The 286,896-nt window shown below is 37.6% G+C and overlaps 5 protein-coding genes across 6 annotated transcripts; 3 read left to right on the forward strand and 2 right to left on the reverse strand.

Annotated features, from left to right (window-relative positions):
* Positions 1-539: 539 nt before the first annotated feature.
* Positions 540-161,348, reverse strand: ephb2b (eph receptor B2b). Its single transcript, XM_067388025.1, has 16 exons — positions 161,199-161,348; positions 95,907-95,986; positions 87,782-88,466; positions 43,973-44,128; positions 41,695-42,030; positions 24,692-24,816; positions 23,373-23,535; positions 21,366-21,474; positions 21,052-21,116; positions 17,801-17,923; positions 17,461-17,708; positions 13,422-13,637; positions 13,185-13,334; positions 9,107-9,300; positions 6,749-6,904; positions 540-5,858 (listed from the first exon to the last, which is right to left on the reverse strand). The coding sequence occupies exons 1-16, from the start codon at positions 161,251-161,253 to the stop codon at positions 5,750-5,752; spliced, it is 2,970 nt and encodes a 989-aa protein (XP_067244126.1). The 5' UTR covers positions 161,254-161,348; the 3' UTR covers positions 540-5,749.
* Positions 161,349-189,959: 28,611 nt separating this feature from the next.
* Positions 189,960-207,994, forward strand: lactbl1b (lactamase, beta-like 1b). 2 transcript variants are annotated; one of them, XM_067387252.1, is made up of 8 exons: positions 189,960-189,977; positions 194,246-194,315; positions 197,651-197,801; positions 200,564-200,670; positions 202,328-202,485; positions 204,556-204,803; positions 206,686-206,791; positions 207,016-207,994. In XM_067387252.1, the coding sequence occupies exons 2-8, from the start codon at positions 194,253-194,255 to the stop codon at positions 207,992-207,994; spliced, it is 1,812 nt and encodes a 603-aa protein (XP_067243353.1). In that variant the 5' UTR covers positions 189,960-189,977; positions 194,246-194,252. The 2 variants fall into 2 exon arrangements, with proteins under 2 accessions (XP_067243353.1, XP_067243351.1); XM_067387250.1 differs by lacking the exon at positions 189,960-189,977 and having other exon boundaries at positions 194,253-194,336.
* A 2,740-nt stretch (positions 207,995-210,734) lies between these two features.
* On the reverse strand, positions 210,735-222,308 carry nmur3 (neuromedin U receptor 3). The gene is made up of 3 exons (XM_067387253.1): positions 221,983-222,308; positions 215,292-216,162; positions 210,735-213,027 (listed from the first exon to the last, which is right to left on the reverse strand). Exons 1-3 carry the CDS (start codon positions 222,013-222,015, stop codon positions 212,663-212,665), a joined length of 1,269 nt encoding a protein of 422 aa, XP_067243354.1. The 5' UTR covers positions 222,016-222,308; the 3' UTR covers positions 210,735-212,662.
* A 21,950-nt stretch (positions 222,309-244,258) lies between these two features.
* si:ch211-220m17.5 (guanylin family protein) lies at positions 244,259-245,358 on the forward strand. The gene is made up of 3 exons (XM_067387254.1): positions 244,259-244,416; positions 244,686-244,878; positions 244,968-245,358. Exons 1-3 carry the CDS (start codon positions 244,345-244,347, stop codon positions 245,024-245,026), a joined length of 324 nt encoding a protein of 107 aa, XP_067243355.1. The 5' UTR covers positions 244,259-244,344; the 3' UTR covers positions 245,027-245,358.
* Positions 245,359-251,400: 6,042 nt separating this feature from the next.
* Positions 251,401-257,418, forward strand: LOC137021057 (guanylin). The gene is made up of 3 exons (XM_067387255.1): positions 251,401-251,519; positions 252,253-252,439; positions 256,434-257,418. The coding sequence occupies exons 1-3, from the start codon at positions 251,448-251,450 to the stop codon at positions 256,499-256,501; spliced, it is 327 nt and encodes a 108-aa protein (XP_067243356.1). The 5' UTR covers positions 251,401-251,447; the 3' UTR covers positions 256,502-257,418.
* Positions 257,419-286,896: the final 29,478 nt, after the last annotated feature.

The raw sequence follows: 286,896 nt of genomic DNA on the forward strand, positions 1-286,896 counted from the left end.
TTACAAACATTTTTAAATCAATATTTAAGGAGGGACATGAGGAAATTGTGTTTTTTATGATTATCAACATTATGAAACAAATGCTGTTGACTGGACATTTTGTCAATCACATAACAGAAATACCATAGGTCCAAATGTAGATTGCTGATGATGTAAATTATTATTTATTTTGGTTATTCAGTTAGTTTAATTTCAGTTATTATTTTTTTTTTTACACTAATTGCATCATGTTACAATTAAAATACAATTAGTTTTTTTTTTTTTTTTCCTCAGAAACATGTTCATTGAGCAAACATACTGAACTTGGAATATATGACTTTTAAATTTTTTTGACACTTTTATCTGAAGAAAATTACACTGTATCCAAGCTATACGTTTTTAGTATTATGCACTTCCTGGGAATTCAACCCATGACTTTGGCATTGCTAGCATAATGTGCTATCAGGAAAACAAAAACTGAGGCTAACACACACAAAACACAGAACGTTGTATAACAGATCTCATTTCATTTTTTAATGAGGAGAGTCAAGTTGGGCTTTTTTCAATTTTTAGAAAATAAACCAATAACAATATTACAAATAATGAAATTGTTACATCATTCACAGGGTTACAGTCAAATGTACATTTTATACAGCAAAACAGGACCTCCAATCTCTGTCACAGTGGTCCAGGTGGGCAGTGCTCTATTTGGGATAGCCGAGAGAGAGAGAGAGAGAGAGAGAGAGAGTCTGCTGCCCTGTAATGAAAACCAGGGCTGAGAGACATGCGGAAGAATGCACTACTGCCTTCCTAACACCAGAGGGTGCTGCAGCCCTACAGGCACTACAGCTCTGTTCAGGAAGCCATTTTCTATCCGAAAACTTCCCACCATATTTGGAGGATGCAGGCAGAAATATGGACCAATAAGGGCAAGCCAGAGCCAGCTTGTATTTACGTTCACAGTCGCACATAATCATCACAATAATGGTTTTGAATTGGTATTATGCTTCGGCGGTAGCTGCGAGCATATGCTGTTCACAGCTTGCTGTCACCCAGCTTTCAACAAAAAGCTTTAAATGGTGCACGGTTCTGTGCTGATCACGTTTTAGCTTGCCAGAAGGAACATATGCAGTTTGCATGTCCACATAATGGCAGCTGATTGGTTATTTTCACAAGCCATCTGAACAAAAAGGGTTCAGAGTTTTAAAAATGTCTATGTACCATCTTTCCCAGCACTTTTAGATGCCTAGAGCTGTGTTGTGGTAGAAACTATGTGTTTAAGGTGATAATCCATGTGAAAAAAAACAATAAGAAGTGCTTAAATCACTCAGCGTGACATTCTTTCACACTCTTGACGCCACATCTCATTTGTCTGTGGTCTACGTAGTGTTCTGTTAAACGACAAATGAGAGAAGGAGACGTGAAGTAATTAGTCCCCTGCCGAGAAACAAACTTGAGCGGTTAAAGATGCAGTGGAAAAACAGAATTACATAAGATCGTTGTGATGAAATATTTCTATGTAAATACAGGTCTGCTGAAGAAAATGCGTAGCAAACGTCAAGCATGTCATAATCTTTCAACGTATCAATATCTTAAAACAGAAAGGCCCATTGGCTGCTAATGTTCCATCAGACCTCTCGATGCAAAGTGCCAGAAACTCATGTGATCATCAGCGCCAAAAACTGCAAGAAAATCGTCTTTTTGCAAATAGCGCAGACCCATGAAACTATACTTATGAAACGACATTTCATTGGAAGGAAAAGGAGATGAGGATCAGGAATACAGGATATCCCTTCAGCACTGGATTTCATTCAAAGCTCTGTTAATCCTGGGCTGTTAGGCAGATTTAAAACACGCCGTAACTTGTGGGCAGCACCTCTAAATATTGCTAAGCTACTGCCATGAATGTCTAAACTTCTGAATTTCTTTAGGTCCAATTTTTTCTTCTTTTTTTTTTTTTTGGGATATACAGCAACAATGTGTGGGGATCATTGTGTGTCTGCTGCAGCTATGAGTGACAGTGATTGTCCTAGAAGGTGAAGCAGAAAGCAGTGTTATTCTGAGGAAGACAAGGGATTCAGAACCTTAGTCTCACACTGCAGCAGTGACACCGAGAAACCATTAAATATTGAGAGGATGTGTGCTGGATAGACAGGTAGAGATGGCTCCTGGCACCATCACCGGTAAAGATTTATAATGTGAGAATATTCTCTAGCCTCTCTCACTCCCTGTCCTAACCAGCTGCTAAAAGCAACCAAGGTGCTGCATATGGCTGCATATGGCATATATACCATGAAAACATTTTTAAATGTACTAAAAAAAAGTATTACATAAGCATGTTTTTTTTAAATCAATATCTTTTTTTTATTTTTTTTATTTTATTATTATTATTATTTTGCCAAACAAGACATTTTGTCAGACACACAACAGAAATGATGAAAATTATTCTTTTTCATTATCTGTTATTTTATTTTTTACTTATTTTCAGATTTTGGGTGTGTTTTATATGAATTACTTAACATTTTTTAAATCAATAGTTTTTTACTTTAGACTTTATAGCTCTGCCCAGAGTGAAATCTCATTGGTCCCAAATTAATGTCCAAATATACACTACCGTTCAAAAGTTTTGGGTCAATACATTTTTTTAAATAAATTTTTACTTATTCAGCATTGACACATTAAATTGATAAAAAATGGAGAGCAAAGAGTTCTACATTGTTTTAAAAGATTTCTACTTTAAATAAATGTTGTTCTTTTAAAGTTCTATTCATCAAATAATCCTAACAAAAATATTAATCAGCGCAACTGTTACCAATGACTTCTAAAGGATCATGTGACACTGAAGACTTAAGTAATGGATGCTGAAAATTCTGCTTTGCATCACAGGAATAAATTACATTTTAAAATATATCAAAATAGAAAACAGTTATTTTAAAATCTAAAGATATTTCAAAATATTGCTGTTTTTGCTGTGACCAGATAAATGCATCCTTGAAGCATGAGACTTCTTTCAAAAACATTTACCGACCCCAAACTTTTGAACAGTAGTGTAACTACAAATGAAACACTGGCTATGATTGGGCCATGCTAAATTTTCACTTTCAGTGTGGATAGACAAATTACACGTTGCTGGTTAGGACAGGGTGTTAAGCCCAGATTCATTTCCTTTCTCCCTGTATCCTCCTGCTGGTGATGAAAAAGTTACCATAAACCGAGAGCTAAAAAAAAAGCCACTTAGTTTGTCAAGCTCACAGGAAATTAAAATCCTACCTCTTTCTGGAGGAAGATAGACGTAGTTGTCTCTCAAGCCTTTTGATTTTATCACTACTTATGTATCTCAAGAGTTCACACCTGGGATGGCCTGTCTGCTGGATGTAGTGTTTCCTGCCCAAACACTCACTGCATGACAGAATCTTCATTCTAATGGAAGCATTATGTAATGGGAAGAACAGAGAATGGTCAACACCATCTGACTGGAACTTCATCAGCACTCTGAGACTCAGCCTATATAGATCTTACCTACACTGAACTGACCTCACAGTACTGCATGTTTTTAACAGATGCATGTCAACCCTGAGGTTATGGAATAAAGCGAGCCCCTCGTCGACTGAGAGAGAAGTATATTGTTTACCACAGTGACCTTAATGCTGGTACATGGACGTACCTGCACGTGCAAACACACAAACACACTCGCGCACACAGACACTCCAGCATGGATGAAGATGCCTCCGGCCTGATCATCTCTACAGCTGCTTCTCATCTCTCAGCCCATCCTAGTACAAAACGAAAAGGCCCAAAATAAACATTGACAATAGCAACTCTCCATTCAGTTTCAACAACACATAAAAAATGAATCTGTACACTAAAATCCAACACAGCTTTGAGGAAAATCCTCTTTGAGAGGGGAGTTTCTGCTTCAGAATATTATATACAGAGTTTTATTGTTCTTATGTCTATGGCATGGAGGTGAAAGATCTCAGAGAGTACTGTGGAAGTACCTTACCAAGGAGAACGGTAGGAATTATGGGTGTATTCTCTGTAAAAAATAAAATAAAACCTATACACACTAATTTACAGCCGTTACAGCCGAAACTCCGCCTTTTAGATGTCAAATTTAAGCTTGGCCCCAATAGGTGAATGTAACCAGTTCAAATATGTCAAATAACAATATCCTCATATAAAACTATGCTTCACAATGAACAATCACTTCCCTGTTATGAAAATGTCCTCTAACTGCATACTTTATCAGATATTAAAACCCCTAAACACCTTATTATAAAACATCTTTTCTTTCTTTTTTTTTTAAAGAAATGATTTTGGTGGCAAAAATATAAGCATATCAACACAGTGGTCTGCAAAGTGTATCAAATCCAAGCTTCCTGTGAAATCATAGTTTCGTACCACACTTGCTCTGCAGCTCCATGGGCTCCATACGCACACATGCACACGCACACGGTAGGGATCCAAACATAAAAGAAGAGCATAGATGATGTGAAGACCACACCACACATGCACTCGGGGTCCTTCTCTGTAAGCAGTTCACGGAAAGAACGCGCTAAAAATTTTCTTTATGCAACTGCGGGGGAGAATATCTCATACCGTCTTTCAAACTAAATCATCTAAGCCCATGACAAAAAGAAGGAAGAATATAAAAGATGACCCCCTCGAGCGATATACGCACACTCACACGAAAAAAAATCCATCAAATGTCAATGTAGATCCATCTAATACTGAAACTGGAACTAAATGTTGGACTACATCAGGCTCGTACTGATGACCTCACAACGTCAAGTGCATCTGATATGTACAGGACGAGGTACAAAGGGATGATGCTCTATTTGGCAGGCTGTTGACATCTGTAAAAGATTTCTTTTTTCTTCCCCCAAGCAAAGAGAAATCTGCACCACAAATTCAACACTGTGATAACTATTACTTTTTTTTCTCCATGTGTCTGTATGTTTGTGTTGATGTAATTTAAACTGCAAAATGACTGAAGTCTCATATTTTCTTCAAGGCAGCATCAGCTGCCAAATTGAAGTCCCATTTTATGGTGTTCACATACTTTTCCCTCTGCTGTCAGCGAGGGGAGCGGGATGGATTAAGGTCCCGCAGGTTATCCCGTGTGTGTCCACTGAGCAGACAGTCATTCTTTCTATTCAAGATTTTCCAAAAATATTCGAAAGAAAATCTCAAAAGCATGTATTTTTATGTCCTGTTTCTTCATTGCCCTTTTAAAGGGTAGCCTTTCGATTTAGTCCACCATATTCAGTCAGCAAGTTTACACAAATCTATATATTTTATATAGATTCCTTGTTTTCATAGTTTTAAAAATTCTTTACAAAAACCTCTTTTAAAAAAGAACACAATAAAAACAAAACAAAACAAAACAAAACAAAAAAAATGAATAAAAGAATAAAACTGGAAAAATTAAGAGGAAAATTCAAGGGAAATAGGGGGCGGAGCCAATTGCTGGCAGACTGAACGGTCATCCTGTGATTGGTGGCGGCTAAAGCTAAACGATCAGGTGTTGTGACCATATTTTCCAGACGCAGCTTTCCCGAGTCGAGCCCAATAGGGTGTCTGGGGGTTAATGGGAGATTCAGATGTCACAGATGGAGAACGAGAGTGTTTCGGATGAGGGGGCAGGTGGATATCCTAGGTGGTCCAGAAGGAAAATCAGGCTTAGGGTCTGTGGTTGCCACCCCATCCTTTCAGGTTGGCTCTCCGCCGCCTCCTCTTGTCCTCCTCCCAGTCTAATCGGGGCACATGGTCAAACCTCTACCGATTGGATCTGGTTCATCTGGGCCCTCATCATCTGAACGCTGTTGAGGATCTTCTTCTGATGACCTGCTAGTGTCACTCCGACCCTGAGAATGTCCCTACGTACAAACACACAGAGAGAGAAAGAGGCGAGATTAAACATTGCAAGCAGATACCATAAAGCTGTAACAACACATTTTTATTCACTGGCTTCATCACACGATGCCAAAGTAAACTCAGCATGTTAGTTCAAGACTGAGTAACCGGTAAATTCCTTTATCCCTATCATCCTCTGTTTGTTGCACAATCCAAGCGACTCTGAATCAACAACACCTCCTTTGTTTTCACGGCGTGTCTGGTTTGGCCAGGTAAAAGCAGAGGTGAGGAGAGGAGAGGAATCTAAGCGTGCATTTCTCTGGCTCCCATTTTCACTATGATTGACAGCCAACAACAAAGATGAGGAAATATACCTATATTTATTTCTGGATTTAAATCCAGACAATGTCTAATCACTGAGAAATCATTTCAGACTGCAAATGATAATTCTTTTTAAAATAAGAGAAAGAGGATAATAAAAAGATTGAACAGTATAGCTACACAATCAATCACATTGAAACTGAATTCGCGATATGGTCTTATGCAATTATCATTATAGCACAAAAGGCTGTCATTTACATAAATGGTAACACTTTACAATAAGGTTAAATTGTTTAACTTTATTTAATGCATTAGATATTATGAATGAACAATGAACTACATTTTAACAGCATTTGTTAATTTAGGTTCATTTCTAAACTTGTGTGTGTATATATATATATATATGTATATGTGTGTGTGTGTATGTGAATTTTATATACTATGAAATATTATATTTAATATATTGTGCAGTGAACTTAAGTGCTCACTATCAATTCCTATTTTTGCTCTTTATTGCCTTATGGAGTCAAAGATCCCTTACAGGTTCTGCTGACTCAGTGATCAAAGAATGGCTCGTAGGTTTAACACTTACTCCATGGTCATCTGAGAAACAAGGTCGAAGCTGGTGAAGTTGCCATTGGCAAAGTTGTCTTTGTACTGGCCCATCTTAATAGCGTCCAGCCAATCATCCACAGTGCTAAAGCTAGAGAAGTCGGGTACACTGCGGTCAAGCAAGGGCAAATGCACACTGGAAGGCAATGAAAAAGAGAGAGACATGAGTCACACATGAGTAAAAATAGCCTTTAGCTACCAAGTACACAGAGAAATCCCCACAGACTGTACATTGTACATTCCTAAACTACATGTGGTTCACATTTATATGGCATATTATCATCAGTGCAAAAAAAAAAAAAAAAACCCTTTAAATCTTGTGCATATTTTTGGCAATTGTGACACGCTTGGGAATTTTTTAGCTATATTATTTCTTGGGTCAATATAATTCAATCTCTGGAGAGGAAAAAATAATGTTAGGGAAGAATTTAAGTGCAAAATATCCTCTGCCCTGCTTAATTCTTCAAAAAATGCAATTAATGTCCCCAGATGACCGTACTTTCTAGCAACATTACTGCAGCGTATAAGCCTCGAGGCAAAAAGAGCTGGTGGGAAGCACGCAAAACCCAAGCCTCTCACCATCAGTGCGATGACAGAAGAAACTGGGCCACTTTACGTTTGTCCACAAGAAACTGAATAGAGTGTTGCCCACCATCTACCAGCTTTACTAGTGTTTCAAGTTCACGATCGCCTTAAGCTTTCAATAATGATTTGTTCTATCAAACCCAGTTGATTTTATTTATGTAGCAATTCAATGCCAAAAGAAATAACTCAGAAACTTCACGGCATCAATAAAGTCTACCACAGGTATCAGAAGTAAAACCAAAGCATTGACCCCAGATTGAAAACAGTATGGTAATAATTTCGAAGGAGGCTGTTATGAATAAAGACATTTCTATTAAGGTCATATTGCATTTGGTTTTGTAAATATGCCTTGAAGGATGCAAGCGAGTCGAGTCTGGCGAAAGGTCAGCCGTAGAAAATTCCCCCTAATATATGAAAGGCACACAAAAGGACACATGCACACAGACATACACTTCAGTGTAATGGCAAGGGTGTCAGACTAATCTAAGTACTAAATACCTTAAAAAAGAAACTTCAAAGCAAGTAATAAAGCTGTTTTTGTAGCCACACATATATCATGTAACATGGATGGATCTGCACTCCTCTCCAAACAATACAGTATTATGTATGTGCAGCGGTTAGACTGAAAACGTCATTACGATCCCTTGATGCTGCCATGGCATACCATAGTGTAAAGTTTCACGTCTGTGTCTTTGCTCCTTTCCAAAAAGGCAATGTGTCTCCATAAAATAAATACTGCAGAAACTTGTTTAAACATCTCTGTGACTTTCTACATAAATGTGATTTATTGTAATGACTATTGCACACTACACTGCACAAGTAAAGTTATGTCAGATGAGTCAAAGTGTTAAATGTACGACCCGTTTCAAAGCCTAGAGAGCTGCCTCGCTGTCTACAGCCTTCTAGGTAATAGAAAGTGCAAGGGCAACCTGGCAATTGACTAATTTGGAACACACTACACATGAAGTGCACAATAAATTTTAATTGAAGCTCTAATAAGCATTGACCTCATTGCACATAAATATTCAGTAAAATATATTGAACTAAAAATAGAAAAAAAAAAAAAAACATAAAAAAAAAAATTCACTCGCTTTCTCAAAATAAGCAGAAGGTAGCATAATGTGGCTTTTAGGGCCCGAATGAACGATTATTTTGATAATCGATTAATCTGTTTATCATTTATTCGAATAATCAGATAAAAAAAAATAATAATCACAAAATAATTTTGATTTAAAAAAATGTATTAATTCATATACTAAAATTGTTATTCCACATCATGCAAAAAGGAAATACTTGCATGACTTTGTAACATTTACAAATATGGATACAACTGTAAAATTTAAGTTAGGTGCTGAGGAAAATGTGCTCAAACGCATTTAATGGCACACGCATCTGTAGAATTAAACGCTTTAGTTCGAAGTGCCTAATATGAGGCATTCTCATGTTTAGGACAACTTGGGTCATGGTCTTCCCCACAGAAGCTTACTCTGCATCTTCCGCCGTTTTCCACACGTCAAATTATTTACTTCTTTTATGTGACGTGACTGGCATATATTTTCCTTGCATAGTGCGCAGACATGAATAACCGATTAGTTGCTGCAGCCCTAGGTGATTCCTATCTTTCGAAACACCCTTCACAGCAGTGATGCACTAAATTGCTGTCAGGTTGGGCAGCCCACTAGGTTTTTCAACCACCGACTCATCCGCTTCTGATCATCCAAGCAAACTGCACTCTGCATGTTTTCTAACTCACCCTGATGACAGTGGAGTCATGGCCTTCAGGCTGTTGGGGTTACGGATCATCTTGTCCAGGTTGTTGACAATCTGGCTAAACTTGGGCCGGTTGTTGCGGTCTTTCTGCCAGCAGTCCAGCATGAGCTGATGGAGGGCACTCGGGCAGTCCATGGGAGGGGGTAGCCGGTAGTCTTGCTCAATGGCGTTGATGACCTGCAGAGGGAGACACAGATCCGTAAGGGTCTCTAGCCTGTTATTAAAAGAGGCGGAGAAAGATACGCTTGTTGCATCTCAAGCACTATATATTAAAATTTCAGTGGCAGGTGACAAACGATGGCGGGAAAGAGGGAGGGATGTTTTCGGGAAATGACATGAGCCAGATATGAACTCAGGGTGCTCGCATAAGCACCACTACTTAATATGCCGGCCTCGTTTTTTTAAACTATTCTACGCTCTTAGCATCTTTAATTGTTTCTCAGGCCTGGTGTGTGTTAATAATTATAAAGTCTGTTATATTGCGGGTAACATTAGAGCTTGTTAATGTGTAACACTATAAGAAAATCCAATGTTTAATCAGTATCAGTATGTTAAATTATTGGAATTGTAGCAAAAACTACATAATGTATAATGTATTACATTGAAATGAAATTAATTTAATTAAATGTAATGTATTGCCATAAAATATTGTTTTGATAGGAGCTGTCGGCATGGCGCAAGGCAGGTGGTGGTTGATATGAGCCAGCGTCTGGGTGGGGGGGTTCTAACACCGCAGGAGACAGAGGATTGATCTGCAGTCTTCATAAATGCACTGTGATCATTATCTGGGTCTTAGGGGGACACAAGGAAGCCATTTGTCATTGGCCACAAACACACACACGATCACACTCACCCTTCACACTTACACAACCACACACACAGACTATGAATAAGTGGTCACAGTCAGCTGCTATCTAAATACCTCCTAAATCAGCTAATAGATTTTGATTATAAGGGTGCTGATAACAACAATTTGGCAGTACATGCGTTTCCTCTCTAATCAAATGTGAAAGAAGAACAGTCTTAGAGTTACTAAGTTTTTTGGCAGCATTCAGCCTGAGCCTGGCTCCCTCCCGCCCTACTCATTTCCAATCATGCAACATCTGTCAGATTAAATATGATTAACACATGGCCTGTAATATACACGCTGACTAAATTGTACATTTGGAAAATGTGCTGCAAGTTGTAACAGGAAATCAGGAACGTCACTTAAATAAAACTTAAATACATCTCCAGCAAATTAACTGTGTAGCGTCACTAAATGTGCAAAACAGACATGGAACGTTTATCCGAACTGAGCCGATGGATGTATTGTCACATTTGCATGGAACAGGATGCTTCAACTAGCCTTGGTGGCCAGGAAGGTGACGCACGGCCATGAAGTGGAAAGTGCGAGCAGGACCCGAGTGAGACCCGTCGTTCCCTAGCTCATTATCGTAGCCATTACGGCGCTCCATTCAAAGCCTGATTAATCTCATTCAGGCGCCTCAAACGGCCAGCCCGATGGGAGGACCGCAACGCTATCTGGAGCTGCTAATAAGATAACAGGCGAGATCCGCGCTCCCTCTTAGCGCATTAGCGTTCACACTTTCAATTTGAAACTATTTTCATTATCTGGACTCATAATTTGCCTTTTCCCAGCCACCCAGAGGGATGCTAGAAATGGGAGCTCTCTTCAAGGGCAGGGACTGTTTAGTGTGGCACCGTGCTTTGCATGTGAAATCGTCTTTTTGTTCATTAGGAAGTGAGAGTGAAGTACAGGTGAATTTTTGTGGTAGCCTTGTGAGAGATGTATTTAGAGAGTAAATGATCCCCTTTGACACAATACAAGGACAATAGCTTGAAGACACTCTCAAAGTCACATGATCTAGCCACAAAAAGAGCATACGTTCTCCAAAACAAACGCAAATACAATCCAAAACTCTTATTTAAACCCCAAATATATGATTTCTTGACGCAAATCCTTATGTCTTCTGCATTCTGAGGCCAGTGGGATGTGATGATCGGTGCAGCTGTTTCTGCAAAGACTGATTGCGCTCATGCAGTGTTTGGGGTCTGAGGTTTGGCCTTGCATACAGCAGAGCAGCACATGGGCAGATTTACGACGTGCTTTCTGTGCTGTTTACCTTAGCCTCTGATTCAACATTGCTACACAGCACTCATCTATCACGCGCTAACATACGGCAACCGACCAACAATCTCTGGCATGAGCTTTTGACAGTGCTTCTATTGGAAAATGGTTTTAAAAGAAATTGGTGGTTATACTTAATAAAGATGGAGGATGTGGAGCTTTGAAAAGGTTATGAGTTTGGAGCACAAATTGGAAGAATTGAACTAAAGTAAAAAGAATTGTGTAACTGTGTATAAAACTAGGAATTCAAATTCTTTAACCATGAAACATACCGTAGAATAAATGTACACAACTATTCAAAAGGTTTTTTTTTTATTATTTATTTAAGAAATTAATATTTTTGTTCAGCATATTAAGCAGCACAACTGTTTTCAATATTGATAATTAGAAATGTTACATGAGCACCAAATCCACATATTAGTACTGAAGACTGAAGTAAAGGCTGCTGAAGATTCAGCTTTGCCATAACAAGAGTATATTATATATATATATATATATATATATATATATATCAGAGGTTGCGTTAGACTTTAACATTTATCATTTTGATGGACAGGGTCATAAAAATTCCGTCAAAATCTATTATTACCCGTCATTTTATATTTTTATATTTTAATTATAATAACACATTTAATTGCTTTTATTTTTGTTCACATTTTTATTTTTAATTATGAACCTACAGGACGATATAGGCTTATCCATGTATTTTGAAGAACAGATGAACAGATTAGACTGCGTAACCATACATACCATGCGTTACTAGTTAGTTACTTCTCACAAATAGTAATGCAGTTAGTAAATGAGTTACATCATTATAAAAGTAACTAATTAACAGGGAAAGTAACTATTGCGTTAATTTAAAAAAAAAAAAAAAAATGTAAAAATGTAAAATAACTTGGATGCCCCTAATTTTAAATATAAGTCTAAAAATAAATTATTCTTGATCTGACTTGTGACTCATGATCCGCTCTTGCTTACTACATTAATTTTATCACTGGCGTGTGAACTGGAGCATGAACCGAAAGTCAGCGTGTAGGCTAGGCTACATGCCTCAGAGACGTGAGAAAAATATCTACTTTAACGAAAACGAAATAATTCAAAACAAAACTACGAGGAGAAGATGATAAGAGTCAATGTCAACTTCATCTTTGCAGCTGACACTGATTCAGAAAACATTACTTTATTCATAAACATTTAAAATGTCTCCTTGCTGTTTTGGTCACATTCATAAAACCAATATCGATTTGTAAATCCCAGTCAATCTTTTGGCTATATGCTGTTTTCAGTTGACGAATAAACAGTAGGCTACATAGTGCGCCTCCCATCCAATAAATAGCAATAGGATTAAAGCTTTGTGTTGCTTTTGATATGGAACAATGTCCAAATTCTGTCCATTTCATTAAGAAATTCAAGCAATAAATACCGTTTTGGTGCTCTTTAATGTGGCCTGGTAGATCGTTAGCTTCTGGGCACTCGCCTGTGCGTTAGTTTAATTTTTGTTCTGGATCCAGTGCTCTGCTGCTACATTGGTGCTCACTCGCCACCAACTGGACATAATTACAGTTACAATTTACAACAGATCACCCTCAGTGTAATCTGTCAACGTGACGGACGGCCTTCAGATTTTGATGGATTTTGATTGAAAAAGAATTCGGTTAACGCAACCTCTGATTTTATATATATATATATATATATATATATATATATATATATATATATATATATATATATATATATATATTATATATTATATATATAATAATAGAAAAAAGTTTCAAATCATAATAATATTTCAGAATATTACTGTATTACTCTATTTTTTACCAAATAAATGCAGTCTTGTTGAGCATAATAGATTCTTTCAAAAACATTAAACAAATCTTACAGACCCCAGACTTTACAACAGTAGTGTAAGAGTTGAGGTACTTACGTCCTGATTGGTCATGTCCCAATATGGCCGCTCTCCATATGACATCACTTCCCACATGACAATCCCGTAGCTCCATACATCACTGGCGGAGGTGAACTTCCTATATTGGATGGCCTCTGGGGCAGTCCATCGAATAGGGATCTTCCCACCCTGTATAAACCCGAATCATCAAATCATCTCAATTCAAAGCACAAGATAGCATAAAAATTTACAAATCAAATAAACAAGAGTTCTCACCAGGGCACTGGTATAAGTGGGGTCAGATGTGTCATCCTCCAAAAAGCGAGAGAGTCCAAAATCGGACACCTTGCAAACGAGGTTACTGTTAACTAAGATGTTGCGGGCGGCCAGGTCCCTGTGCACGTAATTCATGTCTGCGAGGTACTTCATCCCAGAGGCAATCCCTCTTAACATGCCCACCAGCTGAATCACAGTGAACTGCCCGTCATTTTGCTGTAAACAAGCACAGAATAGAAATGGGTCAAGACATAAAAATAAAATAAAATAAAATAAAATGTGTTTTAAGTAGTGATTTTATGATTTATTTAGCATGAAAATTGCTGCATAAAAAAGGTCAGAAAGAACTCAATAACAAAGAAACAATCTAGAATTCTTACACACTAAATAAAAGCAGAGCCAAGTGTGACTTTTAATAGGGAGTTATCTGATGATTGTTAGTGCATGTCTATTTATAGTTTATCTAAATTGCTATAATATTTACTTAATTTGATATAAGATTGATTTATTAATAAATGATAAACAAAAAACAGTAATAATTTGTAGTTTAGCTCTATTAAATGTTTAAAACGACTTTCATATATTATTTCAAAATATATAATTATTATTATATAATGGTTTATAAATGATCTACAGCAACTACTTTTTTCCAGTATCGATATTTCTACGATAATGGCCTTGATTCTTCTTTTATGTTGTTTCTACATTAATTTGAGGATTCAATAAGTAAATATATTCATGATACAAGTTCTAGTCTATTAATCACAATTAATAAAAAAAAAAAAAAAAACTAAATATCTTTGCTTAAAAACAATTCACAGCCCCACTTCTAATATAAGGCTTCTGTAAAGGTGAAGTGTGCACAAAAAAGTATTTTGCAAATACTTCAGCTTATATGAAATCATGCTACATTTATCTCTTCTGGGCAACTTACAAATCCCCAAAAAACAGCAATAAGGCAATAATAAAGCTGTGGAAATCATGGTTAATGTCTTGCGTGCCCAGTCGGATAAGAGACTAAACACAGTGCATCGAGTCAAGCCCGGATTGGGTTGGCTGTGCAAACAATCTGGTGAGGATTGGTAGAGTTTATGCGACGCAATGCTAGATCAGACATTCAATGATCAATGTGGGGCCGTGGCAAATCTTGCAGCTGTTGACCATGGTGGTCAAAAAGCCCTTTGCTCATGAGGAGGTCCAGCAGTTTCTGACCCAGCTGTGCTTGCAGCTGCCCCCATCTGCAGACCCTCCGCAGACAGCCATGAGGCAAGCAGCATTCAGCTTCTGATCAGAGGAGACGAGCGCAGCAGGCGCAGTGCGGACAGACACGCACGCGTCAAGTGGAGAGAGGCAGAAAGCACTGGACGGTGCATGAAAGAACCACGAGATATCTTCATTCTGTGTCGCATGCAAACCCTTCCTCCTCTGAGCTGCATGTGTCACGCTCAAACCCTTCCCCCATGTTAAGCCGACTTCATCGAACTTCTCCTCACCCTCCACAGCAATTAAGCGCCATCCATTATTCATAAAGCTGAAATCCTTTGCAAATACAGCCTGGCACTCTAATCTGCTCACAGTGTTTGCCTATAGTTTAATTGGAGGGATTCTTCACCCCAAAGTTATTTGGATCTGCAGTCTGAGCAAGCAAACATTCTTTTTATTCCGATTAAATGTGAATTATTCTATCCGTGCCGTTTCTTCTCAGACACGTCTTTGCTGCCGGTTCTGTGAGGCTGTGCTTAACTTTTCAGTTTGACGTTTCTCAAATCTGTTTAAAACTTTCATCTGCATACCTTTTTGAATTTCTCTCTCTTCTTTTGGTTCTTAATCCACCACAAAACAATATTGAAAGTTGGATCAATGCAAGAACGGCAGGTTAGCGTCGAGTCTCCCTCCCTCTTTGCACTGTCTTACAAGAGCTCCATCAGACTCATATTCTAGCGCTTCATCACTAACACACAATGTTGTCATCTGCTGTCATAGTGAGGTGCCACAACAGAGACGTGTTGTTTTCAAAGAATTCAGCGCTCTGTCAGAAATGGATGACAGTCTTGCAAAAACAACACAATTGTGCAGCTGCACAAAGATCTGAGGCGTTTCAAAGCTCTCGCACGCCACCAAACTGACATTATGAGAGCAAAAACACATTCGCTGGTCTTTCTCAAATGCGAATTATAGAATTATGATTTGAACCCAGAGTAAACCTGATGTATGAGGTGTTTGTAGTAATTTTTCACTCTTACTTCTACTAGCATTACCAGACATCAGTCTTTTCCTCATGCTATGGCACGGTAGGGCATGTGCGTTCTGTCATGGGGTGGGCTGTGCAAGTATAAACACGAGCGAAACAACTGGCTGGCCAAACAGCTAAAATAACATCAGAAACTCACAATTACAGAGGTTAGTGAGAGCTGGATCTGATTGTGGTGAGAAAAAAATATATAAATTCAGTTCACATGTCTAACAAATGGCTGGTCGTTTGTTTCCTGTTTACTCGCCTTCGTTTAAACGGCATAATCATAGAGGTTTCTTGTTTCAGATAATTACACTTCCTGAGCCTAACACCCCGAAAAGCTACGTGTCAAGGATAAAATAAGTTTTCTCTCATGATAGATCAGAGGCAAAGCCTTGCTAATGAGCAAAATAAATCATTCCTTCCCCAAAGATTACATATTTACATAAATCAAAGGCATATTCTCGACGCAACACACAGTGAGGCCAATTAGCAACGATCAAGGCATCCGGACACCTATTCTATCCACATCAGCTCTGCGTTGAAATCAAATTGACGTGTGCCAGTCATAGGCTGACAGTGGCATTTTCTTCTCATCCCACACGCTGTTCTGTAAGCGGGGATTTGGATTGTTTTTGTGCTCGGTTAATCATCTGAATGCGTCTACACTAATGGATGCTGTTAAGGGAAACTGCATACAGATAGAAAGTAGTTTCCTCACGCTAAGTGTTTTCAGATTAAAACACTAAGGACATTTTTCTTATCACTCTGTGTGTTCTACGATATAGGTCGGAAGCACATATAGCGACTCAGTTTATATGACACACCGCTCATCTAAAGCTTGTAATGCAGAGAACGTGGCAGAGTGAGCGTGACCAATGCAAAATGGGGGCATGACTAACCACAGAGCAACAATTCAACGATTTCTTTAAAGAGACCGTCTTAAAGCAAATGTTAGTGTGGCAACCCGTAGAGATGAATGGAAGAATTTTGAGCTTATTACAACAGTCCTACAGCTGGAATCAATACTGAGAGTAGATGTTTGCAGCAGGGGGCAGCTGGGTATTACAGAGAGATCCTGTGGAGAATTACCTGATGGACAGCATGAGAAATTAGGAGTGAACATTTGTATGATGTTCTGCATGCTGATGTAAATACACACCTGCTGATGTGAGATTATCTTCAATGCAACCGGAATTTGAAGCATGTTTATGTTACTGAGCTTGTGTTAGCATGGGGAAGTCCACATTATTATAGTGAATCAGTTCATTCAGAAGGTCTGTTTCAAAGAACTGGTAAAAAAAAAATGATTCACCAATGTGTGCATCATTGTCCATGAGTGTTTACACATATTGCCCTGAACATTTTGGCTTTAATTTTTTTTTTATTAAAGTACTATGGATGCACGATATTAAAATCCAATAATTATGTAATGGCAAATAAATGATAAATGGCTGACATTGAAATTCTATACTATTCTGTCTAAAAAATAAAACACACACACACAAAAAAAATTGTTTTAAATTCTAAAAAAGGTGAATTTAGGCAAAACGATATAATGTACAGTATGAAATATTAAAGATTACATTTATCAGTGTTTTATATATATATATATATATATATAATATATATATATATATAATACAATATAAATATAATATATGCAAATTTATTAAACATAGTTATATATATCTTGAATATCCATTCATAAACGGTGCATCCCTACAAAGTCAGGTTTTTAAATAAACATTAATTTATCACTGCTTTCAATTAGGTAATATATAGTTTGCATCAACATATCCTCACCCTGAGAAAGGAGTCCAATGAGCCATTCTCCATAAACTCTGTGATGATCATGACGGGGCTGCTCTTGGTCACCACTCCCTCCAAATGGATGACATTGGGGTGATCAAACTGCCCCATGATGCTCGCTTCGCTCAGAAAGTCTCGCCTCTGCTTCTCTGTGTAACCTGACTTCAGTGTTTTGATGGCCACAAACATCTCCCTCTTTCCTGGGAGCTTTAGGTTTCCACTGCATACCTCTCCAAACTCTCCTATAGATAAAGACAAGTGGATCATATTTTAGGTCAAGGAACAAGAAAAGCTTTATGGTAAAACACTGTTGGATGTTTGGAGGTTTGATTACCCGCTCCAATGACTTGCTCAATTTTCACACACGAGATATCAATCTCTTTTGCAAACTCCCTCACAGCTTCATTGGGGTCTTCGTAGGTAAATGGATCAATGTAGATCTTCATTCCTGGTGACACTTGAAAATAAAAAACAGCTATAATATTTAAAACTAATTTAAAAATACTTTACAAAATACTGTGTGGTAAAACATTAGTGATGTGGGTCTTTGGGAATTTTGGGAATGGCTGGCTTTCCAGTAGCTTTGGATTCTGAGCCTTACATTGAAACAGTTCATGAGTGCAGTCAGTGGAGTGTAACAGCGTTCGCCAAGAGAAAGATAAGGCGTTTTAATATATGTATCAGCTCTGGTGTGTCATAGTCCCTGATGGAGACCATTTATCAGCAATTTCCATTGCTGCCAATCAAATGGCTTTTGATTGCAGGTAAATTGGCTTAAGGTGAACTTAAGTGTGTGGGGACTTAAGTCATTCCTGCTTTAAATCCGATTATGCAGCCTCTCGGCTGAATATCCAAAGGCATTTTAATAGACAGTGTGTTTCCATGCAGCTGGAGAGGTTTTTTATTGGCTGCGCAGATATTTTGGAATTGATAAATGTATTCTCACAACAGACAACGAGAAGATAAATAGGGCAAGAGAAGTGAATGACATCCAACATCAAAGGATTTGTGAATGTCAAACTATAACAAATTCATGAGGTTGTAGTGTATGTGCTACGCTGGAGAACGTTCTTCTGAGCAGAGCTCCGTCATCATTTACTCACTCTCACTTTGTTCCAAACCCATGTAACTTTCTTTCCTCTGTAGAGCACAGAAGGAAATTTTTAGCAGGATGTTGATGCTGCTCTTGTTCCCATTTCCTTTAATGATATGGATATATGCATAACATCTCCCTTTTTTATAGAAGAAGACAATCGTGTAGGTTTGCAATGATATGAGGGTGAGAAAATGGTGACAGAATTTTCATTTTTAGCGAACTATCCCTTTTTTAAAGGGTTAGTTCACCCAAAAATGAAAATTCTGTAATTAATTACTCACCCTCATGTCGTTCCACACCCGTAAGACCCTTGTTCATCTTCGGAACAAAATAAAGATATTTTGATGAAATCCTCGGTATATGACTCGTCCATAGACAGCAATATAATCAACACTTTCAAGGTCCAGAAAGGTAATAAAGATAGTCGATGTGACTGCAGTTGTTCAACCTTAATTTTATGAAATGATGAGAATACTTTTTGTGCTCAAAAACAAAACAAAAATAACAACTTTATTCAACAATATCTTCTCTTCTTTGTCATTCTCATACGTTTTTTAAGTCTAGCGCTTCCTGGTTATACATCAGAACGCCGACTCATTATTGGCCGGCTCCTGCGTCAGAATCACACATATGCGTCGTGCCGCTCTCGTGATCAGCTTTGGCCAATACTGAGCCTCAAACGTAAACAAGAAAGCCTTCACTGTGCTTACTGTGTCAACTGTGTAAGGATAATGACAGAGAAGAAAAGAGACTGTTGAATAAAGTCGTTATTTTTGTTTTGCTTTTGCGCACAAAAATTATTCTTGTCGCTTCATAAAATTAAGGTTGAACAACTGTAGTCACATCGACTGTTTAAATGATGTCTTTATTACCTTTCTGGACCTTGAAAGTGGTGATTATATTGCTGTCTATGGACAAGTCATATACCTCTCAGATTTCATCAAAAATATCTTAATCTGTGTTGTGAAGATGAACGAAGGTCAAACAGGTGTGGAACGACTTGAGGGTGAGTAATTAATGACAGAATTTTAATTTTTGGGTGAACTAACCCTTTAAGATTAAAAAACTGAGTAAGCCAAAGAGAAAGAAAGAGTGAACAAGACAAAGTACAGGTGAGTATTTGAGCACTTTCTTCTTTTCAGCACTGACGGATGAATTCTGACCTTGATTTTCTAGGATTTTTCAGCCCCACATTCTACCAGAAATTATTTCAATAAATACAGCATTTACAGCAGTCCTTTACCACTGATTACACTGCGTAAAAGCTGTTTAAATTGATAAGGGCAAAGAAAAATAAAACTTGAGGAAAAGTGTCAGACCATTTTCATTCAGCAGAGTGAGCAAAAGAGAGATAAACTATAAGCCCTCAGAGAGAGAGAGAGAGAGAGAGCAAGAGCAAGCAACCGAGCTTAGCTTTAAATTATTGCCTCGAGAGAATCTTAAAGATTTATTTCTATAAATGGAACAGCACTCGGAGGCTAAGACGGTATTTACTGAAGTATTGCTCCTTTTATGACTAATCTTTGATGGATCTTACTAACTTTGAAACACCTGGCACTAAGCTTTTTTTGCATTAGCTTTGTGTACTGCTGTGATGGGAAAATAAACAAGTGGCAGAAAAAGAACTGAGCAAAAGAACAAAGACAAACAACCAAATTGCTTGTAGGGAAAGTGGATAATGCGCTTTCTGATGAGACTTCGAGGGAAACTGGGATTAATATTTCACAGATGAATCTTGAGAAACTACGGTCTAACTTTGAGACAGATGTGTGTTTGACAGTGGAAGAGATACAGTAGAGATGTGTGAGGTAAGCGTAAGAGAGTGCATTAGTAAGTGTTTGTGTGTATGTAACAGAATAAGTATATGAAATGGATGTATGTAAAATGTTGATGCTTTACTCTCTTAAGGATCTTCAGTGTATTTGTATGCCTGTTTGAGATGTTGCTAGCTTGCTGTTTCTGCTGTGTATACACCACCATTCAAAAGATTGGGGATTGTAAGATTTTTGTTTTTGAAAGAAATACTTTTATTTAGCAATGATGCACTAAATGGGACAGTAAAGATTTCTTCATGGTTACAAAAGATTTCTATTTCAAATAAATCTGTTCTTTTGAATCTTTTGAATTTTCGATTCATTAAAGAATCCTGAAAAAATGTATCCCAGTTTGAACAAAAACATGTTTTCAAAATTGATGTAAGAAATTTTTTTTTTTTTTTAAAGCACCAAATCAGTATATTAGGATGATTTCTGAAGGATCATGTGACACTACAGACTGGAGTAATGGCTGCAGAAAATTCAGCTTTGCATATCAAAGGAATAAAATAAAATGACTGTATTTTTGATAAAATGAATGCAGCCTTGGTAAGCATGAGTTCTTTCAAAAACATAAAAAAATCTTACCAACCCCAAACTACTGCATGACAGCATACAAATTAGATGTATACATAGTGTGTGTGTATATACTACTGTCAAGTCTTAAGTACTCACTGTGGCCACTTGTGTAGTGCTGGAGCTTGTCTGTGTATTCTGAATCTGCTCTCTCGAACCCACGTCTGCAGGAACAAAGGAAACAGCTCTACTTGTACTGTTTAAAAAGGTGCTGAAAACAACACTTACTACTGCCCACCATCATCTTGTTAACACAACCTCGTCATTAGACTTTTTACAAGCTTTGCTGCTCTGTAAATGTCCGCTAATGACGCAAATGAGGACAAAAGTGTGAGATTTTGACATGTTGTTGGTATAATTGGGGGAAAGCTATGCTAATGGTTTACGTTTAAAAAACAGCGAGAGGAACTCACCGGTTGCAAACGATGATGATGACCACCACTGCAATGAGAAAGACCAGACCAGCAGCCGCCGAGCCAATGATGAGAGGCAGCTTCTCTTGAATGCTAGTGTTGTACTCCTCTGTAGGTACACACACACACACAAATCTAAAAGTTATCACTTCCTGACAAAACCCAGCAGTGTGTCTCTATATCTGATGCAGCCTGAAGCAAGTTCAGGCTCCACTGAGGCACAGGAGTCTTGCAGTGTATGTCTACACAGGTGAGAGACCCTCACTTCCCCACTTTCACAGTGGGGAATCTGGGACAGGAAGCCCTGTGCAAGATACCTTCAGGCAGACGGGGCTGTACACTTGGACTCCTTGGCTCCAACAGCATATGGGCAGGCGTTGGAGGAAATGTGTTGGGTGGTGTGTGTTGGTGCAAGACAGACGGATTGGGATGTTGGGAAGGCCTGGGGAACTTTCTTTTCGCTTTCTTTCCTGCCTAGTTTTCTGGTTCTCCTCTAGTTGTTTATAATTACAGACTATTCGTTCACAACGCAGACAAACCCCTGGGCTCACTCTGCAACCCCAGAGGCTAAGTACGCTGCTAGCATGCTACCAGATTTTACCACATTTAAACACTTGCTCCGAGCTCCCAAAAGCTGATGTAGTAAGTAAACAAAAACCTGAACTTCATCGGATCTCATGTGAATTCAACTGCACTGTAACTTCCTTTTTAATCGGTTTTAAACTTCTTGGTTAAATCACTCAAAATGAGCGCAGCCTGCTGGCATGACACATCCGTGTTTGGATCACCTTGCTGAGTTGCTGTCTCTCATCATGCCAGGAGAGAGCTTGGGAGGATAGATCAGACTAATTCTAACTCTCCGCTTGTAATAAGCGGCTTAGAGAGTAAGGAGCCATGAGTGAGCAGCTGCCTCTGAATGAGGAGATCTGGGAAGGGCAAAACGATGGGCGGCCATCCAATGACATGTTTCAGCTACCATTCTTCCACTGCAGAGTTTTGGAAGTGGAACAGAATCTAAAAATTGGCCAAAACTACATAAGCAAAACAGTATTATTTTTGGTAACAAATTTAAATGCCCCTTCCCCAACCCACAATATTATTTATAATATAATAATTACTTATATGTAGTGTATCTTTAACTACAAGTCTTCAAAATATATATACATTTGTTCAAATTTACTTTTTTTGGTCCAAGTTATCATTTATACTGTATGTACACTACTGCTCAAAAGTTTGGGGTCACTAAGATTAATGATTTTGAAAGAAGTCTCTTATGCTCACCAAAGCTGCATTTATTTGATCAAAAACAGTAAAAAACGTAATTTAGTGAAATATCATTACTATTTAAAATAACGGTTTTCTATTTTAATACATATTAAAATGTAATTTATTCCTTTGATTGTAAGGATAATTTACTTTTCAGCAGGCATTACTCCAGTCTTCAGTGTCAAATGATCCTTCAGAAATCATTCTAATATGCTGATTTGGTGCTCAAGAAACATTTCTTATTATTATCAATGTTGAACACAGTTGTGCTGCTTAATATTTTTGTGGAATTTTACAAAAATTGTTCATAGAACAGCAATTATTGAAACTGAACTCTTTTATAACATTATAAATGTCTTCTCTGTCACTTTCAAAAAATCTTACTGACCCCATTCTTTTGAATAGTAGTGTATGTGTAAAAATAATAATATTAAAACAATTTACCTACAATTTTCCTTCACATTCTTAATATGCTCCTCATATCTAATCAGAGACATGCAGCAGAAAGAGGACAGAACATTTGGAGATGCTAACTCAGATCATCATTAGACGATTAGATTAGTAGATTAACTATCTGCTTCAGTAAGTCAATTACACACAGGCTTGCTCTAAAGATAAGAAGAGGGGAAACGATGGGCTAAACCATATGCATGTAATTTATTCCCATGAATACCAAATTTGAAGAGGTGATTTTGGAGGAAATAAACCACTGTGTTATCATCATTTTGATTAGATATTCACCCTCAGTCATGGTCTGGAAGTACATCTTGCCACTATACCGTCCGAACCCCGCCACCGTACGGGCTCGGACCTGGAAGACGTAGATGCCTCCTGGTTTGAGGCCACGGATGACTGCAGTGTTGGTTTGACTCTTTACTATGGAAGAATTATGCTCCGTCTGGTCCTGAAACAGAGAAATTACAAAAAAAGGGTAAAGACATAAATTTTATGAATCACACTAGAGGACATCACAAGAGACTCAGAAGTGTGCATATGGCTCTCTAACAGGGCTATCTATCTCATCAAGCCCCATCAGGAGAGAGCTCGACTGAGGGTGCTGGGCAGAGGAACGGTGGCTGACACTTTCAGGCCAGCCACGATTCATTAGTCTGGGCTGAAAGCTGTGGCCACTGTCGCGCCGCTTGAGTGTCTGTTTGTGTAAGCGAAGAAGAGAAAGAGTGATAGTGAATGAGAAGCAGGGAATGTAGGACTCAGTGTGTGTGAATACATGTACTACTTGAGTGCTCCGCTTTTTTCCTGTCAGCTCTATCTCTGAGCTCTGTGATGTGAGCTTTGCTGCAGTGTTTTGCAGTGTTTTGACAGGCGGTCCTCAGCACTGTCTGAGAAAGGAATTATACCGAGGAAAGAGTAAGAACAGGAGCAGAGCCCAGGGGACAGTCATCTTGTGTGTGTGTGTGTATTACAAAGAAAGAAAAGACGGAAAGTATCTGTTAAACTATGCGTGTATTTAAGGGTGTGGTTGTCTTATGTGTGTCAACCAGCGCAACAAAGCGAGCGAAACAGGAGACTGAAAGAATATCGGCATACTATATGGGTGTGCGTGTTTCTCAAGCACAAGTTAGCGTGTGTGTTTTCTGTGGCCCGCGCTGACAGAGAGGAATCTGTAACTGAAATATTTGTTTTACGGCAGTGAAATCTCTGTTATTTTAGCCACTGGTATCCGGATCGTACCACAACAGTCTTTTTCAGAGCGACTGCGTTTGTAATAAAGTTCGACAGAACAGGAATTCGCTATTCATGTCCGACAGCTGCCAAAACCCTCAATTAAACAGCAACTGTACACCAGCAACCATTTTCACAAGGAACTTTAAAACATTAACACAATTTTATATATCTCTTCATTTAAAAAAACACAAACAAATAAAGTTATTACTTTTTTATTATTTTAATATTTATTATTAATAATAAATACTTTAATCTTATGCATTTATAGGTCACCCTCACAAAACCAAGAATTAATAAAGCATGCTTTTGAACATGTTAAATGAAGCTACATGCTTTAATGTTTTACACATTGCTCAAGAGTGTTTATGTGGTACCTTTTCATAATACTGCAGCTCATAGTCGAGTATGACCCCATTGGGCTGGTCTGGCTGGGACCAAGAGAGAGTGATGCTGTCAATGGTGCGACTGACCTGATGCATAATAGACACCGTAGAAGGAGCTGGAAAACAAAACAGTGACATGTTACAGTATATACAGTATTTAAAAAATGATGCAAAACAAGTTGTGGACATGCTTTATATATACTGTAGCGATGGAGTCATTAAAGCACAGATCCTGGTGTGTGATTAAACAGATGTAAATTGCAATGCGCTGAACCACATAAACAAGGTGGAAAAGGGAATTTCCAGGCCATGCTCTGTCTCTGTCTCACTCATTGGTCATGGTTCCTCAGCATGATGTAATCTAGCCTGAAATCTCTTATCTCTCTTATATTCTCCTCAAAAGGAAGGTAGACTAATTTTTTGGTGTGCTGAAAACAAATAAAACCAGGTGCAATTTCTACAAGTATGGTGAGCACAACTCGCATTTTGTGTCATTGAATTTGTGAATTATACAGTTTATTTTTTATTAGCGTGCTTGGTAATTACGGGGGAAAGAGTGTGAAACCCTTTATTAGTGGCTCTGTTGTGTTGGACTTGTCTAACCTGACTGCTGTACAAAAGAACGTTTCCTTGTTCTTTACCGAAATAAAAGTCCAGGGTGTTCCTAATGGCCATTAAGCATTAGAGCGTGGCATACCGGGTCAGAAAAACTCAATGGAGATGCTCGGGAACGCAGTTGGAGCTGTGTGGGCTTTGAAAAGGCCGGGATTTATGACCATTGCCTTCTCCAAGGCTCAGGCCTGTTAAGACACGGGCCTCTCCTCCGGCAAGCAGTTCTCTACGAAAAAGCCACTCTGTGGGAAAGCCCATCGCTACTATCAGCTTGAGCTTTTGGTCTCCGGGGTTGAAGGAGAGCTTAAGTGGCTTATTCATGTGCTTATTTCCCACTCTTGAGAGCCCAGAATGAGTTGTAAATCTGTCTCAAATGCACAGGTGATAGAGATGCTCTCGAGTCCAGTGCTTAGAGCAGAACTGTTCATTTTTAGCAGTTTTTCTCTCTAGGGGTATCACAAATATGAAATCTTGTCATACAGTTAATTGTGATTAATGATTTAATTGTCTGTTTTGTTCATATTACTTAAAGCATAGGCTTAATATATACACTCGTTAAGAAGTAATGTATTCAAATTGAATTTCGAATAAAACAAAACATAACCAAATATTACAATTAAAATAAAATACAAATATAACTTGTCCCCTGTTTAAAATAAAATAAAAGATAAAAAATATTAAATAAAATCAAATTTGTCCAACCTGACTTCTGTACAAAGGAAAGGTCCCCCAATTATTACTAAAAAAAAAAATAAAAAATAAAAAAATAATAAATATATATATATATATATATATATATATATATATATATATATATATATATATATATATATATATATATATATATATATATATATATAAATACAAAGATAAATAAAGTAAATTACCTCTAACTTGTCACAACTTTTATTGCAAAAAACAAATTACTAAAATAAATAAATAAATGGCATATGCTGCCAAATGGCAATTTATGATTGTAATTAAAATAATATCAAATAATTGTGATCAGGCAATTATGATCTTTTATAATAATTAGAATATTATAATAATCACTACAGGCCTAGTCTGACCTAGCGGGGTGTTCATTTATCCAAATATTCTTCTTGGAAAACGCTGGCCATAATGCTGAACAAGCTATAGACTTGTTGTCCCTGCCAGTAAATAAATGCATGTCAGATGATAATGAATGGCTTCCCAGAACCCTGAGCACTACGGGAGGGCTTGTGAATCCTCGTTCGGTATGCGCTGCCGTGCTCGGTCCAACCAAGAGCTGTGATCTAAAAGGCAAGCGACCAGCTAGCATCTTATCAACATTAATGCTGGTATGCAGTATCAACAGAGCACTAATAAGGCAAGCAGTCAGGCTTCCACTACAGGGAAGCATAAAGGAATATCTTTATGCATGAATATATATATATATATATTAGGGCTGTCAATAGATTTTTTTTTTATTGCAATTTATTGCACACTTATCGTGAAATTAAGCATACACCATTTATCTTGTTTTAACGTGTCCATTTTGCCATCATTGCACATATCCAGCCAAGTAAACCATCAGATTGAACTGTGATTTTCACAAAACATGTTTTTTTTCAGCTTTTTTCAGGTAAATTTGTAAAAATGTCTTTCTAAACTAGGACACCAAATATTTTTATATAATTCATATATTTATGTGCACCAAAGCACCCATAAAAAAAAATCACAGCCAAAAAAAAAAAAAAAAAAAAAAAACGTTTCAGAATTCACAGTGTATGTGCAACAGCAAAAAGCTTGTTTACATTTTAGACAAGTCAACTTGCAATACTGAACAGGACCACATGGAGATGCCAAAAAAACCTAAACCAACCGCCTTGACCTGCATATATATGAAGTACACAGCAACATACACAGGACAAATCCAAATATTATCCTGAATGTGTGTGAAAACAACGTGAATGTACTGAAATGTGTCTGTGCATAAATACAATGTGCGACCAGTGCGTCGAGAGCGCTCATACATGATTTCATGCTGATACATGCGCAACATTACGGACTCATGTGTGCTTAATGTACAATTCCTGTACGTCACCGCAATCGTCTTTACTTTGATTGCAATCTTCATCCATCAAAACTTTCAAAGCAAGAAGCTGATTTGCATTATTTAGCCGAGCAACATAGTTTGCATATCATCTGGCCATACAGCGGTGGGTTGTTTCGACGTTCCGTTCAGGGCTCGCGCTCTTCAGTTACGATGACACAATATGACAGTGAGTTCGTGTTTTAAAGCGAAACAGACACTGGAATGAATAATTCTCTCTGCCATCTCTGATATAATCAGCATGGACTTTAAGATCATCTAACTGCGTGACGTAAATTACGTTATGACGCAATTTCACATACTTCAGTAATTTTTTTTGCGTTAAATTAATTTAACACGTTAAGGATTTTGAATTAATCGCATGCGTTAATGCGTTAACGTTGACAGCCCTAATATATATATATATATATATATATATATATATATATATATATATATATATATATATATATATATGTGTGTATATTTAAATGCTGACATATGTGCTTTGTGCGCTGCATTTACATTGCACCCAGCATGTCAATTACCAGCTGGTAATTCAATATGGGCTAATGCAAACAAAGTCAGAGCATGTACAGCAGCTCATAGGAGAGAACATACGCTGATTTGAGAGAGTTGAGAAGGCAGATTGTTGCACTTTTCCGGTTACTGAGGGATGTTTTCCTCATCCTTGAATGATAGCCTTCTATCACAGAAAGCTAGGTGCTTCACAGTTCAAACAAAAGGAAAACAGTAGCATTATGGGTAAGAAAGCGACAACTTTAAAACTCTCTTAGTGAAGAAAGTGCACTCACAGTAATGATTATCACAGCTAGTAAAGTGTTTGTTCTGCTTTTGCAGAATTCCAGTGTTTCCACACAATTGCTCTCCATGGTTGTCCACAGCTGATGGGGACTATTTATCTGCAAGCCTAGGTGCTTAAATTTTCCTGGCAGACTCAGTGTTCGGACACATTGGAACGATCACACTATGTGCCGCACACGGTCTCTGTGCGTGAGGTGCAGAAAACATAAGCATGAGGAAGAGATAACATTTGCATATGAGCGCTAAGGAAAACAACCAGATGGAAGGAACGGTCATGTTTAAAAGTTAGATGGAATAATGATGAGCTTATAGAGTCTTACATATCCAAACAGTTCATTGGTTATTTATTCATCACAGTGCTGGGCACCAACATTTATATGGGCTGTTCTTCTGGACACAACATGGCAGACACTGGGGTTTTTGCACCCTTTATAACTATTTTGCAATACTTTGAGACTTAATTCTGTGCTATATGCCAGTATATCTTAACTTCAACGTCTAACATATCCATAATAAATAATATACTGGGTTTACCAAGCTTATTCCACTCATATAAGTTTATTGGTCTGTAATGGGGCATTAACTTGCAAACACAAAAAATCCAATTCTTAAGCTCTGATCCAACTGAAGTGCCTCTTAGCCATTATAACTACAGCAAGCCACGTCATGCTGGTTTCTTTCTTAGAATCCCAACAAATACTACACCCAAAATTCCAAACAATAAAATGCAGAGATTGTGAAACATTTTTTCCATATGTTAATCAACACTTCATAAAAGATGTTTGGGGTTAGTAAGATTTTTTTTTTTTAAGAAATGAATACTTTTATTCAGCAACGATGCATAAAAATACATCAAAATGACAGTGAAGACTCAGACATTGTTAGAAAAAAAAAAAAAAATTCAAATAAACACCATTCTTTTGAACTTTCTATTCATCAAAATGTCCTGAAAAATCTATCATGGTGTCCACAAAAATATTAAGCAGCACAACTGTTTACAACATTGATAATAACGTTTCTTAATTCCAAATCAGCATATTAAAATGATTTCAGATGGATCATGTGACAATGAAGACTGGAGTAATGATGCTTTGCCATCACATGAATAAATTACATTTTACAATATATTAAATTAGACAAGAGTTATTTTAAATTGCAATAATATTTCATTCACAATATTACTGTTTTAACTGTACTTTTGAACAAACAAATTCAGTCTTGGTGAGCATAAAAGACTTGTTTAAAAAAACACACTTTTGAATGGCAGTACAAAAAAATATTAATTCAATCAAGCATGTTTTAATAAAGTGATAATTTACATTTATTAATTTACATAAAATGCCCACACACACACACACACACACACACACACACACACACACACACACACACACACACACACACACACACACACACACACACACACACACACACACACACACACACACATATACACACAAATACATATTATGCCAGAGTAAGTGTCACCTGAGAACCAGTTCTTAATTTTAGGTGTGGAATGAGTGATAATTAGTGACAGGGTGAACAGCGAGTGAGCAAAGAACCAAAAGCTCAGCCTAATCATCATATAAAAGTCTCTGACTGTTGTGGAATGTCCTCGCAACTCCATTGGCTCTCCACTACGGGTCTATATAATAGGTTTGGAAGGCATGTGGATCTCATTTGTAGCAGAGCTGTGGTGTGGAAGAGCGACGTAGTGATTTGGTAAGGTTGGTAGAAGTAGCCCTTACAGGTCAGCGCTTATAAATTTCATCCACCCCCGTCAACTCCCCGAGCCCCTTTTACGGTAAAACTTCTCCACAGCAAGCTTTTCCCAGCACAATCTGACAGCAGCTGCTGTTCCTCTACTGCGCAGGACCATAGAGTGCGAGTATTCCCTATTTACGAGACTCCAGTCCAGAGAGAGCCAGAAAGGAGGGGAAGAACCCACTGCATTTGCATGTATCTTTTAGCATGGTGTACGACCTAAAAAAAAAAAAAAAAGGCAGAGAGAAACAGTGCGTCTGGCAGGCGTCCCTATTTCCCATCTGTATTGGATTGAGGGTTTTATGTCTCCACAGAGTTTCCAGTGCCGTAAAGCAGCACACCCCCTTTTCAGTTCATCAAGCTTTAAACCATCTGCACTGGAAAAGATTGAAGCATTAATGTACTCGTATACACACCATAAGCTAATTCAAAAATAGGCACTTCAGCGTCTTAAGAAGATTGCAGACACTTACAGAGAGTTTGAGTCTAATCTGAAACCCTCTGCACGGTTTTGCTGGAACTCTAGTGTTTAGAGAAAACCTGAGCAAGTCTGCAAATGGCAGCTGTCCAATGACGCGCGTTAGCATTCCTTCTTTTATGCATAGATGCATAGTCAATATGATGTATGTAGACAGATCTTGTGATCTTCACGGACAACCAGAGGACTGTTGGCACATCGCATCTAAACAAGGGAACCTGTTCAACTCTTGCTCTTTCTGTTAACAGAGAGGAGGACAAATTATATTAGAGCTCACAATTGTGTTATCCTGCCATGACTTATTTGGGTCAAGACTTAACACAAGAAAAGTGAGCTAATCACGTGATCCCAAGCCGGTAAATGATTTTAGCCTAGGACTTTGAACCAAAAAAATAACCTAGGGAATCAAATTACAGAAACACACATATGGATCCTCAAAAATCTATACATTTATGCAACATTTTAATTTGCATATTATCTGTGTGATACATTAAGATACAATCTGTAATAAACGTTCAACTTTTAGCTAGTATTCTTTTAGCAGAAGTTTGGATAGACGCATACATTTTTGACATATTGATCTACAACATAAACATTATTGCGTATTTACAGCTCAAGAAACAAATTTTATCATAAAGATATTTGTATAGTTGCACTTTTACCATTTTATAGATACATTTTAGATCCCTAAACCCTACCTCCAATCCTAAACATAACCATTTTACAGAGAATATAAAAAGAATATATAAAACATAATGGACAGATATATGTTGGCCTACAATGACAATTTTAGTAATAATATAGAATGAAAAAGATATTCTGAGTTGAACATCCCACTCCTTCCCCTAAACCTAACCATAACTATGTCTTAAAAATATGTGTAAAGAAAAACATAACAGACAGACAAGTGTATTCACAATAATTTACTGCAAAAATGTCAAAAGTGTGTTGCATTTGGTCACTGCTGAGAACGGAGATGAAGATCGCTGAATAAAGGCTTGAATTTGGGTCTGTTCCTTGCAATCGTATAAATTACAGAGCACAAATAAAACTGATTACTTTTGTGATTTTATATTATGTTTTTGGTGTATTTTATGGTTCTGTTGTCAGTCACAGCATAGGACTATACTAAGAAAATGCCTTTTGTGTACCATGGCAAACAAAATAAAAAAATACATGATAAGTAATGGTTACAGAAATGCTATTCATTTTAACGTTTTAATGTGTAGTATTTAACATTATGTAATTTTTTTAAACAAGTTAACAGCAGAAGTCACACAGAACAGAAGGAAATATGATTTCACAAGTAAATGAGTAAACTGCGTTTAATAAATGCGATTGAAAACAATGTCATATGACAACTGAATACAGTAGAATCAAAATATTAATTCCACAATTTCAATACTAATAAATAAGGATTGTATAAATTTTTACATTAATATTTTATGTTTCAGTGTCTATGCAAACGTAAGTAAATGTATGTGGTGGCAGTACCACACTTTACATAAAAATACATATGAATACTCATTAGACCACGTTGCATAATCATGTGATACTGAGAGCTGAACAAAGTACCTGACAAGAGTGTCCACATTACGGAAATCACTTATATCGTAGGGCTGCAAAACAAACCTTAATATCTTTGTATTTTCTCTGCACATAGCTTTGACGTATTCTCTTTCTGTACATTATCACTTCCGACACACTTTGTAGGTGAATGCAAAGGAATGAAAAACAGAAAAATGCAACAAATGCTCTCTTTATTTTCTCACTATTCAAACTACTCATTCACCTCAATGGGTTTTGGTATTTTAAATTTGTATCTTTTAAATTCAGTAAACTATCATCCAAAGTTTTGAAGTCATCAAGATTTTTTTTTAAGTTTTTGAAATAATTTTTTTTTTTTTTTTGCATTTATTTGATCAGAAATATAGTGAAAACAGTAATATTGTAAAATATTAAAATTTAAATGTTATCCTTTTTAGCAACCATTACTCAAGTCCAGTCCAGTACGGTGTCACATGATCCTTCAGAAATCGTTCTAATATGTTGATTTGGTGCTTAATATGTTTGTGGAAAATGATACCTTTTTTTTTTTCAGGATTCTTTAATGAATCGAAAGTTAAAAGAACAGCATTCATGTTTTTTTTGTTTTTTTTTGGTTTGTTTGTAACAATGTAATTCTTTACTGTCTCTTGATATATTGAATGTGTCAAATTGATTGATTGATTTGATTTGATTGATTTGCAAGGAGTAGAAAAGTAAATAAAAGAAATTAAGCTGAGAGGTCTTAGTTGGATATTTTAACACCTCGAATTTAAAGAGTTAGTTCACCCAAAAATGAAAATTATGTCATTAATTACTCACCCTCATGTCGTTCCAAACCCGTAAGACCTCCGTTCATCTACGGAACACAGTTTAAGATATTTTACATTTAGTCCGAGAGCTTTCTTTTCCTCCACTGAAAAAGTATGTACGGTAGACTGTCCATGTCCAAAAAGGTAATAAAAACATCATCAAAGTAGTCCATGTGACATCAGTGGGTTAGTTAGAATTTGTTGAAGCATAACAAAAATAACAAAAACTACAACTTTATTCAGCATTGTCTTCTCTTCCGGGTCTGTTGTCAATCCATATTCATGACTCCGCAGTGATGCTGCTTGTGACAGCGGTTGCTGCTGTGTAGGAGCTTCTTCCATTACTTTTAGTTCTTCGTCCGTGTATTCGGCTTCAAATAAATATGGCTGAGACAAAAAATGCAAGTCTTCCTCTGTGTCGAAATCCTTAGACATATTTGCGAAGGTTGTTTTGTTTACAGTGTGCGTCTCCCTCAGACTGTAAACGAAGCTCGGGCGCACCAGATAACATGTCAGCTGCGTCTTACGTCAGCAGCGTCACTGCGGAGTCGTGAACGCGGATTGACAACAGACCCGGAAGAGAAGACAATGCTGAATAAAGTAATTTTTGGACCAAAATGTATTTTCGATGCTTCAACAAATTCTAACTAACCCACTGATGTCACATGGACTACTTTGATGATGTTTTTATTACCTTTCTGGACATGGACAGTATACCGTACATACATTTTCAATGGAGGGACAGAAAGCTCTCGGACTAAATCTAAAATATCTTAAACTGTGTTCCGAATATGAACGGAGGTCTTACGGGTTTGGAACGACATGAGGGTGAGTCATTAATGACATAATTTTCATTGTTGGGTGAACTAACCCTTTAAGGGTCATCAAACAGCTGTTTCATACAAATTACACTGGACATTTGTTTATACTTTTTGTTCTTTTTTTATATTTACCAAAAACACAGTTAACTTTTCCAGCAATAAATCAACATCTAATTGAGTCTGTGCACCTGTCACTGAAAAATACACTGTTCTTTGTGAATATTATTAGCCTTGATTAAACAACAGTGATTTAAACACCAAATCACTGTTGTATTTTATTTACTGTTGTTAGATGTATGAGCAGAATATTTAACCATCAAATCCTTTGTAATTGGCAAGACTTCAAACTTATGACAATAATGCACTTATATTGTAGTTTTTTTCTGTACACATGCATAATGAAATGGATATTTTATGCACTGCTCACTGCATAGTCAACAGCTCCTGCGGCCTGCCCTGCATACTTATGAAGGCCTTTTCCCTGGCTAATGCATATGAAACAACTTTTACTTTCCTCCAATGACACCTGATATGATTAGTATGCAACAGCATGTGACAGGACGAGTGCTGTGATTTTGGACTTTGCCAGTGCTCCAGGTGTCCGGCGCAGTCTCCTGCCCGGCTGCCCCCTGACCCCACCTGGCACCTTCCATATGTGCCCTCTCTGCCACCTTCTGTCACAGTGCTCCCACCCGGCCACCTCCTTTATATTTGTGATGCACGGCATGAAAAGGGCAGCCTTCTCGGGGAAAGATCCATGTCCGAGGTGGAAAAAAACCCCAGCAGGCTAGCTCTTCTGCATTACAGGTGGTAATCGACATCCATCTGAAAGCCTCACTGAAGTGAGTCCATATTGAATACAGATATGAATGTCTCTCTCTGCAATAAGGTCAAGACAGTAAAATACAAGCGTGCACTTCTCAATTACATGGCAATAGAATCATCTAACTCTGTATCGCCACTTTCTCTAGAGGCTGCCGGTGGCATCATGGTCTCTGGTGGCCCGACAGGAGTTTGCCAAAGCAATTCTGAAGATAATTAAGTCATAAATCTTCCACCAGCACCCGACAGCGCCCGAGCCAGATTACCAGACCCAACTCTGCATAATGTAATTCAGTAATACAATGATTCCCCCATCTGATAAGGAACCAATTCATTTCCTCAGGTATTAAGCAAAGCCTGACACATGTGGTACTGCTCACCTTGGGCTAATGAAATGGATAAACAAACAGTAGCTGGAGTGTATAATGCTGAATGACGCAATAGAGTACAGAGTGAGCTGGCAGACGGAAACAGCATATGGGTCGGCCGTTTATCTGGGTGCGCCAGACTCTCACGCAGAAACCTAATGGCCGGGAGCTAATGTTGCCAGGAGTTTGCTGTGATGGACAACAACTGTTATACTCAAACAGTGCGTCAGACTGGAAACTTGCTAAACAAAAATGGAATATAAAGAAAAAATGACCATCAGTAATAACAATTAAAAGAAAAGCTTTTTTATTAACTTACAGGAGTGCACTATTAATACATTAAATATGCTTCACCAATGTATGTACCACAAAGTAAAACGGTTTGAATTACTTTATGTAAAAGTTTAAAACAGAAATTTCATTAAAAAATTAATAACTTTAAGTAACCAATGAGGTTCATTCTCGTGTGTTACGCAGCATGTTTGAGCTTCCGGAAGCGGTTTGTTCTTGTGCGTTATTCAGGTTCAGTTGAGTAAAAGCCTAAATTAAATCTGTTCATCATTTGGACTAAACCGCTCAATTCATATGGATTAGTTTTCCCATCTCTTTATGATCTTTTTGAAATGTAAAAGTGGTAGTTGCAAAGGCAGTCATTGGAGGGTCAGACATCTCTCAGATTTCATCAAAAAGATCTTCATTTGTGTTTTGAAGATGAACGAAAATCTTATGAGGGTGAGTAATTAATGACATAATTTTCATTTCGGGGTGAACTATCCCTTTAATGCATGAAGTATTATGAACTAACAATAAACAACATTTTGTTTTTACAGCATTTAGGCTCTAAGTTATTGTTAATTTATAAATGTTAACATTAAAATATGAAAATAATAATTAACATTAACCAAAATTAATAAATGCTGATATTGTTCTCTAACATTAGATGTATTTAAATTCTCCATATTACAACATTCATTTGTGGCCATTTGTTAAATGTGTTTATTATTATTTTTTTAAATATACATTTATTAAATGTGGTTAATTTGTTTTATAACATTATACAATATATGGATGATTCATAAAACCTCATAAAACCATCATTAAGCAATTTTATAAATATCTCTGTTGCAATATACAGTGCTGAGGGATGTAAAGCTCAACCACATGAGGCTTATTGAATATTGTTGACAGAATTGTTGATTTCTTTTAGTTTCCGTTCATCCATCTCTGCTCTGGGAAGAACAGCAATGCATATAAAGTGCAGCTGACTGAGCCATGTGGCTCTATTTTTCTCCTTTCATGGGAAGAGGTAAGTTAAACGACCCCTTGAGTGGCACTTGCCAAGTGCTTCCCAACTCTAGGCAAATCACAAATTGCAGGCGATCTGTCACACACTGCTCTAATAAAACTTCCAGAGAGAGGGACACCCGAGTGGATGTTTTCTATCCTAGCCCTGATAAATGCTGGTCTCAAATGTGTGTGTTAGGGTAAAGTGAAGGGCCTGGAGTCAGTTTGGGTTTACTTGATGACTGATTAACCTTGCTTGCCCTGTTGATGCAGAGCTGCAGGGGACAGGCGAGGAAAGCCAAGCAGAAAGGAAAGGTAAAAGCTGTCTTTGTGTCTCCAGCTGCCTGACACAGACGTGCACTATTACTGTAGCTGCCCAGAGCACAAGGCCTTCATTCCAGTTTGCCTCAGTAAAATTGCCTCAATAAAACATTGTGCCTTTCTTCAATATAGCTTTGTTAAGCTTTCTGGTGTGCCATAATTAAGACAAATCACTAAACTAATAAAGGAAAAGCATGCCGTTTCTGTTTAGACCTCTAAGGGACACTGATCTAGATTGCTGTTTAGGCTTTAGTCAAAGATCAACAACTACCCTCATCAACACACTGTAAGTATATGGACATTTGTATGAATGTCACTGCATTACAACAAAGTATAAAACCAAGTGGTAAGTATTTAAAAGAACTAAATACCACATGTCTAGTAAGCTTTAAAAAAAAAAAACAGGTTATGTTTTCAATGATAAAACAAGATGAAATGTTCAAAAATAAGATGAAAGGTACGCAGAAATGTAATGTCCACATTTGAAGCATGGCTTAAGTACATCCTATTATTTTTGGGGCTCCACTGTATCAGTAATTCCCATTTAGGCTACTTCAAACTGAATTTATTTTTATCCATTAAACTCAAAAACCTTGAAATGAGTGATTGGCAGATTTTTTTCTGCCATTTGATTCTCTGGTGAAAAAGTTTGAGGGTCTTCAAAATATTAAAGGACACTTGAAACAGTTTTACAATGACCAAGTTCATTTCAAAGGTTCGTCTCTGCTAACTTTTTAAAGCATAAAGTGTCAACATGTCTAAGTTGAAATGGCCTAGATTTTTTGCAAATTTATTTATACCAAGATTAGTGGTTCTCAACTAGTTTTGCTTTAGGGCCCACATTATATAATGGACATCAAGTGGTGAATTAGCATAGTACTTCATTTTTTTATTAACATTAAAATGTCTTTACAAACGATTAGCGTGTTTATTTATACTGAGTTCAAATAGACAATAGCTAACCAAGGTTTTTTCTCTAGCTCCACCCACCTCTATTTATACTTTGTGTGAATAGCATTTATCAGTATTTGCTGTGAACAACTGACAAATATATTAACAAAAGGAACTGCTTTCTACTTTTTTAAAAGTTAATGAGTATATTTATTTTTTCTAACCAACCTGTGCACAATGGTTAGTTATTTAGTAATGTTGATTGATATTCACAAGCCTATCCAACCCTCTTTTTGGGTTGTGACCCACCAGTTGATAACCACTGGCCTAGATAATAAAATCATCTTAAAAATACAAATTCCTCTGCAGTGAAATATGGCTGAAAAAAAGTTAACCATGGCAGCTTTTTGCAGCTTTACTCACTACTACATTCTGGGTCAATGCAGAGAACACCACCAACCTGATACTTAGTGGGCAGTCTGGCCATAATTCATGAAGATCTGGAAAAGAACTCTCCAAGGCCAAGATCATAACACTCTCCCCATAATAGCAGTGTTTATGAATTGTTCATCCCTTAATAAGTGTGCACGAGGACAGTTTAAGCCCATGATGTATCACGCATAAGTATAACTCGGGTTCTAAAGACCGTCCAGCGTACAAACACTCAGAGTTTTGCTTCCTTTGTTTGCTGTTCTTTCAGCCATTTGAGTTGAACTTCAACTGTATATTGTGATCATGATAAGACAGCGTGAAAAAGCCTAGGAGAGGATAATCGCGGCAGCTTTGGAGAAACTTCCTGAAAACAATGCTTGAAAACAGAGTGAGAATCCTGAGAGATCCGAAAATAGCAATTTCAACTGATGCCTACCGCACTCACATAAGAAAACAAAGACTTTTCACGGCAATCACTTCTAATTTTCTTATTTGTTTGTTTCTTTTGCAGAACATACTTCAACTCTTTGAGCAGCCATGCTTAAAAACATGTCTAATTAAAGCTTGCACATGGATACGGACAAAAATGCACACACATAAACTACTGTGAGCACAAAACGTGAAGGGGGAAGCTCGAAGCCGCCTTGCTAATGAGGGGTGACAAGATGTTTATGTAACCCCAAAGCCCTCCAATCTAGACAAAATTAAAGGCCGGGACAGCCTGACCCAGGCCCCTCAGTCCTAGTGCCCTGTCCCAGGGGGCCCGGGTTGCTAACAGGGAGCTGGAGTGAGTACTTTCACAGCTCCCCCTGATGGAGGTCTGAGGCTGCTAATCCAAAGTGACAGGCAGAGTGGGGGAATGTCCCAACAGCAGGGAGGAACTCCAGAACGAAGAAAGCTAGGGTTAGAACAGGGCAATACCGAGTGAAAACATATAGAGAACAATCTTTCAATAAAAATATATATAAAAGCAATAGCAATTCATTATGTAAATGGTATTAAAGGAGCCATATCATGGAAAATGGGATTTTCCATGCTCTTTTGAAATAATAAAATGTCCTAAGCAGACCTACTCTAACATTTAAAATAAACAGCTCTAATCAGTCCATTTACTAAAACATTATAATGGGACAACTTAACAATACATTTTACATTATGTTTCATTAATTTATCATTTTAACAAACTATTTATTTATTTATTGATTGATTTAATTTTCTTTTACGTTTTTTTTTTTTAACATATAAATGCATATATTTGGCAACTTTACCCACCATGATGTACTACTATTATGTGGAGGTTAGCAAACAATAACAACAACAACAACAACATGATGATAATAATAAAAGTAATAATCATCATCATCATCTTAAATAATGTAAAAAAATCTTAAAGTAATTTACTGCACACAATATAGAATATTTCACTTGTTTCACTCATTTGTATTGTATATATATATATATATATATATATATATATATATATATATATATATATATATATATATATATATATATATATATATATATATATATTTTTTTTTTTTTTTTTATTATTATTATTTTTTTTTTTCTAATGGTTCTTAAACCATATATCATTCTGTCTGTAACTGTGGTTTATGTTTACACCACAGTTTCACCCAGAGGATCAATACCTAACTGTGATATCCTTGCTTAGACTTGTAAAGGGCATGTTTAATTCTAAGATCAGAGACCTTTTTTTGGGGGGGGGGGGTATTGATGACACAGAGCTAAATCACCAAACATGACCACATCCATATTTACACATCAATGACTAATATAAGAACAGAAAGCTGCCCACCCAGAATGTAAGCACCAAAGTACAACACCCAGGGCTGTAACTCATCTCACATACAAGGAGAATGTTTCTTATAATCACTGCAACCAAAAACATTTATTGCCAGAGAGAAAATTATATATATTATATAAATATATTATATAATTATACATTATATATACATTATATAATTATATAACCCCTTTTAAGTAAATAATGGGATTGAATTGAAATTAGAAATTTAATTACAAATACTGAAATATTTAAAAAAAATACTTTTTTTTAAATTGCAGCCCCAGTATGCTTTTATGAGCAGTAATGTAACATAAATGTAAGTTTTGGGCAAAATGGCACAAGTTCTCGGCGATTCTCCAAGGAGAATATGTGGACTCATAAAGCTTGGGGAAAAGACGTTGGCTTTCCTTTCAAAGACGCTGTTCAGCTGACTTATATGAAGTGAATCTAACAATCCTTCTGTTTCCAGCAGATCAGTCGTTTCTTGTTCAAAGAAACACTGAAAGCCTCATCATTCAGCTCCCATGGCAGTTTCACATACGTTCACAAGTCCCCTAAATGTCCCAAGTGCACTTAGTGTAACTGTTGAGAGACTGAATGTAAAAACTTGAAGTCTTTACAGGATCCCCATCAGTTTATGAGAGCGAGTCTGAAGCCGCCCTTTGCCTCTTCTAAGACCTGCTGCGCACATGTATGTTTTTCAACTCGAGTTTCAATATTTAACGCATTGTCTCTACACTCACATGTCTGTGATAATTGGATTTTAGAAGCTGACTGCATGAATATGAGTGAACTTAGTTAGGAAAGAGTAAATAGTTTGAGTAGGTAATGTGTGCATGTGCACTAGTTATATAAGTTATGTGTGATGAAGACGACACAACAAATGCACATCTACTCAATCACCTCTCTCATCTTGCTTTGGTCTCATCAGTTGTAAACACTCCAAGGATGTAAAAGACACATCTCTTCCAGCATGCTCGTTACACAACAGATCGGTTAAAACCTCCTATTAATGATGCAAATGTCAGAAAATTGTTGAATTTTGAAGTTAGCGATGTGTCACAACCAATTTAAATACAATCAAACACTAAAACAACAAGCTTTACTAGGCTAAAGCGGGGATTGGGTTTGATGATCTGTCTGTAGCCAGCAGGGATGAGGAACATAAAATAATGGCTGTCTCTGTTTGAGCCCCTAAGAGCTCCAAGTACCGATCTGGCACAATCAACCACACATTTTATACAGACACTTAAATTACAAATCAATGCTGCAGTCTCTCTGAAATAATTGGAACACAGTAACCTAAACCACAATGGCATCAGTGGAAAAAAAGCAATGGTAGCTTCTGATTGTCTCGCGGGCATGGCTGTTGCTTCAGGACGTGGAAGAAAGGTTTGTCTAATCAGTAGCAAGAAGCTGTTTTTCATTAAAAGTCATCATTGGCTGGAGAGATCCTAGGCTCCGGATAATCTGTCCCACTATGGTTTGGGTCCGATTCAACGTGGATCACATTGAGTTTCTGGGAATTATGTTTAAACTCATGGTGATATGGTGGGATGTAGTCCAAAATGTGTAATTAGGATGTAATCTGGAGGTAACAAAGCGAGTTACAGAGCTCTATTACACAGTGAGTTTAGACTAGCTGGCTGTCAAAAAACGTGAGGGTAAATAAACAGGTGGTAGAGATTAAATTTTCTAAAATAACTGGTCAGTGGTATACCTGAACAACTAATTGGCTAATCACAAAGAAGCCTTAAATAATTAGGCTGGCTTTGGATTCACCATATACTGATCAGACGTATTTCTTAAGAAATAAGAAACTTTCCAAAAAATAAAAAAATAAAATAAAAAAAATAAAATAAAATAAAATTCAATGCAAATTCAAACAGCTACAGCATAGCACACTGTCTTAACAGCTAAAATGAAAATAAATAAATAAATAAATAAATAAATAAATAAATAAATTAAAAAATTTAATTAAATAAAACAAAATAAAATAAACCATCATGACCTATTATGTGTTCAAGCAAGTTAACAAAAATGAGAAGTTGAATTTAAAAGAGTTCAGGGAGTATGAGCATCCAACATGGCAACTTCTTGTTGTACCAAAGGAAAAAAAAAAACTAAAAAGTGTAAAAGTGTAGACTTACCAGCCTGGTTAGTAGTGATGTTGACTGATGCATATTGGGGCGAATAGGGGCTCTGGTCTGATACTCCGTTAACAGCCTGGACTTCAAAAGTGTACTGGGTGTGGGCCAGCAGGTCACTAATAAAGACCCGGCTCTCTGTGAGTCCCAGTTGCCGTGGAACAAACTGCACGTTGTCCCCACAACGTGTGCAGCCCCCTCTGCCACCTCCACAACTTTTGCAGATGATGTTGTAGACCACATCATCACGACCACCAGTCTCCCGTGGAGGATTCCACTCCAGCATCAGTGATGTCTCGTTCACACTGGAGATGACATTTTGAGGAGCCGATGGCACAGCTGGAAAAAACAAACAAGATGCAAAAATGAATAGATCTTTTTGCGACTTAAAAAGTACTGCTGTTAGTCTGAAAGAAAAATGAGGTTACCTCTGTAAATGACTCAAAGAATTGACATTTGCCCTTTGTTTGGGGATTTATATATATTTAAATTTAATACATTTAATTGTATTTAATTTATTTTTATTTTGAATATGTTTTTTTTTTCTTAATTTCTTTTAGGTTAAAATGAAAAAAAGGTTTTTTTCCTATCACCTACTTAAACTGCACAGCCAAAATGTCAGAGTGTGTGCTAACCACTAAGCCATAGCTCTGGCAACTTTAATTTTCATTTTTCAGAGGGGTAGAAAGAATAATACAATGAAACAATGTGCATTATGTTCAATTTCTTGTGTATTTCCTTGCATATTTCCATCATGCTAATTGCAATCATGTTAACATCGCACAAATCACTGGCTTACTTGGGTCTAGTGAAACCGTTTCTTTCGAGCTGTTCCTGTGTTTGTAAACATCATTTTCGTTTGCTCATGCACAAACAGTACATTTGAAGAAGAGTAAGAGCACACCAAACAAACGCACCTCCGAGATCACGTCCTGACTGACAGCCCAACTAAAGCTAACAATACCCTGTGTTTATCTTCAGCCGGCATGTGCTCCCAATTACTGTGGGTGCTCCTCTAGGGCCAAGTGAGGTAATCAAGAAACAACCCACTGGCTTTTGCCCTTTTAAAAAAGCCCCCCAAAAAATGAAGCCTCCAATTGATTACCTATTTACAGCTGTGAATCATTAAGAGGCATCTCTGTCTTGAAGCTACGGCTCTGTTGCACGCAAAACTGTTTCTAAACATCCCATTCCCAGGTTAGTGGGCGGTAAAGGCTGCCGTTTCCTCTCTTTAATCAAGCCAAGGCCCACTGAGCTTCAACTCTGCGACACGATGCTGCTCTCTTATTCACAACAGCTGCTCTCCTCCCAGGGCCAGGCTTTTGCAAATGGCTTTTGTAAAAAAGCTGTCTCGTTCTTCCCTTTCTTTCTCCTTCTTCTCTGCCCCCACCTCGCCTTTTTCAGGGAGAGACAAAAACATGCCGTTCACAACAGCATAAGAAGCTGTCTGCCTCTCTTTTCTCGTCTTCATGGCCTCATCTGCTTCAATAATAGGGCCGAGAGTAATTTTTCTCTGCCTGATCTGTAGTCAGTGGGAATGAAGAGAAAAGGCTGCTGTTTGCATGTGGTGGAAAAGAGGTGCGCTTTTGACTATGCTGTGGGGTAATGACAATGAAAATGAGCCAGAAAGGTTAGGCAATAATCAAACGTTCTCCCATATGAGTCATTGGTACGTCTTATCCATTTTAGTGAATCAGTTTGTATTTTTGGATCAGTTGAATCAGTGCCTTTTCTCCTTTTCTTATATATTTTAGATTTGCTGTGTATAGATATTGTTGTGTTTATTTGTGCTATATATATAAATAAATTAAATTAAATTAATCAGTTTGGATCAGTTGAATAAGTTTGGATCATTTGAATCTGTTTGGATTTTTCAGTGCATTCATGGACATCAGGCTAGAAAAAAATTACATTTTTGTAGCAAAATATTTAATTAAACGCTGAAGTCAATCACCATGTTTTCAGCTTATTTACAGATATTCTGTTTTATCCTTTATTTTTTCATATTTAGTGTAAATGTATTTAAAATTTGATGCTTTTATCCTTAGAGGGATTCATAAAAATAAAAAGTTGGTGCCAGATAAAAACCTTTATCTTAATTTTACTCAAAGATTAAAAATACTAATTTTAATATAAATAAATTTTATTTTGGGCACTAGTTTATTTATTTTTAAATACATATGTAAAAAAAAAAAAAAAAACACACACACATTTAAAGTTTAGAAAATCTAGTTTTAAAGTAGGCTTTCATGTACATTGAGAAAAATCATAGGGGACGCACTTGTACAGGGCATCTCTAAGGGGTCCGAGTCTGTCCGGTAATATCCATTTCGGCAGACACAGTTGGTGGCTCCATCGTTGGTTGTGCGGCTGTTGATTGGACACTGCAGGCATTTCTCATCACCTTGCGCAGTCTTGAAGAAACCTGAAGGGCATGCTGAAACAGAGATAGAGAAAGGGATGAGAGAAGGACGAGACAGTGAACTTTTCAATATTGCATGATTGCCACGGCACAGAGGACTCCAAAGAAATGATGGGCCACTAGAGTAAAGCTGAAACACACCTTAGAGAATTTCACACACGTAAAGAGAAGCAATATAGTCAGGTAAACATAGCATGTTCAGTATATGGGGCTGAATAATTCAAATCCTCTGCTGACACGCTAAGAGCATTCCACTTCCTGTGATCTGCTCATGGATGTCCTCACTTTTATAATTAATAGGTAGACTGTAGAGACAGCAAGTAAAAAACAGGAAAAAAGGAGAATAAGGTTAGAAAAAATCTATGCAGCTACAAATATGCAGATGAGTATATGCTTCGGGACTTAAGGATTGTGACTCAACTTCTTGTTTCCTTTTGCCAAATCTTGTACTTTTCACATGTGACCGCACCCCCCACCCCCATCTCTGTTGGTGCAGGAATCCCTCCCAGAATTAATTGCATTCATTAACATAAAATGCCACATATAACCACACATTTTTGAGTGAAAGAGAACAAGAAATTATAACATAGGGTGGGACTTGATTTTGTCAATAGGGAACTGACTGGATTGTGAAAAGCAGACTTCCAAAGCAAAAATGGAGCCAGAACTTTTTTGCTGTGGATTGCAATCACTTTTTAAAAAAGCTTTTGGACTGTGGAGGTGTAGTTCATCGTTGAGGACATCTCAACATAATGGTAACATTTCTTTTCAAATCCATCATTATTATTTGCTGCTATCTTTAAGTTTTATTAGTTTAAACAAGCGTTAAAGTGAATCACTTGTATTGAATTCACACAACTGGATGAAAGTCAGTCAAACAGGCAGCAAAAAGTCAGTCATACAGTTTTAAAAACAGCAATGTTTTTATTTTTTTGGGTTAACTATTCCCACAAGACCACCAATGTGTATTAAGAAAGGAACAGGGTCATTTTCAATTTACATTGACTATGTTTGTTGTTTTAATCGCTGTTGCTCTACCAAAGAGCAGGAGTGTATTTTCATGTGTACATACCGGAATTCCCTGGAGGCCTTTCAGACCTAGCGAGTTTTCATGTTGTACTTCTTTGTACCAAACAAACACAGCACTTCCCAAAGAGTGGGAAACCTGACAAGCACTTGGCCGGGATGAACAGCACATTGCTGTGGAGTACATCCCCCAAAACTAACTCAACCCGGAACGCAAGAGAAAAAGACCACAGTCAGCGACAGCCCACATCCACACACATCTGGAAGGAGAGGCCGTCTTAGCTCGCCAACTTTGAAAAACCCCGTCACCCCGTTCCTAATGGGTGACCTTGCTTCCACGCCAAATGATTTGAACACACCTTCAATATCTGAACCGTTTTAGGGGAGCTAAAAAGCAATAAAGCACAGACGCTTCGGCCTCCATAGTCTAAGCTGGCAATCACGGCAAGGATTTGCGCAGCGGGCCGGCCAAGGAAAATGTCTGTCGACGGGTTTATTTGGAGAAAGCAACTCCAGTCAGGGTTCAGCCGTGCTCTTAAACGCACAAATAAGCTGGACTGTACATCCGCCGAGGCGGTGAGATCACATTCTTACAGCTCAATTACAGGGGGCAGAGGTTAACTAGTGCCCAGTGGTCATTAAAGGGGGGTCTGTTATTTCAGTGAACTGTTTCAGACAGAAAGGGCGCTATTCCCCATTTCCTCTCACCTGCTCACCACAGACTGTCTCTCTCGATCCCATTTCAACACCCTGGCAAACCACGGGACCAGCTCAGCATCCAGGAACACTTTAGACTGCCATACACGGACACACATATACACGTTTTTACATTCCCTCTTTGCACTCAACACATCCACACTCCTTTTCTTATTCCAAAAACACCCACACGCTTTCTCCCTCTTAAAAGTTTAAGCAAACTTAGTCTTTCCCAAATCCAGCTGACAGGTTTCTATAAGCCTCCACCAGGAAACTTGACTGCCCAGTTCCCCAGTACACACACACAGATACACACAAAGGTGTAAAAGCATGGCTAAATATTCCAGAATCCCATGTGAACAAGTATAATAAACATTTAGAAATGGACTGGTGGAAAAAATTCACATTGTGAAAGCGATAGAGCACCTCGGTTTAATATTAGATTTGACATGTTTTTCTTTTCAAATGATTAATGGCAAAACTAGCCATGTGTAAAGTGAAATATGAGGCTTGTGTGTTCGGAGAAAGTGTCATTGGAGTCACAGAGACAAGCACAACTGCAAAGCTTCAGGATTTAAGATGAAACTCGGATAGAAAGGTAATCAAAAACAGCAATGGAAAGCAGACTGGACCCAAATGGACTGAGATCAAAGAGAGAGAGAACAGGAAGAGAGGGAAAACTGTAGCAAGAGAGTGCTTAAAATAAATCCGCTTTTGTCCCATCTATTAATTTACATATAAAAATACATTATAAATCCTGCTCTATGATGAGCAGGTTTTTAATTTTTGAGTTATATTTTTGGGGGCACAAGGTCAAAAATGTCAGGATGATAATTAAAAAGAAAGGGGGAAAAGCCTCATTAAATGAATGAAATTCTTGGGGAAAAAAAGATTAACCTTTAAACTCTAAAATGAAAAATGTTTGGCATATTAGCTTATTTCTTAGAAAAAATACATTTATTATAACAGAACTGCCTGCATATTAATACAGTATTTGGAAAAAAAAAAAAAAAAAAAAAACTTTGCAAAGTAGTGTGACCAACAAAGTCATGTAGTACAACCAACATGGAGAAAAAAACCTTGAATGATATCATAAAGAGGACCCCTGCAGACCGTCACGACTGTGTGCAAAGGTCAAGAAGTATCTTAAAATGTCAGATAATTTGACCTTTTAATGATGGTTATTTATAATGGTTAGTTCAGGTAAAAACAGTATACATTTTTTTTTTAAATAAAACTTTCTTGAAATTAATAATAATAATAATAATAATAATAATAATAATATTAATACAAAGAGAACATTTCTAAGAACTTGGCACCAGATTTCTCTTTTATCGTCATTGAGCCATTAAGAGTTGTCTTAACACCTTATCTTGCAGGTTGACGTACGCTAAATAGTGTTGAAGGGAAAATTGTGTGCCTTCACTACAAAAACAAAAACAGAGAGGAACCGATCCTCCCTCCACAAACTCTGCCAATATCCTAGAGAGGGTTCGCCTATGCCACGCTGACGAAGGAAGGGGGAGGAAGGCACTGAGTATCCGTGCCTGACTCCACCACTTGCCGTCTGGGCATGACCTTGCATGTCTCGATACTTGCTTCCAGATGGTTTCATCCAACCAAGGGAAATAATGTCAGTCGTGCTGAAAACGTGGGGACTGTGCTAAACATGGCTGTTGAAGCATTCGTCTCTGCTTGCAGAACTACCCCGTGTGGAGGAATGCAATTCGATGATGGAGAGAAAAACAGTGTCAGCTGTAGCCCTAGGGACGATAGAAAGCCTGATTAAAGAGCACATCTTTGCTTTGATACAGCTCGCATCCAGATTAGAAACGGTCGCATTGTTTGATCACGTTTTTCTTGCAAGCATGGCATTGAAAAAAAAAAAAAGGCTGTTTTTGTTTTGTTTTTTGTGCAAACTTAAAAATTGTTTGTATAGAAAATAAATAAGGACACTTTTGAGACAGTTTGGAGCCTTTGGTCTCTTTTTGACAAGAGTGATTAATCTGTTTTTTTTAGCAAGGAAGAGATTAAGACATTTCGAAATACTTCCTTTGCTGAAAAGACCAGCTTATTTACAGCATTAATTTACAACAGCTGGCCCATGCGGGTTTATGCTGGTCTAGCTGACCAGCATTGTCTTTCAGCTGGCTGACTAAGATAGTCTTGATAGTTAAACTTGACAAGAAGCCTAGTGGTGAGACCATCATCTTTGCAACTTTTGCTGTTGACCAGATATGGCTGTTTCTTTGAATTTGGGCACTTTTATGTCATTTCCACCACACTAAACAATTTTGCTCCTAATAGTTTTTCCCCTGAAAGTTAGTTTTTCAAGGAGACAACAGTTTCAATGAAGAACATGCTGGAAATTTGCAATGTGATGAGTGAACAGAATATTTTTGTGTCTCATTTTGAATGAAAATGTGAATTATTAAAATAAAAAAAAAGTTTTGTATGTATATGAATACACACACTGCATGTATAATGTTTACTCACACACACACACACACACACACACCTACACACACACACACACACACACACACACACATATATATACATATATATGTGTATATATTAAAAAAACGTTTTGTTTTTTTTATAATATGAGTTGAGGTATGATTTTATGTACCTCAACCCATATTATATTTTAAATATGGCTAGCAATACATTAGACTTAACACAAATAAGTTGCCTATTCTATTGAATAGAATAGGCAATTGAATTGCTTTGTTGAATTTTGTTTTTATATATATTCTGCATTTATATGATCAAAGCAAAACAGCAATATTGTGAAATAATATTACAATATAAAGCAACGGTTTTCTAATTTGATATATTTTTAAATTTTATTTACTCTTGTGATGGTAAAGCTTAAGTCACCATTACTTCAGACTTCAGTGTCACATGATCCTTCAGAAATGTATTCCATAATATATTGTGTAAAATGTTTGAAATGTTGTAAAATGTTAAAACCTGTTGTGATGCATAATATTTTTTGTGTGAAAATGGTGATTCTTTGAAAAAAGGATTCTTTGATAAATAGAAAGTTTAAAACAAAAGCATTTATTTGAAACAGTTTTTTAGTGATTTAATTATTAAAATAAAAGTGTACATTTTTAAATTTAAGTTTAATAAATAAAAAAAATAAAATCTTAATGAGTCTAAGCATTTGAACAAAAAAAAGGTCAGTTCTCCAGTAATAGATGTATCCACTGATGTACAAATTAGTTGGACTAGTAAACGTGAGAAAAGTGCAGAGCTGTCAGAGTTTATTTTATAAAAATCCACAGAGCCAAAAGCACTTTTAGTTAAAGAAACACCCATATACTGTCAATTTGATCCAGAACACTTCAAAGAGGTTCAAGACCCACTGTCGAAAACGTTGTTGCATTTCAGTGACTACGGTGAGAACCATTGAACGTAAACTGCCTGGCGCTCTTTCAAACCTCGCCTTGCTTGTGTTTATTGCCTCTAATAACACATGCAGACCGAGGAAAAGGTAGCAGTGGCATAATGGCAGGCTTAGTGGGCTGTGTGAGTGAAATCCCGTTGTGAACATGTGCTCGGGTGCCAGAACGCTAGTCATGTTTTATTACAGGTAATTCGCTAGCGATTTCAAAGATTGCCAGAGCGTTTTCATCCAGTCTGATTTACGTAGGTGCTAAAGAAAGAGCCGTACACGCAGATGGCTGCATGTGCGCTGGAGCCGGCTGGTAGCGGGGCAGGAATGTGTGTGTACATGTACCGGCGGATATGGCTCCTCCAGCTGCGTCCAATTCAGGAGCCAGTAGTGCAAACAACGGTGAAGCCTTTGGGGCTGGCATTTCCATCATGGCTGCCTGTGCGTTACACTGAATTCTCTACAGACACTGCTGGCTGTACACAGTGTCTAATCCAGCTAAAGTCACAGTCACTTAGGGGAAAAAAAAACAACAACCTGGTCACTCATGTGCATATGCAATGAACATTTATGTACCTCAACCCATACACAGTCACATGTCCTTTGTTCCCCACCAGAATAAAAAGGCCCCTTTGTCTGCGGTGACTGTAGTAGTGACAAACTCCCCTCCTTTTTTTACACTGCCCATCTATTCAGCCACTCAAAAGCTGGCTTTAAAGTACTGCATTTAATGAAACCTACATTAAAGAGAGACCAGGGACAGAGGTGTGTGTGTGTATGTAAAGAGAGCGCGTGGAAAAGAAAAAAACAGAAAAGCGAAGAACCAAGGGATGCTCGGTTTTGTTTGCACAGCAAAAAATGTGCTGAAAGCAGGGAAATGGGGTAGAGTCTGAGGGGTTTTCTGTATGGATGGGGGAAGTCCTATTGTGACCAAGGGGAGCAGTGTGTGAAACAGATGGGTTATGTGTTTGTTACACATCATCTAAATGTGCTTTAGAACAGCTTTATATTTAATCAAACCTCAAAATTCATTTCAATGACCTGATAGTGCTTAGAAACATTCTCCTCTCAATGTATTTTCAAAAAAAAAAAAATAAATAAATAAATAGGTATAGGTGTTTGATAATGTATAAAGTTGTCCAAATTAATAGCAACACTTAGGGATGCCCAATATATCGGTACCAGTAAAAGTTTAAACTAAAAAAAAGTTTACTAACACTGTTAAATATAATATTGCATTTAAAAACACTGACTTTGTTTCATTTATTTAGACAAAATAGTGTTGAATTTTAATATTGTTGTTTTTTAGGTTACCACATATAACATGAAAATCATTTTCAGCTTATCATATTGGACAGAATTTTAATATTGTGCATCCCTAGTAACAATAGTCCTTGTTCTTTAATGATATTGTGGATATTCAACAATATGCAAATATGCAAATTATGCAATGCAACTCTGAATGGAAGTGCAGGCCGATGCCTCCTGATAATAGTTGGATACTAGTCAGTGTTAATTTCGGTGACAAATAATTTTTTTATTTTCGTCAGCAACATTTTTTCACAGACAAAAACAAGACGATAACTAAATAAAAACCAGTTTTGGATGACAAAAAATGATGAAAATCTACTGACATTTTCATCAACGAATAAAATGAGAGTTTTGGGAAGAGATCCAGTCAGAACTGATGTCCTGTGTGGCAGATGTGCACAATTGAACTGTAACATGCTGATCTACCTGGCGGGACATAAGTTGGCATACACTTGCTGCATGGCTCATAAAACATTAAAGGGTTAGTTCACCCAAAAATGAAAATTATGTCATTAATGACTCACCCTCATGTCATTCCAAACCCGTAAGACCTCCGTTCATCTTCGGAACACAGTTCTAGATATTTTAGATTTAGTCGGAGAGCTTTCAGTCCCTCCATTGAAAATGTATGTGCAGTATATTGTCCATGTCCAGAAAGGTAATAAAAACATTATCAAAGTAGTCCATGTGACATCAGTGAGTTAGTTAGAAGTTTTTGAAGCATCTTATTTAGATTTTGGTCCAAAAATAATAAAAAATGTGACTTTATTCAGCATTTTATTCTCTTCCGGAATCCTTTCTTTTGAATTGATTCCATTGAAATGATTCCATTGAATTGATTCCATTGAATTGATTCCACGGAATTGATTCCATTGAATCTTTTTATCCGTCTGCGTTGGTAATGCACTTTTACGTCGTTGTTTTTGGCGATTAGGACATCCGCAACATGCACACTTACGCACCATTTTAAAAAATAGCTTCAATACAGCGCTCGTCTCCCTCAGACTGTAAACGAAACTCTGGCACACTAGATAACACGTCAGCAGCGTCTTACGTCAGCAGTGCGCTGCGGTTCACTGAACCCGAGTCGTGAACCCAGATGAACAACAGACCCTGAATAGAATACAATGCTGAATAAAGTCGTAGTTTTTGTTATTTTTGGACCAAAATGTATTTTAGATGCTTCAAAACCTTCTAACTAACCCACTGATGTCACATGGACTACTTTGATGATGTTTTTATTACCTTTCTGGACATGGACAGTATACCGTACATACATTTTCAAAGGAGGGACAGAAAGCTCTCGGACTAAATCTAAAATATCTTAAACTGTGTTCCGAAGATAAAAGGAGGTCTTACGGGTTTGGGACGACATGAGGGTGAGTCATTAATGACATCATTTTCATTTTTGGGTGAACTAACCCTTTAACAAATATAAACTTCAGTTAGAAAGAGAAGAGCAGACATATGGATAGATCCGAAAAAGTGTGACAACACAAAAGAGAATGGTTCTCTGTGTGCAAACAGCCAAATCACAGAAAGTTAGACAGTGCACGAGTGCTAAATTGCGCTTTCTTTCATGTCTGAATGGACAAATATACACAACATTGTCAAAATGTCTGTTTAGGAGAGTATTCACGTAAATGGAGTAAGTTAGGTCTTAAGAGAACAGCTGTGAGAATATCGGATGTGCATCAGTGCATTGGATGCGTGTATTTGGGCTTAAAGTGACAGCAGCATAATAAACCTAATCCTTAATATTAATTAAGCAACAAAAGACAGAGAAAAACACTCACTGTTCTTTAATAGATTTAGTTGACTAAAATCTTATATTTAGTCAACTAGAAAACTAAAACCATTCAATGAAATGAATGAAACAATCAAAATAGTAGAAATTCTTACTAACAACCAAAAAAACTGAAATTATACTGCTTTTACTTGTATCTTATAACATGATCAAAATATTCAATATATGAATATGCATGAGGAGATGTGTAATATGAACAGGCAAGAGTGGTATTTTGAAATCTCCTGAAATCTGCAGTTTTTTATGTAATTATGACACACAGGTCTACACACGAAAAGGAAATAAAAAGTTCAACATTCACCATCTCCTCAAGAGTAAGAGAGTTAGAGAAAGAACTCAGTTTGGAAAAGCATCAGTGGGTCTTAGAATTCAATTAAGGCTCAAGCCTGACCAACTAATTCAATCATGACTGTGTGAAAGCAATTAGACAACTGGCATTCGGCTCACCCCACCACACGGCATAAATTACAAATTTATTTCCCTCTCTCGGTCTTCTTGTCTGATGCAATTAAAATGCCAGGAACATGTCTGCCTGGCCTGTTCGTGAGGGACCAGGCCATGGTCCTGGGAATAAAGGAGAGCATCAATGATCTTCTCAAGGTCTCTCAATGTCAACTCTGACTCTGTCAGCTCCATCAGTCATAGTAACTGGTAACACAAAAAGGGTTGAGTTAGACATAGGTTAAGTAGTGCCATATGCTAGGCTGTCTTACCACAGTATGGTCAGAGTAGACAGTACACCATATTTAATTTGACATGAACAAAATCGGGCATTGAGGGATAGAAAAAAAGCCCATTCAGTATAAAACTTTGAAAAGTCTTTTCAATTTAAAGTGGACATAAAATGCAGAATATTATGAATAAATATGGGTTATGAATATTAGATATGACCTTAGGCTTAATAGACATGTTGAAAAGACTACCCAGAGTACTTCTATCCTTCACAACCAGGTTTTCTTTCACATCCAATTGCATTTGCTGATTTATTCTGACTAAAAGACCGCTACAGAATTTCTTAAGTTATGATGCCTTAGCTACAGAAAATGAAGTCTTTGGCAGATACAATGTGACAAATATTTGTATCTGAATATGTGTACTTCCCTGCTACATAGAGCATAGAGCAAAGAGCAGTATGTCCAATAAGCAGAATGTCTGTATACTAAATACTAATGAAACAGCAGGGAAACAATAAAAGGATGAAGTTCTGAATTTACTGAGACTCTGAAGTATGCAGCCAATGGATAAAATGGATATGGATGCTATCCCATGAGACCACAGGAGTTGAGGAAACAAATTTCAAAAAAATTTCAAAAAAAAAAAAAAAAAAAAAAAAAACCTTCATGTGTCTGGATATTCAAACACATGCCTGTGACTCATAAACCCCAAACTCATGGCCTTGTGAGACTTTCAGAAGTTTGAATACTCTAATTTGCGTGAAATTCTGACATACACGTGCAAACATCTCATCAGAAATTAGGGAATACATCCCAGTGTCTGTGTCCTTCTCAGCCCCTTTGCAGTTGTTAGAGCTGTCTTCAGACAGGATCTGTAGTCCAAATCCGCCCAGCAGGCGCCACCGCCACAAATTAAGAGCACCGGTGGAGTGTATGTGGAGAGAGATTACAGGGAAATGTGTGTGGCACCTGGGAAAAGAGCTCTGTGGAGCGCCTGCAACAGCTGGAATGAGCACATGAGTGCGCGTATGTGTGTGCGAGCATATGTACGCATTCGTCTTAACATGCATGCCTCACATTTTAGATCAATGCATGGTCCCCACATGTTGCAGTCAATAAGCACATCCAGAGAGAGAAGGGAAAAAACGCTAAATCTGTTCTAGCTCGAAAGGATCCCTTGAAATCTTCAGATGGCTGAAGTGAAAAGGTGTGTCTTGTAATTAGAATAGATCAGAATTCACAAACTACTGTAGTATGTTTTTTTATTATATGTTTGTCATTCTACAGAAGGTGCCCTCACAGATATTAATAAAAAATACTTTAATAATCAATTGCTGTTGCCAACTTTATCTTTTATGTTAATAATAAAAGAATACACACTTTGTAACATTTAAAATTACAAATTTAAATTCATTAATTTAGCTTGAGAAGGCAGAGTATTTAAAAAAAAAAAAAAATGTATTTTAATAATTTCTTTATCAAACTGTAAAAGACACCGGTTTCAAAGAGTGACTCTCTAAACACAGATCCAACAGGTCGGCCATTGTGTGTCTGTTTAGTAGGTAAAAGGACAAAGAGGGCAGCAGGACACAGCAGAAACGCTGCCTCAGCTGCATTATAGGCCTTTACCGTAATGACAGAGAGAAACAGGGCATCTGATAATGGTCCACTCTCTTAGCTCCTTTGTTTGTTGTCCATAATTTGAAAAAATGGCAATGGGCAAATTAGTATTTCAGAGTGGAAGATGGATTCTGGCAATCATCAGATCACAAACATCCCATATGTTGGAAAAAGGAAAACACAAAGTGAAAGAAATGGATTTCTAAAGCTATATCTGTAGCACAATTTCCTTTCATCCTCAGCAGTCTGAATTAGAGAAATTTAAAAAGGCTGCTAAGAAACAGACAGACAAAGATCATGTCATGTAAGTGGATTGCTTGACAGAGGTCACAAGAAAGGTGTCACTAAAGGCAGACAAAAAAATAAAAAATAAATAAATAAATCTGTACACCGCCACACACACACCCATTTTGAATTGCCTCCTTCCACTGGAGTCTGATGCAGATGGCTGGGGAGGGGCAAAGCTCAGCAGTCACATTTATCTCCATTAAAGAGCGATTGTCAATCACAGCAAGCTGTCTAGTGAGAGTGAAAATCTTGCGGATACAGTGAACTCTTGGGTGACTCACAGAGCAGTCAGATGGGGGCCACAAAAGGAAGCCCAACAGACACACAAACTCCGGTCATTCCCAAGTACTCAACATCAACCAGAGCCTTGGCTAATTTGATTACGTTTTCAGTTACTACAAATGTAGTAGACTCAGCTCTGAAACAAGCTGGACTTGGCGATCACATATACAGCAGCCTCAAACCAAACCTGCCATCATTTTAGAGACAGGGTACCCCCAGGATCCTCCAAATGAAATTCAAGGCTTTTTAAGACCTTTTTAATACCATTTTAAATGAAATTCAATGCCAACTTCGTACCCATTCTGACAGAAGTATGAGGGGAAAATGTCAAATCTGTATAAATTTTGAACCCTAGAAAATAATTAATTCGGCATATATTTTTATACCTATACTATAAATATTTTATTTACCATAGGCCTACTAAATGTAAACAGCAGTGTCTCTTGTTTACATTGTTACAGAGTGTAATATAATTGTATAGGCTAATACTATGATGTAATTGATGTAATACTACTAATGTAATTGATGTAATACTACTAATATACTAATATAATACTACTAATATAATACTATTAATTGCAATAGTCTGGTGCAACTTCTCACATCCAACAAGGTGCATGGAATAAAAAAAATTAGTAATTTAGGAACAAAACGTCTCGGGTTACGAGTGTAACCCTTGTTCCCTGAGTAAGGGAACGAGACGCTACGTCGGATGACGTGATGGGAACCCTCTGTATTTTTGTGTTCGTGAAGCACCTCTGTATCCAACCAATGAAAAGACGCGACGTCAGAGGCGGGTGACGTCACGGATCAGGAAGCTATAAAGCACACCTGAACACAAAGCACGCCAGCTTCTGTAGGTTGTCTGAAGCAAGCGCACCAGGTATGCAGGAGATACGGCCACGTGACGTAGCGTCTCGTTCCCTTACTCAGGGAACAAGGGTTACACTCGTAACCCGAGACGTTCCCTTTCGTGGGAACTATCGACGCTACGTCGGATGACGTGATGGGAACGCAATCCCAACTACGCCGTCTCTCCAAGTGTCTGGCTGCTATCTTGTAGCACCCTGGCCCCCGGAGTGATATTAAGGTGAAGATTGTAAAATCTGATAAAGGTGTGCTGGGATGACCATCCAGCCGCACCACAAATGTCGTCCATAGAGACACCAGATAGAAGAGCTCTGGACGCGGCCATACCTCTCGTGGAGTGAGCCCGCACCATCAAAGGACACGGGCGCCCCACCGTCTCATATGCAAGTGAGATGGCCTCGACCACCCACTTGCTCATCCGCTGTTTAGATGCTGGGCCCCCCTTCTTAGGGGACCCATAACACACAAACAATTGTTCTGTTTTTCTCCACAGGGCAGCTCTGTGGACATACGCATCTAATGCTCTTACAGGGCAAAGCAGATTCTTCCTTTCCTGATCCAAGTTTGCAAAAGGAGGCGGGCAGAAAGCCTCAAGTACAATGGGGCCTGGGACCCTCGTCGGAACCTTTGGAACATAGCCCGGCCTGGTATGCAAAAAGGCTTTCACCATACCAGGCGCAAACTCAAGACAAGATGGAGCTATTGACAGCGCTTGTAAATCACCAATTCTCTTCAAAGAAGAGACGGCCAAGAGAAAGATAGTTTTAAGTGTCAGGAATTTGTCTGACACCTCCTCTATTGGCTCGAAGGGAGCCTCAGCCAGCCCCTGGAGCACAATAGTGAGGTCCCAGGTCGGGGTCTTTGTGCGCACCACAGGCCTCAACCTGAGTGCACCACGGAGGAAGCGTACTACTAGAGGGTCTCGACCCAGCGAGGAGCCCCCTACAGGAATATGATGAGCCGAAATAGCGGCCACATATACTTTCAGCGTGGAAGGGGTTAAACCTTCCGAGAACTTTTCCTGAAGGAACCGAAGCACGTCTGAGACTGAAGAATGGACCGGGTCCAAATTATGTTGTTCACACCACACAGAGAACAATTTCCATTTGTATAAGTACAACTTCCTCGTGGAGGGAGCTCTGGAATGAAGGATGGTCTCCACAACCTCAGTTGGGAGACCAGATCCTATGAGCCTTGCCCCCTCAGGGGCCAGGCCCACAGTTTCCACATTTCTGGGCGGGGATGGAGAATCGTGCCGCCTACTTGAGACAGGAGATCCTGCCTGAGGGGAAGCTCTAAGGGAGAGCCGTGCAGAAGAGACATTATGTCCGAAAACCATATTCTGGTCGGCCAGTAAGGGGCCACCAATATTAGGTCGACCTTCTCCTGGCGAACCTTTTCCAGAACTCCCGGGAGCATTGAGACTGGGGGAAATGCATACAGACGTAGCCTCGGCCACGTCTGTAGCATGGCATCCAGCCCTAGAGGTGCTGGGTGTTGAAGTGAGTACCACAGAGGACACTGAGCTGACTCCTCTGTGGCAAAAAGATCGACTTGAGCTCGACCGAAAGTTTTCCATATTAACTCCACCACCTTGGTGTGGAGTTTCCATTCCCCCGATCTCGCGCCCTGCCTCGACAGGGCGTCCGCTCCCACATTCAACCGCCCGGGGATGTAGGCTGCTCTCAGCGAGAGGAGCTTTCCCTGGGACCAGAGGAGGATGCGACTGGCCAACTTTGATAATGGGCGAGACCGCAAAGCCCCCTGATGGTTGATATACGAGACCACCGTAGTGTTGTCCGTTCGGACCAGCACATGATGGTCTCTCAGGTCGGGGAGGAAGTGTTTCAGTGCAAGAAGCACCGCCATCATCTCCAGCCGATTTATGTGCCAGGAGAGCTGATGGTCCTCCCAAAGACCCTGAGCCGAGCGACCACTCATGATCGCCCCCCAGCCCGTGAGGGAAGCATCTGTCGTAAGCATTACACGACGACCAGAAGTCCCCAGCACGGGTCCCTGGGTTAGGAACCAAGGCTTCTTCCACATGACCAGAGCACGAAGGCATCGCCGCGTGACTTTGATCATGCGAAAAGGGATTTCCCCTCGGGGAAAACCCCTTGGTCCTGAGCCACCACTGTAAGGGTCTCATGTGCAGGAGGCCAAAAGTAATGACGTTGGACGCAGCTGCCATCAGACCCAACAGTCTCTGACACTGTTTTACAGTGAGTGACTGGCCTAATTTCACCCCTTTCACGGCCCCGAGAATGGAACTCACACGAGCAGGGGACAACTGCGCCTGCATCGTGGTGGAATCCCAGATTACACCTAAATAGTTTGCAACCTGACTTGGGACCAGCACACTTTTTGGCGTTGAGCCTCAGCCCAAGCCTTTTCATGTGCGACAGAACAACATCTCGATGTTGAACTGCCAATTGTTCTGTTTGAGCTAGTATCAACCAATCGTCGATATAGTTCAGCACGCGGATGCCCTGGAGTCTCAGCGGAGCCAGCGCTGCATCCACGCACTTCGTGAACGTGCGGGGTGAGAGGGATAGGCCGAACGGAAGAACCCTGTATTGGTAAGCTTCGCCCCCGAAAGCAAACCTGAGGAACTTCCTGTGTGAAGGATGGATGGATACATGAAAGTATGCGTCTTTCAGATCTATCGCTACAAACCAGTCCTCGGACCTGATCTGAGGGATGATCTGTCTGAGTGTAAGCATTTTGAACTTCAACTTCCTTACTGATCGATTTAACACACGTAAATCTATGATCGGACGCAACCCTCCATCCTTCTTCGGAACAATGAAGTAGCGGCTGTAAAAGCCCGACATTTTGCTGGGAGGGGAAACCCTTTCTATAGCCCCTTTTTGCAAAAGCGTCGTTACTTCTTGCTCCATCACCAGAGACTGCTCTGGGGTTACCACCGTAGGAAGCACCCCATTGAACTTGGGCGGTCGTGAACCGAACTGAATTCTGTAGCCCTGTTCTACCATGAGCAGTACCCACTTCGAAACATTCGGGAGATTTTTCCACTCTTCCAAATATTCTACTAAGGGAACCAGTCTCTCGAGACTGGTCTCTGGTGTTTTTGAGCACTTGGCTCGTCCATCTGACGCGGCGCACCGGCAGACAGGCGAATCACGTGCTGGCCAACCCTCCTCGGAGGATCGGCGGAGACCGCTGTGCCCTGACGCACGCTGGGTGGCAGGGTTGACAGGACGGTCCCCTGAGGGCACCGGGAGGGACCCGATATCCGAATCCCCCCGGAGGGGGCTGCCCCTCGAGAGATCCTGCACTATAAAGGTCAGGACCTCTTCTTTGAAGCCTTCCGGGAGATAATGACGGTCCTCAGATCCGTCCTACCTCCGGAAGGCTTCGCCTGTGCCACCCGCCCCGGCCCCCAAATCTTTGTGGGGGGCGCGGGAGGCGACACTGGCTCTTTGTTGCACCCTGTGTGCTGAGGAGCTGGCTGTCGGCCGAGGCTGCTCCCGCCCAGCAGCCTCGGGGGGATGAGAGCGGCGGGGAATAATTTTAGAAAATGCCGCTGTCTGCTTTCGTGTCTCCTGAAACCTGTCGACGACAGTTGACACTGCGTCGCCGAACAGGCCATCAGGAGACAGCGGCGCGTCCATGAGAACATTTTTATCTCTCTCCTTGATGTCTGAGAGGTTGAGCCAGAGATGCCTCTCCGTGGCCACCAGGGCTGCCATAGAGCGGCCGATGGATTTGGCCGTCTCCTTGGTGGCCCGGAGAGCTAAATCTGTTGCCTTTCTGAGCTCGTGAATAGCCTCAAAGGACGCTTCCCCAGTGTCATCAATTTCCCCCAGCAGGTCGGCTTGGTATGCCTGTAAGATAGACATGGTATGAAGGCATGCCGCCGCCTGACCTGCCGCCGAATAAGCCTTGCCCACCAAGCTGGAAGTTGTCTTTAGGGGCTTGGTGGGCAGCGTCGGGGTCTTAAGGGACGATGTGGGCTCGGGTGAGAGATGGCTCGCGAGCGTCTCCTCGACCCGAGGCATCGCCCCATAGCCGTGACGTTTCAGCCCAACTATATTGCTATATAGTGACGTCTGCGGGCTGTACAGTCTGTATTGTACTGGCCTCTTCCACGACCTCGACACCTCGGTGTGGAGGTCGGGAAACGGCAGACCCCGGCGCTGAGGTAGTGACCGCGCGGGAAGAAACCTTTCATCAAGCTTACTTTTTGGTTTATTTTCAGCTTTTTCCGCGGGCCAGTCGATTTTTAACTTTTCTACTGCCCTGGTCACTACCTCTAATAGCTCCTCATAAGCAGGGGATGAGGATGGCGGTTCCTCATCGACGCTCTCCACATCAACCTCCTCGGAGGAAGATATGTTAAGCATCGGTGCCTCTCTTCGGGGGAAGAAACCGCTACGCGTGCTTCCGCCACCAAAGAAGAGACACTGGGTCTAGCAGGTAAGGGAAGCGATAGGGCAGTGCCCGTCTCTTCCCCCTCTGCTAGATCCATCTGTGAACCCCACGAGTGCAGCCTTCGCTGTGCCTCGGCAACAGCGGGACCAGACCCGCGGGGAACACTCGCCTCGGCGCCCTCCTCAAAGAGCGCCCGGCGAGATCGCAGCACTCTGAGGGTGAGCTGATCGCAGTGTACACAGACGGCTCCCTCGAGAGCCGCCTGTGCATGCTCAACCCCCAGGCATTTCACACACATGTCGTGTGAATCTCCTGTCACTATGTAGCGTGGACAAGGAGGAGTACACTTTTTAAACTGTTGCTGCTTTTCCGCCATAATGCTTTTTGTCTTATTTTTGTGCTTTGAAACTCTTGTCCTCGGACGAAGAGATCACTGTGTGAATATGTATATATATATATCAGACAGACAACAATAAATAAGACAGACAAGATACAGAGAACGCTTGCTGAAGACAACAGAAGCTGGCGTGCTTTGTGTTCAGGTGTGCTTTATAGCTTCCTGATCCGTGACGTCACCCGCCTCTGACGTCGCGTCTTTTCATTGGTTGGATACAGAGGTGCTTCACGAACACAAAAATACAGAGGGTTCCCATCACGTCATCCGACGTAGCGTCGATAGTTCCCACGAAAGGGAACCAGCAACACTCATAGATGCCATGGAGGGGTCAGAAATAAACAAAAAACTGAAGCTATATATATCAACTTTATTTTGCCAAAAAATAAAAATCTCTCATTGTTATTAGTTTTTAACATTTAGTGGAAGTAGGCTGTTTTCCTTTACTTCATGCTAGCTTAAATAAAATTAAAATCTTTCATTGAACAGCACTGTACAGAACAAATACAACCCTTGAATATATTTGTACACTCTTCTGTTTCTTGACATGGTAGCATCGGACGCGTTTCGGTGATTTAAAACGACGCTCGTGACTTAAAGTCGAGTGCTTTTACTGTAATTTAGGCAAGCGCGCTCATAATAGAAGCGACGCGGTTGAGAGCGCGGCTCATGGTTGCATAGCAACGACAGACGCCACGGGAGCGAAAGCGCATTGGAAAGAAGGAGAATGCCGGCGTGGCCGCGTATGTGACGCGTACTAGAGAATAATAATTATAATAATTTAGCGGGCCGGATTATGTTTTATTTTTGAGATCAGTTGGAGACCACTGGACTAGACTATCACAGAACGCTGACACAATCAGCTACCCAATGATGATTTTCATTCAATCCGAGCACAGATATTGACTCGTATTACTCGTATAATACTCGTACTCGGCAGAAGTGCTTTATCCGTACCCGGCTCATCTCTAGTAATTTACCTCACTTGCCTAGTAACCATAGTAACGGGTGCGCGAGCTTTCGCGCTTACTGCTATGACGTGGAGCGCGAGGTGCACTCAACATTACGCTGCATGAATTTTTAATTAGCCTACACTAGTAACAGTTCATTTTGTTACGGTATGAACTTAATCCTAGGAAAAGTTAAAAATAAATAAATAAAAATAAGACCTTTGTAACGAAATCCAAGACTTTGTATACCAAATTCAAGGCTATTAAGGCTTTAATTTTAGATTATCAAATTTAAGACTTTTTCAATGCTTTTAAGACCCTGCGGGTACCCTGAGAGAAGGTCAAACTACACAAGCATTGCATGAAGTACCTTTCATCCTCTATTGATATGGCTTCAACTGACACGCTGATCTAGACGTCGGATGCTGCTATTGTGACGACAATGTTACAACAATTTGTAACTGGAATGGGTTTTGTCTTCACCTGTCCTTTCCCTTCCTCTAGGGAGGGAAAATGAAAAGACGTGATGACTGTTGTGGTCTCGTTTTTCAAGATGTTTGTATACCTTTGTGGGTCTATTGCCCAACCCCCATGCCCTTGGTAACAGGTTACAATAGGCCACACCCACTTCTGCAAAATGACACAGCTTATTTTTTGTGCTACCACTAAAAATACAACTAGCCATTCAACATAATGATGAAATAGCCCACCGTGGCCTAAGGCACAAAGGCCAAGCCACTTATTAGGATGATAAACAAGCAGATGAATCACGCTATTTTGGGTCTGAACACTCATAATAGCTGTATTGACGTGTCAGGACGCTTTATGAGTTTTGACTGCGCCTGTCAAAACCTTGGCCCCTAAACTCCAAATGTGCCCTTTCCTCAAGGACGGGGAAGTTGCCAGGGCAACCACAGCCGTTGCCATGCAGGGCCCTCCCTGGTTGTGCATGCATTCCATGTTCTGGTCAAAGGCGTGAGATGCCTCTTTCAGGAGGGGCGGAAGGAGAAGGGGAGTGCTCTCCTCGCTGGAAACCAAGGTGTCTTCACGACAGAATCAAAATAAGATTGGAGGAGGAAGAGGTGTATTTAGGAAAAAAAAAAAGAAGCAGCGTGAAGGCAAACAAAGAGAATCAGTCAGGCAGATGGAAATGGGCCTAGTTTTCCTAAATGCAGCTTTGAATCGCTGTGTGGCAAGGCAGTGTTTTTCTCTGAAAGAATAGGAGGCGTTTGTGAAATTATGCCATCGCAACGTTTTACCTTAATGCTTTAAACTTAGCCGCACATATAAAAATCAATACAAACACAAATAAGTCTTCCGCTAAAAGGACGGCAGTTTGTTCCTCGGGTAAATAATAGCCGCAAAGTGGGGAGTCGGCACTTGATGAGAAGCAGAAATGAAAGAGAGAGAGAGTTAAGGAAATCGAGATAGTCAAAGAGAGAGCGGCAGGCAGTGAGACAGACAGGAAACGAGGGGGCTCTATTGTTGCCCGGCAGATGCAGTGTCTAATTGACAGAGACTGTCTGTGCAGCGTCCAGTGACAGTGGCGGCCTCAAGGTGGGGTGCGAAATGATGGGCAAGTGGCATAAAGGAGCTGTGTGTTCCTTGTCAGTGCGGACAGCAGGAGAGGAAAAGGAGGGGACGGCTGTGGGACAGAGGATCTAGAGAGAGCAGCTGGTGTCCAATCCTGTTGCGATCCCTTCCTACAGACATAAACGCAGATGCGTGCAGACGTACCCACGCACACAAATGCAATCGAAATGAGTCTAGAGGTGTTCATTCAATTCCCGTCTTGTTTCTGTTGTGAATCCCAGGAGGGTATTTATGTAAGATTATATCAGTTCTGACCAAAAGTTTAATGAGCCTTTGGGGAATCTGACCTCTATTATCTGTTCAATCTGCAAAAACAACAGCTGCATATTATCTCCAAATACACAGAGAACCCTACGCATAACATATGTACTGTGCAACTGTTTTTATATATCAAGATCATATCAAATCAATTAGTGTCAAAGTCCATTAGCTGTTTTTTTTTTCCATTTATATATATATATATATATATATATATATATATATATATATATATATATATATATATATTATATTATAAATATTATATATAATATATATTTTTGTTGTTGTATTTTAATAACATTTTATTTTCTAAATTTAAATATATATATATATATATATATATATATATATATATATATATATATATATATATATTTAAATTTAGAAAATAAAATGTTATTAAAATACAACAACAAAAATATATATTATATATAATATTTATAATATAATGTATTATAAAATATACAGTGTACACACACATATATATGTACACTATATGTATATATATATACACACACACATACTCAAGAAACATTTCATATTATTATCAATGTTCAAAACAGTTCAAAATATTTTTGTGGAACATTTTTGGGATACTTTTTTGAGGATTCTTTGTTAAATAAAAATTTCAAAACAACATTTATTTAAAACAGACATCTTTACTACAATTGATCAATTTAATGCATTCCTTGTTAAATAAAAATATTCATTTCTTTAAAAAAAAAAAAAAAAAAAAAATCTCACACTACTGTTCAAAGGTTTGGGGTTTTAACAACACATCCTGAAAAAACGTTTACATGGTAACAATGGTTTACACAAAAACATTAAGCAGCATAGCTGTTTTTTAACATTGACAATAATAATTAATGTTTCTTGAGTAGTAAATTAGCATATTAGAATGATTTCCGAAGAATCATGTGACACTGAAGACTGGAGTAATTTACTGAAGATATACTGAAAACTGGAGTATATAGGCAGATAGAGAAACAGATAAACAGAGAGATAGCTTTCCTGCACAAAATGATAAAAAAAACAAGATGTTGCATGGCTCCAAGCAAAAACCTGTATCAAACCGTGTCTATATTCAGCACTTATTGTGTGCTTTCCTGAGGCGTCTACACCTGCATTTTCCTGGGCTGGTATTGTTCGTCGGCAATTCGTTTGAAGGGTTTAATGGTGGATATTTAGGGGTGGAATACATTATAAGTGTCAATCATCAAGGCAAAGAGAGGTTGCGCTCCTTAAGCGCATATGCTTTACGTGCGTTGCATCAATTAATTAGCCTATAAATTATGGGTTTTACTGAGAGAAAAAAAAAAACACTTGCTGGTGTTGTATGCTCTCTGAAAATGTCTTCCCCTTCACCACTGTCTGCTTAACCCTGTTACAGAGACTCTGGGGCCGGCTCTGTACTCCTGCATTTGTACCAATCAATGGAGTCTGTTAAAAGCAGACCCTGGGGGTCAGGGAAATTAAGCGGCTCTGCTTGTGTGAAGAAGGGGCCAGACCAGCACGAGGTGTGCGGGGGGAGATGAGCAATGCTTCTCTGTTGCTATGGTGACGGGGTGCCAAACTACTATTTGCAGTCTCCTTCATATTGGCCGACCGGCCTTTTGAGAACAATGGCATCTCCATGGCATGGAGAAGGCCATTATATAAATGTTAGGCAGAAGTATGTTGAAGAAATTGGGATTTATGTATTAAAAAAGATTACTTTGTCAAGCTTGTCAGGACAGAGGCTTTCAAACTTTTTGATGCAAAGGCCCCCCAAATATGATTACCCACTTGTGGGACCCTCCTACTAAAATAAAAACAGCTATATGCCATTAGTATTAAACACATTTAATACTCATATTATTATTATATACACATATATAAGGATATTATGAAGACAATGTGTTTTACTATCCCAAAAAATGGAATTTAGAATTTCATTACACTAATGTTATATGAAAGATCAATTACATTTACTAAAACAAGTTGTTTTAAACACACACACACACACACACACACACACACACACACACACACACACACACACATGTTTGTTTTTGTGAATTGTGGGGACTTTCCATAGACTTCAATGCATTTTACACTGAACAAACTGTACATTCTATCCCCCTACCCTGCCCCTACCCCTAAACCTAACCCTCACATGAAACTGTGCAAACTTTTACTTTTTCACAAAAACTCATTCTATATGATTTATAAACCCATTTACATTGTGGGGACCGCTGGCTGGTCCCCACAATGTAGGTGAACTCAGGTTTATATTACATCATGGGGACATTTGGTCCCCACAATGTAATATAAACAAAAGCACACACACACACACACACACACACACACACACACACACACACACACACACACACACACACATATATAAAACACTTAAATAAATACATTTTCACAGACCCCAGATTAAAAACCCCTGTGTTACACGAGTCGGTGTAATAAGTCAATCCAGGTACTGCAAAAGTATAAAACCATGTTTAAGTTCTTTTCTGGGTCAAATCAATGGCTCTCAAAAGAGCGATTACGTGTGTTTTTATTCTTTTTGGACCACACACAATAAGAGCATGAACTGACCTCCTAAAATCAGTTCACGCTGGAATGAAATATGGGACATTTTTCCCACAAAAGATAATGTGTGCTTGGTTTACTGTTGTAAGGAGACCATATCTCATGACTAGACTGCTGTAGCATTTTCGCACACTCCACTGTGTTCCTAAAATCCCACCTGAAAACAATAATCATCATTTATGAGACCACAACACGAACTGTTTCCGTATAAATGAGTGTGAGAAATTCACTCATACGTCTATGCATTACTGCTGCTTTAAACACAGGTGCACATATCACGTAACATAATTGTCACTGTAACTTTCGCACTACACAACTTGCCAAACCCCAAAAATCAACACAATCCTTCCCTAAAACATTTCAACTTCCAAAACCACAACAGAGCTGTGCATGATGAAAGCGTTACCATGGGAATAGAGGCCAAGGACATCTTGGAATTCAGCAGAGGCTGATTAGGACGGGCCAATTACGACAGGTCCAGCTGTCAATCATCATAAACTGCGAATTCATCAAACAAATGCTGAACTCACGGAGCCGCAAATCAGACATTCCAAAAACACGTACCTGTCATATTCACACAGAGTGGTGCAAAACTCAATGCCGGGCCCATGACAGCTCATTACTGTAATATGAGCTCATGGTGGTTGTTTGCCAGAAGGTCACTTATATACTCTATTTGAGAAAAGAGTGTTTATATATGGCTTATATATATATACGTATAGATATTTATTTCTTTGCACTTCATTTGTTGGCTGAAGAATTTTAGCATAGGGAAGAGCAGTTGAGTAAATATTGGGTAAATGCCAAGTAAAACATATATGATCATATGGACGTAAAAGCAAACTTGCTGGCATCGAAACAAGTTTAAAATCCCATATTGTGACCGCAAAAGGTCACTTAATCTAAACGAAGCGTAATGGAACCCCCTGAGGTTCAGCCCAGAGACTGACTGTGACTGAGAAACTAGCAGGATTAGTCTAAGGTTTCTGGAGCTAGCAGGATTAACCCACAAGGCCTGACAAGGCCGGTTGGATGGACACACTTCGCAACAAAGATCTTTCTCCCTGGTGTGAGAAAGACATGACAGTTGGATGCTGCTCGGTTACGGGGCCATATGCAGCTAGCCAGGACGCACACAAGGCTGCCTGCCAGTACAGGGAGAAAAAACACAAGTAGTACAAAAAGTACAAATAGCGGCATTTAAAGATCATTTAATGCCTTTCAGTAGATTGCATCAGCAATCCTTTACCAATGTGATGGAATTTAAAATGGGGATGGATCATTTAATCCCAGCTATGGAGCCCAGATGAATGATCCGTGTCCGAGCATGGCGCTGGCCTACTTCGGCTTTTGCGTATGCTATGTATAAACACAGAGGCCTCCATCATGCTTTACAATCTGTGACGACATCCACGGTCTTTATGGGCTGGACCTGCTATTTAAGGTCCAGTGACACCGAGCTGAACCGCAACAATTAAGTAGGCGCCTGCTGCTGGAGGCACATATGTGTTTTGAGCTGAACATGCTAATTGAGTCTATTTCCAGAGAGCTCGAAGCAACCTGGGCCTCCCAAAGGGTCAAATACCTGCTTATCAGCACAACTTACAGGTCATGCCCAGACAGGCTCAATTAGCCAGCACTTCAGCTTTGTATAGGACGGCCGTTGCTTTCAGCGCTCACGCTCCATATCAACAGAACCAGGGCGTCAACTGACAAGCAGAACCCTACAATAGCTTGATTGTGGCCTGTGCTGAAAGGCTAAAGTGAGATACTGGATGAAAGATGGATTGTAGTTACAGGAAGAGTGCTTTGTCTGGATGTGACATGCTTGTTGCTAACATTGTACCATTTTAAAGCATGTGTATCATGCCAAACGATGTAATCATCACAATAGGGAATTATACAGAGTAAAAATTTTGATTTTCTCAATTACAATTTTTCATTAATTTGAATTTACCCAGCTAGAAGGTTCTGTGCGCCATGAAATAATGGTAAGAAATAAAATAAAAAAAAAAACGCAAAATTGACTAGTGTAACTGAAATCAATCAGAATAAAATCAGAATCAAAAATTGAAAGTAAATCAAGAGATTGTAAATAGGAACTGAATCAAATTTAACTGAGAACTTGTGAATTGAAACTGAATCAAAATAAATCAAAGATTGTAAATTGGAATTGAATCAAATCTTTAAAGCCGTATCAATCCTTAGCCCAAATACTGACAGTTTGGACAATCAGAAACTAACCAAACATTAGTCTTCAGATACATCTCTCATGGTCACTCAAACATTTTACGGACAGACAAACTGTAACAAGGACATTGACTGTGCCAACATGTGCAGCGTCAAAAAACAAACCTTAGAGGCCAACCTCAAGTGTCTGGGCTTGTGCTTTGATTTTGATAATTTGTTTAATTTCCATTCATTTCTCTGGCAAAAGCATCTAAAACAAAACATACTGTTGGCATGTACGTTTGAGGTCTTGTTGAAAGATCTCAGACATGCTCGCACGACTGCTCATTTGAACTAGTCAGTGGGTCAATGTTTACCTTATGCAAATGACTCACGCAGTGCAGCATCAGCAGTCTTTGCTGTTTCTGGCAAGTTCTACGCAGAGTTGATGGAGAGTGTGAGTACAGAGAATGTCGTGCAGCTGGATGATGAGGGCGAGAAACCAAAATGTGCAAAATTTTAGCCTGTACACAAATGAATTGAAACCACCCAGATGTACGCAGCACTAGTGTGGTTCACTTATAATGTGCTATGATGTTCAACTTTGTATCATTTCAAATATATTTGCTGTTACAAGATCAAGATAAAAAAAAAAAAATGTAATGCATTATTTTTACTCTGGCAAAAATCGCATGCAATTTTACTCTACAAAAATAATATTTTAGTGGAAGAGAACATGCACAATCAGAAGAAATACTGAAACATTTTATACAGTAATTTATAACTCTATAATGAATTTCTTTCTTCTGTTGAAACCTTCTTTAAGATGATATTTCAGAGAATGTTTCAACAGTTTTTGCCCATAAAATGAAAGTATGTACCTTCCTGACATTCTTCAAAAATATCTTCTTTTGTGTTATGAAGAAGAAAGCCATACAGGTTTGACATGAATGTGAGTAAATAATGATAGAATTTCATTACTGGGTTAACCATTTCCTTAGATTCCACTAGATTTTTGAAGTCATTGTTTGAGAATACAAATAATTGTATGTCAATACATATAAAATGCATTGCAAATACCTTTATTACATCTAAGCAGCTAAAGAGATTTTTGTTTGCTAGAATGTATGCTCTAGATTCAAAAGTTGAACACCTGGGAACCGTGTTTTCATAGGACCAGGGTGTATTAGTGGAATCAGTTGAACATAAACAACCATTAAGACATGGAGAAGGTATGACTGCGAATCCACTGCCCCATTGGAGATCATAGCGTTCTGGTGGGCTTTGTGATTGAGCCAAAGTGATCTGCTGGCAAAATAGGTCAATGTGTGAAAACATGTCATGAAGGAACCCTGCCCCCAAATCAATATGTGACATTCTATTTATGGTAAAAGGGTCACAAGCAGGAGCTGTTATAGCTGTATGGGGAGGGAGTGACATCATCAGGGCCTTATGAGCTTCAGAGTCAGTTGGCACTTATTTTAGATGCATATGACTTCCAAATGTCTCCTCAAGACGTCTTTCCACTGAGATCGAAAATTCTCCCGTCGCTTTTGATCGTGCCAAATTCCACTCAGTGTCAAAGTCAACCATGTCCCGTGTCGTTCAAGCCCAGTCAATGATTTATTACGCTCACTGTCGTTTACTACTCACATCTAATCCTTTGCTATTGATAGTCATGGAGGATTGAGAGAAAAATTGCTGAAAATTTTCAAATGTATTATGTACACTCCTTCACTGCAAGCTTATTCAAAGTTGTAAAAAAGACTACAACACACCAGCCAGTTTAAACAAGACCAGAATGGAGGGCACACAGCACGACTCTTTGATCACCAGGAGCTGTTCAATAATGCTAATGTGTTGTACTGGACCCAGCAAAGCCATTCATCATCACACAGCCCTATTAGACTGGACAGCAATACAAAGCGCAGTTTGCCTCAACTTACAGGGCAGTTACAATAAAGAGAAGTATAGAAAATAGAACATTTAAATATAAGCAAAGATCAGCATGTACACAGATGAAAAGAACATCTAGACAGACACACACACACACATATATATATATATACATACATGGGCGACATTTGACTCCTGAGGTAGGGGGGGGGCAAGAATTTTTTTTTTGCGGGTACAAAAATTTATTATTATTTTTTTTTGTACCTGCATCAGCAAAATATTTGCAGAAATTTTAAGCAAACAAGTTTAAGTTTGCTTGTTTATTTACTCATTTATTTAATAATTTCACTTAATTTTATTATCATGGGGGAATGACGTAGACGATTCACTACAGAAACTAAAAAGTAAAAACTGATTTAGCTTTTGGCATCCGACGCTGCAATAACGGCGCATATTCTCTTAGAGACAATGAGAGATTAATCTATTTTATTTTCTTAATATTTCTCTTGTGACCCATAGTGAGAAAAAAAATAGTATTTTTCATGAATCAAGAAGTATTTTGTGTTAAACAAGTTGTTCTTTAAATGAGGAGTAAGCTATTTATTATCCTCGAAGCGCGTCGGTTATGCGGTGATGCGCTATGATATCGCGAGGCAAATGAATTGCAATATTAATGTAATAATAAAAGTAGCATGATAATAAGAAAAAGAATTTAATAGCCCTGCATGTTCGTCCGCTATATGCCACTGTGAAGGGATAAACAGCGTCAAGATCAAATCGATTAACTGTTTTATCCAAATCCACATGTATGGACCGTTCAGTGCTCAGTAGTGCAATGTCCGAGTCTCTCCTGTCTCGTGCTGTTTCTCATGTGTTTTCAGTCGCCGCAAGCAAGAAACGTTTACTAGACTGTGGACTAGCTTTGACTCTCTGAACAGTGGCCGCACAGCCGAATATTTATGACCATGGACAGTGAGTATCTTTGAAAGGCTTGGGCGCTCGTGGGCAAAAGAGTATCTTTAAAAGGCTTGCATGCTCATGGGCAAAAGAGTATCTTATGAAACATATAAACACATATAATTAATATCACATATATGAATTAAATAAACATATTAAGAAATGAATCCAGCAAGTATGCATTAATTTGATCAAAAAAAAAAAAAAAAAAAATCTACATAAAAAAAAAATCAAAAATCACAGTTAAGACATTTATAAAAGATTTCTATTTCAAATAAATGCTGTTCTTTGAATTTTCAAGTCAAAGAATTCTGAATGAATGCATCATGGTTTCAACAAAAATATTAAGCAGCACAACTATTTTTAAAATTGATAATAAAAAGAAACCCTTCTTGAGCACCAAATCAGCATATCAGAATGATTTCTGAAGAATTCAACTGAAAATTCAGTTTTGCCATCATGGGAATAAAATCCATTTTAAATACATAAATTAATATATTGGAATATTTATATATTGTAATATAATACAATTATTTTATATTATAACAGTATTTTAATATATATTTATATATAATATATATATATAGTGTGACTCCTGCTGACAAAATAAGTCGGAATGTGTGCGGGCTAATTACGAGCTACAAGTGAAAAATGTCAATTTTGGTTGAATTTGAGATTTTCACAAAAATGAGTTCATAAAGCCCTCATCTAGCAATCCCAATGCTCCAAATAGTGATTAAACATCTAAAAGTATCTTGATTTGTAAGTTTTCTGATGTAAAACAAAGTAATCCCACTCACGCTGACTGATGTGAGCGCACAAAGACGCCTCAGACAGCACACACAATCCTGATATATACATATCATGGAAGAAAAAAGTACAGATATTTGGTTTTGACTTGGTGTGTCAAATCTGGTGTTATTTCCAGTGACTTTAAGGTATGGTTGCCATGTGATTTTGTTTTGGAACCTCGATTTTTCAAAATTGACTTTGCTGACTCCAACGACTTCAAACCGGCATAGCTCATTAATTTTTTTTTTGCCTGATTCCGACAAATCATACATCATTTTAAAGTTTTTTTTAATGACAAATGTAAAAATAATCATTTTTAAAAAATTTGCTCCACTCATTGCAAACAAATATTGCCTGGGCATGGGTCATTTATATATTCTGTTAATGGCAGTCTGAGAAAGCAGTCTGTGTGCAGCAAGGCCTACTTCTAAGCACTGTGAAAAGAGCAATATGGTCTTACAGGCATATTTATCATTGTTGGTTAGTCTCGACCAAAGCTATGAGTTTTTTCCCTTTTTTCTGCTTTCCCTTTGGTTTCACCAAAAAGCCTTTACGACAGCCTTATTCATACTTAGCTTGCAAAATGCCAGAGGGACAAAGAGAGTCATTAATAACAGGCTCTAATCCATTCCTGCCGGTCCTCCTATTCTAAAGCCGGCCTGCTCGTCTGAAGCAGGCTGCCAGTTTGGTGAGCCACTGTGGTGCCACCACACAGTCTGCTGGCAATAGCTTGAGAAAAGCGAGCCGCCTTGAGAACTAGCACGTACAGGCGCCTCCTCGCCCTGCCCAAACCTCCCCGCATACCACTACAGTGCCAGTAGCCTTGATTCAACAACACTGGACTAAAACACACCATGCATGCATATGTATACGGTCATACACATGCATGGATATACAGTACAGTATCAGACTGAATATATATGATGCTTTTACTTTCAGAAGTAATATGCATGTGACGTTCAATGAATAGATTGTGGCTATGCCTCTGAGGCTAAGACTAGAGATACAGAAACCAAAATATTTATATTGGTGTACGAACATAAATGTGTTCAACCTTCTCACCACAATCCACATTTATTTTAGAAAATATGACTGTATTATCCTTTGATTGAATCCAGGTTTCTTTGATACTGAAAGTACAACATGAATCATATCACCTTACGGTCTTCCGCAGTGGCCTCAAGCAACGAGGTACCTGTTGGACGTTTTCAAGCCAGCATCACCATCATGTGGCCTCCTTATAGGATTCCTGTCCCATATTCTGCAGCTCTCCAAGCACCTCAGTACTATCCACAAGGCCACTATTCATAATTGGAGATTGTCCAGACCTCACTTACCACCCCACATTCTATTCCATCATTAGAAACCGGGTATTATCGTATTAGTCTTGGAATGTTCCTTTTCATGAGAACAGAGTTTAACCATCCTCTGTCCCACATGCAAGGAGATATACTGTGTATTCAAATTCAGTCTGGTCGAAATATTAAAGATTTTAACACTGAAGAAAAGCCAGCGAATCACTGAGTCATCTGTTTTCTCCATGATGTCCAGCACGTATGCTTTGAATTGCCAACTGTACTAAGTCTGCAAGCAAGCCAAGAAATTCAATTCAGTGTGTGCCCAAAATCTGCTGAGAGATCGAAAATCCAAACATAAAAAGGAAAAGAAACAGAGAAAAATATATTAATGATTCGCTGCATTTATTTATGCACAGTGTGTTTGTTTAGCATTACTCTGGAAGGGAACTGAAAGAGGGATTACCTATTTAATTCTAGTTTACTAGGCACACAAGGCTATTCATTATGTGCGCTGCTGCAGAAGAATGCACTCCAGAGACATGCTGCATGGACCACACAGCTCTGTATTTCATTTTGTCTACACACATGTATTCATTATTTCTTATTCTTTTTTGGCTCAAACATTAGCCTATTAGCGTCTCAAGCAAATCCGTCTGAAAGTATAGGACTGAAACAATGTTTTAAAATACAGTACACCACTTGAAAAGGCCTTCTTAAGTGCAAAACAGCAAAAACGACAGCATGAGGCAAAGCTTGACGTCTGTGAAGGCGACAGAGTTTCTGTGATTAAACAAGTGCTCTTCAAGAGGACACTGTGACTGTGCCAAATAAAACCACAGACAAGTGAGAAACAAATCGTTGTTCAGGATAGGATGAATTTAGTGTCCACAGAATGTTGAACTTGGCAAGAATTTGCACAGACTGAGGCATGTATTAGATGCTGTATATTTACTTTAGCCCTTCTAAAATGGAGTCCAAAGGAGACTCACTTCATATTTAGATTTATGTATCTTCAAGCAAACAGCAGGTGAGTATGTGACGGTATCCTCTAGATGAACTTCATTTCCTAAACAAAAGTTTAGCACAGCGGTGGTGAGAAGATATCCATCTCACAGCGTGAGGCTCTAGATGTTCACAGAATCTAAGAATAGCTCATTAGATTGTGTAATTTTGCATTGCGGTGCTTTGGGAAACTAAAATGTTTCATTCTTGTATAACTGAAGAATTTGGCTGGAATTTGAGCAGCAATTGGTTTTGCATCAAAAACTTCAAACTCGCTACAATTGTTCTTGGTTATGATACTAAAGACAACAAAGACATCAAACATGGCACAATTTAAATATGCACAAAAGGAGTTATCAGAATGCCAAAGCAACAAAAATGTTGCTAAATTGCGATTTAAATGAATCTAAATAAAAAATAAAAAAAAGTAAAATGTTGATCATTTATCTAACCGTAATTGGAGCCCACTCAAAAAAAAGTATGAAAAATAATAAAAAATAATTCTGGGTTGTGCAAAATAATGTTTTCAGCTATAACGCATTTCTGATTGCAGTAAGAATCCTGACATTCTTCACATCAAACATTATCAACTGTATAGTGTTAAGTCCTTAAACTAAAAAAGAAAAAGAAATACCTGTGGTACACTTTCAGAGGAGAGTGATAGTGTAAGGTACATACAATTGATCAGGGAATAATCTGACAGTAATCTCAGTAAAAAACAGTTTGATGAAATGACGCTAAACTTTTCTGAGGAGGATTTTTGAATCAGCTCAATTTCAAACTGAAAAGTCATAAGAAACCCTGAAGTTTGGCACAGACAAATCCAAAAACTAGATTGTCTAAATTTTGATTGCTTGGATGAACAGTAAAGTGTTATCAAACAAAGCTCTGTAGAGGTGCTGGCTGCTATTTGGCAGCAACGGAGTAAAACAGTCCTGCTCTATTCAACTCAGTCAACTAACACTGCTCATAGCATGTTTTTATTTTTCAAATTTTTGCCTTTTACTTTTTGGTCCCTTGCTCCCAAAGCTTTTACAATGCACTTTAAACAACAAAATACTGAAGGGTTAGGAAAATAGCTCTTTGGAGACCTGCATTGTCTGAAGAGCTGACAGTTGATATTAGCACAGTACGTCAGCCCAACTGTGAGGCATCCATTACCGACGATCCAGTCAAGGGGTGAACACATGCTCTTATCTTCTGCCCTTCACCCACTTTCTTGTTTAATCTTTAATCACCATGAGAGAGGGGACTGGAGACATCATAGGGAGACCTTTTGTCAGCAACGGTTTCTTATTTTAGAATCCATTACTACTCTGGAAATGTATGCCCATGAAGGAAAGAGGCACTCCTTGAAAGACATTTGGCTTTAAGCAAAACTGTAAGTATCAAGCACTGTTGTGAGAATCGTCCAATGATGAAACTCAAAGAGACAGTCATATTTCACCAGAGAAAATATATGTTTTTGACCCTGTAAATCACCCGTAGTTCAAGCCAGGGTTGTCAGGTCTGTGTTTTTTTTTTTGCTACATCAAACATTATTTGTAGTGCCTCCCTTCCAATAATCACAAAGAGCTTTGTGCTTTGTTACTTCTAATAGGAAACAAAGTTTGTTCATTTTGTCACAAAATTCAAACCAGAAATGGTGTTTTGATGATCTTAAATGTGACGTGACAGATCGATGTAGCGCATTACCCCGTGTCTACACCAGACGCGAGCGGCGTGACGTGTCAAAAGACAATAGAACCCATTATAATCAGTGATATTGTCTAAACTGGATACAGCGTGACCATAGGAGTCCGATCGGGCCAGTGCTGCAGGGTATGTGATATATATCATCTATGATATCGTAATTGTTGATTTAATGATCGGAAATGATCGAGTATGTCCCTCACTTTACAAAAACCAGACAAAAACACACCCATTGAGTGCACGCATTCACTATGTGACATGGTCTAGTAGGTTAGGCTTGTGCCGCTTGTGCACGTGCGTGATTTAGTCTAATAAAATTAATTTAGAATGCCCAGAATTCAAGATAAGGGACAAAAATGCCCATGTATATATTTAATATAATTAACCAATAATACACAGAGCACCGTTTTTCTGCAAACATCAGCATTATTACAAATGTGATATTGATTTTATACAGCGTACAGTTTAATGAACAAGAACTTAATATCAAGTGACTTACATTTTAGACACCAAATTGCCTGTTTCACTCTATTTCGCCAATGAAAATAGATACAAACAAAGTCCACAGCATTGTTTTGCGTTTCTGAGCAACACTTCCTGAATGAATCAGCCGTTTGAATGAATCAGTTGAATCTCAATGACTCGCTCATTAAAAGTGATTCGCTGCTACCTATTGGCGGGTTTAATTTCACGTTTAAATTGTCTTTTAATTTTTTTAATTTCAATTAACAGTATTTACCGTTTCATATTTTCAACATTTCAAAACATTATTTGAGTAATTAACTATGATAAAGTTTAATTTATAGTTATAGTTATACATTAGATTACAATTTCTGTACCTGATTTATATGTTTGTTCTGTTGTATTTATTTGTGCTATTACTCATAATTTGATTATTTGTCACTATTTTATTACTTACCTACACTATTTTATTAATATTTAAAATTTAAGTGAGTTAATCTAGTAGCTTTTGTTGTCTTAACCTTATTTATTAAGGTTACATGTACCAAAAACAACAAAAACAATATCTAGGCTTATTTTATAGGTCCATTTTCTTTTCATTTCTTTTAATTTTTTGTTGTGGGGCCAGTGAAAATTTTGGCAGGGCAAGTAAAAATTTTAACCACTGGCCTGTATATATATATCTATTCTCAAATCTTAATCTATTCTCAAAGTTGGGTTGGGAGCTGGGTCTATTCTACGCAAGCTATGATGACTTTCACATTGATAGTTTAGCGCGGATGTATACCTAGCCGAACTGACCCTTCGTAAAGACCCGCCCCCCTTTAGTTACTGCTGCTTTGTCCGACAAGCTGTGGCGCTGTCACACCACACACAGTGATAAATGCATCACGGAGCAAAGAGGACACTGACAACACGTCGACAGACAAGACAGAGCAGGTTACTTATGATATTTAACAAAGTCCCAGCTTTAAAATGGTGTAGTTTTTTAAGAATTTCAAACAATAAAAACCGTTTTGTTGCTCTTTCATATGTCGTGACCATGGTCGTGGCAGATTGATGTAGCGCCTCAGCTCAAGAGGCTCGTAAAACGATCATCTGTTACTACGAGTCCATTTATAGCATCAAATAAACATGAATGAACATGAGAATCAATGTTGTTTCAAACGCGGAAAGATGTCAATATACACATTTTTTTAAGTTTAACTCCACCAAGGTTAATCTTCTAACTCCTATCTGTTTTGTCGGACAAAATGGCGGATTACTTTTAGCAAAGTCCCTTTAAGACAAGTCATTTCACTCGGCGGCCATCTTTGAAACGCCTCTCGGGCATCCTGGGCATCATGCAGCTCCTATCTCTTTGAATGGGGAATCATCAGATTCTCCAAAACTGTTCGTCAACCTTATGATTAAATTTGATATTTGAAATCACCAATGAAATCTAACAACAACCGACTCATAAATTTAGTTTCTAAACGCTCAAATCATGACAAAAAAACTCAGGCTGGATCAAGCTAATGCAGACCTAAATGCGCGTCTCTTTGGAGGCATGCGTCTGACTGTTTCTATAGAAACCGGTGATTCTAACGGCCGCTGAAGTGACGCAATGACTTTACCAGTCGGCGATTGGCTCTTGGCTTTAGAAGGCGGGACTTATTCTGCCATATTGTGCGTTACACTTTCTCCCATTCAAAACAATACGAGTGACACGTCTTGTGTTATTTTATAGTCTTTGCTTTTAGTAATTTGCTGCGTCCCAATTCGCCTACTTATACTATGCCCTAAAAGTATGTACTCTTTCTGTGAACAAAAAGTACTTACTTTTGAGTGTGTAGCAAAAGAGTAGACAAGCTTTGGGACATACTATCACACAATACAATTGCGTCTTTGCTCTCTGCCGCATCGAGTCACTGTAAACTGCCCTGTCAATCATCTTACATCCTCCACATTTCATTTAGCTAATTTCCTACCGTATCGGAGAGAAATGCAGCACGTTGATCTGCAGTCGCGAGTCTTTCATGTAGAGAACTCTCCTCATATTAATGCATAATGATGCATTTAAAAGTTAATGGCCAATCAGATCTTTATAAAAGTCCACATTGGTATTTGCAGATGAAAAATAACACATATAACATTAAAATAAATATTTTCTATCAGTTTGAACTGATTATTAGTCACTCAAACAACCTCTCAGCGTCGAGCGTGCATATTCGCCATGTTTTGTAGTTTTTAACACTTTTTACTCGTGTTTGTAGTTCTGAACCGAATCCTCGTACAAAGCGCAATGGGTTGTGGGCAATATTAGCCTCTATAGTGTGCACGAATCCACACTTCGAAAATCTACCAAAAATAGTAGACCATCCGGGGACTTTTGGCATACTCTTTTCAACATACTATGCTTTGGGACACATTTATTTTAATCTCACATACTATTTAGGATGGATAGTATGGACATTGGGACACAGGGACAATTTGGGTATCTCACATATTCTGAATGTCTTCGGCAGAATTCAAATGAGCCATTTTAATCTAGATTAATCTATATTAATCTAGATTTAAAAAAAAAAATCTATGCCTACCACTAATATATATATATATATATATATATATATATATATATATATATATATATATATATATATATATATATATATATACATACATATATGCTGTTTTAACCACTGCTAAGATTTTTTTAAATTAAAAATATTAAAATAAATTTTACAAAATCAAATAAGTATATACTGACACATAAAATTATATATATATATATATATATATATATATATATATATATATATATATATATATATATATATATATATATATATATATATATATATATATATAGATAGATAGATTCACCTAGCAAAGTAACCATTTGTAACTAAACCTATCGTTTTATATTTGACCCAGACAAGTGTGGCTAATTTTTTATAACTGCATTTCTAAATGAAAGAATGCAACCTTTTAAAGTTCACTTGAGCCACATGTGGAGCGCATCACACTGAAGTAAAACCTTAGAGAACCTACAGTGTAACAAGATCACCTAATTGATCTTTGTAAGGTCATATGACGGATCAGGAAATGACACACTTTGTAGCCTATATCCTTCAGAGCATAGCTGGGGGTCAACAGAGTGCGAACAACTGGAATCCTGCAGCAAAGACAGTCGCAGCATGACACAGATAGCAGCCCTAGTCTCACATCGGCATGAGAGCTATCTATCAAAATCTCCAGAAAAAGGCTTTAAGTGTAACAAATTCCTAACCCTGCACTAACCTCAAATGTCACTCAAGGTTAAAGAATTGCAATTTATATTGGCTTGCATGTCAATTGAATTCATACATCACCAGTTGCTGTCGTAGCGGCGCAACAGCTGTACTGCTATTTGATCCTGATTTCTTCCCCAGAATCGAATGGTATTTGTGACAAAACATGCCCCGCTTTCTGTAACCCCTTGTTCATTATTTGCCAGCGGTTAGCACAGACTTGTAGCTCTTCAGAAGACACATGCCCTGTTTCTTTTCTTTCAACCCGTGACGAACTGATACTGCATCCTGTCTAGGCCTTTCAGTGGTCAGAGCATGAATCAAAATAGATGAAAGAGATCTCTGGCATTTGCAAGAGGTCCGATGTATGATTGGAAAAAAACATCCGCATTCTGGCTTCTAAAGGAGATCAAGCCCCTAACCTCTTTTCCACCTCGGCCTAGTTGTGCTAGAAGAAGCCGTTCCATGAGCATAGACCTCTTAACCTTTCGTTTTTCATCTCTAAGAACCCATAAGGTGTCCTGAAAGAAAGAAAAGCGTGAGAAATCCCTCAAATGATCAGAGATGCCACAGAATAGTGATTGCAGCCTCTGAGGATCATGGGACTCCAACAACGAGAATCCCAGTGGACATGTGAGCTAATGACTGGCTGCTCGGAGATGCATGTGGAACAAGTTAACACATCATGCTCCCTGAGCTCTGGGCCATTCCCAGTCATTTCAGTCTGGCGTTATCACTTACAAGGGAGTGATGAATGTGCTGAGAGAAAAATGACGAGTGTTCCTCAAAGGAGTAAGTGTGGGTGGGTAAGTGGGGAGATATCTTTAGCTTTCAGAAAAGTTACATATATTCTGCTTCAGAAGGGAAGCAAAAAAAAAAAAAAGAGCAGGGGGAAAAAAACACCTGGACAAGCTGAAATCTCCATTACGGCTAGGCAACATGAAATAAAAGTGTATCACTACTCCCCTGGGTCTCGGTAGGTGGGTAGACAGCTCCTATGGTACTTGTGATCCTAATCTTTGTCTAGCGCAGAGGAATCTTTATTTTCTGGCCATGGGGCTGCAAGCGACGAATCTAAGGACTTGACTTGTTGGCTTTACCGTGTGTCTGCTGTCACCAAGAGCACTTTGAGCTCTTTGTCACACTCCCACTCTCGGTGTTAGGCTCTAGAGTGAACAATTCAGTATGAGAGGGTTTAATTTCACTGCTTAATGTTCTTTACTTTCCCAATTAGAGACTAGACTGGAGGGTTGGCAAGAGCAGAGCAGTTAGGAGCTCAGCCATAAATGCATGCCATGGGTCACATGTGGATTGAAGCTGTCTGAAAATGGCTGCTAAAAAGGCCGTATTGTACATACTCAATAGGTGAGGGATAAGGCCGAAAAGAAAGTTGAGAGGTTTGTATTACATTGCAGCCTTGCTATTCTGAAATGTACGTGTCCGTCAGCAGGAGATAATGCAGAAAATTGCTTGATGAAGTGTTGAAGGGAGGCTGTGGTAAGAGGCCACTTCAGTGAAAGCACTACAATCCATGGACATGGGATTATATGAATGCTCGTAACCGAATACTTTATTAGGACAGATTGAGCACTAAGAGCTGTGTCTAACTTTGTTTTCCATCTATTGTTCAAACCTTCAGCACATTAATTGAAATATGGTTTAGATTTCATATATAATTTCAAAAAGAGCTAGAAAAGCTCATTGAACATCCCAATGGCAGTATCAAATCTATATCCAGGTTTGGCAAACTGTAAAAAGTGCACCATAATCAACATAACATTTTAAAATAAAGTTCAACTTTGTTTGCAGTACTTTTACAGCATTTACTAATTCTGGTGTAGTGTTAATTTCTTTATGTACTCATAAATGTTAACATTTCAAGTGTTATAAATTAAAAAGCATATTAATATAATCTGTACACTTAAAATAAACTTAGAATAATTATAATAACATAAACTTAATATATATAAAATGCTGTTCATTTGTTGGTTCATGAGACCTCAGGTTTTAAAGTTTGAACCATACTGTAAAGAGTTAGCAGTAGTTTCATTTCAAAACTTCATTAATAAAATAAAATAAAATACTTGTGACACAGTAAACCCAAACATTTCTATACAGCTTTTGTTGTCTGGGGAAAGGGTCTCTGCAAACCCCTTCATTTAAACATGTAAGATGATGATGGGACAATTGTTTGTTTTGCTACATGAACCCCTGGGATTTCAGGTTGACCATAAGCACTGCAGTGCCCCACATTTGCTGTTAGCCAATTAGAGCTATCATTAAAAGCAGATGCTCCATGGGAAATAAAGGGAACCACAGCGGTATCTGTGCATCATGATTTCTTTGCTTGTCTATGTGGAAGGTAGCCAGCACCAGGAATCCAGAGGGATACACTGTCCTTTACTCCTTTTCTCAACCTCTATATCTTCAGGACATGGTTTGTCTTCAGCTTTTTTATTTTATGGTATTGAGAATTACTATAAGATTACATCAAACCCCAGCCTTAATCTTCTGTCTATGAATGTGCCATCACTCAATTAATTCAAGGCCAAAACTGTGGTGGGAAACAAAAGTTAGGATGCAAATTATTTTGCATTATTTTTTACGTTTTGTACATCTTAAGTGTCATCTGCTGCATTTTAGTATCAACAGCTTTAAAAGAATTTAGATGTCATTAAATGAAACGCTCATGTAGAAAGACACATATTTCACCATAAGGGAAACTGTGCTGTATCGTTGCAGAGCCATAAATAAACTCTTGTGGATCTGGATCACACAACCGCATTCCTGAGGAGCGTACGAGTAATGCTTACCACTGTAAAACCTGCTCGCTCTCTTTCATCAGACTCAAGTTCATGAGAACTTCTCAACAGGTGGATGGTCTGCCCTCAATCAGTTTTTCCAAAGCAAGCACTTTGTCTTTCATCGACAATGCTATGTAGCTTAAAATACCTTCACCAAGATGTCCCAGTTGCATTTGTTTGTGTTCATTTGATGTTCTTGCCTAATACGAATTAGTTGCAGTAGACTGATAAAAATATTACTTTCAATTAGCTTTTTTGTCTTGTTTTTCAGATTTCCAGGTATATTTTTTAACTACTGAAAAAGGTGTCAGTGCTGTAAGACAAAAATACATTTATGTTAAAGACATTCTCTGAAATCAAGTCTTAATATCAGAATCAGTATGCAGTGTTGCTTCTCAGGTGAATTTATCTTGTTTCAAGGTCAATTTTAGATATTTTAACAGGAAAACAAGTCAAAAACAACTAAGTAAAACAATGTACATTCAACATGTTTGCCACAGTTAGTATTATATTCCCATAGTTTGCACTTCTAAACCCATGTTCCATAGATTGTGTGATCAGATTACAATTTGGGAAAAATATGAGTATTGTTTGTCGACCTAGAGCCCCTAACCACGAACATGTCTCCAATTATGTCCTTCTCAGTATTCTGCTACCATTTCAAATGAACACATTCTGCGAACAAGACCCTGTGCATTTCAAGAGGGTCCCCGTCTCACGCAGCTCTAAACGAAATCAGATCTGCCTTTATAAAAGGCATTTCTACTAAAGGAACCTGACTTGCTTCATTAACTTACAGCGACTCCCTGGGAGGAAATTTAATATTGTTAGTAAAACGATCTCAATTCTCTAACAAGAAGCCAATGCCATCGCAAGCATAAAATTGGTATGTTGTCAATATTTTGACAGACTTCATGTCGAAGAATCATTATCTGTTGAAAATGCTACAGAAGACTTAATTGAAACATGCATAATTACGCGCTTGTTCGTAGCGAGGTGTCTGCATAAAGTGTTAGTGGAGTTGTGAAAGTAGCTCTGAGACAGATCTTTCATCTGTAGATCTTATGACCTCTTGCAACCAAGAATGTAAGGGGATACTGCGGCATCCCGGCGAAAACATCTTTCACAAATCAATTCATTACACCCGACTCTCGGCAGTTAAAAAGCCCCCCTTTCTTGCATCAACCCATCCCCCGACCACTGACCACAGTCCTGACATTGTCTCACGCAGCGGTATCAGCTTTCCCCTGCCAGAGAGATAAATGGCTCAATGAATTGAAGGCAGACCTCGATCAAAACCACTTATGTATAATATAGACAACCACCGTCAATAACCGTATTCCATCTTAATGATTTTATATTGTCTACTTAAAAAGAAAAATTCTTATAAATAAAGCGTTGAGTCTCTTAACAATTCAACATTATGACTAGGATTAGGGCAAAATTAAGAATTGCAAGAATCAATCAAGTCAGTCAAATCAATCAATCAATCAGTCTGTCTATTCATCTATCTATGTTACTAACTATTAATAAGCAGTAATTAGGGTTTTATTGAGACAAAAGTCAAAGTTAATAGTTAGTTAACTGCTTAGCATTCCTGTAAAATTTGCCTAAAATGCCTAAATAAGGCATAACCAAAGTAAATTGTATGCTGTTCTTAAACAATTTGGAGTATATGCGTGGTTTTGGTCTCTTATGAAAGGTATGGAATGCTAACAGGTTAATAGTGAGAATAATAGTGACCCTAAACTAAAGTGTGACCAATTTTTCTACTGTACCAAAATCATACCGAACCGTGACCCCAAAACCGAGGTACATACCAAACCATGACTTCTGTGTACCGCTACTGTACATCCCTAATGTATAATATATAAGATAATAAAAAATAAATTTTCACCCAAAAAATAATTATCCACCCATCCTAAAGTTAAGGTAGTTGCGTTTTCAGAAAATAATCTGCTCTATTCCTACTTAATTTCAAACCTATCCAGCCATTTCCACACCCTCAAAACACATCTAGACAGTGTTAGTCGTCAAACACATAGTTTTCTCTAGCCTTAAGAGTGCTGATCCAAGGTCAGTTCTAGGGCCTCGTTAACATTATTTAGCTCATGGGATTAGCTGAGATATAAGATTAGAGAAATTATATTACATTAGCACTCTCTCACCCAGATTTGCAATCAGGCCCTGCTGTCGTAAAATATTATGAAATATTCCTCAATGCATTAATATTCACTAATGCTTTATGAATATGAGCTAAATGCTCAGTGATTAGGATCATTATTCTCTCTGTTAGGAGTAACAGTCTTTCAGCAAAACACTGACAGTGTGACGTGAAAGGCTTTAACAAGTACCTTTTTATAGCTTGTTTGATTTGACTATGAGCCTCTCCATTAGTCTCTCACAATTATATTGTTTTTAAACCCAGCTGTTTACAGAGATACCTCAAGTCCAAGCAGACTCTTGAAATATTAAAATCCATAGCATGCAGTAAATTACATGAAGGTCAAAAACAAGCAAATGTGTATAATTATGACAGCTCTTCAATTTAGAGTAGACTGCTCGACGATTTATCGGCAGGTGCTCCTGTGGAAGGATTGTGACCGTACTCATTAACTGTCATTGAATGCATATCGGCAGAACGCCGCCCTGCTAGTGCCTGCAATGAGCGGCTATTATCACAGCTCTTCCTGGACTAGACGGGGAGCCGGAGTGGTAATTACAGCCAGGCTTACGAAGAGGCTGAGGGAGTGTGTGTGCGTCTGTCTGAGCAAGTGGGTGCGGAGGGGGGGGGTCTGAAACACAGGTGGGCGTTTTATTGTGTCGTCTGTGTCAGCACGGAGCCTGTCTGAAGGCTGTCGTTGCCGTGGGAACAGGACCCGCCGTTGGGTGAAACGAGAGCTCCCGCTGTAGAGCGAGTTGAATTACAGGTGAGGCAAGCTGAAGGAGAGGAGCACTGTGGTTTGGATAAGAAACGATCAATACGCTCACATGCTGTGAGTGAAAGGGCCAGCTTACATTGATGTTGCACAGGGATACTGTGAAAGAAAAAAAACAGCCATACTACCCACATCAACATGTTTGACTTGCCTAGGATATCACAGTGAAACAACATCAACAGCAGGCCATTTCTAGAGCATCAGCTTGGTAGAAAATACATGCTGTAGCTTGTAGGTCATTACAGAATACAAAATTAGCATTTTACAATACAAACATCTAAAAATCCTTAAAATATGATTAATTTACAAGCAAAAAAGTGCAGGATAAAAGGCCCATTCTCACCAAGAAAAATAACTATAACGATTACTATATTAGCATCCACAACAACACACAATATCATTTTGTTTATTACAAGCAAGCTCTGTTGTTATGTTGTCTGCCTCTTTAAATGCTCAAGCTATTTAAAACAGGATGAATTCTGATTGGCTGTCAATGTTTTGGAAAAAAAACTGGAAAAAAATTGTGAAAGCGATTCCAAAAATAGTGTTGTGGTGTGTTATTCTTTTACATTTAGAAAGATTTTTAAAACAATATCTTTATCATTACAGTTATTGTCCTTGGTGTGAACGGACCTTAAGATTTAAGAATATATTAAATTCTAATATTCTAATAATTGTAAATATTTTAATAAATTATTTATAATTATAATATTATAATAATTTTCAATTCATTCTTTTCTTATACCATTTTCTATAGCATAAAGCCAATATTTTGTTACAGTTATGTTACCAGTGGGTAGGGCCCTATAATTTACGCGATCACGGAATCGCGGACGGAATCGCGGAATCCAGTCATAAAAACGGAATTTACTATATAACGTGGAATGTCACAGAATTTGCCAAATTTTTGATGAATGAATTAAAAGCAGGTCAGTACACGTAAATTAAATCACGATATAGACTAGTGACTGAATATTAAACCGCAAAAAGACTATTTAAAAATGAATCCTGCATGTCTGTGTGCCTCTGAAATGAATGATGTGGAAGCGCAGTTTAATTTACCTCACACCGCCCTACACACACTCGCGCGGGGGCGCACGCTGAAGCACGTGCGACGCTCGCGGTGTTTTCGTCCTCTGTCGCCTCACTATATGAACGCACAAATTCATCTCCAGAGCTGCTCTGAAAGTCACTTCATCAGCATTTAACCACTTCTTTTGTGAAAACTACCTTCATAAACACAGAGAAACTCAAAGTTCTAGGCAAACCGTCAAAATAAAAGTTAGATTTAACTTGACAGAAACATATTACTGTTGTACAGTAGAATTTAGATAAATTAATTTAATAATAAATTATTAAAATATATTTTAAACAAAATCTCAGTGTTTTTTCCATGTTTTAATTTTAACAGTAAAGCTCTGTTGTGCAGCACATTGTTTGACTAAAAAAAGTTAATTTCATGATTAAAAGATAAATTAAATGGTATGCGTTTTTTGATTGCCAGAAAAATTTAAATACACAACAGAACTTCTGAAGAAAAAAAACAACATAAAAATACATATTTTTTAATTAATTAATATTGTTGTTTTTAAGAATTCAATTAATTAGACATGCTTTTTGATTATTAAAATGGAATTAAACCATTAAAATGGAATCCAGAAAACAGAATTTGGTAAAAATAAAATTTGAGGGTAAAGAATAAAACGTAGGACCCTAAAATGTGTTTTTTTTTTTTTTTTGTTAAACTCTTATTAAATTGTTGGTAAATTGGACAAGATTCATTATTTCAATAAATTAGACATGCTTTTTGATTACTAAAATTTAATTTAACCATTAAAATGGAGTCAAAACATAAATAAAACGGAAAAAAAACGGAATCCATAAAAATTAAAACGGAAAAAAACGGAATTTGGGAAAAAATAAAACGGATTTTGTAGGGCCCTAAGTGGGGTGTTGCCAAAATATATTCTCTGAGAACAGGCCTTAAAATATACTGCAATTTTGTTTTAAGAAAATTGTAAATATTTTAAGGAAGGTTTTTTAGTTTTTTTGCAGAATATGAAACAACAAGGATAGTGCCCTGAAAAGACGACAGATAACCAAAAGACATAGACAAGGAAACAAAGACTTTTCTGCTTTTTAGGGTCAGTAGCAGCTGTGACCTAAAAATTAAAAGAGTTTTGTGCAACATGACAAGACCACTACACATTAGCAGAAGAGCTCGCTTACCTCTGCAAACAGTTCCATTCTCCACAGCCTCGTGCCCTGCTTTACACATACAGCGGCCAATAGGGACCATCCACTCTCCATCCCCATTACAGTACAGTTTAATGGGAACGTCGACCTCCTCAGCATTAGGGACGCACACTCCCCTCGCTGCCACCAGTGAGGTGCTCTCTGCTCCCGAAAGCGTCTCCTGAAATATCGCTCCATTACGGATGGTGCGAGGGCACTTCCGATAGAACACTCGCACAGTGATTAGCGACATGCACCCGCCGTAGTCCTGGAAGGCTAGGTAGAAACCGTTACGGGAGACAGGGCCGAAACTGCGAACCTCTGTATTAATCTTCATCACATGTCCGCCCAGGTCTACTTGCGAGAAGCTCTCGTCTGCCGCAATGGTATCCACCTTGATCCAAGGGTTTTCCATCCATGGGGGAAAGACTTTGGTGGCTGTGTCACCGTCTGATTCATAGTAGTAGAGGTTGAAAGTTTCCTTGCAGGAACCAGGAACATTTGGGATGCTGCTGCAGTCTCGAACTGAGAACTTCATCTCCACATGAATGCGTTGAGCACCTCTTCGTCGGATGTAGTTAGTGCGCACCCAGTTATTTTGGTTGGCGACGAAGACATTACACACTTGATAGGTACGAATGGTGTTCATATTCTCATCGTAGCCACTTACTTCTTCCCACTACAAAGAAAATGAGAAAGCAAAGGTTAACTGATTTGTTTAACCTCTTTTTTTTTTAACCTCTAGACATCTACCTCTTTTTTTACCTCCCTCAATGGGAAGGGAATGGGAAAAGTGCTTCATTTACTATCATGGTTACCTTTAATGGTTAGCTGTATTAATTTATTTGTATGAATGATCAAATATGTGCTCATGTGACAAAAAAAGCCAGTCAGTCAAAAATGTAACAGTCAATCCCTTCCTAGCTAGATTTTAATGACCTGACAGCAGAAACTATCATGTTATAGACACATTTGTATCTCTGCATCAGATCTCTGGAGTGCTTTATGAGCACCTGAACCATTTTCAGCAGCTTTCCCCATATGCACAGGCCAGATTACAGAGCACAGGAGGAATGAGGTGGGAAAGAGAGCAAAATTCTCCTGCTAGACTGCCAACAGACCCTGGCACTATGCTTAGAGAGGGCTGGCACTGGCTTGGGTTTTCTGCAGACCCCCACATGGCAGTGCCAAATGATTCTGGTCTCTATTTATTTTTGTCTCTCTCACTCGCTCTTGATTTTTTGCACTGTATAAAAAAAAAAAGTACTATTAATATAGCTCAGACGGAGACAAAGAAAAGGTGATACACTTTGATGTTTACACAGTCTTTTATTTTTTGCTCTGCTGCCTCTTTTCTGCCTTCAGGCAGCTTCAGGCAGCCAGCATTAGCATTATTAAATTCTTTCCCTCGCAACGAGAAAACAACTGAGCATAATTTAGCGAAATTAAACAAACAGGCTGACTCAACAGTAAAACTAAAATAAAAAATTTATTAAAGGGATAGTTTATCCAAAAATTCCCCAAAAAAATCTCAAAATATCTTATTTTACAAAAAAGAAAAAGTCATACAGGTGACATGCAAGTCAGAATTTACATTTTTGGGTGACTTATCCCTTTAATTAGAGATGAGACAAGAAAGAAAAAAAGAAAAGAAAAGAGAAATGAAATGAACAGAAACTGAAAAAAAAAAATGCAGAACATTTGCCTTTAGATGACCTACTGACCATTATTGTAACACTTACATAAACAACAACAACAAAAAAATTCTGTTAAACATTACAAACCTAAGATAATCAAATTATACGGAAGGCATTTGATAGAGTGAAAGAGACTTCTTGTAAAATTTACAAGTATATATTGCGCACACTAAAGCATGAAGGGTACACGCACCAGGGACTTCACTGCTCGGCCTAAAGTGACTCCAGATGACTCCATTGTGGTTTTCAGCCAACTTGCCTGCAATCAAGCCACAGGCTTTCAGCACTAAACAACTCAAATACCAGGCACAGAAGTCTTGACCTCGTCCAACAGGGAAAGCCCTTTTCTTCACCTTAAAAAACATTTTTCGCACCACAGCCTCAAAGCCCAGCAAGCGATCACCCAAACCCTCCCCAAATCACCCTCCCCTTGAGTGTCTTACTCTTCACTTAACAGCTGACATAATTTCCCAAATTAGTTGCTGCTTAACAAGGATTTTGACAGAGTTTTGACAGACTGGGGGAGAAAGTCAAGCTTGTCCAAGACCTCCATTCTATCAAATGATCTTGGACTAATTAAAACAGCTTTCTTTCCTTGCAGCTTTTGTTCTTTATTCCCATGTCCCTGTTATTCGGCAGAGATGAACTGAAATGATTCTGGATAGGATTGTGGTCATTAACACTTGCACTTGTGTGTGTGTCTGTCTGTGTGTAAAATTAAGTTTTCCATCACTTCATCTCAGTCCTTTCAAGCAGCCAGATGTGTCTTGGGTCACTGGCAGCCATTGACCTTGCCGCCTTTCTTAAGGATGACACATTCTTCCATGAACCAGAAAGAGGGGTGAGAATGAAAGGTAGTTAAACAAGAGAAGACAGGGTGTAGCATCCTCTTGTTTGTAGTATGTCACTCTGACTAATCAAATTAGAAAGAACTGATATAAAAGCAATGTTGCTAATGAGAGACTGAGTAAGCGCATATCACATGATGTTCCAAACAAACGGCCTTTAAATTGAAAGCCTCCCTTTGTGCTGTCTCGGCTTCCCTGCCATTCTTTCATCAGAGGCAGAGGAGAACCAAATGAGATATAATAAGAGCCAAGCGATCAAGCACCGAGTGTGAAATTAGAAGAAACATCTTGATTTCCATAGGTTTTCTCCTGGACTTTCAGTGGGAGTGTGGCTAAAGGGTGACCATCTGTTTTAAAAGGGATTCAGCATTAAATGAGGAGACAATATTTTGTAATATGGCAGGCCAGAAAAGTATATAAGCACTGTCTTTTTAACCTTTATTGTTAAAAAATAAATGCAACTGAATATTTTATATATTTTAACAATTTAATAATAAATTATATATTTTAATGAGTTAAAATAAATACTAATTATTTAATTTAATTATTTAAAAAATAATTAAATAATTATGAAAAATCAGTTTTTTTGTATTTATATTGTGTATGCTGAAACATATTTTAATGACTAATTATTTTATTAAATAGTCTTAAAAACAGACTTCAGCGTTTATGAAAGTTGAAATATAAACTGGACAATTTAAAAGTAGTTATGGACTTAACAGATAGTCATGCTTACTGAAACTTCCTCCTGGGTAATGTACCGCTCTCACAAGTGTGTCAGGGCCTTTATCAAAAAGTGTGTTAAGACCCACAAGAAGAGGCTGGAGGCTCTTTTGAAGCCTATGCCAGAGCCTTACATAGGGGGGCTTTTCAGCAGTGGTGTACTACTGGCTCGTCTTCCTATTTACTGGCACCCAAATGTAAAATTATGCTGCCATTAGGTCTAAGGGCTCAAGCTATGCTTTGAGGGTCACAAGCAAATATAAGAAGGATCATTAGAGAGACTGCTAGTGCAAAACCCAGAGCTTTGGTCCATTGGATGAGAACACAACCTGGGATTTATGGGTCTCACATGGTCCTGATCTGCAGTCTTTCAATCATGACAAGACATACTCTGTAGTCTGTGTTCTTCTCTTAATCTACTGTCCTATTTAGTTCAACTAGATATTGCAGGCTATGTTAAATTAAGCCAAGAATCACTATATCTCATTGTTAAGCTTAAGTATTTGAACAATCCCTGGATGAAAGATATCTATCATACAACCTTAAAATTTAGTATTCACAAACTTTGCTTTTCAAGTTAAAAATTACAGTTATACAAATTAATTTTAATTCTACTTCATTACATTCAAATTTCAATTGCAATTATTTATCCTCATCTCAATTCACATTCAGGAATTCAATTTTAATTTAAAGTGTATTATCAATTTAATTAGTGCACAACCCTGCTAAATAATGACACACAATATCCTGTATCATTTGTGCTAAAAAAAAACTTTCACAACACATTATCAAACAACATCACAACATCCTGGTAAGAACCAACAGCATGAGTACTTATTAAGTTAAAAACAGTTCAATCTTGCTGTTTTTAAATGCAAGAATGTGTCTTTGCCAAATGAAAACACTTTGGCAAACAGAATGTTTTAGCTATATGACTAATCTTATGTAAACAGTGTCTTCAGAATAGCAAAGTATCTAATTGCAATAAATCATGCTAAAAAAAACTGGAAGTCACAATTGAACTGAATTAAACTTGTAACTTGCACTGGGAAAAGGAGCTCTGTGATAAATGGCACACTGTTCTTGTGGACAGAAGTTTAGAAATGATAACTCCCCTGCCACCCACGACGAAGGAAAGTTCACAACCGAGCTGTGATCTATAAGTCTCCCAGACAGAGGCTCTCCCGGCTAGAGCGGAGCCGCACGCTTGTGCTGAATTATGAAAAAGGCTCGCTCCAGGGGACGCAGAAGTTGGCCACGATCAAGCTTTTGTGTTATATTAATTGTTCCACTATGACACGGCTCTGAACTTTTATTTGGACTTCTGCATCTTCTACAAATAAACTGTCAGAACCTTATGAAGTTTACATGAAGCCAGCAATTAAAGCTCTCCCAGGGCTGTCATTTGTATTCAAGCATTTGTAACCAGTCGAGCAGTGCTGATGAGTCCTTCTGTGAAATATGCTGACTCCACATCTCATTGCAAAGCGTTCTTTGGACTCAAATAAATACATCGTAAATCTGCATAAATAAATAATTCCCGCAGAGGGGCGAAAGGGAGCATGTATGCCAGCTCCTGAGGGAAACTTTCCCAATTTGCAGTTGTGGGAAATCTGACAGATAGTCACATTGAGACATTTGTCCTGAGGGGACATATGGGACAAATGACATCCGGATATTTCAGCTAAAGTGCAGTGGGATTACAACCCTAAGCGAGATACTGAGCTCCCCACCATTAGGAAGATTGACAGAGGGACAGAAAGTGATTGAAAAAAAATGAGAGGTGACCTACAAACTGAGCCGTCTTTGGCAGTCAGCTTCAATTACCTCCATCCACTGGTAATACACAACATCTGAAGTAAGACAAACAAGCTTCCTATTGCTTCTTTAACCCTTGTGTCTATCTATATCCATGTGGATAATGTTTACATAACTCATAGGAATCAAGAACATGACAAAAGAGTTATGCTGCTGAAAGGCGGCTTGTTTCAATCCTTGACATGTGATCACACAGAGATTTGATTCCCTGATGTCGGGACCCAAAAATAATACAATAGTTTTATAGACCAATCCACATTGGTACTGATTTCAGGACATATAATTTAAGGCGGTTCTGATAGGTTTGTGTTGGTTGAAACATTTGCTTCCTGATGTCTTCATCTAGCTCATGACATGCCGCTCAGAAATACTGAAACTACATCGTTCCAAACAAAGAGAAACCACATTTTTAAGCTTAAAAATGAGAATATTTTGAAAAATGTCTCAAGTGTTGTTTTGGACCCCATTGACTTTCACTGTATGGAGAAGAAGAAGAAAAAAAACTTGGCATTTTTCAAAATATCTATATCTAAAGTCATATAGGTTTGAAATTACATAAGGGAAAATAGATTTCCATTTTTGGGTGAAATATCTGTTTAACAGAGGGCATTTGTGAGCATGTCCCACTTTACAGCATCAAATTTAATTTCATTGTTCATTATTTCTCACAAAACAGACAGAAGCAGTTCATGAGCATGCAAATAAAGTCACAGATGATTAATGACAGTGTTAGATCTGGACCTTGAGGCAGTCAAGTGAGGGCCACACTATCACACTGATTAGTTACACAAATGTACTAGCTTATTTTCATGTTCTGCATCAGTAAGCAATGAGTCTAGATGCATGACCAAAACTGGGTTTGAACATGGTGGCATTTACACACATTTGTAATGTCTCCTGCAACGCTGTTCTCTAACTAAGCCGGTAATGACTTAATTTACAGCCTCATGAGGATGTGCACAGACTGCACACAACATAGCTGTTATAAATTAAAAATAAGTCATCCTAAATAAAAATGTTTACTTTACATAAAATGCTCCCAATGCCACATGAGTGAAAATTGTCTTTTTACGTGATAAAACAACCATTTATAAAGTGCCCTAGAAAAAGCTGAAAATACTCACTGATTTAAATTTTGAGGTTATCAGAATAAATCAAGAGGTTCACATGGTGCTGCTTACTGAAAATGCTCTCCAACTCGACATTTTCTCTACCACTTACTTTGTGTTTGATTTTAGAGTGAAAACAGTGTTATCGTATAAGTGTCTGATTCTGTGTAGCTGCTCAAATCAAAGTTTGCAAGCCACTTTACAGTTATATAGATGGCCAAAAAACTAACAGACCAAATTAAAAGCCAGCAAATTCCTACTCTGATTTCAATAAGTCTTTAAATTATTAAAAAAAGACATGTGCAATTGTAACATGAGTTTGAAAAGCTGATGTGCAGGTCCAAACAAGTCACTATGCAGACATTTAGAGTAATAAGTACAGTCAAAAATAATAACAGAAAGCACATGAAGTATGTGCTCCTCACACCTGGCTGTGATAAAGGGTTACCATAAATCTTTCTTTAATGTAGGTGTTAACTTCCATAATTACACCATTCTATACAGTATATTTCACCTGCATAAAACATCAAAGGGTTTAGAATAAATTCAGGACACAAATGTGAATGAATGAATGAAAGAATGAATGAGTGAATGAACAAACCACATCTGGATTTTTTCTCCTTGACAGTTCGGCAATGGGGGTTTGTTTAGCAAAGCTATTCAGTGGCATGAAAGCCAACTGTTGATGGAGTGCTCTATATTTTGACTGACACTGATACTTTAGTTAAGCCCACAAGGCTCTGCAGGGGTGTAAGACAATAACTTAAAGCCTTTCTCTCTATAAGGTTTACAGAATCCCACCTGTTTAGTGCTGCTGCGGGGAACCGCCATGCCCTGACTTTAGTTAAAGTGCGCTATGTCTTGTAAGAGAATATTCTTTATATCTTGTTTCTTTTAAGAAAATGTATATGCTCTTTGAAAATATGTGGTGTAAGACAGCAGAATAACCGAAAGTGAATCTGAGGGAAAGTTGGAACAATCACCAGCATTCCTTGCTGTAGAATCCATTTCCTCTAAGACGCTGGGCCATTTTGGATCTCTACATTTCTGAATGTGTCAAAACAGCAAAAAAGTTTTGCATCTGAACCATGCAATATTTGATTTCACACTTTATATCAAGACACTCTGTCTGTCTGTGTAGCTATTAGTTGTGGTATTGAAATAGTTTTGATAACCTTCAGAATTGTAAGGATGAAAAAGATGTGATGACGCAAAGCATGTGTAATTCTGTTTCTTTTGTTATAAAGAAAAACGAGAGGTGAATCTTATTTGGTGCAGATTGAATCCAGAGCCTCAGACCCGGAGACACCGGACATTTTTGTTCTTTTATATTGATTGCTCTAATCAGTACAGGCAAAAAAGCTGCGTGCCCTTAGGTTTGAAGAGAAGATGGTGTGTAAAATTATATCTAAAGAACTTTGAAGTTGCTCGGCCACATTGTCAGCCTTCTATCCTCTTTTCTTCCTCCAATTTTTAGTCTCTCTGTCTCTCTCAGTCTTCCATTTTTATTTTACTGCTTCCAGACACAAGGAATGGTATAATTTAAACCATCCCCCCAAACAGACACAGAAGCATAAATAAATTAATAAAATAGGGAGTGGTTTTTTTAGAAATTCACCAGCAAATTACTCAGGAATATATTTTTCTTCTCCTGATCTGTTCGGAAGAACATAGATCCTGGTGTGGCGGAGGAAACGATTAATTACTCCCCGACCAGTGGGTGCTGAGCAGGCATGAGCTTAGATGGATAAAACCTAGTCTTTGTGGCACTATATGGTAAAGATTCACATCCAGTTTCTGTCACAATCAGCAGAGAAGTAGGATAAATTGATAATTTCATGTAACCTCAGTAAACTGTGTGCAATAAAAAGACTGAATTAGAACTAGACATCTGTTAATATAAAGACATATTAAGAGAACTTACACTGCTGTCACTTGTTCCCGACACTGGATATACCGTCCAGCCAAGCTCTGCGGTCGCTGTGGTGGAATCCATCAACATTTCTGTGGAAGTAGGAGGAAACATAAAAAGGTTATACATCCAGGTCATGCTTTGTACAATGTTCAAAGTCTGTGAGTTCATATACAGATATCAGCCAAAGCATTTAGCAATCTATCATTTATCTTCAACAAACAGAGTGAGGGAATTTGCTTATGTTGTCCCAATAATTCTGAGAGTTTCCTATATTACAAATAAACCGAGAAAGAAACAGACTCTGAGGTTAACACCAAACATAGAGCTTTATCGCTTTTTATTTTATCCCCAGTCTTTGCCAAAGGAAATGCTGGGGAAGTATAATAAGCTATGAATATTTCATATATTTTCGTGCATTAACATCATTCTTTATCCAGACATTTATAGATGCTTGTGATACCACTTAACCAACTGCTCCATAATATACTATCAACACGTTTGACACGAATCAGCCTTAAATCTGTTTGGATATTACAGCCGTCTCCAGTAGTAAAGATTAAAAATGCTGTAAAATCAAGAAGGGAACAGGAAATAGTGGGTTCAGCTTCCCCACTGTGCGATTCAGCCAAGACATTTTACAGAAAACAGCCCACTATCAGGCTCCACCACTGCAAAGGTTACATGGGGGTACAGGATGTAGGTTAGCAGTTGGACAACGATGAGATAACCACTAGAGACACTTTCAATAATGGCATGGCAGCATATTGATACTGGGAAAGGCTAATCTCTTACAGACTTTTCTATGCCTCTGCTGGCAAATGTGCATGAATATCCAAAAATATGCATATTGCATCGTTCAAGCCATATCTACCCATGGGAGAAACTAAATTTGTGTTCAGATTGACTTCTCATATCACAATACACAGTTTGGGTCACCATTTATGGGTGTACAGGATTTGAAACCACTTGCAAATACTATTTTCATACCAAACAAAGCAAGTGAATTTTAATTTGGTTTTCTCCTACTGCATGATAATATGATAGCTAATTTAAAATACAGTTTTTCAACTATTGTGACTAAAATATACGCTGCCTGCTAATATTTGGAGGGATTAATATTTGTAAACTGTGCTTGCTGTTGATGCTAAATCCACACATTTTAAAATATAAATCTAATAATGGTGACAGCAAACAAAAAAATAAATAAATAAATCACTGAACAGGTGAAGCGCTGCCTCTTATCAATATTTAGCATGGATATAATGGCTTTTAAATCAGTTATCACTCAAAAAGCTCCATAAATAGCCCCTCTATGTACATTTGCATCAAAAATGCATGCATACATTCTTCTCCACTTGATAAAACATTTATATTCTACAGTTTGTAAAAATACAGGGACAAGCATTTTATGCATGACTTCATAGTAAAGAAACTGCAGATTTGAGTGCCACTGAAAGGGGAAGAACTATAATCAGATGAAAGATGACGTTTGGTTCAGTAGAGATCAATCTAATAACAATTACTCCAGCTGTTCAACGTCGGTTCAGACCTTCAAGTAATACAATTAGCCAGCCTTTCACCCACTCATTCTGTGTTGAGGTTGGAGGAAAAAAAAATTCCAGTTACTGGAGGCCAGTTACTCTACTTCTACTGATTAGTTGGTGTTAAAGAACATCTCAAGTAATTGGGGTCAAAGAGAACACATTTTGCCGTCTGGGGTCCTCAGAGGCACAAGGATGATAGTTCTCAGTTCAGATTGGCCGTCAGTCATCCCATGTGAATATTCCATGTTATCGCATTGATGGCTTAATTAATTTCCTCTAGTAATTAGAGTAAGACTAAGTTGTTAGACTTTTGGAGGGAATTAGATAAAGGAGCTTGATAGAAACAGAGGAAGTTTGGGTTTCATCACAGTCGAATGCAGCTGTTTTGACTTCCTTTTACAAGCATCAGAGTACAAAACGTCTTTCAGAGCCTCAGCTTGAGGCCACCATAATTACCAGTCTTAGCTATTGGAAATACTTATTCATTTACAGAAATTTCATTAATCTTGCATTAGGCTATTTGATCATTTTAAATGCGCTTTCGAATGCTGGTTGCAATTAAGATGGGGCCTTGAAAACGACAGCGATTTTGAAGGAAAACAGTAAGCGTACTGTTTGGGGCTGTGCAGAGGAATGCAGCATTTCGGGCATGTCTCTATACCTCAGATTCCCTCTGAATTATATTCCAGGAAAAACCAAAGCATTCAATGAAAAAACTACACGTGGGTCCAATTTATTTTAAAAGGACATATTCCATCTCTATGGCAAACAAATTTAAGCTGAATTACATTTGATTATCACTAATCCTAAAATTTATTCTCAGACTCATGGAACTTACTCTGGATGTCCATTCATAGCAGCCTAAAATGAAGATCTGTTTTCAGTTGGTACACAGAGGTGAAATCAAAATGCAATTATAGGTCATAATAAACAATGGAATTGAAAAAGTGGCAAAGTGAATTTTCTAACCTCATGCCGAGTACTTGTGGGCATGTGGTCGTTTATAAAGCGCTGTGAGTGCATTGACTAGCGGTGAGGTAAACATTCTTTCCCTTTCATAAGCTCCTGTGCTTTATAAGCTCCTGCTTTTCGCAGTCTGGAAGAGTGATGCACTGCCTGTCCTGTACCGTGCGATGGATAACCCCCCAACCAGAGGCCTCTGCGTATGCTAAGCCAAGCTAGAGATTTACGACTCCCCGCAGTTATGGCCGTACCTCACTGCTACGTCTTGCTTCCAGCTCTTCATCCTCTGTGATGAGGTAAACCAAAGGGGTCTGTCGGCTCCACTGCACTCTCTTATGGACTTTTTGAAGAGAGTAGTGGATGTGGCACCGTGAGGATTGAATGTGTTTATGCTCACACCACGTCTGGAGGTGACAACACATTCCAACCTGGGCCTATGAATAAGCTTGAGTCATTGGAGGGCTCAGCACAGTCATATCTCAGCCATTTTAAGACCCAGGAGGACACTTGAGTTTAAGCTTTTAAACAGGAATGATTTTTTGAATTTCCCCAATGTGAATATGTAATGGTAGGAGGAGCTTTCTGACAGCTTAGTAAAATATCTTCTCATAGTTCAAGACATTTTGCTTGCTTTACACTTATATTACTCACGTTTTACCTGACTTTGTGGTCCGAATTAAATGCGATGATAAAACAACGTGTACTGTAAAATACCTGATTTACACAAAAACAGTGCAATCCGATTACTGAACAAATGACTCTTATGATCTGTTTCTTTTAAGTGAACTAGAAACATACAGCGCAAATATACTCCCGATTCATGCACAAATTACTCTTTTAACCACTCCTTTTAAACAATCATTCAAAAAAATCAGTTTGAATCTCCATTTGATTCAAAGCTACCATTTGAATCATTCTGATGAATTTATAACTGAAGTGTTCACAACTTTATAATATTTTACAAATTAAATGCAATATAAAGCTTATTTTACATTTTGCTTCTTGACTGTGTTGATTATTATATTTGTTAAATAAATATCTGAAAAGAATTCTACCCAAGTGAACTGTAGTCAAAACAATTTTGAACTGAATCGAAAGCTTGTGAATCTGAATCTAATCAAATCAGGCAATATGTATTGATAACCCCGGCCTTGTTTTCGCTGGGATTTAGGGCGCCATGGCATTTCATCTGAAGGTTAGATAGGCCAGCTGTTCATTGCAAGGCTGTAAACAAAAGCTCTGAACACCAGTCCACGTTAATTGATAGGAAACAGGATCCTTTCAGACCAGGGATTACCATTGGGAGAATTGATTGGTCAGCAGCTACGCTCCTGAGCCAGAAAAAGTGGCACCTGTTAAAATCGCTACTTTTAAAAAGGCCACAGAAAGTTATTTGGGGAACGCTGCCGTGTAAAATGGCTACGCGGATCATTAATAGAAGGGTCTGTTTATTTGGGGAGGTGATTAGGGTTTGAGCTGTAGACCGCAGAATGCCACACACACTCTCTTGTTGCACAGGCACTGGGCTGTAGCCACTTCACACAGTCATAGACATACATTCAGTGACCTTGAATCTAGGCCTGTTTCCAAATCTGCATCAAGAAATGTCAACTTGGAATGATAAATGCAAAGTCTTCAGATGATAATTCCATTTCCTAAAAAAATAATAATAATAAATAAAATAAAATCCCTTATATCTCTAATACCTGTGTATGTCTACGGCTGATTGTATATACTCTCTTGGAGGATGTTTCCGGAGAAACAGACTTGGCTGACTCTAACTCAATTATGTTGGTGGGCTAGTTATGACAGAAGACTGGTATCATTATTCTAAAACTTGCAGAGGTGTATGTGGAGAGACTGAGTGAAATGTTTTGGCAGCAAATGCCCAATAAACCTCCCCTCGCCCTTGGATAGGAGCATGGCAGTGCTTCAAACAAGTTTGGTTCCAAATAGGCCAAAATTCACATCAGTGACTAACAACCAGCATATAGAACCACTGGTAACATTTCAGAACAAGGTTCAATGTGTTAATATTAAAATAAAATAAAGTTTTTACAGTATTTATGAATCTTGGTTAATGTTTATTAATAGACATACTGTTATAAAGAAATTTAATACATTTATTCAGCAAGGATACATTAAACTGATCAAAAATGACAACAGACGGACATTTATAATATTATAAAAGATTTCTATTAGGTATGCACCGATGTATTGGCCAATAATTGTATGGGTTAATAAAAGAAATTATTTTCACTATCAGTCATCGGTCGATTGTTTAAAAACAGTTGATGATCAGGGGAAATTATATCCTGTCTTTCAAAAGGGACAGAAAAAAGTCAAAGTCAAAGTTAGGGCTGTCAAAGTTAATGCAACAATAACACATTAACATATTTGTGACACTAAAGACTGGCTTAATGATGCTGAAAATTCAGCTTTGTCATCACAGGAATAAAGTACATAATATCTAAATATATATAAATAGACAACAGTTAAATTATAATATATTCACAATATTACTGTATTTTTTGATAAAACAAATGCAGCCTTGGTGAGCATAAGAGATTTACTGACTAATCATTTTTGAAAGGTAGTGTATACACTGTTGTTCACTGTTAAAATAAAAAAAAAATTAAATGATATACTATGGTTAAAATATTAAATTTGGTTAATATTAATTAAAATAATATTAACCCAAATAAATAAATGCTGTGAAAGTACTAGACATAGTATTAACAAATACCATACTGATTCCTAGTGCATCTTTTATAGTGCCTGTTAGGGCACAAAACAATAGCTAATGATTAAGATTAGCCCATTGCACCATGATTAAGAATAATAGGTCTCCTTGTCAGTTTGTCTTGAAAAAGAGAAATGCTGTGTAAGACTGGCAAACCCTTTGATATCAAAATGTTTCCTCATTAGCAGCAGCAGTACTGTACATCTCCCTGGCACAGAAACAGGCCTTTAGCTCCAGGCGCATGCTCCAGCACAGATTAGAGAAGTCATCTTTACTATGCAGCCATTTGTTCCTCACAGGCATGTAACTTCATGCTGTTCTCTCTGAGACACACCTGAAAAATTAAAGCTAGTTGGGGTGGGAATGCATCAGAATTGAAATGAGTAATTAGAGCATGTGAGCGATAACCACATTGCTGTTGCTGCTATTCAGCGCAGGCAAATACTTTTACATATACGACAAAAAACTACAGAAGAGGTAATTAATGCAGGATCGATGTAACACTAGGATCCTGCCGCAATTTACCGAAGGGTCGGAAGAAACCATTTTATCCAAGTGGCATGTGTACGTGATAATGATGTTCATATGTCACGATGAAGGGTAGAGGCCCGTGCGGTTGGAATGATGAGTGAGCACTGCTCCGCAGCTCTGACGTGTCCCTAGTCGTCCAGAAATCTTTCAGCACAACGAGGGTCAATTAGGTGGAGTGCACATAACCGCCGCATTACAGAATGACTTTGTATGGTAATTGAGTCCGTATGCCAGAGCATACGGCACCCAGAACGTGCTTGGAGAGTGAGGATTTAATCCAGGAAGGTGGCAGATACCCAAACCCCACAAACGTTACATTAGGGGCTTGAGAAGACCAAAACAGAATCTGCTATACTTTAGATACATCTGCCGAGAGGTCTCGCTCTCTCAAGGAGATTTATGAATGCTCTGGGATTATGGTTGGGCTACTAAATGTTGAATTTAGGGGTCAGATGATGATGATGATGTAGGGAAGTGTGGAGGGATGTGGAAGTGTAGGCAGAAATAAAAGTGGACTCAGCCAACACAGAGTATCAGTGTGTTTCAGAGGAAGAGGAAGCGGGCGGTTGATTTTGGCAGTGCATGGTTCCTTGTGAAATATGCTAGCGCACAGTCGAAGGAGCGTTCCTGACTGCTTGACACAATGATGTAGCTCTGAATTCCCAGGGTTCAACACGGGACAGGCTACGGTAATTCTCTATTCTTACATAGCCGACTAGCACATCATTCAAGACCGCTAAGGGTTGAAAAAGAGTTATAGCAAAATAGAAAGTCAGGAAAACACTGCACTTTTTTAAAATCACCACCACCACCACACACACGCACGCACGCACGCACGCACACACACACACACACACACACACACACACACACACACACACACACACACACACACACACTCTCGCTCTCTCTCTCTCAACAAATGAGATGTCCTTGGCTACTCTCTAATTTGTGTTTGTCTCAAGGCCAGTCCCTCAAATCAATCCCAGCGCCTCTTTAGCAGCTTGTTTAAATGGGTTGGTGTTTCTTCAGTGAAAAGCTTAATTATTTACTTTGAATGTGCCTCACAAGGGGACCACGAAATGGTAATTGCAAGCTGCACTCACTCTTTCCCTTCAAAACCTTTTCGCTTGTGTTAGGATCCGGCTTCAGATGATTGGCTGTGTCTGACAACACGACGGAGAGAGCTGACAGACAAACTGCCTTTCCAACCGATCACTATTCCAAAGCAGATCAGAACACAGACGATGGACCTTACATCATGTTGGATTATAAAATCCTATTCTTCCTGCCAACCCTTTAAGCACTGTGGTCTTTCCATGCTTCGAAATATGTTTTTGCCGTTAAGGAGGCTAGATGGTGTGCCGCCAACTTGTGAGATGCTAAGGGCTAATGTGTTTTGGTTTTCAAAGAACACCGTATTTAAAAACCATTATAGCTGCTGCAATGTAAATCAAGTGTCATAAATGAATCATTCTACAGTATGGTTACATAAATATTCTAATGTGAGCAGGAAGATTTAGATTTAGAAAAAGGCCTGCACAATGAATTGAAATAAATTTGAAATTGCAATTATTAAACTGCAAAAGACTACGTTTTTTACATTATAAGTAAAAAAAATAATAATCTAAATTTTCCATGTTTACTTACATTTGCATAATTTCATTCATTTTTGTGGACAGAGAAGTTTATCAAAACTTTTGCCAACTACACACCGAAACTATTATATGCCAAAATAAAAGCTGGAGGATTTAGCATCAAGCAATGCCATGTGAAAGTATGACAGAAATTACTTTTGTGATGTTACTATTCGAATAGTCCCCCTGTAGTCAATAATCTTTGATCATTAAAATGACATTCTGAAATGTTTTTTTCCTTCATGCCTTAAAATAGCTTAAATGTAACTCTACACCCTTGCCTCATTTAGTATACGTGGGTCCATGAATATACAAATTAGCCCCGCCTCCACTCACTCACACTAGCTCAGTGATCCACTCGTTGATGATCTATCACACATTGACGTGATTGGTTACAAGGTAGTCTGTGATGTCAGAAACACCAACGATTTCAAACCACGTTTTTAAGACTGTCTTTGGCTCACTGCAGTTTTAAGGAGAAAATACTCAGCAATGGTGTTGACTTATGATTTTGCATATGGTTCGTCTTAAAGCACATTAAAAACACCACACAGACATTGATTTTCACCACAGGGGGACTTTAAAAATCATAATCAACAACAACACATTAAAAAAAAAATATTTTAGTTTTCCACCATAATAAAGGTTTAGGGATTAAGCAATGCCACATGAAAGCGAGAGCACACCCAAGTGTGAACATTTTTAAAGAGCAACTAACAGAAACAGAAAGCTGAAATTCTAGGACTAGACAAAATCCTCATTTGCAAGGGTGTGGAAGATAAATACCTACTGACAGTGCTGCATCAGACCAAAAATACCTGCAAGGAAACTGACATTGTAAAGAGGCATGAAAAAGACTCTGCATCAAGCTGACAGGTTTAGAAACATCACCAAGAATCGAGTTGATGAAAATGATAATTGCCTGAATCCTACTCCTTGCCCGCAAGCCAAAGCAATGACTATTAAAAATGTGTACATTGTGCATCCATCATGAACACAGATGAATCCAATAGTCATGGCTGTGTGGTTTGGAGGTGTGCGATACATGCTGATTCCTTTCTTTTGACTGAACGTGGTAGGTATATGCCTCTCCTGGGCTTCCTGTACAGCATGGGCGAGCCGAACAAGGGATGTATGCTCTAGTCTTGGTGACAAATGACCGGAGATGCATTGTATTCCAATTTAATCTACTGTACATTGTGACAGCACATATGGATTTGAAATGTCACACATGGGACTCTTCTTCAGGTTGACCCATGAGCAAATTAATGTATTCCAGTCGCATCTCTATTTCTTTAGGTTTATCTTGTTGCGAGTTGCATGCACTTTGAATAACCCCAACATGGAGCACAAAGATAAAGAATCTCTTGGATGCATTCCTCAGAGTGTTCTGCAATAAAAAAACAAACCTGACCCCATTTATTGTTGTCCAAACAACCATCACCAAATAAACCCTCTCCTTGCCCAAGTAAATACATTAACCAGTCAATTCTGCTTGCTCATTAACCTGCCAAAACAGTGGTTTATTATGTGTTTTATGAGCTAAAAGAGCCTTTAAAACAATCTGTAAAATTTGCTAAAAGTCAGCGTAATTCTATGCTAAGATCTTCTCATTGATATGGGACTCTCAGGAACCTCTGCGTGTCCTCCACGCAAGCCAAGAAAGCTTTCTTGGAGGAGGAAGCCACAGATGGGGCGCTCGCGAACTGTCAGAAACAGACGCTGCTCTACAACACCCTGTTATGTTCCAAAACCAACTGCAGACAGATAAATATTCATAAGAGTGAAGGAGACGTGTGGCTACAGGTTTCCTCTCTCTGATATCCTTTTGAATATTTAAATCTGGCCATAAGGGACCCTAGACTTTTCTAGACTCACGAGGTTAACCTCAAACAGGTTTGATCTCCTTCTGCTGGCTTTGGACAAGTTACACTGCTGCGTATTTACATTCATAGATTTGGCAGACGCTTTTATCCAAAGTGAGACTCAGCGGCATACATTTCTCATTTTACCAGGGAATCGAACCCCTGACCCAGGTGTTGCTAGAGCCATGTTCTACCAGTTGAACAATTATTGAGGCTGCAATGACATATTAGACCTCATAATTGTCAGACATTTGGGACCATGCTAATTTATTGCTATATAACACTATCAAATTTTCAATTACTTAGATAGCGCAGAAAACATACTATAAAAATCTAAAATGATTAGTCTGGGATATATAATCACAAAAAGGCGGAAAGGAAGCTTGTATTATTATAAAGAGGGTAAAGGTCAAATATTGAAGCTGCACTCACATACACTGCAATTTTAGATGTGTCATTAAACACTAATGTAAGTGAACACTTCTCGTCATGCAGAATAGGCCCTGTGGCCATCTAACACCTCAGAAGAGACTCCACTCTGATGGAAGAGGAAAAACAGCACCAATCAAACCTGAATGGTTTGAATTTACTGTTCGAATGGTCATGATGTCACAGCAGATGGTGGAGGGATAGCAAATCTAATGCATGCTTGCTAACACTTCATAAATAAGCACTGTTCAATATGCCGTGAGCTTTCACATAAAGATTTTTGGTAACACTATTTTACAGCATCCTCGTTACACGTTACATGCAGTTACTATAGTAATGACGGTAAATTATGCATAATTACATACAACTAACCCTAAACAAAAGCCTAATCCTTATAGTAAGTACATGTAGTTAATTTATATTAATCAGTACTTAAATGTATAATTAAGCTGTAACAAGGACACCAACAAATAAAGTGTAACCAGAATTGTATATTAAAGAATAAAAAAATAAAAAAATGAAATATTAAAATAAGAATTTTGCATTAAAAGTTTTTTTTTAATTATTAATAAATAATTTAATAATATTTTAAATATATACATATGTAACAGACATTTAATCTCTAATGCTAATAATTAATGCTTGGATCCAAACTCAACCAAAAATCCTCAAAAACAGAAATTTGGAAAAGGATTTAATTTTAGGGCAATTAGTGCTCATTTTAAAGGCTGTAAGAACATGGTCTCAGCTATGTCCTGATGAGGCGAGACATATGAGGCTGTAAATGTTTAATGAATGCCAAATAAATAACTAATTTCTTCATATGCAGTAGTCTCACGTATCCTAGCATCTACAGTGTGTCACATCACGTAATAAAATGGGTTGTAAACTGAGCATGCTTGACCACTCTCTACCGCATGTTATTTGGTCTAATATGAAAGGATTAGCTTACTCGATTTCTGAAATAAGTCAATATCTTTCGGGCTTTCTTTTTAACAACCATGTGTGCGGAGGGGACACTTCATTATCTTTCCCTCTTGTTCACATTAAAACCACTGTATTGAACACAATGTTTTTCAGCATGAACACATGACGCTCCAAAGAGTTTGAAATATAATAGTTCAAAAAGAACACATAAAATGGAACTAATGAAAGTCAGATTTTATTTTGCATTACTTATGGAATACACTTATGTTTTGTATTAATAAGAGAAAATCAATTATGGTTGACTGAAACTATTCTTTTAAACAAGTAAAAATTACACTGTTAATAATTTGTTATGCAAAACACTACCAAACTTTTCAAGGCCACAAATTATTCTCAATCGAACAGAAACTCTAAAGTAACCTAACAACTGAGGTTATTTAAAAGTAAAATGACATTCAATTGTTAATGTTGGCATGCAAAAAAAAAAAAAAGCAGAGCTTAGGAAGTCATGCACTGATTATTCTGAACATCCAGTTCGTGCTTGCTCAAGTATCTGACTGAAGTCAGCGTGTCTGTTTTCATTTAAAAAGGGTCATCATCACTAACCTTGTAGTAAAAAGAACCAAAGCCAAATATCAAACAAACAATAAGGCTTGAGTCTAAAAATACGTACAAAAACATCCTGTGAGCATATGTTCAGTTTACAGAGACACCGCAGTTAACATTAACACCTAGCATAATTAAAGCATGCTAATCAGCACTGCGACTCTGCGAAGGCGTGTTGAGAAGCCATTTAGAGCAACAGCTTTTACACCCGATAAAGAAAAATTAAAAGTAGTGACCTGCTGGGCTGGATCACACCCTCAAATTACCCCCCTGGGTAATCCATAACCATCTCCCAAGTGCAAATTATTCAATCTGCTACAGTACAGAGTGTACTGCTGACACCCAATATGTTCATAATGCTGTGGTCTCATTACAAAAGCCACTCTTTATTACTTGCAGCTGCGATTATGAACTTTACCTCGTTAATGTCAATTCTGAGGCTTGATAATAGGTAATGCTTCTTTCGACAGAGCGAGATCCATGAAAGACACAAGGGTAGATTTTCTTGTCGATACTTTGAGGAGGGAGGCGCACAATGGCACTGAAAGTGGGTTTTAAGGGGTCTGACGCGACGACAATCTCCTGCCAGTCGATTGAGTGCTGTCTGCCAAAAAACCACTTCATTGATATTTGTCAGCATGTAGGCCAGGGTTTCAATGCATAATCAATGCAAAGCTTCTCCTTACTATCCATAGTAGTCTCTATTAAACCATAACTGGATATTATAAAAAAAGACAATTTTTCGACACATGAGCATTAAAAGTGCGATGAGGTGGCTACAAACGCAGTGGAAAAGAGAACAGAAACGGTGTTATAGATAAGAACGATAGCCTGGAATGATTATTCTTGAGGGCTGACAGAAGCAGCACCTTTAAGCTGTTATCCAGACCACAGACTGATGTTTTTATCTCTTCTGGATTTTTTATGGGTGGACCGTATCAGTTGCAGCTCCATCATGTTTCCTGACCCAAGGAGAAAAGCAGTGTCACTCTTCACACCCGTGACCGTTTAACCAGGATCCCCCTACCAAGGGGTTGCACGTTAAAGGGAAAACCAAAAATGAGTGGAAAGAAAGTGCTGTCGTCTCGCTGCAGATTCCAGGACCATGAGTTTGCTCGTCATCCCAGGATGAGTTATGGCTCCCTGTGGTCCTCTGGGAACTATAAACAAGAGCCTCTGGGGCAGCCTCCACTGCAGACCACGTGCACTGGACCATTATGTATCCGCTAGCCTGTTGCACCACCCAGACATCACTAGCCAAGCCCAAACACAATTATGGAAAATGGCAGACAAAAAGTGCTTCAGGACAATAGAGTGACCCGTTATGTCACTCAGGACGGAAACTAGCTTTAGTTTTACTCAGATACTTGAGCCAAATGAGAGTTTAAACCCGTTGAGGGCTCTTATATGTCTAGCACTAATTCAATGCTTGCGGAACAGAAGTGAGGAAAGAGGCCCATGAGTGCGCAAGATTTCTGGGGTGGATCTCGGTGCAGCTGTGGAGAGGGAAGCACAATATGTAGGGCAGCAAATTTATCGAGAACTTTCCTTGGAAGACCTTAACTGATGAGTCTCGGTCCGTAAACTCCCTCAGACGGAATTACTAACAGCTGAGGTCCATGACACCCATGTGAAACCTGAACTGCACAAAAATGTTGCAATATCACAGAAGCGCCAACACAAACCATGCCTGTATTTCTTTAATTACTTTGGACTTGCAACATAATGGACCAGGACAAAAAAAAAAATCTGTCAGATGAAGAGAAAGCTGCTTGATCTTCAAATCCCAGACAGTTAAAAGACCATCAGACATCAGTGAATCTAATCAGTCGTACAACTGATGGGCCTCATTGCTTAATCTAATGTTATGAATCAAGAGTTAAGATCTTGCACACAGACACCCCCATAATTCAGGATTCACGCTGGACGTGTGTGGGCTGGAGCTCCTGGGATGAAGGGGTTAGTTAAGTTCAATTAAATTTTTGTGCTTCCAAGCAATTGAGTTCACGGAGGCTTTTAGGACTAGCGTTAATTTTTTTAACTAAATCTATGATGAAAATGTTTGTCAACAACTTTTCTGCCATGACTAAGACGAGATGACAATAAGGTCATTAAACGATAACTGTAACTATATCAGCATGCAATATCATTGAGGGAAAAAGACGAGAATAAAATGTAATAATAATAAAAAAAAAAACTACCAAAATCTTTCTATTTTTGTCAGAAAAAAAATAAGACAAAATATTACAGACTGCTGTACAAGCCTCTACTATGAGCTTTCATGTTAATTTTCAGCCCAGTGTTTTACTTAATCTTCGAATCTGGCAACCATGTGTATGCGCTCTCTCTACACTGAGGAAGAAGTGTAAACCCTGAAAACACAGACAAACAATAAAGCTGGAGTTTAACTATGTCCACTTGAGATATTCTGCTTAAATTAAAGTGTCACCCAGTCAGGCTGTTTATTTTCACGAGCCACTTGTGCTTGCCGCGACTAATTCAAACCTTCTCAGACATGAACTGTAACGTGGTGATGAGCAAATATGAATTTTGACTATACTGTTTGCGAATGTGGTTGCTGAATAAACACATGTATGCAACCTCTGTGTGAAGTCTTTTTTTGCTGTTGTTCTAACAAACAAACATTAATGTAATTTTTTTTTGGAATTATTGGAATTACTATTAGGAATTTCACTGTTTTAAATTTTGAGAGAAGTATCTTGTTTTACCAGTTTTCATAATGTTGACAGGGAGACTGTTAATTTATATGATACATAGCCTATAGTAAATCAGTACACTAGATGAGGTAAAATAAACCATGACATTCTCTTGATTTGTGCTTATGGTGAAAGTGCAATATTTCTGATGAAATAGAATAAAATGCCCTGATATTTAGTCGACTAAAACTTGCCTAAACAAAAACACAGGACTAAGACTAAGCCTAATTTAAAAAATAGCTGACAAAATTAACACTATTCAGGACAGAGCTCAGTCCCTCTACTCCTGGAGGAGTAAGTATGGATCAACGGCTCATTCAGTGGGCAGACATGAGCTGAGGCAACCTTGAATGTGGTATAATATTGCAAGCTGACAGAGAGCATGCAAACAAAACAGCGGCTCAAAATACTGGGGTAATTGATCGCCAGGAAGAGCAAGGGTAAGAAGTTTCACTTGAGCAGAAACAGGCATAAGCCTGTTTGTCAAGCCACTCTGCCACCTGAAATTATCCAATAAAAGAGTTTGCACAGGACAGACGTAGTCTTCATCTTTAAAACACACATAAACGTTTGCTTAAGACCTGTGTAATGCACAGACAGATGGCTTGTTTAAAGTCTGGAGTCTATGTTCTTTTTTGTTCTGACGCTTGCATCTCCAATGGCCCTTCGTTCACATTCCTCAATGTTTGCTCTTGGTCGATTACAGTCACTTAAGGTGATTTAGAGGTTTGGTTTGCTTATCTAGCAAGAAGCATAAAAAGATCTGTGTTTTGACAGCCTAATAGAACTTAAGGCACATAATTTCAATGCTTAGCATTATAGGGTTAGTTCACCCAAAAATGAAAATGATCATTTACTCACCCCCATTTCGTTCCAAACCAGTAAGACTTTTATTCATCTTCGAAACACAAATTAGGTAATTTAATGAAATCTGAGAGATTTCTGTCCCTCCATTGCCAGTCCACTTAACCCTCAGGGGTCTGAGGATTTTTGGGGCCTTGGAGAAGTTTTGACATGCCCTGACATTTGTGCTTTTTTCAGTTGTTCATAAACATATAAATGTGTCATTACACTGTATTCAGCACAAACTAGGCTACCATAATATGTGAGGAACATGTATGCACATGTTTGTGTTTTTGAAGGAATAACGTTTATGCGTGGTTATTCAAATAAACAAAAAACTTAAGTCACTGAAATAAGGCCAAAAAATATATTTTAAATCTTTGTTCACAAGACTTCTGGGTATTTGAGGTTGTAGACTAGAGTTTTTGCTTCAAAATGAGGTAAAATTATGCTGCCTTCTTGTTCATATAAAACAATAGAGAGATTTAAATTTTCTAAAACATCTTTGGTCAAGAAACACAGTATGCGTGGAGGCGTGAATCCTCATGTATAATGGGTGATTCTCACCTGAGAAGATAAAAGAATTGCATAAAGAGCTCTAATGAGCTGCATAAATAATGAGCTCTTTCAGTCAGGTAGGCTGTGAAAAAACCCTCTGTTGATGTCTCAAATCTCATCATAATGTAAATCAAACATACAGAAAAAATAGCAATACTGTGAAATATTATTACAATTTAAAATAATGGTATTCTATTATATTCTTTAAAATATAATGTATTTCTGTGATGCAAAGTGTCTGAACAATTATGTTACCTCTATGGCATTTCATATAGGCTTTTAGCTTAAAAGCATGCACAGTTCAGTCCAAAGTTTCTGAGGAGACACAATCACTTTATATGATGAACAGATTTAATTTGGACTTTTTAATCACATATAAACATTCATCAATGCACACATCAGTTATGGTAAACGGAAGCTCAAGCATGTTTGCTTGAAGCTAAAGAAGCAATAAAGTTAATTCTCGTGTTATACAGCACGTATGAGATTGTGCAAGAACCAATGAGGTTTGTTTCTTGCACATCAAGCAGGTTCGGTTGAGCTTTTGTTGATGTTCGCTAATCAATGTATATCTGTTCATCACAAAGCAATCGAGTCTCTTCAGAAAATTTGGACTAAACCGCTCAATTCATATGGGTTAGTTTTACAATCTCTTTATGAACTTTTTGAAGCAACAAATTAGTTGTGTGGACTGTCAATGGAGGGACAGAAATCTCTCAGATTTCATTTAAATATCTTCATTTGTGTTTCAATAATGAAATAAAGTCTTATGGTTCTGGAACATGAGGGTGAGAAATGATGACAATTTTTTTCATTTAACCCTTTAATGCTTAAAGTGCTCAAGCACTGAAAAGACAAAAGTAGCCTAATGTCTAACTAAATCATATGCAAAAATCAACTTCAAAAACTATAGGGTTACTAATAAAAACGTGCCAAAAAACACTGATTAAGCAATGGAACAGCATGCATATTTATTGGGCAATGTATTTCTTTTTTACACCCTCTTCTGCTAATGAAAGATGGGCCGTATTAAAAGTGTCAGTAAAGTCTGGCAATAAAAAATGGCATCCAACATTGTTTTGGCAAAGCAAAGCAGCACTATCAAATAAGGTGCTTTATCAGAGACAAAGCACAGGGTATCTGGATACACAGTCTGCTACAATTGCCAAGTTGAAGAAAGATACCAACTACATTCCACTCACACAGGCACAATGCTGCCATTTAGGTGTGTGTATATATATATACATATATATCAGAGTTTCCGCTAGAAAAAAATGGTGCCGGTCAAAGTGACCGGCAGAGGTTTCGTTTTCCGGACATTTTGATGATATGCTGGTCAAATATCGCCTCTTAATTAGTCAAGTTGAGGAAAACTGAAAGCAGTTTATGTAACTTAAAAAATTACATAATCAGGCCGTATATGCAACATGTTTATTAGCCTAAATTTCAAATAGACAGAAAAAAACTCAAATTATTCGACCCTCTTGTGAATCCGTTGCGTCGTCCTGCCTTTTCGCAGCGCGAACAGAACATTTTTCCGTTACCATCAACTACCTCACATCTTAGCCATGGGAACTTGTCACTCCATTCCGACCGATACGCCCTACACTTCGGCTTTTTCTCCGGTGGTGGCGGAGCTGTCTGGCTCTGGACATCTGAGGCTTCAGGTGTTCCTGATTCAGTATCCTCCTTCGCGTCAGGCCTCTGAAAAAAACTTTTTTCTAGTCTGCCTGGGCCTGGCCATATTTGAAACGTCTCTCAATAGTTCATGGTTTAGGTCTATATTATAGCCGTTAAGCGTGAGCTTTATTTGAAATGCAACATGCGATGTTGTTTAAAAACTTTCAAACGGTCGATTCAGATTGTGTTAGGGGGGCGGGGCCGGGATTATTAGGCAGTTTTAATCTGACAATTTGACCGGAGAGATTTAATTTTGTCGGACATTTAATTTTTTTCCCGGCCAATGTCCGGTAATTGCCGGACAACGGAAACCCTGATATATATATATAAAATATATACTATGACAGCTTATTCACAATGGTGATACATAATTTAGCTTTATGATATCCTCTTCCAACCTAGAATTTTAATGTACTGTTTGAAGTGAACAAGCATTTATTACATTCAGAATCAAATGTGCTGCAGTAGGCTTATCCTGAGCAAAATGCAACTTTAAAACCAAGGTGATCACATAGTAAATTTATAGGTAACAGCTTTACTGCCAACAAAACTACTTTGTGTTTATGACTATTTGATATTTCTGCCAGCATCTGAATAAAGACTCAGTACTGAGCATTTTAATTTAATTTAAATTAAATTTAAACATAACTGTGACAGCTCCCTGTGAATCCAAAAAAGTGCATAAAGTCTCTTTTAGGATAGGACAGTTTTTCTTTCTTTCTTTCTCTTTCTTTCTTTCTTTCTTTCTTTCTTTCTTTCTTTCTTTCTTTCTTTCTTTCTTTCTTTCTTTCTTTCTTTCTTTCTTTCTTTCTTTCTTTCTCTTTCTTTCTTTCTTTCTTTCTTTCAAGGTAGGTCCAGCTAATGTGCATATTAATTAAAATTAAAATTATAAAATGAAATGAAATAAAATAAAATATATATATATATTTTTTTTACTGAAGCACATGTTAGGCAATAGACAAAAAGGAGCCATTTTTTCCTCTTGCTTTTCAACACTCGATGCTCCACCTGAGAAGCAAATCTAGTAGAAAAGACTATTGTACTATATTGTGGCACATTCCCGCATCCACAGAACATCAGACAATACCACACAAGAGGAGGAGCTTTCTCTGTGTTTCTAAAGGACACAGGGTATGGCTTTTTAAAGACATAGTCATTCCTTAAGAAAGTCTTCAATGCCAACATTCATTAAAAGAGACAGAGACAGGAAGCAAGAAAAGAACTTTGATTTGTGTGTGTGTGTGTGTGTGTGTGTGTGTGTGTGTGTGTGTGTGTGTGTGTGTGTGTGTGTGTGTGTGTGTGTGTGTGTGTGTGTGTGTGTGTGTGTGTGTGTGTGTGTGTGTGTGTGTGTGTGTGTGTGTGTGTGTGTGTGTGAGCACTGGAGTGTAAAGGTCACTCTAATTTAAAATTTGCAATTTTCTGCTGTTTCTCTTTGGTAGTCTCTAAATAATATGACAATCAACAGGTGCCTTAAAAACAGAGGCTGTTTTTATCTGTCTACTTAAACGTGTGTGCGTGCATGCATGCACAGAAAATGCCAGAGCACAAGCTCCGTGTTTGACTCTAAACAAAGCTAACGAGTGATTTATGCTCCTCTACTGAATATAATGAAGCTCAAAATGAAAAAAGAAAACAAGTGCAGAGCAGAAAGCGGCCAGTATGACTGAGCGATTCAGTGCACACATATCACACCCAGGTGCACATGGTCAGCTGGACAGACAGAGAGAGAGGGAAAGAAAGGGAAAGCAGGGAGAGATAAGGACAGAGGGTTTAATTCACTGGCTTGGCTGGGCAGTGGCCTGGGAAAAGCTGTGAGGAGAAAAAAAAGTGTGGATTGGCATGCAAATCAGGTCTGCATGTGGACATGCGGAGCTGAGCGGGACTTTCAGGAGAACCAGCGTTCACCTCCCATTAATATCACACGCTGTTAATGAGGAGCTGGGGGAGAGTGGCGGAACAGGTGTCGGAGCAGCTACAGAATGGGAATAAAGAGGGCAAAAGCAGTGATCCGCGAGGAATGCCTATGTGTGCTGGGACTAGTGGGGTGGGGGCGGCCGCAAATGTGCCCAGCCTGAGGGGGGACACGGCTGGCCCACAGGAAGTTTAAAGTTTGAATGCATCCTGCTTGAGTGCATGTGAATATTCATATGCAATTGCATACACTACCATTCAAAAGAGTGGGGGTCTGTCAAGCTCACCAAGGCTACATTTTTTGATCAAAATACAGTAAAAAAAAACAAACAAACAAACAAAAACAACAATAGGAAATATTATTAAAATTTAAAATAACTACTTTTAAAATGTAATTTATTCCTATTATGGCAAAGCTGAATTTTGAAGCCAGCTTGCCTTCTTCCCATAGTGCATCCTGACTAGTGCCACGTGTTCCCCAGGTAAATGACGCACACGCACACGGCCATCCATGTGATGTAAAAGAAAATGTGACTCATCAGACCAGGCCACCTTCTTCCTTCTTTTGGAGATGCTCTGACCCAGTCATCTAGCCATCACAATTTGGCCCTTGTCAAACTTGCTCAAATCCTTACACTTGCCCATTTTCCCTGCTTCTAACACATCAACTTTGAGGAAAATATGTTTACTTGCTGCCTAATATATCCCACCCACTAACAGGTGATGTGATAAAGAGATAATCAGTGTTATTTACTTAATCTGTCATTGGTCATAATGTTTTATATTTTATATTATATATATATTTTATATTTTATATATATATATATATATATAATATATATCAGAGGTCGTGTTAACCGAAAATTATACGTCATTGACGGAATTTTTTATCAATGACGGAAAAATCTGAAGGCCGTCCTTCACGGTGACAGATTACACTGAGGGTGATCTAATGTAAATTGTAACTGTAATTCCCACCCCTGTCCAATTGGTGGCGAGTGCGCTCCAATGTAGCAGCAGAGCACTGAATCCAGAACAAAAATTAAACTGGCACGAATCTTTTGCTTTGCTATCTATCGCCGCATTAAAGAGCGCCAAAACGGTATTTATTGCTTGAATTTCTTAATGAAATGGACAGAATTTGAAATCTTTGACTTTGTTCCATATCAAAAGCAACACAAAGCTTTAAGCCTATTGTGATTTATTGGATGGGAGGTGCACTAGGCCTACTACTGTTTATTCATCAACTGAAAACAGCACAGCCTACCAAAAGATCCACTGGGATTTACGAATCAATATCGGTCTTATGAATGTGACCAAAACAGCAAGGAGACATTTTAATTGTTTATTAACAAAATAATGTTTTCTGAATCAGTGTCGGCTGCAAAGATAAAGTTGACATACTGACTCTCGTCATCTCCTCATGGACGCGCTTAGAGAGAGAATTCACATTTCATTCGGTTTAGACTACATAATCAGAGTAGCCTATTTCTTTTCGTTTTGAATTATTTCGTTTTCGTTAAAGTAGATATTTCATGCTTTCTATAGAGATATTTTTTCATGTATCTGAGGCAAGCAGCCTATACGCTGAGTTTCGGTTCATTTAGCCTATAAGACACGCTCCAGTTCACGCTCCAGTTCACGCGCCAGTGATCGCGCCTGCGCCTCCATGTCATGATTATATTTTCTGCTATATTTGCTTCTTATTTATTACATCCAGGTAATTGGTTAATGAAACATACAATTTTTACAAAACAAAATTCACTTTAAAGAAAGGCTTTCTACAAAACAAAACTTAATGAAGTGGTCAAAATCATGTCTGACTCACTCCATGTCTCCCGATATATTGCACATCTTATGATGCATCTTACTCACGCTCTTCACTTTTCATAATCAAACAGATGAATTTAAAACATAACATAGGACTATTTAAACATAAATATGAAACTACTTTTTTTTTTAATGGCTATACCAACACGTAGCCTATAGTACAGTACAGAGAAATTTCACGTGTGAATTACCCGTCATTTTAATTTTCATCTTTTAATTATAATAACACATGTAATTGCTTTTATTTTTGTTCAAATGTGAACGGTTTAAGGCTCACGGTTTCGGTACGGTTCGGTATGTGCTTTGTTCATGTAAAAAATTACTAGGCCTACCGTCAAATAAAAATAAAGAACAAATAATCAAATGGCACAAATAAATACAGTTAAGCAAAGATACATGAAAAACCTGAAAAGCTTTATTTTTTTGTATCTAGTTTTCAGGTACAGAAACTGAATAAACTAATAAAATGTAAAACAACATTGCATGTAATCTTCCCTATTAGATAAAGATCAATCATTATTAATAATTATTAATAATTTATATGGCACGTGCACTGAACAAAGTTTAGGGGAGGCCAGAATGCGTATCCATGGACAGAAATAAACATTAGCCTAACTCTGTCTGTCTGTTTCATTTTTCTACAAACCATATTATAGATGCATATATGCGTCATCAGATATGAGATGAACCGCAGTGCAAATGCGTGCCGAACCGAGTGTGCAGAACGAGTCTTTCTTTCAAACCACTGAAGAATAAGCTGAAGCATAAAAAAACCCTGTAAATTAGCATAAAAAAAAAAATATATATATATATATATATATATATATGTTTATGCTAATGTAAAGGTTTTTTTTATTCTTCAGCTTATTCTTCAGTGGTTTAAAAGAAATCTGTGATGTGGCTAGTCATGTGATTCGTTTCTCATAGATGAACTTGCAACCATCTTTGGGATACAAGCAAACACACAGGAAGTTCTTTTTTTACAGCAATGCTATTTACTTGCCTCTTTCTTATGGGTGAATGTGAAAAAGTGGACTGAAAAAGTGAATGACTATAAAAAAGCACTATACAACATCCTTGTGGACCCAGGGAGGAAACATGGCCATCTGAGCTTCATGTCCACATTAAAGGTGCAATGAAAAGGGAAAATGTTTATTCAATTTTAGAAAATCTCCATCAAGGTCTTCTGTGTTGTTTTACTGCGTTTACATTCAAACGCTTGACGATTTACAGTCTCTACTGTGCTGCTAACTAGACCGCAGTCCATAAAGTACGCTGTAAATCCAAAATAACAATACAAAACTGCTACATAAAACTTGAAATGGGACTGCCAGGCTTAGACACACTAATTTGATATCCCCTATAACAAGCATCCTTGGTCCGTCGCCCAGTCCCTCACATTCCTTTCATGACAGGGTGCACACGGCTGGAATACAAGATGAGAATTTTGGTGCCAACTTCAGGACAAGATACTTAAAGAGACAGGATAACAAGTTGAGAATCTGAACCTTAAAGAAACTGACAGGGGTGAGATTCACCAGGGGCCGCTGAAGAAGTTACGCATTCCAGCCTCAGCTGAATGGCAATTAATGATTGACCACCTAAATCAATAAGTAACTATTGGAAAAAAGCAGGAAAATGTGGAAAACAAACAATTAAGTGTGTTTCTTAAAGAGATATATTGGTATGGTTATCAAAACATATCCATGTATTGAGCACTATGATGGTGCACTTTAGTGACAGTATTCAAAAAATATTATTTATTATACCTTTCAAAACACTCAAAGACACCTTACAAACTTAATCACAAACAGTATAAAAGAGGTCAATTATAATAACATCAACATAATTGTAGGATTACAATGAATCAGCATAAGTTGATTTAAAAATGTATTCATGTTTAAATTCTAAATAAATCGAATAAATATTAATATAGAAATATAAACGTACTGAATATATGTGGTACATTCACACATCTTGAAAAACTTGTCGCATCTGAACAGGGCTTTGGCTGTGTTTATTACTGAGTTGATTCATTTTGTGTATTGTGAGAAAACAAATAAAGGATATGATGAAACACGCCACGGCTCCTGTATGACATGTGGCTAGACGCTGTCACCATTCAGACAGAAAAACTGCTGTCCTGTTTATTTTCACTTCACTCACATTCTTGTTATGATGATACAATGGAACAAACTCTAGTGTAAATCTTGACCCTCATGCATGCAAAAAAAGTTGACAGTATTTCAAACCAACACACAAACAACCAACCAGAAAAACTGCATTCTTTCACCTCCTCCTCTATCAAAAATTAACTTGACTACATCATTTTGGGTTTTCAACAATCAAGTAATACCCCATCATAAAAGTGCAGTGAACTAGAAAATAAGCACAGGGTTAGTTAGGTCCAGAGCATGAGCGGGACCATGTGCTGGGCCCTCTCCCTAGTGACCAGAGAAGGTGTCTGTACTGAATAACCACTGATAAGCTCAGGATTGAGATGAAGGCTCAGAGGTTAATTGAGTCTCTGTGCTGTGCCTTCCTCTGTGTAATTTACTGTGATTAATGCAGCAAGGTTACTGTCAGACTCATTTTTACAAATCGGCCAAAGTGCAGTAATTAACTGCAGTGCTGCAAAGGAGCTGCAAATGTGGCTCCGCCAAAACATATTCTTTTACTGTTCATGTAAATGAGACACTTCTTTAATGGCGTTCCTGTTCAACATTTGAAATATCAATGCATATTTAATTAATTATGAAGAGCACTGTACAAGCTCTTCAAATATATGCATACATGCTCTAGCCACGTCAGAGCACGTATAAATGTTTCTGGAGAGCATGTACAAAATACATTACAATCCAGAAATTTGCCCAAAGACTAACTCTCATATAAATAATGGCAATTGCACATCACATTCTTTGGGAGATGCGCTGAGTGTAGTTAATTTATATATGAGGAGTGGGTTGCTGAGGAAACTGTATGCACTTATATACTGTATATACTTTAGTTACTTAATTTTAATGCATATATTTTATTTGAAATTATTTATTTATTTATTTTATTTGCACTATTAATGCTCTTTGCGCAACTAGATCCAAGAAACAATTGTAATGGGAATAAAAATGGCTTTGCATGTAATTCAACTTCATTAGCCAGGTGCACAATGAAATGGAAATTATTAGTGATAGAAAGGGTGGAATTACACATTGAAGGGCAAACCCACCCCTCATCACCCTTATGAGCACCATTGCTATCATATCCACAGCATAGTGTTGTCAGAAGTACCGACTTAAAAAGTACAGAAATTTTAAAAATGTGATGATACCGGCATTTCCCTCTAGCATTTTGAGCACTGTTGAATAGATTCTTACACAACTCTGACTGGCCATTGTGTTCACACACTCATCATATATGTCTCTGATTGGCCATTGTGTTCACGCGCTTAACATAGACTACAATGATCAATGCTTCAAAAATAGACATCTTTGACACTCTTCGCCAAGCACTTACACAGAAGAGTGTCAAAGATGTCTATTTACAGCATGTTTTTGAAGCGTCGTAAGCGTTGCACTGTAGCCTATCACAGACATATATGTTGAGCACGTGAACACAATGGCCAATCAGAGGTGTGTAAGAATCCGTTCAACAGCGCTCAAAATACTACAGGCAAATGCTGGTATCGTCACATTTTTAAAATTTGAGTATGGGCTTGGTACCAAAGTCAGTACTTTTGACAACACTACTAGAGCAAACAAAGTAGATTACACACTGTTTGCTCCTATGGATGTTTTGGTTAAATTAAAGAATCCTCCGGAGCTGTTTGTGTTATGTTTTGTCACTTACACTTTCACACCTGTACTAGTTGCATATGCGTGCTTAACATGATGTGCCAAGCACAGCTACTAGATACTAGCAAAGCCGGTTTTAAAGGAAATAATAGAGAATGGCATTAGTTAAGGCTTCAAGTACAGTCTTTGAAAAAGGAGACAAGAGGAAGCTGGTGCGTGAAAATATTTCTCAGATCTGTGAAGGTAAACTGCAAACAGCATGAGACAGTAAATGTTGAAGGTTTAAGAGGTAGTGACGGCTGTATCTTTTCTGCCAGAGGGCCGGCAGCAACCTCACTATAACCTTACTAAAACGGCAGCCGCTGAAACTTTCCACTGGAACTTTCTCTGGCAGTTCAAACTTTACTTCAATGAAAATCTCCAAAGGCACACAGATCATAGCAGACCCATCAAAAAGGCCTTCCTGCCTAACAATGCAATTTCCAGAGCGAATGTTTCATGTTTCACGTTAGTCTTCTCCTGTCCACGTCTTGTCAATGTTTCTCTTAGCAGCTTCTCTGTATTGTCAGAAATAACAGAACAAATGCTAGACAAAGAAATCGGTTGGAAATAAAATGTGATCTAAGTTGTTTTCCTTTGTTTTTTAAAGCACCTGTTTAAGTTTTCAAAGCTTAAGTACCTGTGCAAATTCAATTTTGTGTCTGCCAAGCCTATTCACTCCTATCATTATCTTTCCCCAATGAATATAAAGAGAGGAATGACAAATGTGTCTCACGGCTGAATAAGTTATGGGTTCTGCAGCTGACTTTAATTTAAAAGTCGAGGTGACAAAATGGAAAAAATTCTGTCCTGCGACCGGCTTGCCTGTGTGTGTATTCTTTTATGATATGGATGACCGTATTCCCTTGGCAACGAATTCACTGGGCTTATCGCTGGGAGTGTGTGTGCATCAATTTTCCAGTGTGTTCCCTTCACAGGGGTGTGCGCCTGCATAAGATGTGCGCATTTGCCAGCATGCTCATTATAACCTTGTGTGCAAATCTGAATTTGCGTTCACTCCCAACCTCTTTATTTATTTATTTCATTTATTCTTTAATTAGCGTATACTTTTTATAGTAGAATACAACAGATTCCTTCTGTCTTTTTCTTCTTCAGCATAGGGAGAAGATCTTGGCAGCATTTAATGCAGGAAGTCTTTGCTAGAGAAATGGAAACCAGAGAAAACAAACAGGAATCCGCTCAGATTTCCCTCATTGTGACGCTGACCTCATTTCTCTCACTTTGACAATCTAAAAGGCTACAGACGAGGGAACAGACTAGTCAAAGAAACGCAATTTCTGGCCAAACGTGCAAAACTTTCTCTTGACGAGTAACGTGAGCGGCTCGTTCTCACACCAGATTAACTTTAAATCTTTGTAACTTGATGTGAGCGCTTCAGGCGGCATTTATCATTAACACCTGTTAACCAGATTAGCTATTCAGAGTGGGGCGGGATTGTTTAACAAGGCTATAGTTGCATGTCATCAATTTCAAATTAATCATTCACTTGTGACAAGTGCGACTGAAAAGTTTACTCTAATCAAATGTTGTGCCAAAGCATATAGCGAAATCTGATCCCTGCCGTTTAGACGTTTATCTGAGCTTTCGTTTCTACGGTTTGAAACGTTGAAATGTTTTGCTTACAGTTGGCAGAGGCCTTTTCATAGTCAAAAACAAATTCATACTATGAATCATTTTTACTAGTGCTCACTAAGGCACCCATCATTAGTACTATTACACATCCAAGGGACTAACTAAGTAACCCTAGATCTAACCTAAACATTACAACATTGCCCTTGTTCTTTCAGTATAACCTTCAGTTAAACTGCTAACAGTGATTGTAAATTAATTGCCTAAATTATTACATTATTTGCTAACTGCATTCTTTAAATTGTGATGTTGACATGCATTCTCTGTAAAGCTGCTTTGAAATGATATGTATCGTGAAAAGCGCTATACAAATAAATGTGAATTGAATTGTTCTGCATTTGTTGGGAAATGAATGATGCCAAAAATCATGCGGTTTGCTGGAGGAAGATGTGCTTTTACTTTTCTATCTAACTTATTATTTTCACCTGACAAACAATAAAATGGGTGAACTTAGAAGTGGGCTTGGCTTGATCCACAGAGAACAAAAAAGACAACCCAAAAACCACAAAGCAACACTCTGGCAACCACACAAACACCCTAGCAACACCCTAGATCTCAGAACACCCAAGCGCCTGCATTGAATGTGCCAAAATCACTCAGAACTAGTGTTGTCACGGTACCAAAATTCCAGTAATTGGTACCAATACCAGTAACATTTTATGGTTCTCTGTACCAATTTCAGTACCACAGGAAAATCTGTTGGAACTATTTTACTATTTTATTAGGGGTGGTGAAAAAAATTGATTATTGATTAATCGCGAGTATGTTATGGACGAGTATGAATCGATTATTAAATTTTCAAAAATCGATTTTTTATTTATTTATTTATTTTTTATTTTTTGCATTATTTTATTTTGTAAAAAATGTTATACCGGGAGTTGAACGTCACGAACGCGCCCAGTTCCAGTTAGCAAGCGCGTGTAACGGCAGCCAGAGCAGGTGTGTAAAATGGAAGAACCAGGAACGAGCAACCAACCGATCCACCCAGCCAGGGGCGGACTGGCCATCTGTGTGATCTGGAGAATCACAGAACGGCCGGTACTCCAGGACGGCCGGCGGGCCGGCCCACCACCCACCGCCACGCACGCAGTCATCATCTGTTTTTTTCCCCCACTAATCTGTTTCACACTCCAGTACTGTAGGGGGCAGCAATGCACCTTTAAGTTGGATGCCAGCTGCACTGGCCGTGGCCGCCAAGTAAGCAGCAAAGACGTTAGATCAGTGGTCTCAAACTGCCGGCCCGCAATTGATCTCAAAAATAAAACATAATCCGGCCCGCTAAATTATTCTTATTCTTATTCTCTAGTTGCTACCTGTCTGATATGCAAAGAAAAAGTCGCCGTTCTAAGGGGCATTCACATATCGCGTCCGCGCCGCATTCTCCTTTCCAATGCGCTTTCGCTCCAGTGGCGTCTGTCGTTGCTATGCAACCATGAGCCGCGCTCTCAATCGCTTCTATTATGAGCACGCCTGCCTAAATTACAGTAAAAGCACTCGACTTTAAGTCACAAGCGCCGATTTAAACCACCGAAACTTTTTCTTTACCTTGACATGTTTCGACTGCAACCTGCAGTCTTCCTCCACCTGAACACATTGTCTTTCTAGAAGAAAATTGTCCAATTTCTACAGTATGTTGGTTCTGATCTACTTCCTAAAGGAAATAAGCCTTTCATTTATTTGTTATTGTTTAGTTCAACTTGATGAGTCACAACACAATGTGATGTATTCATTTCTGTGTTCTACAGAACATAAGCTACATACAAATAATTCTGAAGTTATAACTACAAGACACAGAAAGTGCTTTGAGTTGTTGTTACTCAATGAAAGAGTTAAGTAATTCAGTAGCTGACTTTTTTTCTAATACTGCAATCACTTTGTAGTGTATTTTCGTTTACTGTTGTGAAATGGAAAATCAATAATCGCTAATCGAGAATCGTTAATAATCGAAAATCGACTGTAATCGAATCGGGACTTCAATAATCGTAATCGAATCGAATCGGGAAATCAGACAGATTAACCACCCCTATATTTTAACTAGCCTATTTTTAAAAACATATTAAATATGATGGTAGTCATACATACTATATATATATGTTTAACATATACATATATATATAATATATATAATATATATATATATATATATATATATATATATATATAATATATATAATATATATATATATATATATATATATATATATATTTGGAGCGTGTGTGTATGTTTGTGTGTGTATATGTACCTCAATGAAATAAATTTTGAAATATAAAAAATAAATAAACAAATGCTCAAACATCCATTTTGAAACTGACGTGCATGTTTATTTTAGCTATTCCTTCAGTGAAACGACACACTACAGCCTGTAAAACTATGAAATAAATATAACTAAATAATGGTAACTTAAATAATAAGAAAGTTAAGTATTATTCTAAAAAAACATTTGTTTATTTATTTCCACACAAAGATGCGTCATATAGGCTAGACGCTCTGCGCTTTGAGAGGGATGTGGGACACGAGCAGGAAAGAGACCATTTCTCTTTAATAATATCTTCATGTTATCTCCTGATTTTACAAGCAACTGACACTTGTTGTAAAAGGTCTGAAGAGCTAGTTTTATCTTCAGACATTCAGGCTATGTTTGATTTTGCGCTGCCAGAGAAAGCAAAACTAGAAATCACCGGCGTGTGTGAAACACGCTATACAAATAAACTTGACGTGCCTTAAAGTCCCATAACAAGCACAAACTGTGTTAAATAAATCACGTACCTCTATCCTTCGGCATGAACCAAAATGTTTCCATGGCTGCGATGTCACATTTAATTGCGAAACCTATTAGACTATTTTTTCTGTAAACAAAGCTTTGTGCTTCACTCATATTCACGTAAAATAATGGTACAGCCCTTTCAGTGGGTACTGAATATACCCGGATTCTCGGTACTCCCGGTACTACAGAAATGCTGGTATTGTCACATTTTCAAAATTTCAGTACCAACTTGGTATTAAAGTACCGGTACTTTTGACAACACTTCTCAGAACAGCTTAGTAACTGCACAGACAACCACTCTAGCATTGTAGTGATGGCTTAAGTCTAGGCAAGCCAATCACCACTAACATATCTTTAAAGATTGTGAAAAGAACCGATGACATTTACAGTGAACTCATTTACATTCAGAATGAATGGAAGATAGGGTATCTATGTCTGCAGTCCTGCCAAAGGGGCTCTGGGCTCAGTGCTGTAGACTAGAGTAAGCAGCCAACCACACTGAGCTCAGCCCTTGAGGGAGAAAGATGAAGGAAATGGAGAATTGTTGTTCCTAATTAATTATGATGAATTTGCCGCTAGATTACAAAAGATAATGCCCATGCTATTACGACATTACTGCCATTTGAGGTTTGAGATACAGATGCTTTTTGTGTTTAGTGTGTACATCCGTTCAGTGGGGAGGTGTGTATGTGTACGTGAGTGTGAATGGCTTGTTTTGGCCCTAGGGACTGAGTGAAGGGGAAATGGGGGTTAATTAAACAATCAAATGTAAATACATGGGCAGGTGGTCTACTGTGAAACGGAACATGAAAATCCAATCAAATACAATAACAGCTCCTTAATCCATAGCCTGGCATGTGCCGTCGAAGCGCAGACGCCTGTTTTCCTGTCTCATTGGCCCTGATGCGGTCTACTTAATTCACGGCTGGCCAAAAAGCCTATCTGGTTTCAAAAACACTAAGCTACCTGTGAGTGGGCCATCTCACAGTTTGTGCACACAAAAGAGGTAGTTAAATTTTTCCGTGGAGCATAGGGTCCCTGATGCATTTTTAGAGTGACTAAAACTCTGGTTTGGTGTTACATTATTGGGGGTTCAATTGTTTGCCCTTTAACGCTCAATGATGCAGAACCGCGCTCTGGGCTATTCGCTCCCGAAGAAATGTGGCGCATGGCGCGCATTCCAGCCCTGTCCACGGCACTCCAAAAAGTGGACAAATGTTTGCTGTGTGACGAGCCGCTAAGCCTGCAGAGAATGACACCTCTTTCTTCAGCACCTCACTCTCTCTCTCGCTTGCTTTCTCTATCAAACTCACTCTCTATCCTTCAGGACAAAAGCTATGAAAATGCAAAATGCTTGACCATTCCACTAGCGTTCTTCCTCTGTTCAGTCTTGCCCCTTTTGTCTGATTAATACCTTCATGTCTTTCAGAGTGTCCCCTTCCCCCTTTACCCTGAGTTCCAGCCCCCCCAGCCCTAGACGAGCCATGCTCCTCATTATACTGCCCGCTTCCACTCTAGTTCCCAAGATTAGGCAAATGAGCTGCTCAACACACTCTATAGACTCCCCTCAAATTGCTAACTCTTTTCAAAAAGTCTAAACAACAAAAAATGGGAAGGACTGAATAATAACTACTCTCCTGTTTGTCCACCCGAGTCACAAAATGCAAGGTTCTCTTTCCGCCTGACACAGAAACCGTTAAACTTATGACAATGGCGGCAGTTGCAGCGGTGATGAATAACGACTTAAGGCTCTAGAATGCACTCTTATCACAAAACAAATTTAGAGAAAATCCTGAATTTTAGCTTTCCACTTAAAACCCCTTATGAAGTCACTGGACATGTGCTTCATTGTCTTGTGACCATATTTCCAAAAACAGGAAGTCTGTTATAAAAAAATAAATAAAATAAGGCTACTTTGATTAGTTTGTTACTTACTAGCTGGTTGCAAGTTGTCTGAGAGGGTCAAATTCTAAAGAGAATCTGATTGGACAAATTTCTGCATAGTGCAGGATGAGTCATCAATATTTTTGGGGGGATTTTTTCAAAAGAGTTTTCAGTGCAAGTATCAGATAAAAATGAAAAGATTAAAGAGTTTTAAATGTGAATATCAGCTAAAACTGAAAACATTTATAAGTACACCAACATACAAATCAACTAAAATCTAACACAAAGACTAAAATACTAAAAAAAAACTAATTTTCACTTTATGGGGTTTATTTCTGAGACTTTAGGCATACTTGCATTTTGTTGCGTTACGCAACAGTGATGTTTATTCTGCGATAATGGCAGAGAGAAAACACAGTGGTATGCTTTGATTCACTCCATACAGTGCAACATAAACAAAACTCATGTTCTTATGCATCAGATCTGAAAGATGTCACAAGAATGACAACTGGGGAAAAAAAAACCTTTTCAAATCCTGTCCAAATAACAGGCATCTCTTTTTTTCCCCCTTCTCTCTCTCTGCTTCTTATTTCAAGATTGGTTCTCAACTGACAAGGTCGTAGGTCAGTAAGCAGCAGCGTGTGTGCATGTCTCTGTCATGGTGCCTCAGGCTGCGATCAGGGCTGGAGTGAGCAGTAGAGGCATGAACGCAGCACAGAAGGCAGGCTGGAAAACCTTGACATGCAAGAACAGAAGATCTGGAGCCTTTCACTGTAATGAACACAATCTGCTGATGGCATAATGTGTTCGCAGACAATGTCACTTGCCCTTGGTGTGTGACAGTGATCACTGATTATATAACAGAAAATACAATGCAAAGGATACTTCACCAAAAACCACTATCATTATTCTGTCATTTACTCACGTTCATGTTTTTTCAAACTTGTATGACTTTCTTTCTTCTGCAAAACAGAAACAGAGATTTGACAAGTGTTCATGCCACTCTTTTCTATATAATGAAAGCATACAGTGACCAGGTTAAACTCCAAAAAGGACACAGAAGCCCCATAATAATGTCACAAACATATGATGTCACATATGATTTGTACACTATATTTCATTATATTTTTAAGCCTTAATATACATAAAATATAAATCTTTTTCTGAAAATCTGACTGGAATTTAGGTCATCATTTTCTTAATTTTTTTTTTTTTTTTTTTTTTTTTTTTTTTAATATTACAATTATTTCACAACCACTAAAATATAATTCAAATATATTTAAATATGATGTGGAGGATGTCAGGCCACGTTTTAAGCCAATGAAGCTGAATGCCACAAGATCTTTAATATGACCTGACCAATTGGAACATAGCAAGTCAGAAAATGTGAATGACATTTGAGAGCTACAGTACAAGAAGTAACATTTTCAGCCAATAATAACTTACATTTCTTTCTATTCTGAGGATAAATACAGAATGAAAAGATGACACTTTTCATTTTCAGATGATATATTCCTTATACTGAGGGAACAGCACATTTCTAAATTAGTGCACACATCATAAATTTATGCTTGCAGATATATGTCATAAGAGGTTTATGCAGTTGTAAAGTGGCCCTCTCAAAAGCTACTTGAATCCAAAAATTGGTTCATCAAAAAAAATCTTTCCACCTGAATCCTACAGAAGTGATATGGAGATGTTCAAATCACCAACGGATGCTGATTCTAATCCATCAAGAGGGCCAAAGACACTTGGACGCTTAGAGATGAATAATAATAAATTCATTTTGCAATAATACTCTACAGTCCAATGTAGTGACGTCTACGGATTGAATCGAGTAACATTCCTAGAGAAAGACTGGATTTCATAATATATATATATTATCCTGAGTAAAATGTCAAGTATCTCTGTGCCTCTCAGACACAAGCTGCCATCTTTGGCGTGAAGTACGCAAATCTCACCCTCTTCTCCGGTACTCTCTACAGCCTGGTATCCTCTCTAAACACAAGCACGGCTATTGAGAAGGTGACAATAGGCACGGCATGACGAGACATCCTCCTCTTCAATGTTCAGTTTTACGTGGATTAATCAGTAGAAAAGCTCTCAGCGAACTTCCACAAATACCGGACCTGATGGTTGAGAGGCACCGCTGCTCTTTAGCGTGAAGGATGTGCATTAAGAGAGAAGGAGAGAGGAAAAGAGCAGGAGAGAGATGTGAATGAGAGATGAGAGAGTGTGGTGATATGTTCCCCGCTGAGGTGATAGATGCATTTATGCAAACTGAGGGGTAAATCAGCCGGGACTTGTCTGGCCTGCTGTGCATAGGCAGACCGCATGTCAGATTACATTGTGTTGAACTGAAAAGCATGCTTGTCCAGGTGAATATAGAAGTTGGACTTAATCTGGGAGTGATCAGCGCCAGGAGGAAGGGAGGGTGAGGAAAGCGGTGTGAGCTGAGGTGGTGTAGCCGGCAGGGTGAACCCTATTTATCACACTCAGCTGAACACCATTTTCGCCTGAATCCAGGCTGGAACAGTGCCAGTGCAGCACTCACATAAAACCGGGAGACAGAGAGCAAAGACACCTTTGAGTTCTGGAGTATGAATAAATTCAGCTGTTGGCACATAAAATTCCTCTATTTTGTGTGCACGGTTGTGGACGTGGCACATTATGCTGTGAAATGGCAAAAAAAGGGGATATAATAGACTGCGTTAGTATTTTGTCCAGTGCATAAATGCCTCCGGGTGATGCATCAAGCCTAGGTGACTTGCAATGGAGCGCAAAAAAATATGGCACAAAGCTTTTTCATCACCTAGGTTTGTAGACGTCACTGAACACCAATACATGTATGAGCACCACAGCTCAGCATGTTATAACATGTCCTAACTAAAAGTCCACAGTTTTGAGAACAGGTGTACTTTTATACCATGATTTTTTGATGATGATGATTTTTTTCATGATTCGGGGAAAAAAATAGAATAAAAGGAAAAACAGGGTTTATGCAGGTTTCAGTAAGTCAAATTTAAGACCTTTTTAAGACATTTTAACACCATAAAGATTGAAATTTAAGACCTACACGACGCATTACCAAAAAATATTCAAATCAAAGAAATTCTGAAAAAATCATTTTTATTTCAATGAATTCAGTCATTGAAAAAGCATTAATTTAATTTACAGATAAAGCAATCACATTAGTAACCTTCCACACACCACAATGTGCCAAATGCCCTAAACCTTAGGCCCCAAATGAAAATAGGCTAAAACAAACTTGCCCTCAAATAGAATAGATTTCATCTCATTATTTATTTACATTACAAAACAGCATATTAATAGCCTAATAAAGATTGAACAGGCTACTCCAACCCATGTAACAACCAATGTAGCACACACACACACACACACACACACACACACACACACACACACACACACACACACACACACACACACACACACACACACTCACACCAGATAATCCATTTTAGATAGATAGATACTTACCTCGGGATAATTAGAGTATCTATCTAACATGGATTATCTGTATGTGTGTGTGTGTGTGTGTGTGTGTGTGTGTGTGTGTGTGTGTGTGTGTGTGTGTGTGTGTGTGTGTGTGTGTCTCGCACTGTCCCATGAACTGTGAGCCCAGGTACCTCGACTTAACAATTCATTGTTCCAGAACAATGGTCCTGGTGGTCTGATTTTGGCTTTCATTGAATGTTACGACATACGGCCCGGTAAGAGTACGAATCAGTTCCCTCTTTATAAACTCCCCCAATCCAAATCTCACCATAAGTGATCTTGTTGGGCCCGCAAGAGAAGTAGTATATAAATACTTGTTGGGCCCGTCTGTAGTATACAAATCACCTCGGCTTTCGATGTGTCAGTCGCTCCAAAAGTACCCCGAAGGTTGTTCGACGGAGCTGTGATGATATTGCGCTGGAGACCGGAGGGACCAGGCATTGAGGAGGACGACGGCAGTGGTGAGGCTAATTGGCCGAGTCCGCTGAAGGGATTTTGCGGCTAGCTTGTGTTTCTCCGCTCTGGCGTGTGACTCCAGCGCCTTTACACCGCTTCACACCCAGACTCTCTAACTGATTTTTTTATTTTTATTTTTTCAAAGTTTGCAGTGAGCCTCGTACCTGGAGCTGGGTACCGCTTGTAACCAACAGCAGAAATCGCTGTGATCTAGCCATGTCTCGTTGAAAGTACACTTTCCCATTTTCCACACGTAGCCGAACTTTAACAAACTCTGAGGAGACGCAGACGTATTTCGCGGGCACGTATTGCATTTATCACGGGATTTGTAGTTTTATCACCGCGTATACCAACACCAATATACCCCAGAAAGAACTACGACTCGCTACTTTTTTGCTACTTTGTAATAACTTTCAGCAGGTAGCATTTCTGGAAATGGGTAAAAAAAATTAAGACCTGACTAAATGAAATTTAAGACCTCGGATGAAAATCTGGCCGTTTTAAGACTTTTTAAGGCCTTAAATTTAAAGTTCTGAATTTTAGACTTTTTAAGACTTTTTAAGACCCCGCGGGAACCCTGGAAAAAAATGTAATATTGTGAAATATTACTACACTTTAAACTAACTGTTTTCTATTTTGATCATTTCACATGATCATTCAGAAATCATTCTATGCTAATTTGGTGCTCAAGAAACATTTTTTATTACCACCAGTGTTGTTTGTGCTGCTTAGTATTTTTGTGGAAACCTTGAACTTTTTATTCAGGATTTTTTGAGGATTAGAAAGTTTCAAAGGACAGCATTTATTTGAAAGACATTTTTTGTAACATAAATGTCTATACTGTCACTTTTGCTCTTTAAAAGTAATTTCTTTCAAACAAATTACTGTCCCCAAACTTTTGAACAGTAGTATAAATTGTCTCATGCTTTGTTATGTCCCTAGGTGACGTTTAGTTGTGGTTTGGGGTGTTTCTTTGCATTTTCCCTCCCGTGCTTTTTCCTCTGTCGCTCTCTCTCTCTCTTCCTTTCACCTGTGCAGGTGCAAGTTGACTGGTTGTCTCGGGTGTCAATCATTCAGGATGAACGGAGTGGAGCTGATGACGTCAGGGGGCAGTGCTCCAATTGTTTTGCTGTGCAACAGGGGAGGGATGCTATATAAGGGAAAAGCCAGTGCATTGAAAAAGGCAGCTGGCCTTTGTGTGAACTTGAGCTGTTTTGTTTGTTCCCTTTGTATTTCGTTTTCTATATCTTTTTTTGTTGTTTTTTTTTTTTTTCAGTGAGTTAAATTTGTTAGAGTGCTAAGTCTACCATGTAGAAGTTGCTTTTCTGAACTTCACTATAGTTCCTCATTTGTGAGTGTTTGAAAGAGCCACCCACTGTATTTTTGTTTTGTTAGACAGAGTAGGTAAGATACGACGTCTTGGACGTTGAAGGTTTTTTTTTTTTTTTTTGTATTAGTTAGGTTAAGGTGCATACCTGAAAACTCCAAAGTGGTGAAAAAGGTGACATGTTTACAAAGTAAATAATAGTAGGGGGGTCTGAGGGCATCGTCCCCCAAGAGAAAATTTTTGTGATTTTAACATATAAACTAAGCATTCTGGTGCACTCCCACAAGAAAATAAATGGAAAAAAACAACATTTGCTTCAAGTAAAAAAATAAATAAAATAAAAATATTTATTATTGTATATTATGTATCATTTATTGACACTAGGACTGGGCATTGACACAAATTTCATAATTGGATTCAATTTTGATTCAGAAGCTTGCGACAGTACATGGCAAATTTCCTCAAAGAAAAAATATCTCTCAACTAATGCTGTAAACAGGGAACCACAGCTGGTACATCATTATAATATTAAAGGTTAAAATTAATTGATTTGTAAGCTACTTACATATAAATTACACAAAAAAGTTTTTTTAACAATGTTATAATACATTTTTAATGACATAATTATGTTTCTAGTTTTTTTTTAATATTGGCTGAAACATTTAAATGGTAGCCGTCATAAAACGGTTTTATACATTCAGTGCACATGTTAAGTACATGAATATGCAATGGCCCGTCACAGTGGATATATATCAAAATGCTTCTCTCTAATTTCATTTTTGTAGCTGACTAACAAGTTTTTTGACACTGACCGGCTATTCTGAGGTAAATGTTACAGTAAATGTGACATTTTCACAAGCTATTTTATTGGCACTTTTCTGTGGTTGAAACAATGATTGATCGATTAACGTTACATATGACATGAAACGGGTTTCAGTAAGTTGTACTGGATCTTTCAACATACATTCAGTATTCATTCATCCTACATCGATTCATGTTTATTTCGTGTTGTAAAGCGGAAGAGATTATCAGTTCACGTGCGCTCTCCCTCTGTTTGAACTGAAGCGCTTCAGCGATGTGTCAGTCACACCACAGAGCGCTAAAAAGATCACGACAGCTCGAGAGACGCTTATGGTCTCACTCCAGTCTATGGGAAAGTAGCCCCTTTTTCGATTTATTGTGCATGCAAACTCACCCTGACACCCCCTACCCACAGAAAAAAAAAACCTCTTTGGATCTACACGATTCACATAAATGGCATATGTTTTATTATGTTCTTTTATTTGGCACAGTCCAGGTCCCTTTGCTCTCCTCAGTTCTTAAGTATTGTCAGTTTGCTGGTGTGTTTTGTTTCTGTTTTGTATAAATTGTTTGTTTTCACCTTTTTTTTTTTTTTTTGTCTTCTGTAAATAATAATTTTTTTCTAACATATTTCCTTTGTATAATTTACAAATAAATTACAAGTTCACTTGTACTTTGCCTTGCCGTTTCCCATTTCTCTCTCATTTCACTTCCAGTGACTGGCCTAATGTTCCCTTCTTCCCTATAGATGTATTACAGTCAAAGAAGGGTCGTAGGATTCTACTATACTATGAAAATGCTTACAGCACCTTTACATTCAACACATACAAAACCACATGCAGACACATGCATATTTTCAAAATAAACATCAGTAACAAGTAGCTATATAATAGCTGAAAAAGCAAGTAAAAAGAAGAGCATACTGCAATCCTGCAGTCCTTCCATTGGCACCTAGCAAACAGCAATCTCTTTCCTTGACTATCATGCCTATTTTAGACTGTATTATTGTATGGCAACCCTGTCACATCTCTAGCAGTGTGAAAGATGGCTTTTGAACCACCGTAGGTCTTGGCCTGGTGAATCCCCATGACATGTACAATTATTGCCAGAGAATTGAACCCCAGAGAATGAGACATTTCACTCATGTCGGCATTAGTACCACAACCCCGAAAACCTTTGAGTTATTATGTCTGACCTTTGCAGTTAATTATCGCTGTTTTCTAAGGCAAGCATCACTAATGCTATTGCACATTTTTAGGGTCAGGGATTTGAGCACATCCCTAACCCTAAATATTAAATTTCACCATGTAACTCGTCATGAATGATAAATCATGTGGCCTGTTCAAAAGAGATGTGCATTTAGCTTTCTAAGCCATGTAACACTTATGATTTTCACCTGGTGGGCCATCAAAACTGTTTTCATAGACTTACATAGCCATATTTAGGGTTTAAAATATCATAGAGACTTAGTCTCTTTTGACTTTGACTACTACCTACCTAGCAATCACCCAGAACAACCTAGAAACCACATAAAGTGTTAAAAATCACCCAGAACAACTTAGCATAGCAACAATAAACATCCATAAGATCAAAGCATCATACTTATTTTCTTGAGACAATGTAAAAATCGATTTTTTCCCCCTTAATATCTCAGAACCTTGACTCTTTCACCTTTGCTGTAAACAAGGATGCTTATATACAATGCAATCGCTATTTGAAACCTTTGAAGAGTAGATCACAGTCTTCTCATGATCACTTTAAGAGGTGTAAAGATCAGAAAGAAGCAATAAGGTGTGGCTTAATGGAGGATATTTTCTACTCAGACTGAATAGTCACTCTTTGTCAATCCGGCAAGTCCGGCTGTGTCTTTCTGCGGCACACAAATTACTGTAGGTCACTTCTCTTAGATAACACATTTAGCATCGGCACTGACCAAAAATCAATCACTGCTGGCTTGCCTCACTTTAGAATACGGCCCAGTACCGTGTCAATAATCCTACAAATTACAGAGTAATCCCCCTGTAGCTGCTGTTCACTTCATTTGAGCGAATCACATATAGATTATGTCCCATTGTGACCAGAATGGGCTTTGTGTCATATAACAGACATCTATCCTTTCAAAGCTATAAATAGCATTTTTAAAGTCTATGCAAATTGCCATATATATAGCCATAATTTGATATATTTCTTAGGGAAACAGGGTATTCAATGATGGGAAAAATGTAGACTTTGGATCAGGAAAGGTGGGTGTTAAACAACACAATAGACAATGAGTTTGCTAGAACAATATCTAAATAGCTATTTGGCTATTGGTCAACATTTTCCTACAAGCCTGCAGTAAGTGAGCTCAGTGAAAATGGAAAGATACTAACAAAAAGAAGCTAACTACTGGGGGTGGGAATCTCTGGGCACCTCACGATTTGATTATGATTCAGAGGGCTGCGATGCGATTATCGATGCATTTTTTTCTATACAGATTTTCTTTTTTGCCACTGTGTATCTACTTGGTATACTTTTAAAGCAAAGTATTTGTTATGATCCATAATGAATTACTTTCAATATATTTTATTAATAAAACAAATGGAAGTGATCTGGCAACTCAACAGGAAGGTTACATTTGCCAGCATATGTCCCAGCATGGCAAAGAACCAACAGGAAAACAAATGTGTGCCTATAGCAGCATACTCTGCATCACTATAATAAAACAACAGACTTCTAACCAACATCCTCCTGTTATGTGCAATAAGCAATAAAACAATATTATATAATATTAGCATAGCAATAAAATAACTTGCATATAGTGTGGCTTGTCCAAGGTAATGTTTCCCAAAAGCATGAAGTTGAGCTTCAGTCTTGTGCGTGAGCGTGAAGCTCAACTTCTATAAATAAATCAAAAATGCTCGCTCTGTTCCACTCGCTCCACGCCAGTGGACAGGCACAGTTATGTGCACGCCACAGACTTCCAGGCACTGCCCTTTAGCACTTCAGAGTTCCGCCTTTTACCTTTCGTCAACATTACGTTATCAATTAACATTCAAAAAAAATTGATTTTTGACATTTGTGAATCGATTCAGAATCATCCGATGCATCTAAGAATCAAATTTTTCCCTTACCCCTACTAAATACACATAAGTTATTTCCATTTTTAAGCACAAAAAAGTCTTATAATTTTTGCACGACCTGACCAAGACATCCAAGATCTGTTTTGTGATCCACATGAAACAGGACAGCGCTACATTATTATGGAGGAAACTAATGCGACAAAGTCTGAAATTTTTCCAGCTACACTGGAAAACTCTTTGCTTTTTCTATCAAAGCTAATAGCACAAGGCATTCCTCAGACAAGCTCTGCCAATCAGCACTAAAGTGAGGTCAAGGTGTCACTTCCCCTCCCATTCCTCATCGGCGGGTGTTTGTGTCACAGCTTTGAATGTAATTCTGTTGGGACAGAATATGTAATTGGGTTTGACTGAGTGTGAGTATTATGTATCTGTCTCCAAATCACTGATGATTAGCCATTTGTTTGATGTGTGAACATAAGGTTTCACTTAACGCCGAGAAGTCCTTGAAAAACTTCACGTCTAGCCTAGTACGAAAACACAGACCATTCCTGGTGTGATTTTGCGGACGAAGGTTCAATCACTGGGAGTGAATGATGGAGACAGGGTTAATCAAGGCTGGTAATATTTGTGAGGTGTGCTGAATTTAAAGGTGGGTTTGGACTTCTTGTACCTCAAAGCTCTGTTCCTTTGAAGTACAAAACAAAAAAAGGCTTTCAAATATACTTCCAAGGAAATGGCGAGGGAAAACTCAACATCTAAAAGAAAAAATGATGATAAAAAAAGAAGAAAAGATCAAACAATGACACTGATTTCCACACCTAGAGTGCACCGGGCATTTTGTCAAATTCACACTAAATGGACAAAAATATGAAAATTATTATAATAGATGTATTAATGTGAATTATATTCACAATAATCTTTACTTCAAACAAATAATCTAGCAGGACATTTTTTTTTTAATTTATTATTTTTTTTGAGACAAGATTTGAACCTATCTCAGCCAACTGAGCACGTCTGGACCATGTGTGCTAACCGCTCGGCCAAAGCTCAGACATGATGTTGCATCTTCATTAATCACTGCCGTGCATCATAAACTATACTGAGGTGAGAGAGTTACATCTTCCAGACAACTACAGCTTTCTTCTTCTAGCAGTCTGACAGCACTGACAGCCTCTGAGGCCAGTCCAGGGCAGATGGACCACACTGACAGGGTACAGATGAGCCACGGCAAGACATCAGAGAGGAAGCTAGTCAAGCAGGGAGTCCAATCTCTGAAGCAGGCAGAAATCCAGCAGTAGCTTGACTTACACTGCCCAACAACATCCAATCCATTTAGCGCATGGAACCATCAGTGTCCAAAACAGCTATAATGACTTGAAAAGAGCAGATTAAAAATCTAATTTTCTTTCCAGAGAGCGTCTTACCATCTGAATCCATGTTTGTACATAAAATGGGGCTGAAATGATCCAGCAGCTCCCCAGCCAATCAATTTAGGAGGCTGACATGTGAGTCTCACCATTTTTGAAAATAGGGTCATCGTTCACCTTAATCATCACTTTATAAAAAAAACACTAATAAATAATCTGGAAGGACAGACAAAAGATAAAATCCCTGCCTTGGTTATTACGTCTATTTCTGTCAATACTTCAAACACTTACTATAAATAGCACCCTAAGCTCTTGCTCCCTCCTCTCAATCAATGGGAAAACAGATCATTGCAACAACAAGGCTGACATATATAATCCTTGTAGGCTAGTATGCCATAGAGTGCTAGTGCTGGATTAGATCCAGCAGAAACATTACCAGCGCTTCAGGCGAAGAGTCAAGTAAGTATAACTCTCCGTCCTGACTGAACTCACTTCTTGGTATCCATTCCACTTTTCCTCTGTAGTATTTTTTTGTGCCAGCTAAGATGTTGAGTGCCAACTAGAGTAAGTTGCCAGAGGTCTAAAATGCACAAAACACTACAACAATGGCCACAACATTCCTTCATACCAGATTTAAAGATTAATGCTCAACCAAGAGGATCAAGTGAAGGTGCATGATTAGAAAGTGTGCATGACTGACCTGCATTTATCAGTGAGATGTTGTTAATTCAAACAAATAGCATGATTCCAGTTGTCTTGGCTCAGCTAATGTGGAGGTAATATAAAGGTTGGCTACATCTTTGAAGAGTCCATCACTGCTTTTGCCATCCGTCATCAGGCACCATGGGGGAAGGTTCAGAGAGTATCAGATGCATTCCAACTCCAGTCTTAATTAGAAGACTAGAAATGATTTTCCTGCACACAGCTAATGCTCTGAACATACTCGATCAGTGTAATGCATCGCCCTGCTCCAGTATGCCAAGACAGACCTGAGTAATGAGCATATTAAATGCACTGCTGACAGAGAAAGCAGTTTTGTACGCTTGTGTAGAACTTGTCGCTTTCCAACAAAAATATTTGATTATTGTTTGCAGAGAGTCCCCCCGATTTCCCAGACCAGAGTCCTGCATTTACAATCTATCTCGATTCGAACAGCTGCCTCTGAGCCCACAAAATGAGAAAGGCAGGGGTCGAGGTGAACTCGTCATGGACTGGGAGGCTGAGCGACTGAGATGTCCCTTATATAATACAAGTTTGTTGTGTTCTGTTTTTCTGCAAAGCATCAAAAAAAAAAAAAAATCTCTTTGCTTAAAGTCAATCTTACATTGATCAACATTGATGCATAACTACTTTGCTCTATACAGCTGTCAATTTATTTAAATTAATTTTTAAAAAAATAGCTGGAGCCTATGTATTACTGTAAAGTCATCTACTAATCACCTATTCTGTTCTGTTAATGCTATATTTATTAAACTAAAGAAAGGCAAATGTGAAAAAAAAAAATTGAAAATTTGAATGCCAAGAATTTTAATTTTGGTACATCACTTAATTTTGCAAACATATGCAAACATTGCATTAGGATACACTGTCAGAAAAATGGATAAAACAGATAAAAAAAAAAATTCTGGCTTGCACTCGTACATTGCAAAAACAAAAACAGTTGTAACCTGCCATTAGGGTTCATTTTGTGCAAATGTGTAAAAATTGTGCACTGCACCAGCAAGAGTGCAAAACATTGTTTTGTACTTCAATAATATGAAACATGAGGACATACTTTCACCCTCACAATGTTAGCACACACTCAAAATACCTGAACAATAACTCAAGCTGCCTCACCTGAGCAAACGCAACTTTCCTTGCAACATGCAAGCAAGCAACAACATAACGAAACTTGTCATGTTAACAAAATGCTGTCATCAAGGTCTTACGTTAAAATGCTGTCGTCAAGGTCTTACGTTTAAATGCTGTCGTCAAGGTCTTAGGCTAAACACGAGAGGAATTCATTTGTAAATATTTTCAAAGGCTTCAAAAGGTTTTTCAAAATGAAGTGGACGAAGAGTGACAAGGACAAATTTTAAGCCCTCAAAAGGTGAAATAAATGGGAAAACTGTATTCTGTTGCCAAAACACATTAGTTGTATGTTTTAAAATGCTTACTGTCTCACTGAAAAATACCAAAAAGCTTTTAGAGTAGATCTCACAAATGAAAACCACTGCCACACATGGAGAAAGTTCTCAATTACTCTTTACAAAGGGAGGTGTGTTTTTCTTTTTCCTTTTTCTTTTTTTTTTGGACAAGAACCAAAAAGCTGTGAGCATTGTGTTCTAAGAAATGAATCGAGATGCCAATATCCTTTCTGTGCTGAGCTGTATGAATGAGTCAGGGGCTCTCATGCAGTATTCATATCCTCCACAAAAGATTTCCTTGGCTGATAAATCTATTGCTATCTGGACATGGACAGGGTAATGTCTGAGTCTCATTTTCAATGGACAGCAGGGCAAAAGGGAGTTGAGGGTGAGAGAGGAACCTGTTGATTCTGTTTTACGTTATTTTCCTTCTCTGTGTCAAAGGCAGCGAGCCTGAAACAGAAACCAGATGCTGTCTGTGTGTGCCCATCAAAGCCAGACTGACAAAAACTAGACTGCTATTGACTTTTGTCACACACCTGCCATTAGGGTTCATTTTGTGCAAATGTATAAAAATTGTGCAATGCACGAGAGAGCGCAAAACGCATTGTTTTGTCCTTCAATGATGTGAAATATAAGTACTTACTTTCACTGTCACCATGTTCTTGTTTCATCTGAACAATAACTCAAGCTGTACACACAAGAAAGGATTAATCAACTGTATATTTAATTTGGAATTTATTATATATAACATTTTAATTTTATTTTTTTGTGGCAGGGCCAGAGAAAATCTGCTATTAAATGTTAGATGAGACATTTATTATAATGGATTTATGTGAAGATTGTTTTAAGTTAACAAAATAAAAGTTGTTGTATATTTTAAAGCCTATTAATAATGTTAAAAGTGATGGCTTTCAATTACATTGTAATGCTGAGTGGCTATAATTAATGCCTAAAATTGAGAAAAAAAATTATTTTCATTCATAGGCATTAGCAGTATATCGGTGATACTGGCTTTACATTCATGGAGATTATATATGTATATATTATACACACACAAATGCACACATGTACATATTTAAATTACAGACAATAATGCAATAGCAGCAATTTATTTCTGATAGAACACTGCCCAGAACTAATGACTTTGCTTTTGAGGTAATGGTTCATTTTTATCTTTCCCATTCATCATAACTTAAAAAAAAAGAAAAAGAAAATTTGGTGATAAAGTGCTAGAGTCCTCCAACTCTTCATAAACACGAGGACTGCACTTCACAGACGGATAAATCCTTCGGGCAGTTTCCTCTGGAGACCACGGATGCCTCCGCATTATCTGACATAATGTGGGTTCTTTTGTTCCCCAGAGGAGCGGAGAAACACTATTATGAGTATAGCAGTTGAAAACGTGTTGAATAATGCATGGCGAGTTAATTAATTCACGGAGGTGCTTTGATCGAACAGTGCATGTTCTTACCATCCTTCCCTAGAGCAGGATTTCAACCCTGCGTCTAAACCTTCCCGGCAGGGAGGCCCTCCACTGTTTTCCCTGACACACACACACAAGGGAGAGCAGACAGGTTTGCCACGGAGCCTGGATGATTGTCATTCCCCACCTGTAATCCTTCAAGACACACGCGCAAACACAATTCTCTACAGTTACGACTGAGAATGTGGCAACCCCATAGGAAGGACGAGGCCTGCCTTTTTTCCTTTATTTCTTTGGTCCCCTCCTTTTTCCCCTCTCTCTCTCCTTTGTTTTGTGCAATTGCCTCTCTGGTTCATTCGCCTGTCTGGCGGCTTTGACACATGGAAGGTGAGAGGAAACCCGAAGCGCTAAGACTCCCACATCTGGCCCTGGTCCCTCAAAGAGAACACGTGTTCTGTGATGGCCCTGGGCGAAATTGTGTCTAACCGATGTCTTGAGCCAAAGCTCTTAAATCTTTTGGCACTGATGAGGTCTTAATACAAAGCAGAGTGACAAGTAATGTTTCCTCCACATTGATCCAGCCACATTGGCCTATTCCTGTTAATATTTCACTCTTTACATAAGCAGAACGAGAACAAGAAAAAAAAAAAAAAAACAGAAGCAAAGAAGCAGTTTCACTTAGATGTGTCTCCTGTTTCTCCTCCCTGGAAGATTGTATGTGAAAGAAACAGAAAGAGAGGGTGGAAGAGAGCTCGATTTCCAAAGAACAGAGAGTGGATAGAGACCCAACAATGGAGAATGAGGTGGCAGCTGAGTGCCCATCTTTGAGTGTAGTGGATTGTGTTGTCTAAGAGGTCACTGAGCATTGCCCTCCAGCTACACAACTCAAGTGAGGCAGCTTAAGACTCTTCTCTTCTCTCGGTTTCAAGGATTTGAAGATGCCGTCTAGAGGGTGCCAGCAACAAACCAAAATAGTCCAGAAAAAATCTTATGAGTACATGCTTTGTGTCCACACCTGAAGCTGTTTCACCTCTCGAGTGGAGTGTAAACCAGACGATTAAACAATAGTTTGCTCCCTGAATTTAAAAAAGACCAACCTTATGCTGGCTACCCTCGGCTGCCAGCTTCCCATCGGAATGTTCTGTTAAAGTGTTTTTAACTTGCCAAAGGATAAAAAGGTTAAACGTGGATCCATTATGAGAAGCAGGGGTGCTGCCAACCAAGGTCTTCATCCATTATTCAAAAAACATGGCCTTCCTGAAAGCAGACATTATTTATGATCTGCAGCAGATCTATGCCAACGACATGTGCTTATCATCAAGCTCTGTAACAACCAGTGGGTGATCTGAACCATGTGATGCTGCAAGAGTTTGAAAAAAAAAAATCAATTTGTATTTTGTGCATGTACAAGCAAGAGTTTCTGACCAAGGCTAAATTCCTGAGAAACGCTTCCAGAAGTTGTATCGAAAAAACAAAATGCTTTTGAGGATGTCATCAAAGGAAAAACTGTTCATAAAGAGGCTAAATAACATCTTTATTTACTTCTTAAAATGCCTATTGTAATTGTGATTAGCTTAAACAAAACAATAGCAGATGTGTTAGAGTATCATGAAACTTTCACACAACACAAATAGCAATTGGCGACTAAAGTGCTAAATACATCTCTTCCTTAATTCGACCCCTGATGTGTAAATAATGATCATATCATTCTGGAATCTGTGGCTCATTTAAACAACAGAATCGTTAAATAGGAAAAACTAGAATTTTATAGAAATGATGCAAGTTTCTAAAAACTTTACCATTTTGCTTCAGAAATTAACAGCTTTTTTTCAACCAATCAACACAATGTGAATTCAATTGATTTGATCTGTACAAAGAGTATTGAGAACCAACATTACTCTGGTCTGAAATTGTCTTTATTTGATAGTCTGTTGACTTAGATTGAACAACCTAAATGCAATTTACTCTTGCCAAGAAACAAGTGGCTGATAACAATCGAAAATGACCCAATAAGTGACTCTCCCACTAAAAAGCTTTTTATAGAGTATTGCATTTTGGAAACAGTCTCCAAACTAAGAACATATTTGCTTTTAAAATGTGTACGAGAAGGGCTCATTAGCTTCTAATGATTTTAGACAGCGGTGTCTGATGCTGTATACTACACATGCAAAATAGTATCTGAATAATAAATCTGACTGATGGGACATGTGTCCAAAGGTCTGCAAACACTACATGACGAGTGATATTTAATTACTTAATTAAAAATGATAGGCAGCTACCATAAGGCATGTTGGCAGGTGAAGTATGCCTGTCAGCTTATCAACGTCAATAAATTTATAGATTCAGCTAATGCTAATATAATAATGGCTGCTCTTGGTCAAAAAAGCTTGAGTGTAGCTGCAGAGCACTATTATTATTATTACTACTATTGTTATTTGCAGACCTATATGGTATGTGTTGTATGACTTTCTCATTTCCAGTGTTGGTCCAACAATGATGTTTTTTTTTAAAAGGCAAATGTGGCCTAAAAATTCAGAGCTTTCTCAAGGAAAAAAGTCTGAACATCCAGTTTTAAAGCCAGTTCAAACTGCACCAACAAACACCAAAACATTATTTTAACATGATAACATGATTTTGAGAGTAAAAATACACAGTGTTTAAATGATCTTAAAAAAGAAAATACTGTGCCAACTTTAATTTAATAATGAGGCATAAAAGCTGCCAACATGTTAGTCAGTTTGCCATTATTGTATGTAATTAAAAAGCAAATCATTATTTCTGATCTCCAACTGTAACTGCCAGTTAACTTTAATGAATTTGCACCAAAAAACAATGAACATTTATGAAACTAATAATATCCAAAACCATTCTCAAAAAAAAAACGAAAAAAAAAAAAAAAACATTTATTCTAATTAAAGTTACAAAAGTGATACAGTCAAGAGCTGCAAGAGATTTTTTTTTTCTTTTTTTGTTTGATTAACACTGACACAGACAACAGCAGGTATATTAGACTGCTGTCACTTAAAGACTGAATGCACGGATCCAATACACTTGGGTTTTATTCTCAACTGTTTACATTCACTTAAAGGGGGTCGCACACCGGACGCGCAGCTCGGCGCCACGTCTTTAAAATTCGAACGCATTGTTTTCTATGAGAGTACGCACACCGGCGGCGACATTCGGCGCCTGTCCGCGGCGCCCAGCAACGACTCAGGAAGTTGTTTAAAATCCTGCCGCGCCACAGAGCGCCATGTACATTGTTTTACATTAAATGTATATTATATTTCTCTCAAATCGTCGTTAATGTACATACTGACTTCACCCTGTGCTGCAAGATACATCAGTTTCACATTCTTAGTTTAACAGCTTGAATAAAGTCTAAACATGTATAATAAATGTAGTATTTTTCTTTCCTTTTGCATTGTTGTGCCATTTTTCCATGTACACTAACCTCAGTGCGAAATATTAAAGCATAGGCATGTAACGTTTCCCCGTTGACATAAAACACTCCCATTGTGCAGCTCTTCTATCAGCAGTCGATTCAAAATTGAGCTCGCACGTATATAATGTGCACGGCCGGTGTGCGATACCTGTGAGTTGTCAGAGACACGAAGCTGCGCGGCGCCGATCTTCGCGTCCGGTGTGTGACCCCCTTAAGACATAAATGACTGTGTTTACAAGGATACTTGCAAAAATGGGCATTTTCACATTTATGTATGCTTATTTAACTCTTCAAGTCCAATTAGGCAGCAAAAAAAACTCAGTTCAGTACTCACATGCTCTATGAGCAGCGGCTTCAAGTTCTCTCAACCGCAATGCTTAAAAATGCATGCAAATGATAAGCTTTCATGAGATGATAGTCCAAAATCTCTACTCTGACCAATTTCTATAGTTTAATCATGTCTACCGTTATATCGCCCACCTCTATTCTCAAACTACATAAACTTGCCTCCACAAGCTCCTACTTTTCAGTCAGCTTCTTTCAAGTTGAACAGTAACACACCAGTGGAGTATAACAAACATTTATCATTTAGTAGTTGTTTGTTTGTGCAGTGTGAACTCATCTACAGGCTCTAAAAGATAGCAGTTACACTTTAGATGTCATTACTGTAGTTTAATATCTTTGTAAGCATAAAGTTAATAGAGCAAGACAATTCTGTGGCTGTACATTAAAAATTAAACCAAAAAGAAAGCCTTCTTTTGTCATTTACCTTTCAAAAAGAGGTATTTTACTTCATTGAAAAATTCCTGTGCTAAGGCTTTCAGGTTTCTTTGTAAAGCAATAGGTTTAGATCACTGTATCAAATGAGCAGTCTGTATGAGGCAGCAACAAATTGGCAGACCAAAATGACAGATGCACAATCTGTTTGCTACCATTTTAAAAGCTTTGAAAAGCATGGCGGCCATCAGTACGCTAGCCATCTTGGCAAAGCCCTGAGGATACAAATCCAAAAAAATTAAAGGTGTTAAACGATATCAAAATATAAATGCAATGTCAAAAATATGACATGCCTGGTGCTTGCTATTCAACAATTTTCATATATTAAAATGACCACATCAGGCATTTACTTGACATGTACAGGGAAGCATAATGAGCAATAATGGGTACAATAATTTGAGTCACCTGACCCCATGTTACATACAGTCGAGGTGTGGCCTTGTAGTTCAAAGGTTAGCCATGCCCTTGACCCGGTGTTCACACCTCATGCACTAATCCAACTTCAGGCCTCTCTTTTCCACGCGCTCAGGCAAGACACAGTCTCCCAGACCGATCCTGCAGGTGCTCCGGCAGCCATATATCACCACGCAACAGCCTGAGCCATATGGTCCCCACAAAGAGCGGACTCGCACGGTATGTATCAGAAGAAGCGTGGGCCCATTCTTCATCCCTGACAGAGGGGTAGGGGTGGGGGGTTGTTGGAATAAGTGGCCTTTCCAACCCCATCACTCAAAAGACCCAAGCAGCATACAGAGAAGTGGGACATTTAGGTAAAACCCCAACATGTTCTGCGCCCAAAATGTGTAATCAAGAACATGTTTTTCCAATCACTCTATGAGCCAGGCCCCTCTGACGAGAGAGAGCCTGTCGAGGGACTCGTACAGTTACCACATGCATGCAATGTGTCTGCCACATATCACCGCAGGCCGCAGAGAGAAAGCGAATGTATCAAGAGGCAGGCCTGCAGGGGGAAGACGCCTTCATGTCACCAACTCCACACACTGTGTTGAGTTTTGGGGGCGGCTCTTAATAATTCACTCTAAGCCCACCAAAAACATCAAATGCAGATTTATGTTCACGCTTAATCAACAGCTACTGTTTAATTTAGCTAATAATAAAAAATACCCCCAGACTGATTGATATAATACATAGGTGATTTGCCAAAAGGGAGCACAGAGAAAAGCGGCTTCATATAAATGACTAACTTGGACCAGTAAAACGGCACATGGCGAGAAATCAAAGGAATGAGTTTTAAAGGGTGAGAATGATCTTAATGAGAGCCAAAGCTTAAAAGATTTAAACATATGACAGTTGAGCCAGCGTAAGCCTCGTTCATCAAACACAGAGCTGTGTTTTCTCAATGTGTGACCTCAATCAGGTCGCTCAATGTTGTAATTGATATGCCGGGCCACTCCTATGGGGACAGTGTATCTTAAATAGGGGAAATTGGCTGGGTGGTATTGTTTATTTCCCTAGACTGATTAGGCTCACTTGACTCATGATGAACAGCACAGGTGGCAAAGATGTCTACTATGAAAACACTGACAAAATCCACATCCAATTTCGATCCAATTGACACAAAATCTATCCAATTTACAGATTATTCTATATGACCTGATCCTGAGCATTAAATTCATCTCCCTGCAGTGTATTCACACAGTCACTGTTGTTGAGTGTGATGCTGATGGATTGTGGGTAATGCTTGGAACTGACAGCCTAGCTAAACCCATGCACGTGACATCTTGTGTTAGTGTCAGATAAAAACGGCATTCAGCATATGCGGAGTGAAAAATAACATTCTGCACATTAACTCCATCACTTATTATTCATTTTCATAGAACCACCTCAGTCACATCCTCCTCTTCACATTTATTCCCTCGGGAGGCTGTATAGATTTTCCAGCTGCCTGCCTGGATGATCCATGATGATTATTATCTGAAAGGTAGAGCTGGTGGAAGGTATGGAAAATAGTCATCACTCTTTGCTTTACCACATCTTGTGTTCCTGTTTTAGCGAGCAGTGTTACTTCATGGCTACAGTTATTCCAGACATTGTTTAACCAATCCCAAAGGGCGGATATCTCAGTAACTTTGCTAAAATGAAAAATATTTATTGGAGGGACACATTTTAATATAAAAAATAGCCATGTATTTTGTTTGTCCTTCTTTTTAGTTATGAAGAGCTGATTCCAAATGCTATGAACAAAATGACCTCTCATTAGTGAGACAACACATTTTTCAATGATAATTACAGTTGCATGAGTTCAAATAATGAGTTGCTTATCATTCCTAATCTTTTATCCATATTTGCTTGAAATGTCAAGTGAACGTCTCTGAATAAATGAATGCTGATGAGGATTCAAAATGATCTTTTTGCTACACCATCCATAGTAAAAGGGTGAACTGAGAAAATGTATGGCCATAAATATTTCTTAAATTCAGGCCAAAAAAAAAAAAATGTTTAACATAATTTTACAACACTTATAGAATTACAAAAGAAATGAGCCACTCTCTCGGTCATGAAACTACATCTGTCACAAAAAATACAAAAAACATAATCCTGTGACACTTTAAAGGGTCACATCCTTCGGAAATCATTCTAATGTGCTGATTTGGTGCACAAGAAAGAATTTCTTATTATCATCATTGTCCAAAAAATTGTGTTATTTAATATTTCTGTGGAAAATGGGATACTTTTTCAGGATTCTTTGATGAATAAAAAATCTTTTGCAACATTATAAATGTCTATACTGTCACTTTTGATCAATTTAACATGTCAAACTTTAGAACGGTTGTGTATATGTTTTAATTCTAACAATTTGTATGATGAAATGAATGACAATGACATTCCTAATAAGGTTAGTAGCCAAATGGCAAGTTTTATTTACAATTTTCACTTGCACTCAGTGCTTGGTAAACATTACATTTGGACATTGGCTGCAAGTATCTTTTTGACTGTACTTAAGACAATTGAAAGCCTTCCAAAAGAGAGTTTCAATGTCTAGACACATTTATAAAGAAAAAAAATAAGTCTTAATGCCTCACTAATTCTATTGACCATTACACCCAACTGCTGCCCCTTGCTAAGCACAACTCACCCACGGTACTTAACAGAGATAATTCAGAGAATAAGGCAGTCCACCATGTACTAATTGGACTGCAGCTGCTTAACCCCTATTACAACATATCTTAACATACCTTCTGTTTTCTGTTACCCCTGGATAAAAAAAATAATAAAAAAAAAATGTTTATCTCTCCACCTTCAATTCTTGTTTTGAATTCATTCTGCTTCTTTTCTACTCTATTCAAATGGCTGATGTGAAGCTTACTAATGTAATGTAAACATACAATTATACATAATTAATTAAATCACCAACAAATCATAAACATTTAATTATGCCTTCTAATATGATGCTGGGATCTCAACTTCAAGTCAGAACAACAAAGACAGACTTTCTGAAGGGTTCAAATTACTTATGAATTAATAGGAATACAACAGAGTATTACCCTGTCCCCGCCCGCCCTTTCTGAGTGCAGTCAAGTCACAGCTATGGGCCAAATCGCTCAATTATCTCTGCTAATTCCCTCGGTGCCAAGTTAATGCAATTATATGCAAACAAATAGCTCCATGGTAACACTTTTTCTCTGTGGCGCACTTTGCCTTTCAGCGACAGGTAATTTTGATTAGCTTGGCCTGTCAAAAACAGCCTGGGCATCCACTAGTGGAGAATTTCTAAACACAAGTGGAAGGAAGTCAAATAGCTGTATTTAATTTCAAATCGCCCTTTATTAAGCAAAGCAGGAAAGTGGCAATTGGACCCCCTACATATTATTTCAACATAATTCTGTCACCAGAGGGACCGTAGCATGCAAACTTAGATTAGCCATGAAAAAGTCACAGGTGGCCTGGGAATGGAGTCCGGGTGTTAATCCTGTAAGGAGAAGGCTGACACATAGCCTAAAACTGTGTTTGTTCCAGTTCACATCGCACTGCCAAACCAGTCTGATTCTTGCGGAAAACAACCAAGTGAGAACTGTAATTCAGCACTAGTGTGGAAGGAAAAGGCTTTAACGCAAAAATACTGCGGTAGCAATCAATGAATGTTTATACTTAAGCAAATTAACCCAAGTTGGCTGCTTATTCCCGTGCCCACAGTTCGATTGACCGGAATGCAGAGAATTCACAGTTTGTTTAATTATGAAAATAGCAGGAATTCACCTCTTAACAAGTAGAGTCCACTGAGGGACAAAGACTGCAAGGCATCTGTCACAGTATTCAGTATTCAGAGTCTAAAGGCAATGAAACAACAAAAAGGCATCCTGTGGCTAACAAAGACCCTTGCACTCCTTTCTGGTTGCGAGTGCATGTTGTGACCCAGCCCTGAGCAAAGGGAGAGTCAGCGTCATAGTGGTCCAAGACCATTGCTGCATTTGCCATTGACAGGGATGAAAGCAATAACATCAGGCTGAGTTATAACAGGACCATGGGTCACATCCCCAAAGAGATGGTATAAGTCAAGCCGTCAGCCCTCCAGCCTGAGAGAGAGGATGTATGCAGTCAAAGCCTGGCAGACATCATGCGGCGCCGGAAATGCCAGGAGACGTCAAGTGTGCGTGCAGGGTAACAGCAGTTCAGGTGAATGCGGCTTCCCTTTGTGATGCAGATGAGGATGCAATCAGCCTGCCTTTATCTCTGAAGACAGACTGTACTCTGGGAGACACAGAGCAGCGCTGCACCAGTTCAGAGGAATTGTGTTTGTCGAATGCTTTGATGGAAGGCAGATGTTTAATAGTGTGTGCAAACAAGGTCTGACCTCCTGCAAGAACACAACTGTCACTGAGGGAGGATTGATCTTAGAAGGATAATTGAACCAAGAATGAAAATTCTCCTCATGTCATGTATGACGTTTTCTTCTGTGAAACACAAAAAAAGACTTGCCCATTCAATGAGAGTGAAAAACACATTAAAACATAGACTTTCACTTTATAAACAAAAAAAATCCAATATATTTCTTAAATATCTGCCTTCGTGTTCCACAGCATAAAGTAATGTTTTGTGACCCCGTGCTGGCAAAATGAGTCGGAATGTGCACGGGCTAATTTCGAGCTGCAGGCAAAACAAGTGAAAAATGTAAATTTTGGTCGAAATTGAGGTTTTCACAAAAATGAGTTCATTAAGCCATCGTTTAGTAATCCCAATGTTCAAAATAGCAATGAAATACCTAAAAGTATCTTTTTTTGTACGTTTTCTGAGAGGAGTAACTTTCCTCTGACCATGAAAATTTAAGTTTTCTCTGCTCACTTCTCAACTACTGGCGCTTCCTTCAGAACAACCTTGGTATCGTTGTAAAGCGCAGCATTCCAACTTTGTGAATATTCATAGTGAATTCTCAATGGCATGAGTCTGGACCAATGAAATGTGATTTTCAAACTCATGCTGGTGTAAACAAAACAATCTTATGCTGACTGACAGATCCGAAGCGCATGCACAAAGATGCCTCAAACAGCGTGCAATCCTGATATACACACGCAGAATTACAGTATTTCAAAAAATCTGTCTTGACAAGTATTCAAGCAAACATTATCTGTTATGTCTTGTGAATGTTTGGTTAACTGTTGGGGAAAAAAAACATCTGATGTGTAACATTATATTAGATCAAAAAGGTGTAGCTCAGTTATTTTTTTGTCAGATTCCAACAAATCATACATCATTTTGAAGGTTTCTTAATAGAAAATGACAATCTTTTTTGACAATTTGTATGACTAATTGTGACTCATTTTGCCAGCATGTGTCACACATGTTTAAAATGACATGAGGGTAAATCATGACAAAACTAATTTTTAAATGAACTATTCCTTTAAGATTGACAGAGGAATTGATTTGTTCTTTCAGAAATTACCAACCGCATGATCTAAGTATCATTTGCATTTCTTCACAGATGCGAACAGGATGATTCATTCATTTGTTTGTTTGTTCTCTCACCCTAATTTTATAATTGGCCTCTTGCATTCCTATGTGACACTGATCCAATATTTCAGTATCAACTGTATCAAGTGCATGTGATTAAAACTATCACAAATGTTATTAAAAAGTGGTTAATGTGGATACTAAAAGTGTCAAAAAGCTTTCTGATTCCCGAAAATACCAATGGTCTTGTAACAGTGGTTAAGTGGTCTTGCTTGCACAAGGCGAGGACTGGTTTTATGCAATTAGGCTCCTTTAATTAGGCCCTTAAGACAACCAGCCAACTTAAACTTAATTAGCTAAACTGCTCCCAGTGACACAAGCTCAATGTACAGTAAAAATCATAATCAGGGGTCCATAGATGAACTGAGCAAAAATCAATACTCCAACATCATAAATGTGACATTCAACACACTCCAGGTGATGTTACAGCATGTCTGAGGTCTAGGATCACTTGCAGTATGACGTGCATGACGGATGTTCATCCCCTAAGACCACCTTTTAACTGGGCGTATTATTATGGCTACATAAACATAGAATGAACAATGGGAGCTTACATATGCATGAGTAATCGCATTGCTCACAGCTCTAAGGAGTAAAGGATTGCCTGCATATTTCATTTTCAATGTGTTTTGCAGAATGCTTAGTAAATTGCAGGAGACAGTTTGCTCTGCATCTGGTTACAGTAAAGATAAACGTTCTTGCAAACTAGGCCGATGGGAATGAGAGAGAGACATTCTGATCCACCAGTAAGCACTTAGACATGATTAAATAGATTGATTAGGATGCATTAATCTATGCACGAACATAGATTAAATGATCTAATCATTCCATGATTTAAATGTTCTATATAAAGTCCCTCTAGCTCTGTCCTGAACCATGGCCTGAGCCTTGTCTTGTACTGCAGATTGAAACAATTATCACCTCAAGGTAGAAAAACACAGCTATCATTTAGCTGTTTCAAGAAAAACCCACATGACCTTCAACCACACACTCAACCAATCCTCTGTAAGTAGCACAGTATTCTGTAGCATACAGACCCTCATTTGTCCTCTCGCTACACTAATACTAGAGTCAGCGAAGCTCAGGTAATGGCTAAACTGCCATGTTATTGTTATGAGTAAAGAATACGGTCCTTCAGCTTTGAGACCCTGTGTAAATAAGCACAGAATTAACTAAGTATACGTACAGAACATAATATGAAACAAAGATACAAGCAATTTTAATTGATTGTCAACAGCTGCATTCATGTTTTTGTGCATCTTACAATTGTAATTAAGATTTTGTTTAGGACAAAAAAAAAGTTAATTTGAAAAAAAAAGAAAAATGTAAAATTGCCAGGAAGGAGAAAAAAATTAATCAGCTTTTTTTTTAAACAAAAGCAGTTGCCAGATCCAATATAACAACCAACCAGCACAGAGAAGACAGTCAAATTAAAGTCATTAAACAAAGTTAAACAGAGTCATGCTGTACTACACAGAAGCCTAAAACATTCAACTTGTGCAAAGTAGAAAGAAAATTACACTATCAGCTAATTCAGATTATTTTTCCCTTTTTTGATAATGACACATATTAGTTACTCTATATTTTATATATATATATACACATATACAGGTGCTGGTCATATAATTAGAATATCATCAAAAGTTTATTTATTTCACTAATTCCATTCAAAAAGTGAAACTTGTATTCATTCATTACATACAGAATGATATATTTCAAATGTTTATTTCTTTTAATTTTGATGATTATAACTGACAACTAAGGAAAATCCCAAATTCAGTATCTCAGAAAATTAGAATATTACTTAAGACCAATACAAAGAAAGGATTTTTAGAAATCTTGGCCAACTGAAAAGTATGAACATGAAAAGTATGAGCATGTACAGCACTCAATACTTAGTTGGGGCTCCTTTTGCCTGAATTACTGCAGCAATGCGGTGTGGTATGGAGTCGATCAGTCTGTGGCACTGCTCAGGTGTTATGATAGCCCAGGTTGCTCTGATAGTGGCCTTATCGCATCTTTCTCTTCACAATAACCCATAGATTTTCTATGGGGTTAAGGTCAGGCGAGTTTGCTGGCCAATTAAGAACAGGGATACCATGGTCCTTAAACCAGGTACTGGTAGCTTTGGCACTGTGTGCAGGTGCCAAGTCCTGTTGGAAAATGAAATCTGCATCTCCATAAAGTTGGTCAGCAGCAGGAAGCATGAAGTGCTCTAAAACGTCCTGGTATACGGCTGCGTTGACCTTGGACCTCAGAAAACACAGTGGACCAACACCAGCAGATGACATGGCACCCCAAACCATCACTGACTGTGGAAACTTTACACTGGACCTCAAGCAACATGGATTTGTGTGCCTCTCCTCTCTTCCTCCAGACTCTGGGACCCTGATTTCCAAAGGAAAGGCAAAATTTACTTTCATCAGAGAACATAACTTTGGACCACTCAGCAGCAGTCCAGTCCTTTTTGTCTTTAGCCCAGGCAAGACGCTTCTGACGCTGTCTGTTGTTCAAGAGTGGCTTGACAAGGAATGCGACAGCTGAAACCCATGTCTTGCATACGTCTGTGCGTAGTGGTTCTTGAAGCACTGACTCCAGCTGCAGTCCACTCTTTGTGAATCTCCCCCACATTTTTGAATGGGTTTTGTTTCACAGTCCTCTCGACGGTGCGGTTATCCCTATTGCTTGTACACTTTTTTTCTACCACATTTTTTTCCATCCCTTCACCTCTCTATTAATGTGCTTGGACACAGAGCTCTGTGAACAGCCAGCCTCTTTTGCAATGACCTTTTGTGTCTTGCCCTCCTTGTGCAAGGTGTCAATGGTCGTCTTTTGGACAACTGTCAAGTCAGCAGTCTTCCCCATGATTGTGTAGCCTACAGAACTAGACTGAAAGACCATTTAAAGGCCTTTGCAGCTGTTTTGAGTTAACTAGCTGATTAGAATGTGGCACCAGGTGTCTTCAATATTGAACCTTTTCACAATATTCTAATTTTCTGAGATACTGAATTTGGGATTTTCCTTAGTTGTCAGTTATAATCATCAAAATTAAAAGAAATAAACATTTGAAATATATCAGTCTGTGTGTAATGAATGAATATAATATACAAGTTTCACTTTTTGAATGGAATTAGTGAAATAAATCAACTTTTTGATGATATTTTAATTATATGACCAGCACCTGTGTATATACAGGGAGTGCAGAATTATTAGGCAAGTTGATTTTCTGATCATATTTTTTTTTCAAGCACATTTTACCAATTCCAATCCACATCAATCTTAATAACTACTATTAATATTGTTTTAATCATTTATAAGTGATATATAATTGTTCATGAAGGCTGGAAATGAAAAATGCCCTATATTCAGGTGTGCAGAATTATTAGGCAGGTTTTCTTTTACAGATAAAATGAGCCAAAAAAGAGATTTAACTCAGACATAAAAGTAAAAAATTATTAAATACTCATGAGAAGGACGCAATACTAATGTAATACTAGAAATTGCAAAGTTAAAGCATGACCATTGGACAGTGAAATGCTCATTGGGTTAGCTGGGTCATACAAAAACAGCTGGAGAAGAAAATACACGTTAACTGCAAAATAATTAAGAATTAAGGTGAAGAATTAAGTGTGAAACCATCAGGAACCCTTTAGTCTCCAGCGCCACCATTTCCCAGTACTGAAACCTACCTGGAGTCTTCAGAAGTGTGAGGTGTCAGGATCTCAGAGACTTAGGTTAGGTGAAGAATCCTAAAAAATGACCCGCTCTTAATAAGAATCACAAGCTGAAGTGTTATAAAATACATGAAGACTGGGTTTTTATAGGCCTTATAGACAGACAGCTTGAGAGTGACTCCTGAAGGACCAGCACCACATCCTCTTGTACCACTGTTTGAAGAATTTATCTTCCAGAATCTGGCAGTAAGTTTTGGAAGATCATTTAGTCCATCTCTGCAAGATGGACATTTCAGGATAAGAGATGGACTAAAAGTGAACTCCCACACCTTACTGCCAGATTCTGGAAGATAAATTCTTCAAACAGTGGTACAAGAGGATGTGGTGCTGGTCCTTCAGGAGTCACTCTCAAGCTGTCTGTCTATAAGGCCTATAAAAACCCAGTCTTCATGTACTTTATAACACTTCAGCTTGTGATTCTTATTAAGAGCAGGTCGCTTTTTAGGATTCTTCACCTAACCTAAGTCTCTGAGATCCTGACACCTCACACTTCTGAAGACTCCAGGTAGGTTTCAGTACTGGGAAATGGTGGCGCTGGAGACTAAAGGGTTCCTGATGGTTTCACACTTAATTCTTCACCTTAATTCTTAATTATTTTGCAGTTAACGTGTCTTTTCTTCTCCAGCTGTTTTTGTATGACCCAGCTGACCCAATGAGCATTTCACTGTCCAATGGTCATGCTTTAAATTTGCAATTTCTAGTATTACATTAGTATTGCGTCCTTCTCATGAGTATTTAATAATTTTTGACTTTTCTGTCTGAGTTAAATCTCTTTTTTGGCTCATTTTATCTGTAAAAGAAAACCTGCCTAATAATTCTGCACACCTGAATATAGGGCATTCTTCATTTCCAGCCTTCATGAACAATTATATATCACTTATAAATGATTAAAACAATATTAATAGTAGTTATTAAGATTGATGTGGATTGGAATTGGTAAAATGTGCTTGGAAAAAAAATATGATCAGAAAATCAACTTGCCTAATAATTCTGCACTCCCTGTATAAATAATATATTTTATATATATATAAAAATTTCACACTAAAGCTTTTTTCCAAGGCTAGCATATTTTTCCAATTGTTTTTAATGGGAACACCGCATTTTTTAAAATGCCAGGACCAGAACGAGGCACAGAGCATCTATTTCATGCTGAAGTGATGAACTCTCTGTATTTTTGACCGGTCGCTGAGAGCTGAAGAATGTTCAACTTTGGGTAAATCACAGTTCTCATCACCATCTCTTTGTACCCAGCCATCCAATCTCAGTGGAGGAGGGGCGGGACAAATACAAGGCTGTCCAACTGCCATATTTGGCTTTTACAACGTCAACAGATGACAACAAGCATAATAACGGAAAAACAAAATCATTTAAAACAAGAGCCAGAGCAAATACTTTACATTGTATCATATAGAAATATATAGAAATCATATACATAGAAATGGTACAAAAAAAACAATCTGTGAAATGAGATACTAGTAATACTTCCGCAGATATTCCATATCATACTGTAGCAAGCAAAGCGTCTCAACTGAGTTTTCAGCAGAGCACCTAGCATTTTCAGCTGGCTAAAACCGCTTTGGTGGACACATGGCCTAGGAAAAAAGGGTACTCTTAAGTACAGTTCACTGAAACATTTTTGGGGGAACCTAAAATGGTTCATGTATGGCATTGCTGCAACCCAAATAGAATCTTTATTTTAAGAGTGTAATGTCACAGAGTGAACACAAAATGATTTCATATTCAGTAGCCTTCATGTAAAACATTAGTAAGCTTCTTCATTGGTAGTCTTTACTAATTACGATTCAGCCTATTGCATCTTGGTGGAATATTAATGGAAGAAAAGAAAAAACTTGGTTGTGTCAAAATATCAGATCATTAACATTTCATTGTAAATGCAAACTAAGATGCAAGGTCCAGTGTGAGCTTTGAAGAGAGATATATTTCTATTCCGCTGGGTGTGTGAGAGTCACTCTTTGGAGTGACATCACTCTTCGGACTGATCTAGAGGGGAGGAATGTGGTAGAGAGCGCCTCTGATCCACCTCTGATGCTCACTGGAAACTCCCTTTATACTCCCTTCAGTCAGTCTCAAAACACTTGCAGGAAACTGCCTGGACCTGACCAAAGAAACCCTACATTACAGTCAAATAATTACAGATAGTGTGAGAGCCAGTGCTTGTGGATCACACGGACATGGTCAAATGCTCAAGAGAGGAGGAATGAGCATAATAAGTTTGGCAGTCATCACTAAAATTATTTTTCAGTTTCTGCTAAATTGCCAGTCATAATTACATAGCACGAAGAGTTAACTCAGACTGGCGTGTTTTGTTTAAGAGATTGCCTTGCAATCGCAAAAACTTCCATGATGATTGTTCTTCCATGGTGATTGTTGACAGATTATGAATTCCTTAAATTGCTGAGTGCACAGCCACTCGTCAAACACAAGAACTGGCTTAAAACACACAGCAAGTGCAGAACTGACACACTTGTGAAACAAAAACTTCCAAGTCCGACACTGTCAAAGATAGCATGCTGTGCTGAAAGCAGCTGTATTTCTACAAAAAAAAAGCCCATTTCCCATGAGTCTCTCTACTATTCCAGACTTTCTGCATGGTCAAGGTAGCCCTCGGCCGTTCCCTCGAAATGTGACACTCGTCTCACTAGAGAAACAACTGGTACCAGCACTAATTGAAATTTTGCATGCAAAGTGACAATAGCCAGGCCCTGGGTAGCATGGATTAGGCTCTGAATGGAGGCGGATTCTTTCTGAACGCCACTGTGGAGGCTGGCGTGCAGACGAGCTCCCTGCATCTGCTCATTCAGCGGACTGAGAAAACACAGGATTGCGAGCAGCCGCTCACTTTACCTTTATCTAATCCCACTTCTGAACCCCTATCACCACCTCTATACCCCACACTATGCTTTTTGTTACCTTCCCGAAAAACTGTAATGCTATGAGTCTGCTTAGGCTGCAGTGGCTCACACTCTGCGTATAGTTGGAAACGGACGAGACACATTTACATTTGAAAGCAGATTATTCAAACTTGGCAGGCATTTCAAAGTGGAAGTGTTGATATGAGGGCTAAAACGGCTATGTTAACAAACAATAGCTTTAATTATCCCCTCTCTCTGTTGTTTAAGAGTGTTATGGAAATAGATTGTGAAAAGCTTAGCTGAAACAAACTTTGCACTTGTACAAAATGTTAAGCAAAAAATTTTTCGGTAGTATTTATAACTTCTGGAATACTGTATAAATGGAATATTTTGATAGCTTTACAACGATAAGCTGACCAATAAATTCTCGGATGAAACATCTGACATTTTATTAAAAATAATCATCTCTTCAAGCTTATACCACTGTGTATTTCTTGGAAGCAAAAAGTACACAAAGCAGAAACTGAAAGAAATATGGAAAATATTCTTATAGTCATGAAAATAATATTGTGGTAACATTATCACCAAGGCTCTTATTAAAACCAGCTGTACGCTATTTTTACTCTTTACCCAAAAGACAAGCGTCCATCATGTACACGAGCACATCAATATATAATCAGCGATGAGATATTTGTATACAGTATGGGAACAGATGCAGCTGCTTATGGGACGTCTCAAGATGAGAGAGAATTCATATTGTATCATGACATTATGACAGCAAAATAGAATGCATGCTGGGAATACTGAAATAGCGAGGAATCTTTTGTACGACTGGTGTCCTATTTACAATAGATGCCAACTCTGATGTGGTAAAAACAAAATGGCTGTAGCCTTATCCATGGGATATCCTGCTTAATAACATTTTAAAACCATAAAACATGTAATTTTTGTGATATGTAATCACATAATGCAAATCCAGCACATATAGTGAAAAAAAAATGTCTAAATGTAAATTCTGATACGGAATATTGTGTGATTACACTGTGAACCCATTGAGATAAAAAAGGAAAAGAAAAAAGGTAAATTCAGACAACTTTGAAATAGAATAATGACACAAATTACATTTTTAACTAATCGCTTAAGACGCACAGGCACAAGGACTAATGCTAAATTACACTGCTGCATAATGCAAGGTGACACACACAAAAACTTGAAAACTCGCTGAGGAAAAACTTCAAAGTCCCTTAGACTGGCAGCAACATTTTAAAATAAAAACACAATGTAGAGCAGAACCATATTTTATGGTCACCTACTGGGAAAAATCTGTCTAAATCCTACATGGGCTTAAAAAGGCACTTGAAGTACTTTATTGTTACACTAAAGGAGTCACAGACTCCAGAGAAACAGAATCTTATATCCTTAATGTCACTACAGTGACCACACAACCTAATTCAGTTATACTCATAATATTTCACACAAATGAAATACAGGAGAACTATTCCATCCTCGCAGCAAAGTGCATTTCAGTTGCCACATCACAACAAATAAAACATCTAAAATTCCTTGAGATCATTTACGGTTAGCGAGGAGGATAAACACTGTTGTATAAGGCTTTAAGATGACGTCAAATCTCACCAACCCATCTCCTCTACTGCCCGCCATCACTTTGTTTTTAAGGTCGAGGCAGCGTTGACCTCTTTTTCAACTCTCTAATTTTTTATGTGTAAGCGTCACGCTTTAACACCATTGGCTGAAAAGCTAGAGTGATAGACAGTGGAAAAACGTAAATCGACCAATCACTCCAGGGTTCGTGATTAAGCGATCCGCAAGAAAAAAAAAATCTTGATTAGGAGAGAAATAAAATTAAATAATTGAAAAGCATTTTAAAATATTATGACTAATATTTTGTGTGTGTGTGTGTGTGTGTGTGTGTGTGTATGTACACACACACACACACACACACACACACAGCCACAATACACAAGTATAGAATCTCAATGTTGGAATCATCATTTATACTTTTCTGAACAGCGAAGATGATACTAAAAATAACATATATATTATAAAAAAAGAAAAAGGTCAAACAACTTTTGAGGACCATAAGGCCTCTAAAGGTAATCAGAAAAATAATTTTAATTCCTTGATTAAACACTCAGGCTTTTTCTAATTTTTGAATTATAATTACTGTACGTATTAGTTATTATTAAATGTGTGCGCACATTTACATTTAAATTAAATTAATTTGGCCCTAGAAAATTTGCTACATTTTAGGCAAGTGTATGGAGGGAAAAATGCCCCCAAAATATTAGCCGTTTGCTCAAGTGACATGATTGGTATAATTAATGGTCAGAACTATCTGAAATTGAAATCCCAGTACAACATAAATTTTAAAAGTTCTAATAATGTTGAAGTAGTTATGGTTTACTGCTCTCTGAAAATGTTTTAAGAAAGATTTATTAGCAACAGAAAAAAGGCAGTCGTGCAGTACTGTTGAATTAACTCTTATTTAATTAAAATAGAGTTGTGCCTGAGTATGCAAATGTGTTCATTTTATTATGCATATTTAATTATTTTCAACTACACCACTGTTGTTAGCCGTACTGTGTTCTGAGCATACTAAATACTTTCATTAAAAAAAAAAAAAAACTCCTTTTAAAATATCCAGTCTAAAAGTACAAAATTGAGTAGGCCTATATTAATCCATTACATGACAATAAACTCAAGTATCATTAAACTTGGGAAGTAAAGCCACAAGGGGTTCCTGTAATACCAGCAATGCCTACTTAAAATTCATTGAGTATAATTCACTGGACACAGACACTTCAGACTGCCTGGGATTGAATGTGTGGTCAGTAAGTGAGAAAAGGGACTGTATTTGATTGTTTTGTAATTGTAGGCTCACTGGAAACCTGTTTCATTGTCCAACATGCTGAGTCCAGCATCACCATTTCAGCTCTGAATGCCCGCTGAACACAAGCTTAAAACAACACGTGAATGTGTTACAAGAGAAATAAATATTAATAAAGAAAAATAAATAGCATTAATACAGCTATAGGAGTGGTTTGTGTTTTATATTTCACCTCTGAAATGATTGTAAAAATAGGGGCGCGAATCTCGTGCATGGCTCGCGCACGCACACGTATCAGCGCGTGGGGATAAAAATAACCGGTTTAATGCTCCTATTGCACATAAAAAGATGATAAATATAATTTTTTCTCAAACTCATTCTGATGCTGGCCAAATAAACGCGTTTCTATGCCACCTGTGATGTTTTTACTATATTGTTCGCCTGACAGAACAAGCCTTATCAAAGGAATACGTTCTTGTCAGGAGGAATGCAACCGTTAAAAAAATGTCACATTTCTCCCAGTATCATTCTACATTCGTTAATTAGCGAAAAATGGTTTCGTATCTTATTTCTTGGATGGCATTCAAAACTAACGTGCCGTGACCGTAAACTCTCAGTCTGTCGGCAAGATGCTGGACTCGCAAAACACGGGGAGAAACATCTTACCTTCAACAGCCAGGACCGAGGGTAGTGTCCATAAAATCCATAGGATATCCATCATTGGTTTCTTAGGGGTGAAATTATATAAAGTCCAGACATTCAAATAAAATGTGCCCTGAAAGCCATTGATATCAGACGCTGGCGCAGACCGGCAGACTTCCACCTTCCGTTGAATGAATACGATGCCATAAACACACAACTAAAATCCTAAGCGAGTATGGACGAGACCAAATGAGTCAGACGAGGGGGGGCGGTGGTTAGAAGCACCGCGTGAGGTCGACCAGAGGATGAACGTGCATAAGAAACGTTGCTTTGTGAATACGAAAAACAAGTATTAAAGATTGGATCACTGGCAAGAATCGATCGGAACGGTTCCCATCGGTTAGACTACAAAAGCGTGACGCCATCCAACCCAAAAGCGCTCAGTTCTTCTGTCCCACCTGTCAATCAAGGCAAGAGCGTAACTATTCAGCCTTATCAGCGGATGCTCGGTTAAAAAATTGTGACAATAGGGAATACAGGGATGTGTGAATTTAGACAGACACTGAGATTATTTATGAGGATTCATCGAAAGATATGTTTGTTATAGTTGCTCTAATGGTAATGGAATAGTCTGTCGACTTCGTTTTGTTTCTGTTTACCACATTCTTCATAAAAAAAAAAGTAAAGGTAAGAAGTCTTTTTAAATTACTGTGAAACGAGGGGACACATAAATATAGGAAAGCGTATGAAATAGATATATGCTTATTGTATAATTGTTTCTAAGGTATACAGGGCCTACTTTATTACATTACTTTAAACAATTATGTAAAAATATATAAAAGTAATATGTATGTAAGCATTTTAAATGGCACAAAATTAAATTTTTTCATGCATTGTAGACAATTGTAACTTAGTTTTAGAGACACAGATGTTGTATGTGTACACACTGAAGCTAAATCAATGAGAGCAGAATGAGATACAATGTGTCTGTGTCTGGCAGCTGTGACAAACTCACTAGGCCTCATTTGCAATTTTAACAATGTGTGTCCAGGCCTAACAATATTTTCAATGTGTTTGTGTAGGTGCCTATAACAAAAAAGTGCAGTAAAAAAGTGCAAAAAAAATAATAAAAAAGGCAAACTGTCTATTTTCCTCCAAATATTAGTCTAAATTTTTAATTATTTCTAATATTTTGCAATCTGGTTTATGCAACAACAATAAAAAGATAATCTGTCCCTCGGATTACGGTAAAAACAAATCTTTGAGACACTGTAGTAGCTTTGCTCCATTGTTCAAACAAGACATTTTTAGCATGAATTCAAATTGTCACCATAATTTACACCGCTTCCTTTCAGCTCCCGGGTGATAAAAAAATAACGAACCTTGAAACCTTGTGATGAATGAACCACGTTATTTTCCAATCACTTATTTCAGGAAAAAAGTCTCCTGGCAAGAGATGGAGGTTATATATTTTGTTATGTGAATATAACAGGATCATATAAATTATGCACCTGCTTATTCTTTTCTACTCCTCACATATAAATTAAAATAATTTGCAATTTAATAATATAAAAGTAGCAGACTTTGTGAAGAAAGAAAGAAAGAAAGAAAGAAAGAAAGAAAGAAAGAAAAAGAAAGAAAGAAAGAAAGAAAGAAAGAAAGAAAGAAAGAAAGAAAGAAAGAAAGAAAGAAAGAAAGAAAGAAAGACCATGCGCTCTCGTATGCGAGGCATGTTTTTTTATTCTTGCCTACAGCTCAGTTTGAACTCTTGCTTGAAAATCTCTTGAAAATCTGGACCTAGAATTACCTGATCCCAGCTGGTTGTACTACACATAGCTATCTTCAAATCACTATACAGCATGTCCAGCTTTACTAAATAGTTTGTGGAGTCTGTTAAATAAAGTTCCGGGGGGAAAAAACTAGGTCACTAGGTACGGTGCAGGTTGTGTTGAATATTTACTATTGGCAAGAGCAATTTTTCATAAATGCATTTGACAAAAGCTTGAAAGAGAAAAAAAAAAATGTCTAATTTATTTATGAACTATACTAGATGGTCATCAAGCAAATAATTTCTTTCTCTTGACAAACCATATGTTCTATTATTTCCCACAAATATTTATTTTCAGATAAATCACAGAAATAACAAATCTTTTTGGGTTAGAAGACAACAGTAAAATCCATTGCTCACTAGTGTTTCGGTATATTGATCTTTTCAAAAAAGCAACTGTGCAGAAATTGAAAAAGCAATTTTGCTTTGTTGTTAAATCTATTTCATGAGTGGATTTAAAGTAAGAATGTGGCCTGAAAACAAGCTTTGATTAATCACCTCCACTTACTTTAAAGCAACTCTTTAAGTTTCCAACAAGTAGTTTATCGGTGCATTAAGAAATGACAGTCACTGGCGACAGTGGTACTGTTTTTAAAAATTTAAAACTTTACATCTCAGACAGCCAGAGAGAGAAAGAAAAAAAAAAAAAAGGACAATAAATTCCCTCAAACAGATTGTTAATGGATAAGCTTTTTGACCTGTCATTTGTAGTTTGTAAGAAGCGACAGCTGAATTTATGTACCCTTGTGTGCCAAACCACAAACAGAATTTTGAATTTTGAAATATTCCTTCAAGCAATATACGACTGATTTCCTGTCTGAGCAGCTGGTAGTGTAATCCAAATAATACTAAAGCATAATAACCAAAAAATGAAGCACTGGCCCACGGGCGGAGGTGGACATGGGCAGAAGGTAAAGTTTGGAGAAGCCCACAAGCTGATTCTCAACACAGATGGAATAAAATGAGTTGTTATGAGCGACAGTAGCAGGGTACGGGGCACGGACCTCAGATTAATGGCAGCTGAGACTGCTTTTACCATTCCCTGCGAGGTCACAGAATTTGACCACGTAAATCACGGCCGACTTAGAGGATCACAATATATCAGAACGCAGATATAGACCTATAAGGTGTCCGTCTAAATAACCTGAGACTTGCGGGCAATGACGGGATTAAGTTATTCTATTCCCTGTTATTGAATTTGGAATCTGCGTTTTGTTAGTCTATGCTCTCATGGAACAAAGCTGTTATTGTAATATAAAGAACTGGCAGTATTTTACTTGAAAATACCAGTCAGTCTGAGGAGAAATATCAAAGGATATAAAACTAGACTAACCATGGGAGACTGGACTTTAATACTTTGACTTATGTCTGCTGGAATATCAAGTAAGAAATGTTTTAAATTATTTTTATCATTTCCCGTATGGAAAAGAATGTGTATTGTGACTTGATACCATTCTCTAATATCACAGTACATCAAAGGGAAAACTACTGTGTGTGTGAATAGTTTCTGGTGGAGTCATTTGGCCTAAACCAAAACCTTCATATTATAACATTAAAATCAATGACTGATTTTACATTTAAAAAGGAGAGAAAGGGTTTAATTATTATAGTTTCAGCATTGGGTGTCATGCATAAATATTTTTAACTGCATAATGTTAATGTTAATAGCACCAAACAGATTTTCTGTTGGCTCTACACATTCTTGTTAATTTTTTATGCCATGTATAAAAAAATAAAAGGAACGCACAGACGCGCGAGGCAAGAGAGCCATTTGAAAGGTCAACATATGGATTACATTTTGAAGGGATACTATCATTTATACTTTTAGAAATAAAAAATAAAAGAGAGTTGTATGTGCTCAACACTGGAGCTAGTACAAAAACTTACACACTAGCAATATTTACTTTGTTTTGCTTTGCAAAATTAGAAGTTCAATCAATAAGAGTAATTCACGTAACTGTCAAAAATTTTTAACTTTAACTGTAAAACAATCAGTATAGAAACATAATATATACACAATATATAATAATTAAAATTAACACAAAGCAAAACTTACTGATGCTTTAAAACTAAATTCAATCCGTTTTTTTATGTTATGTAATATTTCTGCTAATTATATATCTAAAAATAAATAAATAAAATAATGCTGAAGGTTAGGCCTAAAAGTTAAACACATCACACAAATAAATCTGATTAAATATATGATGTGTGTAACTTCAATTTGACTCTACTGAAGAAATAAAGTACCAAATTGCTTCAACAGTGCCACCTAGAGGTAGGGAGTTGCACTTCTCTCTTCATTCTCATTCATGCCTTTTTGATACATGTAGTATAAAAATCAGTTTCTGTAGTCTTAAAGTATTAATACTTGAACTTTGGGCTATACTACATAACTTTTGTGTCTATTCAAATTGCATTTGAGAAAAAAAAAATCAATTCATGGGGGGAAAAAATGCATCTCAAGTACTCATGCATCATATCTTATAAATAATTTGTAAATCAGCCCATGAGAGAAACTACATAAGCTACACAAAATCCCACATTTTACAGCATGTCAGTCTTCAAAATCAATGTTTTTCCTGTTATCCATTCACAAGCAGAGCCATTAAACAACCATTTAGACTGTGTTCAAGTCACCCTTATCTGTATTTTGTTATTGGCAAGGTAGTCTGCAGAACTTAATGAAGGTAGACTTTAAAGTGCTCTGCTATCTGTTAAGTATGTGTGCTTGATCTCTGACCTTTGTGTCAGATTCTGGCTGCTCTATAATCTGAAAAGACTCTTCAGATGTGAATTAACCCTCGAGGGACACTGCCTCACGGGTCAGAGAGAAAAGATAAGGCTTTTATAACGGCACTTCACATTCAAAGCTTAAAATTAAACTTGGGCTTGACTCGAGGATGGTATTCCACTTGGGGTTTCTTTAGCCGTTACAGTTTTTTTTTTAAGGTGATAAATGAGCCTTTCCGGCGATAAGGGTTGAATATTATGTGAGGATTTGAAAGTTAATGAATTCTATTCTTGAAAGTGAGCACAATAATCAAATCCACTGATATACAACGCCAGCTCTCTGTACTTCCACTGTGGTCAGGTTTAGTTACTGCTTATCCTATTCACTTAAGTCATCCTATTAGTGTTTCAGTGACTCGCTGCCAAAACGTGAATTTAACCTCAATTAGGCTGTGCAGATTTAATCAAGAGGCCAGAAGTCCTGTCCCTCTTTAATTAACTTATGGGGGATTATTACCATGCAAAGTGTAACTTATGCGATCAGAGTTCCTATAAAAGAAAAAGGAAAAAATGCAGTAAAGCTGTTCGTATGAGATCAGAGCTTTTAATCGGTAGAAAGTCATCCTTATAAAGTAGTTTTAGCCATTTCTCATACCGCATTACCTCACTTTTGGATTGCTTCGTCGCAAGAACGCTTTGCTGAAGTGCTTGTTCAGTGTGTCACTGTGTAGCATTGCATCTTTATCCATTTATGAAGGAGACAAGCCTGTGTTAAACAGTCCCGGAGACCTAAACCTCACAAATCAGGCACTGCAATCCAGGACATGGGTTTTATCACTAAAATAAATCCATGTCTGTTACGGGAAAAATACAGCCTCTGCTGAAATGATTCAAATGACGGTTGTAGAAAGGCAAAGTGCATCTTTCAACGTTTGTAGTCAATCATACGTCCTATGGCCTGAGCCACATGACCCCCCAAATAAACCTTATCCTAATTGATAGAGCTCTCTTCATATAAAGCGATGATTGCTTCAGCAGCCACGCTAAAGTACTTTGGAGGGGGCAGGGGTGACTTTAGAGCCAGACCTCCTGTAATGTTCCTCAGGTGGACGTATGCAGCCCTAAAGAAGAGTGGCTTTCATTAACGACATGAAACACAAGCTCCCTGTCCACAGCTTTGTTCACTTTCCAAATGCAGATTAGCCAGAATTCCCTTGCAAAGCTCCTGTGCGTCCTGTCAGATTTCTTGAAGCCAAAAAATATAATCCCAAGAAGGGGATTTTCTCGTGTGCACCTGTGTGCGCATGTCAAATTCTATATGTAATTCTAGACAAAACATGTGCGTTTGTTTCTGAGAAAAGCCAAAGCATATGTTGATTTTGTGGAGGATGCTTTGAGCTCCCTGTATACATTTGCTGCAGATTGTTTGGTTAAAAGCCAAAAGATTGGAAAAATTACACAGATAATTCCCATTAACTCTCATTCTCAACAATCCCTCATGACCAGACAAAAAATTCAACAAACATTTATCATGTTGTTCTTTAAAAGCATCAAAAGGTTGCAGAATTTAAACTCTTGTGATAAACTGTAGCCCAACAGGCCTTGTTGAAAACACAAGCATGTGTTTTGTTTTGTTTTGTTTTGTTTTGTTTTGTTTTGTTTTGTTTTGTTTTGTTTTGTTTTGTTTTGTTTTGTTTTGTTTTGTTTTGTTTTGTTTTGTTCTGTTCTGTTCTGTTCTGTTCTGTTCTGTTCTGTTCTGTTCTGTTCTGTTTTGTTCTGTTCTGTTCAGCTGATAATGAAACTTAAAAACGAGACCTTCCCCAACTTCCAATAAGCTGTCTATGAAAGTCGGTAGACTGATTTTTATGTCAAGGACATTTGATGTTTTTGCCTGGAAAATCAAAAGGATGTGATGTTTACACGTTCTCCCGAGGGCCTTTCTTCTGTTCAATGACACATGAAATTAATGCTTATACAATGTTCAGGATAATGCCAGTACTGTAATGTCAATGTGTCATCCAAAAAAAAAAATGATTCATTTAAACTGGTCTTGCATAGCCAGATGACCTATATAGTCTATAGTCTCAAATACAGGCCTACTTCATAATCAAACAGTTTTAATTACCTCATCTGTCGACATTATGACAATGAACTGCAGAGTTTGTGCACATATATCCACATTGCTATGATCAGATGCTTTCTTAACTGCTGCTTTCTCACCGCTGTCCTTTTTGTTGTGAGTTTATTTTGTTATTGCAGCACATATTTATTCTATTCATCTAAACAGCATGGAAGGCGTCAGAATGTTCGTTATACCGTTGCAAAGGTATTTCCGACTTTTTATTTTTAAAAGACTGAAATGTAAAATCGGGGCATTAAATCGTGTTCAGTCTTTTGTACATTGTGTGCGCAAATTGTTGCTGGCTGCAGTTCACTTAACAGCCACCAGTGTCGCTAATAACAAGGGTTTCTGAATTCTACATAAAGCCCCTTAAAAGCTCCACAAATTTATTGAACAACTGCAATGCTTTTACTGTCTTAAGACTTACCAGGCTAGATAAAGTAAAATAAACTAAAATAAATCAATTAAAATAAAGTAAAATTAATTAAATAAGATAAACAAAATTATTATTACAACAATTATTATTGTAATGATTATTATTATTATTATTATATAACTGCAATGTTTTACTTATGGATCTTTATCTAGATAAATAAGTACCTTAATACAAACATACATACATACTTTAGCATTAATCAGTTTGCTAATTTTTACTATTTTTCTCCCTATATTATTCTGTCCACACACCTAAAACACCAGATGGAACTGGTAAACATGGATTCAGTGACTAATAGGATTTGCCGTCGTGATTGTGGACTTTTTAATTGTACTGGGATGCAGTATTTAACCCTACCCAACTGCATTTACCATTCCTGACATAATCTCCACCCCGTAAAGTGAAAATCCTTTATTTACAACAAGTACTGTACAGCAGCTCAGTCAACTAAAATATTAAAATCTGCGTGTCAGTCAAACCATTCACTTCCAGTACATTTACATTTCCAACAGCCCATGATGTGCAACCCTTAACTTCTGATGTAATGGAAATGTGTTTAATCCTTAATTACATTTAGCAGATACACAATTTGGCTGATCAGTATGCTGACTGTCTTAGTGTAAACTCTTAGTATACCAAGTCTCTGCAAATTCAGTAACTATTCATTCTGTGTTGTTCTTCTTCAGCAGATTAATACTGCACTACATCTGGAAGATATTTCCCCGATTTACCATCAGGCCTGTGGAACACACTCATTTTTAATCACTGTTTCATGGTCTGAGGGTGGCTGGGTGCACCCATTTCATACTGGGCTCCTCAGTTCCACACTGACTGTAAAGAAATACAGCGTTGTGCTAGGGAGCTTTCAGGGGATGTTTTATTAATGGATGGGGATGACAGTGTTATGGCCAGGGCAGAGATCGGCTCCTTTAAAACCTCAGCAATTGCTTTTTCAGAACAATTTCAAGGTGTTTAGGTGGTGCCTAGACATGAATTACTGTCCAGATTTTCTCTTGTTGAGGATGCAATTACCCTTCACCCCAGCTGTCATACTTCAAATGAATTTATAATAGTTTTTATTATTAAAGTGACTCAGTTATTTTACAAAACAAGTTAGATGAATTGCTTATTTAAAAAAAAAAAAAAATGAATTTTTGACATTTCATTTCTGTTTAAATAATAATAAAAAAAAAATTAATAATTAAAAATAATTAAAATTAATCACATTTGAAACTTATGGCTAAATCAACGATATATATGAACATAAATGACCAAACCTTATATTATCATTGTTTTTGATCCATAACATGATTTCTAAAAATCACAATATTTGTATGTAACTTTAATAATAAAAATTCCATATGTAATTTCCAAATAGAATCCTCACTGGATTGAACTTCAGAAAATAGAAAATTCCTCTTTCAGTATTTAACTGCTTTTATTTTTAAAATTATGTAAATATATATATATATATATATATATATATATATATATATATATATATATATATATATATATATATATATATATATATATATATATATATATAAACTTTATGCACCTACACCATTTTTTTGCAACTATTAAAACCATTTTTGGACTTTTAAAAACACATTCAAATAAAATACTTAATACAATCTTAAATCTTAGATTACAAGATTTAAATCTTAATACAATTAATGAATCAGAATCATTTCAAAAATTGACTATTTGTCAAGCTATAAGAGCTTTACACAAACTGAATAAATTGCCAATTAACCGTAACAATTAATTTGTTTGTTTACATAATACATATACTTAATGGTTTTGTGTGCGTGTGGGTAAATGTGTATATAAGCCACTGTGTGTGTATTACTTTGTGCAGTGCAGCAGAGTTGGGAAATAGAGCAGAAGAATATAAGAGTGACATACAAGAATCTGGATCATTCTGCCTCAAGATGAGTGGGGGCAGCGAAATAGCAGACTGAATGATCCAGGGGTCGTTCCCATGACAACCTTTGCCCAGGGAGTATGCTGACCCCTTCAGCCTGCCAATACAAGCATAGTACAGATTGTAGGTCACATATGGCAAAGACGATCCAATCAAGACTAATCTGGCTTGACTCTGGGTCATAAATTACACTGCAAAGCTGGCTTCTACCCAGGCTTATCTCTCTGGACAGGTCAGGGCCACATTAATGTGAGTGTTTATGAAAACAATATGCACAAAGGAATCTTGCATCAGAGTAAACACTTGTTAGCAGGATTTCTGTGTGCCTGTCTTTTTTAAAAACTATCTTCAGGAAGAGAATAATAGAGAAGCAAAATCATTAAAAAAAGATTTTTTTAAAATACATTTCCCATGGGAGGAAAAAAAAGATACATATTCATAAAAATTGTAAATCAATTTTTCCACTAACATCAGAAGAACCTTCAAAGCTGATCAATAACATGTTGAATAGTGACAATTGGTGTGTTGCCATGGTGACGTAACTATCAAAACATAAGGCACAATCAATCAATCAATTAATCAATCAATCAGATTTTGCCTGCATCCCATCTGTGGAGGCATGAGGGGTGCTGTTAATCACTCTTTTTTTGTTTAAATATGTGAACCCAAGGTACTTGAGCAGACATATGCACATCTTTTGGACTCTAATTTCTCAGTTTGGCCCATCTGTATCCTCGGGTTCTGACATGCTTGTAGTCTAAGTGCAGTAAAGACAAACTGCTGAACAAGAGGTTAATGTCTACAGTAAAATAAGATGTTCAGCATGCAAGAAACTGGCACAATGCAAGATCCCAGAGATTGCTGACAGATGGGCAGCCATATTCCGTGCTTCATAGCATTTGCCAAGCTCTCATTTTTAATGATAGAGATGTTCAGTGTGGCAAAACCTTGGTTTGCCTCATCTGACACCATCACACTGATCAACCACTTACACTACTGTCAAAAGTTTGAGGTCAGTAAGAATTATTATTATTATTATTTTTTTAAGAAATTAATACTTTAATTAAGCAAGGGCATTAATAATACTCACAATGTTACAAAAGATTTGTTTTTCAAATAAATGCAGTTCTGTTGAACTTTCTATTCAAAGAGTCCTGAAAAAAAAAGTTTATTACGGTTTCTACAAAGTATTAAGCCACGCAACTGTTTTTAAAAGGTTAGTTCACCCAAAAATGAAATGTCTGTCATTAATTACTCAACCTCATTTTGTTCCAAACCCGTAAGACCTTCGTTCATCTTTGGAAAACAAATTAGGATATTTTTGATGAAATCCAAGAGGTTTTTTTATCCCCCATATAAAGCAATGTAATTACCACGTTCAAGGTCCAGAAAAAAAGTAGTAAAAACATCATTAAAATAGTCAATGTGAATGACAGGGTAGAGAAGAAATTATTGAATAAAGTCATTTTTTGTTTTGTTTTTGTGCACAAAAAGTATTCTCATCACTTCATAACATTAAGGTTGAACCACTGTAATCACGTTGACTATTGTACTACTTTTCTAGACCTTGAATGTGGTAATTATGTTGCTTTATATGGGGGATAAGAAAAAAACTCTTGGATTTCATCAAAAATCTCTTAATTTGTGTTCCGAAGATGAACAGGTCTTTACGGGTGTGGAACGACAAGACTGGAGTAATGGCTAATTCAGTTTTGCTATCACATGAATAGATTACATTTTACAATATATTAAAATAGAAAATAATTTTATATTGTAATAATATTTCACAATAATACTATCTTGCTGTATTATTTGATCAAATAAATGCTGAACTGGTGAGCAAAAGATGCTTTTGGAAGAAAATAATAAAAAATATTTAAGTAGTAGGTAGTAGTTTATGGATTCACCAAACCAAGTACATAATAATAAAGGAGAAATATCTAAACATCTTGATAAATGTACTTGAGAACACTTATACAGTACATGAATTAACTTTATTTTTATAAAGAAAAATAAGAAATGTAACTCTTTTTTTGTCTTAATAGGTTTTTGTCTTACACAAAATAAATCTTATAAGTACAATTAAATATATTTGCAGGAAAACTAGATAATAAATACATTTTTTGTGACTGCTGAATCCATCTAGAAAAAAAAAAAAAAAAAAAAGTAATAGTCCAAAAAAACATGCATTATACTTTGCATACTTGTGTCCACTCTGTGCCTTTCTCCAGAGAGACCATGTATAGATTTCCTATACCATAATTCTTTTTCATTAAAGGTTTCTTATTTGTTCTGGTTACTGGTCGACTGGTCTCAGAGTCACAGAGGACGACCAAATCAGCAGGGGAACAGATAAGTATGATTTATTTGTCATGCCTTTGGAAAGGCACAACAGAGAAGATACAACCGCCGAAGGGGCCTGATTTTATTTGAAGATGGTAGAGAAATTTAAGGATGAAGCTTAACATATATCTGTTTTTAATATATACGTTGAAACATTAGCTCTTGGTTTATGGTTTACGGTCTGCATCTGAGAATGTCTGTGATTTGTTTATAAAAAAGACAATTATTTTTCCAAGGGGGTCAAACACACTGGTGGAAACACTTAGTTGTCACCACACCATGCACACACACACACACACACACACACTTAACTAAACATCCACTAAACACAACGACTTACACGGTTATATAAATAGGCGTCCACTAATCCAAAATAATCACTAGGAAAAAAAGGCCAAGAAAGAAATGGAGCTCTTAGAAATGAGCAGATGTTAAATTATAAAGCAAATGAAAGTGACACACATATAAGCTGCAAAGATCAACGATTAGAATAGGGTTCATGTAAAGAAGCTGTGTTTTCCATTTCAGAGCAATGAAATACACATCTGTTGAGTCCACTCGCCCTGCACTCAAAGTTCAAATGAAGAGGGCAGTCTGAGCTCAAAACACCAGATTAAAGAAATGTCCAGCCTCGCTTCCTATCTCTGCCCTCTGGTTGGAGATTTCATGAATGAGCTGGTAATAATCACAGGTGAATGGAATGTCACCTTTTCCAGTGAACGTGGGTCAAAAGGAAATACAGAAACGTAGAGAGAGAGGGCAGCCACACAGCAGTTTTTAATGGACAGATGCGAATGAATGTCTCGACGAGACTTGGAAGTTGGCAAGCACGAGCGGATAAGGTCTGCAGAGAACGCTGAGCACCGAGACCCCATTTAGCCTCTCTGCCGTGCTGACAGGGAGGAAGCAATCAGAAATAATATTCCAAAACCAGACATGGGATAACTCATATTTTTCAGATGGGTGGTAAAGGCTTGCAGCTGCAGAACTAAACTAATCTGATTTTGTCATTAGCAGTAATTTGATTTTTCACACAGGATCAAAGTAGTCGCCTCCGGAGACCATCGATCAACTCTCAAAATTTAGAGAGATGTCAATTCAGAAATATTTAACATTTTGGCATCCCATCTGCACAAATTAGTTTTCTTCTCTAAGTATGCCTTGAAATCTGTTAAACAGCTGTTTAAACTACACTTAGGGTCCATTTTAAAATTTGCTGGCCAAGGACATATGTTACAGTGTATTTTCCTACAATTTTCTAATATTTGTTAGAGAAATAGAGTATCATTTCTTGTTTTACATCCTGTATGCATTCCACAGGCACCACAATAGTGCTGTAGGACAAAGTTTTCTTCATATTTGACCGTGTTAAGATCTAATTACGTTTCATTTATACATCTGGAAAAGTGTCTGCAAAATGTAACTTATACTGCATTCAAGATATATTTTAATCATAATGTTTTCCTTGGGAAATGAACCTACAACCTTGGTGTCAGTAGCACCATGTCAAGTCAAAATACAGCGATAATTTTATTACTTCAAGTGTCCAGATATATTTTCACTAACAACGTTAAAATTAAAGGAAAAAATACAATAATGTTATGTAAGCTTTGATTGCTTACATGTATGCATTAATAGCAATAAAAGCATTTCAGACTTCGCATTTATTACTGACTTTGTATCGAGATTACATTTATGCAATTAGCATAATATTCAATATGCAATAGTTACCTCAAGTTTCTATTTCTACTTGATCCAACCATAAAAATTACTTTCATTTAGGGTTGTAACAATATTAAAATAATTTTTTATACTGATAAGCTGATAAATATTTTCATGTTATGCCCATTAATTGTTAAATAGCTTATATTAATATAAAAAAAAGAATGAAAATCAATGCTTGTAAATGCTACAAGTGAATTTTGGCATCACAACATCATAATGATTATATTTGAAAAGGAATATTCAATTTGAGATTTGCTAGAAATGACCTTTAACAGTTAAATTATTAGCATTTATTATTAGGGAATCACAGTTTCCACAAAAATATTAAGCAGCACAACTTTTTTAATATTGATAATAATGAGAAATGTTTCTTGAGCAGCACATCAGCATATTAGAATGATTTCTGAAGGATCATGTGACACTGAAGACTAAAGTAATGAGGCAGAAAATTTAGCTTTGCCATCTCAGGAATAAAGTACATTTTTAAAATATATTAAAACAATTTTTAATTGTAAATTTTAATTGCAGACTTGGTGAGCATGAGAGACAAAACATCCAAAAATCCTACTGACCCCAAACTTTTGAACTGTGTATGTGTGTGTGTATATAAATTATTATATATGTATATTATATATATATATTATTTATTTTATATATTACAAGATATTGCCAAAAAGACATTCATATTAATCAGAAATGTTCTGATTTATTTACGGTCCTGCAAGTTACTCTGAAAGACCTTTTAATGCTTATAGCTTTTCTCGCCTCTTCATCCACCACTGGGGCATACACAATCTGACAGAAATGCAGAGTTTGGGTTTGAGGGCACTAATGAAATTAAGGCGGTAGAAACCGAATGTGTTCCCTCTCACAGCTCTCATGCGCTGGGTCTTTAAAGAATTGTTCAGGTTCACCGAGCAGCGATGGAACTCTCTGGTGCTTTCATGTGCACGGGACCATGAAGGATTTCATTTCAGAATCACGCAGAGGTCACCTCCCGAGTGTCTTGTTTTAGGGAAGCATCTTATCTGAAGTGTGAAGGTGTCAGTGATTAGAATTTGAGAACAGGAAGGAAAAAGAAAAAAAAAAATGAGGGTGTAGAGGACGAGGTGGCAAGATTTTGAGGTTTGATGTTAATGTGAGCCGAAGCGCTCCTCTAATGCCACTGCTCCAAATGGGAAAAATTGACTTTCTGAGGAGAGGTGCCACACGCCAGCACTCTGAGAAGCCGGAAGAGGGCTAAGTGGAGTTTTCTGAGCGGGCAGCAGCAAAGCCTGGAGCACAAGCAAATATTTCATGAGTAATTTAATATCTGGAACATGAACACATCCCCCGTATCATGGGTTGCGAGAGGACAGACAGCCAGCGATCTTGGAGAGAGAGTCAGGCGGGGGGAACACGATGGAGACTGAAAGGAGGGGACAACAACTGCATGAACGTTTCTAAGGGCCAGTTAAGGGTTGAGAACACCCGCCATACTATGCTACCCTCCTGCTCTGGGTCATTGCCTGGACTCAAACTGTCTTGGCCTAATGCGCCTTGAATGGCTTGCCTGCTTATGGTGGGGCCAACGGCAGACGCACGCAACCTATCAGCGGGAGTTTTGCCTTGTCATCCTGCAGGGTCCTCCCTGTGTAACTTCAGAGACTGATGATCTGTAATGAGTTGCCATTAAAATAAAACCACGGATCTAGTATTTTGCCCTTTGGATACATGGACTTTTATCTGCTTTAGCTTGATTGTATGGCTGAATCGAACGAATTACAGGGTAAACAACGTATGCTATTCCATGGGTAAACTAGAGACAACAAAACATTTTTGTTGAGGTTGAGTCACTAAAATGACAAACAGTTCCACAACTGCCGCAGGATGTGTCTTAATCAATTCCAAGTTTGGTAATGATTGCACTTCATAGGAAGGCCATATTGTAGGGCTGTCCTATAGTAGTCAATAGTTTCAACTTCATTTCAAATGCACCGAAATGTTCACTCCCACGAAAAGTCCAAAATGCAAGTGTAAATGTACGTAAATAAAGCTTTATTTTTCTGTCTTTAAGGGCCCTATTTTAACGCATGTTCTAAAGCGCACAGCGCAAGTGCACTTAGGTAGTGTCTGAATCCACTTTTGCTAGTTTAAGGATGGTCGGCAAGCCCAGCCCATGGTCTAAAAGGGTTTTATATTTTAAAGGGGTTTCATTTTATAGGCTTTATAGACAGATTACATTTTTTGAACAAGATCGCAAAGCTGCGCGCATAGGATTGTGGGTGATTTGAGAGCGTGAAGGCTACACATATGCATCCTTTCCTGTATATGGGATATTTTTCGTACGAAGGACTCAGTCCTTGTTTGAAATTCAGAGGATCCTCAACATTGGAACAGTCCTTCGACGGATGTCGATGACGTAGCATCCTCGAAATTCTGGCTTCCGAGAATCCTTCCTTGATATTGAGAAACGCCTATTGACTCTTGAAGGACCAGCACCACATCTTCTTGTACAACTGTTTGAAGAATTCATCTTCCAGAATCTGACAGTAAGTTTTGGAAGATCATTTTTATTCCATATCTGCAAGACAGACGTTGACTAAATTGACTAAAAATGAACTCCCACACCTTACTGCCAGATTCTGGAAGATATTCTTCAAACAGTGGTACAGGAGGATGTGGTGCTGGTCCTTCAAGAGTCACTCTCAATCTGTCTGTCTATAAAGCCTATAAAAAAACAGTATTCATGTATTTTACAACACTTCAGCTTGTGATTCTTATTAAGTGCAGGTCATTTTTTAGGATTCTTTACCTAACCTAAAGGGTTCCCGATGGTTTCACACTTAATTCTTCACCTTAATTCTTAATTCTTTTGCAGTTAACATGTGTCTTTTCTTTTCCACATGTTTTTGTCTGACCCGGCTGACCCAATGAGCGTTTTGCTGTCCATTGGTCATGCTTTAACTTTGCAATTTCTAGTATTGCAGTAGTATTGCATCCTTCTCATGGCCATTTAATAATTTTTGACTTTTCGGTTTGAGTAAGTTAAATCAATTTTTTTGGCTCATTTTGCCTATAAAAGAAAACCTGCCTAATAATTATAGACACCTGAATAAGAGCCGTTTTTTTATTTCCAGCCTTCATGAACAATTACATCTCACTTACAAATGATTAAATTCCAAATGAATAGTAGTTATTTAGATTGATGTGGTTTGGAATTGGTAAAATGTGCTTGGGAAAAAAAATATGATCAGAAAATCAACTTGCCTAATAATTCTGCACACAGTGTATAATGATTTCTGAAGGATCATGTGATTGTTACTGAAAATTCAGCTTTGCCATCACATAAATAAATTATATATTAAAATTGAAAACTCATTTTAATATTTCACAGTATTACTGTTTTATTATATTGATCAAATAAATGCAACCTTGGTGATCTTCTTAAAAATAACTTACTGACCCTAAAGTTTTGAACGGTGTATGTAGGCTATGTCTTACCAAAAAGTGCATTTCTCATAACTCAGCTAAACAATTGATTTTATTAAATTTAAGGTTACACCAACAAACAATACTAAATATAAGAGTTAAATGAGGTAGAAATGGCTCTGAGTAAAAATTGCAGGTTCCCTTTATTTCCATTGTACTTTATTATTGCGTCACAGGTAATTGAATCATCAGTGGATATCATCTTTAGTGGATCAAGGCCATTGCTAATCTCAAATATTCATGTACAATACATACCGATTCACATCATCATCAAAAAGGGAGCAGAATGACACAACAACAACAGATTCTCCAAGCATAATCCATCAGTATATCATTAGGAGGAAACAGAGGACAACATGCAAATTAGCAACACTTGCTGAAGGTCAACCACAGGAGTGATCTAAATTCAAAGCATGGCTACACATCACTACATTATCTGTAATTATTCTCAGTGTGGCCAGTGAATACATGACTTTGAGGATGGCGTTATTTGTCGTTATCCTTGTCTAATTTCCTAATTGGAGTCAAGAGTTCTCTAACAGGCAAAGATCCCTTGTGATGCTGTTAAAGAAGTGAATTATTCATTCACACATCCTTTTTCCCCTCTCTTTCTTCCATTTTTTATCTATCTGTCTATCTATCTAGGGAAAGCTAGCTCGAGATAAGCTTGTAAGGGCAACTCTGACACGCAAAATCTGTTATGGAAGCTCATGAATGTTTGAGAAATTCTAGGGAGAAACTGCCACCACACTCTGTGAATTGATGTTAGAGCTTGTAAGCACACGGATCATGTATTAAGCGAGACTTAAAACTATAAGACATAGCACAGCAAGAACATTAGCTATATAGGTATAAGTGCTGTTTTTGGCAGAGAATGAATTTGCTTTTTATTCGGCCTGTCTGCGGTTTATGTTTTGTGCAGGTATGTCTTATGTAGCATAATTTCACAAATCTAAAGTCAGACCAAAAAAACAAAAAACTGCTCATGCTACATGTGTATAGCATCTTTGTTTGGATCATGATTAAATTCAGTCTCTAATGCCTCTAATTTTAAAATGGCTACAGATATTTTGTTTGTTTGTTTGTTTAAGATCAGTTTGGCCTGTTATAGAGCAAATAAACAACAAATAAATTTGCTTAAAGAAGAAAAAAAAAAATCGGCAACCAGTATCAGAATCAGCCAAAAAAAATGGAAAAAAAATGGAATCGGCCATGAAAAATCATGATCGGTCCATCCCTAACACACACACACAGCTCCCTTGATACTACAACTCACAATCATGTATTTATATTATCATATTAATGTATATTTATTTTTCATATATTCAAATCAACCAGCAAGTACACATAAACACACAGAGACATATACACAGATATTCTTCAAAACTAATTCACATACTGCATATATTTAAACACTAGTTCATAAGTATGGCTAAAATATGAACACTTTTACATTGCTTCATTCGTGGCATCCAGCATAGCGGACATGAAAATCATTTACACTTTATTTTAAGGTGACGTAATTACATTGTACATACTCAAAAAAGTACTGAGTAATATTAATTAATTACATGTACTTACTATAGAGTTATGGTTAGGGTTGTTGTTTGGTTTAGGGTTAGTTACCTGTAATTGTGCATAATTTACTGTTATTACATAGTAAGTAAATGTAGTAATGTGTAACTATGTCACCTTAAAATAAAGGGTTACCAAAAAATCTAACAAAAAATGAGCTGGCACATTTTTTAGACTCATTTTTACATTGGAGAAGAGCAAAATCAAGTGGATACATTTTTTTCTCAGTGGAAATAATTCAGTTCTGAATGGGAAAAATATATAGCTTGTGAATATTTTTTTCTATATATTTTTCTATATAGTTATATATTTTTATTATGATAAAAAAGTTGAATCTCTTAAATAATAAAAATAAAAATCCACATCATTATTATATACTTTATTCCAAATCATTATTATACATTACGTCTTTTGAAACACTTGTGCTATAGATTGCTTGAAAAGTGCTATAAAAGTATAACAAAATTGAAAGGTCATAAATATTTGAAGATCATAAATTATATAATAAAAAAGTAATTGTATAGCACTGTATAGAAATTTGCTTACACTTGCCTTTCCAAAATAGTTGTATAGTGTTCAGTTATTGATTCAGGAACAATAACAAAAAGGAAGATAGTGGAATTTTTATTCAGAGGCTAAAATTCAATATTCAACATGGTGTAGTAAGGATGCAATGAGGGCCTGAAATATTCAAAACCACTGCTAAAAAACAAAAAACCTATGTGAACCTTATCTTAACATTGTTCAGTCTGTTGCCTCCATTGCCCTGCGGACAAATGCACAGGTCAACAGATAACAGCATAACACAAAAGTAGTTCTCTTGGACGCACAATTGGTCAATCCCCGCTCCTGGAAGCAGCCGTTGCCCTTTTTATTCAGAGCACTGATCGAAGCCCATCCTTAAACCTCAGCCTTAATCACTCTAATAGTTCCAGCCAAACTAATCACAGGTCAGTTCAAATGGGACACACCCACATAGTTGCTCTTAGAGGTGATGGTGAGTGTTTTGCATGTCTACAAATAATAATAATAATAATAAACTTAACATTAAAATATTAGCATTATTACTACTAGTACTTTTTTTTAAATTTCACTATTAAATATTTTCCTGGACAATGATACAATATGAAACTGCTGAATAAAGATTATACTGGATGAAAAAAATAAAGTACTGGTATATTAAAAAATATTTATAAATTCCTAATAGGGGTTACACCAGGGGTCCTTGGTTCAAAAAATGTTATATAACCCTAGGATAGTGAGAGCTGGCATTTCAAAGAGTTTTATAAATAAGAAACAGAGATGAACCAGTTCACCCCGACCATGTTTTGATTCACACTCACTTAGCTTTGAAAAGCTATCAGAACAGCCTAACTCCCTTTGAATCTGTACTGAAATTCTTAATGTCTATAATTTTCTGTCTGCTTCAATTAGGTATGCTGGCCATTGCTAAGAAAAGGCTGCTCCATATGTGTTTAATCAACATGTGTGCATGATCGTGTGCATTGATGCAAATGTCCATGGAAAAAAACATGAGTGCAAGAGTGTATGAATGCGTTAAGGAATATGCACGCTTCCGCTACAGTGTGCATGCTCGCATGCCTGTACGTGAGTGCATGTATGTAACTGTAATGTTTGCTGTAGGCATTGTTCTCTGCAAAAGAGGAGGTCGCCCTTATGATGCCCTCCCGCTGGCCCGATGCCAGACTGGATAATGGGTGCGATTCAGGGGTCACTGACTGGTGAGAGCTGGCCTTATGAACTCTGGGATATTAGTTGGCCCCTGTTGATACTCTTACTCCCTCTAGCTGCTCTGCCCGGTTACACTATCTGAAAAGAGCGAGCAGAAAGAGCTGCCACTCTGGTGGTGCGGCCAGCATTACGTAGAATAAAACAGCTTTTCCATGCCACTGACTCTTCATTTCATGTGAGCGTTATTTTAAACATTTGTTAAATGTTTTATCCATTCCTTAGGTGTAATTTTTTTCTCCCCAGGCCAGAAAAGAAGTTAAGTTTTATGTGTTAAAGAAGTCATTCCTACTGTGCAATACATTTTCATGACTCAAATGTGTCGACATATATTATAAATATATACAATTTACAAAAATGAAGTTACATTAATTAGTTTTAGCACAATTGTGAATTTTAAATGATTTTACAACTTGGATTTTGCCATGTTTCAAGGAGCTATGCACTAACATATAAAAAAAGACAATTGTTTATGGAATATTTCAGGCATTCAATTTTTCTAACCTAAAAATTACACACATAGCAATGATAATATTAAGACTATCAAATATTTCAAAATTAAACATATGTTTCACTGCATAAATAGTGAGGTTATTATTAAAAACATTAAGTGCCAATTTATTTTGGCACTTAATGTTTTTCATAAAAACAACATCCTTAAATGAAGAAGAATTAATATTTGAAAGTAAAATAGATCAAAAAGAACTGCATGACAGGAATAACCCCCCAAAAAAGTGTAAAAAAAAAAAAAAAAAAAAAATTATGTACATTCTATTGAAAAGATGAAACATTGAATGCTTTTTATGTCAATGATGATGATTAGTAACAATAATAATAATACTGGTATTAGCAATGTCTCATGCAAAAATAAATTATACAAAAATATGAAACATGAAAATATTATATTTTTATATGCTAATGCCTGAGACATTTTAAATGCTAGTAGTTTTATTACTTTTTATATTTATATAATCATAATGGTAATACTTTACAATAATGTCTCATTTGTTAATATTAGTTAATGCATTATCATGAACTTACAATGAACAGATATATTTCATAGCATTTATTAACCTTAATGTTACTTAATGAAAATGTTCATATTCATGTTAGTGCATAAACTAATGTTAACAGATACAACTTTTGATCTTAAAAATGTATAAGATTAATAAATGCTGTAGAATTATTGTTCATTGGTAGTTTGTTAACTAATGTTAAATGAAAAAGTTAACAATTATTATTATTACCATTGTTGTGGTTAAAAATATATTACTTGCATTAACAATGTCTCAAGCATTAGTAAATAAAAATCAATTAAAAAAAATAAATATACAAATATATTTTTTCTAATGCACGACAATGTAAATGCCAGTAGTTATTACTTTATAATACATTTTATAATAATAATAATAATAATAATAATAATCTCTACCTAACCACCATCATATTCATTCTCACACAGTTGTAAATGCGAACAACTCTCAAGACATTCCCGAAGTTTAAATTGTCAGTCGGTTAGTTTTCTTCAGTCTTGCTTTGCTTCAGCGTGCTACACAGCGTGTATAAAAGGGTTTGAGGACACTCTGAGTAAAATCAGTAAATGGATCTGCACAACCATCAGCAGCGAAATAGGCATGAAGCCTGAAGAGGCACTCACAACAGATGGTATTTCCACCCTTTTGTATGCCATACAAATAGTACGATGGACGTTACACGAAAACAGACACACAGAGCCTGTTCTCTGCTACTTCTCTCTTGCTCTCAAACACACGCACACACATTCAGAGGAGGCATGGTTGCCGTCATCTGACCTAGACGTATTGGGTCATGCTGCTTTGTGGGTTCCTACAGGGCACACTGTGTCAAAATGCCACACTCTTGACGGAGGGCTGAAAACGGGTTGGAGGTCAAGGCGACCGGATGAAAACAGGAGGCGCAGGCAATCAGCGTGAGGAACACTCAAAAGCAAAGGTGGTCTGTTCTGTTTGCCCCAAGAACGAAAAAGCGAGAGGCAGAGGCCCTCTCATTATTTTAGAATCTGTGGCAGCAGACAGCAGACACTGCGGGCGACAAACCCGGCATTCACAACAACCTACTGAGGCATGAGGCGGGAGGCCAACATGGGTGAAAACATTGTGCGCTATTGAGAGACAAGTGGCAATGGTGTTTTGAGTGTTTTCTTCTGCTTCAGTAGTTCTAAAAAGGATTACGGCAAATATTTAGGCATTCTCACACAACACTAAACCACTCACACGAAACTACAACAAGTCCCAATGATAAAAGAATTGTGATGGAATATCTATCAATACAAATAATAATTTCACAAAATGTTTTATTCGCTCACCTTCGCCCTAAAGTTACATCTTGATTGTAAATAATTGATTAGTGACGGAAAAATTGTGTGCATCACGGCAGATGACAACTCCTGCCAAGTCCTGGTGCATTAAAGCCAAATAAAATATTTGGAACATGGCTGCAAGGAGGTGCAAAGCAGCCAGCTCTGTTTTCATCCGAACGGCAAGTTCTTTTGGACTAAAGGGGAAAATGTCAGGCATGCATTTTGTTGACTGGAGAAGTGACATTGGTGAAAAACCACAAGGCGCTCATTTGAGAAGAGGCTGACTCTGCATGCATTCTCTGGTGGATAGGTCACCCTCAGGGATGTTCAAACATGGCACATCGACCCAAAAATGCTCTCCAAAAACACTTGAAAATAAATACTATGAGACATTCTGCTATAACCCCAATGGCTGAGAACCTTCACAGACAGAATGCTTGTTACTTAAAACAATAAAACTCGTCGTGATTATGTGCTCTGCATACCATAACATACTTCCCCCAGATAATTGTATGTTCACTTCATACTTTATATACACTGATACTGTAGTATATATTCTGTTTAGATTCTTAACAACATATCATGAGAATCTTGAAATATTTAGCATAGCTTTTGTAATTATCGTATATGGCATCAATGAGTCACATATTTTTCTGTTTTCATTGCGCCAAAATTGTTTTGGGCATTTTTTTAAATCAAACATGCTACAATGCATTATTGTCTAGACTTTCCCTGGTCACTTCAGGGCATGAATTGTCCTAGTCAGTCTCTGACCCTTGGCTTTGTTTTACTTGTTACACAAGGGCTATTCATTAATTATGTATTTTCAATAATATTATGACATCTGCTTTATAATGTGTACTAAACCGCAGCATTCCCTAAAGAGAATGGTGCAAAAACTACAATAACCTACAACTGTTTTTCTGGGTTTCAGCTGCAGTACACCACCATTCACAAGTTTGAGGTCGGTAAGATTTTTAAATGTTTTTGAAAGACAGAGAAAAAGACAGGTACAGTAAAAACAGTAATACTATGATAGATTATTATAACTTTATTTTATTATATTTTAAAATGTAATTTATTCTTTTGATGGCAAAATTCATCATTACTCCAGTCTTCAGTGTCACATGATCCTTCAGAAATCATTCTAATATGCTGATTTGGTGCTTAAAAACATTTCTTATTATTATCAATGTTGGAATTGTGCTGGGGTTTTTTCAGCATTCCTTTTTTGTAACATCACTGACACTGTCTTCAAAAATGTCTTACTGACCCCAGACTTTTGAACGGTAGTGTAATGTTTGTATGATAGAAATAGAAATGTGTAACGGCGTACAATCCTGTGAAGAGAAAAAGAAAAAAACCTTGTGGAACCTGTCACATATGTAAGAAAAAGGATACTACATGGGGTTAAAAGCAGTTAAAAAGCAACTGTATATGGGGAGATAAAAGCAAGTACATTAGGAAAACACGAAGTCATCGGTCAATCTTCTCTGCTTCGTTGCAACCCTAAAAAAATTGATTTATGAAACATGCATGATACCGTTGTCTCCTGTCTATTTCCTCCCACCTCTAGAGTGCAGTTCTTTCAGGGTTCCCATAGGCATGTGTTGGCCTCCTTTAGTATGTTTCTTTAAGCCTGTTTTGGAGAAAAGCCATGTTTAGATTCTCAAATTCATTTAACTTTGACATAGACCCATATTTTTTAAACAACCTTGACTTTTTTTTTTTTTTGGCTTGCAATTTTCTGTGGCTGTTTCTTTGAATTTTCACACATTAAGTAGAGATACTCCCAAACACAGGTGTATTTTTTCTTAGATCATGTGAAACCACAATTGCACACAGGTGGAGTCCAATTATTTAAAGCAATTTTGTGAAAAATGAAAAAGGAGGGTTACATTAGAGGTAATTTGGGTGTGTCAAAACCAAGTTCAAAATGGCTATGAGAACAATCATTTGGTGTAATACTGAAGGGTGATGCAGAATGTTCCCTCTAAGCGGCAGCACATAACCAGCTTTTCCATTTAGAGCCCACAGTGTATTACAATATCTATAATACGTACGCCATCTGCTGGTGATACATTTGATCGCAATGTTTTGCAAAAAGCCACACACTAATGTATGGCTACTTGTTCATTTATATAGGCCCGAAACCATTATTTTTTCAGTCCTGGTTCTGATTTCAGTTAAATGCTTACATCTTTATGCCTTGTACTCTACCTCAATCATAGACCTCAATATAACGTTACTCTGCTTGGTGACTACTGACAATCATTTCTATAGTCTGCAGCCTTTGATTAAAGGGTTAACGTTAGTTCAGGAAATTATGTCATTTATTACTTACCCTCATGCCGTTCCACACCCGTAAGACCTTCGTTCATCTTCGGAACACAAATTAAGATATTTTAGTTTAAATCCGATGGCTCCGTGAGGCCTTCATAGGGTGACACGTCCTCTCTCAAGATCCATAAAGGTACTAAAAAACATATTTAAATCGGTTCGTGTGAGTTCAGTGGTTCAATATTAATATTATAAAGCGACGAGAATATTTTTGTTGCGCCCAAAAAAAAAAAAAAATAACGACTTATTTAGTGATGGACGATTTCAAAACAATGCTTCAGGAAGCATCGGAGCATAAATGTTCGGAGCGCCAAAGTCACGTGATTTCAGCCGTTGGCAGTTTGACACAAGATCTGAATCATGATTCGATACACTGATTCATTTATGCTCCGATGCTTCATGAAGCAGTGTTTTGAAATCGGCCATTTCAAAAACATTCTTATTAACATATTTTGGCGCACCAAAAATATTCTTGTCGCTTTATGATATTAATATTGAACCACTGTACTCACATGAAACGATTTAAATATGTTTTTAGTAGCCTACCTTTATGGATCTTGAGAGAGGAAATGTCATTGCTCCCTATGAAGGCCTCACTGAGTCATTAAACTAAAATATCTTAATTTGTGTTCCGAAGATGAACGAAGGTCTTACGGGTGTGAGAGTGAGTAATAAATGACAGATATTTTTTTTTTCTTCTCTTCTTTTTTTCGAGTTTACTAATTTTTTGTTTTTTGTTTTTTTACGAGAGAAGTCACAGGAATTGTGCAACAGACTTCTCTGCCATCTTTTGATTTGGTTGAACATAGACTGCCTAAACGAACTTAAATAACGAATGTTGCAATATAACGTTAATTATCTAATATCTCTCTTTAATGCAAGTCAAATGTATTTTTAATTAATATAAATACCTGTGTCTCTCTTCCCTCCTTGTTTTTGTGCGTGTTCCGCGTTCGTGAATTAGGGGCCGTTTACAAAACGCCATTTTCACCTAATATGGAAAACTTTTTATGCGTTTTGGCCGGTAATTTACACGACATTTTAAAATGTGTCTTAAGTTTCTTATACTGTATATATAAGAATGTTAAAACATTCTTATATATATATGTATGTATATACACACACACACATATTATATAGCCTAGCTCACAAATTGTACTGCATTAAACAGTTTATTAAATTTGCATATTTTAAGATTATTTAATTTATAATATCCAAAATTGTCTGCTATTTATGCCAACAAAAAACTACTAGAAAAGACTTTTGATGCCTGTCACAAAAATCTGTCAGTTCACATTCATGACTTTATAGCAGGCATTTTTTCATCATTTGTATGGCGCTTTTAACAATCTGTCATTTCAAAGCAGCTTTACTTAAAATCATAATGTCTTAAGCCGTAAAGCTCACAGTGAGCAACCAAAGGGTGAAGGTGGCAAAGAAAAAACTCAAGATGTTAAAGTGCAGTATGTAATAATTTTGAGAGGTCGCTAGAAGCCTATTCAAAACAAAGGCATAGCTTGATGACGCCAAGTTTGAGCGCGTAATCTTGGGACATGTGGTCTCCACCTCAACGGACGATGCAAAAGAATAGGGAAAGGACGCGGGAAGAAATCATGTTCATGGATGCGATTATTAATGTTACTGTAGTATGAAGCAGAGCATGACCAAGTGTTGTGGGAGCTGAACGAGGCCGCTGGAGCGATTGCACAACACACGCCTCACGAGCAGCGAAACTTTTATTATGACACAGTCGCCGCTTCCGCTTTTCTGGTCACAAGTATGAGGTAACGCAGCTCTGTTTATCATATTAGATACATTCGAGTGTTGAAAATGATGTTATTACGTTATTCTGAGCGTTCGCTTGGCGGCTGCTTTGAGACACTGTTACACACTGCAGTAAGCTGATCGATTTTAGAATGTCATATAAATCACTAAACGTGTTGAGCTATATAACAACAATTAGATTTCTGTCTATAAATATATCAAAACAGTTGTTCCCTTGTCTATTAAAACATGTAATATATTAAAGCGTCTTTGGTGTTTCCATGGTTTCTACAAAATAAAACCGGAAACCGAGGGTAACGCGCGTATGATGCAATTGACAGGCAACTCCTCACACGTCCCGGAGCCTTGGTTAAAATTGCAATTTTCTCACAATTTACAAATAGTTGGAAACATTTGGGATACTGTAAGTACTCAGGTGAACAAAATATATAACACTGGCCTAATGGTTTTTGGATATTTTACTGCAAAAATATTACATATTGCACCTTAAGGAAGTAGTGGAGAGAAATAAATAAATAACTTGCAATGAACAAACCAAGGCTAGGCCAAGGCTAAGCTGTGGGAACCATTTTTATAAGAATCAGATGGTCATTGAAAGGGCTGTGGTGGTCAAGTGTGCTCTCTGAGGCTGACATTCCATAATTTTTGTATAAATTCGAGACTGTAAAATGTGCATCAATGACATGGAACGTTTAGCCTTCTACCTGAGATAACCTGATTCTTCTTCCCTACTGCATCATGTGGACACATCCAAACTATACTTCATTTGAATATTGCATTTTTGTTCTCATTTACAAAGGTGCTTTTGTTCAATTCCCTTTTTTTCCTCCTCATTGCTACTCTAAATCTGACAGCCCCCCAGTTGCCTCTTTAATTCCAGTCGTTAAAGGACCATGTTTTTATGCTAAGGTATAAAGCCTTTTCACCAGTCTCTTGAGCTTTTAGTATCCAGAAGCCCTGTGAACATGTTCTTACATTTTAATTGCATCTTATAATTACTTGCAGAAAACATCATTTGGTTTGAAAAGTTCTTCTCTTACAAATAGATGTAAAAAATGCCACAACCACACATGAATCTGCTTTTACATTTACATGCTTTTAACAATACCAGACCATTAGTCCAGCTTCTCTTTTAGTTCATTACAAATGGCCATATTTGGCTGCAAATAATGCATTTGCTCATCATTACATGTCAATACTTTGGAACAAAGAGCCCAGCTGACCACCTTTGTGTATCTTTGTCCAAAGATTGATTGCCATTTTCACACGAGCATGCAATGTTCATTATAATTTGTTTTCATCTCTATCCACCTGTAAAATGAACCAGGAGAGGAAAATAAAGCCCAGAGTGGATGGCAGACGGTCAAATCATTCACTAGCACTCTTAATATTTTCAGCATTGCTTCCCTAGCAACATGATTAAATCAATGAGGACAGTCATAGGAATGCATAAACCCATCCATGTGACTTGGGGATGAAAATCATGATTGAATTGAACAGTCAGAACATGAGGGATACAGGAGAACTATGTGACACCCCTTGGATAATGTGCCTGGTTATTGTCTTGATAGCTTTTCCCAGTTTGTATATGTGGAAATTCATTTTCACAAAGCCTTCGAATCAAGTTATGCATCAAACTCTCTGCTTAGGTGATCATTCTGTCTATAACAGCAGGTTAAAGTGATTGTGTGAACTTGAATATCTTGTTTTATGTATAGTCATGGTTCAAGTGTGTAGAAAGAGGGAGCTTAAATGCTTTTTGAAGATCTCTTGTGCTATAAAAAACATAGCTAGCTGGGATGCACTTACAGGTTCTCAGCAGTCCTTATTTTTCTTGTCTTCACTATTTTCTGTTTATTTCCTTTTATACAGTGTGCTCAAACTGAGAAGAAGACTACATTGTTGCTCTAGATATTGCGTGTACATGTTAGACAATCAATAAATCCACTTACATTACAAATGAAATCTTTATCTAATGGAAAACAAAGTCAAGTGAATGAACTGTACCCAATATTTTTCAGTGACTTGGATATATGAGAACCTTGTTAATATGGTGTAATTGCTTTAGATACAAATAGATTGTGTCTTGGTTTGAAATTTTGTCAACTAATGCAGTGCATTTAATACACTTCTAATTGGCTTAAGTGTCCAAATACTAATGAAGCAGCATTGCTGTTAGGCCATATAGTGACATCTTTTGCTGTGTAACACTACAGCTCAATCTTTATGCTGCCTCTTCTCCATTGTTGGCAGATGTTGCAGATGGCAGATAATCCAGAATCTTGGGTCTGATGCAAGCTGGATTTATCCATGGCCATGATACCAACATCTGTCGTGACTACACAGTAAGCTAGCTGAACACGGGAGAGCGTGGAGTGTGAATATTCCTTCATCGTCAAAGAAAAAGAGTGTTCCTAAACCTCACTTAGGGGTAAGTTCATGTTAAAATAAATGTATTTATTGCAGTTTGTTTTTATGCAGCTACAATAGAAGAAAATGTGAGGATGTCAGTTGTGCTATACACAATTATTCTAATTTAATGGACATAAGTACCATTTTCAATAGCAGTTAATTTCCAGAGAGGAAAAAAATAACAGATATTGATGTTGTGATGTATTTATAAAATAAGGACAGATCATACTTATTTTAATGCATATTCAGAGATTTTTACATTTAAATTGTAGCAATAGTGAATATTCTTCACTGAATATTTTATAACTTTTAAGTATTTGTTTAGCATACGCTTTACTTATTTCTCCGTTAAAATTTGTAAATGACAGGACAAAATGTGATACAGAAGAAGTGGACCAGATAGTGGACCAGCATTACTGAAGCCAGTAGGAAACAGCAAATCATATTTAATCTCACTAATACCCTGGGTTTATGCTTTCTAACTGGATGAATTTTGAGTATTGCATTTGTCATTGAAAAGGGTTTATTTGCATCACTTTTCTATAAAGTATATGTTTTGGTTTTTTTTCTGTTGAAAAAGGTAACGTTTTTGCTCATAAAAGTATTGCATGGTTAATGCATGTGAATCCCAGAATTGTCAAAATTCTGCCTGTGGGCCATGAGGGAGTATGTCTGAAGTGAGAAGCTGGCAGATGGCCTCTTATATGAGCCACTGCTGTATATATTAAGCTGGTTGCTCTGTGACTGCGTTAATATAATATTGTGAGTCAGCCTGCAGGAACAGTGCCAAAATAATGGCCGTTTATGAAAAAAATGATATGAAGAGGCGAGTTTGTATTCATATTTCACATGCACAGGCTTCCCTGGTGCTCAAATTATCAGTCAGAGTGAGATTTGGATCATCAGATTTATCTGTATGGAAAGAAAGAACAGGGAACACAAATCACATCATCACTGAAACTCTGCTCTACATAGAGAATTGCATAAAGGCATTTACAAATGCATAATTCGAAATGGCCAAGCAAGGAGGGAAACAGTGTCTGTCAGTATTACTTCATTTAAATTAAGTAATAATGTTTGGAATAGAATACAAGCTTACAGCATATTTTTTTGTGGATTGATTACAGTGCTAAGCGTAAATGAGTACACCCCCTTTGAAAAGTATAATCAATATCTCAATGAACACAAAAACAATTTCCAAAATGTTGACAAGACTAAGTTTAATATAACATCTGTTTAACTTATAACTTGAAAGTAAGGTTAATAATAATATAACTTAGATTACACATTTTTCAGTTTTACTCAAATTAGGGTGACGCAAAAATGAGTACACCCCACAACAAAAACTACTACATATAGGACTTTGTATGGCCTCCATGATTTTTAATGACAGCACCGAGTCTTCTAGGCATGGAATGAACAAGTTGGCGACATTTTGCAGCATCTATCTTTTTCCATTCTTCAAAAATGAGCTCTTTTAGAGACTGAATGCTGGATGGAGAGTGATGCTCAACTTGTCTCTTCAGAATTCCCCATAGGTGTTCAGTTGGGTTCAGATCAGGAGCCACTGAATCACTTTCACCCCTCTGGTCTTCTTCAGAAATCCCACAGTGGCCTTAGATGTGTGTTTAGGATCATTGTCATGTTGGAAAAGTGCACGACGACCAAGGGCATGGTAGCATCTTCTCTTTCAGTATAGAGCAGTACATCTGTGAATTCATGATGCCTACAATGAAATGCAGCTGCAGCTGTCACAGGAAATAGTCACCCCAGTTTGGATTTCTACTTCTTTAGATAACTGCAGTGAACTTGCATGCCGATTTTCTTCAACCCTTCTCATCAGAAGACGCTCCTGTTGAGGTGTTAACTTCCGTGGACGACCTGGGCGTCTCTGTGAGATGGTTGCAGTTCCATCTTTTTTTTTTTTTTTTTTTTTTGTACCACTTTTGCGACAGTTTTCTGACTGATAAGTAAAGCTTTGCTGATCTTCTTGTAGCCTTCACCTTTCTGGTGTAAAGAAATTATTTTCTTTCTCAGGTCTTGTGACATTTCTCTTCCATGTGGTGCCATTGCTGACAGCATGAAATGGGAAGGGTTTTTAGCACCCTTTTATAGTCATCTGTCTGCTGGACACCTGTGTAATGAATAATTAGACTCACTTGTGCTTGAATTCTTGTTAAATTAGACAATTGTAGTCTAAAATTTAGCTTTGCTCCAGAGACTTTCAGTGGGGCATCCTCATTTTTGCATCACCCTAATTTGAGTAAAACTGAAAATTTTGTTCTCTAAGACTAAGTTATATTATTAACCTAACTTTCATGTTATAAGTTAAACAGATGTTATATAAAACTTTTTGGAAATAGTTTTTGTGTTCATTGAGAAAATGTTACTTTTCAAAGGGGGGTGTACTCATTGACGCTGAGCACTGTAAACAAGTCAAGGAAGAGGTTAAAAATTGGTGGAAATTACTTGCCACAATGGTTTAACTAAGAAATATTAAGTGTAGAATATGAAATATGCAGTGTGTTCTGTTGTATACTGCTCATTTTGGCAAGTAATAGCTCATTTTGTTATTTTACACAAAAATGTATACAATACTGCAGCAATATAGTATAATATTCTGAACATATAGTCATTAATATTGCATTTAATTACGTTTAAACAACTGTACATGCACTGTTAGTTTCAGCCAAACAAAGGATGCATATGGATTCCCATTTCCCAGGGCAGATTTACATAAGGGGAGCATCCATGTGAAAGACACTTGTATTTTATTATTAGCATGTCATTAAACACTTCCTGGTGTGTCTATTTTCACGAAACACATTTGTAAATCATTTTAAATTTAGACCTCTCTTGTTGTGACCACCATGTTATAGTAAGGCTATTGTCCAGCCTCATGTCATATTGAATTCATCCTCTTTGAAAAAGGCATGCATCAGTGACAAGGCGTTTTGTGAGCCATACAGACAGATAATGAGCTCTTGGGGACTAAAATAACACCGGTCCATTTACTATGCAGTATCAGTTTTTGAAATCGTGTCATTCTAATGCCAGTGTCATTAGCATTGGGTTTTAATTGGAAATGGAGGTGCGATGAAGCACATCCTTTTTAATTGCTGTATGTGTTTGAAAATAGCATGTTTACCGTTAAATGTTAAGTAATACTTCAGTGCATGTTGTGTTGCGTGATTCAGCTTGTGAAAAACAGTGATTCACTGAAAAATGTCCTTTTTTTATGTGCTAGGCCAAACGCTATCCTCTCAGGACAATGACTCATCTGCAGAACAACAGGTTTTGTTCAGATTTCACCCTGAATTTATATGAATGTGAGAAAAGAACAGGCCTTCGCTGGGCATGTTGAGCCCTCAGGACCCTGAGTGTGAGACTTTTTAATAGATGACGTTCACATATAACTCTCATGATGTGAAGGCTCATCAGATATGTGCTATTGTTCCCTGAGCACAATAGACTGTGTAGACAGTCAGAGCCCATATAAGAGCGATGTGGCGAATCCTTGAGGGCTAAAAGGCACGATTGACTGCCCAGGTTCAAAAGATGTGAGCCACGTATAGATGAGATGATGTACTGCATGTCTTTCTTGTGTTGCGTTAACAGAGTAGAACACAGTAGAAGACCCACTAGAGAAGCATTTATTCACAGGTGGCAGCTGCAGATAATAGAAAGAATGGTGAAAAAAATGACAAGCTTTCAGCTGAATAACACCTAGACGTGAGTGAGGAGCACGTGCAAACCATTTATAGGAAAGTGCACTATTAATGTGAATGTGTGTCTTCCCCATCCTTTGTGATTTTAATTTATTTTATTGTATTGTATTTTAGAGAAATTGCCCATAGGACAAAGGTAGTAATGTTTTTTGTAAATGTCAGTACTATATTCACTCTAAAGTTGCACTGCATGACATTTTTGCAAATGTTGTTTGTTGGTTGATTGATTGGTTGTTTATTTCTATTTATTTCGTTTACATGTTTCTACATATTAGTTAAACCAGACGACCCACCAAAAATATCAAAATGATTTTTAATTTAGAAATTAACATGCTCATCATAGAAGAGGTGTATTCATGTCATTGTATGAATAAACTGTATTTTTATGTATTTTCGAATAAAATAATAGATAGGACAAAAAAAATGAGCATCAAATCATTGGCCTATACAGAAATCCTCCTGTTTGTTCTCCCACCCTAAGCTGAAATGAGATCTATGCCTCTTTTTCCATGTAATTTGACAGAACCAGTGAATTGTCTTGTATTTTCCGCTTTGGTAGAGTAAATATGGGAGAGACGGGGAGCAAGGTGGTCCTGAGGGAGACATCTGTGGACGGAGTCCAGCCCCAGGTAATCTCCATACAGATTTCAGTTTCACAGCCCACACATATTTTACTCTGCAGAGAAATTGTGCATGGCCGAATACAAACACAAATCCTTCTCTAAAAAGTAAACAGCAAAGACTAAACAATTAGATTATGGCTTCTCTTGTTGAGTCACAAGCTACGTACTAATCCTTTGATGCATCATTGTTTAGTTCATGACCATCTGTACTTATATTTTCATGCGAGTGTGCATGTGAGGCTCATAGTATTTCACTGTCATCCCATTAGCAGTCCCTTTTGGTTCACTCAAACTCACTAGCTGTGATGCAGGTTAGGCTACACAAGTGGGATCAAGTTGCACAGTCTCTCTCATTATTCCTCAGAATATGAATTTTCATGCTTTACGTTATTACTTGAGAGTGCCAAAACAGACACTGAAAGGTTTACATGGGAAACCTCATAGGACTATCCTCTTGTTACCCTCTACCGTATTTAAGTGCAGTGTTCAGGTGCTGTTTTTCTCCTGTAATTTCTCTAATAAAATAATGGGTTCTTTATTTTATTTTTTCAAAGTTTGTCATTTTTTGTAACTTTGGATAAAAACATTTTATTTTATTTATTATTTTATTGTTAAGAGAAATTTCTCATAGGACAAATGTCATATTTTTGTACCTTTAGGTGAAAGCATTTATTTTTTATTTAATTTTATTAAAAAACAAAAACATAATTTTGTTTTATTGAGAAATTGCCCATAGAAAAAAGGTTGTAATGTTTAATAATTACAACCTTCAAGTACTTCACAAAACTTTTTCCAGCACTTAAAACTCAAAAGTCTGATTATTATCCAATTTCAATGTTGTTTTTAATGTGATGAACAAAAGTTTTGAGATGTAGGAAAACTAACAATGAAAAACAAAAACTTTTATTTTAAAATTGAAAAAGACATTAAATTACCACTATAGCTAGCAGAATAGTGATCAGCAAACATTAATATAATATTGAAAAAATCATTTTTTTCTTTGTTTTGTCTTTTTTTTAAGTATGTAGGAAAAGTCAGAAAGTCTCATGAAAAACAAAAACTTTTCTTCAGATTGCAAATGAAATTAGACATTGAGTATGTGACACAGAGAGTGCTTCCTTTATAATTACTGAAGCTGTCAGCTCAGCCAACACAATCTCACACCAATTCGTGAGTATTTTACAAGGTGGCTAAATTATACAAATTATATGACCTCACTCGTACGTTGTAAATAGACACGGCAGTGCCGTTAAACATGACACGAATATAACAACCAGATCACTTTAATTTACATACTTTTCTGTTTTATTTAACAATGCAAATGATATGTTACACCACTTATGCACAAAATTTTGTAATTTTGGATTAAAGAATTTATTTTATTTTCTCATTTTATTGTTCAGAGAAATTGCCCATATGTAAACAGATTTTTGTTTATTTATTTGTAAATGTCAGTGCTATACTCGCAGTTGAGGATTTATAAGTGATGGTACTTTCTTTCATTCTGCTGGCAAGCCCTGATGCTTCTGTTAATCCCAATGTTTAGCCCCAAATCCAGGACTTGGTCAAATCACATCTTGGTCCAATCACATGTCAGGGTCTTTAGATGAGTGGAGTGCAGTACTGTAGATTTAGCACCTGCTAATGGCCTGATAAAATTTGTGTTTGAGAATATCTGCCACAAGATGACTCTGAGTCACTTGACTAGTGCTAAATGTAGATGATATGTGACCCGAATGTTCTGCATTCAAAAACAGTATATCCTTGTGTCCCTTATATAACCTATCCTGCGTTCCCCTGGGGCATGTCTCCTTGACGACGGTTAACTTGATGGCACTAAATGCTCTTGCAAGATGAAGTCTTCATGTCTTGTCATCTGTAGTCTTGAGACAAAAAAAATTATAAAATCTCACGAGATTTGAAGTTTGATTCTCACTACATGGGAAGTCTGGTAGTTTGGAACAGGGAACACCGCACAATTGCTGAAAGCGGGAAACAGCAGCCAAGTGAATTGCTTTGCAGGGATTAAGATAAAGAACCGCCCTGGTCTGATGGGGTTTAGAGGGGTAAATCTTGGGATTACAATGTCAGGTCAGGCGCTGTGGTGGGAGAGGAAATTTAATTGTCAAAGGGAATCTGGCAGCTAGGATTATGCTACAGTCAGTGTGGAGATGGCAGAAGTCAGGTCTGTGTTTACCCATTGCTACCTCGGTTGTAATTACCATGGAATGGGGTTTTCCACTTTAGAAGAGCAGGAATTCTATACAAAATCTTCACACTTTCTGATAGGGACAACTAGTTGAAACAGAACTATATATAAGCACAGTGGAACAAATGGAGCTGTACGTGTGGTGAGTGTCCTTATATTATTTATTCTTGTTGTACAGATACTTGGTCAGCAACTACTTGCAGGATTTACATCATAATTTGTTCTCCTTGGCTAACTTTGTCAGTTTAATTTTGATTGTTTGGTTTTTTTATCTTGCAATCATAAATTATAACATTTTGAATGGCTCACAGCATGAAGAATGGAGGATCCCCAGATGCACACTGTGCTTCATTTTCTCATTTATTGTGAAATTTTGATTGATTGCATTGGGAAAACGCATCTTCCATTTTAAGCATTTTAAAATAATTTTAAAATAACTGTGTTCTATTTGAATATGTTTTAAAATGTAATTCATTCCTGTGATGGCAAAGCTGAATTTTCAGCAACCATTACTCCAGTATTCAGTCACATGATCCTTCAGAAAACATTCTAATATGCTGATTTAGTGCTCAGATATTATAATCTTATTATTATTATCATCAATGTTGACAATTTTTTTGCTGCTTTATATTTTTGTGGAAACTCTGTTAGATGTTTTCTTAGTTCTTTGATTGATAGAAAGTTCAAAAGAAGAGCATTTATTTTAAAAAGAAATCTTTTGTAACATTATAACTGTCTTTAGCTTGATCCAATTTAATGCATCCTTGTTGGTTCTTACTGAACTGTTAAATAATAGTGTATCATGGTTTCCACAAAAAATAATAAGCAGCAAAACTGTTTTCAACATTGATAAGAAGAAATGTTTCTTGAGCCCCAAATCAGCATATTGGAATGATTTCTGAAGGATCATGTGACACCGAAGACTGGAGTAATGATGCTGAAAATTCAGCTTTGCCATCCCAGGAACAAATTACATTTTTAAATATGTTAAAATAGAATTGTAATAAAATATAATTATCATCATTTTCTGTTTTACTGTATTTTTAATCAAATAGACAAAAACTATATAAAATGTTACATACATAAAAATCTCCTAGCTTTAATTAATTAATTTTTCTATTCATTTTTAAAGCCAACGCCAGCACTTGCCATAGACGGTTTAACCAAAACCAGCAAGATGAAGGTGAAATGGACCCAACTGGGCCTGGTCTTTTTCTTGCTGCTGTCCATCATTATGACTGGTTGCTTCATTTGGCAGTACCAGCTGCCCAAATTAGTGACAGGTGAGTGAGCTGTGCACGGGTCATGATCAAGACTTCTGCGTGAAAGCCTTCAGTTGCACTTTTCAATTTTTCAACTAAATAAGATAGAATGAAATCTCTTTCACATTTATATAAATACTTCCTACTAAATATTTATAACTATAAAAAATGTCTGGTTTGGTGTCAGATGTGGTGTCTTAAAGGTTACACAAGGTGTGATTAGTAGATCCTATTACCTGCTGTCTCTGTGAGTGAGGATTGATTTAGAATGCTAAAGATGGAAGGCTGTCTTCTTTTCTAGGTGAAAGTGCAGTGGAGCTACATATTTAAAGCAGTTTTGTGCTGCTTAATCTACAGACCACAGGCCATTACGTAATGAGGCAAATTCACTAAACCACACTCCAGTTTAACCAGGCGTTATGTGTGCTGGGTTATCAATAGTCCAGGGAGCATCAAACATGGTTATTATTGTTAACTAAAACTAAAGCTATTAAAAACATTTTGTTGATTGAAATAACGCTAAAATAAAATATTAATATTATGTGAAAAATGTAAACAAAACAGAAATTAGAAATTAGAAATTTTAAAGTTTAAGTTGAAACACTAAAATTACTAACTGGAAAACTAAAACTGAGATAAAGCTAAAACTGAAATAAAAATAAATTAAACCTGAATAGTAATGTTAAAAAATTAAACTAAAAGCTGAATGTATAAAACTGAATAGCTAATTCAAAATATTAATTAAAACTATAATAATATAAAAAAAATTAAAAAAAATAAAATAATACTGTATCTAAATAAAGTAATTGTCATTCTTTTCGGTGTAAACAGCTCCTTTCTATGAAGGGCTAATGTTAAAATTCTTTGTATTTTGTCTAAAATTAAAAATAAAATACTACAAAAATTAAATTTGTCAGCATCACAGCATTTCACGGTGCTTTGTGGGATTTTTAGGGAGCGAATGTTTCAGTGCCCTGGAAAGATTTTGCGATTGATATAGCCCTCAAAATGGCCGAGTCCCTGATCAGTGCCATGACTACTGAACTAGGGAGCTGATTGAGACACAGCCAGTGTGTCTTCAGAAAAGCTGGAGAGTAGGATTCAAGTGCAACATAGAAGTTTATTAACAAAATAACAAAATCCATGCATAGTAAATACAGACACTGGGCAAGACAGGTAAAACAGAACTGAAACAACGTACGCTATACATCCACACAATGGACAACACCAGACACTGAACAAAGGAAACACTGAAACAAGAAACACCTGGGCATTCAGTCAAGGAAACCAATAACATAAAAGGACTACAAAGTAACTACAAACCTGATTCCAAAAAAGTTGGGACACTGTACAGACTGTGAATAAAAAAGGGATGCAATAATTTACAAATCTCATAAACTTACATTTTATTCACAATAGAATATAGATGACATATCAAATGTTGAAAGTGAGACATTTTGAAATGTCATGCCAAATATTGGCTCATTTTGGATTTCATGAGATCTACACATTCCAAAAAAGTTGGGACAGGTAGCAATAAGAGGCCGGTTAAATGTTAAATGTACATATAAGGAACAGCTGGAGGACCAATTTGCAACTTATTGGCCAATTGGCAACATGATTGGGTATAAAAAGAGCCTCTCAGAGTGGCAGTGTCTCTCAGAAGTCAAGATGGGCTGAGGATCACCAATTCCCCCAATGCTGTGGCGAAAAATAGTGGAGCAATATCAGAAAGGAGTTTCTCAGAGGAAAAACTGCAAAGAGTTTGAAGTTATCATCATCTACAGTGCATAATATCATCCAAAGATTCAGAGAATCTGGAACAATCTCTGTGCATAAGGGTCAAGGCCGGAAAACCATACTGGATGCCCGTGATCTTCGGGCCCTTAGACGGCACTGCATCACATACAGGAATGCTACTGTAATGGAAATCACAACATGGGCTAAGGAGGACAAGTACAACCCAAGTTGTTATCAGCGCTCCATTCAGGAGCCTGCATCTCTGATGGTATGGGGTTGCATGAGTGCGTGTGGCATGTGCAGCTTACACATCTGGAAAGGCACCATCAATGCTGAAAGGTATACCCAAGTTCTAGAACAACATATGCTCCCATCCAGATGTCGTCTCTTTCAGGGAAGACCTTGCATTTTCCAACATGACAATGACAGACCACATACTGCATCAATTACAACATCATGGCTGCGTAGAAGAAGGATCCGGGTACTGAAATGGCCAGCCTGCAGTCCAGATCTTTCACCCATAGAAAACATTTGGTGCATCATAAAGAGGAAGATGCGACAAAGAAGACCTAAGACAGTTGAGCAACTAGAAGCCTGTATTAGACAAGAATGGGACAACATTCCTATTCCTAAACTTGAGCAACTTGTCTCCTCAGTCCCCAGATGTTTGCAGACTGTTATAAAAAGAAGAGGGGATGCCACACAGTGGTAAACATGACCTTTTCCCAACTTTTTTGAGATGTGTTGATGCCGTGAAATTTAAAATCAACTTATTTTTCCCTTAAAATGATACATTTTCTCACTTTAAACATTTGATATGTCGTCTATGTCGTATTCTGAATAAAATATTGAAATTTGAAACTTCCACATCATTGCATTCTGTTTTTATTCACAATTTGTACAGTGTCCCAACTTTTTTGGAATCGGGTTTGTACAAACTATCACAGAAAACTGGAAACACAACATAAAAATAACAGAGAACATTTAACAATTTTTTTTTCTTTCTTTTTATATATTTGTATAACTGTGTGTCCATTTTTAAGATGACAATGGCGGGGAAAGATCCAAATCTGTGAGAATGTGCCCTCGCTTCCCAGAGCCCACACCTCTGGAGCACCCCATCCCCACTTTGAAGGAGGCACTTGAGAAAGTAAGCATGTGAAGATTGAACACTAAACCCTACACTGCTCAAACATCATTATTTTTTTATTTTTTTGCAATGATTTTGTCCTGTGTAGGATTAAGATACATGCCTGATCTGCTAATTTACTTTCTCCTTATTCAAAAACTCAAGTCCACTTACTATATATTTATTATGTCATGATTTCAAAATGCCCCCTCGCTCTTTAAACACCATTAGAGCAAAACACTTGGCTGGAGCTAGCCCACCTTATAAATGCTGTTCCTCAGTCTTTACCGGTGACCATTAACAGCATGGAACGCTTTCATTACTCTTGAGAGTGGAGGTAAAAATAATTTACTGGCACCTTAAAAATATGTTGCATGAAATGAAATTATAATGCCAGCTGTGGCAATCAATGTATGCATTAAACAGAGAGAGCCACACAATTATCCTTGCTTAGTTTCACACAATACTTATAAAATGCTCATTTTATTCAAGATTACAAAATATTCAGCAGTTTAGCTGGCATTAAGAGTGATGATTTATAGAATACGTGCTTTGAATAAAAAATCAATGCTCTCAATATTTTAAAAATGTATTTAAAGTTGACGTATGTAATTTCTGTGCCACTAACACCACCAAATGGAATCGCAAAAATAGTGACTGTTTACAAACAGGTTTCCTGACAGACTTCCCCCATCTGTCATTGGTCAGTCAAACAAAGTCCCGCCCCAAATCTCAAATGCCATTGGTTGAGCTGAATCTGTTGCGTAGGTCTGGGCTGCGTTCAACCCCGACAAAATGTTGCAAAGCGTTTTTTAAATGGAAATGATGGTACATTTTGTTGCTGATTGGGCTGACATTTAAACATATCTCAAACGTTTAAATCAAACGTATCTCAAACCCCGTTGCACACCATTTCCAGGAAACATGTTGTCCTACCTGGAAACCGTAGCAAAACGTTGCGCACCAGTTTGAGCTTGAACATGGTCAGCATTGCAAACAGAGCATTATTTTAATAGCCACAGTGAGATTTCAGGGAATTGCTTATACTTGTCAGTACTGAGAATATATACTACCGTTCAAATGTTTGGGTTCAGTAAGATTTTTGTTTTGTTTTTTTAAAAGAAATTAATACTTCTATTCAGCAAGGAATATGTAATGATCAAACGTGACAGTAAAGAAATTTATAATGTTACAAAAGATTACTTTTTTTTCTTTTTTTCTTTTTTTTTACTATTTCTCCTGAACTTTCAATTATTTAAAGGATCTTGGAAAAAAAAATATTAAGAAGCACAACTGTTTTCAACATTGATAATAATAAGAAATGTTTATTCGGCAGCAAATTAGCATATTAAATACGATTTCTGAAGGACCATATGACTGAAAACTGGAGTAATGGCTATTGAAAATTCAACTTTGACATTGCAAGAATAAATTACATTTAAAAAAATATTAAAACAGAACAGTTAATTTAATTTAATTTAATTTAAAATGTTTTAAAATATTTTAAATTGGAATAATATTTCACAATATCACTGTTTATTTTGATCAAATAAATGCAGCATTGGTGAGCATAAGCATTAAAAAACCTTACTGACCCCAAACTTTTGAACGGTTGTGTATTTCAACAAACCATTTCTGCCGTATAAATTAATTTAATAATGTATTGTCATTCGTCTAGGTTGACGCACTGCTGCGCAATAGCATCAACCCCATCAGTCTGCCCTCATTGTCAGCTATTGTTACTTACAATGACACAGTGCTGTGGACAGGGAACTTTGGCAAGAGAAATGGTAGTGATCCCAACTCTGCACCACCAAATGAATACACCATTTACAGGTACATCTTATGTTATTATATAATATATTTCATTGAATGTATATTTATGTGTTATATCTTTTTAAAAAATACATGTTTATGTATTACTTATTTTAGGCATTGCATTCAAAATACTCGCTCATGGTTGACAGGAGATATGATAAACTTTCCTCTGCAGTACACGGATCATCCTCATATGAAGGAGTCAGGCATGGAGAGGGGTGACATTATCATAATTACCAATTAAGTGTCTGTGTGCTTTTTTCCCCTGCTCTTGAGGATCCTTGATTCGGACCCATATAGCTGCAATCATTCAAGCATCATTGCCTAAGAACTACGCTGTTCTTTTTCACTGAAGAAGCACGCATTTAGAGGCCAATGATATGCATAGATTGATTTAATCAGTCTGAAACTAATTCCAAGTTGCTCACTTCTAATTTGTGAGTGAAGCTGTCATTGCAAGCACAACAGCTTAATATTGTTGCACTTTCAAAGTGGACAAAAGCAAGCTTGTTTCCTCTGTTGAAAGTCATGAACTCAATCAGTGTTTGTGTCAGTAAAACAAATGAATTGATTTTGTGTTGTGTTTTACTAATACTAATGAAACTAATGATGCAGGCACATATCCACTTGTGCGTTATATTCATTTTTACTGCTTTATCCCTTTGTACGTCTATACTTTTTTCTGCACTGGAAGCTCCTTTCACCAAGACAAATTCCTTGCGTGTGAAAACACACTTGGCATTAAAGCACATTCTCATTCTGATTTTGAAAAAGAACCAGATGAATACCAGCACTACTTTTCCTTTTTGCAGAATAAAGCAAGGAATGTAACATTTTGATCCTTTTGAATATTTCATACCCTTGATTTTCTTCTGAATGCATGTTTTTTCAAAGCGCTATAGACCTGGTAAAGGAGAAGGAGAGTAATCCATGAGAAAACCCAAATAATTCTTTGTGCACAATTAGTGAAATACTTGCATAATTAATAATTCATGTGTTATTTATGATTATTTCCAGGATTATGACTAAGGACTGAGCGTGTTCTGCCAATCAGTATCATGCTATCACAGTATGAATTATATATTCAAAAGGAACTTCTTTCTACTCCATGGTTCATAATAATAGACCTTTTTTCTATTTGAACCACCAAGACCACATTTATATAGTTTATGTACAAAGGCATATATCTATATTTGCTGTCACATCATATTTCTTTTTTGATTATAAAACCTATCCATAGACTGTATTGCTGTGCTGTGTTTAGGCCAAAGATTATTTCTAAAGGTCCTGAGGTATGGTCTTGAATACTAATGATGAGGCTGCTGGTTTCATCAAATCTTAAAAATATATAGGCACTTCCTCTGATTTCTAATGCTACTGAGCTGTTTCTCTCCAGTTCTAGCTGTAAAGGTCATCTTGTACACAACTCAACAACAAAACTCAATCTATTGTAATGGATTGTAGATTGGTTTATGACATTTTCCGAGTCAAGGGTGTTCACAAATACTATATAATCCATCTGTGAGTTGTAAGGTGTTTTGAACTGTGTTTCACTCACATGGATGAGACGTATGTAGGATTTATGAGGGCATACTGTTAAGAGATTTAAGTTTCATAGTTCAAAAGGCTGAGATTGAGCTCATAAACTACTCAAGGTCAGTCTCAGTATCGAGGTCTGACGCACTCTGGGTTGGCCAGTCAATCAATGGCACACAATGCAAACAACTAAACAAGTCAGGAATTTTGAGTAAAGCCAACAAGGCATAATATGATTGCTTTTGGAATTATGACATTTTTATTGAAATATGCCTCCTGTGAGTCAGAACAGGTTTACACTTCCTTTACGTGACAGCTAGTTTTTTTGTTTTTTATGATGACATCCTTCAATGTTCAAAATGGCAATACTTCACTTGACATCTAACCATTTGATTGCTTTTTCGTGATTAATAATTACATGTCATTGCTTCCTGCACCAATGCAAAAGCCGATGTTGTTTTCTCATAGCTTGACTTTTTTCATAAATAATAATAAATCTTATTTTGGTCACATTTGAATAAAGAATCTGCTGTGTGATCACCCCTTCTGTAGGATTGCCAGTATATCCAAGATCTTTCCCACCCTGATGCTGTATCGATTGTGGGAAGATGGCAAGGTGGGCTCCTTGGATGACCCCCTGGAGAAGTATGTGGACAACTTCACCATTAAAAACCCCCTGGGAAAAAGCAGAGACTCTGAGCTGAAATACGTCACTGATGGACTGATATTCCTTGACAGTGGTGAGGTTCAAATCAGATCGTCCTCGGTAACATTAAGGAGAATGGCCAGCCAGCTTTCTGGTAAGTTTCCAGCTTCCAATCTTGTGTCAAGAAGCAATTCCATGGTTGCACAATCACTGAGAGTTGGAATAACAGTCTCTGATCACAGCATTTAATACCCATAGCAGAAGGTCAAAATGAATGTTTCTTTGAACTCAGTGGTGGGCTCACTGTTTGGCCTCAATTGCTGGTGGTAAACATGGACAATTTAGTGGAACAAACGCAAGAGCTCAGAATTGAAAACGAATCTCATTTATTGCAGTTTCACAGAAATGAAAGTAATTTACCTGTAGCAACCAGCCAAATACGCCTTCGCCTATTTGATGTGTATGATTAGATGAAAACTGTAGGGACTGCATCTACAGGGACTGCAGATGAAAATGAACAAGAATGCCTAAATCTGGCACATTTACATAGGAGACTTGTTTCATGTGTTAATTAATGTGCATTGTCCTATTTTAAAAAAGCAAATAAAATAAAAAAAGCTGATATAAATTTAAGTTATTTTCAGCACAAGAACTTTACAGTATTTACTGCAGAAATGTGACAAGAATACACAACAAATAAATGCAGGAAATTATAAAGGTTCATTACATTTTTTAATTAATTTTTAATTTAGAAAAAGCATTTTTAATGATCAACTAAAAAGGTCAACAACATTTTTTTTTTTTTTCAAGAACCTTTTCCTAATTTTTTTTTTTTTTTTTTTTTTTTTTTTTTTTTTTCACCATGTGTTTGGTATACTTCAGTTTTGATGTGAACACTTAGCATGTGCACGATTTTTCCAAGTAAGACGTTCCTGGATCAACATCTTTTGTTGATCCTGGGACAACATTCCCATCTAAAAAACATAGTCCGACTACTATGCCTAAACCTAACCCTACCCATAACCTATCTCTCAAATCAGAGGGAAATGGACATTAACTGTAAACATATCCCTCAAATCTGATTGGTTGATTAGAATGTTCTTAACAAGGATGCTGATCCTCGGACATGTTGTACTTGGTGAAATAATGTTTACCAACCAAACGCATAACCTTTCCATGTATACTCAAATAGTGTCTATAAACACAGGCAGTCGACATACGCAAGTTTCATCTTTGTTAGTTGGCTGCACTATTTCTCTGATTAGCATGTCACATAAAAAAACAAATTATACTTTGGGCATTATAAATGAAAGAGGCCCACCTCACCATGACTGGGCAGGCCAAGTTTCTCTGAATATTCTGAATTATTATTCATTTAAATTTTCATTAGTTAATGTACACTGCCTGTATAATTATTATGCAAGTTGATTTTCTGATCATATATATATATTTTTTCTAGGCACGTTTGACCAATTCCAAACCCAATGAGCATTTTGCTGTTCATTGGTCATGCTTTAACTTTGCAATTTCTAGTATTGCATCCTTTTCATGGGTATTTAATAATTTTTGACTTTTCAGTCTGACTTAAATCTCATTTTGGCTCATTTTATCTGTAAAAGAAACCTGCCTAATAATTGTGCACACATCAATACAAGTCGTTTTTCATTTCCAGCCTTCATGAACCATTATATCACTTATAAGTTATTAAATACAAAAATTAAGATTGGTGTAGTTTGGAATTTCTTAAAATGTGCCTGGGAATAAAAATATGATCAGAAAATCAGCTTGCATAATAATTATGCACGCAGTGTACATGACTAATATTTAGTTTCAATACATGATCTTTTTCACATTTCTGTGGAGAAAGTTTTATGTTCTAAAAGTGTTTTGACCCCTTTAAGAAAAGATGAATTTCCCTTTCCTGAAAATGTTCAGATGATTGAAGCAAATTGCTTTTATTACAAGTAATTACATTACATACAAGACATAAAAAACAACACAATTAAGCATTATTCTCCATGCTGTATTTTTTGCAGGTCTACCCCGAAGACTCCGTGGAACTAACTTGCTGTGGAAAGGGAAGACCAAGGCTGCAATCAGCCTCCTGCAAGATGATGTGCTTGTCGCAGATCCAGGGACCAAGTAAGTTCCGCCACATTAATTTAGCTTGTTTATGTAACCGTATTTGTTCCTGTCAGCTACTTTAAATGAACCTCATTTGGTGTACCTCTCAATTGCTTTTTTTTTTTGGAAAGGTTATGAACCATGACGACAACGATAATAACTTTTCTGTTGTCTCCTAATAACTTGCCTTTGAGGTAAGAAAGAAGACATAACATACTCTTCTCTTTACTTTTCTCTGTTAGATGTCACTACAGCAATTTGGCCTTCTCTTTGCTCGCCCATGTCCTCTCTGAGAGAGTTGTGGGAATCAATTACCAGCGATGGGTCACGGATAACATTCTGGGCAGGTTGGGAATGGAGGATACAGGGTTTGACATCAGCCCTAGTATCCAAAGTCAAATGGCAGTCGGTGTGTACGGCAGTGGCCAAATGGCGCCTCTTTATGACTTGGGGTGGTACCGCCCCTCGGGCCAGATGTATTCAACGGCTGCTGACATGGCTAAATTATCCATGATGTTGCTGGGAGCCTATCACCGCAAGCTATTGGAGCCTGACACCTTAAAAATTATGCTAACCCCTCTGTTCCGCTGCGACAAAGACTACTTCGCCAATCGTACCGGAACGCCGTGGGAAGTGAATGAACAGATCGGATATGAGGTGCTACGCAAGGATGGTGATCTGGACGGCTATTCCGCTACATTCTCTCTGGTGCCTCGGCTTAAGCTGGGCTTGGTGGTGCTAATGGCGGGCACGCGACCGCAGAACCAGGATATAGTGTCAAAGGCCTACTCGTATATCATTCCCGCCATGGAAAGGGCCTTCAGGGAGGCTAAGAGAGTTCTTATTCCTCCCCCCAATCCTACCGCCTACGTGGGCTTTTACACTTACGGCAACATCACGTTTTACGAGATTAAAGCGGGGCCAGATGGTGTCTTGATCATGCAGCAGTTTGGACCTCAAATTGAGGATCTCATCCCTGAGCGGTACCGGACCATAAAATTGAATTACTTAGTGGACCGAGTCTTCAGGGTTGTGTTCGAGAAAGAATATCCCTGTGTGCTGCGTGTCAACACCGCATCCGTGTCCCTGGAAGCACAAGATGGGCAGCTTTTTAACTTTTATGTTTTTGATAAGAAGGGTGTGTCTCCTGGATTCGACGCTCCAGGGCTCAACACATATAATGTGATTCGAATATCCCGCAGACCCACGTTCTCTAACTAAGGATGAAACTTTTTCCCGAAAAACTGTGATCTGAGACATCGGGGCTTTATATACGCGTGATTGGGTCAAATGATAACAGAGGATGGTTACCACTGTCATTGTTTTTCTTGTAATAGCTTGTTTAACCTATGAGGAAATTTCAGCATAACCTATTTTTGCACATATGATCATGTCCTTGTACATAAAGATGTCCTTATATTTTCATGGTCTTCCTTATTATATAACTTGCCATTGTACAGTACCTATCAAAAGTTTGGAAACATTACCATTTTTTCATCTTTTTGAAAGGTTTTGTCTCACCAAGGCTGCATTTATTTAATCAAAAATACAGTAAAAGCAGTAATATTGTGAAATATTATTACAAATAAAAAACTTTTAAAATGTAATTTATTTCTGTGATGCCAAAGCTGAGTTTTTGAAACTTCTTTCAAATAATAATAAAAAAGGTGTAATGTGTCCAAACTTTTGACAGGTATATAAAAACCTTTTTGTACAGATAGCTTTGTACATAAATTATTAATGCTATTTTCTGGATCTAACATTATAAATCATCTACTTTCAAGCAAAATAACATATACAAACAATAGGCTCTTATGGAGACCTTGCTAAATTGGTCCAATTGGTTTTCTATGCAATTGCAACTGAATATGCAGAAATAAATTCTGTTTCCAATGCTTAAATAGTCTTTTATGTAAAATAAGCCTTGTCCCATTCTATGAAGGAATATTAATGCATAGATTAGTAAATCCTCAAAAGGTTTGATTGAGCATGATGAGGTGATGACTGAAAAAATGATTATGAGCATTAAAGCCAACATTTTTAAGATCATTATAAATTCTTATAATGCTCTAACTTTTAGACTTTGTACTTATGACTGCACTTTAAATGCGTTTCTGAATAATATTATAATACTATATACACATTATATTCACTTTATGAGAGTTAAAAGAATGGAATTAGGAGAATGCAAATGAGTTTGTTTTTGTCAATTTTTTGCTTAAAGGAACACTCCACTTTTTTTGAAAATAGGCTCATTTTCCAACTCCCCTAGAGTTAAACAGTTGAGTTTTACTGTTTTCGAATCCATTCAGCCGATCTCCGGTTCTGGCGGTACCATTTTTAGCATAGCTTAGCATAGTTCATTGAATCTGATTAGACCGTTAGCATCGCGCTTAAAAATGACCAAAGAGAGTTTGATATTTTTCCTATTTAAAACTTGACTCTTCTGTAGTTAAATCGTGTACTAAGACCGACAGAAAATAAAAAGTTGTGATTTTCTAGGCTGATATGGCTAGGAACTATACTCTCATTCAGGCGTAATAATCAAGGAACTTTGCTGCCGTATCATGGCTGCAGCAGTGCAATGATATTATGCAGCATCTCTCACAAACGTCTCCATGGTTGCAAGGCACGTTCCCTGTGCAAGCAGGGGCTCACGGGCGCTGCGTAATATCATTGCACTGCTGCAGCCATGGAACGGCAGCAAAGTTCCTTGATTATTACGCCTGAATGAGAGTATAGTTCCTAGCCATATCAGCCTAGAAAATCACAACTTTTTATTTTCTGTCGGTCTTAGTACACGATTTAACTACAGAAGAGTCAAGTTTTAAATAGGAAAAATATCAAACTCTCTTTGGTCATTTTTAAGTGCGATGCTAACGGTCTAATCAGATTCAATGAACTATGCTAAGCTATGCTAAAAGTGGTACCGCCAGAACCGGAGATCGGCTGAATGGATTCGAAAGCGGTAAAACTCAACTGTTTAACTCTAGGGGAGTTGGAAAATGAGCCTATTTTCAAAAAAAGTGGAGTGTTCCTTTAATCTATAGTTTATACAGAGGCTATTGAATACAATTTATTTACAAACACAAAACAAGCAAAAAATCTGATTAATACATAATGCTTATCATACCAAAATAAACCCTGGGTTTCTGCAATTAAAACCTAATTTTGTGGTGTGGGGTAAAACAGATGGTTTTGAATAACTTATCCTCTGAAACTGAATTTATAACAGATAACCTATTCAAAACCTTTTTTAAAGAGTGTGCAAAACTCATTTATGTCTATACTTGCAAATCATTTTTGTATCATATATGAATTTGGTGTTAAGCCTAGTCGTATCTCTTCTCTCTCTCTCTCTCTCTCTCTCTCTCTCTCTCGTTCCATAAATTACAGGTAGCAAAATCTCCCCCTGAGACAGTTACACATTAATCTCTCATATATGTCACAGCAAGATGAAACTGCTAGATTAAACTGTCAACAGGAAAGTTCACTAAAATAGAAAAGAAACACGTAATAATGAGCAATATTTGCTTCATTTGAAAGTAAAGCCACACTTCTCCAATGTATTTAAGAGTTACAATCCACAGATACAAAAAATATTCTATTTCTCATGATATCATGATATAATTCTAATGAAGCACTTTTGGCACAAACATTTCGTAACGACAATAAAACTACATAATTGCAGTATTTAAGTCAGAATCCCTGCACACAGCATTCTGATAAGCACCTGCAGTTAATTGAAACATAAAATATACACTTTTCCATATTAGTCTGAAAAGGTTAACGTGCCATGCAGCTCTTATTGTTCTCCTTTCACTGTGCATTTTTGATGACTCCCCTCTGGCACAAGTATGCTACTACTTCTTTTCTGCTGGAGGAAAATGGATCCAGGGAATGTTGTGCATTGCTGTGCAAACTGTGTTTCCTTTTGTTCATGTCCCCAAGACACACACACACACAAAAAACCCTCATTCCCAACAAGACTGACAGCACTCGTTTGGAACGGACATTGTCCATAATATGACATTTTATAGAACAGTTTCTTTTTTTAAGATGTGCAGGACAGATGTCCATCCACATCCACATGCATGTAGATAGATAGATAGATAGATAGATAGATAGATAGATAGATAGATAGATAGATAGATAGATAGATAGATAGATAGATAGATAGATAGATAGATAGATAGATAGATAGATAGATAGATAGATAGATAGATAGATAGAAAGAAATGAAAAATCTTCCCGGTCTACTGACATTTGTTATGACATCCACTTCAAACATTACAATGCTAATGATAACTTTTGTTACCTCTACAATAAGTAAATCCACTTCACCAGGTAAACTCTTCGACAGTGATGTAAATATACAGAGCTGCCGCAAAAACGGAAGTTCAAACACAAATTTCAAAAGATGGTTGCACGCTTGTTTCTCTGAAGCATAACGTCTATACAACCTACATAAATAGATCATCTAAATGCATAAAGCCTAATTTGAATGAAAAAGCTTTAAATAAAGAAACAGGAATATTAATGCTTTCAAACAATCTGAATTATAAAGTACATTTGATACAGAGATGTCCCTTTTCATCTCTAAACAGATGCATAGCAGCGATTTTGTCATTTAGGAATCAATTAAAGGTGCCCTCGAATGAAAAATTGAATTTATCTTGGCATAGTTAAATAATAAGAGTTCAGTACATGGAAATGACATACAGTGAGTCTCAAACTCCATTGTTTCCTCCTTCTTATATAAATCTCATTTGTTTAAAAGACCTCCGAAGAACAGGCGAATCTCAACATAACACTGACTGTTACGTAACAGTCGGGGTATACGCCCCAATATTTGCATATGCCAGCCCACGTTCCCAAGATTATGAAAGGGATTAGACAAGGGCAGCCAGTAACGTCTGGATGTGCACAGGTGAATCATCAGACTAGGTAAGCAAGCAAGAACAATAGCGAAAAATGGTAGATGGAGCAATAATAACTGACATGATCCATGATATCATGATATTTTTAGTGATATTTGTAAACTGTCTTTCTAAATGTTTCGTTAGCATGTTGCTAATGTACTGTTAAATGTGGTTAAAGTTACCATTGTTTCTTACTGTATTCACGGAGACAAGAGCCGTGCTATTTTCATTATTAAACACTTGCAGTCTGTATAATGCATAAACACAACTTCATTCTTTATAAATCTCTCCTACAGTGTAGCATTAGCCGTTAGCCACAGAGCACTATCAAACTCATTCAGAATCAAATGTAAACAATATAACAGTATACAATACTCACATAATCCGACGCATGCATGACGAACACTTTGTAAAGATCCATTTGAGGGTTATATTAGCTGTGTGAACTTTGTTTATGCACTGTTCAAGGCAAGCGCAAGCTCTGTGGGCGTGGAGCACAAGAATTAAAGGGCCAGTAGCCCTGAATCGGCTCATTTAATGATGCCCCAAAATAGGCAGTTAAAAAAAATTTATTAAAAAAAATCTATGGGGTATTTTGAGCTGAAACTTCACAGACACATTCAGGGGACATCTTTTTTTTTAAGTTCTAGGGCACCTTTAACTTGTCTCCCATTTTTTTACTAATATTCACAAGAACTGTAATACTGACCATGAATGACTTGATAAATGGCATTTCTGCAAAATTTTACAGCGTTTTTTTTTGTTTGTTTTTTTTTTTTTTTTCAGATTCTTTCATTTTTAGTCCATATAAGTCCAAACCCAGTATGTCCATTTACATGTGGTTTTAAGGAATTGCTTATTATGTCCAGTATTGTAACTGACATGTTTCACATCATCATCTTTTTCTATTTTTAGTGAGGGGAACCAAAGATATGATCACAGAACATGTGTTCTCAGATGAAAGCATTCATTCCTCTGTCCCCACCCGCTGGTGATAATGACAAAAGGAACTGGGCCGTCCACGCTCCTGCTCTTGGAGATCAGTGGGGGGGTCTTTGGGAATTACACAGAAAGGTGTGGAGTCATTACGAGAACAGTTTGTCGACAGGCGACTGCATATCAGTACTTGAAACCGTTCTCGGAAACGGCTGGAGAGCAGGTTGTAGATGATGGGGTTAACAGCGGAGCTGAGGTAGAAGAGTACACCCGAGATTATGTGCACATATTCGAAAATGTTATGCATTTGATCCGTCCAACTCGTGATGAAGCTCCACAAGAGTCGGTCAATGTGGAATGGAGCCCAGCAGATGGCAAACACTAATACCACCACAACTATAGGAGGAGAGAGAAGAAATCAAGTAAATCAATGTTACAATCGACTGTGAAAGTAAGCCCTCAGAGCCAAAGACTACTCTCTAGGTATCATTCCCAGACCTCCACTGGCATCTCAGTCCCTCTCTAGAATACTTCATTCTGATTGGTCAGTTGCAGTCAGATATTTATTTAGCCTAGAAATGATGTTTTATTAACAAAATTCGGGAGGAGCAAGTTCAGGTGGAGAGCATTCAGTTAATCAACTCAACCAATGTCAAAAGGTATAAATTCAGCAGACTGACTTCTGTTCATCTGAGAGTTTATCAGCATCCCTCCTCCACTCCATCTCCTCACTTATAGTTCTATCTACTTTTACCACACCAGGGGGAGTACTCTGGGTTTGGGCCAAAATTCCGAGCTCGGAGCCCTCTCCCCGGACAGCACGCCAAATATGCAAAACTTTACTCCATTTAATTATATGGATACGTGAACTCGTGAAACATACTTTACGCAAGCTTTTTAGTTTAGCAACCTAAGGTGCGTGCTGTTGCGTTTCAGAATAGGTATGTTTACATGCACTTATTTTTGTCAATCGGAATTAATCCAATCCGATTTCAGAAAAATCTTATTTTTGAAAATAAAACTTTTAAAGAATGTCAGTAACCAAGCAGTTGATGTGCTCCATTGACTTCCATAGTAATTTTTCCATTTCCATTGCATATTCTTCAAAATACATTCTTTTGTGTTTAGCAGAAGAAATAAATTCATACAGGTTTGGAACAACTTGAGGGAGAGTAAATGATGACAATATTTTCAGTTCCCATTCAGTCGGTCTGTCCGACGTACGTCTCCATTCCCTCCTTCAGAGAACTAAGGGTTACCTTTGTAACTGAGACTTTTGGGTGAACTATCCCTTTAAGTATCTTTTAAATAAACAAAAAACCCTAGAATGAGCTTTTAGCTTATATGAGTCTATAAGTGAATAGCATTAATGATGAGTAATTAGTGCCATTAGAGTGTAATTGTATAGACACATGCTCTATAATTGCAAATAAAAGTGTCTTGCGTCTAGAACCCTTATGTCGGTTCACTTTACTTTGTGAGTCACTATATGATGATAACATCTCCTAAGAAGAAGCTCTGAGAATAGCATCATGGAGATTAAAGAAAGGCATACAGAAGATATGAAACATTGCGTGGCCATTTGGATTTTTTTTTTTTTTTTTGGCTTTAAACAATTGTTTGGCTACAGATTTTACCGCGCCAAAAATTAAGACCGTCCAGATGGATGTTTTCAGGCATCTAAATGGGGCTTTACAGTGGGATTTGGACTTGCCATGCCAGTGGATTAGGGATGCTACTAATTTGGATTTGTGCAAAAGTAAACAAAAGAAAATAAGACTTTAATTGGAAATGAGTATGTGCATACAGTATCTCACAGAAGAGAGTACACCCCTCACATTTTTGTAAATATTTTATTATACATTTTCACGTGACAACACAGAAGGAATGACACTTTGCTACAATGTAAAGTAGTGAGTGTACAGCTTGTATAACAGTGTAAATCCACTGTCCCCTCAAAATAACTCAACACACAGCCATTAATGTCTAAACCGCTGGCCACAAAAGTGAGTACACCCCTAAGTGAAAATGACCAAATTGGGACCAAAGTGTCAATATTTTGTGTGTCCACCATTATTTTTCAGCACTGCCTTAAACCTCTTGCAGCTCAGTTTCAGGGTCTTGGCAATCTTCTTATAGCCTACGCCATCTTTATGTAGAGCAATGATTCTTTTTTTCAGATCCTCAGAGAGTTCTTTGCCATGAGGTGCCATGTTGAACTTCCAGTGACCAGTATGAGAGAGTGAGAGCGATAACACCAAATTTAACACACCTGCTCCCCATTCACACCTGAGACCTTGTAACACTAACGAGTCACATGACACCGGGGAGAGAAAATGGTTAATTGGGCCAAATTTGGACATTTTCACTTAGGGGTGTACTCACTTTTGTGGCCAGTGGTTTAGACATTAATGGCTGTGAGTTGAGTTATTTTGAGGGGACAGCAAATTTACACTGTTATACAAGCTGTACACTCACTACTTTACATTGTAGCAAAGTGTCATTTCTTCAGTGTTGTCACATGAAAAGATATAATAAAATATTTACAAAAATGTGAGGGTTGTACTCACTTCTGTGAGATACTATATATAAAAGAAATATGCATTTTTACAACTGCATTGTTACTGCATTTTTACTGTAAATATCAGGCAATCACTCACAGTGCATCTTGATGACCTGCCTTTTCAGTCTACTGTCCAGATGGATTTTCCAGCTGCCACTGCTGTGGTTGCCCTGCTTGTCCTTCCTCTGCTTCTGTCCCCTGCCCAGTGTCAGACCAATCATCAGATACAGCACACTGATCATCATCATGGGGACAAAGTAAAAGAGCACAGTGGTGACCTGAATCACCAAGTTGTACATCCATTTGGGCTTGAGCAGGTTGCAGGTTGCTGACTCCAGTACCCTCTCTGGCAGGTACTGGTACTGCAGGCCGTGAAGTGAGGTGTTTGGGATGGCACAGAGCAGGGACACAGCCCAAACACTGGCAATGACCCTTTGAGCGTGCTTGTTGGTTATGGCGTAGCGGGTTTTGAGCGGGTGAATAACAGCTATGTAGCGTTCCACGCTCAGCACTGTAACGTTGAGCACAGAAGCAAAACAAACCGTCTCAAATAAGAAGATCTTGAAGCAGCAGATGCCTTCGCCAAAGGGGAAAGGGTAGTTCTGCCACAGCTCATAGATTTCCAGCGGCATCCCAAAGAGCAGCACCAGCAGGTCTGAGATGGCCAGGCTAAAGAGATATAGGTTGCTGGGTGTCCGCATCTTCCTGTCTTTAGTGATCACAGTGCAAGTGAGGAGGTTTCCCAAGACCCCTGTGATGAAGATGAGGATGTACGTAAAGGTTACGGGGAAGAAGAAAGGAGATCGTCTAGGGCCCAGAAGACTGAACAGAACTTCATCTATGGTCTGAAGGTGACAGCGCCCACTCTCGTCGCCGGTAAAGTTGAATGTAGAGCTGTTGCAGAACACATAAGCCTGGTCTGATCCATTCATAGACTCGCAAAGGCAGGTCAGAGCCATCATGGGAATCTAAGGATAAAATTATTAAATGAGGTTAAAAGAGCACTTCTTGAAGTCAATGTAAACTGCTCCCTCTTAGATTGCACCTTCAGCATGATTGATAGAGACCTGTGTCAAACAGATTTGCACAATAAATGCAGACTGGAAATATATAGGTTGAGGTAGCAAGCAGTATGTTCAACAGAAATACTTTTTTTATTATTATAATTATTGTTATTTCCTCAATTCCAAACTTATTTGAGTAATCCCGAACAATTAAACACAGTGTGCCTTTTCCTGGCAGCAAATGACTGATTATAATTTTATTTTTTGCTCTTCCGGATGTTAGCTTTACCATGAACATTTTTTTCCATTATATGTAACTGTATAGTTTAATATATTGTTTACATTGCTTCATAGCAACAGTGTGTAGGATACTATATTTATATAAAAAGGTTAATTTCTTTAACGTCCGACATGTTTTCATTTAAATTAGATTTTTTTACCAGGCTCCTATGTTTAGGTTCAGTAATTTCACTTTAATGGCAATTAAAAGATTATTAGTCAGTCAGCCTATTGAAATGCCTTATTTTCAAAAATGTTACTTTAGTCAATTCATTGGTATTTAATAAATGATGCTGCAATACTAGTCCATGTGTGCTTTTTTTTTTTTTTTTTTTTTTTTTTGCAAAAACCTCTGACAATGTCCATTTCTGTCAGTTTTACAGCAGCAAAAGAAACACTGTTATATTTACTTGCTACTTGTGAAAGTCATTGCCACTGTAAAGATGGACAAAACTTGCAGCTCGGCAATTGAAAGCCGGCTCATCCGCACATCATCATTCATCTTGAAATCACAATCTTCTGTGGACTCAGGGGCTTTTGCTGACAAAGGGAAGTGGCATTTAGCGGTTTCTGCCAATGAACCAGTATTTCTGAATGGGCTGACAGTGGGATTTAGACAGCATGTTTATAAGTAAGACAATACATTAAAATAATATGGTAAGAAATAGCAGTTTGCAATATCAAGCAGCATAACGAGCTGTTCTGTACAGCTAAAAATAACAGGAAGCGAATGACACCAGAAGCCAGACACATTTAATTTACAAATGGCTGAGCCTGCTTTTACCTGAAAAATAAGGTGGATATAAGAATGTCACTATCACCGACCTTCACTGTGGGCACCAGGCACTTCTCACTGTACTCCTCCCCCTTGCATTGCAATATGCTGTTAGATTCAAAATGATTGATTTGGTCTCAGGAGTCCAGAGTATGGATTACCAGAAGACTATATTTTGTTAATATTGGCCTTGGAAAAGACTTAAATGAGTTTTTTGTGCTTTGGCTGCAGTTCCTGTGTGGACAAGGACAACAACGCATTTCACTTCTGCACATTGTGATTCACTGTGTGAGATGAAACAGGCACTCTTCTCACAGCTTTTACCAGCTCTAAAACACTTGCTTGGCATTTCTCCTGTTCTTTTCTTAGCAAAAAATCACTCATCACGAAATCAGAGCTTAAAGTGGAGGCCGGATTGTTTCAGGGAAATTTAATAAGTCTAGTTTCATAGTTTCTGTGTTACTTTTGCTATATTTTCACACTTGAAACATTGATACACATACACACACACACACACACACACATTAAATTTAAAAATAAAAACTTGGAATAATTAAGTGTATAAGTGTGCACATCCCTGAACTAATACTTAGTTTAAGCACTTAAGGGGTTAAGCACAATTTGATTTTATCACTCCACTGCATAGGGCTGGGCGATATGGCTGCAAACTGTATCACGATATCAGTGTTTCATATCGGTCGATATCGATAATTATTGATATTTTTATGACCCATTTAAAATAAGGACCAGGAGAAAAATATATTACATTTAAACATTTTTATTTTAAACTTAACCTTCCTCTGATCATAATCCCCTCAGTTATTAAGACAGAAATGTCAACAACCATGGAAAACTGTGAGCATTTAAAAATCTATTTGTGCAGCCGTCATATTCTAGCTGTGAAAATAACCAACCAGCGCAATCATAGAGAGAGGTTTTCCTCTGATGACAACTGAGTGGACAGCGCAAAGAGCAGGCCTCATCAAAGTCGGTAAACACAACTACACCAGCAAGGATTTCATACTGTATAAGAACCTCAAGAGCTGCTCAAAGCTGCCCAAATAGATGATTTAAAGCATGCAATCATCCATCCTGATGTTAAATATTTCCAACGAACGGCAGCGATCAAGCGCCACACACGGAAATGGTCGAGCACCTACAGAAAAACGAGATATTCTCCATTTGTTTTAACCAATACAAAATTGCGAAATTCATCTAATGCGGGTTCTATGGCGTTATTATATTGAAAAATGTCGCTCAAACTTTTGTCCTCCTGCATGTGCAGCCGTGATGTGACGGGGTGGTAAATTTCATCCCAAAATGTCCCTCGATGAAAATCACATTCTTGGGGGTAAAACTTTTTCTTTTTGGCAAAGTTCCCGTGGTAAAATGTTCATTCCAAGGGCTAAATAGCATGTTTTTTGGGCTCACTTCAACCCGTGGACATGAAAAACAACCCGCGGCAACAGTGTAAAAGTAGCCTAGCCCAATTTTGCGGGAAAAACGCAGACTTGGCAACACTGTTTGGTTCATTAATTCACTCGTTCACTCACTCACTATATCACTCACACACCTTTTACTCAATTTGAATGTCTCCCCTCCCCCAGTTTTTAAAGTTTAAAACCAGCAGATCATGTAGAGAAACACTTTGTCCATACCACCCCGTCACATCATTTACCACCCCGTGACAGGGTCATTTTGTTAAAAATTTATGGAAAGAAAATGAAATAGTACATAAATTAATGTTGAATTATGTTTTTGTTGTATGGACTGATCAGATAAATTTAACTTTATTTGTATTTTTTCAGTGAATTAATTATTTCAGTACAAACAATGAGGCCATTGAAAGGTCAAATTCATATTTCAAGATTAAACATCTAAGAATAAAAATAAATAAATAAATTACAGACTTTCTATTGATGGTATCCAAAAAAGGGACATTTTACTATTAGGAAAACATTAGATTTTAAAAATCTATTTCTTCTTTTACTACTCCAGTGGCATACATATTGTCCGTGACGGGGTGGTAAAAGAATGGCTGTCTTGCCTAAATAAAAAGGATAATATTAATAAAGATTTTGTGCCTGAGGTGGGAAAATGTGTTTTTTTGGAGGATTAACATATCTTTCAAGTTGTATGTTTGTTTAAAAAAAAGTTTGCTCTTAATGAAAATTTTGAAAAGTGCAAAGTGGAAATGGCACCCATTTCGCAGAATGACTCATCTGTCTCATGTGTCCCGCATTGTCCCGCAAAATCACATCTATTGTCCTGCAACAGATCAATAGTCAGGTGGTCAATAGTCAAAAGTCAAAATGAATACTTTCTCTTTTATTTACAATTTCCTCGCTTGCTGCGGCACTCATTTTCTGCTTATCAGTCCCCGGTTACTGAAGAGGAATCCAGCAGACCAGCACGAGACAACGATATGGGGCAACCAAAATTGATACTGTTACATGATTGGCTAGTTAGCGTGTCACTCCCTACGTTGCTAGGTTACCAGAGAGCGAGTGCCTTTGTTAATGCAACCAAACTTGCTTCGCAACCTCTGTTTTCTTCCGACGAATAACAAATATCGAACGTTTTATCGAACACATTTTTATTGATATCGATCACGTGTCTATCGCGATACATATCGTTATCGTTTTATCGCCCAGCCCTACCACTGCATATGTTTGGGTCAACCCGATCACACGGCAATTCGTACGTATTTTACGAGATGGCTAATTTGTATGAATTCCTACAAATGACCTTCCCCTAAAATTACCCGTCACTGGGGTTTAGACAAATCATTTGAATCCGTACGAGTGAGGTCATATGAATTCTTACGAATTAGCCACCTTGTAAAATACATACAAATTGGTTGTGAGATAGCATTGGTTTGGATAGGAGTCTATCAGCTTGGCACATCTTGATTTGGGAATACATTATTTGCAAAAATGTTCCAGATCTGTTAAATTGCAAGGTCATCTCCTGTGCAAAACCCCTTTTCAGGTCCCCTCACAGATTTTCTATAGGATTCAGGTCTGGGCTCTGGCTAGGCCATTCATCCTTCTTTGCTGAAGACATTCTTTTGTTGACTTTTGTTGATTTAGAAGCTGAAAGTTGAAAGCTCTCTTCATTTTCAGCAGATGCCAGAATGTTCATTTCCAAAACTGACTGATACTTGGAGCTATTCATGATTCCCTCCACCTTCACTAAAGCCACCACAACGCTTCACTGTGGACTTTTGCTGATGTGCTGTTGTTTTGTGCCAAACACACCTTTTACAATTTTGTCCGAAATGTTCAATCTTGGTCTTATCAGACTATATTAATCAGACTGATTAATCTTGGGCTGCATCCGAAAATGTGCAGCTGACTTGTTGCCTCGCCGCCTTATCAGGCAATGATTTTGTAGGCAGCATTTGCACACAAAGGTACTTCGCAAAACTGATTTCAGACATACTTCTGAACCAGCATAACGGTTAATGAACTACAGCTAAATAGAGCGAGCTTTGGTGATACTATAGGTACTATAGTAATGTTGGTCAAAAACATGCATTTACATACAAACTGACCAACACCAACCACAAATTTCAGATGCCATCTTTATTATTTAGCTCATCTGTCACAGAATGGATAGGATTTTGGGATATCAAAGGCAGTGAATGATCTATGCTGCTTTCAAAAATCGATCAGATGAAGGTATCTCAGGAAACAGAAAATGAAGCTGGCATTGGATTCGGACATCCCTTGATACCTTGGAATGCATCCTCCGAAGGCAGCATTTTTAAGCTTTCAGACACCACCCTGAACATAGCCACTTACCTAGTTATAAAAGGGTGTGCACTGCACACTTTTAGTTTTAATTTTAAGTTTTTAGTTTTACTTCTTTTCTCTCCTAAATGTGTCACTTTTCAGTGGCATTACATTAAATGTGCAAAAATTCTGATATATCTTTGTTTCATTTTTTACATCACAAAGCTGTTTTAACAGGGGTGTGTAGCCTTTTTATATCCATTGTGTGTTTTTTCCCTTTCCCTACTAAAAACAATCAATGCCATCTCATTTCAGCAACTGATTTGTAGAACATACTAGCTGTTTGATTACCAGTCCAAGGTTATCTTCTAGCTCTAACCAGCTTGGTCAAGATAAACCAGGTCATCTAGATCTTCTATCTTAGATTAGCTATTGACCAGAATAACTAGCTTGGTCCAGTTAGAAAAAACATGTAAAACCAGCAATCAGAAGGGTAACATACAGTAGGTTACAATAACTCTAACCTTGTATTAGCCCAAAATAATATACTGATTCATTATCATAATATCTAAACAGTTTTAAAGGTGTCATAACACTTATTTGTCCAGTTCTACCTGATGTCCCAATTTTGCTGAACTCACTTCAAATGTAAATTAAATGTAAAATCCATGGAAACGCATAGCCTATTATGTGGAAACACAGGGGTAGTGAATACATTCTTATAGCCCTTTCATTATTTTATCTGAGATGTCTCAGAATGTCATTATTAATGATTAAACTTAAAAAAAAAAAAGATCAGTCCACACACTCCCCTTAAATTATACACGACGCGTAAAAAAGCAGCAACATGAAATCAAAACGACTGTATGAACATAATACTGAGCCGATAATACTAGCAATGTAAAACATGTAATTTATATAAATGTTACTTCAAGAAATACTTCATTTAAGCAATCAGTGTTGTCAAGTGAAGAAATGCAGAAAGACACGCACCTTTCCAGCGTCCTCAGTGCACGCGCACCGCATCCAGACTGGTCTTTAACTTCATGATGAACAGAAATCCCTGGTCAAACAATCGCTGTAAATAATCACTTTTTTGTAAAATCGTTCAGCCATAACAGGTGTCTTTTACAGCCATTTCTGCCTGTGCCTTGATTGAGTTTCTCGGATGATGGATCTTTGCGGTGAGGACGCAACCAAACATCCAATGAGATGACCGGGCAGCCGGCTGCCGGGCTTTCATCGTTCTCAGTGGTTGTTTCTGTCAGGGGTTTGATCGACAAACAGATTTTGCCTTTGATTGTTTCTGCCTGAATCGTTTTAAAGTGGATTCAGTGGAGAGGAAGGGAAGGAGGCAACTGATAATGTATAGTTGTGTGCGCATCCGTGTATTGTATTTTGTTTAAACGTCAGTAACTAAGTTGTCTTAGCTTTCTTAGTTATGTGTCTTGAACGTTTAATATTCCCTTCCCTGCTGAAATATGTATGTTTTGATTGAAGCATGGAAGCTGGTTTGAGCTGGTCCTTAGCTGGTCATGAACTGGTTTAAGTTACCAGCTTAAACCAGCTCATTACCAGCTAAGGACCAGCATAAACCAGCTTCCATGCTTCAAAACATACCTAACCAGCATATGCTGGTTTTTCAACAAGGTTATGTGTGTTCTATGTCGTTTAGAAGGTATCTCTAAACTGTGTAAATTAATGTTGAGGAAAAAGAGTGCTATTGTTTAAACAGATGTGGGCTGAAACCGTGTAAATGTGTGTGTGTGTGTTCTTGTATAGGCTATGGTTTATGAGGACACAAATGTGCATAATGACATGGGTATTACAACATAAATATGGTTTATGAGGACACTTCCTGTATTCTCGTAAACCAAATGGCTTAAAAAAAACCACCAAACGTTGTTTTTTTTTTTTAATTAAAAAAATGCAGACAGTTTTCTGTGATGGGTAGGTTTAGGGGTAGGGTTAGTATAGGGGGATAGAATAAAGCAAAAAGCCCCAAGTGTTACAGATCCCTTGTTTCCCTGGACTCCATTTCCCAGTATCCTCCTGTTCTCCACACCTGCACTCACTTCCCTCGTCAGTTCCTCATCATCACTCATCACCTGCACCTGGACTCTATTGTTAGCACTCCCTTTATATTGCACTCACTCCCTTCACTCCTCGTCCGTCTTGAATGTTATTTACATGTGTATGTTGGTTTCTCCTCGCCTTTGGTCATTAAAGTATTGTTATATTCGTCATCTTCATCGTCGTTGTGCTTGTCCCTACAACCACACGTAACAGAAGAACGGACCACAGACGTTGGATTTCCACAGAAAAAAAAATGGAGACTTTCCCCAGCTCCCTGGATCCAGCTCCTCCATCGCCTCTCACCCTGACAGCCAGCGATCGCCTTATCGGGCTCTTGCAGGTAGGACGTTCGCTGGAGAGGTATGTGGAGGAGTTCGTTGAGCTTGCTTACTTGACTAACTGGCCCGACGCTCAGTTGATCTCCCTGTTTTTGGATGGATTGGATGACGACACTATCCGTTTTGATGAACCTGTTTTTTGTTTCTCCTTAAGTGAAACTATCAATTTAATTTTGTGGTTAAATGGCTCCAAATTCTTTGTAGATGAGGTTCAGGATGAGTGTTGTCGTCCAGTCCATCCAGAAACACGGTTGGCCGGGCCAGTCAGTCAACCTCCGGCTTCCTCCGCATACCCCTCCAGCAAACTCCCTGCCTGCCCCAGGCTGGACCCATATTCCGCTACTGGGCCCAGTAAGCGGAGGAGGAGGAAGAAAGCGGCCCCAATGTCTCCAGAGCCCGCTCCAGTGTCTCCAGAGCCCGCTCCAGTGTCTCCAGAGCCCGCTCCAGTGTCTCCAGAGCCCGCTCCAGTATCTCCAGAGCCCGCTCCAGTATCTCCAGAGCCCGCTCCAGTATCTCCAGAGCCCGCTCCAGTATCTCCAGAGCCCGCTCCAGTATCTCCAGAGCCCGCTCCAGTATCTCCAGAGCCCGCTCCAGTATCTCCAGAGCCCGCTCCAGTATCTCCAGAGCCCGCTCCAGTATCTCCAGAGCCCGCTCCAGTCCCCACAGAGCCAGCTCCAGTGCCTGTGGGGATTTTAATTGTATTTGAGGGGATGAAATGGCCCTCAACCCCAGTCTCCGCCGCCGAGCCAGGTTCTCCAGTCTCCGCCGCCGAGCAAGCAGCGCCAGTCTCCGCCGCCGAGCAAGCAGCGCCAGTCTCCGCCGCCGAGCAAGCAGCGCCAGTCTCCGCCGCCGAGCAAGCAGCGCCAGTCTCCGCCGCCGAGCAAGCAGCGCCAGTCTCCGCCGCCGAGCAAGCAGCGCCAGTCTCCGCCGCCGAGCAAGCAGCGCCAGTCTCCGCCGCCGAGCAAGCAGCGCCAGTCTCCGCCGCCGAGCAAGCAGCGCCAGTCTCCGCCGCCGAGCAAGCAGCGCCAGTCTCCGCCGCCGAGCAAGCAGCGCCAGTCTCCGCCGCCGAGCAAGCAGCGCCAGTCTCCGCCGCCGAGCAAGCAGCGCCAGTCTCCGCCGCCGAGCAAGCAGCGCCAGTCTCCGCCGCCGAGCAAGCAGCGCCAGTCTCCGCCGCCGAGCAAGCAGCGCCAGTCTCCGCCGCCGAGCCAGCTGCTCCAATTATGAACTTTGCAAAGACTGTTTTCCCTCCCTGCCTCCCTCTCCCGCCTCCCATGTCTGTCTTCACTGAACCTTCACCTCAAGCCCCCTCGCCCAGATCTCCACCTCGGACCTCTGGGCGATTACCTACACCCTGGCTCCAACCTCCCTCTGCGCCACCGTTGCCCATCAGTCCTCCAGCCTCACAAGTCTCCATCCTGCCCCCGTTCACACCTTGGTCCCTCGTCAGCCTGCCTTCCCCTCTGGACTGCACTCCTCCGTCTCCGCTCCGTCCCTCCGTCCCTCGCTTCCAGTTGGCTTCCTCACTCCCCCTAGTGTTCACTTTGTTGTCTGTCGTCTGTGTTCAACTGCGGCCTTCTGGAGCCCCGGCTGCGCTTCGGTCGGCGGAGCCATGGATTCCGCCATCTCCCGCCGGTCCTTCTGCGCCAACTGGGCTTGACGGCGTGAGGACGTCAGCTCCTGACCCGCCATGGCGGCCCGCTGCACCTGACCCGCCATGTCTGCCCGCTGCACCTGACCCGCCATGTCTGCCCGCTGCATGTCTGCCCGCTGCACCTGACCCGCCATGGCTGCCCACGGCTCCTGACCCTCCATGGCTGCCCACGGCTCCTGACCCGCCATGGTCACCTTCGGCCCCTGAACCGTCATGGCCGCCTTCGGCCCCTGACCCTCCATGGCCGCCTTCGGCTCCTGATCCACCATGGCTGCCCACGGCTCCTGACCCGCCATGGTTTTTGGACCTGCCCTGGAGACCTCCACTCCAGTCTACTCCTCCCCCTGCTCCGGTTTGAGGTCTCCAGGGCGCCCGCCCCCCTCCCGGTTGTTACATCTACGGCGCGAGGACGCGCCTACCGGGAGGGGGAGGTACTGTTACAGATCCCTTGTTTCCCTGGACTCCATTTCCCAGTATCCTCCTGTTCTCCACACCTGCACTCACTTCCCTCGTCAGTTCCTCATCATCACTCATCACCTGCACCTGGACTCTATTGTTAGCACTCCCTTTATATTGCACTCACTCCCTTCACTCCTCGTCCGTCTTGAATGTTATTTACATGTGTATGTTGGTTTCTCCTCGCCTTTGGTCATTAAAGTGTAATATTATTGTGGAAATCTGTATCAGCCTCATCTCTACACCACCATACCATAACACCAAGAAGCCATGGTTTACAGTGAATTTATAACAGCTGGGGGTTTTAGGCACTCCGCTTCATGGGGCTTATTGCTTTTATAAAACTGTTACCACACAATACAAATATTAAAGTAAAAAAAAATTATCAATGCAACTTTCATGAAATAAAATCATTAAAAGCCTTCCTTCCGCTGGAAAAAAATAGTCCCTGGCCATGAACAGCAACAAGTTAGATTTATTATGCCATTAGATGGCGGCAAATATTTTCTTTATGAGCGAGTCTTTTATAAAACTTTTATTGAAACTTGTTGTGAACAAGATGCAAATGACAAGCGCTGTCAGTGTCAGCAGGGCACAAGAAAACCCCTTTAAATGTTAAAAGGACGAGATCGCAGCAGACATTCAAACAGATTTTTTATTATGAACATAGGACTGGCCAAAGGAAAATGCCAAATCTGAATGCGGGTAACACATTCAGTCACTTGATATCTCTCCTCTTCTACATAATGCAGTAAGCTTTAATGAACAAAATCAATAAAGAACAAACATATGTTTACGTTGTGATTTATAAGACAGACGCAGCAACATACACACTCAGTGGCGCAGCGATACTAATGTAATGCGGTCAGCTGTATGTTTTCGGGAATTTTACAACGGCTTCGAACGCGGCTCAACCAATCAGAATCAAGGGCCGGAACTATCCATTTTATAATATACAGTTTGTACTGTATAAAAACCATTACTTCTATGGAGAGTCCCTGTACAAGGATGTGTGTGTGTTTGTCCACAACAAGGATACAATACCAGAAATATTTTTACCTACATTCTTTTGGTCCCCATGAGGATAGCAGCTTATAAATCATTCGAAATGCTTTTTTTAAAATGACATCCTCACTAATATAGTGAAACAAACGTGTGTGTGTGTGTGTGTGTGTGTGTGTGTGTGTGTTTAAAGTGGATTCCAAGATTCTTCTGTTACCTTCAGAACATGCCCCAATTTTTTCTAATGGAAAATCCATCATTTTAGACTGCTTTGAAAAACCTTAATTTGCCGTGATGATTTTAAGTGCTTTCTTTTGCTCAAAAATGCTTTTGATAAATCTAACGGATGTACTAGCCACCTTTTTTCTCTTTGATATGCCTCTAGGCTCCAAACAGGATGGGCTATGTGGTATTCAGTCAACCATACTCACACCTTTGGGTCAAACTAATTCAAAATCTTCTTGAATTCACTTCAGCTGCATTCAAGCAGACATGCTCTTTTTGAGATCTTAAATGCAGTTCTGGTGTGTTTACTATATGTGAGTGTATTTAAATCTATGTCGGCCTATATGTTTAGGGACATTATTTGCTATTTTGATCATACTTTGATAGTAAGAAAGTGTATGTGCACAATGGCAATAAAAGATGTAATAGAGATATACAAGATTAAAGGACATCTTCAGAAAGCCCTTTATTATTAGAAAGTCAGTAGAAAATATCTCTTTGAACTGCAAGAGTGCTCTCGATTTGGTTAACAACACTGTATTCAATGTACAGCAAAACATCAGACACACATTTGTGTTGCTCTGCACACTGAAAACCACACAGATTGGATATGTTGAGCTCTTTGGACTATTATGAGGTTGGTAGTTAATGTAACAAAAATAATATTTATGTAACCTTAATATATACAATAATGCAGCAACAAAACCAACGCTAAAATTCAGAGGGCTTGTCAAATGCCATTTAGATGTAAGTCAAAGATCAATTAATGATTAGGTACACTAGAAAGAAAAATGGTTCTAAACAGTATGCTACTGTCTCTTCCGTTTTTGTTTATGTTGTGTTTATGAAGGCCAAAAGTAACACAAATCGACATGTGAGCCCTTTACAAATGAAAAGTGCTATAAAGTTATGGGATACTTGTTTGTGACTGGGTATGTTTATGCATAAAGTAATAATAATAAAAAAAAAAAAAAAAATCTAACAAATGGATCATAAATTCAATATCTCTGTTACTTAGTGGAGAAGAGCAGAGGAGTATCCTTAACTGTAGAGCAGAGTTTAACAGAACTTACATGTTCTGTTAAACTAAAAAAACATAATTGGTAGGAAACAAGTTACAATTTGAAAGCTATTTATAGACATTTTAAAAAAGAAATCATTTACCTGTTGAGAGTGTGATGACAGTCTGTGTAATGAAATGAATGAGCTCCAGAAAATCAGTAATGAGGTGGCTTTGACAGTTACAGATTTGAAAAACAAAAAGGCGGGAAAAAAGAACCCTAAATACAAAGAACCATTTAAGCATATAAAGGGTTCAGGACCATACAGTTCTAAATAGAACTGTTACTGCATGTAAAGAACCTTTAAAGAACCATATTTTTTACACCGTGTCTACACCAGACGCGACTTTTTTTGCGTCGCGAAAAACTGTCTACACTGAACGTGACAGAACGACCGTTGGAAAGCACTGGACTACGTCAGAAATAGAACGGGGAATCACGGTACTGTCGGGAATTTGTCGCGTCGCGCCGCACCCAGTGTAGACAATAACACTGATTATAATGGGTTCTATTATCTTTTGATGCGCTAATCTTTTTGCCTAAGCTATACGTCCACACGAAGCCGGAGCTTACCCTAAACCGATCTTTTTTTTTCCTCGTCTCAAAAAATATCTGCGTCCACACGAAACCACTTAAACGACTCAAAACGATGTAGTATACATGCCAGACCATTATGTGGCGCTGTAATTCTGCCGCAGAAATGCACTTAAAGCAGCGAAGAAGACTTGGAGCATGCGCATAAACCTTGCGCGCTGAATACAAACTTTAGCAAAGCTTAGAAATAACACTTTATTTTGGTTCACTAGCTTCTGCAGCACGAACACAAGCATGTAGAGTCTGCTATTGCTGTTGTTGGTGCTGTTTTGTGGTGTTAGCGCGTCTGACTAGGGTCGACACGTGGGGTGATGACATCATCGTTTCAGAAAATATACGGATTGCCCCGTCCACACGACAACGCCAAGCCGGCGTTATCAAATTTTTCCACTCTGGGACCCGGTTTCAAAAAATTCCGGTTTCACCTTTCGAAAACGCCGGATCCGTGTGGACGAAACGCCTATCCGTAAAAAAATGTGTGCGGTTACACTGAAACTCGTCTCCGTGTGGACGGGGCCTAAGAATGAAATCCAATGAGCGCTGAGAGAAAGAGATCGAATTGTATGTCTCTATGTTAATTTGTTTATCATTGCTATTCTATACACAGAAATGCACACGTAGTCTATACTAAAATGTATCTGTCTCGTCACATTTATTTGATAGATTAATACCCACCAAATGAACAGAAGCAATCTGAGCATCAAAATTGGATCGCCACCACTAAGTTCTCAATTTACCACCATTCAAATTTTATAATAGAAATATGCAGAAAACATGTCAGACTTTTTTTCCTGTTCAAAGCTGAATTTAACACTTACAGAACATAAGGTTATCTTAGGATAAGATTTGATAAGATAGCACTTTATTGATTCAGGGGGAACCCATGAACAGCATGGTACAATGATATGGATTTACAACCATTTCATTGCCCACCGATACATTTAATAGCACACACTTAAATGACATGCTATCTTCTTTGACCAGCATCTTTAAGACAAAGTTATTGTCTAGCAGATAGTCTTGTCAAAAAATGTTACTGAATTTTATGTCAGAAGGGCAATACCTGGTTATAATCTTTTGAAGAAGCACAATATTCTATTGTGAATGTTTCCAGGACAACCAAAGTAACACAATAAATACACAACAAAATCATAAATGAGAACTATTCAGAAAGCTGTATGCCTTAACAGAATCTATACCGCACAGATAAGCGGTCTGACATTGCTGGAAAAGTGGTTTCTTTTGTCAAACTGGCTGGGGGGGATACTTTAGATCTTAATATCTTAAAGTATTAATTAAGAGATAAGGTCATTTACAATGTACAACACAATCAGCTCAAAATTAAATATTAATATAATAGGCTATATATTAAATAATATACAAGTGCCAGTGCCCAGTATCCAAACAGAATCAGGTAAGAATAGTTTGTTGTTTTTATTAATGTATTTTATTAAAAGTTGTTTTTATGGTAGTTTCTTAAAACTACACTATGTAACTTTTTTTATATAAATAAAATGTTATTAATCAGAGTCTAAAAACAATCCATCTTCCAAGCCGAATCTTTACTTTACCCAGATACAATTTGATAAACCAATAATGATTTATATTTGAAAAGGTTTGACTGAGCTGCGCCCAGCCCAGCCCAGAAAAGTATTGTGATAAAGAAAAGAAAAGAATAGTGTATATGTTGAACGTCAAAAACTGGTCTCATTGCAATCCGCTTGTGAGATAACAGCAGTATAAACTGACGGCATATCTATGGGCTTTTATAATCAGCGAATCTACCAAATTCACATTGTTATAGGTGTTTTATAAAGGGATAGTTCACCCAAAAATGAAAATTTGATGTTTATCTGCGTACCGGCATCCAAGATGTAGGTGACTTTGTTTCTTCACACAAATTATGATATTTAACCTAAACCATTGCAGTCTGTCAGTCATATAATGCATGTCAATGGTAACATAATCTATGAGAGTAAAAAAAAAAACATGCAGACAAATCCAAATCCAAATTAAACCCATTGATGCCCTAAGACATGAAACAATCAATTTGAGCTTACATATTTAACACGTTATGAAGTAAAATATCTGGCTTCTGCCAGACCGCCTTCCGTATTCAAATTACGGAAAGAAAAAAAACGGAACTGACGTTGCATCAGTTATGCTTTTTCAGTAAGTTGAATGGGGAAAGTGTAGGACATAGCGTAAGTTTTACACTTTTTTCGTAAGTAGAATACACTTGGGATAATTTTCATTTGAAAGTGAACTAATCCTTTAACTACTTGTAATGTAAACCTTTGTTACGTCATTTATTTAAAAACATCAATGTTTCCTTTAAAGGAGCAATGTGTACATTTTAGGAAGATCTATGTTTTCAGTGGTGTATAAAGACCTTACATAATGAACTGTTATGTTTTTATTACCTTAGAATAAGCCATTTCTATCGACATGCGTGGGTCCCCTTACATGTTAAAGGCCCCGGTATACTACAAACGAAATCGAAGAATGAACTGATGTGATGTAATTTCGAACAAAATCAGGCCAAAATGAAGTTCATTTTGTGTTCTTTTTGGAAGTTTGAAACGGCTTGCCAAAACGAACATTCAGGAAAAGTTTTCTCCAGCTGCAAAACACCTTCGTACTACCATTGGTCAGTGACGATAACGTAAGGAGGTGTGCACTGAGGCTCCGCCTTCACTTGCGTGGGACGCGTCTCTGAATCATTTCTTGTGTTTGAGTTCTTCAAGGTAAGATCTCCATGGGTGAAAACATGAACACACTGGATAGCCACTTTATAGTACAAAATGAAGTTGTGCTTGTAAAAAAATTAGGCACTAACACTTTTTTCATGTTTGATACTGTAAAGCTGCTTGATTTTAAGCAATCTATTGAATAAAGTGCTATATGAAGACGTGACGTGGCTGGAGTGCTACTTTGCAGAGCTTGTGCTAACATTGCCATGCGGTTATGATCAGACGCTTTCTTATGCTTTCTATAATAAATGCTTGCTGTTTTCTCATTTTTGTTGTTTATTTTGTTACTGAGAAGAAAATGCATGGCACATATGCATGGCTCTCAGCTGTGTGGGCGGCGTCAGATGTTCGTTTACAGTATATCGCTGGTCACGCATTTCGAACTTCGTTTTACCCCTAAATGAAGAACGAAAAAGAACTTCGTTTGAAGTATACCGGGGCCTTAAGTCACCATTTTGTGCTGGCATGTTTCTACAGTAGCCCTAAATGGACAAACTGCTCTACAGAGTGTGTTTGCTTTCCTATCTACTCTCTGCTGTCTCAGACGACAACATATTTGTCCTATGTTGGCCACCGTAGCTTCTCTATATTGCAATTCGCAATCTCACTGCAAGATGCCGCTAAAATTTACACACTGCACCTTTAAGTTAAAGCAACAGCATAAGATATTGCATCTGCTCACATGACATCTTCTTTAGATTTCCATGAGAACATCAGTGCCATAAACCATTCATGCACAAAGAAAAGCAGAGCTGAAGCACATGCACAACCAAAACTGTTCTTTCACAAGACGCATAGTTTTATTTTTAATCGCTAGAGGGCCAAAAGTTACATAGCACAACAATACCCCTTCACTGTGGTGCAGTCACTCTAAATACTCTCATGACTTATTGCTTTGCATATAAGCTTTCAGAGTAAAATATATTGCCTAGGTAAACAGTACAGTATCATATGAGTAGTCACAAGTGTCTTCATTCTTTCCCCTAGAGATATTCAACAGCACGCACATTACCTGACAACTACTAACACTGCAGTGATCTTTTAATTCATATCCCGGTAAAAGCTTGCTTGGTCACGCTTGGCCTTTGTGAATGCCGTTAAACGCTTCAGTCATTGGAAGAAAGTCATCCTTGAGTAAGCTCTGTGTTCGTTTATATCGACTCTCTCACTGTTGTCATAGCAGAGATCAGTCCCAAATCCAAATGCTTGAGTCAGTGTTCAACACATTTGCTTACATGTTAAATCATTTAATATGACTCAGGCTGGTCTTCTGTTTCGAGGCACATGTCCAATGAGGCAGTCGGAATAAATCCCCTGTTCATTAAGTTTCTAATGAATCTATCAGCAGGACTAGAGAAGGATTTGATGATGGTGCAAGGCAGGGATCCAAAAGTCTGAAAACACACTGAAAATCTGTGAATGAACAATAAGTTTAAACAATCAAATTCAAAGAGATCTTACAGCTCACTCATGAAAATAAGCCTTAGGATCATCAGGTATTTGAGTTTCTTGAGTGCTGCTGTCATTAAACCAAAAAGTCCACATACTTTTCACTTGAATTATGCTGATTACTGTATATAATGGTCTCAGACTTAAGGATGTCTGTATATGGGGGGTATTTTTTGTTAGACAAAGACAAATCAAACCCTTTTCAATGCAAAATCAATGACTCTGCTTCATGAGGCACTCAATATAGTGAGAGATAATGTGAGCATTCTCACAGAAATGTTAAACTTTTATAAACCTCTGGCCCAAAGGAGTTAATGTCTCACAGATAAAGATTATGCAGGTTTATGAAAGAACAAAAGGAGGGCCATATATATATATATATAAAATACAGAGTACATTTAAAATAAATAAGCTGTGACCTGAAATATAAACTCAAACCTTTTTAGTGTTTATTGCAAGAGGTTTACAGGTGCAAATCAGTTTTGTAGCTCCCGCTGTTAATCATATTTTGGCATATGTATGTGACCACCAGCTTTAATGTGTGATCTACTGTAACCCCACTCACAGGTGATTGTTTCTTTTATGGTTTCAGTTTGACAACACAGTGAGGACATGATGAATGATAAGAAAAGTTCCCCCACATGTAGAGAATTAGCAATTCATCAACTTGACAGTCTACAAAGAGCATGCAACATATTAGCATCTAACAGCGTTTCGATTACTTTTAAATCTCATGACGTGCATCTGCGCTTGTAAAAACACTGATATGTTTGAAAAGTTTTTATAGATAAGCTAAAGTGCAGTCATGACTGACATAAAAAATGGGTATATTTTATATACTATCAGTCATTTTCCATAAATTATTTCATAGATGCATTTCAAATATTTTAAATCTTGATGTTTATCCGATAAACAGAAAAACAGATTTTTTTTTAGACCTTTTCTCTACAAAATTAATTAGCGTTGCAATCATGGTCAACATGGGCATGTTTCCAGCATTAAATTATACAGAGATGTGGCTGTATTAGTCATGGAAATGTGCCAGTTTGTGCCTTGATTAAAAAAAACAAAGGTTCTTCTTCATTGGTGTTTCCCTCTTGAGCTAAAAGAAAACAATGCGATTACACAGTCACTGACATTGATTTGACTGATATATTATGTCTCACGTTTCAAATTATTATGTTAATGCATTTTTTCACCCAAGTCATAAAGTAGTACTTGCTTGTGTTTGGTGTTGTTTATGGCTGATTACAGACAGGCTATTTGAACGAGGAAAAAAGATCCCAAAACAAAAGCTGTCAACAAGTTTAGGTGCCAAATCAGTGCTACGGATTAATATAATGTTGAAGATAAACCACATAACATCCTCTTACATTAAAATTTACAATGTTAGCATGAAAGTTTGGTATGTAGCCTATGTTAAATAAATCCCAGTGCAAGTTTTGTGTAACAAATAGAATGGTAAAGTAAAATGTAAATATTAATCTATATTCCCTAATGAAAAATAAATATACAAAAATGTATTTAAAATACATTTATTCATGCTAAGTATACTACAAATACATTTACATGTGTATGTACTTAATATAAATACCCTGCAACTGTACTTAATGCACTTTAGTTATCTTTTAGTAAGTCTCAAGTGATATTTCAGTACATATGTGCATGGGTTTGTAGTATACTTAGTATGAAATAACATATTTTAAATACAATTTAATAAAAACATATTCACTAGGGTGTATACTGTATATGATGTCAAGGTTATGCTCTGTTAGTTTGCTTTCATGGATTTTAGTTTGTTTTCATCACATGTGTTTGTCTTTGTTTCCTACCACTCATTAGTTTCTATGGATACTGATTATTCTCACAGCTGCCTGTCATTGAGTTCATTATCACTGTATATTTAAGTTCCTCCTTGTTTGCTTTTCAGTTGTCCAGTATTGCTTGTGTGTAGCACACTGTCTCACATTGTTTGGATTGTTATTTGCCTGTCTATTCTGAGTTCTTTAATAAATCCTGTTTTATTTTCGAATCATCTTTGTCATCTTCAGATCAGTGTTACAGAATACCAGACCAAGAAATGGATTATTCCGCAAAGTTTGTTGCTGTGGCTCAGAAGAGCCACAACTTCTTAAAGGTGCCCTAGAACTTTTTAAAAAAAATATGTAATATAAGTCTCTGGTGTCCCCTGAATGTGTCTGTGAAGTTTCAGCTCAAAATACCCCATAGATTTTTTTTAAATTCATTTTTTTAACTGCCTATTTTGGGAATGAGCCGATTCATGGTGTGTGGCCCTTTAAATGCTGGCGCTTGCCTTAAACAACATAAAAAAAACTTCAAACAGCTAATATAACCCTCAAAACTGATCTTTACAAAGTGTTCGTCATGCAGCATGTCTAATCGTCTTTATTTTGATGTTTACATTTGATTCTGAATGAGTTTGAGGCTGTGCTCCGTGGCTAATGGCTAATGCTACACTGTTGGAGAGATTTATAAAGAATGAAGTTGTGTTTATGAATTATACAGACTGCAAGTGTTTAAAAATGAAAATAGCTACGGCTCTTGTCTCCGTGAATACAGTAAGAAACGATGGTAACTTTAACCACATTTAACAGTACATTAGCAACATGCTAACGAAACATTTAGAAAGACAATTTACAAATATCACTAAAAATATCATGATATCAGGAATCATGTCAGTTTTTATTGCTCCATCTGCCATTTTTTGCTATTGTCCTTGCTTGCTTACCTAGTCTGATGATTCAGCTGTGCATATCCAGACGTTCTGCCCTTGTCTAATGCATTTCATAATGTTGGGAACATGGGCTGGCTTATGCAAATATTGGGGGCGTACACCCCGACTGTTACGTGACAGTCAGTGTTATGTTGAGATTCGCCTGTTCTTCGGAGGTCTTTTAAACAAATTAGATTTATATAAGAAGGAGGAAACAATGGAGTTTGAGACTCACTGTATGTCATTTCTATGTACTGAACTCTTATTATTTAACTATGCCGAGGTAAATTCAATTTTTGAATCTAGGGCACCTTTAAATTTTATGGAAGAGATTTGTTGTCTCACAGTCACCTGCCCCTTTTGACGATGAGACCCTGAAGTCACTGCTCTGGATCAGGGCAAATTGCCATCATCCGGTGGACCTCCCAGACATCTCTGAACTGAACTGAAAGGAAGCCGTCATCTAGTGTCTGGAGAGTGTCCTTGCCCGAATCACTAGCATCGGCCGTGTAGAATTTGTGTGAGCCGCAAACAGAGAGCTACCACCCACCGCGATGTATCAGCCAGCGCCAGAGGAGAAGAGGACAGAGCTGACCCTTGCCCTGGAAGTGGAGCTCCATCGTGAATCTGACCAGTGGTGTGAGCCTGCAACATCAGCTGACGAGGGGATAATGAAGATGGACAATGAAGACTGGCTGAAAAACTTCAGTAAGAAGGTATTGTCCCCAACCCTATCCCACCCAGTACCTTCATCATCGCTGTTTCTGGACAGCATTAATGAGTGTATGAACTATGATTTCTCCATTTCATCAATCTGTGATGTCGAGCCACAGGTCGTACATCCACCTGCAGTGCCTGATGAGAAGATCCTGCAGCTCTGCCTCTGGCCTCTGTTTTCTTCACTCCAACTTGGCCTGTTGACTTGTTGACTCCTCCTTGGCTCCTCCCACCTTCACTCCACCAGAGACTCTTGGCCTTGCAGCTCCACCAGGTTCCCTCATCCCACCAGCTCCCCCTTAGTCAGTTGTCACTCTACTTCCATCATAGACCTACGGGCTGTCTGCTGTGCTCCGTTCCTTCACCCCTACGGCTACAGCGGGTTCCTCTTTCTCTACGGTGTCGCCTCTGTCCTCTGTCACACTGGCTCTGCCTCAGCCCTCGGGTACTCTGCCTCCACCTCCAACGCTCGATGGCTCAGCATCACCGAGGTCTCCAATGCCAGCAATGTCGCTCATTTCCATCTGCTCTCCATCTGTGCCTGTGGATCCATCGGCCTTGTCTCTGTCGGTTGTCCCCCACTTGTTATCTCTACACCATCTTGGTTCCTCCCTCTCTCTACTCCACCGTAGGCTGTTGGCAATTTCCATTATCACCGCCAGGGGATCATCGCCATCCTCAGGTCACTCCTCTGTCACCACCTCCCATCATCATCATCCCTTCATTATTACATTGTCCATCCATCACCATCCCTTCGGCATCTCCTGTCACCATGCCTGCACCTCCTCTTATCACCATTTATTCGCCAGCTCCTCGTCCACCTCCTAAACTGTCCTTCATCCCTCCCTCTGCCATCTGCCACCTCTGGCTTCTGTTCTCTTTGCTCCATCTCAGCCTGTTGACCTGTCGGCTCCTTCTTGGCTCCTTTCACCTTCGGCTCCACCAGAAACTCTCGGCCTTGCGGCTCCACCATGTTCCCTCATCCCACCGGCTCCCCCTTTGTCAGTCGTCACTCTACTTCCGCCACGGACCTATAGGCCATCTGCTGTGCTCTGTTCCTCCACCTCTTTGGCTTCATCTTTACATCGTCCATTCATCACCATCCCTTCGACAGCTCCTTGTTCACCTCCTAAACCCCCTCCATCTCTCCCTCTGCCATCTTTTTGTTACGATGCAATGTCTCGCCTTGCACTTGCCTTGCACTCATTAGTTTCTATGGACACTGATTATTCTCACAGCTGCCTGTCATTGAGTTCATTATCACTGTATATTTAAGTTCCTCCTTGTTCACTTTTCAGTCGTCTCGCATTGTTTGGATTGTTATTTGCCTGCCTATTCTGAGTTCTTTAATAAATCCTGTTTTATTTTTGAATCATCTTCATATCAGTGTTTTACACACACACACACACACACACACACATACACATACACATATATATATATATATATATATATATATATATATATATATATATATATATATATATATATATATATATATGTATATATATATCTTGGTAAAAAAATATGTCTTCTTTTTATTTCCTTACATGTTGCGCTTTGATTTCTAGGGAGCATTGGCTTTCTTTATCAATCAGACTCATGCATTAATTGAAGTTCCATGTTTCCTTTTCAGGTGCAAAGATCAAGAGGACAAGAGCTCAATTAATGGTCCATGATGTGAGTCACCATCCTGGACATGTTGTCACCACTTCCCGTCTCTGATAGGTGAAAGATTTCACAAGCTCTATGACTGTGTAGATCTGATTATTCGTCTGGAAAAATAAATTGTTAACAAAACATAAAAAGACAACATGTTTAATCAAATGCAAAATGTCTTGTTAAAACAATTCTTGTCAGGTCAGCTAACATTTCTTTTAATCTATTGTGAAAATCAAGAAACATATTTTAATAAAAAAGATGAGCTCTTAACATGATAACAATGCAAATATACCGTAGTGGCCAAAAGTGATGTCTGGCCTAGGAAAATTGACATCGTTACCCTTCATTCAAATATTATTTAAAATTTGTTAAAGATTTTGTATGCATATTGCTGTGATTGGAGTCAATAGTTTTATTTGTGATAATGCAATGAAACATGCCAAATTATGCAGACATAATTTTTGGCCAGCCAAAGAAATTATGAACAAATGAAAACAAGAGAGAAATATTAATTGTACTGTAGTTGGTGTATTCTTTTTCCTGTGAGCTTTATATTTTTATATGCATTTTTTTTTCTTTTGCATCGAAAATAAAACTTTTTTGCCACATAATTTTGTCAGATAAATACCTTAAAAAAGTTTAGTGTTTTGATATAAAATATTATTATATTTATATAATAATATAAAATAATATTGTATATAATATTGTATAATAATATAAAAAATAATATTGTGATGTTTAATCAAACTTGTATCCCCTCCAGTCAACACTTTTGGCCATAACTATATTTAAAAAGTATTATTATTATTAATCTTTATTATTAATAAGAAAATAATAATCTTATAATAGTAACTGCATAGCATAACATATTTATGCTAAGAGCTCTAAAAACAGCAACAATCTCCACTATGAAGTTGCATGTTTAAACAAATAGGCTAGTTGGGACAGTACTGCTGATCTAATATGCATTTTTATGTAGATTCCAAATAATTTATATTTCACAGTATCTGTGACTCAAAAAAGCCTGTTTTTCACAGTAGCTATTTGAGTGCCTGAAGGGGATTTTTTTTCTCTCATCTGTCCTGTTTTACAATCTCCATTATAGCCTATTACCTACAATTGGCTCCATTATCTATTGGAAACATATTGTAACAACAAAGAGCAGGGTAAAGTTCTTGGTTAACTGTACCTCTTTACTGTACTTAATGTATACTTAATACATAGTTATATTTTAATTTGCGCTACTGAAATTGTACTACTGAAATTAAAGAAATGTATTATTAAAATATAAAAAATATACTACCAAGTTTTAGCCTTTATGATTTCATTTACACATCTAAAGGACAAAGTACATATTTATTTATTGTTATTATTTTATTTCATATTTCATCAAATATTAATCTAACTTTTCCTATTATAAAATTATATTTTATAGGCTAACAATCCATTAAAATAATTTTTCCAGTCATTTTAACTAAACTTGTTTTCTTTAAATATTCAGTCGAATACATTTAATTTGGCTACACATATTTGTATTATATTTTATTTCACATACATATTTACATATTTGTATTATATTACAAGTAAAACGTAATTTCTTTGTACACCCCTGTTAAAGATAATCTATTCTGTTCTGACTTTGTGTTGTTTTCAGAGGTGGAATTTGTTCCCAAGCTGTTGATTTACAGTTTATGTGAGCTGTCCCTCACCTCCTCCACGTAAAGGCCATTTGGCACATTTGGCACAAGATCTGCCCCATACAAGCCTGAAGTCAAGCATCATGAATACAGGTGAGAGTTTAATCATATGAATTTTATAGCAAACAAATTTTAGCCCTTATTTGGACTTCCGTTCCCCAAAGGGCATCTCACATGATCAATAAAATGAGATTAGAAATGAACTTCACTGAAAATCATTGTAAATGGTCTTAATGCTCATCCCTTTTATCTGCATGATATTAAATAGACCATTTGCAACTTGTTTAACATTAGTTTATGTAAAAACATTTACATTTGCAATGAATGATGCATGTAAATACAGAAATACTCAATTGGAGTGTGGGCGGGGTCTTCCTCCATTCCCTCGTACCACGTAATCCCACGGCGACACATGATGTTGTCTGCTCACACACCTGGTCAGAAAATTTGTGGGGCTCGGGCTCCAGGGCCATGATGGGCTCAGTCTTCTTGTCTGACATATCCATCGCGGCAGGCTCTGGCTCTCTGTCTGAGGTGGGCTCTGACATCATGGCATCACCCACTCCACAATTATCTGAAAATAAATAGCAGTTAAAAATAATAGCTCTTTTGTTCATTTAAACTTCTAAAATATTATAGTAGTGTACCAAATGAGGGGTTTCCCTGTATAGTTTACAGCAATACTTGGGAGAGTTTAACTCCCTGAGGTCTGAAAAAGCATCAGCACATTTTGTAGGATTTTTTTCACATTGCAGCAAAACAGACTTAAATTACTCCGTCATTTCTTGTCATAGAGACATAAGTAATATATCAACTGAAACTATAGAATGTCTTCTTTTATTTGTGTGCACTCAGAGTAAAAACACAATGTTGTGCTTTTTATAAAATAAAGAAAACTAACATGATGTGTGATCTCTCCTCTCCCTCTGAACGCAGTCCAATCTGATAAGAAAATTAACTGTAACTTATGAATACTAATGACAAAAAAGAAAATTACACTTACGTCTAAAGAAACGTTGAAATGTCAGGTCTTAAATCGTGAAAGTCAAATCGAAAACAAACATTCTTTGTTTATGTAATCTGTATGAAAAGAGAGCCATGTCAGAAGTCTGTGATTCAGCTCATTACCCGCTAATGCGGCCAAGCCCACGGAGCCAGCGCTATTCAGACGCAAATTCAGAGGCAATACATGCATACATTGTCTCAATCGTGTATTTATTGTCTTGGAAAGTGTTTATTTGGATGGTAAAGCCATGGTTAGCGATCTCTAGAAGACATGCTGTTAGTTCCTAGTTCCTTTTCTTCTTTATATGAATTTGTGGCCTAAAGATGTACAGAGCGCCCTCCGGCTGCAAGTATGAATTAAAAACACCATTCCTGAAATGTCCTCTTCTTCATTAGAATAATTTGTGGACTAAATGTGCACAGAGAGCGCCCTCCAGCTGCAAGTATGAATTAAAAACAAGGTATCCAGCACTCATAGTGATGACAATAAATATTACTTCTAAGTATAGAAATTTGACATAAATATATAAGAATCCATCAATATTTCTCCAAATGCGCATGCTTTTAAGCTAAAAGCCTATATGAAATGCCACAGAGGTAACATAATTGTTCAGACACTTTGCATCACAGAAATACATTATATTTTAAAGAATATAATAGAATACCATTATTTTAAATTGTAATAATATTTCACAGTATTGCTGTTTATGATGAGCTGAGACATTATTACAGAGGTTTTTTTTCACAGTCTACCTGGCTGAAAGGCCTCATTAATATGCAAGTCATTTCAGGTCATTATTATGTGATTCTTTTGTCTTCTCAGGTGTAAATGGACCATTATTTATGCAGATTCACGCCTCCTCGCATACTGTGTTTCTTGACAAAAAGTGTCTTACAAAATTTAAATCTCTCTATTGTTTTATATGAAAGAGTAGTCAGCATAATTTTTACATAAGTCTTAAGCAAAAACTCTAGTCTACAACCCCCAATAAACAGAAGTCTTGTGAACACAGATTTAATATACTTTTTTTGGCCTTATTTCAGTGACTTAAGTTTTTTGTTTTTTCAATAACCACGCATAAACATTATTCCTTCAAAAACACAAACATGTACATACATGTTCCTCACATATTATTGTAGCCTAGTTTGTGCTGAATACAGTGTAATGACACTTTTTCCATTAATATGTTTATGAACAACTGAAAAAAGCACAAATGTCAGAGCATGTCAAAACTTCTCCAAGCCCCAAATCAGCCTCAGACTCCAGAGGGTTAATAAGAAAATCAAACTGTCAGTATTGGTATTGGCAGATATGATTCTGAATAATCGGCTATTTTTTTTTAATTTGTATTATTCGTAATAATATTAAACTGAACATAAATTCTTTTAGATTTTATAGAGCTCTATAAACTTTCGCTAAGTCTATTATTTTCTGTCCACTGTATTTTTTATATTTGCTCAAAGAGACTTACAATTTAAGCACATTTATGTTTCCCACTGTCCTGATTTCTTCTCACAGCTCACACTGCATCTGATGCAAAGGTCAAAGCAGTTACGGGGCCATTAAGTCATAAAGCAGTTTTAAAACAGAACGCGCCTTCACAAGGAGGAGAATATTGATAATACTAAGTAAACACAATACATAATGATCATTGTCTCTGTGCCCTGATAAGCAATAGCAAATTGAAGCATGGGAATCTTCTTATGTACAAACACAAGTGTTGGATTCTACCTCTTTATGCCTCACGTCAATATGTTCCTGATAAACGTGAGATTCGTGTGTTGTGTTACAAGCATGTTGGAGTGTCTGTTGTCACCTGTGAGCGTGTCTGCAATGCCAATCATCACGTATAATGACAACAAAAGAGGCTTGGTCAATAAGCAGTTGCAATGTTGAAATGAAATCATCATGAATCATCATGTGTGGGCGCCATCACAGTCTCAAACTGAAGCCTTTGGACGAATAATTTTTATAAATATACACCAATTATTAAAAAACAGATTTTGCAGGTTTGATACTCTAAATGTTTGTCTAAATATTTCATGTAGTTGAACTGAAAGTTCTTGTTCATAATTCATTTGAGAGGATAACGGCTTGAACAGACATCATGAAACTTTGAAGAAGAAACTTTCTGATTAATGATTGAAGGGTTTATCAAGACCAGACAGACATCAGTCTGTACATCCATTTAAATGTTCATTGAGTCAGCATAGTTAACTAAACAAAGTGTCTTTATACCTGTATATATCTAAACAAAAATGACTATTTTCGTTATGATAATTATTACCGGTAACTCTTTCCAGACCGATGATGAGATTTTCTGTTAGCTTTCACGCCATTAAGGAGCAAGTAAGCAAATGTGATCACCAAACATTCAACACCATATAAATCAAAACTGACTAATGTTACTGAGAAAAATGCCGAACCCACGAAGAGTAATACGACTGTGCATACTTTGGAGGTGTGGATGGACTCAATCTACTCTGTTCGAAGTATTTGACAAGTCTTTCTTGTTCGAAAACTTACCCACATTCAACTGTAGATTAAAAAAATAAGAAAATGTATTGACTGTTTACATATTCAAACAACAAAATATTCTGGGGGCCATAAAAAAATTTGAATATGATCAAAAATGCTGGTGCTGGCTGGCAACTTTTTTAGTAAATGCTGGTGGGAAAAAAGTTCATAGAACTTTTGTTCTTCCCTGAAAGCCTATTGATTTCATTACACAACTGTGATTTGTGATAACTGTACAATGAAATTATCTTTAGTTCTGTTTTTAGTTCAAACATTATCCAGAGGACAAGCGGCAAAAATATGCTTGTTCAAAAACCAGATCTGCTTTGTTGTAGAGTAGTTGTTAACAACTGGTTTTGTGTCAAGGCTTAGGTTTAACATTAAACAAATTGTGCTACATTCAACAGAAAGAAGAAAGAAGTCTCTTATAATCACCAAGGCTGCAATTATTTAATCAAAAATACAGTAAAAATAGTGTAATATTATCAACAATTAAAATAACGTTACATTTTTAAAACATATTAAAACAAAAAATCCTGTGATGGCAAAGCTGAATTTTCAGCATCATTACTCCAGTCTTCAGTGTCACATGATCCTTCAGAAAACATTCTGATATACTGATTTGGTGCTCAAGAAACATTTCTTATCAATGTTGAAAACAGTGGAATTTTTGTGGAAACTGATTCATCTTTAGGATTCTTTGATAAAGTTCAAAAGAACAGCATTTATTTGAAATCATTTTATGTAGCAATATAAAAGTCTTTGCTGTCACTTTGAATCAATTTAATGCATTTTTAATGAATAAAAATATTTCTTTCAAACTTTATATTTGATACATACTTTATATATAGATTTGTGCCCAGAGAAAGTCTGTCGTCACTTTTTAAACTTCCTTAAAAGAATACAAGCATTGTTCTTGCAGTATGAGATCATTATTGTAATATCTGGAAGTAAGGGTACTCAATGACTAAACATTAGTCTCAGTCTGTGATTGGGGAAAAAAGTACCTAACAACAAAAAGAAAGGTGTAGCTTCGTTTTGATATTTGCTTGCATTGGTATTCTCATTGGATTTAACTTGCTCATAACACAAAGACACTATTGTGTGCTTATTGTGTGGTTATTAATTAACCCTAACTAGAGAATGAAGAACAGACCACTAGGCAAAGGCCCATAAAAGTGTATGTCACAACTACAGATGAGGTCACGTAGCATTTATGAATTCTGTTTTACGACATTGTAAAACTTATCCTCTTTATTCATTAACAGCAAAGAAACAATGACAGGTTCTGATAGGTTGCTCATCCGGAGACGTTTCCTTTATAAGAGGAGACCGATGGTGGAGAAAGGCAAAGATTTCCGTGACAACAACTGAAAAACATACTAAACTAAACCATCCTCGAGCAGAACCAGCCAGCATGAAGACCGTCCTGTGTGTCGCTTTCCTCGTTGTGGCTCTTTGCCTGGTCTGTGAGGCTGTGCAAGTCCAGGTAAGCTCAAGCTTTTATTGCCATCATTCATTACTGCTTCTCTATTATTAAAAACTTCTTACTAATCACAATTATCCTCTATACTTATTTCCATATGATTTATAGACTATTTACATCTGACCTCATTTTGTTACGTGTATACTGTTGCACATGACTCCTTTGAGTCATTTGTAAAGAATCATTTATATAAATTTCATTAAGTTTAACAGCAGCTGCCAGTCCTGATGCATTGAACTCATTAGTTTATTTCTACACTTGCCCTCCTGCAGGAAGGTGATTTTTCCTTTTCATTGGACTCTGTGAAAGTTCTCCAGCAGTTGACCGATCAACAAAAACCACAAACACAAAACCCTCGGTTGGCTAAGACGAGCTACTTTTCTGTATGTTCCAATCCAACACTGCCACAGGAGTTTGTGCCCCTGTGCATGCAGAAAGGAGCAACAATGTCCCTTGCTAGACTAGGTAGGAGTCCTGGTTTACTTTTTCATTTGTGCGTAATAAATATATTAAATGACATTGACTAACTTGAGTTATTGCTTTGTCTGTTTCAGCATCTGTGAATGTGGACATCTGTGAAATATGTGCTTTTGCGGCTTGTACCGGCTGCTAATTCTTCCCAATGCTTGATCATCCTCACCTCCACTTAATAAAATATGCATATTTTCAATCAATGCCATAAGTTCTCATAGTTGACTATACGAACATTGCCAATGTTGCCTAAATGGCAAAACGGAAAATGACAGCACACTGTTTATGAACTGTTACTTAAACTTCCTTCCCCTCTTTTCTTTCCCATATTTTGTTTTGTTACAGCACATATTTCATTTATTTAAGAAAGAATTGTCTTTTTTTATTTTTTCTATTTCTCAGTTTTGCTGGGTTTTATACTCCTTTGTGTGTGGTAATACCTCAGTGTTCAATAAAATGCATTGAAAATCTGTTCTCTTTGCTTTGTGTGTATTTTTTATTGTTGAAAAAATATGATTGACATTAGAAAAATGTTATTTGATATTTATAGCTGAATATCTGTTCTCAATAACACTTAAGAATAATGGACCAGAAAAAAACTTTTTTTTTTCCCACTGTAAAATAATGGGCCAGATCAGAGTGACTAGGTAGACAATTACTCATAGTGATGCATTTTATGACCATGTTCAGAGTACCATTATTCTAAAGTGTTACCCTGTTGTCTTTGCATTGTGTATTTTTATTGTAGAAAGAATATGATTGACATTACAAAATTGTTATTTGTTTTTTTACAGCCAAATGTAGGCAATTAGTTCACTTTGATGGAAGAAAAATATTCAAAATGCTTTATTCAAGTGTAACTGGTGCTCAGGATGTCAGATGTCAACCATTTCATGCCAAGCGTATCTCACTTTTTGATTGACATGAGGGGAGCAGACACCCTTATGTTTATATTCTGTATTCTGTCAATTTGAAAGCAACATATGCCACGAGTTCTTGATGAGGTTTGGTGGGCCGTTGCTCATAAAAGACTTATTAAATGCTGAGTGACAGGAACATTAAGAGTGTATTTACTGATAGATGTCTGCAGGAAACTACTTCACTGCTCATTTAAATATTCTATTTTTTTCATTAACTACTTGAAATGAAACCTTTCAGGCATGAATCTGTGCCTGTGTGAGTTTGAGCACAGATGTGTCTGTGATGAAACCTTTCTGCCGAGAGCAGAACTGTAGGCAGTACATCAGTTACACTAACATAACACACATTCTTGATCATTTGTAGGCCACATAAGAGCCCAAACCTGTTTGTTGTGCAACATTTTCTGCATAAAAGCAGCCTGTGCTTTGAATAAAAATTGATTAAGTACAATGTTCTTTCTGTGTTCTGTTCTGTGTTTACTCGTAAGCTCAGGGAAGAAGAAGCAGGCTGCTGATGGAACTATAATTTGCCTGTTTTGAAAGTTTCAGTGAAATAGTGAACAACGGAATGGAGAGTACACCATTTCCTTCACTTTGAAGGTTTTGGCCATTAGGGAGGTACTTTTTCCAAGTCCAACCACAACCAGCCCAAAATGAATAGTAATGAAGTCGTCAAATAGATACAGATATATGTGATCAAGTAGATGTCAAGTAGATATAGATATATGTGATATATGTGACATACACCGATCAGGCATAACATTATGACCACTGATAGGTGTCCACCGCCGAAAGCGCCTACATTAGGGCATGTGAGCATCAGAACTGGACCACAGAGCAATGGAAGAAGGTGGCCTGGTCTAATGAGTCATGTTTTCTTTTACATCACGTGGTGTGTGTGCGTTGCTTACCTGGGGAACACATGGCACCAGGATGCACTATGGGAAAAAGGCAAGCTAGCGTAGGCAGTTTGGGCAATGTTCTGCTGGGATTCTTTGGATGCATGTGGATGTTACTTTGAAACGTACCACCTACCTAAGCATTGTTGCAGACCATGTACATGTTTCATGGAAATGGTATTCCCTGGTGGCTGTGGGTTCTTTCAGCAGGATAATGCGTCCTGCCACAAACCAAAAATGGCTTAGGAATGCTTTGAGGAGCACAACAATGAGTTTGAGGTGTTGACTTGACCTCCAAATTCCCCAGATCTCAATCCAATTGAGCATCTGTGGGATGTTCTGAACAAACAAGTGCGATCCATGGAAGCCCCACCTTGCAACTTACAGGACTTAAAGGATCTGCTGTTAACATCTTGATGTCAGATACCACAACACACCTTAAGGGGTCTAGTGGAGTCCATGCCTCGATGGGTCAGGGCTGTTTTGGCAGCAAAAGGGGACCAACACAATATTAGTAGGAAGGTGGTCATAATGTTGTGCCTGATTGGTGTATATATATATATATATATATATATATATATATATATATTAGGGCTGTCAAAATAACGCGTTAATTTCGATTAATTAATCTGAGAAAAAATAACGCAGAATAATCCATTCCGTATTGACCTTTGAACCTGGAGCCGTTCTCGTGCACTCTGAAGTGTTTTCTGTGTTGACAAATCTTTTGCGATGTCCTAATAACAGTCGCGATTCGCACGCAATGCGTCAACGTCCGCTAATGTCCAATTCGCGACCTAACGACTCATTTGAACAGATTCATTTTAATGAATCATGACAACAACTGATCTGTCCACACGGTCTATAATGAATCATTTACTCGAACAACTCTGAAATGAGAACATTTGCTTACCCCATTTAGCAAGAGTTGTTAGTAAAATTAGCCTTAAAAATCCACAATATTTTCAGGTTATTTAAATGTCAATGTGTACACTGTAAAAAAAATCCCGTTGTTTACCAGAACAATACTGTAAAAATGACATCAAACCGTAAACATACTTACGGAGTTACATGTGAATTCCAGTAAAAAATCCCAGTAAAATTTACGGTAAAATAACACATTTCATTAACTGATATAATGTTAATTTACCAACCTAATGAAGTACTAATATCTGTTTTGTATCTTTATAATACACTGACAGTCACCAAACACAGTGGTGATGAGAGTCACATGATGAGTCAAAGTTCATCACAAGCAGCTTTTCCACAAGCTGAGGAGGACAATACTAATATATAGAGGGTGCACACAGTGTCATTCACACACACACTAAACACCATCATGGTAACATGCATGAAATTTTAAAAATGCAATAAACATTAATTTAACAACATTAGATGTAACATAAAACCCTACTGTACATAACTGATTAGGAAAAAAATGAGAAAAACTAAGAAGAAACAGAGTTATTTCAACAAAAATATATCAAATGTGAAGTGTCACGCAGGGAATTGTGGGAATGTCAATTTACGGTTTTTCACTGTAAATTTTACAATGAATTGTTATTTTTCACTTTCAAAAACTGTGAATTTAATGGTATTTTACCGTAAAATTACATTAAATGTACCGTTAGATCTATTAGAGTTATTCACCGTATATAGTACGGAAACTTTCTGTAAACCAATTAACAGTTTTTCACCACAGCATTTTTACAGTCTTTTACTGTTAAAATCACGGTAATTTTTTACAGTGTAGTAAATTAGGCCTACCTATAAAATCACTTAGTTTAGACTGGAGTGAGGTGAAACCAGAACAAAGCAAGTTGTTGTTAGCTAGGTGCAATTAATTGTAAATGGTAGAAAATTATATTATTAGTTAATATAACTTCTAAATGCTACTTTTTAATACTTTTCAGATTTAGCAAAAAAGCATCTTCTCTTACAAAGCTATAAAATCATTTTTTTTTTTTGCAAAGAGGGCAAGAAAGAATTACAGTGAGAGTGACGGGTACTTTATTGTCAGTATCAGGCTCGCAGATCATGTGGGTAGGGCACTTTTTACGGTTTGTGTGGATGACCATGTCTGTCACCACCGAAGGCCATTGTTGACCCATTGTTGCATTGATTCATTTGAATTGAAATATTTAATACTTTCACAGCAAAAATTACGTATATGCGATTATTTTCGATTAATTTCAATTAATTAATCACAGAGTATGTAATTAATTAGATTAAAAATCGATTGACAGCCCTAATATATATATATATATATATATATATATATATATATATATATATATATATATATATATATATATATATATATATATATATATATATGTGTGTGTGTGTGTGTTTGTGTGTGTGTTGGTGCACCTGCCATTATGAGGGCATTCCATAGGCGTAATAACAGAAAACTTTATGCATTTTTACATTTTTAATAAAACATTGTTTAATATGTTTTTTAAGCCATTTTAATTAATAACAGTGTAATACCCAAATCATTGTACAAATTTGTGTCAAACACACACACACACACACAAAATGTGCTCAAGACTGTTTGCTTTGCCAGCAACACTCCATTTGCTGATATTGATTGTAGGATGGTTTGTTTGCATCATTGAGAATTCCAAGGCCATCACAGGTGCAGATTGATAGTGGTTCCCAAAAGAGAATTAGAACAAATGCTGAGAACTAAAATATAGAACTAAACTAAAAACTAGAACTAAAATATAGAACTAAACTAAAAACTAGAAGTAAAATATAGAGTCAGATTCTGTTTTGTCTGAAGCAATGACTGTCTGAAGTTCAACACTGATCAAATGCCATCTTGTCTCCAAGGCTAACAATGAGTGGCAATATACACTGATGCAATTTTTTCCAATCTCTCTGTGTTTTATTGCAGAGCTGCTATAGTCCAGTGGACTGACGCAAACACAATATCCTGTCAGGATAACACTGATGCATTTTAGTTTTATCCCCATGCATTATTAGATCACACACAGGCTCACTTCTCAAACATACATATGACCACAAACACATTTTGATTACAATAATTATCATCATAAACACTATGTATAGGCACCCAGAGACTCCATGTAACTGAAATGAGCATCAGACTGATTCAGCATTGCTATGTATGACAGAATATTACCACAGAAAGCAGCAATAAGGGTAATTCACACAAAACGGAGTGGAATGGGGGGGAGGTGAAAGAAAGGTGTATCATGCGTGAGATGCTGCAAAAGAGGCAAGAGCAATGATCTATACAATTTGTCTAGCACATATTTACATAGAAATCAAAACAATGTAAAAGAAGTGCAGTGAAATATGCAAAAACACAGTGGAATCATTTTTTTTTTCTATGTAAACGTGGTAGACAGACGTCTTTGACCACGTCTCGTGCATAAGCACTGCATTTTTAGAACGCTGTGACAAATTAAAAGAAATTCAACTTTTAAAAAATTCGGAACCACATACTATACTCTTACTGATATGATAAACATGAGTATCCCAGCTAACAAAATTATGTTCTAAAGAACATTTTGCTAACGTTCCCATTAAGTTCTGAAAATGTTATTTCTAAATGTTCCCTGAACGTCCAAAATGTAGTTTTTAAAATGTTTAAAAAAAGTTTTTTCTTGGTTATGCAAAAGTTAAGAAAACATTTCATTTTAGCATTCTTATTTTATCATTCAAACATTATGGAAACGTTACTTGTGAATGTTCTCTGAACATTGGATGTTAGACAAACATCCGTAAATAACATTTTTGTGATAACGTTTTGAAAACATTATAAAGACCATAACTTTGAACAAAAGTTCTATTAGTGTTACCTTAAGAAAGAATGTTTGTTCATAATGTTGAGAGAATCTTAGCAGAACATTAGCTAAATTTCTGAGAATGTTCCCCGTTAGCTGGGATGCTGCACAGTTCTGGATTCAGCAGTTGTTTCTTTTTCCCTTCTACTGTGTTTTTATACACAAACAAGATGAGGTAATCATTCTCTCTCAAATTAAATGAATCTTAAATCTTAAATTGTGTTTTTTCCTATTTTATTGGTGTTTAACTTTGTTACTCTAAATGAGATCATCATTGTTTTTGTGCCAGATAAATACTGTTCTGATATTAAAATGCAATTAAAGACCACCAAAGTTATATTTGTTAGCAGTTTGTAGAGTAGATCATTACTTTTTCAAAAGAGCTTGACTGTAGTTTAACTATTTTATATTAAGCATGTACCTTGAGAAGCTTCAGTTTAGTTCCCCCAACTCTATCAAATACTGGATCACTGGTTCAGCCAGGCTTCTGGACTGATATTAGTTTGTCCGTAGCACTACTAATGTATCATCCCCTGACAACCCTACAAGTTTATAGGGAAATGGCCTTGTGTACAATCTAATTCCTGAATCCCAGTTTGCAAGCCAGCCAGCTGACATCTACGTCCTGTATGTGCTCATAACAGATGGATTTATGAGATTTACTAGCACTATTCGTCACTTATACTGACAGGGCTGCATATGATTGATCTATAGAGAAAACACTTACATCCTCCTTTGTTATCAAAGTGCTCAGAATGTAAACAACAGGTTGTATATGACCACCAGGTCTTAATGGTTTACTTAGAAGCCTATTAACGCAATAAGCACACTTTATATAGCGTGACCCGATGTAAATCTGAATTCACTCAATGCAATCTCTCTCTGCGAAGAGCCACATTTCTGAGACTGTCCATCTGAGGTTGAAAATGAGAACGGCAATTATTTTCCTCTTCCTGACCACAAGCTTCTTTCAAATCTCACAATGTGTGCAGGTTACGGTAAGTCAAAATTGGTCCATTCGCACAAACCGCTGCCCCTTTGTGAGGCTGGATCGAATTGACAGTATGTTTGGGAAAGATATTACTAGCTTCATTGTCAAGCCAGTGTGAATTTGGCACTGCAATTTCAAAGTGTTTCTGAATTTGATCAATATAAGCTATCTTGTAGGAGTAGATATTTAATATATTTGAAATCTGAAAATCTGAGTTTTCCTTCAATGTAACAAATAACATTAGGGCACTGACAGAATACTGCTTTGTCATCCTTATCATATATTTTTGTCAAAGGAACATTTATTTTTTAGATTATTATGATTGGAATTACTATTTTCATTGGAAATATAAATATTTGTATTTATTTTATTTTTTTAATATTTCAGCTCATTTTTTCCCCCTTCTGGGTGTATTTGGAAGACTTCTCTGCAGCTCTTTTATGAATGGCTAGATGTGGTCTGGTGTATAATTCAGATTCAGACTTTCAATATTACTCAATGTAAATGGTGGATAATGATAGGGTAATGGTAGCTCTTTAAACGAAAGCCTGGCTTTCTAATCTTAATCTCTCTAATCTTAGGAGGTCTGCATCCAAATGTCTGTCAGTTTAATTGTGTAGTAAAAACAAAAAGTCCTTTTTATGACTAGTTTATGACAGACCCATGTGAGGAAAAAAATTCCTTTGCAGTGAGAGACAATAATTCGCATCTTGGCTTCTTATTGGTTGTCTGTCTTATAGGACAGTGGGTACAATTTCTCCCTGGAGGCAGTAAAGACCCTGAAAAAGCTTATGGAGTTTGACACGAGCACAAACCCTCGACAGACCTACGGCGATGCAGCGTCCCTATGTGCTGACCCTGACCTGCCAGGAGAGTTCAGAGTGCTGTGCGAAAAAGATGATGCTGACGAAGTCTTCCAACGACTGGGTTGGTGTGCTGTAAAATCACTGATAAACCTATAGATTTATGAGATATTATATTTTAAAGGTGCCGTAGAACGTCTTTTTAAAATATGTAATATAAGTCTAAGGTGTCCCCTGAATGTGTCTGTGAAGTTTCAGCTCAAAATACCCCATAGATTTTTTTTTATTAATTTTTTTAACTGCCTAATTTGGGGCATCATTGAATATGAGCCGATTTAGGCTGTGGCCCCTTTAAATGCTCACGCTCCCCGCCCACGGAGCTCGCGCTTGCCTTAAACAGTGCATAAACAAAGTTTACACAGCAAATATAACCGTCAAAATGGATCTTTACAAAGTGTTCGTCATGCAGCATGTCGAATCGTGTAAGTATGGTATTTATTTGGATGTATACATTTGATTCTGAATGAGTTGTGTTTATGCATTATACAGACTGCAAGTGTTTAAAAATGAAAATAACGACAGTCTTGTCTCTGTGAATACAGTAATAAACGATGGTAACTTTAACCACATTTAACAGTACATTAGCAACATGCTAACGAAACATTTAGAAAGACAATTTACAAATACCACTAAAAATACCATGTTATCATGGATCATGTCAGTTATTATTGCTCCATCTGCCATTTTTCGCTGTTGTCCTTGCTTGCTTACCTAGTCTGATGCTTCAGCTGTGCACAGATCCAGACATTAATACTGGCTGCCCTTGTGTAATGCCTTGATCATGGGATGGCATATGCAAATATTGGGGGCGTACACCCCGACTGTTACTCAACAGTCGGTGTTATGTTGAGATTCGCCTCAATGTTTGACAAATATATAAGAAGGAGGAAACAATGATGTTTGAGACTCACTGTATATCATTTCCATGTACTGAACTCTTGTTATTCAACTATGCCAAGGTAAATTTAATTTTCAATTCGATGGCACCTTTAATATGATACAATAATATACATACTACGTTCAAAAGTTGTTGTTTTTTAAAGGAATTAATACTTCAGCAAAGGTGCATTAAATTCAGCAAAGGCGCATTAAATTGATCAAGTGTGACAGTACAATGTTCTCATGCCATGTTTGGCCTTGGTAATGGTATGACAATGTTGATATGTTTGGTCTTGCCGTTGTCGATATGGTTGGTCTTTTACTGCGGAGCAAGTACGGGACTTGCTACTGCCAATACATACACAACACGCTGCTGTGAGCAAGTAAGACATGCTGCTGCTGTACAATATAGCGTACATGAATTACCGGTAGCAGATCTACACAGGTGGAGCTGGGGAAGGTGGAGGGTTTCTAAAAGCGCGTTGCACTGCTAAGGCAAATGCTACTTATGTATTTACAGATTGAGCATGCAGCTCATTAGCTACTAATACAGCAGGAACCAATCATCTGTGTCCTATAGAGAAAGATGTCATTGAGTTAAGGACCTATTAGCCTACGCCATCTAGAGTTTCATGACAGAACTTTGTATGCTGTTCTTTTGAACTTTCTATCCTTTATCCTAAAAAAATGCATCACTGCAAAAATATGAAGCAGCACAACTGTTTTCAACATCGATTATAATAAGAAATGTCTCTTAAGCAGCAAATCAGCATATTAGAATGATTTCTGAAGGATCATGTGACACTGAAGACTGGAGTAATGATGCTGAAAATACAGCTTTGCAAAGTATTTATACTTTTTTCAACTACATGTCAAGTAACTCTCATTAGAGTATCAGTATACTGTTATTAGACTGTTAGGTTAGGGTTAGGTGTTAGGTTCAGGTTAGCAGAATAAGTTGACGTACAGTAGTTGCAAAGCTGCTTATGGTTAATAATCTAAAATGGACCATCAAAATAAAGTGTTACCTAAATTAAATATTAAAAATAGAAAAACATGTTTTTCCCCACATAATAGTGCAGTTACAGCATCTGCCTAGCTGGCCCATGCTATGTTTTCAAATATATTAGATTCTGAATCAAGCCCCAGAATGCTTGTTTTGCGGTTTCACAAGCTCAAAAGGAGAGCATGAAAGCGTGGAAGTGTGTTTCTCTGGTCAGTTAACATGTGATTTGTCATAGGCAAGTATGACGCACACAGAAATCTTTTGAGCGAACACAGTTTGCACTTTCATTTTTCCCCCCTCTGTGTCATACAGCTGCATAAATGGCCAGCCTGATTTCCCTGCCAGTCTCCCAGGCACGCATTACCTTTCTCCAGCAGTGGCAGGCAGACATCAGTGGTGACCTTAACTGTGATGCTGCAGCCGCCATTATAGCTCTGGCAGAGGCCTGATCAAAAGAGTTGACGGCTGATTATATTTCTCTAGCACTTCCTCAGCCTCCTCTGTTTTTTCATTCTGATCATTTTGTTTGATTTTTTTTATTTATCAAAAATACATTAAAATTTGTTTTCTATTGCAATATATTTTAAAACAATTCATTCCTGTGATGGCAAAGCTGAATTTACAGCAAGATCAAGTGAAATCATTCTAATTTGCTGATTTGCTGCTCAGGAAGCATGTTGAAAAGAGTTTTGCTGCTTAATATTTTTCTTTTTTTAAGATCATTAGATAAATAGAAAACATTTATTTGAAATAATTGTTTTTACATTATAAATGTCTTTACTGTCACTTTTGATCTATTTGATCAACTAAAGCCACAATATGTAAATTTTCACCACTAGATGTCGCTTATTCGAAAACAAAGGCGTAGCTAGATGACGCCTTGATTTCGTGGAATCATGGGATGTGTTGTCTTCACGTCTACACTTGGTGGAAAAGAATTGGTATGAGAAATCATGTTCATGGATGAGATTATTAATGTTATTGTAGTATGAAGCAGAGCAGGGCTGAGTGCTACGAGAGCTAGAGCGATTACTATTGAGAGACGAGCGTGACACACGACTCGAGAGCAGTGGAACTTTTATTATGCCGCAGTCGCCGCTTCTGCTTCTTCCGGTCAAGAGTATGTGGGGTAAATCAGTGCTGTTTTATCATATTAGATACATTTGTATGTTGAAAGTTGTTATAGTGCTACTCTACGTTCGTTCGGCAGCTGCTATGAGACACTTGTCAATCACTGCAGCAAGCTAGATCAATATTAGGGATAGTAAAACATGGTACTCGCTGTAAATCAAGACAAAAAGATTTAAACAATAAGACTTACTGTGTTGAGCAATATAACATGATTCATTTTCTGTCGATGAATGTATCCATCCAAACAGTTGCTCACCTGTCTAATAAAACACATAATATACTAAAGCATGTTTCCATGGTCTCTACAAAATAAAACCGGAAACTGAGGGTAACTCGGGTATGAAATCATTGATAGGTGACGCATGGACACGCTCCGTGGATTTAAACATTCTTGGAAACATTTGGGATAATGTAAGTACACAAGTCAACAAAATATATAACATTGTTCTAGTGGTTTTCGGATATCAAAATACAAAAATCAATACAAAAATCCTACATATTGTGCCTTTAATGCGTCTTTGCTTTATAAAAGTATTTATTTCTTTAAATACTTTGTCTTTTGAACAGTATTATCGATTAAAAGTCAGTGATGTCAACATCAACTCAAACATTTTTCATAAAAGAGGTTCTTAATCAAATCATCTGAGCTAGTTTGCGAATCACGCTGGCTATTTACTCTTACTATATGGCAGCAAATTGTCTCTTTTGTGTGCATTTTTATGTTTCCTTAGGAATATAAGGAGAAACTTAATGAAATATAACTCTAGTAAGTGTCATGCAAGCAACCTCTGAACAATAAAATGGTGCTTTAGGGAGGCAGATAAAGATCTTTTTGAATGCGTAATCGTCTCTTTGTAAACACGGCTTCTCTCTGTAATGGGCCATATCTTTTATTGCCATCTTAAAGGCTAGACTGTTTTATTGGCTGAATGTGAGAGCACTCCAGAAGTTTTTCAGAGTGGATAAGTCACATTATTATCAGCAAACATAATACAGGGTCATTAGACAGAGGAGGCTGACCTTTTTAACGCTTTGTCAACAGTGAAAATCATCAGTCCTACAGACCCCTGTGAGATCTGTGCAAACGCGGCCTGCACCGGCTGTTCCTGAGCACGCACACTCCCAGCATCCTGCACATGGAGCCCACAAGTTCATATCTACATCAGTATCATCAAACATACATGATCACTCTACAGAACTGCGAGTAAAATATACGAGGATAAAACATGTTACTAATTTTAGTTTACACAACAAAGAGAAAAATATGTATTTAAGTGTGTTTCATAAAATGTCTGGACCACAAATCTTTTTTTAAAGAAACAAAATGAATGGAGATACTGCCTCCTAGTGAATCTAAACATACATAGCCTATTTTAGACCAGTGGTATGCTGGAGAGCTATCTTCCTGCGAAGTTCAGACACAATCCTAATCAAACACAACTGAGCCAGCTAATTAAGATCTTCAGGTGCACTTGATAATTGAGTTGAATGAGTAGGTACATTAAGTATACTTAATTTGTATACTAAGTATACTAAAACGGTTTCTATATAGAATAAAAATGAATGTGTGTTGTATGAATGTAATCTGGACGTACTACATTCGCCATGTTGTCATTATCATGTGACCTACCAGCGTCGTTTTACCGCCATTCACAAATCCTCTCCTGTGGCCTCAGGGGAGTGTCCATCAAATGCAAACTACGAAATCTTGCCAGAAGGGTTAGGTCATCCGGGAACTTTTTGGTTGTAGCCATCCCCTTGACTATATATTGTCTAGGGCCATAAAATTAAAAAATATATATTTCTTGGTCTAATAATTATATGTAGGCTATTTATATAGGCTAAGTCTTAGTTATTGTTGTCTACTCATATGTGTGCATTTCTTATTATTTGCTAATTTGAAAAATAAAATAAAATATAATTAATTAATTAATTAAACTTTCTGGAAAGTATTCTGGATCATGAAATACTTGTTTATAAAATCACAATGATCTCTCAAAACCAACTTTCTTTCATTTTATCTACTTTGTAAGCCTTTTCACATCTGTAACAATTTGTCAAATAAATGGTTTATTGAACATTACATTTTGAATATGTCCATTTCATCTAAACAAGAATTATTATCACATTTACCTCACTACTTCTACTATCATTAAAGGGTTAGTTCACCCAAAAATGAAAATAATGTGATTTATTACTCACCCTCATGCCGTTCCACACCCGTAAGATTTCCTCTCTCGAGATCCATTAAATTAATGTACTAAAAACATATTTAAATCGGTTCACGTGAGTACAGTGGTTCAATATTAATATTATAAAGCGACGAGAATATTTTTGGTGCGCCAAAAAAAACTAAATAACGACTTATTTAGTGATGGCCGATTTCAAAACAATGCTTCATGAAGCATCGGAGCATAAATTAATCAGTGTATCGATTCATGATTCAGATCGCGTGTCAAATTGCCAACGGCTGAAATCACGTGACTTTGGTGCTCCGAACAGCAGATTCGATACACTGATTCATATCACTCCAAAGCTTCCTGAAGCAGTGTTTTGAAATCGGCCATCACTAAATAAGTCGTTATTTTGTTTTTTTGGCGCTCCAAAAATATTCTCGTAGCTTTATAATATTAATATTGAACCACTGTACTCACATAAACTGATCTAAATATGTTTTTAGTACATTAATGGATCTTGAGAGAGGAAATGTCATTGAGCCTCACGGAGCCATCAGATTTCAACTAAAATATCTTAATTTGTGTTTCAAATAAGGTCTTATGGGTGTGGAACGGCATGAGGGTAAGTAATAAATGACAGAATTTTCATTTTTGGATGAACTAACCCTTTAAAAGCTAGACAAAATGCATTTACCCATCTCTTACACTAGAGGACAGCATTATCCCAAGAAATGTTTAGGTCTTTCATTGATGTCATATGAGAAACAGGTGTTCCATGGTGTAAATTATAAGTATATTTCCTTCAGGCAAGCACTTTTCTTTGCTTAGCAACTGCATATCTGTAAGCCTCACCTAAGCTGTTGGTTATGAACACATAATACTTGGCTGGACAGAGATGCCCCAGCTCTTTGGGAAAGTCTCTTTGTATTTTTGTGTACTTGAGAAACAGATGTACTATATTTGTTTTCACATCTCATGGTCTCAGTGTTTATTGAAACACATTTACATAAACAACCTGCACTGCACAATTCATAATGCACTAATGTGCACAAAAAGACATTTCACTTGTGAAGAATGAACATGTGTGTGCTCAAAACACTGAATGTATTGTCTATGAGCCGACAAGCCATCAGTCTGTGAGGGTTACAGCTCACATCAGATCAAAACAATCAAGCGGCAATGGTTCCTGTCCAAAAGCATCAAAACTTCTTTTTTTTCTTCACAATCACCAAATGACTGTGAATCAGGCAATCCCACATAGAATACTAACAGCTAATGTTTTGTTTTGATAGCCAGTTATGTAAGGATATCAAAGTGTTGTTTGCGTAGGGAGCAGAGACCAGCCTATTTGACCAGCCTTTTTTTTTTTTTTTTTTTGATGTTGTTTCCATATTCAACAAATCTCTTTCTCTATGATAATAAAGGAGAGTCTGTGGATTGTACAATAATCAAAGGCTTTTTCAGGATTTCTAAACTGAAAAAACAAAGATGTATAGGATTTTTTTTGATACAATTTTCACAAGAAATAGCAATTAACGTATTGAATTAAATGTGTAATTTTGAAGTAAAAAGACTGAAATAGTATTTTCTTGTAAAATGTTAAGCAATTAGTTATTCAGTTTACAACTTAAGATTTAAAAAAAAAAATACATTTATACAGTGTAGAGATGCCCAGCTAACAAAAATATATTCTATATCATTCCCATTAACCCTAATTGGGTGTTTGGGGTCAATATGACACTATTTGAACTCTCCTTAGTTAAAAAAACACGGTTCCCTTCATCTGAGTGGCATAAGATTTTGTGACTTTTTTTTTTTTTTTTGGAATTATCTATCTATACCCACACTAAAAAGCTGGGTTTGATTTGGTTGTTCTGAAGGTATGTTTAAAAAAAAAAAAAAAAGGTCACAATATGTGTCAATATGACCCCAATTGAAGATGAATGGGAAAAGAGGGGGAAAAAAGTTTTTTTTAATTTGTTTTTGTAAAAAAAAAAAAAAAAAAAAAAAAATCAATAAATCTAACATAAACCTGAAAATGTCCACACATAAATGAAGGCCTGGTACTACAGCACAGATGTAATGTGGAACGAACATGATCACTCACAAGCGTGGGCACACACACAAAGAGAGATGTGACTGCAATAGAGAGCATTTTTATAGAGATTAGCAAATAAAATCAATAATTGCAGCATAAATTGAAAATTTCCACAAATAAATGAAGACCTGGTACTAGAGCACAAATGCAATGAAGAACGAACATGATCACACACACATATGGTTCACCCCTCACTCCTGTTCATGCTTATTGTTGTTTGTTTGTTTTTTGATTTCATTTACATTTTAAAAATTAATTTCTTATTCTAAAGTTAATTATTTTTTTTATACATTTGGATTATTGAAATAATAATATGTGATTCCAATCCAGTCTTTTAGTGGCAACTTATTTGGCATTATTGCAAATTTATGTGGCATAGTTAAAAACAAGACGCTTTCAAAAGACCTCAAACAAAACAAAAAAAATTAAACTTTGAAGAAAATTCGGATTTAATGTATTTAATAATATATATTTTATAATGTTTAAATATTTAAATGCACAAAATATACATCACAAAAGCTGTCATAAGTGCAGTTAGCCACATCCAGAAAAATGAATGGATCTCTATGGGCCTCTGCTGGATGTGTATGGTAATTACACCTTTTTTTTTCTAAAACTGTATTTCCTACAGATATTTCTCTAACCAGCAGATGCTAGAATTCTGCCCCTAACACCTAGGTCAATTTCCAGAAACATCTCTATTTAATTTGATCATCATCAGTGTTTTTTTTTTTTTCTTTCATAAAAATGTAATATTTCATTTGCATGCTAATGGTACAGGTGCTGGTCATATAATTAGACTATCGATTAGAATTAGAATTTTTTTTATTGTAAATTATTTTTAAAAATGAAACTTTCATATATTCTAGATTCCCTACATGTAAAGTAAAACATTTCAGAAGTTTTTTTTTTTTAGTTTTTTTTTTTTTTAATTTTGATTATTAGAGCGTACAGCTCATGAAATTCCAAAGTCTAGTATCTCAACATATTAGAATATTTCCTAAGATCAATCAAAAAATGGATTTTCAAAACAGAAAAGTTCAAGTTCTTTAAGGTATGTTCATTTGTACACTCAATACTGGGTCGGCAGCACACAATACAGCAAATGACTTGCTCTAGCACAAATTACAGCATCAGTGAAGTGTGGCATGGAAGTGATCAGCCTGTGGCACTGCTGAGGCACTATTGAGCCTTCAGATCATCTGTATATTGTTGGATCGACTGTTTCTCATCTTTCTCTTGAAAATATCCCATAGATTCAGGGGTCAGGCATGTTGGCTGGCCAATAAAGCACAGTAATATCATGGTCAGCAAAATACTTGGAAGTGGTTTTTGCACTGTGGGCAGATGCTAAAGTCCTGCTGGAAAAGGAAATCAGCATCTCCATAAAGCTTGTCAGCAGATGGAAGCATAAAGTGCTCCAAAATCTCCTGGAAGATGGCTGCATTGACTTTGCACTTGATAAAACACAATGGACCAACACCAGCAGATGTCACGGCCCCCCAAATCATTACTGACTTCAGAAACTTCACACTAGACTTCAAGCAGCTTGGATTTTGTGCCTCTCCAGTCTTCCTTCAGACTCTGGGACCATGATTTCAACATGAAATGCAAAATTTACTTTTATCTGAAAAGAGGACTTTCGACCACTGTTCACTGTCCAGTTCTTTTTCTCCTTAGCCCTCAAGTAAGATGCTTCTGATGTTGTTTCTGTTTCAGAAGTGGCTTGGTAGTCCTTTTCCTGAAGATGTCCGAGTGTGGTGACTCTTGATGCGCTGACTCCGGCTTCATTTGACTCATTGTGAAGCTCTCCCAAGTGTTTGAATCGGCTTTGCTTGACAGTATTCTCAAGCTTGTGGTCATCCCAGTTGCTTGTGCACCGTTGCCTACCCAATTTCTTCCTTCTAGTCAACTTTGCATTTAATATGCTTTGATACATCACTCTGTAAACAGCCACCACATTCAGTAATGACCATCTGTAATTGTCTCCTGGACCATTGCCATGTCAGCAGTCTTCCCCATTAGTGTGGTTTCAAAGAACAAGAGATACCCGGAATTTATACTGTAGGGATGGTCATTTAATGAAACTCAAATGTAAATATTCTAATATTTTGAGATACTGGATTTTGGACTTTCATTAGCTGTACGCTCTAATCAACAAATTAAAAAAAACTTTTCAAATGTTTTACTTTACATGTAGGGAATCTAGTATGAATGAAATGTTTCATTTTTTTTAAATAATTTACAATAAAAAAAATGAACTTTTTCACGATATTCTAATTATATGACCAGCACCTGTATAGTGGAGAAATTTTGAGATAAATAGGTAAAAAAAAAAAAAAGTACTTCATATCCCCCAAAGCACAGCATAAATGTATAGATGAGAAGTAAATGAAAAAAAATGATATATCATTTGTATTATTTAAAATGTATATTTTTTTATACAATCGCTCTCTAAATGTTTGGGGTCTTAATGAACCTAAACACCCTGAGTGTAAACTGGAAACAAACAATATGAGGGTTAAGTTATGATATATGAGGGTTAAGTTATGAAAACATTATTTCTGAATTTTCCCTTAACATTCAAAGCACCTTTTTTTTTTTTTTTACTCAGTTCTGCGAACCTTAGGGGAACATTCCATTTTATCATTTTGCAAACATTATGTTACTTTTGAATGTTCTCTGAATGTTATCGAAACAAGTAGTAACATTTAAAAAACATTAGATGAAAAAAAAAATCCAACTAAAATGTTTCAGAAAAAAACCTTCCATGAACGATGAATATAACATTTTGTGTGTGTGTGTGTGTGTGTGTTAACATTTTGAGAACATTATTAAAGACCTTTGAACAAACATTCTATTAACATTATTGGAAAAACTCATAACTTTGAGAGAACCTTGCCAGAACGTTAGCCATAGTTCTGAGAATGCTCACAGATAGCTGGCTGTTATCTTCAATAAATTTACAGAAGGGGTTCCTGGAAGAACATCCCTTTGCTTGGATATGTTCACCATGTCCAAATACACAATGATGTCTTAACCCAACCTTACTGTGTCCCTCTCAATGGGTGGCATTTTCAGAAAAGGGTCTTTTGAAATCTTACTTAGCTTGACCTGCTGTGATCTTGGCTCCTTGCAATAATCTAACTCAGAACAATATACAAATACAAACAAGCCAGGCAACTGAACTTTTAACAGCAAAACTAATACAGTATGCTAAAGAAAACTAAACAAAAACCCAGGACAAAAGTCAGCGGGTAAGCTGTGATAACATGCAGTTCCTGAAATCTGACAGAATCCCAAGAAATCACATTCTCATGCTCGTCCTGATCCAAACACTTCTGTTTGATATTTTTTGACAATGGCATTGGACTTGGGCATGCTGATAGTAGCAGCTGAGTAGGGAAAATGTCCTGGGCATTACTGAAACCCCAGGGGGTGTTGACAGATGGAGTCTTGTTTAGGCTTCTGTTATTTCTGTTGCTGTTACTCTTTTATTATCATCTGCCTTTGCTGTGCTTTCCTGCATTGTATTTGCTAAGCCCTTTATATTGTGCTAGGTGTATTTTTACTGCAGTTTCGTAGCTTGATGTATTCATCCCCTCCCACACAGATCTTTTAATATATTTTTTTTCCCACTGAGCCTTTCAGTGACTCAGTTGGAAAACTATTATGTGTTTGAAAAAAGGTGCATGCGTTGTTGTTGTTTTTTTCTTGTTTGTGTTGTGCAGTTTGCATGTAATGTAGTTACACGGTGAAGCAATAAAATTCTGAATTCACATTTGAGTGATAGCATTTCATTTACGGTGTAGAACAAAACAGTCTTTTCCAGTAATATTATCCACTGTTATTCAATTTATTATCATAAATCCAAAGGCGGTATTCTAAAAAGCCATGAAAAATTCAGAGGGAACCATGACTCGAAAACGCTAATTCACTTACAGATTGTAGGACTACAAAACTCTGCAGTGTTCTGCTGGGTAGCCCTACCCACTGTGAAATCTCATCGGTCCAAAATTTCGCTCCACGCAGAGCCGTTTGTTTCAGTGGCTCTGGCTCCACATAGCAGTACATCACAGATCAAATATGTTTTGATTAGCTGTGACCGAATCATGTCATACAGCAGTTTGGCATCCAGTATGAACAGAGGTGGATGTTAAACTTATAAATGAAAGTTCACCTGCTGCCATAAAATGTGAGTTAACTCAACTGAACGTGAGTTAGCTCAACTTGAAGATAACCTTTGTTTCAACTCAAAAATAGTCAAGACAATGGATTAGTTTAAGTTTAATTTTTAAAAACTTATGAACTTTTTGTCTCATTGTCTTGACTATTTGTGAGCTGAAAAAGGTTATCTTTAAAGGGTTAGTTCCCAAAAAAGACAATTCTGTCATTACATTACTCACCCTGTCATTACTCACCCTCATGTCATTTCACACCCATAAGACCTTTGTTTGTCTTCGGAACATAAATTAAGATATTTTTGATAAAATCTGATGGCTCAGTGAGGCCTTCATTGACAGCAACTTAATTATACTTTCAATGCCCAGAAAGGTACTAAAAACATATTTAAAACAGTTCATGTGACTACAGTGGTTCAACCTAAATGTTATGAAGCGACGAGAATACTTTTGTGTGCCAAAAAAACAAAATAATGACTGTGGCGAGGGGGCCGTGGTTTAGCGGGGTCTGCAACAGGAGGGAGCGTCTGGGGAGGCGCGGTGATTGAACGGGTTGAATGTAAATCACAAACTCCTGTTTCTTGTTCCAGTAATTGGCGTGGAGACAGGATAAAATGCCAGGAGAAGCAGGAGCGGGGGAGAGAGAGAGAGTCTGCTGACAGTCGCTGAATGAGCTGTGCTCGTTGGTTGGAGTGAAGTCCGTCCTTGGATGTGGAATTATTGAGTGTGCGTTGCACCGTCCTTTTGTTTATGTGTTTGATATTTTCTCTGGTGAGAATAAAAGACTGTCAGCAGCCAAAGCCGATCCCTGTCCTCTTCCTTCCCACTACACAAGAACCTTACCACACTGGTGCCGAAACCCTGGAGGGAAGACGGAAGCCGCCGCAATGCAGGCATCCCTCACCACTGGAAAGCCGTTTGCGGACATCATCGCATCCCTTGCAGCCCTTCATCAAGAGCAACATCGGGCCCTGCTGGATCTCCGAAATGATCAGGAGCGCCGCTTCGAGGCGATCGTCTAGGGCCAGCAGGAGGACCGCGTGAGGTTCCAGAGCTGGATAGACCGGGAGGTTCTAGATGGGCCCGCAAGATGACCCGGAGGCCTTCCTGGACCTATTTGAAAAGGCTGCTGAGGTGTCAGGTTGGCCCCGGGACCAGTGCCCCATGCAGCTCGTCCCGCTGCTCTCGGGCGAGTCGCAGGTGGCAGCGCAGCAGCTGCCCATCCAGAACCTCCTGGTCTTCAACGATCTCAAGAGGGCCATCCTGCAGCGGGTCGGCCGCTCCCCCGAGCAGCACCGTCAGCGGTTCCGGTCTTTTCGTGTTGGCCCAACAGCTCCGGGACTCGTGCCGCAAATGGCTGATTTGATCCGGGTCCCGGACGACCTGCAGGTTGCCCCCGGTCAAGCTGGTCAGTACCAGATACCAGTGAGTATCAAGGGGGGTACATATCAGGCTTTGGTGGACTCAGGTTGTAACCAAACCTCCGTGCATCAAAGCCTGATTTTATCCGGGGCATTGGATACAGGCCGCATGGTTAGGGTACGGTGTGTGCACGGGGATATCGCGAGTTATCCGTTGGTGTCAGTCAGGATTCTATTTAGGGGACAAAAGCATAGTGTGGAGGTGGCAGTTTATGTTCGGGTGCCTCTTGGAGTAGATGCTCGTGGGGAAAGGAAGTGCGAGTGCAGGCGGGGGAGACTGATCGGGGACCAGTGGTGACTGCCTCAAGGGAACAGAGCGGAATCGGGAGACTGATTCTCTCGGACCGTGATGATTTCCCCCTGGAGCAGTCTCACGATGACACGCTGAAAAATGCGTTTGAGAGGGTCAGCACGATCGACGGTCAGCCTCTCCAGCCTGGACGACCACTGACTTATCCCTATTTTGTGATTATTAAAGATAGGTTGTATCGAGTGACCCAAGAGACTCAGTCAAAAGAAGATACAACCCAGTTATTAGTACCAAAGAGCCGCAGGGAAATCCTTTTCCATGCGGCTCACTCTAACCCAATGGCTGGACACTTAGGACAAACAGCGACACTAAATCGCCTCATGGCCCGATTCTTTTGGCCGGGCATTCACGAGAACGTGCGCAGGTGGTGCGCGTCTTGTCGTGAATGTCAGCTGGTAAATCCTCCGGCCACTCCAAAAGCGCCTTTGCGCCCCCTTCCATTAATGCAGGTCCTCTTCGAACGAATTGGCATGGACCTCATCGGCCATTAGAGCGATCAGCGAGAGGGCATCGTTTTGCATTAGTCATTGTGGATTATGCAACACGATATCCAGAAGCAGTGGCTCTCCGCAACATTTCCGCTAAGAGTGTTGCGGACGCCCTCTTCAGTTTAATCTCCCGAGTGGGGATTCCGAAAGAAATCCTCACTGATCAAGGCACGGCGTTTATGTCACGTACGCTACACGAACTGTACGAATTGTTGGGCATTAAATTGATTCGAACCAGCGTCTTTCACCCACAAACGGACGGGTTGGTCGAACGTTTTAATCGCACGCTCAAATCCATGATTCGTAAGTTCGTTCAAGAAGAACCCAAAAACCATTTATCCCAAAAATTGGGATAAATGGTTGGAACCCCTGTTGTTCGCTGTGCGAGAGGTCTCGCAAGCCTCCACGGGGTTTTCCCCCTTTGAGCTTCTCTTTGGGCGGCACCCCCGCGGGGTGTTGGATGTCCTAAGAGAGTCTTGGGAGGATGGACCATCTCAATCGAAAAATGAAATTCAGTATGTGCTGGACTTGAGAACAAAACTCCACACTTTGGGGCGGCTATCTATGGAGAATTTGTTACAAGCCCAGGACAGACAATGCCGGTTGTATGACAGGGGAACTAATCTGCGTAAATTTGCACCGGGAGAGAAAGTACTCGTATTACTCCCCACGTCAAGCTCGAAATTACTGGCGAAGTGGCAAGGACCATTTGAGGTCACACGGCGAGTTGGTGATCTCGATTATGAAGTAATACGGTCCGATAGGAGAGGGGCACGTCAAATTTATCACCTCAACCTCCTGAAAAAGTGGAGTGAGGCGGAGTCAGTGATGCTGGAGACGGTGATTAGCGGAGAGGATGATCTCGGGCCAGAGGCGAATGTAAAAAAACAATCCCTTGCTCTGGCCCCGGGGGGAGATCACCTTTCGCCCTCACAGCTCACTGATGTTTACAAATTACAGGCTGAGTTTGCCGACGTGTTCTCTCCACTACCGGGCCGTACTGACCTCATTCAGCACCACATCGAGACAGAGCCTGGCGTGGTGATTCGCAGCCGGCCGTATAGGTTACCTGAACACAAAAAAAAGTGGTTCAGGCAGAATTAGAGGCAATGCTTGAAATGGGGGTAATAGAGGAATCCAGCAGTAACTGGGCGAGCCCGAAAGTTTTGGTTCCCAAAACGGACGGCTCAGTGCGGTTCTGTGTGGATTATCGCAAGGTGAATGCAGTGTCAAAATTCGACGCGTATCCAATGCCGCGTGTGGACGAATTGCTTGACCGGCTTGGTACAGCTCGCTTTTATTCGACACTGGACTTAACGAAAGGGTATTGGCAGATCCCCTTGTCTCCATTATCCAAAGAAAAGACCGCTTTCACGACGCTGTTTGGATTACACCAATTCGTGACCCTTCCGTTCGGGGCACCGGCTACCTTTCAGCGACTCATGGACAAGATCTTACGGCCCCATGCTGCGTATGCGGCTGCCTATCTGGATGACATTATTATTTTTAGTAATGATTGGCAGCGGCATATGCAGCATTTGAGGGCTGTCCTGAGATCGCTGAGAGGGGCTGGGCTCACGGCCAACCCGAAGAAGTGTGCAATTGGGCGCGTGGAAGTAAGGTATCTGGGCATCCACTTGGGATGTGGACAGGTGCGTCCCCCAATTGATAAGACAGCAGCGGTTGCAACCTGTCCGCGTCCCAAGACCAAAAAGGAGGTAAGACAGTTCCTCGGGCTGGCGGGATATTACAGGAGGTTTGTTCCTAATTATTCGCACCTCACCAGCCTGTTGACTGATCTGACTAAAAAGGACGCACCAGATACGGTCCAGTGGACGGAGCTGTGCCAGCAGGCCTTTACCCAGGTGAAGGCTGCTTTATGTGGCGGGCCGTTACTTCATTCCCCTGATTTCTCTCTCCCCTTTTTGTTGCAGACAGACGCGTCGGACAGGGGGCTGGGTGCAGTCCTGTCCCAGGAGATAGAGGGTGAGGAGCGGCCGGTGCTGTACATTAGCCGCAAGCTCTCCAAGAGAGAGGCTAAGTACAGCACCGTGGAGAAAGAGTGTTTAGCCATCAGGTGGGCCGTCCTCACCCTCCGCTATTATCTCCTGGGGCGGGAGTTCACCCTCTGTTCGGACCATGCCCCTCTGCAGTGGCTCCACCGCATGAAGGACACCAAAGCGCGGATCACTCGTTGGTATCTCGCTTTACAGCCTTTTAAATTCAAGGTGATCCACAGGCCGGGTGTTCAGATGGCTGTGGCCGACTTCCTCTCCAGAAATGGGAGGGGGGGTGGGTGGGTGGGGAACGCCAGGAGAAGCAGGAGCGGGAGAGAGAGAGAGAGTCTGCTGACAGTCGCTGAATGAGCCGTGCTCGTTGGTTGGAGTGAAGTCCGTCCTTGGATGTGGAATTATTGAGTGTGTGTTGCACCGTCCTTTTGTTTATGTGTTTGATATTTTCTCTGGTGAGAATAAAAGACTGTCAGCAGCCAAAACCGATCCCTGTCCTCTTCCTTCCCACTACACAAGAACCTTACCACAATGACTTTATTCAAAAATATCTAATGATGAGCAATTTCAAAACACTGCTTCATGAAGCTTTGAAGCTTTATGAATCTTTTGTTTCGAATCAGTGGTTTGGAGCATGAAAGTCACATGATTTCAGTAAACGAGGCTTCGTTACGTCAAAATTGTTGAAATTTCAATAGTTCACATGACTATGCCTTCCCTATTCAACTTACGGAACTGACGCAACGCCAGTTCCGTTTTATCCGTAATTTGAATACGGAAGGCAGTTTGGCGGAAGCTGAATATATTACTTCACAACTTGGATAACAAAATATCCATATTTAACAAGTTATGTAGTAATATTGGATGTGGATGGATGCACTTTCTTCAGCTCATACTCGTTTGGTAGCGCATTACTGCCATTATAAAGCTCAGATGCGTCAGGATATTTATTCATATTTCTCTGATCGTCTTCGCCAGAAACAAGAAAGTCATATGCACCTAGAATGGCTTGAGGGTGTGTAAAGCTTGAGCTAATTTTCATTTTAAAGTGAACATCCTTTAAGGCTGTCAAAATGTAACTTAAGATATTCATTAAATAGGCTATGCCTAAATCAAAACATTTACACATCTATATTGATATTATACTGTTCTGATTTCTAAAAACTGATTGAAAATCATGAACCTAATCTGTTATTTTGTTCTGTTGACACCCCAGTTTTTAACATTAAAAATTAAAAGCTAAATCTGTTTATTATAATTATTATTATTTAATAAAATTATATCTCTCTTTCTATCTGTGTTTTTTTATAGACTATTGTATGTACACAGTATATAGACCTTATAGTATGTTGTGTTGAATTTATCTGTGTTGTGTTGCATGGCAATGTAGCACAATCTGAACTGAATTGAACCCTTATTTACTACCAAGCCTACTCTTTGTAAATTAAATTTTGGCAAGATGCTATTTATGTACTTGCTGAGGAAACAACATAGTTTATAAACAGCTATTTGAACAAGTTACACAGTTGGTCCTTCAAAACATTAGTCTACAAAAACAGAAGAGGGGACCAATTTTATTCTTGCCAGATGCTAAAAGGCTACACAGCACACTGGCGCTTCTCACATTGTGCCATCCCATTTCCTATGTGGATACAGGAACAGCACCCAGTCTAAACCAATGTTTTGTTTGACTGGATGTTGGAAGATTGATGGGAACTTGGGACTTTCTGAAAACCGTCCAATATAAATATAAGGAGGAGAATTGTTTGTAAGGAAGGATATTGTTTCCCTCTCAAGCTATAAAATGTATCTGAATCATCTGGGTTTGGGCTTTTGGAAATCAGCGCTAAATATACCAATTCCACCCGGAGTCCCTGGCAGTAAGCTGCCAGTCGTTGTGTAGCTCTCTGGAGTTCCACTAATAATCCCATTTCATGGGCAGATGGAAGAGTATGGTAGTGGAGAGGGGATTAGAGACTGTTAATTATCGTCTGATTTACTAAGGGACTGTTTGAAGACTCACGCCATAGCCAGGGATATAGAGTCACTGAGAGAGAATGTCCTTGGATTGTCTGAGGCATCTGCTGAAAGACATTTTGAGCACAAGCAAGGTGTTCAAGGATTTCATCAAAATTGTTTTTGGTCTGATGATGAGAATAGAGGTGGAGGTTGTATGAAGTGGCTCTGAATCATCACGCTTCAGTTCCATTTGGCCTTCAAACTTACTGACCTCTCAATAACCTCCTGGTAGATATAGATATGTAGTTTGTCATCAGCTCTCCTTGTTCCATCTGAGCATTCAGTTCATACTGATAAAGGGATAGTTCAACAAAAAATGAAAATGAGGTCATAATTGACTTACCCGCATGTTGTTCCAAACCTGTACGACTTTCTTATTTCTTCTGTGGAACACAAATGAAGATATTTGGGGGGGTGAAAAGTCACTAGGGTCAGATGTTGTTTGAAATCTAATTTATCTTCTGTTGAGCAGGCTAATTGAAAAAATGTGCTTGTGGCGAAGGTTCTGCTAAATGACATTGTCTTACTTCAAAGTGAAATTAAAAGTGTTTGGTTTTATCCGAGACAGAAGAAAGTGAATCCGGCAACGTTTTATTGCGCTTATTGTTGTATGTAGCTTATTGCAGCATTTTAGAAATGAAATATCTAGTGAGTGGCGCTAAGAACCGATAATGTTAACAAAAGCAAACACGAGATAAAAATGAAGCATATTTGCATTTTCTGAAGCAAGTTTACAAAAGCTATACAAAAGCCATATGGAGCTGGTTATGTGATTCAAACATCAAAATGTATTAGTTTATAAACCATACATTATGGTAAAAATGTTTTGAATTCATTACAAAGTATTGTGCAAGGAACTGTGCAAAAATAAACCTTTAGTAAATGATAATCTTCCTCTGTTATCATAATTTGAAAAAAAAAAAAAAAAAAAAAAGTGAATGGCAGGGATAAGTATATTTTTGGAGTAAAAATGTAGATAGATAGGTTGTCCTTTCATGTTCCAAAGGAGAAAGAAAGTCATACAGATTTGGAATTTTTGGGTGCACTGTTCCTTTAAATAATACTAGTACTATTGTTGTAACTGTACTGCTTATGATTTGAAGTAATTCATGTGCATGCATTATTGTTGCATTGGAATTTCATAAAACAAAGCTACCATGACTGAACAGTAACAAGAAGAGTAACCTGCTGCTCTTGGATAAAGATACTATAATGAAGTCTGGCTTAATGTCCTCTTTAATTTGGTACATTATCTTGTGTAGCAGTCATTCAATGGCCATCATTCAGGTTCACCAACCAGGTTAATTGGATGTTAACAGAATTACACAATGCATTTGAAACAAAGACAGCCAGCATGAATCAGAGAGGCTGTTATGCATTTTGTAATATGATTAACGGTCAACTTATGAAAAACAGCATTTACATCGGGCATTATCATTGTTGGACGAATGCTGTGACCGAAATTGTGTAAACCCGGACTCCACAGCAGACACTTTAAGAGATTTTAGTATGGTTTTATGCGTCAGCCTTCAGAATGAGTATTTTATCATACAGGGGAAATTTCTCATCTGCTCCAACTAATCATTGCAACATTTTTGCATACAAAGGTCATTGATCCACCCCACCCGCTGAGATTCACTTATCAGGACTGCAACCTTCTGTCTTCATCATGCTGATAAATGTAATTTAATAAGAAGATAATATTTCAAATGTCATGTCTTCCCAAATCCATAATATGGTTTCAAACATGTTCACTGAGCTTGTACTTCAGCGTTAAATTCTTGGCTTGACATGTCTTGGATGCCATTATGACCCCACTTTGGGATGTAATGCCAAAGCCCCCGGCCTTTGGTAGAAATTGGTAAGGAGAAAAAGTTTTATATAGCATTTGGTAGTATGGTAGCATGGTAGTAGATTTAGTCTCAGTGGCGTGACAGCTTTAATGGGCTCACAGTGAAGGCTGAGAGAGCAATGCTTGGGTAAATGCAGAGTAGATTTAGACTTCTTTCTGATTTCTGATTATTGCTATGAGTCATGATCGTTTCATGAGTATGAGGTAGCTGCTATTATATTGAGTGGGCTTTTTGAAGCCAGCCATTTTTATTTATTTATTTATTTATTTATTGAGGTTAGAAACCACACATTTAATGAAGCATTGCAAATGATATCAAATAAAAAATTATTAGTTCACTTCAGAATTAAAATTTCCTGATAATTTACTCACCCCCATGTCATCCAAGGTGTTTATGTCTTTCTTTCTTCAGTTGAAAAGGTTTTTGAGGAAAACATTCCATGATTTTTCTCCATATTGTGGACTTCAGTGGTTCAATGGCCAAAACGATTGGTCCTTTTTCTAAAAAAAAAAAAAATGTATATAATTTTTAACCACAAATGCTCATCTTGCACAGCTTAGAAAGGTTGCGCGAGATGTAGGCGGAAGTACCGCAGTAGGGGGAAAATCTATTTTCTCTTGCAACTCATCAGATATAGTTGTTTTACCTTTTTTTTTTTTTTTTTTGTAAAGGGCGTTTGGCTTAATCTTTGCATGTTTGCATCTACGTCATACATGACCTTTCCAATGTGATTACGTCATGTGTGGCGGACTGCCTAGTGCAAGACGAGCATTTGTGGTTAAAAAGTATATACATTTTTATTTTTCGCTAGACCTTTATTCCTCATCTGGTTCAGAGCGCTTTGAAGCTGCACTAAAACTAAAATTTACACCCGGTGAACCTTGTGTCCTTGATGCAACCAAAAAAAAAAAAAAAAAAAAGCAACAGAATTTAAAGGACATGTACAAACAATAAAACATAATGTTACTTACAGTTTGGGGCCGATAAACAGCAGCTTCTGCTTTTAAAGGGCACCTATTATGCCCCTTTTTACAAGATGTAATATTGGTCTTGGGTGTCCCCAGAATGTAGTTTTGAAGTTTCAGCACAAAATACCCCACAGTTAATTTAATATAACCATTTGAAAATGTCCTTTTTGGGGCCTGTTTTAAAAAGAGCTGTTTTGGTGTGTACCACCTTAAATATAAATGAGCTGCATATCCCCACCCTGCATTTGGATGAGGGCGTAACTTGCATACCTATGGCAATAAACAGTCGGTAGAAGCAGAATGGCTGAGAGTGAGAGACCCGCTGTTTTGTATGGCATTCAGCCGTACATGTTTGAACCGGAATCAGACCCAGATGATGAAGAGACTCCGGCAGAAGAAACACAAAATGGAGCAGGACGTCTCTGAATGGTTATTTGATACATTTATGTACTTATAGAGTTTTAATCGCGTCCCCTTTGCAATTATGGATGTGCAACACACACACACACACAATGTGATAACGTTCGCGCAATTTTTTGAAACTACAAACACAAATACTGTGATAACGTTTGCTAAGTATAAACGAAATTATATTTATGCGAGGGAACTGTTGCGTCATGTTGACATTACTTGTCGTACAGGTGCTTATGTGGCAAATGTGAGAAGATGGCTATACAGAACCAGAAAATATATGCTGCAGGGAGATAGAACAGGTATTAATTTATTTACATTTGTAATTGTTGCTGCACGCCAATATCCCTCGTTCTACAGCTTCGTGTCGATGTGCTGGCCTTTGTATAAACATAGCAATTTTGATGTCTTGTCTTTACAGAAAACATACACAGTTTTTAATACAATATCTTTAAAATATATATACGTGTGGATACACACTATACAAACAAGGTTTAAATTATATAACTTACACAGACATTCTACGACGACGACAACAACTTTAGACGCATTTGTTATTGAATGGACTATATGCACGGGTTACTTCCTGGTTGTCGTTAAGCCAGCTCGGGCACTTCCGGTGAACTGTTAGCTGTTCATTCTGTAGTCGTTGTACATCGACACAAAACCATCTATGGTTGACTTTTAATGTTGTATTTATATTTTAATGCAGTTATTACATTTACCTAATTTGCCAATAAACCAGTTTTATTGATTGCAATAAAGACGAAGCTATTGGGACTGTTTAAAAATGCCGTGTCTGTAATTAGAGACACACACACACACACACATTTTTTCCCCAGGACTTTAAATGTTATTTTTAATGCGATGACCACAAACATAATTTGTTCATCCTTCTGAGATTGTCCCCATTGTAAAACCGAACGTTTAAAAATGTAGGAAATTTAACATTTGATAAAAACACTTATTTAAAAATAAAAAAGACAGTAATTAGCACTTTAACCAGCAGGTGGTGGCAAAGTAGTATTTATTTGCGCACATATCAGCCATTTCCTCTAAACGTTTTTCACTTCGTTTTTGACTAAATATTAAACATTATAAAATAACTAGGTTTGAAAAAACATTTCGTCAATGTGAAGTATGAAATACTCACAAAATCTTATGAAAAACAATAACTTTTATTGTGAATTAATTACACAGAAAGAGAGCACCGCGCTCTCCCTTTGTAATCACAGCAGATGTCAGTCAGAGCAGCGCAAGATCAATGATTTCAGCACACTTGTGAAAACACACATTTTATTCAATTAATCTAACTAAAGTGCACAATAAATATTTAATTTTTGAAGCTTTTTTTCACATAAAAGTGTGAAAACTAATGGTCGAATTGAATTTAGCCGAGGAGGAACATTGAGGTATGTCTTTATTTATTTATTTTCGAAGCTGTCTTACGTTTGAATAACTAAATTAATGCTATGCCTGACTATTTAAGTGACTATATTCTGATTATAAACTAAGTATTACACTACTGATGCTCAACACACCAGCAAATGACATCTCACCGGAAGTTTTCGAGCTGGCTTATATTAATGCGGAAGTTCTAAAGAACGCTCCGTGCATATAGTCCATTGGCTGACATCGACTGAAATGACTATTTGCTCAAAAAACATTAAATACACTTACTTCTGGAGGTGACGTTGGATCGCGAACAGTAGGCAACGATCCACACTTGAGGATTAACTTTGTAGCAAGACCTGCTTTGAATTGACCCTCGTTCTTCTCAAAACAGTCAGTCAAAAAATGATTCGCGCAAACATAAACGTATTTTGGAATTTTGAGTGGCGCCTTTCCTTCGTAAATAAAATCCATCCACTGCGTTTTCAGTGGCTCTGATGTCGGAAGTAAGTGAAAACTACTATGTTCATTATTACATCCCACAACAGAACACTTATGTTTCTTAGGAGACATTACCGGCTGTCGTTGAAACAATGGAGGATGTTGACAGATCACCGACGGCGGGGTCTATGCCAAAAGATAGATTGTCAATCAAACCACGTGGGTGGGGCTTAGCGCAATTCTACGTCACAGTGAGAGCAATCTTAGAACAGGGTGTTCTGAGACAGTGCTTATGAATTATTGAGATTGTAAAAAAAACACTGGGTGGATTTTTCTCATTCTAGGGTGGTTTTGCTCACACTGCCAACACACATTTATGGTCAAACACCATGTAAAAGTGAATTTTGCATAATAGGTGCCCTTTAAAGTGGGAACTGCTTCATTGTTCAGTAATGGCCTTTGTGCAAATCCAGCATTGAACTCGAGTAGATTCTGGAAGCTGTCTTCCACGCCTCGTCCAGTGTAGACATCACTGATCAGTGGTATCACCGATTATAATGGGTTCTCTGAAACCATAGTTGACATTATCAATACTCATTCAATCCCAAAATGTACCACAATAACAAGTGTACAACCGTTGTACACTCAACGGCTAGAGAATGAATTCCCGCGTCTCGCCAGAAGATGGCGCTAGCAGCTGAATCATCCTTCTATCTATTTTCCAAATCACTGGTCCAATGCGGGTACAGTGTAATATTATACAGCTATAAATTTCTTCTGAGTGTCTATTACACTAAGTGCAAATAGCATCCCTGGTTGGCAAACGCTATTTGCACTAGCTCCACCCGCCAATGTCTGGTTGGGCCACTCAGGTTTTTTTAACTTAAAAAGGGCCAGAATTCAACGTCTAAGGCTTGCAGACCTGACATTTAATGCGATCTTTGTGGGTTCGAATCCACCTTTTGCTTAGCTCACTCTTCTTTATTTTACCATCATATATCACATCAGAAAGGCATGTATTTTCAATAAAAAATTAAAATAATGTTCTAAAAGTGGAAATAAACTGCATAACAATTGTTTATTAATATTAAAAGAATTTATTGGTTAGGGGAGGTTGTAGGGAGGGTTTTTATTCTCAAATAATCAAATTGCATCCTGTTAATGCACAAAATACTGAGGTGCAAATAGTATCTGCCAATATAAAGTATAGATAGCATCTAATTACTGTTTACTCTTATTGCAAAGAACTGATATTTTACCTAGAGTAAATAGCATATCGCTAAGAAAATGCTCCTATTCTCACTTAGTGTAAATAGCATCTATTGCTAAGAAAATATGCTATTTTCACTTCACATCTATTGATATTTGCCTTATTTTGCCGCTGTTAAATTTCTTTTTAATTGATTATTACATTGTTTAATTAAGGTTTATACATGGTAGTTTCCATGACAGAGTTCAAGATAAATCTTTTCATTACTACTAAGTTTTGTAGTGGATTATAATAGTGGAGTAATGTAGGAAATAGTGAATGAGGGTATAGGGGGTGACTTCGAACACAGTGTTTTGAACGAAACAGGGCTGCGTTTCCCAAAAGCATCATAAGCCTATAAGCCCACCAATGGCCTCTACAATTCACTTGGCTCACAATGCTTTTGGAAAACACAGTTTTCCATTACTTACCCATGAGTGAGTACCTGAATCAATTACTATAATCAATTAATTAGTATTTCAATATTCTTTCAAGAACGCCAAAAGTTGGCTTCGTTTGGATGGAGCAAAACTAAACGAAGTAGCTGGCAAACAATATCTTGTTTATTGAGCTGTTTATTATTTAACAATTGCCACATTTTCCGTTGCCATTGTAACCAGATCTCACAAGGATTAGGTGTACTGTAGTTGTTGACCTGGATGAAATATTATGGGCATTTCACCCACTATAGACAGAGTGAATAAGTAAAAGGGCGAGAAATGCTGAACTTTTATCATCATAAGCTCTCTCTGTCAAAAAATATTAATGTTTAACAGTCTGTGGATAAAAGATTTCCTTTGAAAGGTCTCAAAGTGCCTTACTTCATTATGTAAGTTTCTATACATAAACGGGCCTCACATTGTTATAGAGTTGAGAACTAAATATTGTGGTAACTACAAACAACACAATGACGTCTCAATCTAAACCAAAGATTTCACTCTGGCATATCTTGTGTTTAGTTTTTACTTGAATTGGCCATTCATGATTAGTCTACTGCATGTGATGTTTGTAAAAGCATTAAATTGATGCCCTTTGTAAGTCTCAGTGGAACTGTACTGTCACTGGAGAACTGTGGGAGAGACTAATGAAAATTTTTTATATAGCCTTCTCTGTTTTTGAACGTTTGTTTTCAGTCACACAGGGTACAATACACGCTGAGCGTCCGGTGGTCCTTTTACTGCAAACCCAAGTCTTTTTCACTGTCTTTTAATCTCTCCCTGTGTTTTACTAGCAAATATGTGGTAGATATAAGCAGTAGATTTTTGAGTACCAAAATTATTTTAACATAATACCATGGCTCAAAGGGTGATCTAGCAAATGGATGAGAGGCCTATTAAAGGGTTAAAACAGAGGGGTTAGGAATGAGATGGGTAAATATTTTCATGCAGAAACCTCAATGTATTCCCTGTGTTTGAGCATTCATAATTCACAAGCTGAAAACCATAGAAAAATGTGCAAACATTAACTTGTGACATAAACACCAATACACCAATGGCAAACAGCTGTAATTTTCCACTACCCTGCGTGATTGTTACAAATTGCAGTACAAGTTCTACAAACACAGAAAACACAGGACAATGAAAGCTCAGTAACTGAAAGTGTTTGACCCTGACTCTGTGTGAGGAAATACAAGATGTACTGCACACTGAATAAAATAAAAAAATAAAACCAGTCTGCACTCTTAGAAGAAAATATTCTAGAATTCTCTCAGACACTTCATAGAACTTTTTAGGGATTAACATTTTATGGATTTAGTTTAAATTAATTCATTTAGTTTTAATTCTTTTTTTTTTAATTTTGATTAAATTTTATGAATTTAACAGTTCATAAACATAATTTATCACTAAAAAACATTGAAACAACCCATTAAAAATATATGCAATCATTTAAAATTTCTCTCCTAGAACCTTTTTGGCACAAAGGTTTCTTCAATATTTAGGATTTACTCGCACATCTTTCAAAAGTCATGGCCATTACAAGCTTGAGGTTTTTGGTGCAAAAGCAAGAAAAGGCCAGGAAGGATTAGAGTTTGGGGATAATGGTTTTAGGAGGAACAGAATACAGAATATAGCTGTCTTGAAGTCTAAACTGGGATGGGAAATCCAGTCTGTAATGGCAAAAGATGTCACATAACATCCATGGAACCTTTATATTGTTCTTTATAGTGAAAATTGTTCTTCACACTAAGAAAAAAAGGTCTTTTAAGATTAATGAAAGGTTCTTTAGGAAACCAACAATGGTTCTTCTATGGCATCACTGTGAAAACCACCTTTTTAAGAGTGCACATTTCTCTACAAATAAAGTGTTAGGTGTTAATTCAGTAACACTGACTGCAAACTGTGGTTGTAAATAAACATTTAGTGGTTGCATAGTTTTGCTTGAATTTAAACATTCAGGTGAATATATTTGGTTTAAGTAAAATATAAAATCTCCAGCATATACTTGGATTATGACAGTATACAATTTTGTATTGTAACACTACACGGTAAACCCGAATAAGTTGGCAAAACTCAACAAAAAAAATTTGAGTTACTCAGTTTCCTTAAAATGTTAAAGTTAAGAAATTCAAAGTTTAAGTAAGCAGACCTGGCAGATTTTTATTTTGTACTCGTACATTTTAATTGTTCTTAACTTTAAATGTTTGAGTAGACTTGTTCATACATTTCACTCATAATGGTCAAGTATCCTAAATGTAATTTTTTTTTAGTATAATCTCAGCTAGCTATAACAAGCTAATTCAGAAAATGCTCATTTGTAAACATGTTAACAATAGCATGGTATAAAACTTGCTAAATGAGTACAGCAATATAAGGAATTTAACATACTTGCTCTCAAACCAAGCCACATGCACCACTTGTCACCATGATGGTAACTCTCCAAAGCCCCACATTTACAGAAACTCTTCTAAATTAGCATAACAAAACATTAATCAGTACTAAATCTCCCACTTAACATTGATCTTGCACAAAAACAACAAAAAACATCATATAACACTTAATTTTAGCATTTACTCTCCCTTTCAAGTGCCATGGGCAAAGCCCAGTTTCAGTTAAACTTAGAAATATACTAGTTGTGTGAACTTGAAAGTGCTAAATACTCATAGAAGTTAATTTGACTGAACTAAAATTTAGTTTAAATTATGTGTTAGGGTTTACAGTGCATGTGATCTGACAAACTTACATAACTAAATTGGCCTTTTAATGGCGTTTTCATAGAAAATAATCATTTCAAAAATATGCGTTTGGAATGGGCCAAAGTGTTCAGCTGACTTCATTTTGTCTTTTCATCTGTAGACTCATTTGTGGCTATTTCTTCTCATTATGCTGTTCTCCTATGAAGAACAAACCAAAGCAATATGTGGGGGAGGCCAAGCAGAACTGTTCTCCTTCTCAATTAATTTAAAGACTGAGGCAAAAATCACCCCCATGGCTTTGCAGAAAGCAGGAACTTGTGTATAAAGGAAAATTATGTGAGCGAGAACGGATGATATTCAATGCCAAAGGCTCTTAGATATCAGGCTCGCCTTTACATGTATTAAAAGCCTTTTCACTGATATTAGTCATTCATTCAGAAAGTTCCCTTCCTGAATTCTTCAGGTCTGTAATATATAATTAGTGAGTCTATACACTTTTGACAGACAAATATTTGTGAACGGCATGTAACGACTTGCTTTTCTTAGGAAAAAAGCACTGGGATAGTATTCTTGTTTGTGTTGTGAATGTTCACCATGATGGCTGTCAAACGTGTGGACACACTCATTTGTTTCTTAAAGGATTAGTTCACTTTCAAATGAAAATTAGCTTTAATCACCCTCAAGGTATCCTAAGTGTATATGACTATCTTCTTTCTGATGAACACAATCGGAGAAATATTATCAAATATTGTTATCTGACGCATCCAAGCTTTCACAGCAAGCAGTAGCCGTCATTTCACTGTCTTGGTTAACTATAGACCTGATATACTCCGGCTATGAGTAACCCACTTTTAGCCAAAATAATCTTTACATAATCTGACATCATCAAATACATAAAGAACTATATCCAAACAGCACATGACAGATATGGGGGTATGGGACGCTAGAAGGGCCAGACAGCCATTGATCTTGTTCTCAATCAGGATAGGTGCAGTTTTGTTTTTATTTACATTTGTATTATTAATTTAAAGTTTGCTGAATAAAAGTTTTGTCATGACAATTTGTCTTGTTTGGCATGGTATGACAATGTTGATATGTTTGGTCTTGGCGGAATACATCTACTACGCTGCTGCTGCTGTTGAATATTGCTGCTGCTGCTGCAGAGCAAGTACGGGATTTGCTACTGCCAATACATACGTGACACACTGCTGTATAATACAGTATAGTACAATATAGCGTACATTACATTAGCGTGAATTACCCATAGCAGATCTATACAGGTGGAGCTGGGGAAGGTGGAGGGTTTCGGAAAGCATGCTGCACTGCTAAGGCAAATGCTACTCATGTATTTGAAGACTGTGCATGCAAGCTGATTGGCTACTAATCAGCAGGAACCAATCATCTTTGTCCTATAGATAATGATGTGATTACGAGCAGTTGAGTTAAGGACCTATTAGCCTGCCCATTTAGACTTTCAAGACAGAATTTGTATTTTTCTTTCATTGCATTGCTTTTGTGTTGTGGTCGAAAGAATATCAGTTTGATTTGCATTTTTTGTGATCTGTTTTTTTTAAGTCAATTTGATATTTTTTTTCAACCTCAATTGGACGTCATTGTGTGGACGTCAAATGGATGTCAAGTTTTTGGCGTCAATTTGACAGGGTTTTTTTCCAGCATCAATTAGACATCAGTGTGTGGACGTCAAATTGACATTAAAAAATGTGTCAATTTGATGTTTTTTTTTTTTTGTTTTTTTTTTTTTACATCAATTGGACATCAGTGTGTGGACGTCAAATTGATGTAAAAAAAAATACGTTTCAAATTGATTTAAAAAAAATTGACATCAATTTGATGTAAAAAAACTGACCTGAATTTCATGTCAAATAAACGGACCTCAATTTTACTTAAAAAACTGACGTCAATTTGATGTCCAAAAATTGGACAGGTGGAGCTGGGGAAGGTGGAGGGTTTCTGAAAGTGTGCTGCACTGCTAAGGCAAATGCTACTCATGTATTTGAAGACTGGGCATGCAAGCTCATTGGCTAATAATACAGCAGGAACCAATCATCTGTGTCCTATTAGATAATGATGTGATTACGAGCAGTTGAGTTAAGGAACTATTAGCCTGACCATTTAGAGTTTCATGACAGAAGCAGGGTTGCCAACTTTGGGACTTTGGCTGGAGTGAGACTTTGTAAAAAAAATTCAGTTTGCGCGTGTGCGCGGAGAAAATGTTTGGTAACCCTAATTTTAAAAATCAATGTCAGTCCATGTTTACTTAGTATCATTGGGGTGAAATAATTTATTTTATTTTTTGTCAGTTTTGTTACCTGACAGGGGCGGAGCCAGACATTGTAAACATTAGGGGCTTATTCCAAATCTATATTTGTCCAAAGACATTTCAATTTTCTATTAATAGCTTTACTGACATGAAAGGAGCTTTTGTTGTCATATGAAAATGTACATTATTTGACACTATAATTTGTAAAACTTTGTTGGATGTACCTCCGCTAGGGGGGTCCGGGGGTATGCCCCCCCGGAAGAAAATTGTGTACATTTTAAGGTTAAATGTATCAATCTGGTGCACTCTGGAAACTCAAAATTAAGAGCTTCAACCCATGTACAGTGTGCAAATTGAACAAAGAAACAGCATTGACCTACCTGGACATTACATTTTTTTTTTTACAATACTTTTGTTCTCATTTCTTTTTAAAAGATATCCTTGAGCGTTTATTTTGATCACCAGATCACCAGCTGATCGCGTGCACGAATGCGCGCTCTTCTCTTTAAAACACGCAGCACAGACAGACTGTATATATACTTAATCACAGACAGACTGTATATATACTTAATCACTGTCTTTTGCTGTTTTATAAAGGCACAAAGCCATATCACAGTTTCGATTTTAGTTCGTTGGCAAACGTAGTATGTTTCAAATTTTCAGTTCATTATGAAACGGTAGCGGCAGCAGAGGATCATTAATGGAAAACACTGAATGAATGTATAGCTGATAAATGTGCTAAGTTGTCATATCGGTTGTTATATAACAAAACGTATATAACGTACTCGGTTACTTACGTAACCTCGGTTCCCTGAGAGATAAGGGAACGAGTATTGCGTTGCAAACGCTATGAGAAAACTCCTTTTCTCGAGAAAATAAAGGCCATGGTGTTCAAAGCAGAAGCAGCCTGGCCAGCGGCGGAGTGTGCACGATCCGGGAGTGCTGAAGACGTTCTGTGCTTGACGCTTTGGCCGCTCTGTATATTGAGTGCGCGCGCGCGGTCGGGGCTCTCTCTCACTTCTCACACGCAACTGAAGTATCACGTGCAAGGTTTTCAGCCAATCAACGATCAGAGAATACTGCAGTGAGAACGCTGTAGGGAGATGTAACAGCTGTGGGCCTTAAACTCCTCTCCTGTCATTAATACGCTGTGGTCTAGTCATCAACAGAAAGTAACGGATTGAGAGTGGAGAAAAATGGATTTTGGCGTGACATTTCTTGCGTGTGCGTGAGAGCGTGAGATTGATGCTGAAAGCGGGAGTGTCACGCCAGATGCGTGAGAGTTGGCAACCCTGCAGAAGTCTCATCACATTTGACATGACCAGAGACCAATTGAACTGCAAGTTTATTCATTCAAAGTTCATTAACCTATAGAAACATGTAAACATTCGATAGCCGGAGTCTTTAACCATTGCACTCGCGTGTTACCTCTTTTGCGATGTCTCGCGCATGACATAGCATTTGAATTTGGAAAAGAAACACAAAACTGACTGGAGCCGCTCCAGTGGAGAACAGTGACTGGATCTAACACCTTAAGATGACGCACAGCTCATATCTCTGACGCTGTAAGTTACAGAAAGCGAAACCACACCCAAAACGCCTTAGAAGAGCTTCTCTGTATGTCGTGACAGACAACTAGTTGTCCAGTTTGGTTTTGTTCACACAGCAAGAATATTCGGAGAATGCGGTTGTGAGTCTTGAAAATTTACGGGTGTGAGTTTGGTTATAAAATGCGGTTGTCACACCCATAAATAACCGTACTGTGTGTGAATGTAACCGTATTAAGGACTCAAATACAGGACTGACCACCGTATTCTGCTACTGTGTGAACATGGCCTAAATTAGTGGAGCGAACAAGCCACGCTCAGTCTCAAACAGAAACAGAAGTCAAACAGAGTCACAAGTACCAAAATGAGTGACTTGCTGCGCTTAAAAGGTCAAATACATACAAAATTATATCAAAATGCCCGTCTTGGTGATTATTCAGATAAACACAGTCCGTTTTTGATCGTTAAATAGCTAAGAAAGAGAACGCATGTTGTGTAACAGTATTGGGTCCGTTCATAAACTCTTAAAGGGACAGCAGTCCAATATTCCTGCTGCTGTCTGTCATGTTATTTAAAGAACAAAAGACAAAGAAAATCACTTTCTGCTCTTGACTGAATATGTTTTATAACTTAATGTTAAGAATAAATCTGTATTTAATATTTACAATAAAGAATACAGAAATTAAGATAACCAATGTAAAATATCACTGGATGTGTTATTTTACATTTGATTATTTTAATTTCTGTAGTATTTCTTACCTGAATAAAAACCTACTTGAAACCTGAAAAACTTAGTTTCATAGCTCTCTATTCTATTGCATTTATTTGTGCTGTTTGCCATTTTTTTTATTTGTTCTTATTTTATTACTGAGTTTTACTTTTTTATGAAAAACTTTTGCGTTGAAGAAAAGTAGATTTTTGTTTGTATATGCTGTCAATTATAGTTCTAAGAAAGAAAATCGGAATCTGCAAAAATAGGTATCTGCAGATCACACTATCAAAAAATCTGAAATTGGCGCATCTCTAGTTCCAATGAAAGCCACAGCAGAACTGCGACTCATATCGATGTTTTGTGAAGGAATCTGTGGCTGTGAAAAAAACATGAGAGTCAATTATTCAGTTACCCTTTCAAAAATACCACCACTTGCTTCATTACTGAATGAATGAATGACTCGATGACTCATTAAGACAGTGACTTACCGCCACCTACTGGTGGGTTTTAGTTTAATATTTAAAAGTATCACTGCTTTTATCACATCACAGCTTATTTCTCTTTTGGACATTTTTAATTTAAAATATTATTTATTTTATAAAGGTATATATAAAGGTAAATAAAAAGCACTTCAATGCACAGTCAGTTTAAGGGGGAAAATATTGTTGAATGCATACACGAGGACCAATCAGGATCAGGGTTCTTTTTCATGTCGCCGCGATAGCGGAAGAGTGCACGAGAACGCTAAATCAGCGAAGAGAAGACTAAATAATTTCACACAACGCAATGTTTATTTAAAACCTCATGATCGACTATTTTATTTATGATCTTGTCAATAACAGCAGCCCATATTCCAAAGAATAACAGTCTTTTTGTGTGTTTTGCTGTATCTGTTGCTGAGGAGTTATTTTCAGTTAGACACCATGCTAACGTTAGCCAGCAGCGCTATTAAGAGGATAGGTTCGGGTTTTGCTTTACTTCAGTCACGTCATTGTCATAAGATGGAAAGTTATGTATATATTAGGTTATGTTTTAAACTTGATCCATCCTGTGTACTTGAATTGAGCTGTATAGCTATAAAGCTCTGCCCTATGGCATACTGGATTAAAGTGTATACTAGATTAAGTGAGATGACTTGCTGTCGAATAAAGTCCAGCTCAGATATATTAAAGTAGCTGCTTTCTGTCTAAACAAAAAGAAAATTAAACTTAAATGGTTCCTGCACTAATGTGTTCAATTACCCATCATATTCCTACCTAAATTTAACATCTGCACTAGACAAAATATTTAGCACTTAAACAAGAAAAAAATATTCATTTAAAATATGAAATGTCATAAAAACCATACATTTCTCATGCATGTCAACACATTGTTACAATACTATTTTTTTATTTTTTTTTTAAACAAATTATAAGCAAGCTGTTTGTGTTTCTTGAAAAGTATTGCTTCAATTAATTTTTTGGCAGATAGAACCTTATAATTCCAAGCGAAAAGTGTTTTAAAAAGTGTTCTATCTGCATTTGACCCATTCCAAAAATCCCTATCTACAAATTTGAGAGGATTTTGATATTGTATATTTAGAGTACATTTAGGGTCACTGTAAGGTTCATGTTTGAAAGAAATGTGTTCCCCATTTAGTTTTTGCTATATGGAATGCACAAACTTTGAAGCTCAATATCTCAAAACTGCTCAGAACGCAGATAGAACCTTATAATTCCAAGGGGACGATTTCACATCTCCAGGATTTAAAGAGTTTGTTCACCCAAAAATGAAAATTGCATTAATTATTTACCCTCATGTTGTTCCAAACCTGCAAGACTTTTGTTCATCATAAAAGTAATCCATGTGACCCAATGGTTTAATCTCAATTTTATGAAGCAATGCGAGTGCTTTGTTTGCACACACACAAAAAATTACCATTTTAATTACACAATATTAATTTCCAACAGCCATTAATGACAGCATGACGCATACACACGTTCAGGAGAGCATCACAACACATGGTTGTTGTGTTGACATGGGAGCAGATGTTGCATGAACTAATATTTTTGTAAATAAACTGGTAAATTATGCTTTTTTTGCAAACAAAGCACTCGTGTTGCTTCATAAAATTGAGCATAATCCTCTTGTTGGGTCACATGGATTACTTATATGATGCCTTTTCTAGGGCTTGAAAGTGGTAGTTGCATAGAGTAGACTGCCAATGGAGGGACAGAAAGCTTTCAGAATTCATTAAAAAGATCTTAATTTGTGTTCCGAAGATGAACGAAAGTCTTACAGGTGTGGAACAACATGAGGGTGAGTAATTAATGACAGAATTTTCATTTTCAGAATTTTCACTTCAACTAACCCTGTTAGATTTTATTTAATTTTTTTCTTCAGAAGCATTGATCCATTTTGAAATATATACGCACACATGTACCATCCATTTTATGGACGCTTTGGAAAATTTGCTTTTGGGTGAGGACAGAAAATAGTTAAAAGATTACATAGCATAAAAAGCTTATAAATTATGGGGAAACTCACAACCATTGTGTACAATACTAATGCTTTGTCAACTCACTTAAAAGACTTCTTTTTTAACAAATGCTTTCACTAAAAACCTGCTGGATCCATCACCACTCCTTGTACCAGGATGTCATTAAACAATCCAAAATAGATCAAAATAGATGATCTATTAGCAGTATATTATATAAGCTTCTCTGACGTATAAACACAAAATGACTGTGTTTGGTTTGCTAAGCCACAATAAAGCTCACATTTAATAAAATATGTTGTTTGATCTGAAAATATTAGATGCATTGTTCAAGATACA

This window comes from Chanodichthys erythropterus, chromosome 6, assembly GCF_024489055.1.
Source record: "Chanodichthys erythropterus isolate Z2021 chromosome 6, ASM2448905v1, whole genome shotgun sequence".
NCBI lineage: Eukaryota > Metazoa > Chordata > Actinopteri > Cypriniformes > Xenocyprididae > Chanodichthys > Chanodichthys erythropterus.

Bases quoted from the DNA above. Each gene is read 5' to 3' on its own strand.
- nmur3 (XM_067387253.1), bottom strand. From the start codon at position 222,015: ATGCGGTGCGCGTGCACTGAGGACGCTGGAAAG. The intron at 216,163-221,982 runs GTGCGTGTCTTT...TTTTATCCTTAG, and splicing joins GCACTGAGGACGCTGGAAAG to ATTCCCATGATGGCTCTGAC. The intron at 213,028-215,291 runs GTGAGTGATTGC...CTCCTCCTATAG, and splicing joins GCAGGTCATCAAGATGCACT to TTGTGGTGGTATTAGTGTTT.
- lactbl1b (XM_067387250.1), top strand. From the start codon at position 194,253: ATGGGAGAGACGGGGAGCAAGGTGGTCCTGAGGGAGACATCTGTGGAC. The intron at 194,337-197,650 runs GTTTCACAGCCC...TCATTTTTAAAG, and splicing joins TAATCTCCATACAGATTTCA to CCAACGCCAGCACTTGCCAT. The intron at 200,671-202,327 runs GTAAGCATGTGA...TCATTCGTCTAG, and splicing joins TGAAGGAGGCACTTGAGAAA to GTTGACGCACTGCTGCGCAA.
- ephb2b (XM_067388025.1), bottom strand. From the start codon at position 161,253: ATGATGGATATCCTATGGATTTTATGGACACTACCCTCGGTCCTGGCT. The intron at 23,536-24,691 runs GTACCACATAAA...TCTCTGTTTCAG, and splicing joins AGCTGCAGTATTATGAAAAG to GACCAGACGGAGCATAATTC. The intron at 17,709-17,800 runs GTAATCAAACCT...CTTTATCTATAG, and splicing joins TGAGCAAGTCATTGGAGCGG to GAGAGTTTGGAGAGGTATGC.
- LOC137021057 (XM_067387255.1), top strand. From the start codon at position 251,448: ATGAGAACGGCAATTATTTTCCTCTTCCTGACCACAAGCTTCTTTCAA. The intron at 251,520-252,252 runs GTAAGTCAAAAT...TCTGTCTTATAG, and splicing joins CACAATGTGTGCAGGTTACG to GACAGTGGGTACAATTTCTC. The intron at 252,440-256,433 runs GTTGGTGTGCTG...CTTTGTCAACAG, and splicing joins CGAAGTCTTCCAACGACTGG to TGAAAATCATCAGTCCTACA.
- si:ch211-220m17.5 (XM_067387254.1), top strand. From the start codon at position 244,345: ATGAAGACCGTCCTGTGTGTCGCTTTCCTCGTTGTGGCTCTTTGCCTG. The intron at 244,417-244,685 runs GTAAGCTCAAGC...GCCCTCCTGCAG, and splicing joins GTGAGGCTGTGCAAGTCCAG to GAAGGTGATTTTTCCTTTTC. The intron at 244,879-244,967 runs GTAGGAGTCCTG...TGTCTGTTTCAG, and splicing joins AATGTCCCTTGCTAGACTAG to CATCTGTGAATGTGGACATC.